The sequence below is a fragment of the Hypanus sabinus genome, chromosome 10 (assembly GCF_030144855.1).
Source record: "Hypanus sabinus isolate sHypSab1 chromosome 10, sHypSab1.hap1, whole genome shotgun sequence".
Lineage (NCBI taxonomy): Eukaryota > Metazoa > Chordata > Chondrichthyes > Myliobatiformes > Dasyatidae > Hypanus > Hypanus sabinus.
Window position 1 is genome coordinate 5,090,422 of NC_082715.1, and position 288,358 is coordinate 5,378,779.

Sequence of the window (288,358 nt, forward strand, 5' to 3'; positions counted from 1 at the left end):
TGTGTTTGAGGGAGAGAGTATGTGTAGATGTGTGTGGGTGTGAGTGAGTGTATATATGTATGTGTATGTGTCTTGTATGTGTGTGTTTGAGGGAGAGAGAGAGTATGTGTAGATGTGTGTGTGTGAGTGAGTGTATGTATGTATGTATGTATGTATGTATGTATGTGTATGTGTCTTGTGTGTGTGTGTGTGTGTGTGTGTTTGAGGGAGAGAGAGAGTATGTGTAGATGTGTGTGTGTGAGTGAGTGTATGTATGTGTCTTGTGTGTGTTTGTGTGTGTTTGAGGGAGAGAGTATGTGTAGATGTGTGTGGGTGTGAGTGAGTGAGTGTATGTATGTATGTGTATGTGTCTTGTGTGTGTGTGTGTGTGTTTGAGGGAGAGAGAGAGTATGTGTAGATGTGTGTGTGTGAGTGAGTGTATGTATGTGTCGTGTGTGTTTGTGTGTGTTTGAGGGAGAGAGAGTATGTGTAGATGTGTGTGTGGGTGTGAGTGAGTGTATGTATGTATGTATGTATGTATGTATGTGTATGTGTCTTGTGTGTGTGTGTGTGTGTTTGAGGGAGAGAGTGTGTGTAGATGTGTGTGTGTGAGTGAGTGTATGTATGTGTCTTGTGTGTGTTTGTGTGTGTTTGAGGGAGAGAGTGTGTGTAGATGTGTGTGTGTGAGTGAGTGTATGTATGTGTCTTGTGTGTGTTTGTGTGTGTTTGAGGGAGAGAGAGTATGTGTGTAGATGTGTGTGTGTGAGTGAGTGTATGTATGTGTCTTGTGTGTGTGTGAGGGAGAGAGAGTGTGTGTGTAGATGTGTGTGTGTGTGAGTGAGTGTATGTATGTGTCTTGTGTGTGTGTGAGGGAGAGAGAGTGTGTGTGTAGATGTGTGTGTGTGTGAGTGAGTGTATGTATGTGTCTTGTGTGTGTCTGAGGGAGAGAGAGTGTGTGTAGATGTGTGTGGGTGTGAGTGCACAGTATACGTATCTGTGTGTTAGTGTGTGTCTGCATCCGGCCGGGAACTGGGAGCGGACCGGTTCTCCGAGAGGAGGCGCTGCCGCCGGAGTTCGCCGCGGCCCGCGGTCCCCGCTTGTTGCCTCGCCGGCTCCGGGTTCCGGTGACCGGGGGAAGGCGGACGGAGGATGGGAGGCCGGCTGGCGCGGGCTCTGCGAAATTTTAACTTGGAGAACCGGGTGCACCGGCAAGTGGGCCAGCAGAAACCGAGCGTTGCCCCGAGACACCCGGGTACCGGTGCGTGCCTGGAGCGACAGTGGAGGGGTGAGGGGGGACAGTGGAGGGGTGAGAGCCGGGGGTGACGGGGGGACAGTGGAGGGGTGAGAGCCGGGGGTGACGGGGGGACAGTGGAGGGGTGAGAGCCGGGGGTGACGAGGGGACAGTGGAGGGGTGAGAGCCGGGGGTGAGGGGGGACAGTGGAGGGGTGAGAGCCGGGGGTGAGGCGGGACAGTGGAGGGGTGAGAGCCGGGGGTGAGGGGGGACAGTGGAGGGGTGAGAGCCGGGGGTGAGGGGGGACAGTGGAGGGGTGAGAGCCGGGGGTGACGGGGGGACAGTGGAGGGGTGAGAGCCGGGGGTGACGGGGGACAGTGGAGGGGTGAGAGCCGGGGGTGACGGGGGGACAGTGGAGGGGTGAGAGCCGGGGGTGACGGGGGGACAGTGGAGGGGTGAGAGCCGGGGGTGACGGGGGACAGTGGAGGGGTGAGAGCCGGGGGTGACGGGGGGACAGTGGAGGGGTGAGAGCCGGGGGTGAGGCGGGACAGTGGAGGGGTGAGAGCCGGGGGTGAGGCGGGACAGTGGAGGGGTGAGAGCCGGGGGTGAGGCGGGACAGTGGAGGGGTGAGAGCCGGGGGTGAGGCGGGACAGTGGAGGGGTGAGAGCCGGGGGTGAGGGGGGACAGTGGAGGGGTGAGAGCCGGGGGTGAGGGGGGACAGTGGAGGGGTGAGAGCCGGGGGTGAGGCGGGACAGTGGAGGGGTGAGAGCCGGGGGTGAGGGGGGACAGTGGAGGGGTGAGAGCCGGGGGTGAGGCGGGACAGTGGAGGGGTGAGAGCCGGGGGTGAGGGGGGACAGTGGAGGGGTGAGAGCCGGGGGTGAGGGGGGACAGTGGAGAGGTGAGAGCCGGAGGTGAGGGGGGGACAGTGGAGAGGTGAGGGGGGGACAGTGGAGGGGTGAGAGCCGGGGGTGACAGGGGACAGTGGAGGGGTTGGAGAGGTGGTGCTGTTGGAGGGACGATTCGGGACTCACTCTCCCTACCCATCTCCTTTGCACTGTGCCTGCCTCGTGTGCACTAAGGGGCAAACTCAAACAGGTTACACGAGGTTAAGGTGACTTTGAGGCTGGCTGGCTGCCCAGTCTCTGCCTTTAAACCCATGAACGCAAAAACAACCCACTGGCATCTAGCAGGTCTGTAATATAGCTTTACTTTCTCTGGTAGCAAAGGACATGTTCAAATAAATCCACAATTAAATTGGACTGGAGTTTGAGTTCTCTGGTGACTTGTTAACTACAGTGTATGGACTGAACTGACTCTGGGAGTCATTCCTGGATATGGTTGGAGCAATGCAGGACTCTGGTCAGACCCCACTTGGAGTACTGTGTTGAGTTCTGGTCGCTTCACTACAGGAAGGATGTGGAAGCCATAGAAAGGGTGCAGAAGGATTGGGAAGCATGCCTTATGAGAATAGGTTGAGTGAATTTGGCCTTTTCTCCTTGGAGCAATGGAGGATGTAAGGTGAGGTGCTCCTCAGACAGGATGAAGAGATCATTACTCCCCAACGCCATTCGGCTCATCAATTCAACCACCAGGGGCAAGACATGTTAAAGTGCTGGGGTTAGGACTGAGCTTAAGTTACCACTCAATGCACTTTAGTAAACTATTTAAGAACTTTTTAAAAGCTATTTATTAATGCTTTTTGGGAGGGTGATTTTAGATGCATATCATATTTATACTGAGTTAAATACTGTATGTAATTAGTTTTGCTACAATAAGTGTATGGGACACTGGAAAAATGTTGAATTTCCCCTTGGGGATGAATAAAGTATCTATCTATCTATCTATCTGATAGAGATGATAAGAGGCATTGATCGTCTGGATAGTCAGGGAGGCATTTTCCCAGGGCTGAAATGGTTGCTACAAGAGGACACAGGTTTAAGGTGCTGGGGAGTAGTACAGAAGAGATGTTGGGGTAAGTTTTTTACTCAGAGTGGTGGGTGTGTGGAATGGGCTGCTGGCAACAGTGGTGGAGGCAGATATGATAGGGTCTTTTAAGAGACTTTTTTATAGATACATGAAGCTTAGTAAAATAGAGGGCTATGGGTAACCCTAGGTAATTTCTAAAGTAAGTACATGTTTGGCACAGCATTGTGGGCCAAAGGGCCTGTATTGTGCTGTAGGTTTTCTATGTTTCTATAATTTTTTTCCCCTGCTGATAGCGCCCTTGTAAAGTGCTTTGGGGATATTTGTTATCTTGTGGTTGAGATAGAAATTGTACTAAATTATTGAAGCCAAACTAAGAATAAAAAGAATTGCAGGGCAGCACAGCACAGTAGCAATTAGCACAATGCTTTACAGCGCTCGTTGTAAGATTGGGGTTCAATTCCCACCTCTGCCTGTAAGGACTTTGTACATTCTCCCTGTGACCATGTGGGTTTCCTCTGGGTGCCCTGGTTTCCTTCCACATTCCAAAGTTGTATGGGTCAGGGTTAGTTGTGGGCACTGGAGGTGTGGTGACACTTGTGGGCTGCCCACCACAATCTTTGCTGATTTTATTTGATGCAAATGACTCATTACACTTTGTTTCAATGAAATATGACAAATAAAACTAATCTAGTAAATAAAGCTAATCTTAGAATATTCCATCAGTGTCACTATGTTGATCTATCATTTGTTCTTCTGTCACCCATCCTTATCGCCTGACTCTTCCTGTACAGTCAGATATAAAGATTAAAGATAAAGGTCAGCCTTATTGGTCACATGTACAGTGGAATTTGTCATTTGTGTCAATGACGAGCATAGCATGCCCACAGCTTACTAAGCCTGACATGTAAGTCTTTAGAATGTGGGAGGAGACGGAGGCGCCCAGACGCGTGGTTAGAGGCAGAATGTACAAATACCCTATAGACAGCAGTGGGAATCGAACTCTGATTAGTGATTGTGCCAACTGCATTAAGCTTTGTTGTTTAATGATGTTACTAACTTCAAGCCAATTGAAATTTTCCAGAGCGAAGGTCTGTAAAGTGATGTGGTACATTGCCTGGACTGACAAAAATTGATCTCAAACTCTGCATCAGACAATGTAGCACATTGACAGATCCTGGACCTGTAAAGCCAGAGCTGAAGAAAAACAAGAGCTTCTTTTGTCTTTTCTCACACGAGTTCTTGGCCCTTGAACCATTCGGAGAGTGATGGTGCCCCATATGCCTTCATATGGAAATATGGAACAAAAACCTCCACACATTGCTGTCTGTTTAATATTTTGACTATATATTTCAATAAAATTTAGTACTGGCATTTCAGATATCATGCAGCTAAATTATCTCCCAAAGCAAGGATAGTTTAATTTTAAGTTCAGGAAATGTATCCCTAGTGAATGTCTGAGGTATCTTTTTGTACACAGAGTGATGGGTGAGTTAGGGGCGGTTGTCATACGCAGATACGTCAGGGATGTTTTTTTTAAAAAACTCTTCAGATATAGGATTGGTAGAAGAATGGAGGGAGACATGCCCTTTTCTCGCTCTTGCTATCGGGTAGGAGGTATAGAAGCACACAGCGATTCAGGACCAGCTTTTTTCCCTCTGCCATCCAATTCCTGAACGGACATTGAACTCTTGGACACTGCCTCACTTTTTTAATATATAGTATTTTTGTTTTTTTGCATTTTTTTAAATCTATTCAATGCATGTATACTGTAATTGATTTAGTTATTTATTATCATTATTTTGTTTTTTTTTTCTTTTATATTGTGTATTGCATTGAACTACTGCTGCTAAGTTAACGAATTTCACTTCACATGCTGGTGATAATAAACCTGATTCTTATTCTGAAATGAAGGGTTAGATGGATCTTAGAAGAGGTTATAGTGTTGGCACTATATTATGAGCTGAGAGGCCTGTACTGTGCTATATTGTTCTATGAATAATTTCTGAAATTGTGACAAATTCCATTAATGAACCATAAGATATAGAGCAGAATTTAGAGCATTTGGCCCATCAACTTAGCTCTGCCATTTTATCATGGCTGATCCATTAACCTCTCTACTCCAATCTCATGCCTTCTCCTTGTAGCCTTTCATGCCCTGAGTAATCAAGAACCTATCATCCTCTGCCTTAAATACACCCAATGACTTGGCTTCCACAGCTGCCTATGGCAACAAATTCTACTAATTCATCACCTCCGGCTAAAGAAGTTCCTCCTCACCTCTGCTGTAAATGGACATCCTGCTGTTTTGAGGCAGTGCACTTTGGTCCTAGACTCCCCTACCAAAGGAAACATCCCCTTCACATCCACTCTATTTAGGCCTTTTGATGTGAACATGTAGCCATGAACATTAAAATTTGATTTTAATTCTGCAGATCATCCTGAAGTAAATGAAGTTCACAACAAAAATGAAGAGCTTTTGACTTTTCTGAAAAACGTTTATGTTGATTCAAAAGATTATTCATCGAAGGTAAGTGTTGTAAAAGATGCCTAGCGATGAATGTTTAACATTACACCATGGTGGTGGGGGGGTTAATTTCTCTTGTGGCCCTTTGGTTTTTGTATGCTAATATTTTTGATATGTTCTTTGTTTTAAATGGAGATAGTATACATTAGGATGTGGGGTGGAGATATGTCTCTACCAAAGGAGGTGTAAGGCAATCACAAACTAGAAAATCTGCAGATGCTGGAAATCTGAGCAACACATGCAAAATGCTGGAGGAACTCAGCAGGCCAGGCAGCATCTATGGAAAGGAATACAGTTGACATTTTGGGCTGAAACCCTTTGGCAAGACGGGAGGCATTCCTTCCCTCCACAGGCCTGCAAGTGTGGCCTGTGGGCAAGGTGTAGCACCTGCTTAGCCCTCTGATCAGGTTAGGAAACAGGTAGGCTGCAGAAAGACCTAAAATGATTAGGAGAATGGGCAAGAAGTTGGCAAATGAAATTCAATATTGGAAAATGCTTGCATGTGCACTTTGGTAGAAGAAATAAATGTGCGGACTATTTTCTAAATGGGGAGAAAATCCAAAAATCTGATATGCAAAAGGACTAGGGAGTCCTTGTGCAGAACACCCTAAAGCTTAACTTACAGGTTGGGTCAGTGGTGAGGAAGGCAAATGCAATGTTAGCATTCATTTCAAGAAGTCTAGAATACAAATGCTGGGATATAATGCTGAGGCTTTATAAGGCACAGGTGAGGCCTCACCTTGAGTATTGTGAACAATTTTGGGCTCCTTATCTAAGAAAAGATGCGCTGGTTCAGAGTGGTTGCTAGGGATAATTCAGGAAATGAAAGGGTAATCATACGAGGAACGTTTGATAGCTTTGAGTCTGTACTTGCTGGAGATCACAATGAAACCTTTCAAATAATCCCACAAATAAAATTGAACAGCTTTAAGTTCCCCGGCATACACATCACCGAGGATCTCACATGGTCTGTACACACCAGCTGTGTGGTGAAAAAAGCACAACAGCGCCTCTTTCACCTCAGACGGTTGAAGAAGTTTGGTATAGACCCCCAAATCCTAAGAATTTGCTATAGGGGCAGAAATGAGAGCATCCTGACTGACTGCATCACAGCCTGGCATGGGAACTGTACTTTCTTCAATTGCAGGACTCTGCAGAGAGTGGTGCAGACAGCCCAGCACATCTGTAGATGTGAACTTCCCACTATTCAGGACATTTACAAAGACAGGTGTGTAAGAAAGGGCCTGAGGATCATTGGGGACCCGAGTCACCCCAACCACAAACTGTTCCAGCTGCTATCATGCGGGAAGCCATACCACAGCATAAAAGCCTGGACCAAAAGGCTCCGGGATGGCTTCTTCCGCCAGGCCATCAGACTGATTAGTTCACTGATGTAATTGTATTTCTGTGTTATATTGACTGTCCTGTCGTACACACTATTTATTATAAATTTCTATAAATTGCCCAATGCACATTTAGATCGAGAAGTAACGTGAAAATTTTTACTCCTCATGTATATGAAGGATGTAAGAAATACAGTCAATTCAATTCAACTCAAATGTTCCCATAGCCTATAGACTCACTTTTAAGGACTCTTCACTTCAAGTTCTTAGAAGTTTTTGTTTGTTTATTTATTATATTTTGCTTTTTGCATTTGCATCATTTGGTGTCTTTTGCACACTGATTGAATGCCGAAGTTGGTGTGACCTTTCATTGATTCTATTATGGTTATTCTAATATGGATTTATTGAGTATGCCCGCATGAAAATGAATCTCAGGAATGTATATGGTGACATATATGTACTTTGATAATAAATTTACTTTGAACTTTATTAGGTACACCTGTACACCTGTTTGGTAATGCATGAATTAGAATTTATTTAAATCTTACATCCATCCCACAAAGTGACGGAATAAAAATCTTCGCGTTATGACTCTGTTGCAATGTTTAGACATGTGAATTTAAAAGTCTAATGACTCGTAGAAAGAAGCTGTACCATAGCCTTTTGGTTCTGGCTTTAATGCTGTTTGCCAGATGGAAGCAGCTGAATCATGTTAAGTGTCTAATCGGTCAATTGTGACAGTAACAGTGCTTAAAAGCACCCAGACGTGATCAAGACATTCAGTGTTGTTCTGACTAAACATCAGAATGGAGAAGAAATGTGATCTAACTGACTTTGACCGTGGAATAATTGTTGGTGCAAGACAGGGTGTTTGAGTATCTCAGAAACTGCTGATCTGAGATTTTATAACACAACAATTTCTATTGAGAATGGTACAAAAAAACTTTATATGCGTGGCAGTTCTTTGGGCGAAAATGAAGCTGACAGGAAGGTGACAATAACTCAAATGACCACTTGTTATAACAATTTTGTGCAGAAGAGCATCTCTGAATGCACAACACATCAAACCTTGAAGTGGGTGGGCTACAGTGGTAGAAGACCATGAACATCCACTCAGTGGCCAGTGTGTGTACATTTGAATCAGAATTAGGTTTATTCTCATTGACATTAATCATGAAATTTGTTGTTTTATGACAGCAGTATAGAGCAAGACGTAAAGACATACTAGAAATAATCACTAAAAGTAAATGGTATAGGAGGAATAGTGAGATCGTGTTCATGAGTTCATGAACCAAGAAGAAATCTGGCATTTGGTTTGTAAAGTGCTACCTATTTTCAGTTGAATGATATTCCTATTTAATGGATGGGATATTTGTGATGCTGATGAGGTGGTATTTGTTACCCAGTGGGAGCTGTGCCTCTGTTGGCAACAGACTTGATTATGAAATGCATCTCTGGGTTTAAGTTCCAATGCAACACAAAACTCTTTAGACCAGGGGTCCTCAACATTTTTTATCCCTTAACCGAGGGGTCTGTGGACCCCAGTTTGGGAACTCCTGCTCTAGACTAACACTCCAGTGCAGAAACAAGCAAGCAGGGAATTATTGCTGTTGTTTAGGGAATATCATCCCTCACTTTCTGTGACTAAGTACAGATTGTCAGACTGTTATATTGCAACTTGTGAACTTTGTACAACATCGATGTCAAGTTCATTATTATGTATACAGCTAAACAAAATAATGTTCCTCTGGGACCAAGGTGCAAAATACAGTGTATATATCACATACAGCATATAAGATACTACTGACAGATGAAAAATCCTGTAGATGTACAAGTTGGCATGAAGTGCATTTACTGTATATTATGACATCTGGTGCTCCTGAATCTGCCTCCTCTACATTGGTGAAACTCAACGAGAATTGGAGGACCATTTTGTTGAGCACCCCCACTCCATCCGCCAAGAGTGGAATTTCCTGGTGGCCAACCATTTCAATATCTATCCCCATTCTCATTACATGTAGGTCAATGGCCACCTCTTTTGCCATGATGAGGCCACCCTTAGGGTGGAGGAGCAACACCTCATATTCCATCTAGGTAGCCTCCAAACTGAAGGCATGAACGTCGATTTCTCCTTCTGGTAAAAATTTCCCTCCCTGTTCCCACTTCTATTCCCCACTCTGGCCTCCTACCTCTCCTCCTCACCTGCCTATCACCGCTCACTGGTGCCCTTTTTCTCCCATGGTCCACTCTCCTCTCATGTTCCTTCATCTCCAGCCCTTTACTTTTCCCACCCACCTGGCTTCACCTATCATCTTCTAGCTGGTCTTCCTTCCCCTCCCCCCATCTTTTTATTCTGGTGTTTTCCCCTTCCTTTCCAGTCATGGGTGCAAGGTTTCGGCCTGAAACGTAAAATCATTTACTCATTATTCATTTAAATATTTATTCATTTCCATAAATGCTGCCTAACTTGCTGAGTTCCTCCAGCATTTTGTGTGTTGTGTCTTATTGACTTACTCATCTCGGATGCCAGTTTTACTGACTTTAACAATGATTTAGAAGGCTTGTGTAGTGAAAGGCTTTTAGAAGTGGCTTTTGAACCTGTAAAATTGTAAAAGATAAACCCTTATAACAGCACTGTTATTTCTTTATACTGTTTATCATTAAGGACCCTAGTTGGTAGACTAGGGTAGAGAGTCTGATCATTCTCACTCCACCCAGTTCCACAGCTTCAAATTATATTGAGTTTTCACCAGTCACTGACAATTCAGTGTGCAGTAGTGAATGTAAGTTGGTTTATGATTGTCGTATGTACCAAGATACAGTGGAAAGCTTGTCTTGCATACTGGTTGTATAGATCAATTCATTACAACATTAGAAAGTTTTTAACAAGAACGGGCCACTTGACCCAACAAAGCTTGGCAAATTCCAACTCACATTGTGTGTTGAAATAACTATCGAGTTCAGAATTACAAGTCTCTAAGGTACTACACTCAACTACACAACTAGGTAGTTTATTCCGTGTGTCCACAACACGCTGTGTAAAGAAGTGCTTCCTGATGTTATTCTGAAATCTCCACTTCACCAGTCTCCACTTCTGGCCCCATGTCCTTTATGTTAGATTAATTTTGAACTAGCAGCTGGCATCCACCTTAACTATACCCTTAATGACTTTGAAAACTTATATCATGCCTCCTCTCATTCTACATCTATTTTGGCTAAAAAGATTTAATTCTTAAAATCTTTCTTCACAGCTCATACCCTGCAGACCTGGAATGAGTCTGGTTGCCCTTCTCTGGACTCACCAGTGCCTTAACATCCCTCAGAAAAAATGGTACACAGTACTCAAGGTGTGGCCTCACAAGTGCATTATACAGAACGAGAGCGTCTCTAGACTTGAACTTCACTGAGCACATTATATAGCCCAATATTCTATTAGCCTCCCTAATTGCTTCTGTGCATTGTTTAGATGTTGATAGTGATGAGTTTACTGGGGCGCCCAAATCCTTCTCATACAGTGCACTTTCTAACTCAAGACCCCCCCCCCCTTATATATTTATATCTAATGCCTCTACTTTCTATATGTAATATTTTACATTTACTTGAATTAAATTTCATCTGCCATTTATCTGCCCACATCTGGATTTTGTTTAGATCTAACGGTATTGATTCTGCTGCTTGAATGTTATCAGCCCATCTATCTAATTTTGTGTCATCAGCAAACTTTACTAGTTTATTTGTTATGAGCTTATCCAAATTATTGATTTAAGTTTAAAAACAGCAGCATCCCCAAATCCAACCCCTGCAGATCCCCATTTTATAGCATCTTCGAGGTATGAAATTGATCTCACCATAATTCACTGTTTTCTGTTTTTGAGCAAATTCTGCACCCATTCACACACCTTACCCTGAATCCCTATCTCCTGTAATTTGATTATTAACCTCTTGGGAGGTACCTTGTCAAAAGCCTTCTGAAAGTAAATGATATCAACCACTCTGTTATCATAAATGTTAGTTGTCTCTTCATGGAACTCCAACACATTAGTAAAACATGATTTCTCCTTTCTGAACCCATGCTGGCTCTCTGCTAATATGCCTGTTCTTATTAATTGCTTTTCAACTCATTCTTTATTATTGTTTCCATTATCCTACCTATGATACACATTAAGCTTGCTGGTCTATAGTTACCAGAGTTAACTGGGAGAATGTTATCCCATTCCCAGTCTTTAGGGATTCCACTAGGCTTCAATGACTTTTGAAAAATACATGTTAGGGGTTTGTATATTTAGTCACAGACCTCTTTATTACCCTTGGATATATGTTGTCTGGATCCAGAGATTTATTAACTTACAGCCTTTCAGCTGAAGCAGAACCTCACTTTCTAAGATCCCTAAGTCGATTAAAACAATCTTATTTTGTCTCTACACTTACTGGCATATTGCTAACATCTTCACAGATGAATACTTAAGCAAAATATGAGTTAGTCCTTCTCTGCATAATTTGACACCTCACTATTAATCCTAATATGCTGAACTTTCTCCTTGACTTTTCTTTTGCTACTAAAAGTATTGAAAAATCTTAGGGTCAATCTTAATATTAGCAATATCCTTCTCAACCTGCCTTTTGGCAATCGGAACTTCCCTCCTGACTATAGTGCTCATATTTTCAAATACCTTGTGGTTAACATCGTTACTGTTTTTTTTGTATCCCTTATATAGCTGTCTTTTCTTCAATAAGTTTTATGTGTATCTTTATTCCACCATGTAGTTGATCTAATGTTATTTTTACTTCTCTTGACCTTGGGTATTCCTGCACATTTCCTGCACTGTGCTATTACCTCTTTAACTTGACCCTGTAGTTCCTCAACCGACTCAATACCATGCAGCTCCTTCCACCATCTGAAGTTTTCACCACATCAGCACAAACTTTGCCTTTCTGAAATTCAATTTAATAGATTTGGTTATTACTAAAATACTCCGAAAAGTACTTTGAGACTAAACAATTTCCGTACTCAAAATCCTATCCTGATTGTTACTGAATATCAAATCTGGACAGGCCTCCCTTCTTGTTGGTGCATTAACATCTGGGTCAAAAAACAATCATTCAATGACACAATTAATTCACTTTCCTATAATCCTTAGTCACTGGGTTCTGCCACTCAGTAAAGTCTCCCGTAACTACAACGTCACCCTCAGAACTTGCTTTGTTAATATTGTGATAAAGTTTATTAAAATCACCATCAGCGTTAGAGGGTCTATAACATACACCCATTATTATTCCTTTATCTTGGTAGTTTTCAATTCTCACCCAGACATCTTCCCTAAGTCTCAATTCATCTCCTGTCATAAGTAACCTCATGTTTAAATTCTCTGTTATGTATATGGCGACTCCTCCACCTTTAAGATCTTGCCTATCTTTCCGAAGTAAAGTATATCCTTTAATAATATATTCATCACCATCTTCTGAGGTCAGCCAAGTTTTTGTTATTGCTATTATATCATTCACACTTGCATATAATTCCAACTCATTTATTCTTAATACTCAATAGACAGTAGGTGCAGGAGTAGGCCATTCGGCCCTTTGAACCAGCATCGCCATTCACTATGATCATGGCTGATCATACACAATCAGTACCCCATTCCTGCCCTCCCCATATCCCTTGACCCCGCTATCTGTAAGAGTTCTATCTAACTCTCTCTTGAAAGCATCCAGAGACTTGGCCTCCACTGCCTTCTGGGGCAGAGCATTCCACATATCCACCACTCTCTGGGTGAAAAAGTTTTTCCGCATCTCTGTTCTAAATGGCCTACCCCTTATTCTTAAACTGTGGCCTCTAGTTCTGGGCTCACCCATCAGCAGCAACATGCTTCCTGCCTCCAGCGTGTCCAATCGCTTAATAATCTTATATGTTTCAATCAGATCCCCTCTCATCCTTCTAAATTCCAGTGTATACAAGCCCAGTCGTTCCAATCTTTCAACATATGACAGACCTGCCATTCTGGGAATTAACCTTGTGAACCTACGCTGCACTCCCTCAATAGCAAGAATGTCCTTCTTCAAATTTAGAGACCAAAACTGCACACAATACTCCAGGTGGGGTCTCACCAGGGCCCTGTACAGCTGCAGAAGGACCGCTTTACTCCTATACTCAATTTCTCTTGTTATAAAGGCCAGCATGCCATTAGCTTTCTTCACTGCCTGCTGTACCTGCATGCTTGCTTTCATAAACTGATGTACAAGAACACCTAGATCTTGTTGTACTTCCCCTTTTCCTAACTTGACTCCATTTAGATAGTAATCTGCCTTCCTGTTCTTGCCACCAAAGTGGATAACCTCACATTTATCCACATTAAACTGCATCTGCCATACATTTGCCCACTCACCTAGCCTGTCCAAGTCACCCTGCATTCTCATAACATCCTCTTGACATTTCACACTGCTACCCAGCTTTGTGTCATCAGCAAATTTGCTAATGTTACTTTTAATCCCTTCATCTAAGTCATTAATGTATATTGTAAGCAGCTGCGGTCCCAGCACCAAACCTTGCGGTACCCCACTGGACGCAGCCTGCCATTCCGAAAGGAATCCATTAGTTGCAACTCTTTGTTCCCTGTCAGCCAGCCAATTTTGAATCCATGTCAGTATTCTGCCCCCAATACCATGTGCCCTAATTTTGCCCACTAATCTCCTATGTGGGACTTTTATCAAAAGCTTTCTGAAAGTCCAGGTACACTACATCCACTGGCTCTCCCTTGTTCATTTTCATAGTTACATCTTACATTACTGATATTTTTGTCCTATTCAGACCCATTTTGATATTTTTGAAGCCTATGATAGATTTATGTCCTAATATGTTATTCTCCACTAAGTTGTTTTTTGAAAAGTTGTGAACAGCCTATTCTACTTCCCCTACCCTCCCATTCCCTAGTTTGAACAGTCCTCAACTAACTGAGGCATACATTTGCCATCATCTGCTCCAATGTCCCATAAACCTATGCCCCGCTAACCTGCACCATGCATTAAATCTTCTAATCTTCTCCATCCTGCCTGGAATGGCACATGGCACGAAGTTCTGACCCTGAGCTTCCCACCTAACTCTTTGAATTTGTCTTGCTGAACTGACAGCCTGCCCTTACCTATGTCATTTGTTCCAAAGTGCAGATTGACTACTAGATTCAACCCAGCTCTGCCAGGAGCTCATCTACTTGTCCAGCAAGATCTCCTACTTGTGCTGCTGGTAGGCAACACACTGTACGAGACTCCTTGTCAATACATACCTAATTCTCAAACCCTGTGATACTAAGTCCCCTGCTATCAGTACCTCCTTTTTACGGGGTTTAGATTTAGGGTTATAGAGTGTCCTGCGAGGCTCCTCTGTTCTGCCTACCACTTCATTAACTGTAAAGCAATGAAAAAGCAGAATCAGACCATCAGAAGAGCAGAATTAGGCCATTCAGCCCATCGCGTATGCTGTGTGATAGTACAGCGAAAGTTCAGTGCTGCTAAACAGTATGGTGCAAGGTTGCAATGAGGTAGATTATGAGATGAAGATGAAGGTACTTGAGGACAGAATGAGTGCATTCACCTGTCTTTTCCATTTCAGTGATGGATTGGTACTTTCATATGCCATTCAAGGAGAAATGCCATCCTCGTCTTTCAGTTTACCTGCCTCCACTGCATTTGCTCTCATGGTGAGACTTTTCATTCCAGAACAACTGAGATGTCTTCATTCTTCAAATAACGGGGCTTCAATTCTTCCACTATCAATGCTGCACTCGATCGCATCTCTTCCATTTCATGCATGTCTGCTCTTAACCATCCTCCCGGCACGCTACCAGGGATAGGGCTCCTCTTGTCCTCACCTACCACCCCACCAGCCTCTGCGTCCAGCACATAATTCTCTGTAACTTCTACTGTCTCCAATGGGATCCAGCAGATCTACCCCTCCCCCCCCCCCCCCCCCCACTCTCTGCTTTCCACAGGGATTGCTCCCTGTGCAACTCCTTAGTTCATTCGTCTCTCCTCATTGATTTCCGTACTGGCGCTTATCCTTGCAAGCAGAACAAGTGCCACATGTGCCCCTCCTCCTTCTACTTCACTACCATTCAGGGCCCCAAACAGTCCATCCAGGTGAGGTGACACTTCATCCTGGGAGTTGGTTGGGGTCAGCTTCTGTATCCGGTGTTCCCGGTGTGGCCTCCTGTAGATAGACCTGTCAAAATGGCTGTTGTGATGTGCTGTAGTGAAAAGGAGAGCTGAGTATGTAAGTCTCTACTTGCCAGTATGTAGCCTCACATAGTGCCTCCTGGCTGGCAACACACAGAAACTGAACTCCTTTTGGACTGAGGCTGAACTGTCGAGGACGAGGAGGTCTGACCCATGCAAGCAGGCCCACTCATGCCCTAGTGCTCATGAACCAGATCCCCAGCTATGGGTAAGTAGCTCCTTGTGGGCAGCTTCAGGAGAGATGAAGACGACAGAAGTAAACCCAGACAGCACATCTAGAGTGGAGCCCCCAGAGTGGCTGGACATCATTGAAAATTCTTCCAGGATCTCCTGCAGTAAAGCTGGTGCCAAACCTATTGCTTTATAAGCTTTCCTTTGGACTGCCCTGGTGAGGCAGAGAGGGGGATTGACAACTGGGCATCTCAGGGTCTCCATGACTTCAGCCCAGACTTACGATCATCATCCATTGTCCTTTGAGACAGACAGATGCCAGCCAGATTTGGAGACCACTTCACCAAGCACCTTCTCTCCATCTATTACAAAAAGTGGGATCTCCTGGTGGCCACCCATTTCAATTCTACTTCCCATTCCCGTGCTGACATGTCAGCCCATGGCAGGGTCCTCTACAGCCAGGATGAGGCCACGCTCAGGTTGGAGGAGTAACACCTTATGTCCCATCTGGATAGCCTCCAACCTAATGGCATGAACATCGATTTCTCAAACTTCTGGTTATTGCTCCTGCCCCCACTTCAGCATTCCCCATTCCTGTTTCTCCTTCTCACCTCGTCTCCTTACCTGCCCATCATCTCCCTCTGGAACTCCTACCCCTTCCCCCTCTTCCATGGTCTTTTGTCCTCTCCTATCAGATCCCCCCTTCTCCAGCCCTTTATTTCTTTCACCAATCAATCTCCCAGCTCTTACCCCTCCACCTTTCCCCAGTTTCACCTATCACCTACCTCCTTGTACTTCTTCAATCTTCTTACTCTGACTTCTCCCCTTCCTTTCCAGTGCTAAAGATGGATCTCAGCCTGAAATGTTGACTGTTTATTCATTTCCGTAGATGCTGTCTCACCTGCTGAGTTACTCCAGCAATTTGTGTGTGTTGCTTTGAATTTCCAGCACCTGCAGATTTTCTTATGTTTGAAATGTAGTGAAATCTTGTGAGGGGATTTTTTTTTTTTCATTTGATTTTTTTTTCCTCTTGTGTTTGTCTTGTAGTTTGCTTTGTTAACTTAGAACATACAAAATTTGGCATAGACTGGATGGGCCAAAGAGCCTGTTTCTGTGCTATAGTTTTCAATGACATGATGCTTGACCCTTCCCTCCATTTTTCTATCATCCATGTGTCCGAAGAGTCTCCGAAATGTCCCTAATGTACCTGCCTCTAGAACCACCCTGCTAGGGCGCTCCATGTACCCACCTCTCTCTGTAAAATACATCCCTATAGCTAGCTTATATCTGAAATTGTATCAGCTGGTTGTAATGAACTTAAAACGCAGCTGCAGGACGTGAAGCTATCTACAGAAAACAGACCAAAAATGGACTGGAATCTGGAACCCTTTGATAATTGATATAATTTAAAGATTATTTTAAAAACACATACTTCAGCCCATCGCCTCTTCTGGGGCACAGGCTTGTCAGAGTCCTCTGTCCTGGGCCAGTCTTTTAAATTGCCCCCAGGTGTAGCTCATCTTCAAAGACCCTTACTCTCTTAGGGATGAAACCTTTGGACCTACTGGTGGCATTTCTGTAGCTCTGGGTTTTTGCGAGAAGTGGTTGTTAGCCCCCTGCCCAACCTTCTCTGTCAGTCATGCCTGGGACTGTCCATTGTAGAGTTTTAAAATCCAGTGTTGAGGGGATTATTTTACTGCCTTATAAATCAGTTTGTCTGGTTTACTGAACTAAACAACATAAATCTGTGCTCTTTTGAAGAAAGTACATGTAATTTCTAGTTAAGTCCTTATGTAATATACCAATTTATCTTATCGGTTATGGCTAGCTCTGTACATGTACATCTTATTTCTTTTTTTGTTCATGAGTTGTGGATGAGGGTTTCAATTAGACTAATGTTGAGGTTTTCTTTGTGTAGGCAGGGGTTCCCAGCCTGAGGCCCATGGACTTATCGGTTAGTGGTAAGGAACCCCTGCGTTAAGCAAAGGAGGCTGAGAGGAGATGTTTAAGACCGTTGAAGCCAGTGGATGAGGTACATGGAGAGAACGTGCTCTCATTTAAGGATGAGGGCCACAGTTTTAAAGTATTAGGAAGCAGTTATCGGGGGAATGCAAAGAATGGTTCTGATCTTGACTGTGGGGATCGTGGAAGTGAAGTTATTCAGAACTTTTCATTAAGAATTGGATAGGCACGAGGTAAAATAGTTTTCAGGGTATCGGAGAAAGAATGAGACAATAGGTCAGACTGTTATCCCCTGCAAAAAGCCGCTTGAAATAAATAACCTCGGACCTCGGTTCTTGTGTGGACTAGCCTTCGTGCCACAGCATTGCCTGCACCTGCCGTCCAAGGGAGAAGGCACCGCAGGTGATGTGTGAGAGAACACAGGCGCAGTGAGAGCACTGGAATTCATGCTGTGTTGGGGGGCTGTCCCATTGATGCTCCCTGGAAGGCCAGCTGGATTGCCTTCATCAGCAGCTGACCCAGTACGAGATGAGGAACTGCTATGTGTTTTACGTACAGAAACGTGGCTCCAAGACAGCATGTATCATCAATCTTCAGGCCATGCCACTTAGGGACTTAGTGCTAGTATATTTTGTGATTTTATGTGCTGGGTGCTCTGTGTGACTGTATGTACTGTGTTTTGCACATTGGCCCCAGAGGAAAGTTGTTTTATTTAGTTGTGTGCATGTGTCTCCTTGAATGATTCTATGCTATGTTTTGTAATTGACAGTCATGCTTCTATTGAAAGCTGTTGTCTAAAGATATTTTACTAGTGTTGTTATTTTGTCTTTCCAGAACGTTCCAATCAATGAGACGTCCAAGCAGCTGCAGGAGTACAGATTTCCCAAAGTCACTTTGAATCACGACCCAGCAGGGATTACACAAGTTCCAAAAGGCAAACTGAGCATTGTGGAAGTTCTTGCTGTTATCAACAATCACAAACTCCATCCCGAAGTATGGACTGCTGAAAAAATAGCTGAAGATTACAGTCTAGAACTTAAAGATGTTAAAGGATTGCTGGAATATTTCAAACCCTTCGAAATGAAAATTCTACCTCCAAAGCAAAAGAACAAGGAACTGATATCAACTAGGTGATAATGTGCACAATTTCAGTCAATATATTTTATAAAAAGGGAACCAAATGTTATTTTTTTATTTATGATGTACAACATGTGCGAGTAATGGAAATGTTATGGATATTATGGCTAACATTTCAGACCTATGCTGTAATGTGTGTAAATTGGTGTAGAACTGCTAACCTGTCAATTAGTCCTGTGCGCCATGGTAGCGTACCAGTTTGATGCCATTACAGCCTGGGGCTTTCCAGATTCAATTCTGGCACCGCCTGTAAGGAGTCTGTACTTCCTCCCCTTGAACCTTGTGGGATTTTTTCCAGGTGTGCTGATATCTCCCACAGTCTAGAGACATACCAGTTAATAGGTTAATTAGTCATTGGTAAATTGTCCTTTAATTATGTCCTGTATTTAATTTGGTGGGTTCTGGCCGGAAGGGCCTGTTCCATGCTGTATCTCTAAATAAAGTAAAACATTGACACTACAGTTTAGTGTCAGTTTGCATTGTGTTTCAATATGGTGTTCACTAAACCTGTGATCAAAACACCAGGTGTATCTAACTATGGCATTGATAGGAGAACCATAGAACATTACAGCACAGAAACAGGCCTTTTGGCCCTTCTTGGCTGTGCCGAACCATTTTTCTGCCTGGTCCCACTGACCTGCACTATAACCCTCCATACACCTCTCATCCATGTACCTGTCCAACTTTTTCTTAAATGGTGAAAGTGAGCCCGCATTTACCATTTCATCTGGCAGCTCGTTCCACACTCCCAACTCTCTCTGTGTGAAGAAGCCTCCTTAATGTTTCCTTTAAACTTTTCCCCCTTCACCCCTAACCCATGTCCTCTGGTTGTTTTTCTCCCCCACCTAGCCTCAGTGGAAAAAGTTTTGAATCTCTCATAAGCAAATATGCTTACAGGTTTCCCCTGCTATCTGAAGGTGGAGCGTTCCTATGAAACCGTTTGTAACCAAAATGTCGTAAAGCGAAGAAGCAATTACCATTAATTTATATGGGAAAAAATTTTGAGCGTTCCCAGACCCAAAAAATAACCTACCAAATCAAACCAAATAACACATAAAGCCTAAAATAACACTAACATATAGTAAAAGCAGGAATGATATGATAAATATACAGCCTATATAAAGTAGAAATATTGTATGTACGGTGTAGTTTCACTTATCAAAATTGGGAAGACAGCGAACCAAAATCGATTTGGAGAAAAAAACAGCACGTACATGAGTACGCACACAACTGCCCGCACAGGGCTTCACGGTCATCACAGTCTTTCTCGGGGTAAACACATGTATAAAGCGGGCATCTTTTTTTTGTAAAAGCGAAAATCCTCTTTGGTTAGTGAAAACAGGTACTAATGTAGGTCTTACATAACAGCGAGTTGTCGTAAAGCGAACGTTCGAAAAACGGGGGGCCACCTGTATTTGCTACATATCCTGCAGATTTATGTAAAACATCAATAAGTTAAAAGTGAAATGGAGTTCATTGCCAAGTGCACAAGTACATGTATGTACAGGTGCAATGAAAAACTTATTTGCAGTGTCATCACAGGTACACAGCATCAAACAAGCTGTAGTCACAAGAACAAACATTAATTAAAGACAAATTATACACAATTTTTACAACGAAACATAACTGGAACAAATAAAATTCCATTTTAACTTACTGTGGTTGTTGCTAAACTGGTGATTAGGGCTGTGCCAGTCAGTTCAAAAACTGAAAGCTTGAACCTGGTGATGTGGGGCTTTAGGCTTCTGTAGCTATTGGAGCTGTGAGATGATGGCAAGTTCCATTTCAGAGCTGTGAACAGATAATGGAGTCTGACCTTTAAGTGCCGTACGGGTAAAGGTGGCACTTTATAGATGTGGTGCCGTATTTGCCCCTCGGGAGCACATACCAAATAAAATAATTAAAACACTATGGAAGTAATCCTCAGCCAACACAACCGAAGGTATTTACCTCATTGCTCTTTGTGCCCCTTGCAAATTTGCCTTGTTTGCTTCTGTTTCAATAAATTTATTATGTATATATGTATGGGATCTGATTTATTGTCACACATACAGTGAAAAGTTTGCATATCGTTCATACAGATCAAATCGTTATGCAGAACGAGGTAAAGCAGTGAGAATGCAGAATAAAGTACAGCATCTGCAGGGAAACAGTAAGGTGCAAGTTAGCTTGTGAGGTCAGGGGTCTATATACTTATATTTGTATGTTTTTAGGCAATCTTTGTTACATCAAGTGGTTCTGAAAGTTACCGTATAGTCCCCTACTCTCTCATAATATTTCGTGTAAGGTATCATCCTTTGGATGATTATCCAATTTACTGCATTCGAACATTTTTTTAATGGTGGCTATATAAAGTAATCCTATCTATTTATAGCCAGACACAATAGTTATTTGTTCAGTGTTTTATAAGATTGCTTTTATATTGGGTTATATTGATATATATTTTGATTTTTCTGCCGCATTGGATCCAGAGTAATAATCATATGTGTTGCTTGGATTTCCAGCATCTGCAGATTTTCTCTTCTTTGTAGTGTTCGTTATTCTTCTTTCCACTCGTACTGAAGAATGACAGTAAATGAATCTTGAAATCTGAACACATTTAGTGGGTAGGTGATCAAAAACATTGAAGTGACCAGTAGAGGGAGCAGTTTGATAGTATATTCAGATGAGTACTGTCTGATTATCAGAGGGCTCAATTAACAGGTTTTACTGAACTTTTAATTATTTTCTACACTCCATTTTTAAGTCGATTTTGTGATAACCATTGTATTTTAGTTAAATTTGCAAATGTGGAAAAGAGAATGTAGAAATTTTAATGTTGATTTATGGAAAAAGCTATTTTGAAGCCACCTCATTGCCAGTTACACATCCCTGATTTCCAACCTACAAAATGAAAAATGAATAAGGTGTTGTCTGCTTCTGTATTCTAGTTTGACACAGAGAAAAGCAACATGGGGTAGGTACTGGGGGTTAGAAATTAAAATAGAAAATGACCAAAATCTTAGCTAGTGAGACTGCATCTATGGACAACTAATATTAATAACTTCTTGCAATGACTAGAAAAGATTAGTTATAATGGGATTTATGGCAATATAGAACCAGTTCAGCACAGAACAGGTCCACAACATTATGCCAACCTACAGTATATAAACCTACCCCACAGTCAATCTATCCCTTCCCTCCTACACAGTCCACAGCCCTCCATTTTTAATGCATCCTTGTGCCTATCTAAGAGTTTGCTAACTGTTCTTAATGTATCTGCCTCAACCACCACCCCTGGCAGCATGACCCAGGAGCCCAGCATTCTCCATCTCTGACATAGATGTACAGCACAGAAGCAGGCCTTAGTCATTCTAGTCCATGCTGAAAGCTTTTAAAAACCTCCTCCCATTGACTTGCACTAGGACCATAGCCCTCAATACTCCTACTTACCATGTGCCTATACAAAGGTTGCTTAATCACTGAAATCGAGCTTGCGTGTATCACTTGTGCTGACAGCTCATTTCACATTCTCATCCTCTGAATAAGTTTCCCCTCATGTTCCCCTTAATACCTTTTTACCTTTCACCCTTAACCCATGACCTCTGGTTGTCCTGCCTAATCTCAGTGGAAATACCTCTGTCAAATCTCGCCTCAATTTTCAACATTCTAAAGAATAAAGTCCTAACCTATTCAATCTTTCCTTATAACTCAGGTCTTCCAGACCCAGCAACCTCCTTGTATATTTTCCCTGTGCTCTTTCAATCTTACTTGCATCTTTCCTATAGGTAACTGTCCAAAACTTCACACAAAACACTAAACATCTCTAAACTTTCCTCCGCTCACATTAAACAGATGTGGCATGGTATTGACCATTGGCACTCTGGCAAAAGGTGCTGGCTGTTCACTCTGTCTGAGCCTCTCATAATCTTATACATCTCTTCAATTTGCTTCTCACATTCCAATGTAACTTCTATCATTTAATCTCTTTCTATCACTTTTATTAATTCCTTTCCTTTTCCTGTTCCCTTCCTCTGAACTTAACAGAATGCTTTATATCACTGCAATATTTTACAAGATATTAAAAGTTATCACATGAAATATAAACTATTTATCTTTCTACAAAAGCAGTCTAGCATCCCAATTACTGCCATTATTTATCCAAGATAGTTTAATGTCATTTCCAGTACACAAGTGTAAAGGAGAATGAAATAATTGTTACTCCAGGTCCGATATGGCTAAAAAAAACACACTAGGATAAAGAACACAATTTAAAAAACACTAAGTATAAAGATTTAAGATAGTGTATATACTTAGATTGATTGTATGTCCACAAACTGACACCAGGCTGTACATAAGGTGACTGACAGGAAAAGTAGTGGTGGGGTGGGTCAGTGGGTGGAGATGTTTCTTTCAAATATATAATCAAAACTATGCATTACGATAATCCTCCTTTCATAAACTGGAAGTAGGTATTTTTTCATTATAGCATGCTTGTGAGAAAGGCAACAGCATCTGTTCACACACGTTAGGGTTTCCATGTGCTCCACACGGGTATTATTGCAATCAATCTGATACAGAGCCACATTTGCTCTAGAGCTATTAAAATACAAACTTCACAGCATCTTAGAAGTCTCTTCCCTCAGGCAGTTAATCTGATCAACCAGTTTAGTTACCCCTCCCCCACCCCCTATCTATTTCCTCAGTCACTGCACTATAAACACTTAAAATCACTCTAATGCTGTTTGCATTGTAAATACATGAAGGTATTTATAAATTTATACACATTTTATCCCATATCTGTACTTAAGCCTCAAGTTTATTTTTTGTATACTTCTTTATTTTTATAATTGTTGAATGTTGTTTTTTGTTGCTGTATTGCACAATATGCAATGAAAAAACATTCAACAATTATAAAAATAAAGAATTATATTAAAAATAAACTTACAAGTTAAATACAAATACGGGAAAATGTGCATAAAACATGAGCAATTTCCACTATATGTACAGTATGTAAATGTTTATGGCAGATACAGTTGAGCAAACTCTTTGATGCAGTGTCACATTGGAAGATACGAGTAACACACAAAATGCTGGAGGAACTCAGCGGGTCCAGCAACATTTGCGAAGGGGAGAAAGCAGGTGAAGTTTTGGGCCGAGACCCTTTATTAGAATTGGAAAGGAAAGGAAAGAAGTAACCAGAATAATAAGGTGGTGGGTGGGAAAAGGACGATAAAGTAAGAAGCTGGGAGGTGATAGGTGGAAAAGGTCAAGGGCTGAAAGAAAAAGGACTCGGATAGGAGAGAAGAGTGGACCATGGAAGAAAGGAAGGACAACAAAGGGAGATAATAGGCAGGTGAGGAGAAGCGGTAGGAGGGGGCCAGAATGGGGAATGGATAAAGGGAGAAGGAGCAAGATGAGAAGGGAGAAACTGCTAGAGTTGAGGGAAATTGTTCATGCTATCAGGTTGAGGTCTATCCAGAAAGATTATGAGGTGATTTTGCTCCTCCAACCTGAGGGTGCTCTCATTGCAGTCAAGGGAGCCATGGACTGACATGTCAGAATGTGCAGACATTCCTTTCCAGTCTTGATGAAGGGTCTTGGCCCAAAACGTCAACTGTTTATTTCCTTCCATCGATGCTGCCTAACTGACATCTGTAGAGACCATAAATTGCAGGTCTAAGAATAATGAGACTGGTGTGTCTGCTCTGGTAGACATTAGCATGGACTGTATAAGGGTTTCTACAGTTCTATTAATAGCAAAAGGATAGTGAGGGATAAATTTTGTCCCTTAGAGAATCAGAGTGGACAGCTATGTGTGGAGCCAAAAGAGATGAGGGAGATTTTGAACAATTACTTAGGTATTCACTCAGGAGAAGGATATTGAATTGTGTAAAGTAAGGGAAACAAGTAGGGAAGTTATGGAAACTATGACGATTAAAGAGGAGGAAGTACTGGAGCTTTTAAGGAATATAAAAGCGGGTAAATCTCTGGATCCTGACAGGATACTCCCTAGGAACTTGAAGGAAGTTAGTGTAGAAATAGGGGCTCTAACAGAAATATTTCAAACGTCATTAGAAATGGGGATGGTGCCGGAGGATTGGCGTATTGCTTATGTGGTTCCATTGTTTAAAAAGGGTTCTAAGAGTAAACCTAGCAATTTTAGGCCTGTCAGTTTGACATCAGTGGTGGGTAAATTAATGGAAAGTATTCTTAGAGATGGTATATATAATTATCTGGATAGTCAGGGTCTGATTAGGAACAGTCAACATGTATCTGTGCATGGAAGGTCATGTTTGACAAATCTTATTGCATTTTTTGAAGAGGTTACGAGGAAAGTTGACGAGGGTAAAGCAGTGGATGTTGTCTATATGGACTTCAGTAAGGCCTTTGACAAGGTTCCACAGGGAAGGTTAGTTAGGAAGGTTCAATCATTAGGTATTAATATTGAAGTAGTAAAATGAATTCAACAGTGGATGGATGGGAGATGGCAGACAGTAGTGGTGGATAATTGTTGGTCATATTGGAGGCCGGTGACTAGTGTTGTGCTTCAGGGATCTGTACTGGGTCCAATGTTGTTTGTCATATACATTAATGATCTGGATGATGAGGTGGTAAATTGGATTAGTAAGTATGCAGATGATACTAAGGTGGGTGGCGTTGTGGATAATGAAGTAGGTTTTTAAAGTTTGCAGAGAGATTTAGGCCAGTTAGAAGAGTGGGCTGAATGATGGCAGATGGAGTTTAATGCTGTTAAGTGTGAGGTGCTACATTTTGGTAGGAGTAATCCAAATAGGACATACGTGGTAAATGGTAGGGCACTGAAGAATGCAGTAGAACAGAGTGATCTAGGAATAATTGTGCATATGTTGCAGCACTGAAGAAAGAACTGGATGACCTCAGGTTTATCCGTGAAAATGAGAGTTTTCTGGACAGGACCTACAGTGAGTTTGTTACACCAAGGATACCGGAAGAGAAAAAGGGGGCGACGATGAGGAAGGAAAGGATGCTTGAAGTACAGGAGACCCCAGGGGATGTACCTCTTGTAAGCAGGTTCACCCTCTTGGAAGCTGTCAGGATAGAAGATACTGCCAGTCTGAGAGGCAGAGAGGTCTGCGAGCCGAAAATTGGTGCAGAAGCAGAGCCGAGGAGTCAGACATCAGGAAGAGCTGTGGTAGTAGTAAGAGTTACGGAAAGAGGTTTTTGTGGCAACAGGTGAGATTTAAGGATGGTGTGTTGCCTCCCTGGTGCTAGGATCTAGGACATCATGGACTGATTGTAGGGAATTCTCAAGGGTGAAGGTGAACAGCCGGAAGTGGTAGTGCATGTTGGCACAAATGACATCGGGAAGAAGAGGAAGGACATTCTGCAGCGGGACCAGAGAACTCAGAAGAAGGCTGAAAAGCAGAACTTCCAGGGTGGTTATCTCTGGTTTGCTTCCAGTTCCTCGTGCTGGAGAGGGCAGGAACAGGGAGATAATGGATCTGAATGTGTGGCTGAGGAACTGGTGCAGGAAGCAAGGATTTACATCTTTGGACCACTGGGATCTGTTTTGGGGTAGGGATGAATTGTACAAAAGGGACGGGTTGCGCCTTAATAGGTGGGGGACCAGCATTCTGGCAGACAGGTTTGCCACTGCAACATGGATGTGTTTAAACTAAGTAGTGGGGGGGAGGGGATGAACTGGAAATATAAGGATGGAGTTAAAGGGAAAGTGAAAATAAGAAAAGTTAAAAAGGACAACAGAATCAATGGAGTAGAATGCTCAAGAAGAGATCATACAGTATGGCCAAGTGAAACAGGAATTGATATGAAAGGAGAGGGGAGTGACAAATTAAAAGTATTATATATGAATGCACGAAGTATAAGGAATAAAGTAAATGAGCTTGAGACTCAGTTGGAAATTGGCAAGTACAATGTGGGAATAACAGAGACATGGCTTCAAGCGGACGGGGCCTGGGAAATGAATATTCAAGGATATACATCTTATCAAAAGGACAGACTAACTGGCAGAGGGGGTGGGGTGGCTATGTTGGTGAGGAATGATATTCAGTCCCTTGCGAGGGAGGACATAGAATCTGGGGATGTAGAGTCAGTGTGGATAGAACTGAGAAATTCTAAGGGTAGAAAGACCCTAATGGGAGTTATCTACAGGTCCCCAAACAGCAGTCTGGTTGTAGGGTGTAAGTTGAACAAAGAGTTAAAATTGGCATCTCGCAAAGGTAATGATACAGTTGTCATGGGGGATTTCAACATGCAGGTAGACTGGAAGAATCAGAATGGTACTGGACCCCAAGAAAGGGAGTTTGTGGAGTGCCTCCGAGATGGATTCCTAGAACAGCTTGTACTGGAGCCTACCAGGGAGAAGGCTATTCCAGATTTACTGTTGTGCAATGAACCGGATTTGATCAGGGACCTGGAGGTAAAGGAACCATTAGGAGGTGGTGACCATAATATGATAAATTTTAACCTACAATTTGAGAAGGAGAAGGGAAAATCAGATGCGTCAGTATTACAGTTGAACAAAGGGAACTATTGAGCTATGAGGGAGCTGGCCAAAGTTCAATGGAACAATACCCTAGCAGGGAAGACAACAATGGCAGGTATTTCTGGGAATAATGCAGAAGGTGCAGGATTGGTTCATTCTAAAGAGGACGAAAGAGCGTAAGGGGAGTAAGGGGTGGCAGTGGCTGATGAGGGAAGTAAGGGGCAGTATAAAAATAAAAGAGAAGTATAACATTGCAAAGATGAGCGGGAAACCGGAGTACTGGGAAGCTTTTAAAGAGCAACAGAAGATAACAAAAAAGGCAATACGCCAAGAAAAAATGAGGTACGAAGATAAACTAGCCAAGAATATAAAGGAGGATAGTAAAAGCTTCTTCAGGTATGTGAATAGCAAAAAAATAATTAAGACCAAAATTGGGCCATTGAAGACAAAAACGGGTGAATTTATTATGGGGAACAAGGAAATGGCAGATGAGTTGAACAGGTACTTTGGATCTGTCTTTACTAAGGAAGACACAAACAATCTCCCAGATGTAATAGTGGCCAAAGGAACTAGGGTAAAGGATGAACTGAAGGAAATTTATATTAGGCAAGAAACGGTGTTGGATAGACTGTTGAGTCTGAAGGCTGATAAGTCCCTGGGACCTGATGATCTGCATCCCAGGGTACTTAAAGAGGTGGCTCTAGAAATCATGGACGCATTGGTAATCATTTTCCAATGTTCTATAGATTCAGGAACAGTTCCTGCTGATTGGTGGCTAATGTTGTCCCACTTTTCAAGAAAGGAGGGAGAGAGAAAACAGGGAATTATAGACCGGTTAGCCTGACGTCAGTGGTGGTAAAGATGCTGGAGTCAATTATAAAAGAGGAAAATACGACACATTTGGATAGCAGTAGAAGGATCAGTCTGAGTCAGCATGGATTTATGAAGGGAAAATCATGCTTGACTAATCTTCTGGAGTTTTTTGAGGATGTAACTATGAAACTGGACAAGGGAGAGCCAGTGGATGTAGTGTACCTGGACTTCCAGAAAGCTTTTGATAAAGTCCCACATAGGAGATTAGTGGGCAAAATTAGGGCACATGGTATTGGGGGCAGAGTACTGACATGGGTTGAAAATTGGCTGGCTGACAGGAAACAGAGTATCGATTAACGGGTCCCTTTCGGAATGGCAGACTGTGACCAGTGGGGTACTGCAAGGTTTGGTGCTGGGACCGCAGCTGTTTACAATATACATTAATGATTTAGATGAAGGGTTTAAAAATAACATTAGCAAATTTGCCGATGACACAAAGCTGGGTGGCAGTGTGAAATGTCAGGAGGATGTTATAAGAATGCATGGTGACTTGGACAGGTTGGGTGAGTGGGCAAATGTATGGCAGATGCATTTTAATGTGGATAAATGTGAGGTTATCCACTTTGGAGGCAAGAACAGGAAGGCAGATTACTATCTAAATGGAGTCAAGTTAGGAAAAGGGGAAGTACAACGAGATCTGGGTGTTCTTGTTCATCAGTCAATGAAAGCAAGCATGCAGGTACAGCAGGCAGTGAAGAAAGCTAACGGTATGCTGGCCTTTATAACAAGAGGAATTGAGTATAGGAGTAAAGAGGTCCTTCTGCAGCTGTACAGGGCCCTGGTGAGACCCCACCTGGAGTATTGTGTGCAGTTTTGGTCTCCAAATTTGAGGAAGGGCATTCTTGCTATTGAGGGAGTGCAGCGTAGGTTCACAAAGTTAATTCCCAGAATGGTGGGACTGTCATATGTTGAAAGATTGGAGTGACTGGACTTGTATACACTGGAATTTAGAGGGATGAGAGGGGATCTGATTGAAACATTTAAGATTATTAAGGGATTGGACACACTGGAGGCAGGAAACATGTTCCCGCTGATGGGTGAGTCCAGTACTAGAGGCCACAGTTTAAGAATAAGGGGTAGAACAGAGATGCGAAAAAACTTTTTCACCCAGAGAGTGGTGGATACGTGGAATGCTCTGCCCCAGAAGGCAGTGGAGGCCAAGTCTCTGGATGCATTCAGGAGAGAGTTAGATAGAACTCTTACAGATAGCGGGGTCAAGGGATTATGGGGAGGGCAGGATCGGGGTACTGCTTGTGTATGATCAGCCATGATCACAGTGAATGGCGGTGCTGGCTAGAAGGGCCGAATGGCCTACTCCTGCACCTACTGTCTATTGTCTATTGAGTTGAGAGTTAGGGGGCAAAAGTTTAAGGGTAACATGAGGGGGAATTTCCTTGCTCAGAGAGTAGTAGCTGTGTGGAACGAGCTTCCAGTAGAAGTGGGAGAGGCAGGTTCAGTATAGTCATTTGAAGTAAAATTGGATAGGTATATGGACAGAAAGGAATGGAGGGTTATGGGCTGAGTGTGGGTCAGTGGGACTAGGTGAGAGTAAGCATTCGGCATGGACTAGAAGGGCCAAGATGGCCTGTTTCTGTACTGTAATGTTTATATGGTTATATGGTATAGCTTTCTGTGCTTTGTTTAATAATTTTTACCATTTTGTCTGTTATTCTCGCTGAATCCCTATCATCAACCATTACACCCTCCTCAGCAACCCCTCTGAAATTGCACTGGACTGTTCCTAAACTACGTGTTATATCAATGAAGTTTCTGACTTGCCTGTCATCCTACAAGAAGAGAAACAGATTTCTTGTGTCTCTAAAGAAGGGCATCTGTCCTGAAGAAGTGCCTCAGCCCAAAATATCAATTGTTTATTCATTTCCTGACTGGCTAAGTTCTTCCAGCATTTTGCACATGTTGCTTTGGATTTCCAGCATCTGCAGATTTTCTCATGTTACAGATGTCTTATAATTTCTGTGTGCCAAACTTAGGAAAATTGAGAAAATTCTGCTTCAAGGATCAACTTTATCCACCATATACATTAACATGTATTAGGAAACTGCTGTGGGGTGTTGGCACGACACAACAAAAAAAACTGTCAACAATAATAGAGTTTTATAAAAATAAATTTAGAGATTAAAGTATGGATATGCAATAAAATGTGCATAAATGCACAAATACCAGCTTGCATTTACAATGTAAACAGCATTATAAAAAGTGGTTTAAAATATTTAAGGTGCAGTTCAGTGAAGGGGAGCAATTGATAGAGGGGGTGGGGGGTCTAACTAGAATAGTTAATTAGATTAACTACCTGGAGGTAGAAGGTGGTGTGAAGTTAGGATTCGGAACAAGAAGGCAGCAGAACAGCACCTAAGGATTTCCAGCAGGAAGACATTTTGAGTTCTCGGGGGAAGAGAGAGGCCAGACTGCGCAGGCGCGTGATGTCAGCCAGTTGAGCGTGAACAGTTTAAAAAGGAGGCAGCCATATTCAGTGGGCAGCGGAGTGAGAGGGCTTTGGCTCAAGTTGTTGATTGCAAAAGGAGGTGGTATGTGTGTGAGGCCAGTTTTCTGTGGTCGGTGTCAGATGTGGGAGGTCCTGGAGTCTCCCGGCGTCCCGGACGGCCACATCTGCACCCGGTGCATCGAGATGCAAATCCTAAGGGACCGTGTTAGGGAACTGGAGCTGCAGCTCGATGACCTTCGTCTGGTCAGGGAGAGTGAGGAGTTGATAGAGAGGAGTTACAGACAGGTGGTCACTCCGGGGCCACGGGGGAAAGAGAAATGGGTCACAGTCAGGAGAGGGAAGGGGAAGAGTCAGGTACTAGAGAGTACCCCTTTGGCTGTACCCCTTGACAATAAGTACTCCTGTTTGAGTACTGTTGGGGGGAACAGCCTACCTGGGGGAAGTGACAGTGGCCGTGCCTCTGGCACAGAGTCTGGCCCTGTGGCTCAGAAGGGTAGGGAAAGGAAGAGGAAGGCAGTAGTGATAGGGGACTCTATAGTCAGGGGTCAGACAGGCGATTCTGTGGACGCAGGAACGAAACTCGGATGGTAGTTTGCCTCCCAGGTGCCAGGGTCTGGGATATTTCTGATCATATCCAAGATATCCTGCGGTGGGAGAGAGAACAGCCAGAGGTCATGGTACATATTGGTACCAATGACGTAGGTAGGAAAAGGGAAGAGGTCCTGAAAGAAGACTACAGGGAGTTAGGAAGGAAGTTGAAAAGCAAGACCTCAAAGGTAGTAATCTCGGGATCATTGCCTTTGCCACACGACAGTGAGAATAAGAATAGAATGAGGTGGAGGATAAATGTGTGGTTGAGGGAGTGGAGCAGGGAGCAGGGATTCAGATTTCTGGATCAATGGGACCTCTTTTAGGGCGGGTGTGACCTGTATAAAAAGGACGGGTTGCACTTGAATCCCAGGGGGATCAATATCCTGGTGGGCAGGTTTGATCGAGCTGTTGGGGAGGGTTTAAACTAGTTTGGCAGTGGGGTGGGAATCAATGTGAGTGCAGGGATTACGGTAGAAGGACAAGGGCATGATGTTAAGAGTTCAGAGTTGATGAGGAAGGACAGGCAGGGGACAGAACATAATTGTAGCTAGTTAAAGGGGTTGAAATGTGTCTATTTCAATGCTAGGAGTATTAGGAACAAGGAGGATGAACTTAGAACATGGATTAGTACGTGGAACTACAATGTTGTGGCCATTACTGAAACTTGGTTGGAGGAAGGGCAGGTTTGGATGATGCAGGTACTGGGGTTCAGGTGTTTTAAAAGAAATAGGATGGGGGGTAGAAAAGGGGGGGTAGTGTCATTGCTGGACAGGGATAGTATCACAGCTATAGAAAGGGAGGATGCTGCAGAAGGAGTGTCCACAGAGTCAGTCTGGGTGGAAGTCAGAAATAGGAAGGGATCAATCACTGTGCTGGGAGTAGTCTATTGGCCCCCAAATAGCTCTCAGAACACCGAGGAGCAGATAAGCAGGCAGATCTTAGAATGGTGCAGGAAATATGGGATAGTAGTTGTGGGTGATTTCAACTTCCCTCATATTGACTGAGTGCAAGGGGGATAGATGGGGCTGAATTTGTCAGGTGTGTTCAAGAAGGATTCCTGATACAGTTTGTGGACCGGCTGACGAGAGGAGAGGCTATACTGGATCTAGTTCTGGGTAATGAACCTGGTCAGGTGACAGACCTCTTGGTGGGGGAGCATTTTGGTGAGAGTGATCACAACTCCCTTAGCTTCAGCATAGCTATGGAAAAGGATAAAAACGGACAAAATGGTAAAGCGCTTAACTGGGGAAGGGCAAACTTTGAAGGGATGAAGCAGGAACTAGCAAGAGTAAATTGGAAACAGATGTTGAAAGGGGAAAGCACAGAAGTGGGTGAAGTTCAGGGACCACTTGAGCTGGGTTCAGGATAGGTTTGTCCAAATGAGGAAAGGAAGAAATAGTAGGAAAAGGGAACCGTGGCTGACGAAACATGTGAGGAAAAAGGAAGCATATATTAGATATAAGAAGCAGGAAGTAGGAGGGGCTTATGAGAAATATAGGGTAACCAGGAAGGAGCTAAAGAAAGGACTTAGGAGAGCTTGAAGGGGGCATGAGAAGGCCTTGGCAGGTAGGATTAAGGAGAACCCCAAGGCATTCTATGTGTATGTGAAGAATAGGAGGATGATGAGAATGAAGGTGGGACTGCTAAAGGATAAAGAGGGCAGCATGTGTCTGGAGGCAGAGGAAGAGGTTGGGGAGGTCATAAGTGAATACTTTGCTTCAGTATTCACAAGTGAAAAGGATCTTGATCAGGATGAGGTTCAAGTAGAGCGGGCCTGTGTGCTGGACATTGTGGAGATTAAGGATGAAGAAGTGCTGGATCTTCTTAAAAACATTAAGATTGGTAAATCCCCAGGGCTGGATATGATACACCCCAGGTTGTTGTGGGAATTGAGAGAAGAGATCGCAGGAGCATTAGCTATGATCTTTGAATCCTCTTTGGCTGCAGGGGAAGTGCCAGAGGACTGGAGAACGGCAAATGTAGTTCCCTTGTTGAAAAAAGGTAATAGGGAAAACCTGGAAACTATAGACTGGTGAGTCTTAAGTCAGTGATATGCAAACTACTGGAAAGGATTCTTAAGGATAGAATCTACGAGCATTTGGAGAAGTACAGTCTACTCATGGATAGTCAACATGGCTTTGTGAAGGGAAGATTGTGCCTCACAAGCCTGAGTTTTTTGAAGAGGTAACAAAAGAAATTGATGAGGGTAGGGCAGTGGATGTGGTCTACATGTACTTTAGCAAAGCATTTAACAAGGTCCCTCATGAGAGACTCATCCAGAAAGTCATGAGGCATGGGATAAGTGGAACCTTGGCCACTTGAATAAAAAAATGCCTTAAAGGAAGAAAACAGAGGGTAGTTGTGGAAGGAAAGTATTCTGCCTGGAGGTCGGTGACTAGTGGAGTACCGCAGGGATCTGTCCTGGGAATCCTGCCTTTTTGTGATTTTTATAAATGACCTGGATATAGAGGCAGAAGGATGGGTGAGTAAGTTTGCGGATGACACAAAGATTGGAGGAGCTGTGGATGGAGTTGTAAGTTGTTGAAGGTTACAAGAGGATATAGGCAGGCTGCAGAGTTGGACAGAAAAATGGCAGATGGAGTTCAATCCGGACAAGTGTGGGGTGATGCATTTTGGAAGGACAAACCAGGATTAATGGTCGTTTACTTAAGAGTGTGGGCGAACAAAGGGACCTTGGGGTTCAAATCCATACATCCCTCAAGGTTGCTGCACAGGTTCATAGGGTAATTAAGAAGGCCTTTGGGATGCTAGGCTTCATTAACAGGGGGATTGAGTTCAAGAGTAGAGAGGTCATGATGCAGCTCTACAAATCTCTGGTGAGACCGCACTTAGAGGTATTCAGTTCTGGCCATCTCATTATAGGAAGGATGTGGAAGCTATGGAGAGGATGCAGAGGAGATTTACCAGAATGTTGCCTGGTTTGGAGAATAAGTCATATGAAGCAAGGTTAGCAGAGCTGGGACTTTTCTCTTTGGAGCGTAGAAGAATGAGAGGGGACTTGATAGAGATCTACAAGATTATGAGAGGCATAGATAGGGTGGATAGTCAGTACCTGTTTCCCAGGGCACCAATAGCAAACACCAGAGGGCATATGTACAAAATTAAGGGAGGGAAGTTTAGGGGAGACATCAGGGGTAAGTTTTTTACACAAAGGGTTGTGAGTGCCTGGAATGCCTTGCCAGGGATGGTGGTGGAGGCTAAAACATTAGGGGTATTTAAGAGCCTCTTGGACAGGCACATGGATGAAAGGAAAAATGGAGGGTTATGGGGTAGTGTGGGTTTAGTACTTTTTTTAAGGATTATATGGGTCGGCACAACATGGAGGGCTGAAGGGCCTGTACTGTGCTGTAGTGTTCTATGGTTCTATGTTTCTCTTTTAAGAGCCCTTTAACGTTTCCAAGAAGGGCACTTTTGGAAAAGGCAGTTTGCTAGGTGGGTAGTGTCCACAATGATCTTTCCAACATCGCAGCATTTCCATTGAAGACAAAGTTCAGTTTTCAACATGAGAATAATATGCCTTTTACAGAGTTAAACTACAAGTGTGCTAAGTCAATGCCACCTCCTCCTCCTCCTCTTCAACACCGCCTACTTATGTTTCAGTTCTTCACTGCTGCCTACAGGAATTTACTTCATTGGTTCAGGCCTTGAATTCGGTATTAATTCGACACTACACAAAAGACCTTACACAGAGTCTGGGATTATTCACTGAAGTTGTTCACCCTGGTGTCTAAAGAAGAACACGAGAGACTGGAAATTTTTGGTTTGGAAAGAAGAAGGTAACAGGTGATCTGATAGTCAGTTCATAAAATATCTCAAAAGAGTTAATGTGGAGAGGATGTTTCCTATAGTGAGGGAATCTGGGACCAGAGGGCACAGCCTCAGAATAGAAGGACATCCCTTTCAATCAGAAAAGAGGAGGAATTTCATTTGCCAGAGGCTGGTGAATCTATGGAATTCATTGCCAGGGATGGCTGTGGAAGTCAAGTCTTTGGGTATATTGAAAGTGAAGGTTGATAGGTTCTTGATTAATCAGGGCACTAAAGATTACGGGGAGAATGGGGTTGGAGGGATAATAAATCAGCCTTGTTGGAATGGCCGAATTTGCTCCTATGTCTCATATAAGATGGTAAGTGAATTGAGCAGCATCAGGGGAAGGAAAGGAATTGGTGATGTTTTGGGTTAAAAAGGAACATGAACAGTTTCTTTCCTCCAGCCGATGCTGCTCGCCCAATGAGATCATCCGGCAGGCTGGGTGTGCTTGAGATAAAACTGAACATTTCACACAGGGCTGCTTCAGGCTATCACTCCAAGCAACACCCGGAGCAGAAATGAAAGAAGTAACAAATAAGTAAATAAGCACCAGAGGAACTCAGCAGGTCAGCATACAAAATGCTGGAGGAACTCAGCAGGCCAGGCAGCATCTATGGAAAAGAGTACAGTCAATGTTTCGGGCCAAACCTTTCCACAGGACTGGATGTAAAAAAGCTGAGGAGCAGATTTAAAAGGGGTGGGGGAGGAGAGAGAAAGGACAGGTGATAGGGTGAAACTTGGAGTGGGAGGGATGAAGTAAAGATTGGTGAAAAATTGATTGGTGAGAGAGACAGAAGGTCATGGAAGAAATAAAAGGGGGGAGGAGCACCAGAAGGAGGCAATGGGTGGGCAAGGAGATAAGGTGGGAGAGGGAAAAGGAAATGGGAAATGCTGAAACAGAGAAGGGTGGAGGGCATTAACAGAAGTTTGAGAAATCGATGTTCATGCCATCAGGTTGGAGGCTACTCAAACGGAATATGAGGTGTTGTTCCTCCAACCTAAGCGTGGCCTCATCATGACAGTAGAGAAGGCCATGGGAATGTGAAGTGGAATTAAAATGGATGGCCACTGGCAGATTCCACTTTTTCTGGCTCTCAGCGATTTAAGGGTTTCAGTCTGAATTGTTGACTGTACTCTTTTCCTAGATACACACACAAAATGCTGGTGGAACACAGCAGGCCAGGCAGCATCTATAAGGAGAAGCACTGTCAACATTTCGGGCCAAGACCCTTCGTCGGGACTAACTGAAAGGAAAGATAGCAAGAGATTTGAAAGTGGGGGGGGGGGGGGGGAATGCGAAATGATAGGAGAAGACCGGAAGGGGTGGGATGAAGCTAAGAGCTGGAAAGGTGATTGGTGAAAGTGATACAGAGTTGGAGAAGGGAAAGGATCATGGGACTGGAGGCCTAGGGAGAAAGAAAGGGGGAGGGGAGCACCAGAGGGAGATGGAGAACAGGCAGAGTGATGAGCAGAAAGAGAGAAAAAAAGGAAGGGGAAAAAACTAAATATGTCAGGGATGGGGTAAGAAGGGAAGGAGGGGCATTAACGGAAGTTAGAGAAATCAATGTTCATGCCATCAGGCTGGAGGCTACCCAGCCGGTATATAATATATAAGGTGTTGTTCCTCCAACCTGAGTGTGGCTTCATCTTGACAGCAGACATCTTTTCCTAAATGGTACCTAGCCTGCTGAGTTTCTCCAGCATTGTGTGTGTTGTTTGGATTTCCAACATCTGGAGATTTTCTCTTGTTCAGCAAATCAGGCAGCTTTTGCAGAGGGAAATACACAGTCAATGTTTCAGGTTGAAACTGTTCATTCCTCTCCAAAGATGCTGCCTGACCTGCTGAGTTCCTTTTGTGTTTTGAGCGTGTTACTGCAAATTGACAGCATCTGCAGTTTCAGATGTCTCAATGAATAAATAAAGTTGTTTATTGTCATACGTGCAAGTACATCAGAACCAGATTTATTATCACTGACATAAGCTGTGAAATGTGTTGTTTGTGGCAGCTGTACATTGCAACACAAACAAAATTCTGCAGGAGCTCAGCAGGTCAGGTAGCATCTAGGGAAATGAATAGACAGTCAATGTTTCGGCTCAGACCTGCCCTTAGGACCCACTGAAATTACTATATGTCACAATAAGAAATATATTTTAAAAATAAGTTGTGCAAAGTGAGAGCAAAAATAATGAGATAGTGTTCATGGACCATCGAGGAATTTGATGGCAGAAGAGAAGCCATTCCTAAAATGTTGAGTATATGCCTTTAGGCTCCTGTACCTCCTCCCTGATGGTATCAACGAGAAGAGGGCATGTCCTGGGTGATGGGGGTCTTTAATGATGGATGCTGCCTTTTTGAGGCGTTGCCTTTTAAAGAAGCCAGGGAGGCTTGTGCCATTGATGAAGCTGGCTGAGTTTACAATCTTCTGCAGCTTTTTCCAACCCTGTGCAGTGGCCCCTCCATACTAGACAGTGATACAACCAGTCAGTGTGCTCTCCATGGTACATATGAGGAAATATGCCAAATCTCCTTTGCAATTGCATCAATAGATCAACAGTGCCCAGAATAGATCTTCAGAGATGTTGGCACCCTGGAAATACATATATGCACAGTTTCAATGAAAAATTCATTTGCAGCAGCATCACAGCATTGCTTGTGAATGCATCATTTAAGAAACATTCACAAGAAAAGGGTAAATTAAACAGCATTTTTATAAGAAAACACAAAACAAAAATTATGTCCATTTTACTGCAAAGTGGTCAAATTGGTCAGTGTAGCAAAACTTCAAGAGCCACATATTTGTAGTTGTTCCTGGGTTTCTACTTCTATCCCTGTTCCCTGACTGTGGGCTGGCATGGCCAAATTAATTAATCAGGATTAATTACAAAATTGCTATCATCAAATAGAACACAAGTTATGGAGCAACACACCCACAAAATACTGGAGGAACTCAGTAGGTCAGGCAGCATCTATGGAAAGGTGACACCCTCCATCACTACTAGAAAGGAAGTGGGAGAAAACCAGAATAAGAAGGGGGGGGGAGAGAGAGGGAAGAAGGAAAAGTTAAAAGATGGTAGCTGAACCCAGGTGGGGGAAGGATGAAAAAAGAAGTTGAGAGTTGATAGGTGAAAAGGGAAAGGAATATTTTCCTTAGGAAGAGAGTGGACCATGGAAGAAAGGGAAGGGAGTGGCACCAGGGATGGAAGAAGATGGAAGAGGGAGGCGAAAAATTATCAGAAGTTGGAGAAATTTATGTTTGTGTCATAACTGAAGACTACCTAGATGGAACAGGAGAAAAGGAAACAGGGATGGTAGTTTGCCTCCCAGATACAAGGGACTGTGTTGTTTCTGAATGCATCCACAATATCCTGAAAAGGGAGGGTAAGCAGCCAGAAGTCATGGTACATATTGGTACCGATGACAGAGGTAGGAAAAGTGAGGAAGTTCCAAAAACAGAATACTAGCAGTTAGGAAGGAAGCTGAGAAGCAGGACCTCAAGGGAAGTAACCTCGGGATTGTTGCCTGTGCCACGTGACAGTGAGGATAACCATATAACAATCACAGCATGGAAGCAGGCCATCTCAGCCCTCCTAGTCCATGCCGAACTCTTAATCTCACCTAGTCCCACCTACCCGCACTCAGCCCATAACCCTCCACTCCTTTCCTGTCCATATACCTATCCAATTTTACCTTAAATGACACAACTGAACTGGCCTCTACTATTTCTACAGGAAGCTCATTCCACACAGCTATCACTCTCTGAGTAAAGAAATACCCCCTCGTGTTTCCCTTAAACTTCTGCCCCCTAACTCTCAAATCATGTCCTCTAGTTTGAATCTCCCCTACTCTCAATGGAAACAGCCTGTTCACGTCAACTCTATCTATCCCTCTCAAAATTTTAAATACCTCGATCAAATCCCCCCTCAACCTTCTATGCTCCAATGAATAGAGACCTAACTTGTTCAACCTTTCTCTGTAACTTAAGTGCTGAAACCCAGGTAACATCCTAGTAAATCGTCTCTGCACTCTCTCTAATTTATTGATATCTTTCCTATAATTCGGTGACCAGAACTGCACACAATATTCTAAATTTGGCCTTACCAATGCCTTGTACAATTTTAACATTACATTCCAACTTCTGTACTCAATGCTTTGATTTATAAAGGCCAGTGTTCCAAAAGCCTTCTTCACCACCCTGTCTACATGAGACTCCACCTTCAGGGAACTATGCACTGTTATTCCTAGATCTCTCTGTTCCTCTGCATTCCTCAAAGCCCTACCATTTACCCTGTATGTTCTATTTGGATTATTCCTGCCAAAATGTAGAACCTCACACTTCTCAGCATTAAACTCCATCTGCCAACGTTCAGCCCATTCTTCTAACCGGCATAAATCTCCCTGCAAGCTCTGAAAACCCACCACATTATCGACAACACCTCCTACCTTAGTATCATCGGCATACTTACTAATCCAATTTACCACCCCATCATCCAGATCATTTATGTATATTACAAACAACATTGGGCCCAAAACAGATCCCTAAGGCACCCCGCTAGTCACCGGCCTCCATCCCGATAAACAATTATCCACCACTACTCTCTGGCATCTCCCATCTAGCCACTGTTGAATCCATTTTATTACTCCAGCATTAATACCTAACGACTGAACCTTCTTAACTAACCTTCCATGTGGAACTTTGTCAAAGGTTTTGCTGAAGTCCATATAGACTACATCCACTGCCTTACCCTCGTCAACATTCCTCGTAACTTCTTCAAAAAATTCAATAAGTTTTGTCAAACATGACCTTCCACGCACAAATCCATGCTGGCTACTCCTAATCAGATCCTGTCTATCCAGATAATTATTAATACTATCTCTAAGAATACTTTCCATTAATTTACCCACCACTGATGTCAAACTGACAGGTCTATAATTGCTAGGCTTACTTCTAGAACCCTTTTTAAACAATGGAACCACATGAGCAATACGCCAATCCTCCTGCACAATCCCCGTTTCTAATGACATCTTAAAGATCTCCGTCAGAGCTCCTGCTATTTCTACACAAACTTTCCTCAAGGTCCTGAGGAATATCCTGTCAGGACCTGGAGATTTATCCACCTTTAAATTTCTTAAAAGCGCCAGTATTTCCACCTCTTTAATTGTCATAGGTTCCATAACTTCCTTACTTGTTTCCCACACCTTAGACAATTCAATATCCTTCTCCTTAGTGAATACCGAAGAGAAGAAATCATTCAAAATCTCTCCCATCTCCCTCGGCTCCACATAGGAATAGAATGAGGTGGCAAATAAATGTGTGGCTGAAGAATTGGAGGAGGGGCCAGGGATTCATATTTCTGGATAATTGGGACCTCTTCTGGGGCAGGTGGGCCCTGTACAAAGGGATGGGTTGCACTTGAATCCAAGGAGAACCAATATTCTTGCGGACATATTTACTTGGGTTGTTGGGAGTGGTTTAAACTAATGTGGCAAAGGGGATGGGAACCAGTATGATTGATCTGAGGATGAGCCAGAAGATTTACAGGTAGATGATGGGTGTAATATGAATGTAAGGAAGGACAAGCCAATGATTGGGTACAAATGTAGACAGAGCAAAGAGTTAAATTGTACCACAGGGGCAAAATTCAAAATGGTGAAGAATGCAGGACTGAAGGTGCTGTTTTAAATGCACATAGCATTTGGAATAAGGTGGACGAATTTGTGGCGCAATTAGAGATTGGTTGGTATGGGCATCACTGAGTCGTGGCTGAAAGAAGGTCATAGTTGGGAGATTAACATCAAAAGATACACTTTGTATCGAAAGGACAGGCAGGAAAGCCTAGGCGGTGGTGTGGCTTTGTTGGTAAGAGATGGAATTACATTTTAGAAAGAGGTGACGTAGGGTCAGAGAATGCTGAATCTTTGCGGATGGAGTTAAGGAACTGCAAAGGTTAAAAAAAACTATTATGGAAATCAGTTATAGGCCTCTGGATAGTAGCCAAAATGTGGGGTTGAGATTGTAAAGGGAGCTAGCTGAAAAGCCATGTAATGTCACAATTGTAATGGGGGATTTCAATATGCAAGGGGATAGGGAAAATCAGGTTGGCGTCAGATTGCAAGAAAGGAAATTTGTTGAATGCCAATGAGATGACTTTTTAGAGCATCTTGTGCTCAAGCCTACTCAGGGAAAGGCTATCTTAGATTGGATGTTGTGTAATAATCCTGATTTTATTAGTCAGCTTAATGTAAATGTACCCTCAGGAGGCAGTGATCATAATATGATTGAATTCATACTGCAATTTGAGAGGGAGCAGCATAAATCACATGTATCAGTATCACAATGGAATAAAGGGAATTACAGAGGCATGAGAGAGGAGCTTGCCCAGGTGGATTGGAAGAGAATACTGGCAGGGATGAAAGCAGAGCAGAGTAAGGAGGATTTTTTTTTAGCTGGTTGATAAATTCCTGATTGGTTGGGGCATCAAGGGATAAGGTGAGAGGCCAGGTGTAGGGGGTTGAATGGGATCCAGGATCAGCCTTGATGAAATGGTGGAATGGACTCGATGGGCTGAATGGCCTAATTTTGCTCCTGTGTCTCATGGTCTAATATGAGGTGTTACTCCTCCATCCTGAGGGTGGCCTTACCATAGCAGAAGAGAAGACCATGGACCGATGTGTTAGAATAGGAACGGGAACTAAAATGGTTAGCCACCAGGAAATTCTTTTTGCAGATTGAGCGGAGGTGTTTGACAGAGTGAACCCCAATCTATGTTGGGTCCTATCAATGTAGGGGAAGCCACATCATGAGCACCAGATACAATAGACAACCCCTACGGATTTCCCGGCGAAGTGTTGCCTCACCTGGAAGGACTGTTTGGGGTCTTGAATGGAGGTGAGGGAGGAGGTGAATGGGTAGGTGGAGTACTTTGGCCACTTGCAGGGATAAATGCCAGAAGGGAGATTAGTGGGGAGGGACGAATGGACAAGGGAATCACAGAGGGTGTGATCCCTATGGAAAGTGGAGCGTGGCGGAGGGTCAAAGGTGTGTTTGGTGTAGAATCACATTGGAGATGGTGAAAGTTGTGGAGAATGATGTGTTGGATGCAGAGGGTCATGGGGTGGTGGGAGGTGAAACTCTAATCACTGTTAATGCGGCAGTAGGATGGGATGAGGGCAGATGCCTGTGAAATGGAGGCGTGGGTGAGGACAGCATCAATGGTGAAGATGGGGAAGTCCCATCCTTGGAAGGAGGAGGACACCTCCAATGTCCTGGAATGGAAAGCGGCATCCTGGGAACTGATCTGGTGGAAATGAGGGAACCAAGGACTGGAAACAGGGTGAGAAAAGGTATCGTCAACATCGCTGTGGGTTTATTACAAATATCGGTGTACGGTTTGTGTGTAGTGATGTAGACAGAGAGGTTGAGAAAGAGCAGGGAAGTGTCTGTTGTCAAGTGAATACAGTGGCTATATTGTTTCTACACCGAGGTCGTGATTTGATTCGTACAGGGTGGTTCATGAACTGAATGGGAGAGTTTCCGAACCCGGCCTCCCGCCCGTCGGGAGCCGGGAGAAGGGGAAGAGCGGCTCCTGAACCCGGTGGTGAGGGTCTTTACTCTGCTGTCCCTCCCGCCCGACGGGAGAGGGGGAGAGCGGCTCCTGAACCCGGTGGTGAGGGTCTTTACTCTGCTGTCCCTCAGCCGGGAGAAGGGGAAGAGCGGCTCCTGAACCCGGTGGTGAGGGTCTTTACTCTGCTGTCCCTCCCGCCCGACGGGAGAAGGGGAAGATCCGCTCCTGAACCCGGTGGTGAGGGTCTTTACTCTGCTGTCCCTCCCGCCCGACGGGAGAGGGGGAGAGCGGCTCCTGAACCCGGTGGTGAGGGTCTTTACTCTGCTGTCCCTCAGCCGGGAGAAGGGGAAGAGCGGCTCCTGAACCCGGTGGTGAGGGTCTTTACTCTGCTGTCCCTCCCGCCCGACGGGAGAGGGGGAGATCCGCTCCTGAACCCGGTGGTGAGGGTCTTTACTCTGCTGTCCCTCCCGCCCGACGGGAGAGGGGGAGAGCGGCTCCTGAACCCGGTGGTGAGGGTCTTTACTCTGCTGTCCCTCCCGCCCGACGGGAGAGGGGGAGAGCGGCTCCTGAACCCGGTGGTGAGGGTCTTTACTCTGCTGTCCCTCCCGCCCGACGGGAGAGGGGGAGAGCGGCTCCTGAACCCGGTGGTGAGGGTCTTTACTCTGCTGTCTCTCAGCCGGGAGAAGGGGAAGAGCGGCTCCTGAACCCGGTGGTGAGGGTCTTTACTCTGCTGTCCCTCAGCCGGGAGAAGGGGGAGATCCGCTCCTGAACCCGGTGGTGAGGGTCTTTACTCTGCTGTCCCTCAGCCGGGAGAAGGGGGAGATCCGCTCCTGAACCCGGTGGTGAGGGTCTTTACTCTGCTGTCCCTCCCGCCCGACGGGAGAGGGGGAGATCCGCTCCTGAACCCGGTGGTGAGGGTCTTTACTCTGCTGTCCCTCAGCCGGGAGAGGAGGAAGATCCGCTCCTGAACCCGGTGGTGAGGGTCTTTACTCTGCTGTCCCTCAGCCGGGAGAAGGGGAAGAGCGGCTCCTGAACCCGGTGGTGAGGGTCTTTACTCTGCTGTCCCTCCCGCCCGACGGGAGAGGGGGAGAGCGGCTCCTGAACCCGGTGGTGAGGGTCTTTTACTCTGCTGTCCCTCAGCCGGGAGAAGGGGAAGAGCGGCTCCTGAACCCGGTGGTGAGGGTCTTTACTCTGCTGTCCCTCCCGCCCGACGGGAGAGGGGGAGATCCGCTCCTGAACCCGGTGGTGAGGGTCTTTACTCTGCTGTCCCTCAGCCGGGAGAGGAGGAAGATCCGCTCCTGAACCCGGTGGTGAGGGTCTTTACTCTGCTGTCCCTCAGCCGGGAGAAGGGGAAGAGCGGCCCCTGAACCCGGTGGTGAGGGTCTTTACTCTGCTGTCCCTCCCGCCCGACGGGAGAGGGGGAGATCCGCTCCTGAACCCGGTGGTGAGGGTCTTTACTCTGCTGTCCCTCAGCCGGGAGAAGGGGAAGATCCGCTCCTGAACCCGGTGGTGAGGGTCTTTACTCTGCTGTCCCTCAGCCGGGAGAAGGGGAAGAGCGGCTCCTGAACCCGGTGGTGAGGGTCTTTACTCTGCTGTCCCTCCCGCCCGACGGGAGAGGGGGAGAGCGGCTCCTGAACCCGGTGGTGAGGGTCTTTTACTCTGCTGTCCCTCAGCCGGGAGAAGGGGAAGAGCGGCTCCTGAACCCGGTGGTGAGGGTCTTTACTCTGCTGTCCCTCCCGCCCGACGGGAGAGGGGGAGAGCGGCTCCTGAACCCGGTGGTGAGGGTCTTTACTCTGCTGTCCCTCAGCCGGGAGAAGGGGAAGAGCGGCTCCTGAACCCGGTGGTGAGGGTCTTTACTCTGCTGTCCCTCCCGCCCGACGGGAGAGGGGGAGAGCGGCTCCTGAACCCGGTGGTGAGGGTCTTTACTCTGCTGTCCCTCAGCCGGGAGAAGGGGAAGAGCGGCTCCTGAACCCGGTGGTGAGGGTCTTTACTCTGCTGTCCCTCAGCCGGGAGAAGGGGAAGAGCGGCTCCTGAACCCGGTGGTGAGGGTCTTTACTCTGCTGTCCCTCCCGCCCGACGGGAGAGGGGGAGAGCGGCTCCTGAACCCGGTGGTGAGGGTCTTTACTCTGCTGTTCCTCAGCCGGGAGAAGGGGAAGATCCGCTCCTGAACCCGGTGGTGAGGGTCTTTACTCTGCTGTCCCTCCCGCCCGACGGGAGAGGGGGAGAGCGGCTCCTGAACCCGGTGGTGAGGGTCTTTACTCTGCTGTCCCTCAGCCGGGAGAAGGGGAAGATCCGCTCCTGAACCCGGTGGTGAGGGTCTTTACTCTGCTGTCCCTCCCGCCCGACGGGAGAGGGGGAGAGCGGCTCCTGAACCCGGTGGTGAGGGTCTTTACTCTGCTGTCCCTCAGCCGGGAGAAGGGGAAGATCCGCTCCTGAACCCGGTGGTGAGGGTCTTTACTCTGCTGTCCCTCCCGCCCGACGGGAGAGGGGGAGAGCGGCTCCTGAACCCGGTGGTGAGGGTCTTTACTCTGCTGTCCCTCAGCCGGGAGAAGGGGAAGAGCGGCCCCTGAACCCGGTGGTGAGGGTCTTTACTCTGCTGTCCCTCAGCCGGGAGAAGGGGGAGATCCGCTCCTGAACCCGGTGGTGAGGGTCTTTACTCTGCTGTCCCTCAGCCGGGAGAAGGGGGAGATCCGCTCCTGAACCCGGTGGTGAGGGTCTTTACTCTGCTGTCCCTCCCGCCCGACGGGAGAGGGGGAGAGCGGCTCCTGAACCCGGTGGTGAGGGTCTTTACTCTGCTGTCCCTCAGCCGGGAGAAGGGGAAGATCCGCTCCTGAACCCGGTGGTGAGGGTCTTTACTCTGCTGTCCCTCCCGCCCGACGGGAGAGGGGGAGAGCGGCTCCTGAACCCGGTGGTGAGGGTCTTTACTCTGCTGTCCCTCAGCCGGGAGAAGGGGGAGATCCGCTCCTGAACCCGGTGGTGAGGGTCTTTACTCTGCTGTCCCTCCCGCCCGACGGGAGAGGGGGAGATCCGCTCCTGAACCCGGTGGTGAGGGTCTTTACTCTGCTGTCCCTCAGCCGGGAGAGGGGGAGAGCGGCTCCTGAACCCGGTGGTGAGGGTCTTTACTCTGCTGTCCCTCCCGCCCGACGGGAGAGGGGGAGAGCGATCCTGACGGGAGCTGCGGGAGGATGACCGGGAGGCGGAGCGGATCGCATGACGCCAGGGGCCCGGGTGTTGCGCCCGCCGAGGGGCAGAGCTGCGGCGGGGCTGCCGCCTGACACGTGACGGCGGCGGCGCAGCGACGCGGATACAGTGTGTCCAACCCCGGGCAAAGTGTATCCGAGACACAGCGTGGGGCAAGTCGGCGGCCGCTTTTCTGTCATCGCCTCCTCCTCCCCTCCCGGCCGATTCTCCCATCTGATGCGAAGCCGCGCCGGGGATGGCTCCGTTCACGAGCGACGGGCAGAGGAATGGTTGACGAGGCGGCTGAAAGTTAGCCCCGATCCGGTAAGGCAGCGTTTTCCCAGCCGAGCACCGAATGCTGGCCACCCGCGCTTCTGCTCCGGCTCCGGCTCCGCTCGCTTTTGGATAAATAAAGCATTAATACTATGCTTCAAGTTTCTTTGCAAAGTAAAGTAAAATCAAATCAAAAAAAGAGCTGGAATCCGGGTTTATATTGCCCCCCGTTTGCAACCCCCCTTGATTCCAATTATTAGTGTTAACTATTTTTAATATTTTACCATTTAATCTATTACTCTACTGTGGCAAAACAACGAGAGACGAAGTGATAAACACAAGAGATTCTGCAGATGCTGGAGCAACATGCCAAATGCTGGAGGAACTCAGCAGGTCGGGGTTTTAATGAAGGGTCTCGGCCCGAAACGTCTCTATTCCTCTCAATTGATGCTGCCTGACCTGCTGAGTTCCTCCAGCAATTTTGTGTTACTCGAGATACGAAGTGATTTACGTTTGATGAAGAAATTGGTCCTGTGTGGGGTTAGTAACCTAATACTTCGATTTGCGTGCTTTAATGGCATAGAATAGCTAATCAAAATCCACAGATGCTGTAATTGCAACTGTTGATATTTTTTAATGCCTACATGAGTAACTCAAATTATGCTTTCGTAAAGATACATGTTAGTTAATACTGATGACGTGAGTTGAAACGCTGCATTTAAGAAAGCATGAGTGGAAATCAGGCATTTTATTTGCAGATTTGCGATGTTTCAAAGTAAGTGACATCCAAATAACACAAGATCGCTCCTTTGTAGAGTGCTTAATGAAAAGTGCTGTGGGATATCTTCGTGGGATTGATATCCGGAGTATTTTTTAAATTCTGTTTCTGATGTATCTAAAATTGGAATGATTTCAGTTTGAAAGATGCACACTCAATGTTTTAGGAGCAGTTTCTTCCCCTCCTCCATCAGGTTCACAAACTCTCCCTCACTAACCTCTCTTCTACACTATTTATTATTGTAGTTTTTAGTAATTGTTTTGTGTCTTGACCTGTACTGAGGCTGAAACGCAAAAAAAAAATCACAACATACACTCATTTAATTTACACCTGTACACCAGCTCGTTAATGCAATTATCTAATCAGCCAATCACATGGCAGCAACTCGATGCATAAAAGCATCCAGACATGGTCAAGAGGTTCAGTTGTTCAGACAAAACATCAGAAGGGAGAAGAAATGTGACCAAGTGACTTTGACTGTGGGATGATTGTTGGTGCCAGACACTGGTCTCAGAAACTGCTGATCTCCTGGGATTTTCACACGTAACTCTCCCTAGAGTTTACAGAGAATGTTGTGATAAGCAAAAAGAGATATCCAGTGAGGGACAGGTCTGTGGGTGAAAACAGCTTGTTAATGAGAGAGGTCAGAGGAGACTGGTTGAAGCTGTCAGGAAGGTGACAGCAACTGAAATAACCATGTTACAACAGTGGTGTGCAGAAGAGCATCTGAAGTGGATGAGCTGCAACAGCATACATCCATAGCCACATGTACCTCCTCTGCCTGACCAAGTGGCCCTGAGTGTATTGTTCGTTTATTGAGATACAGTGCAGAACAGGCCCTACCGAACCCCCCCCCCCCACCCCTGATTTAACCCTAGTCTAATCATGGGACATTAACAATTAACCTACCAACTGTGGGAGAAAACCAGAGCTGCCTGGTGGTCACATGGGGAGAGTGTCCAGGCAGTGGTGGGAATCGAGCCCCGGTCGTCTGTGCTAATCACTACACTGCCGTGCTGCTGTCTCCATTCACGACTCTGGATTCACTTTCCTACAGGCAGTCAGAGCAGTGTCCGTCAGTGATGATAAATCTGATTCTGATTCAGTCAGTTGGAACTCCGGACGGAGATGAGGGGTACCGGTAAGGATGCGTGGGATTTACTGCAGGGTGGGAAGACGATTGGCAGCCCTGCAATTGTTGAAGTTGAGCTTGGGAGCCATGCATGACAAGTACTGGAAAAGGCATGGATGAGAATTTCAGTCGCGTGGGAGAAGCAGGAGCAGTGTTTCAGATGTGGAGCATGCAGTGATAAGTGACTACTGTTGCATGGTTTGAAGTTCAACACAGCATGCAGCTTCAGTGTTTATCAGAGTTTGTCAGACAAGCTGAAGGAATACGGCTGAATGAGCTGGGTGGGTGAGTTTCTGCCACTGTTCTGAGGATTGATTATATTTCGGTGCAAGAGTCTTGGTGATCAGAATCAGAAACAGGTTTAGTATCACTGGCGTATGTTGCTTTGTGGTAGCAGCATAAAGCAGTGTGTAATAATAAAATAAAAACTGTAAATTACAGTAAGAAATATGTATTAACAGTTAAATATGTACTGCAAGAAGAGAACAAAAAAAAATGAGGTAATGTTCGTGGGTTTTTGTCCATTCGGAAACCTGATGAGGGAGGGGAAGAAGCTGTTCCTGAAAAGTTGAGTGTATGTCTTCAGGCTCCTGTACCTCCTTGATGGTAGCAATGAAAAGAGGGCCTGGGCGATGGGGATCCTCAATGATGGATGGCAGCTTTTTGAGGCATTGTCTTTTAAAAGTGTTTTCATTGCCGGGGAGACTAGTGCCCATGATGGAACCGACTGGGTTTACCACTTTCTGCAGCTTTTGCCAATCCTCTGCCGTGGCCCTTCCGTACCAGAGGATGATGCAGCCAGTGCGAATGCTGTTAATGATCCATGGTATTTAACTCAGGTACAGACACCATGAAGTCAAGGTTGAAGATGTAGATGCCCTGAAAAAGGAGCAGTGTTGTTAAACTCAGCTAGCTCCATCATGGGCACCAGCCTCCCCATCATCAGGGACATCTTCAAAAGGAGATGCCTCAAAAAAGCAAAGTATCCATCACTAAGGGCTCCCACCGCCCAGGACATGCCCTCTTCTTTTCATCGCTCTGTGTCTGTACTCGGTGGAATTTAGAAGACTGAGGGGGATCTCATTGAAATCTATTGAATATTGGAAGATCTGTGTAGTGTGGATGTGGAGAGGAAGTTTCTTATTCTGGGGAGTCTAGGACCAGAAGGTATAGCCTCAGAATACAGGAATGGAGATGAGGAGGAAGTTCTTTAGCCAGAGGGTGGTGAATCTGTGGAATTCATTGCCACAGGCGGCTGTGGAGGCCAGGTCACTGAGTACAGTTGGCCCTGCTTATCCACGGATTCAACCAACTGCGGATCGGGAAAACCCGGAAGTTCTCTCTCCAGCTCTCATTGTTTGAGCATGTACAGACTATTTTTTCTTGTCATTATTCCCTAAACAATACAGTATAACAACTATTTACATTGTATTAGTATTATAAGTAATCTAGAAATGACTTAAAAGTACAGGCAGTCCCCGGGTTATGAATGAGTTCCATTCCTGAATCCATCTTTAAGTCGGATTTGAAGTCGGAACAGGTACATCCGGTATTATTTAGCGTCAGTTAGTCAAACATTTTTCTTAGTATAAAGTACATATTCTACCTTTCTCTGCATATAGAACACTTAAGAAACATACACATTTCAATAATTTAACCACTGTGTTGCTTAGTAATAATTGTAGCTTTCATCGGGCCAGGGCCTTTCACATTCTCCATTAAAATTGTTTGGATCGTTGACCGACTGTAGCCTAATGCTTTTCCAATGACCGATGGCGTTTCATCTCTTTCCGATCGCTTTATTACTTCCACCTTATTTTCAATCGCGATCGTGATTATTTTTGTGAACAGAAACACTGTGGATTCAGAGCTGCACCACCAGGTCCTATTGTCAACATGTTAAAAGGTCCAGAGTTCTGCTGGGTCCACCGCACTGATACATGTTAAAAAAGGGACTTGAACATCTGCAAATTTTGGTATCTGCGGGGGGTCCTGGAACCAATTCCCCGTGGATAAGGAGGGCCGACTGTGTATTTAAAGCAGAAGATGATGGATTCTCAATTAGTAAGGGTGTTAACAGTTACGGGGAGACGGCAGGAAAATGGGGTTGAGAGGGGTAATAAAACGGCCATGATGTAATGGAGGAATAGACGCTGGGCCAAATGGCCTAATTCTGCTCCTGTGTCTTGTGGTCTTATGGCTGACCTTGTAGAGGTATGTAAAATTATAAGATGCTCAGATAGGGCTGAAGTCTCAGAAACAAGAGGGCATACATGTAAGGTATGTGGAAAGAGTTTTAAACGGAAGTTGTGAAAAGTTTTTTTTACACATGGTGTGATTACCGGAACTTGTTACGAGAGTAGATGGAGGGGTAAGATATGTTTAAGAGACACTTTGATAGACATTTAAGTAGGTAAGACATAGAAGGATGTTGTCCTAGAGTCATGTTTCTGTAAGAACAAACATGCAACAGTTCTTATTTCACGCTGGGTCAACCGCAAACAAAGGCAGTCCAGCTTGTCTTCCAGAGGGCGAACACTGGGGAGCAGTACTGGTGTGAGAGTTGGCTCCACTGTTGGTGCTGCTCTCCCGTGTTCACTCCGTGGAAGAAAAGTTGGATTGAATTTGAATGCAGCTGACTCATACGCCTCTACGCCATTGATCTTTAGGTCCTGCCACTGAGGGACTTGTGCTAATGTTATTTTGTGACTCTATGTGCTGGATGGTGACTATCTGTGCTGTGTGTAACTGTATGTATTCACCCAGAGGGATGATGTTTCCTTTAGCTGTATAGATGTGTATGGTTTATTGACAATAAACATGAACTTGATATGAACCTAGGGTGAGCAAATAGGAAGGGTCTTGGCCCGAAACGTCAACAGTGCTTCTCCTATAGATGCTGCCTGGCCTGCGGTGTTCCACCAGCATTTTGTGTGTGTTGTTGTTTGAATTTCCAGCATCTGCAGATTTCCTTGTGTGAGCAAATAGGGTTAGTATGGAGGGACAGAAAGGTCAGCACAGATCTGAAGGGATGAAGGGGCTAATTCTGTGCTGACAACTTGAGCACTGTATCCTTTTCACAAAGCTTTGTGTCACCTGTCCTATTTGAACTGATGTTTTGTTATACTTGCCGATGCCTCTGAAGAATTACTTGTGTACTACAAACTGTGATGCTGAGCAAAAATAATACATACTAAAATACGGCTAATCATGTTAGATCTGTTTCAGACTCGAGTCCTTTCTCAGTCATTCATTGATTTTCTGCTCTGACTGTACCTCCAGGTTGCAGAACCTTTAGAGAGGGTGCGGAAGAGATTTGCCAGGAAGCTGCCTTGATTACAGAGCATGTCTTATGAGGATAGGTTTAGCGACTACAGCTTTTCCCTTTGAAGTGAAGAAGAATGAGAGGTGACTTGATAGAGGTGTACAATATAATCAGAGGCATAGATCATGTGGATGGTCAGAGACTTTTTCCCAAGAGCTAAAATGGCTAATATGAGCGGGCACCATTTTAAGGTAACTGGTAGAGCTTATGGGGGGTGGGGTATGTCAGAGAGTGGTGGTGTGGAGCACACTGCAGGGGTGGTGATACAGGGAGATACATTAGAGACAATTAAGAAATAGAGGAGTGGAAGGTTATGCAGAAGGTAATGGTTAGATTGATCTTAGAGTAGGTTAAAAGGCCAGCACATCACTGTGGGGCTGAAGGTCCTGGGTTGTGCTGTAACGTTCTATATTCTAGGTCAAACACTCCCCGTAGTTGTATGATTCTGAGCAAAACTGGTTGTGGCCTTTGGATTCTGCAAGAGACCCAGACGTGCCGTGGTTTGGTTTGTTTATCTAGCGACACAACGCGGAGTAGGCTTTTCTGGCCCTTTGAACCATCCCGCACCAGCATCCCCCGGGAGCCCCGATTAACCCTAATCAGCGTTAGGACAATTGGCAATGACCCACCCAGTACATCTTTGAACTGTGGGAGGACCCGAGAAAACCCTTACGCTCCACAGGGAGGATGTACAGAGTCTATTTACAGAATCAAACCCCGAACTCTGGAACACCCCGAGCTGTAACAGCTGACTGTCATGCTGCCGCGGATATGTAGGCTTGCATGCCCCAGTAACCTGGAGAGCTGTGCTGGCCGGAGTCAGGGCTTTACGCTTTGGCTCTTGGTAGGAACGCCCATGCCAAACAGGTCAAAGGGTAGAGACCAGACTAAGAGAGGCCTAGGTTCAGGGGTTCAGCTCAGGGCTAACACCCCGACTGATAAAACAAAACTGTTAAGGAAAGAGCGATAAAGAATCCTTCTGCATCTGAGTGCGATGGTATTCCTGAGTCTCCACTTAGGGCTTACATTGCTGATAGTAGAGAGACTGAAAAGAAACCTCTGGCACGGTGAAGGAAGACTTGCACGCCAACGGAGAGAGAGGACTTCCATCCCGGCCTGAAACACCACCGGAGAGAGAGAGGACCTCCATCCCTCCTCTAAACACCACCGGAGAGAGAGGACCTCCATCCCTCCCCTAAACACCACCGGAGAGAGAGGACCTCCATCCCTCCCCTAAACACCACCGGAGAGAGAGAGGACCTCCATTCCTCCCCTAAACACCACCGGAGAGAGAGGACCTCCATCCCGGCCCGAAACACCACCGGAGAGAGAGAGGACCTCCATCCCTCCCCTAAACACCACCGGAGAGAGAGAGGATCTCCATCCCTCCCCTAAACACCACCTGAGAGAGAGAGAGGATCTCCATCCCTCCTCTAAACACCACCGGAGAGATAGGGGACCTCCATCCCTCCCCTAAACACCACCGGAGAGAGAGGATCTCCATCCCTCCCCTAAACACCACCAGAGAGAGAGAGGACCTCCATCCCTCCTCTAAACACCACCGGAGAGAGAGAGGATCTCCATCCCTCCCCTAAACACCACCGGAGAGAGAGAGGATCTCCATCCCTCCTCTAAACTCCATTGGAGAGAGAGGACCTCCATCCCTCCCCTAAACACCACCGGAGAGAGAGAGAGGATCTCCATCCCTCCCCTAAACACCACCGGAGAGATAGGGGACCTCCATCCCTCCCCTAAACACCACCGGAGAGAGAGGATCTCCATCCCTCCCCTAAACACCACCGGAGAGGTAGAGGACCTCCATCCCTCCCCTAAACACCACCGGAGAGAGAGACCTCCATCCCTCCCCTAAACACCACCGGAGAGAGAGGACCTCCATCCCTCCCCTAAACACCACCGGAGAGAGAGAGGACCTCCATCCCTCCCCTAAACACCACCGGAGAGAGAGAGGACCTCCATCCCTCCCATAAACACCACCGGAGAGAGAGGGGACATCCATCCCTCCCCTAAACACCATCGGAGAGAGAGGACCTCCATCCCTCCCCTAAACACCACCGGAGAGAGAGAGGACCTCCATCCCTCCTCGAAACTCCACCGGAGAGAGAGAGGACCTCCATCCCTCCTCTAAACACCACCGGAGAGAGAGGACCTCCATCCCTCCCCTAAACACCACCAGAGAGAGAGGATCTCCATCCCGCCTCTAAACACCACCGGAGAGAGAGAGGATCTCCATCCCTCCCCTAAACACCACCGGAGAGAGAGAGGACCTCCATCCCTCCCCTAAACACCACCGGAGAGAGAGGACCTCCATCCCTCCCCTAAACACCACCGGAGAGAGAGGACCTTCATCCCTCCTCTAAACACCACCGGAGAGAGAGAGGACCTCCATCCCTCCCCTAAACACCACCGGAGGGAGAGGACCTCCATCCCTCCCCTAAACACCACCGGAGAGAGAGGACCTCCATCCCTCCCCTAAACACCACCAGAGAGAGAAAGGACCTCCATCCCTCCCCTAAACACCACCGGAGAGAGAGGACCTCCATCCCTCCCCTAAACACCACCGGAGAGATAGGACCTTCATCCCTCCTCTAAACACCACCGGAGAGAGAGAGGATCTCCATCCCTCCTCTAAACACCACCTGAGAGAGAGAGGACCTCCATCCCTCCCCTAAACACCACCGGAGAGATAGGACCTTCATCACTCCCCTAAACACCACCGGAGAGAGATGACCTCCATCCCTCCCCTAAACACCACCGGAGGGAGAGAGGATCTCCATCCCTCCCCTAAACACCACCGGAGAGAGAGAGGACCTCCATCCCTCCCCTAAACACCACCGGAGAGAGAGAGGATCTCCATCCCTCCCCTAAACACCACCAGAGAGAGAGAGGGTCTCCATCCCTCCCCTAAACACCACCGGAGAGGGAGAGGACCTCCATCCCTACCCTAAACACCACCAGAGAGAGAGAGGACCTCCATCCCTCCCCTAAAAACCACCGGAGAGAGAGGGAGGACCTCCATCCCTCCGCTAAACACCACCGGAGAGAGAGAGGACCTCCATTCCTCCCCTAAACACCACCGGAGAGAGAGAGGACCTCCATTCCTCCCCTAAACACCACCAGAGAGAGAGGACCTCCATCCCTCCCCTAAACACCACCGGAGAGAGAGAGGACCTCCATCCATCCCCTAAACACCACCGGAGAGAGAGAGGACCTACATCCCTCCCCTAAACACCACCGGAGAGAGAGGATCTCCATCGCTCCCCTAAACACCACCGGAGAGAGAGGACCTCCATCCCTCCCCTAAAAACCACCGGAGAGAGAGGGAGGACCTCCATCCCTCCGCTAAACACCACCGGACAGAGAGAGGACCTCCATCCCTCCCCTAAACACCACCGGAGAGAGAGAGGATCTCCATCCCTCCTCTAAACACTACCGGAGAGAGAGAGGACCTCCATCCCTCCCCTAAACACCACCGGAGAGAGAGAGGATCTCCATCCCTCCCCTAAACACCACCTGAGAGAGAGAGAGGATCTCCATCCCTCCTCTAAACACCACCGGAGAGATAGGGGACCTCCATCCCTCCCCTAAACACCACCGGAGAGAGAGGATCTCCATCCCTCCCCTAAACACCACCAGAGAGAGAGAGGACCTCCATCCCTCCTCTAAACACCACCGGAGAGAGAGAGGATCTCCATCCCTCCCCTAAACACCACCGGAGAGAGAGAGGATCTCCATCCCTCCTCTAAACTCCATTGGAGAGAGAGGACCTCCATCCCTCCCCTAAACACCACCGGAGAGAGAGAGAGGATCTCCATCCCTCCCCTAAACACCACCGGAGAGATAGGGGACCTCCATCCCTCCCCTAAACACCACCGGAGAGAGAGGATCTCCATCCCTCCCCTAAACACCACCGGAGAGGTAGAGGACCTCCATCCCTCCCCTAAACACCACCGGAGAGAGAGACCTCCATCCCTCCCCTAAACACCACCGGAGAGAGAGGACCTCCATCCCTCCCCTAAACACCACCGGAGAGAGAGAGGACCTCCATCCCTCCCCTAAACACCACCGGAGAGAGAGAGGACCTCCATCCCTCCCATAAACACCACCGGAGAGAGAGGGGACATCCATCCCTCCCCTAAACACCATCGGAGAGAGAGGACCTCCATCCCTCCCCTAAACACCACCGGAGAGAGAGAGGACCTCCATCCCTCCTCGAAACTCCACCGGAGAGAGAGAGGACCTCCATCCCTCCCCTAAACACCACCGGAGAGAGAGAGGACCTCCATCCCTCCTCTAAACACCACCAGAGAGAGAGAGGATCTCCATCCCTCCCCTAAACACCACCGGAGAGAGAGAGGACCTCCATCCCTCCCCTAAACACCACCGGAGAGAGAGAGGACCTCCATCCCTCCCCTAAACACCACCAGAGAGAGAGAGGATCTCCATCCCTCCCCTAAACACCACCGGAGAGAGAGAGGACCTCCATCCCTCCTCTAAACACCACCGGAGAGAGAGGACCTCCATCCCTCCTCTAAACACCACCGGAGAGAGAGGACCTCCATCCCTCCCCTAAACCCCACCGGAGAGAGAGAGGACCTCCATCCCTCCTCTAAACACCACCGGAGAGAGAGAGGACCTCCATCCCTCCCCTAAACACCACTGGAGAGAGAGAGGATATCCATCCCTCCCCTAAACACCACTGGAGAGAGAGGATCTCCATCCCTCCCCTAAACACCACTGGAGAGAGAGAGGACCTCCATCCCTCCCCTAAACACCACCTGAGAGAGAGAGGATCTCCATCCCTCCCCTAAACACCACCGGAGAGAGAGAGGACCTCCATCCCTCCTCTAAACACCACCGGAGAGAGAGAGGATCTCCATCCCTCCTCTAAACACCACTGGAGAGAGAGAGGACCTCCATCCCTCCCCTAAACACCACCGGAGAGAGAGAGGATCTCCATCCCTCCTCTAAACACCACCGGAGAGAGAGAGGACCTCCATCCCTCCCCTAAACACCACCAGAGAGAGAGAGGATCTCCATCCCTCCCCTCAACACCACCGGAGAGAGAGGACCTCCATCCCTCCCCTAAACACCACCGGAGTGAGAGAGGATCTCCATCCCTCCCCTCAACACCACCGGAGAGAGAGAGGACCTCCATCCCTCCTCTAAACACCACCAGAGAGAGAGAGGACCTCCATCCCTCCTCTTAACACCACCGGAGAGAGTGGACCTCCATCCCTCCTCTAAACAGCACCGGAGAGAGAGAGGACCTCCATCCCTCCCCTAAACACCACCGGAGAGAGCGAGGACCTCCATCCCTCCCCTAAACACCACCGGAGAGAGAGAGGACCTCTATCCCTCCCCTAAACACCACCGGAGAGAGAGAGGATCTCCATCCCTCCTCTAAACACCACTGGAGAGAGAGAGGACCTCCATCCCTCCCCTAAACACCATCGGAGAGAGAGAGGATCTCCATCCCTCCCCTAAACACCACCAGAGAGAGAGAGGATCTCCATCCCTCCCCTCAACACCACCGGAGAGAGAGGACCTCCATCCCTCCCCTAAACACCACCGGAGTGAGAGAGGATCTCCATCCCTCCCCTCAACACCACCGGAGAGAGAGAGGATCTCCATCCCTCCTCTAAACACCACCAGAGAGAGAGAGGACCTCCATCCCTCCTCTTAACACCACCGGAGAGAGTGGACCTCCATCCCTCCTCTAAACAGCACCGGAGAGAGAGAGGACCTCCATCCCTCCCCTAAACACCACCGGAGAGAGCGAGGACCTCCATCCCTCCCCTAAACACCACCGGAGAGAGAGAGGACCTCTATCCCTCCCCTAAACACCACCGGAGAGAGAGAGGATCTCCATCCCTCCTCTAAACACCACTGGAGAGAGAGAGGACCTCCATCCCTCCCCAAAACACCATCGGAGAGAGAGAGGATCTCCATCCCTCCCCTAAACACCACCGGAGAGAGAGAGGATCATCCCTCCTCTAAACACCACCGGAGAGAGAGAGGACCTCCATCCCTCCCCTAAACACCACCAGAGAGAGAGGATCTCCATCCCTCCCCTAAACACCACCGGAGAGAGAGAGGACCTCCATCCCTCCCCTAAACACCACCGGAGAGAGAGAGTATCATCCCTCCTCTAAACACCACCGGAGAGAGAGAGGACCTCCATCCCTCCCCTAAACACCACCGGAGAGAGAGAGGATCATCCCTCCCCTAAACACCACCGGAGAGAGAGAGGACCTCCATCCCTCCCCTAAACACCACCGGAGAGAGAGGATCTCCATCCCTCCCCTGAACACCACCGGAGAGAGAGAGGACCTCCATCCCTCCCCTAAACACCACCGGAGAGAGAGGACCTCCATCCCTCCCCTAAACGCCACCGGAGAGAGAGAGGATCATCCCTCCTCTAAACACCACCGGAGAGAGAGAGGACCTCCATCCCTCCCCTAAACACCACCGGAGAGAGAGAGGACCTCCATCCCTCCCCTAAACACCACCGGAGAGAGAGAGGATCTCCATCCCTCCTCGAAATACCACCGGAGAGAGAGGATGGCATAATGGCATGTAACATTTCTAGATTGAGAATTTAAACTCTGCATCCTTGACACCGTTTTGAAGGTTGGTTATCCTCGAATTCTTGTTCAATGCTCAGCCTTTCAGTCAACATTAGTGGAAAACTATCAGCCCGTTTTTGTGAACAGAAAAGCTGTCATACGATTGAGAAGCGTAACTCTTAATATGTTTAATTGTGCTACAGAAAGGCAAACTATTCTGTGGTTTTTCTTCAGCCGCTTATATATATACTCGAACATATTTGATAGAGATATGTAAAATTATGGATGGTATAGGTAGGGTAAATGCAAGCAGACTTTTTACACTGAGCTCGGGCGAGATAATGCGGAAAAACCTTTTCACCCAGAGAGTGGTGGATGTGTGGAATGCTCTGCCCCAGAAGGCAGTGGAGGCCAAGTCTCTGGATGCATTCAAGAGAGAGTTTGATAGAGCTCTTATAGATAGCGGGGTCAAGGGATATGGGGAGAGGGCAGGAACGGGGTACTGATTGTGTATGATCAGCCATGATCACAGTGAATGGCGGTGCTGGCTAGAGGGGCTGAATGGCCTACTCCTGCACCTACTGTCTATAGTCTATTAGAACTAGAGGCCATATGATAAGTGTAAAAGATGAAATATTTAAGGGGAATGTAAGGGGGTGGTCCTTCACTGAGAGAGTTATGAGAGTACGGAACGAGCTGCCAGTGGTAGATGTGGGATCGATTGCAACATTTAAAAGAAATTTGGATCAGTACGTGGACGGGAGGGGTATGGAGGGCTGTGGTCTTGGTACAGGTTGGTGGGAGTCGCCGGTTTGGCATGGACTAGATGGGGCGAAGGGCTTGTTTCTGTGCGCCAGTGTTCTATGACTCTATCACTGTATTTCCTTACAGTGATAGTTTGCTTAAAGAATCCGTGTTAATGTCCTTATCGTCATGTGCTGTGTCATATGATGTGGGCGATCATGGTCTCATGACCATGTTTGTTCTTGGCAAATTTTTCTACAGAAGATTGCCGTGGCCCTCTTCTGGGCAGTGTCTTCACAAGACAGGTAACCCCAGCCGTTATCAATACTCTTCAGAGATTGTCTGCCTGGCATCTGTGGTCCCATAACCCGGACGTGATATCCACCACCTGCTCCCGTGGATTCACGTGACCCTGACTGTGGGGCTAAGCAGGTGCTAAACCTGCCCATGGGTGACCTGCAGGCTAGTAGAGGGAAGGAATGTCTCCTGTTAATATATCATACTTAAATTGAAGATGCATGTTCATATCCCAAATTCGAAAGAAGTCATGGAAAAATCATTGAATTGAGTGCATTGCTACAGTTCCTGTGAAATGATCCATTGAAGTAGCTTTTGGCTCTTTGAAATCGGATTGTGAGCATGTGTTTCCAGTTACATTGCTTCTCTCAGTAAATCATTTCCATCATCACTTAAGTGGTTATATCGTTCTTTGGTTAAATTGAGTCAAACAAGAATTGCAGGGTTAATTGCAGGGTTAATTGCAGAGGTGAAATATATAGAAACAAAATTTCTGACACACTTCTTTTTGAATATTTTTCAGGAAGCCAGTTCTGTATCCCACGCATGGAACCAGCTGCTCTTTGTGGATTTGTGTGATGCACCAGGATGTCGGGTAAATGTAATTGAAATTTTCAAATATTATAGCTATATTATAGATGGATAACGGATAGATATTCCTGTACCTTAATTGGGAAGGAGCCTTAGGTCCCACCTGGTTTAAGAACAGTTATTACCTACATTGGGAAGTAGGTACAGGAGCCTTGTGTCCCACCAGGTTTAGGAACAGTTATTACCCCTCAACCATCAGGCTCCTGAACTAGTATGGATAACTTCATTGACCTCAACTCTGAATTGATCCTACAACCTACAGACTCACTTTCAAGGACTCTACAACTCACGTTCTCAGTATTATTTATTTATTATTTTTCTGCAGTTTGTCATCTTTTGCATGTTGGTTGTTTGTCAGTCTTAGTGTGTGGTTTTCATTGTATTTCTTTCATTCTCCAGTGAATGCCCACAAGAAAATGAATCTGAGGGTTGTACATGATGATATGTATGTTCTTGGATTATAAATTGACGTTAAACTTTGTACTTTGAGGCATTCTGCTTTTAACTCCTGATCTGGTACAGTTTTTGTTGGAAAGGGCAATTTTTAGATTTTATTGGTTCAAAATCTGAGTCACTGGATGTTAGATAATAAAACATAAGAACAGAATTAGGCAATTCAGCCCATCAAGTCTGCTCCACCATTCAATCATGACTGATCCTTTCTTCTATATCCCTCTGAATAGCAGTTCCCGGACTTCTCCCTGTAACCTTTGATGCCATGTCCAATCAAGAACCTAGCAATCTCTGCCTTAAATACATCCAACAATCTGGACTCCACAGCTGCATGTGGCAACAAATTCCACAAATTCACCACCCTTTGGCAAAAGAAATTTCTCTGCATCTCTGTTTTGAAAGGGCACCCCTCTATCCCGAGGCTGTGCTCTCTTGTCCTGGACTCTCCCACCATGGGAAACATCCTTTCCACATCTGCTCTGTCTAGGCCTTTCAATATTTGAAAGGTATCAATGGGATCCCCCTTCATCCTTCTGAATTCCAGTGAGTACAGGCCCAGAGCCATCACACGTTCCTTGTATGATAACCATTGTATTCCTGGAATCATCCTTGTGAACCTCCTCTGAACCCTCTCCAATGCCAGCACATCTTTTCTAAGATGAGGAACTCAAAACTGTTCATAATACTCAAGGTGAGGCCTCACCAGTCCCTTATAAAGTCTCAGCATCACATCCCTGCTCTCGTATTCTAGACCTCTTGAAACATTTGCCTTCCTCACCACTGACTCAACCTGCAAGTTAACCTTTAGAGTGTTCTGTACAAGGACTCCCAAGTCCCTTTGCATCTCAAACTCCAGGATTTTCTCCCTGTTTAGAAAATAGTTCGCACATTTATTTCTACTACCAAAGTGCATGACCATGCATTTTCCAACATTGTGTTTCATTTGCCACTTTCTTGCCCATTCTCCTAATCTGTCTAAATCCTTCTGCATCCTACCTGTTTCCTCAACACTACCTGTCCCTCCACCAACCGTTGTATCATCTGCAAACTTGGCAACAAAGCCATCTATTCCATCATCTAAATCATTTATATATAACATAAAAAGAATTAGTCCCAGCACCGACCCCTGTGGAACACCACTAGTCACTGGCAGCCAACCAGAAAAGGATCTTTTTATTCCCACTCGCTGCCTCCTACCAATCAGCCAATGCTCTAACAAGTTAGTAACTTCCCTGGAATACCATGGGCTCTTAACTTGGGAAGCAGCCTCATGTGTGGCACCTTGTTAAACATGGCTGATCCTGGATCCTATTCAACCCCATATACCTGCCCTCTTACCATATCCCTCAATGCCCCGACCAATCACCTTCCGCTTTAAGTATACCCACGGACCTGGCCTCCACTGCATTCTGTAGCAGAGCATTCCACAGGTTCACCAATCTTTGGCTAAAAAAAAATCCTCCTTATTTCTGTTCTGAAGGGTCACCCCTCTAGTTCTGGATACCCCCACCATAGGAAACATCCTCTTCACATCTGCCCTATCTAGTTCTTTCAACATTTGGTAGGTTTCAATGAGATCCCCACACATTTTTCTAAATTCCAGTGAGTACAGGCTCAAAGCTGCCAAATGCTCCTCATATGTTAACTCCTTTATTCCTGGAATCATCCTCATGAATCTCCTCTGGACCCTCTCCAATGACAACACATCCTTTCTGAGATTTGGGGCCTAAAACTGTTGTCAATACTCCAAGTGTGGCCTGACCAGTGTCTTATAAAGGCTCAGCATTATCTCCATGATTTTATATTTTGTTTCCCTTGAAATAAGTGCCTAAACTGCATTTGCAATGCTAAGTTTGAACCCTAGAAATTTATTCAAGAAAACAAATCCTTTTATTTTTATTTATTTAGAAATACCACACGGTAGCAGGCCCTTCCGGCCCAGTGAGACTGTGCCGCCCAATTCCACCCATGTGACCAATTGCTTTAGTAACCACGCAGTCATAGGGAGAACGTGCAAACTCCACCCGGACGGTGGCAGAATTGAACCCGAGTAATTAGCACTGTAATTGCATTACGATAACTTCAACCCTTATTAAAAAAAAGAGTTAGTGACTGTTAAATTTGAACTCTAGATGTTTATTCAAGAAAACAAATTGTCAATAAGAAAGATTGGGTAATACTTAAAGTGAAGGAATCGATGTATTAAAAATAATGCTCTTGTATATATTCTTCTGCAATGCCTTTGCAATCCCAGTGACTGGGAATGGGTTATTCTTTATGGAGTAGAGTGAAGGATCAACTTTATTCACCATATACATTTACATGTATCAGAAATCTGCCGTGGGGAGTTGGTGCTACATACAACAAAAAAACAACATTCAACAATTGTAAGGAATTAAATAAATATAATGTCAAAGCACAGATATAGAATAAAATGCATATGTGAATAAATAGCATTTACAATGTAAACAACATCATAAGCAGTGGTTGGTAAAGTATTTACGGTTCAGTGAGTGCAGTGACAGGGGTAACAGTCAGAGGGGGATGAGGGGGATGAGGGGGATGAGGGGGATGTGGCTTGATCAAATTAACTGCCTGGGAGAAGAAACTTTTAAGATGACGTGATATTTTTGTTTTAATAGTCCTTCAGTGCTTTCCAGAGGAGAGCTTTTGGAAAAGGCAATTTGCAGGGTGGGTAGCATCCACAATGATTTGTCCTGCCCCCTACTTTGTCCCAGACACACATGGGTCCTGCAGTGATGGTCGACCGCAGCCTATTCTGCTGAGCTGATGGTTCACTGCAGTTTTTGTATACTGTGAGAGGGTGCTGCACCAAAGCCGACAGTAACAGCTGATGTGTATTTTTAACACTGCATTAATAGTGTATGCAAAGTGCCAAAAAAAGGTGTAATAACTTTGCCTTTTATTTCTATAGTTCACTGCATCCAGTTTAATAAATAACCAAATAATACGATTTAATCAGAATGAAATTGCTGTGTTTAGAAGTCAGAGGAAGCAAATGTGGGTCTTATCTGATCTCTGATTTACAAATGGAACACCTCTAAGCTGTTTTATATTTGTTCATTTCTTGTGCTTTGTTTTCCATGGTTAAATAACATGGATTTTGGCATTGTGTGTCAATGAGATGTGTGTGACTCAGTTAGTAGCTGGAAATTTAGACTTTGTCACAAACCTCCTACACAACGTGCTGCTTATATAAGCTACTCATACGTATTGTACACGTGAGCGTGAGGGAATTTAAAAAAAAACCAAAGCATTTATTAATTGTACTTCTCTGCTTTTTGAATTTTGGTAACTTTGGTAAATTATAAATATGAGATTCTACAGATGCTGGAAATCCAGAGCAACACACACAAAGTGCTGGAGGAACTCAGCAGGTCAGGCAGTGTGTATGAGAATGAATAAACAGTCAACGTTTCGGGCTGAGACCCTTCGTCAGGATTGGGAAGAACCCAGAATAAGGACATGGGGGGCAAGGAAGTACGAGTTAGAAGGTGACAGATGAAGCCAGGTGGGTGGGGGAGGAGGAAAAGTGAGAAGCTGGGAGGTGATGGGTGGAAAAGGCAAAGGGCTGGAGAAGAAGGAACCAGATCGGAGAGGAGAATGGACCATGCGATAAAGAGGAAGAGATCCAGGGGAAGTGATAGGCAGGTGAGAAGAAGACAAGGGGTAAGTGGGGTGCCAGACTGGGGAAATGAAGAAGGGGCAGGAGAGAATATTACTGGAAGTTGAAGAAATCGATGATCTTGCCATTGGCTGTTTATTCATTTTTTTAGATGCTGCCTGACCTGCTGAGCTCCTCCAGCATTTTGTGTGTCTTGCTTCAGTAAAAATTAGTCTTGCTTCAGCCTTACCATCGATTGAGTGGACAGCTAGAGACTTCTACTCCGGGAGGAAGTGACTAATACCAGGGGACATGGTTTGAAGTTGATTTGAGAAAAGTTAGAGGGGATGTCAGAGGTAGGTTTTTTTACACAAAGAGAGTGGAAGGTGTGTGGAGAATGCTGCTGAGGTGGTGGCAGAAGCAGATACATTAGGGATATTTAAGAATCTTAGAAAAGCACATGAATGGAAAGGTGAAGGGCGACAATACTGTGGCATATATACTGTATATAGAACTAGGGTGTCTTACACTTTTGCACAGTACTTTAGTAATTTTATGCTTTGCACTGTACTGCTGCCACAAAAAAAAGGCAAATTTTGTGACATGTGAGTGATGATAAACCGGATTCTGATATGGGTCTCTATTGCAGACTGAAAGTGGGAAGGGAACAGGGAGAAGGGATTTATAACCATATAACAATTACAGCACGGAAACAGGCCATCTCGGCCCTTCTAGTCTGTGCCGAACGCTTACTCTCACCTAGTCCCACCGACCTGCACTCAGACCATAACCCTCCATTCCTTTCCTGTCCGTATACCTGTCCAATTTTACTTTAGATGACAATACCGAACCTGCCTCTACCACTTCTACTGGAAGCTCATTCCACACAGCTACCACTCTCTGAGTAAAGAAATTACCCCTTGTGTTACCCTTAAACTTTTGCTCCCTAACTCTCAACTCATGTCCTCTTGTTTGAATCTCCCCTACTCTCAGTGGAAAAAGCCCATCCATGTCAACTCTATCTATCCCCCTCATAATTTTAAATACCTCTATCAAGTCCCCCCTCAACCTTCTATGCTCCAAAGAATAAAGACCTAACTTGTTCAACCTTTCTCTGTATCTTAGGTGCTGAAACCCAGGTAACATTCTAGTAAATCTTCTCTGTACTCTCTCTATTTTGTTGACATCTTTCCTCTAATTCGGTGACCAGAACTGTACACAAATTTATGGTTGGGAAATTAGAAAGGGAGAGGGGAGAGAGCAGGAAGCACCAGAGAGCATTCTGTGATGATCAATAAACCGACTTGAGTCAAATGCCCATGGCTGGTGTCTTAGGGCTGGGTGTGCCTGCAGCTGTGCCACCTCCTGCCCCTGGCACCCCTTCTCTACCCCCTATCCTATCCACCTCCCATGGTGCTCCACCCTCACCATTTCCAAAATCCTTTGCTTCTGCCGGATTTACAAACTTCTCTCCATTACACGTTGACAAATAAAGTACTGTGCAAAAGTCTTAGGCACCCTAGCTATATATATGCGTGCCTAAGATTTTAGTACAAGAGTCAGAATAGAGGGGTATCCTTTTAGAATGGAGATGAGGAGGAATGGTGAATCTGTGGAATTCTTTACCACAGGCAGCAGTCATTGAGTATATTTAAGGTAGATGTTGATAGAATCTTGATTAGTCAGTGCATGAAAGGATATGGGAGAAGATAGCGGATTGGGGCTGAGAGGGAAAATGGATCAGCCATGATGAAATGCGAGAGCAGCCTCAAAGGGTCAAACAGCCTAATTCTGCTCCTATATCTTATGAAAATGACCTGTGAAATCGCCGGATTCAGTTGGTGTGATACTTGTAGAGAAACTAGGAAGTTTCTGGGATTGCACAAACAAACAATTTATAGGTACATTATTGCAATCATGAGAAAATCAGCAAATGCTAGAAATCTAAAGCAACACACACAAATGCTGGAGGAACTCAGCTGGTCAGGCAGCAAATATGGAAAGGAATAAACAGTCGATGTCTCAGGCTGAAAGGCCTGAAACGTTGACTCTTTGCTCTCTCAATTACCAAGCAGGGTGACTACGAGAAGCCAAAACTGAATTCGATAGTGCCTGTGTTTTGTTAAATGGCAACCCAACTGAAATGTTTAAGGGGAATTTCTTCACTCAGAGGATGGTGAGAGTGTAAAATGAGCTGCCAACCCAAGTTGTGGATCTGAGCTCAATTTTAATATTTAAGAGCATTTTGGATAGGTACATGAATGGGAGGCGCTGGTCTATGCAACTGGGCACAGTAAGAGTTCAGCACAGACTAGACAGGCTGAAGGGCCTGTTTCTGTGCTTAGTGCCTATGACTGTAAGCACTTAACCCCTTTGCACTTCCAGTGACCTGGGCATAGAGAATCTGTGATTTTACAAACCTCATTTATTTTCCTGTCAAAAATTAACCCTAATGTTCATCAGTATTATATTTCATTTTGTTAGCATGTTCATTTCTGCCACAAATTTGCACATTCCTTACTGGGACGGCACAGTAGATAGTGCTTAGCACAGGGTTATTACAGTACCAGACCCAGGTTCGATTCCCGCTGCTGCCTGTCAGAAATGTGTATGTTCTCCCTGTGGCTACGTGGGTTTCCTCCCATGTTCCAGAGATGTATGGGTTAATTGGTCACATGGGTGTAATTGGGCGGCACAGGCTCCTTTGGCTGGAAGGGCCTGTTAACGTGTTGTATCTGAAGTTCAAGTTTATTGTCATTCAAACCTACACATGTATATCACCAAGTGAAACAACGATCCTCTGAACCGAGGTGCAAAACAGTGTACACACAACTCACACACGACACATGAAGGAATAAGTCTAGAAGACTGACATTTAGCATAAGGCGCATTTATGACACAAGTTAAAAAGTAAACAGTATAACAGTACTGGCGTTTTATACGTGATGAGACCTGGCTGGTGGCAGGCAGTTCAGGAGTCTCATAACCTGTGGGAAGAAGCTATTCCCCATCCTAATAGTTCTTGTCCTAAATCTACGGCATGTCCTGCCTGATGGTGGGTGGGGGGGGGGGGGTCAAAGAGATAGCTGGATGGATGGGAAGGATCATTGTCAATGGCAAGGCCCTGTATATGAAGTACTCCTGTAATTACCTCACCTAGGTGTGTGACCCTCAGGTTCAGCCAGCCTCGTTAATCTAGGAGAAGACAGCCCCCTGCCCGGCCAAACTTGAGAAATCTTGTTTGTGTGGATGCTGCGTGATGTGCTCCTCTGTTACAAAGCAGAACCACAAAATAACAAACAGTGCACTATATGCAATTAGACTGAGCTTTGTAATTTTTAATTTGCTTATACAGTTAATAAAGAAACTAAAAAGATAAAGGGCCCACTTCCATGAAACAGTCTAATGCACAAGATTGGAATTCACTGTTTTCCCATCTGTTCGTTCTCCATTAACTCCCCCCCCATCGTTCCGTGTCAACTCCTGACCCCATTCCAAGTCCTCTCCGTTCTGCAGTCTACGACTTCCCTGTTCTGGCATCTTCTCTCTCCATCTTCTTCTGAACCAAAATCCTGCAAAATCCCTTCTCTCAGGCACACAAGAAAGAAAAACGTCTCCCCTCATTGGACAGCGCACATTCCAAAGCCCCCGTTATCTCTGGTCATAACCCAAACTCTGCACTACAGAGAAACCTTTCCCAGGTCATTACAATTATATAGACTATATGATGTAGGAGCAGAATTAGGCCATTCAGCCCATCGAGTCTGCTCAAACCATTCCATCATGGCTGATCCCAGATCCCACTCAACCTCATTCTTGCCATATCCTTCGATGCCTTGACTGATCAGGAAACGATCAGTTTCTGACTTTAAATATGCACACAGACTTGGCTTCCAACACAGTCTGTGGCAGAGCATTCCACAGATTTATTACTCTCTGGCTGAAAAAGGCTGAGGCTGAGGCCTCAGTTTATGAGGCTGTGCCCTGTAGTTTTGGATACCGCCTCCATAGGAAACACCCTCTCCGCATAAACCCCACCAATTCCTTTCGGCATTCGGTGGTTTTCAGTGAGATGCCCTGCATTCTTCTAAATTCCAGTGAGTACAGGCCCAAAGCTGCCAAACGCTCCTCATATGTTAACCCCTTCATTCCTGGAATCATTCTTCTAAACCTGTTGTGTCTTTTAAAGCCTCAGCATTATCACCTTTCTTTTATATTCTATTCCCTTTGAAATAAATGCCAGCATTGCATTTGTCTTGTTTACCACAAACTCAACCTGTAAATTAACCTTCTGGGAGTCTTGCATGAGAACACCTAAGTCCCTCTGCATTACTGATGTTTGCTTTTTCTGCCCATTTAGATAATAGTCTACACTATTGTAACTTTTACCAAAATGCATTGTCATACATTTCCCAACACTGTATTCCATCAGCCACTATTTTGCATTTTCATCTAAATTGTCTAAGTCCTGCTGCAATCGCATTGCTTCCACAGCTCTACCTCCTGCTCCACCTGTTCTCATATCATCTGCGAACTTTGCCATAAAGCCATCAGTTTCATTATCTAAATACTGTCAAACTGTGTGAAAAGTAGCAGTCTCAATGACCCCTGAGAAACTCCACTAGTCACTGGCAACCAACCAGAAGAGGCCTCTTTTATTCTCACTCACTACCTCCTGCCTGTCAGCCATTCCTCCATCCATGCCAGTATCTTTCCTGTAACACCACAGGATTTTATCTTGTTAAACAGTTAATCATATGTGACATCTTATCAAAGGCCTTCTGAAAATGTAAGTAAATTACGTTCACTGCCTCTCTTTTGTCCACCGTGCTTACTTCCTCAAAGAACTCGTATCAGATTTGACAGGCAAGATTACCCTTTACAAAAACCATGCTGACTTTGACTTATTTTATCATTAGAAGTTCCCCGAAACCTTGTCCTTAATGATAGACTCCAACACTATTCGAACCACTGAGGTTAGGCTAGCTGGCCCATAATTTCCTTTCTTTTGCCTTCCTCCCTTCTTAAAGAGTGGAGTGACATTTGCAATTTTCCAGTCCTCTGAAACCATGACAGAATCAAGTGATTCTTAAAAGATCATAACCAATACATCCGTTAATTTCAGCACCCTCTCTCAGGACTCTGGGATGTAGTCTGTCTGGTCTAGGTGACTTATCCACTTTAAGACCTTTGAGTTTGCCTAGCACTTTTTCCTTTGTAATAGCAATGGCACTCACTCCTGCTCCCTGACACCCATGGAACTCTGTCACACTACTAGTATCTTCTACAGTGAAGACTGATGCAAAGTACCTATTAAGTTCATCTGCCATTTCTTTGTCCCCTTTATTACCCCACCAGCATCATTTTCTGGTAGTCAAATATCAATTCTCACCTCCCTTTTACTCTGTATATAAATGAAAAAAAAACTTTTAGTATCCTGCTTTATATTACTGGCTAGCTTACCTTCATATTTCATCTTTTCCCTTCTAGCTTTTTTAGTTGCTTTTTGTTGGATTTTAAAAGCTTCCCTATCATCCAACTTCCCACTCACTTTTGCTATGTTATATGCCCTTTCCGTCGCTTTTATGCAGTCCTGAACTCTCTTGACATCCACAATTGCCTACCCAGCCATTTGAGAACAACTTCTTTTGTAGAACATTTCTATCCTGCGCCTTGTGAACTCTTCCCAGAAACTTCGGCCACCTGTGCTCTACTGTCATCCTCACCAGTATCCCCCTCCAGTCCGCCTGGCGTAACCCCTCTCTCATGCCTCTGTAATTCCCTTTGTTCCATTGAGATAATGATACATGTGACTTATGCTTCAACGTGCAGTATGAATTCAATCATATTATGATCGCTGTCCTATGATCCTATGCTCCTACGATCACTGTTCCTTTGCATTAAGCTCCCTAATAAGATCTGGGTTATTACACAACACCCAATCTAAGGTCGCCTTTCTCTGAGTAGACTCAAGTACAATCTACTCTAAAAAAGCCAATTCGTAGGCATTCAACAAATTCCTTCTCTTGCTATCCGACACCAATCGGATTTTCCCAATCCCCTTACACATTGAAGTCCCCGATTACAATTGTGTCATTACACTTATTACATGCCTTTTCCAGCGTCCTTTGCAATCTCAACTCCTCATCTTAACTACTGTTTGGAGGTCTATACATGATTCTCATAATGTTGATTTTTAACCCTTGCAGTTCCATAACTCCACCCACATTCTCTGACCCTGTGTCATCTCTTTCTAACGATGTAGTTCCATCTCTTACCAACAGAGCCACACCATCACCTAAGCCTTCCTCCCTGTCCTTTCGATACAAAGTACATCCTTTAAGTTCCCAACTATGCCCTTTCAGCCATGACTCGGTGATGCCCACAACATAATACTGACCAATCTGTAATTGCACCACGAGTTTGTCCACCTTAATCCAACTGCTACGCGTATTTAAATATAGCACCTTCAGTCCTGCATTGTTTGCCCTTTTGAATTTTGCCTCTGTGGTACAATTCAACTCTTTGCTCTGTCTGCATCTGTACCCAGTCATTGACTTGTCCTTCCTTATGTTCATGTTACACCCGTCATCTACTTGTAAACCTGCTGGCTCATCCTCAGTTCTAACATTGTGGTTCCCGTCCCCCGTCCTATTAATTTAAACCCCTCCTGGAGGGATCATTGACTATTGATCAAAGCTCTCTAAAAACAATAACTAAAAGCAATCTTTCACTGTCCTCCTTCCATTTCACCATATTCCAAGTTTTCACTACTATCTTTGGTTATTTTTGTATTTCAATTTACAAGTAGTCTCAACATTTGTCCTCTAGGGGTTTTGGACTGGCTTTACTGTGATTCACTGCCCTATATTGTAGGCCTCTTGCATTGAAGCAACTGAAATTTTTAAAAATAAATTATGTTTTGGATGCTCAAAATCAAAAGCTTTCTCTTCTAATGCACAATTTGCTCATTTAAGCCTTTCTTGTTTTAAGTGAAGAAACCGATTCGGTAGGTCTCAAAGGCAAGGACTCTGGACACACAGTCTTGGTAGTAAAGGGTTTTATTTACAGAAGGCAAATGTGGGAAAATGGCAACAGAAGAAACACGCGCACAATTTACAGCAGTCATGGGAAAAATTGGATCAGCGATAAAACACACGCAGAAAATTAATAACAAATGTGGGAAAAATCACGTGGGAACAAAGTGCGCGTGTGCGCGCACACACACACATACACACACACACACACACACACACACACACACACACACACACACACACACACACACACACACACACACACACACACACACACCTCCCCCCCAGGGAAAAGTCAGTACGATATCTGTCACTCCTTGACTCAGTGCAGGCACGGCTCTATGCTGTTAGGGACAATAATCAACGCTGCCAACCCTATTCAATGCAAAGCTCACCAACAGTTTCTCCAGCGCCATTCCACGGTTCTCAGCCTAGAGTGAAGCAGGGTGATCCCTCGGGGATGGCAAAGATAACAAGTCCGGCACGCGTGGCACCCTTTTAGTGCAGGAGGGCTGGATGTTCCAGCCCAGGTATTTCACAGGGTGGCCAATGGCTCGGTGCCAGTCAAGTTAAGCTAATTAAGCTGGCTAATGGTCCAAGGCCAAGTACAGGAGGGCTGGATTGTCCAGTCCAGGTGATTCACAGGGGGCCGGTGGCTCAATGCCAGCAGAGTTAAGCTGATTATAAAGGCCAATTCTCCAAAAGCAACTATAAGGCTATGGTTAGGTGTTCATTGATTGGCAGGTGGCGTGCTTTCCGACCAGGTGGTGGGCAGTGCTGTCATGTGACAGTCATGACCCCTCCAATACACTTGCTAACAATATGGTGACACAGTCTGTTATTGATCACTGATTTTTTCCACACTACAAAAATAGCTAATGTCATTAGCTGTTATTTTGTGTTCAGTTTACTAGTCAGTGGTGATGTTCTCTCTTCCAATTTTCCCATTTGCTGGTCCCACAGCTAAATCTTAAGCTTATTTGGCTGGTCCATTTAAGTGTTCAACACCTTTTCCAACAGTCTTGTCTACCTGTGACGCCGCTTTCAGTAAACTAGGCACTTGTACTCCTAAGTTCCTGTGTTTCATTACATTCCCTAGTGCCCTACCTTTCATCATATAATCCTACCTTAGTATGACTTTCCAAAATGCATCACCTCACACTTGCATTGAAATCCATTTGCCACACCTTAGTCCACTTCTCTAACTCATCAAGATGCCTCTGTCTACTTAATTATTATTTACTTAGCGATACGGGGAGGAACCATTCCTTCCGGCCCAACGAGCTGCTCTGCCCAGCACTATTTAACACCAGCCTCATCACAGGGCAACTTACAATGACAAATTAACCTACTAACTGGTATGTCTTTGGATCGTGGGAGGAAATCCATTCAGTCGTAGGGAGAGCATACAAACTCCTTACAGAACATGCCAGAATTGAACTCTGAGCAACCATCTCCTCCCTGCTAACATTCAGATTTCCAAAGCATCTCCACTAGGCATCATGGTAGCATAGTGGAGCTGTTTTGGAAATAGGAATGATATTTGCTGTCCTACAAGCAAAATCACCTCCCTAGTAGCATTCTGGAGTTCGGAGAATGTTACTGGGGACTTCAGAGTTCAATCCCAGTGTTCCCTGTAAGGAGTTTGTAAGATACATGGGTTTTCTCTGGGTTCTGCAGTTTCCTCCCTCCATCCAAAGACGTATTGAGATGGTTAATTGGTCAATGTGAATTGCCCAGGTTAGGGTTTGTTGGGGGTTGCTGGGGTGGTGTAGTTCAAAGGGCCAGAAGGGTCTATTTTGTGATGAATCACTAAATAAATGAATGGAAAATAAACTTGTTTCTTCTATCTTTTGAAAAACCACATTTTTTTTTTCTCCTCACTTACTCTTCACACTATATATTCCCATTTTTGAAATACAAGATATTTCGGAACAACCTGATTTCAAAATGAAGTGTCTTTGTATAGATTTTTAGGAGGTGCTAGACATCCTGCACTAGAAACTCTACAAATGTCAAAGGCAGCAGATGTATCTAGAATTTGAATTGTGTTTATTTCAGTGTTATGTGAATGGGAGGGGAAAAGGTCTGAACAAAATGAAATATCTCAACAGCCAAGTTCCAGTTTATTTTGTTCATTCCAGAGATCTGAGTGCACTTTTGGTGCCAGTTCTACGTATTTAGCAGTATGGATGGTTGTCTTTGTTTGGTTAGTCCATTTAAGTTAGATAGGGTCATAGAAAAAATACAGCACAGAAACAGGTCCTTTGACCCATCCAGTCTATGCCAAACCACTTAAACTGTCACTCCCATTGACCTGCACCTGGACCATAGCTGTCCGTACCCCAACACTTATGTACCTATCCAAACTTCTCTTAAGTGTTGACATTGTGTCCACTACTTGCACTGGCAGCTGGTTTCACACTCCCACACCCTCTTCATGAAGAAGTTCTCCCTCATGTTTCCCTTAAAACATTTGACTTTTCACCCTTAGCCCATGACCTCTAGTTGTAAAAACCTGCTTGCATATACACTTTCCATATACCCATCTTGATCAATGACTGACAAAGCGTCTGTGACTATCGGTGTTCCGCGGACACTCCCATTCACGAAGAAAACATCTAGCTCCTCAATCACTGATATAGGGTTTGAAAGCCTATCACCCCTACTGGGGCATGGGCTGCCAACAGCAGCTCACCAAAGTCCTCTGCTCTGGGCAAAATTGGAAGTTGCTTCCATTTTCACCACACGTCTTCGTGAGTACTCGAGACAAATGTCCTTCCACTCTGATGAGGTCTTTCCAGCTTCTGTTGGCATTTCTGTAGCTTTGGGTTTTTAATGCGATGGGCTTGCTAGCCACAGATCTACCCAGATAGTAGAACTGACCATCTCAGACTATTATATCACACATAGAACTGACCATCTCAGACTATTTAACCACACGTAGAACTGACCATCACAGACTATTTAGCCACACGTAGAACTGACTGTCTCAGACTATTAAACCACACTTAGAAGTGACCATCTCAGACTATTAAACCGCATGTAGAACTGACCATCTCAGACTATTTAACCACATGTAGAACTGACCATCTCAGGCTATTTAACCACACGTAGAACTGACCATCTCAGGCTATTTAACCACACGTAGAACTGACCATCTCAGATTATTTAACCACACGTAGAACTGACCATCTCAGACTATTTAACCACATGTAGAACTGACCATCTCAGACTATTTAACCACATGTAGAACTGACCATCTCAGGCTATTTAACCACACGTAGAACTGACCATCTCAGGCTATTTAACCACACGTAGAACTGACCATCTCAGATTATTTAACCACACGTAGAACTGACCATCTTAAACTATTTAACCACATGTAGAACTGACCATCTCAGACTATATAACCATTTCTAGAACTGACCATCTCAGACTGTTTAACCACACGTAGAACTGACCATCTCAGACTATTTAACCACATGTAGAATTGACCATCTCAGAGTAGTTCACATGTAGAACTGACCATCTCAGACTATTAAACCCCACGTAGAACAGACCATCTCAGACTATTAATCCAAACGTAGAACTGACCATCTTAGACTATTTAACCACACGGAGAACTGACCATCTCAGGCTATTTAACCACACATAGATCTGACCATCTCAGGATATTTAACCACATGTAGAACTGACCATCTCAGATTATTTAACCACACGTAGAACTGACCATCTCAGGCTATTTAACCACATGTAGAACTGACCATCTCAGACTATTTAACCACACGTAGAACTGACCATCTCAGATTATTTAACCAGACGTAGAACTGACCATCTCAGACTAATTAACCTCTTCTAGAACTGACCATCTCAGACTGTTTAACCGCACGTAGAACTGAGCATCTCAGACTAGATCATATGTAGAACTGACCATCTCAGACTATTAACCCTCATGTAGAACTGACCATCTCAGGCTATTTAACCACACGTAGAACTGACCATCTCAGTTTATTTAACCACATGTAGAACTGACCATCTTAGACTATTTAACTACATGTAGAACTGACCATCTCAGACTATATAACCACACGTAGAACTGACCATCTTAAACTATTTAACCACATGTAGAACTGACCATCTCAGACTATTTAACCACACGTAGAACTGACCATCTTAAACTATTTAACCACATGTAGAACTGACCATCTCAGACTATTTAACCACATGTAGAACTGACCATTTCAGATTATTTAACCACATGTAGAACTGACCATCTCAGGCTATTTAACCACACATAGAAATGACCATCTCAGACTAGTACACATGTAGAACTGACCATCTCAGACTATTTAACCACACGTAGAACTGACCATCCCAGACTATTTAACCACACGTGGAACTGACCATCTCAGACTGTTTAACCACACGTAGAACTGAGCATCTCAGACTATTTAACCGCATGCAGAACTGACCATTTCAGACTATTTAACCACACGTAGAACTGACCATCTCAGAGTAGTTCACATGTAGAACTGACCATCTCAGAGTAGTTCACATGTAGAACTGACCATCTCAGACTATTTAACCACATGTAGAACAGACCATCTCAGACTATTAATCCAAACGTAGAACTGACCATCTTAGACTATTTAACCACACGGAGAACTGTCCATCCCAGGCTATTTAACCACACATAGATCTGACCATCTCAGGATATTTAACCACACATAGATCTGACCATCTCAGGATATTTAAACACATATAGAACTGACCATCTCAGATTATTAAACCCCACGTAGAACAGACCATCTCAGACTATTTAACCACACTTAGTACTGAGCATCTCAGACTATTTAACCACACGTGGAACTGACCATCTCAGACTATTTAAACGCACGTAGAACTGACCATCTCAAACTATTAAACCGCATGTAGAACTGACTGACTCAGACTATTAAACCGCACATAGAACTGACCATCTCAGACTATTAAACCACATGTAGAACTGACCATCTCAGACTAGTTCACATGTAGAACTGACCATCTCAGACTATTTAACCGCACATAGAACTGACCATCTCAGACTATTAAACCGCACGTAGAACTGACCATCTCAGACTATTAAACCGCATGTAGAACTGACCATTTCAGACTATTAAACCACATGTAGAACTGACCATCTCAGACTTGTTCACATGTAGAACTGACCATCTCAGACTATTTAACCACACGTAGAACTGACCATCTCCGACTATTAAACCGCACGTAGAACGGACCATCTCAGACTATTAAACCACTCGTAGAACTGACCATCTCCGACTATTTAACCACACGTAGAACTGACCATCCCAGACTATTTAACCATTTCTAGAACTGACCATCTCAGACTGTTTAACCACACGTAGAACTGAGCATCTCAGACTATTTAACCACATGTAGAACTGACCATCTCAGACTATTTAACCACACGTAGAAATGACCATCTCAGACTAGTTCACTTGTAGAACAGACCATCTCAGACTATTTAAACACATGTAGAACTGACCATCTCAGAGTAGTTCACACGTAGAACTGACCATCTCAGGCTATTTAACCATACGTAGATCTGACCATCTCAGATTATTTAACCACATGTAGAATTATCCATCTCAGTCTAGTTCACATGTAGAACTGACCATCTCAGACTATTAAACCCCACGTAGAACAGACCATCTCAGACTATTAATCCACACGTAGAACTGACCATCTTAGACTATTTAACCACACGGAGAACAGACCATCTCAGGCTATTTAACCACACATAGATCTGACCATCTCAGGATATTTAACCACATGTAGAACTGACCATCTCAGATTATTTAACCACATGTAGAACTGACCATCTCAGGCTATTTAACCACACGTAGAAATGACCATCTCAGACTAGTACACACGTAGAACTGACCATTCCAGACTATTTAACCACATGTAGAACTGACCATCTCAGACTATTTAACCACTCGTAGAACTGACCATCTCAAACTATTTAACCACACGTAGAACTGACCATCTCAGACTATTAATACACACTTAGAACTGACCATCTTAGGCTATTTAACCACATTTAGAACTGACCATCTCAGACTATTTAACCAAACGTAGAACTGACAATCTCAGGCTATTTAACCACACGTAGAAATGACCATCTCAGACTAGTACACATGTAGAACTGACCATCTCAGAATAGTTCACATGTAGAACTGACCATCTCAGAATAGTTCACATGTAGAACTGACCATCTCAGATTATTTAACCACATGTAGAACTGACCATCTCAGACTATTTAACCATTTCTAGAACTGACCATTTCAGACTATTAAACCACATGTAGAACTGTCCATCTCAGACTGTTTAACCACACGTAGAAATGACCATCTCAGACTAGTTCACATGTAGAAATGACCATCTCAGACTATTTAACCACTCGTAGAACTGACCATCTCAGACTATTAAACCCCACGTAGAACAGACCATGTCAGACTATTAATCCAAACGTAGAACTGACCATCTCAGACTATTTAACCACACGTAGAACTGAGCATCTCAGACTATTTAACCACATGTAGTACTGACCATCTCAAACTATTAAACCGCATGTAGAACTGACCGTCTCAGACTATTAAACCCCACGTAGAACAGACCATGTCAGACTATTAAACCACATGTAGAATTGACCATCTCAGTCCAGTTCACATGTAGAACTGACCATCTCAGACTATTAAACCCCACGTAGAACAGACCATGTCAGACTATTAAACCACATGTAGAACTGACCATCTCAGACTATTTAAACGCACGTAGAACTGACCATCTCAAACTATTAAACCGAATGTAGAACTGACTGACTCAGACTATTAAACCGCACGTAGAACTGACCATCTCAGACTATTTAACCGCATGTACAACTGACCATTTCAGACTATTAAACCACATGTAGAACTGACCATCTCAGACTGGATCACATGTAGAACTGACCGTCTCAGACTATTAAACCTCATGTAGAACTGACCATCTCAGGCTATTAAACCACATGTAGAACTGACCATCTCAGACTAGTTCACATGTAGAACTGACCATCTTAAACTATTTAACCACACGTAGAACGGACCATCTCAGACTATTAAACCACTCGTAGAACGGACCATCTCCGACTATTTAACCACACGTAGAACTGACCATCCCAGACTATTTAACCATTTATAGAACTGACCATATCAGACTGTTTAACCACACGTAGAACTGACCATCTCCGACTATTTAACCACACGTAGAACTGACCATCCCAGACTATTTAACCATTTCTAGAACTGACCATCTCAGACTGTTTAACCACACGTAGAACTGAGCATCTCAGACTATTTAACCGCATGTAGAACTGACCATCTAAGAGTAGTTCACACGTAGAACTGACCATCTCAGGCTATTTAACCATACGTAGATCTGACCATCTCAGATTATTTAACCACATGTAGAATTGTCCATCTCAGTCTAGTTCACATGTAGAACTGACCATCTCAGACTATTAAACCCCACGTAGAACAGACCATCTCAGACTATTAATCCACACATAGAACTGACCATCTTAGACTATTTAACCACACGGAGAACAGACCATCTCAGGCTATTTAACCACACATAGATCTGACCATCTCAGGATATTTAACCACACGTAGAACTGACCATCTCAGGCTATTTAACCATACGTAGATCTGACCATCTCAGATTATTTAACCACATGTAGAATTGTCCATCTCAGTCTAGTTCACATGTAGAACTGACCATCTCAGACTATTAAACCCCACGTAGAACAGACCATCTCAGACTATTAATCCACACGTAGAACTGACCATCTTAGACTATTTAACCACACGGAGAACAGACCATCTCAGGCTATTTAACCACACATAGATCTGACCATCTCAGGATATTTAACCACATGTAGAACTGACCATCTCAGATTATTTAACCACATGTAGAACTGACCATCTCAGGCTATTTAACCACACGTAGAAATGACCATCTCAGACTAGTACACACGTAGAACTGACCATTCCAGACTATTTAACCACATGTAGAACTGACCATCTCAGACTATTTAACCACTCGTAGAACTGACCATCTCAAACTATTTAACCACACGTAGAACGGACCATCTCAGACTATTAATACACACTTAGAACTGACCATCTTAGGCTATTTAACCACATTTAGAACTGACCATCTCAGACTATTTAACCAAACGTAGAACTGACAATCTCAGGCTATTTAACCACACGTAGAAATGACCATCTCAGACTAGTACACATGTAGAACTGACCATCTCAGAATAGTTCACATGTAGAACTGAGCATCTCAGATTATTTAACCACATGTAGAACTGACCATCTCAGACTATTTAACCATTTCTAGAACTGACCATTTCAGACTATTAAACCACATGTAGAACTGTCCATCTCAGACTGTTTAACCACACGTAGAAATGACCATCTCAGACTAGTTCACATGTAGAAATGACCATCTCAGACTATTTAACCACTCGTAGAACTGACCATCTCAGACTATTAAACCCCACGTAGAACAGACCATGTCAGACTATTAATCCACACGTAGAACTGAGCATCTCAGACTATTTAACCACATGTAGAACTGACCATCTCAGACTATTTAACCACACGTAGAAATGACCATCTCAGACTAGTTCACTTGTAGAACAGACCATCTCAGACTATTTAAACACATGTAGAACTGACCATCTCAGAGTAGTTCACACGTAGAACTGACCATCTCAGGCTATTTAACCATACGTAGATCTGACCATCTCAGATTATTTAACCACATGTAGAATTGTCCATCTCAGTCTAGTTCACATGTAGAACTGACCATCTCAGACTATTAAACCCCACGTAGAACAGACCATCTCAGACTATTAATCCACACGTAGAACTGACCATCTTAGACTATTTAACCACACGGAGAACAGACCATCTCAGGCTATTTAACCACACATAGATCTGACCATCTCAGGATATTTAACCACATGTAGAACTGACCATCTCAGATTATTTAACCACATGTAGAACTGACCATCTCAGACTAGTACACACGTAGAACTGACCATCTCAGACTATTTAACCACTCGTAGAACTGACCATCTCAAACTATTTAACCACACGTAGAACTGACCATCTCAGACTATTAATACACACTTAGAACTGACCATCTTAGGCTATTTAACCACATTTAGAACTGACCATCTCAGACTATTTAACCAAACGTAGAACTGACAATCTCAGGCTATTTAACCACACGTAGAAATGACCATCTCAGACTAGTACACATGTAGAACTGACCATCTCAGAATAGTTCACATGTAGAACTGACCATCTCAGAATAGTTCACATGTAGAACTGACCATCTCAGATTATTTAACCACATGTAGAACTGACCATCTCAGACTATTTAACCATTTCTAGAACTGACCATTTCAGACTATTAAACCACATGTAGAACTGTCCATCTCAGACTGTTTAACCACACGTAGAAATGACCATCTCAGACTAGTTCACATGTAGAAATGACCATCTCAGACTATTTAACCACTCGTAGAACTGACCATCTCAGACTATTAAACCCCACGTAGAACAGACCATGTCAGACTATTAATCCAAACGTAGAACTGACCATCTCAGACTATTTAACCACACGTAGAACTGAGCATCTCAGACTATTTAACCACATGTAGTACTGACCATCTCAAACTATTAAACCGCATGTAGAACTGACCGTCTCAGACTATTAAACCCCACGTAGAACAGACCATGTCAGACTATTAAACCACATGTAGAATTGACCATCTCAGTCCAGTTCACATGTAGAACTGACCATCTCAGACTATTAAACCCCACGTAGAACAGACCATGTCAGACTATTAAACCACATGTAGAACTGACCATCTCAGACTATTTAAACGCACGTAGAACTGACCATCTCAAACTATTAAACCGAATGTAGAACTGACTGACTCAGACTATTAAACCGCACGTAGAACTGACCATCTCAGACTATTTAACCGCATGTACAACTGACCATTTCAGACTATTAAACCACATGTAGAACTGACCATCTCAGACTGGATCACATGTAGAACTGACCGTCTCAGACTATTAAACCTCATGTAGAACTGACCATCTCAGGCTATTAAACCACATGTAGAACTGACCATCTCAGACTAGTTCACATGTAGAACTGACCATCTTAAACTATTTAACCACACGTAGAACGGACCATCTCAGACTATTAAACCACTCGTAGAACGGACCATCTCCGACTATTTAACCACACGTAGAACTGACCATCCCAGACTATTTAACCATTTCTAGAACTGACCATATCAGACTGTTTAACCACACGTAGAACTGACCATCTCCAACTATTTAACCACACGTAGAACTGACCATCCCAGACTATTTAACCATTTCTAGAACTGACCATCTCAGACTGTTTAACCACACGTAGAACTGAGCATCTCAGACTATTTAACCGCATGTAGAACTGACCATCTCAGAGTAGTTCACACGTAGAACTGACCATCTCAGGCTATTTAACCATACGTAGATCTGACCATCTCAGATTATTTAACCACATGTAGAATTGTCTATCTCAGTCTAGTTCACATGTAGAACTGACCATCTCAGACTATTAAACCCCACGTAGAACAGACCATCTCAGACTATTAATCCACACGTAGAACTGACCATCTTAGACTATTTAACCACATGGAGAACAGACCATCTCAGGCTATTTAACCACACATAGATCTGACCATCTCAGGATATTTAACCACATGTAGAACTGACCATCTCAGACTATTTAACCACACGTAGAACTGACCATCTCAAACTATTAAACCGAATGTAGAACTGACTGACTCAGACTATTAAACCGCACGTAGAAATGACCATCTCAGACTAGTTCACATGTAGAAATGACCATCTCAGACTATTTAACCACTCGTAGAACTGACCATCTCAGACTATTAAACCCCACGTAGAACAGACCATGTCAGACTATTAATCCAAACGTAGAACTGACCATCTCAGACTATTTAACCACACGTAGAACTGAGCATCTCAGACTATTAAACCACATGTAGAACTGACCATCTCAGACTGGATCACATGTAGAACTGACCGTCTCAGACTATTAAACCTCATGTAGAACTGACCATCTCAGGCTATTAAACCACATGTAGAACTGACCATCTCAGACTAGTTCACATGTAGAACTGACCATCTTAAACTATTTAACCACACGTAGAACGGACCATCTCAGACTATTAAACCACTCGTAGAACGGACCATCTCCGACTATTTAACCACACGTAGAACTGACCATCCCAGACTATTTAACCATTTCTAGAACTGACCATATCAGACTGTTTAACCACACGTAGAACTGACCATCTCCGACTATTTAACCACACGTAGAACTGACCATCCCAGACTATTTAACCATTTCTAGAACTGACCATCTCAGACTGTTTAACCACACGTAGAACTGAGCATCTCAGACTATTTAACCGCATGTAGAACTGACCATCTCAGGCTATTTAACCATACGTAGATCTGACCATCTCAGATTATTTAACCACATGTAGAATTGTCCATCTCTGTCTAGTTCACATGTAGAACTGACCATCTCAGACTATTAAACCCCACGTAGAACAGACCATCTCAGACTATTAATCCACACGTAGAACTGACCATCTTAGACTATTTAACCACACGGAGAACAGACCATCTCAGGCTATTTAACCACACATAGATCTGACCATCTCAGGATATTTAACCACATGTAGAACTGACCATCTCAGACTATTTAACCACACGTAGAATTGACCATCTCAGACTATTTAACCACTCATAGAACTGACCATCTCAGACTATTAATCCACACGTAGAACTGACCATCTCAGGCTATTTAACCACATATAGATCTGACCATCTCAGGATATTTAACCACATGTAGAACTGACCATCTCAGATTATTTAACCACATGTAGAACTGACCATCTCAGGCTATTTAACCACACGTGGAAATGACTATCTCAGACTAGTACGCATGTAGAACTGACCATCTCAGGCTATTTAACCACATTTAGAACTGACCATCTCAGACTATTTAACCACATATAGAACTGACCATCTCAGACTATTAATACACACTTAGAACTGACCATCTTAGGCTTTTTAACCACATTTAGAACTGACCATCTCAGACTATTTAACCGCATTTAGAACTGACCATCTCAGACTATTTAACCACATATAGAACTGACCATCTCAGACTATTTAAACGCACGTAGAACTGACCATCTCAAACTATTAAACCGAATGTAGAACTGACTGTCTCAGACTAGTTCACATGTAGAACTGACCATCTCAGACTATTTAACCAGACGTAGAACTGACCATCTCAGACTAGTTCACATGTAGAACTGACCATCTCAGACTATTTAACCAGACGTAGAACTGACCATCTCAGACTAATTAACCTCTTCTAGAACTGACCATCTCAGACTGTTTAACCACATATAGAACTGACCATCTCAAACTATTAAACCACATGTAGAACTGACTGACTCAGACTATTAAACCGCACGTAGAACTGACCATCTCAGACTATTTAACCGCATGTAGAACTGACCATTTCAGACTATTAAACCACATGTAGAACTGACCATCTCAGGCTATTAAACCACATGTAGAACTGACCATCTCAGACTAGTTCACACGTAGAACTGACCCTCTCAGACTATTTAACGACATGCAGAACTGACCATCTCAGACTATTTAACCAAACGTAGAACTGACCATCTTAGACTATTTAACCACACGGAGAACAGACCATCTCAGGCTATTTAACCACACATAGATCTGACCATCTCAGGATATTTAACCACATGCAGAACTGACCATCTCAGACTATTTAACCACACGTAGAATTGACCATCTCAGACTATTTAACCACACGTAGAACTGATGATCTCAGACTATTTAACCATTTCTACAACTGACCATCTCAGACTAGTTCACATGTAGAACTGACCATCTCAGACTATTTAACCACACGTAGAACTGATGATCTCAGACTATTTAACCATTTCTACAACTGACCATCTCAGACTAGTTCACATGTAGAACTGACCATCCCAGACTATTTAACCATTTATAGAACTGACCATATCAGACTGTTTAACCACACGTAGAACTGACCATCTCCGACTATTTAACCACACGTAGAACTGACCATCCCAGACTATTTAACCATTTCTAGAACTGACCATCTCAGACTGTTTAACCACACGTAGAACTGAGCATCTCAGACTATTCAACCGCATGTAGAACTGACCATCTAAGAGTAGTTCACACGTAGAACTGACCATCTCAGGCTATTTAACCACACGTAGATCTGACCATCTCAGATTATTTAACCACATGTAGAATTGTCCATCTCAGTCTAGTTCACATGTAGAACTGACCATCTCAGACTATTAAACCCCACGTAGAACAGACCATCTCAGACTATTAATCCACACGTAGAACTGACCATCTTAGACTATTTAACCACACGGAGAACAGACCATCTCAGGCTATTTAACCACACATAGATCTGACCATCTCAGGATATTTAACCACACGTAGAACTGACCATCTCAGGCTATTTAACCATACGTAGATCTGACCATCTCAGATTATTTAACCACATGTAGAATTGTCCATCTCAGTCTAGTTCACATGTAGAACTGACCATCTCAGACTATTAAACCCCACGTAGAACAGACCATCTCAGACTATTAATCCACACGTAGAACTGACCATCTTAGACTATTTAACCACACGGAGAACAGACCATCTCAGGCTATTTAACCACACATAGATCTGACCATCTCAGGATATTTAACCACATGTAGAACTGACCATCTCAGATTATTTAACCACATGTAGAACTGACCATCTCAGGCTATTTAACCACACGTAGAAATGACCATCTCAGACTAGTACACACGTAGAACTGACCATTCCAGACTATTTAACCACATGTAGAACTGACCATCTCAGACTATTTAACCACTCGTAGAACTGACCATCTCAAACTATTTAACCACACGTAGAACGGACCATCTCAGACTATTAATACACACTTAGAACTGACCATCTTAGGCTATTTAACCACATTTAGAACTGACCATCTCAGACTATTTAACCAAACGTAGAACTGACAATCTCAGGCTATTTAACCACACGTAGAAATGACCATCTCAGACTAGTACACATGTAGAACTGACCATCTCAGAATAGTTCACATGTAGAACTGAGCATCTCAGATTATTTAACCACATGTAGAACTGACCATCTCAGACTATTTAACCATTTCTAGAACTGACCATTTCAGACTATTAAACCACATGTAGAACTGTCCATCTCAGACTGTTTAACCACACGTAGAAATGACCATCTCAGACTAGTTCACATGTAGAAATGACCATCTCAGACTATTTAACCACTCGTAGAACTGACCATCTCAGACTATTAAACCCCACGTAGAACAGACCATGTCAGACTATTAATCCAAACGTAGAACTGACCATCTCAGACTATTTAACCACACGTAGAACTGAGCATCTCAGACTATTTAACCACATGTAGTACTGACCATCTCAAACTATTAAACCGCATGTAGAACTGACCGTCTCAGACTATTAAACCCCACGTAGAACAGACCATGTCAGACTATTAAACCACATGTAGAATTGACCATCTCAGTCCAGTTCACATGTAGAACTGACCATCTCAGACTATTAAACCCCACGTAGAACAGACCATGTCAGACTATTAAACCACATGTAGAACTGACCATCTCAGACTATTTAAACGCACGTAGAACTGACCATCTCAAACTATTAAACCGAATGTAGAACTGACTGACTCAGACTATTAAACCGCACGTAGAACTGACCATCTCAGACTATTTAACCGCATGTACAACTGACCATTTCAGACTATTAAACCACATGTAGAACTGACCATCTCAGACTGGATCACATGTAGAACTGACCGTCTCAGACTATTAAACCTCATGTAGAACTGACCATCTCAGGCTATTAAACCACATGTAGAACTGACCATCTCAGACTAGTTCACATGTAGAACTGACCATCTTAAACTATTTAACCACACGTAGAACGGACCATCTCAGACTATTAAACCACTCGTAGAACGGACCATCTCCGACTATTTAACCACACGTAGAACTGACCATCCCAGACTATTTAACCATTTCTAGAACTGACCATATCAGACTGTTTAACCACACGTAGAACTGACCATCTCCGACTATTTAACCACACGTAGAACTGACCATCCCAGACTATTTAACCATTTCTAGAACTGACCATCTCAGACTGTTTAACCACACGTAGAACTGAGCATCTCAGACTATTTAACCGCATGTAGAACTGACCATCTCAGAGTAGTTCACACGTAGAACTGACCATCTCAGGCTATTTAACCATACGTAGATCTGACCATCTCAGATTATTTAACCACATGTAGAATTGTCTATCTCAGTCTAGTTCACATGTAGAACTGACCATCTCAGACTATTAAACCCCACGTAGAACAGACCATCTCAGACTATTAATCCACACGTAGAACTGACCATCTTAGACTATTTAACCACATGGAGAACAGACCATCTCAGGCTATTTAACCACACATAGATCTGACCATCTCAGGATATTTAACCACATGTAGAACTGACCATCTCAGACTATTTAACCACACGTAGAACTGACCATCTCAAACTATTAAACCGAATGTAGAACTGACTGACTCAGACTATTAAACCGCACGTAGAAATGACCATCTCAGACTAGTTCACATGTAGAAATGACCATCTCAGACTATTTAACCACTCGTAGAACTGACCATCTCAGACTATTAAACCCCACGTAGAACAGACCATGTCAGACTATTAATCCAAACGTAGAACTGACCATCTCAGACTATTTAACCACACGTAGAACTGAGCATCTCAGACTATTAAACCACATGTAGAACTGACCATCTCAGACTGGATCACATGTAGAACTGACCGTCTCAGACTATTAAACCTCATGTAGAACTGACCATCTCAGGCTATTAAACCACATGTAGAACTGACCATCTCAGACTAGTTCACATGTAGAACTGACCATCTTAAACTATTTAACCACACGTAGAACGGACCATCTCAGACTATTAAACCACTCGTAGAACGGACCATCTCCGACTATTTAACCACACGTAGAACTGACCATCCCAGACTATTTAACCATTTCTAGAACTGACCATATCAGACTGTTTAACCACACGTAGAACTGACCATCTCCGACTATTTAACCACACGTAGAACTGACCATCCCAGACTATTTAACCATTTCTAGAACTGACCATCTCAGACTGTTTAACCACACGTAGAACTGAGCATCTCAGACTATTTAACCGCATGTAGAACTGACCATCTCAGGCTATTTAACCATACGTAGATCTGACCATCTCAGATTATTTAACCACATGTAGAATTGTCCATCTCTGTCTAGTTCACATGTAGAACTGACCATCTCAGACTATTAAACCCCACGTAGAACAGACCATCTCAGACTATTAATCCACACGTAGAACTGACCATCTTAGACTATTTAACCACACGGAGAACAGACCATCTCAGGCTATTTAACCACACATAGATCTGACCATCTCAGGATATTTAACCACATGTAGAACTGACCATCTCAGACTAGTTAACCACACGTAGAATTGACCATCTCAGACTATTTAACCACTCGTAGAACTGACCATCTCAGACTATTAATCCACACGTAGAACTGACCATCTCAGGCTATTTAACCACATATAGATCTGACCATCTCAGGATATTTAACCACATGTAGAACTGACCATCTCAGATTATTTAACCACATGTAGAACTGACCATCTCAGGCTATTTAACCACACGTGGAAATGACTATCTCAGACTAGTACACATGTAGAACTGACCATCTCAGGCTATTTAACCACATTTAGAACTGACCATCTCAGACTATTTAACCACATATAGAACTGACCATCTCAGACTATTTAAACGCACGTAGAACTGACCATCTCAAACTATTAAACCGAATGTAGAACTGACTGTCTCAGACTAGTTCACATGTAGAACTGACCATCTCAGACTATTTAACCAGACGTAGAACTGACCATCTCAGACTAGTTCACATGTAGAACTGACCATCTCAGACTATTTAACCAGACGTAGAACTGACCATCTCAGACTAATTAACCTCTTCTAGAACTGACCATCTCAGACTGTTTAACCACATATAGAACTGACCATCTCAAACTATTAAACCACATGTAGAACTGACTGACTCAGACTATTAAACCGCACGTAGAACTGACCATCTCAGACTATTTAACCGCATGTAGAACTGACCATTTCAGACTATTAAACCACATGTAGAACTGACCATCTCAGGCTATTAAACCACATGTAGAACTGACCATCTCAGACTAGTTCACACGTAGAACTGACCCTCTCAGACTATTTAACGACATGCAGAACTGACCATCTCAGACTATTTAACCAAACGTAGAACTGACCATCTTAGACTATTTAACCACATGGAGAACAGACCATCTCAGGCTATTTAACCACACATAGATCTGACCATCTCAGGATATTTAACCACATGCAGAACTGACCATCTCAGACTATTTAACCACACGTAGAATTGACCATCTCAGACTATTTAACCACACGTAGAACTGATGATCTCAGACTATTTAACCATTTCTACAACTGACCATCTCAGACTAGTTCACATGTAGAACTGACCATCTCAGACTATTTAACCACACGTAGAACTGACCATCTCAGGCTATTTATCCACATGTAGAATTGTCCATCTCAGTCTAGTTCACATGTAGAACTGACCATCTCAGACTATTAAACCCCACGTAGAACAGACCATCTCAGACTATTAATCCACACGTAGAACTGACCATCTTAGACTATTTAACCACACGGAGAACAGACCATCTCAGGCTATTTAACCACACATAGATCTGACCATCTCAGGATATTTAACCACTCGTAGAACTGACCATCTCAAACTATTTAACCACACGTAGAACTGACCATCTCAGACTATTAATACACACTTAGAACTGACCATCTTAGGCTATTTAACCACATATAGAACTGACCATCTCAGACTATTTAAACGCACGTAGAACTGACCATCTCAAACTATTAAACCGAATGTAGAACTGACTGTCTCAGACTAGTTCACATGAAGAACTGACCATCTCAGACTATTAAACCACATGTAGAAATGACCATCTCAGACTAGTTCACATGTAGAACTGACCATCTCAGACTATTTAACCACACGTAGAACTGACTATCTCAGACTATTTAACCACACGTAGAACTGACCATCTCAGGCTATTCAACCACACGTAGAACTGACCATCTCAGTCTATTTAACCACATGTTGTACTGACCATCTCAGACTATTAAACTACATGTAGAACTGACCATCTCAGACTAGTTCACATGTAGAACTGACCATCTCAGACTATTTAACCACATGAAGAACTGAGCATCTCAGGTTATTTAACCAGACGTAGAACTGACCATCTCAGACTATTTAACCACACGTAGAACTGACCATCTCCGACTATTTAACCACACGTAGAACTGACCATCTCAGACTAAGTAACCACACGTAGAACTGACCATCTCATAGAACTGACCATCTCAAACTATTTAACCACTCGAAGAACTGACCATCTCAGACTATTTAAACAAACTTAGAACTGACCATCTTAGGCTATTTAACCACATGTAGTACTGACCATCTCAGACTATTAAACTACATGTAGAACTGACCATCTCAGACTAGTTCACACGTAGAACTGACCATCTCAGACTATTTAACCACACGTAGAACTGACCATCTCAGACTATTTAACCACACGTAGAACTGACCATCTCAGACTATTAAACCGAACATAGAACTGACCATCTCAGACTATTAACCGCATGTAGAACTGACCATTTCAGACCATTAAACCACATGTAGAACTGACCATCTCAGTCTAGTTGACATGAAGAACTGACCATCTCAGACTATTAAACCGCATGTAGAACTAACCATTTCAGACTATTTAAACACATATAGAACTGACCATCTCAGACTATTTAACCACACATAGAACTGACCATCTCAGGCTATTTAACCGCACGTAGATCTGACCATCTCAGACTATTTAAACACACTTAGAACTGACCATCTTACGCTATTTAACCACACTTAGAACTGACCATCTCAGACTATTTAACCACATATAGAACTGAGCATCTCAGACTATTTAACCGCACGTGGGACTGACCATCTCAGTCTATTAAACCGCATGTATAACTGACTGTCTCAGACTATTAAACCGAACGTAGAACTGACCATCTCAGACTATTAAACCGCATGTAGAACTGACCATCTCAGACTACTTAACCACACGTAGAACTGACCATCTCAGACTATTTAACCACTTCTTGAACTGACCATCTCAGACTATTTAACCGCATGTAGAACTGACCATCTCAGGCTATTCAACCACACGTAGAACTGACCATCTCAGTCTATTTAACCACATGTAGTACTGACCATCTCAGACTATTAAACCACATGTAGCACTGACCATCTCAGACTAGTTCACATGTAGAACTGACCATGTCAGACTATTTAACCACATGTAGAACTGACCATCTCAGGCTATTTAACCACTTCGTGAACTGACCATCTCAGACTGTGTAACCGCACGTAGAACTGAGCATCTCAGACTAGATCACATGTAGAACTGACCATCTCAGAGTATTAAACCTCATGTAGAACTGACCATCTCAGGCTATTCAACCACACGTAGAACTGACCATCTCAGTCTATTTAACCACATGTAGTACTGACCATCTCAGACTATTAAACTACATGTAGAACTGACCATCTCAGACTAGTTCACATGTAGAACTGACCATCTCAGACTATTTAACCACACGTAGATCTGACCATCTCAGGATATTTAACCACATGAAGAACTGAGCATCTCAGATTATTTAACCAGACGTAGAACTGACCATCTCAGACTATTTAACCACACGTAGAACTGACCATCTCAGACTAACTAACCACACGTAGAACTGACCATCTCATAGAACTGACCATCTCAAACTATTTAACCACTCGAAGAACTGACCATCTCAGACTATTTAAACAAACTTAGAACTGACCATCTTAGGCTATTTAACCACATGTAGTACTGACCATCTCAGACTATTAAACTACATGTAGAACTGACCATCTCAGACTAGTTCACACGTAGAACTGACCATCTCAGACTATTTAACCACACGTAGAACTGACCATCTCAGACTAATTAACCACTCGAAGAACTGACCATCTCAGACTATTTAAACAAACTTAGAACTGACCATCTCAGACTATTTAACCACATATAGAACTGACTGTCTCAGACTATTTAATCGTATTTAGGACTGAACATTTCAGACTATTAAACCACATGTAGCACTGACCATCTCAGACTAGTTCACATGTAGAACTGACCATGTCAGACTATTTAACCACACGTAGAACTGATCATCTTAAACTATTTAACCACATGTAGAACTGACCATCTCAGGCTATTTAACCACTTCGTGAACTGACCATCTCAGACTGTGTAACCGCACGTAGAACTGAGCATCTCAGACTAGATCACATGTAGAACTGACCATCTCAGAGTATTAAACCTCATGTAGAACTGACCATCTCAGGCTATTCAACCACACGTAGAACTGACCATCTCAGACTATTAAACTACATGTAGAACTGACCATCTCAGACTAGTTCACATGTAGAACTGACCATCTCAGAGTATTAAACCTCATGTAGAACTGACCATCTCAGGCTATTCAACCACACGTAGAACTGACCATCTCAGACTATTAAACTACATGTAGAACTGACCATCTCAGACTAGTTCACATGTAGAACTGACCATTTCAGACTATTTAAACACATATAGAACTGACCATCTCAGACTATTTAACCACACATAGAACTGACCATCTCAGGCTATTTAACCGCACGTAGATCTGACCATCTCAGACTATTTAAACACACTTAGAACTGACCATCTTACGCTATTTAACCACACTTAGAACTGACCATCTCAGACTATTTAACCACATATAGAACTGAGCATCTCAGACTATTTAACCGCACGTGGGACTGACCATCTCAGTCTATTAAACCGCATGTATAACTGACTGTCTCAGACTATTAAACCGAACGTAGAACTGACCATCTCAGACTATTAAACCGCATGTAGAACTGACCATCTCAGACTACTTAACCACACGTAGAACTGACCATCTCAGACTATTTAACCACTTCTTGAACTGACCATCTCAGACTATTTAACCGCATGTAGAACTGACCATCTCAGGCTATTCAACCACACGTAGAACTGACCATCTCAGTCTATTTAACCACATGTAGTACTGACCATCTCAGACTATTAAACCACATGTAGCACTGACCATCTCAGACTAGTTCACATGTAGAACTGACCATGTCAGACTATTTAACCACATGTAGAACTGACCATCTCAGGCTATTTAACCACTTCGTGAACTGACCATCTCAGACTGTGTAACCGCACGTAGAACTGAGCATCTCAGACTAGATCACATGTAGAACTGACCATCTCAGAGTATTAAACCTCATGTAGAACTGACCATCTCAGGCTATTCAACCACACGTAGAACTGACCATCTCAGTCTATTTAACCACATGTAGTACTGACCATCTCAGACTATTAAACTACATGTAGAACTGACCATCTCAGACTAGTTCACATGTAGAACTGACCATCTCAGACTATTTAACCACACGTAGATCTGACCATCTCAGGATATTTAACCACATGAAGAACTGAGCATCTCAGATTATTTAACCAGACGTAGAACTGACCATCTCAGACTATTTAACCACACGTAGAACTGACCATCTCAGACTAACTAACCACACGTAGAACTGACCATCTCATAGAACTGACCATCTCAAACTATTTAACCACTCGAAGAACTGACCATCTCAGACTATTTAAACAAACTTAGAACTGACCATCTTAGGCTATTTAACCACATGTAGTACTGACCATCTCAGACTATTAAACTACATGTAGAACTGACCATCTCAAACTATTTAACCACTCGAAGAACTGACCATCTCAGACTATTTAAACAAACTTAGAACTGACCATCTTAGGCTATTTAACCACATGTAGTACTGACCATCTCAGACTATTAAACTACATGTAGAACTGACCATCTCAGACTAGTTCACACGTAGAACTGACCATCTCAGACTATTTAACCACACGTAGAACTGACCATCTCAGACTAATTAACCACTCGAAGAACTGACCATCTCAGACTATTTAAACAAACTTAGAACTGACCATCTCAGACTATTTAACCACATATAGAACTGACTGTCTCAGACTATTTAATCGTATTTAGGACTGAACATTTCAGACTATTAAACCACATGTAGCACTGACCATCTCAGACTAGTTCACATGTAGAACTGACCATGTCAGACTATTTAACCACACGTAGAACTGATCATCTTAAACTATTTAACCACATGTAGAACTGACCATCTCAGGCTATTTAACCACTTCGTGAACTGACCATCTCAGACTGTGTAACCGCACGTAGAACTGAGCATCTCAGACTAGATCACATGTAGAACTGACCATCTCAGAGTATTAAACCTCATGTAGAACTGACCATCTCAGGCTATTCAACCACACGTAGAACTGACCATCTCAGACTATTAAACTACATGTAGAACTGACCATCTCAGACTAGTTCACATGTAGAACTGACCATCTCAGAGTATTAAACCTCATGTAGAACTGACCATCTCAGGCTATTCAACCACACGTAGAACTGACCATCTCAGACTATTAAACTACATGTAGAACTGACCATCTCAGACTAGTTCACATGTAGAACTGACCATCTCAGACTATTTAACCACACGTAGATCTGACCATCTCAGACTATTTAACCACACTTAGAACTGACCATCTGAGACTATTTAACCACACGTAGAACTGACCATCTTAGACTATTTAACCACTCGTAGAACTGACCATCTTAGACTATTTAACCACACGTAGAACTGACCATCTCAGACTATTTAAACACACTTAGAACTGACCATCTTAGACTATTTAACCACTCGTAGAACTGACCATCTCAAACTATTTAACCACACGTAGAACTGACCATCTCAGACTATTTAAACACACTTAGAACTGACCATCTTACGCTATTTAACCACTCGTAGAACTGACCATCTCAAACTATTTAACCACACGTAGAACTGACCATCTCAGACTATTTAAACACACTTAGAACTGACCATCTTAGACTATTTAACCACTCGTAGAACTGACCATCTCAAACTATTTAACCACACGTAGAACTGACCATCTCAGACTATTTAAACACACTTAGAACTGACCATCTTACGCTATTTAACCACACTTAGAACTGACCATCTCAGACTATTTAACCACATATAGAACTGACCATCTCAGACTATTTAACCACTCGTAGAACTGACCATCTCAGACTATTTAACCACACGTAGAACTGACCATCTCAGACTATTTAACCGCATGTAGAACTGACCATCTCAGACTATTTAACCGCATGTAGAACTGACCATTTCAGACTATTAAACCACATGTAGAACTGACCATCTCAGACTATTTAACCGCATGTAGAACTGACCATTTCAGACTATTAAACCACATGTAGAACTGACCATCTCAGACTATTTAACCGCACGTGGGACTGACCATCTCAGACTATTAAACCGCATGTAGAACTGACCATTTCAGACTATTAAACCACATGTAGAACTGACCATCTCAGACTATTTAACCACACGTAGAACTGAGCATCTCAGACTAGATCACATGTAGAACTGACCGTCTCAGACTATTAAACCTCTTGTAGAACTGACCATCTCAGTTTATTTAACCACATGTAGAACTGACCATCTCAGACTAGTTCACATGTAGAACTGACCATCTCAGACTATTTAACCACACGTAGAACTGACCATCTTAAACTATTTAACCACACGTAGAACTGACCATCTCAGGATATTTAACCACTTGTAGAACTGACCATCTCAGACTAATTAACCACACGTAGAAATGACCATCTCAGACTATTTAACCACACGTAGAACTGACCATCTCAGACTATTAAACCGCATGTAGAACTGACTGTCTCAGTCTATAAACCGAACGTAGAACTGACCATCTCAAACTATTTAACCACACATCGAACTGACCATCACAGAGTATTAAACCGCATGAAGAACTGACCATTTCAGACTATTTAAACACATATAGAACTGACCATCTCAGACTATTTAACCGCACGTAGAACTGACCATCTCAGATTATTTATCCAGACGTAGAACTGACCATCTCAGACTAATTAACCACACGTAGAACTGACAATTTCAGATGATTTAACCACACGTAGAACTGTCCATCTCAGTCTATTTAACCACATGTAGTACTGACCATCTCAGACTATTAAACTACATGTAGAACTGACCATCTCAGACGAGTTCACATGTAGAACTGACCATCTCAGGATATTTAACCACATGAAGAACTGAGCATCTCAGATTATTTAACCACACGTAGAACTGGCCATCTCAGAGTATTTAACCACACGTAGAACTGACCATCTCAGACTATTAAACCGCATGTAGAACTGACTGTCTCAGTCCATAAACCGAACTTAGAACTGACCATCTCAAACTATTTAACCACTTCGTGAACTGACCATCTCAGACTATTAAACCGCACGTGGGACTGACCATCTCAGTCTATAAACCGAACGTAGAACTGACCATCTCAGACTATTTAACCACTTCGTGAACTGACCATCTCAGGCTATTCAACCACACGTAGAACTGACCATCTCAGTCTATTTAACCACATGTAGAACTGACCATCTCAGACTAGTTCACATGTAGAACTGACCATCTCAGGATATTTAACCACATGAAGAACTGAGCATCTCAGATTATTTAACCAGACGTAGAACTGACCATCTGAGACTAATTAACCACACGTAGAACTGACCATCTCAGAGTATTTAACCACATGTAGATGTGACCATCTCAGACTAGTTCACATGTAGAACTGACCATCTCAGACTATTAAACCGCACGTAGAACTGACCACCTCAGACTATTTAACCTCACGTAGAACTGACCATCTCAGACTATTTAACCGCACGTAGAACTGGCCATCTCAGACGATTAAACCTCATGTAGAACTGACCATCTCAGGCTATTCAACCACACGTAGAACTGACCGTCTCAGACTAGTTCACATGTAGAACAGACCATCTCAGACTATTTAACCACACGTAGAACTGACCATCTCAGGATATTTAACTACATGTAGAACTGACCATCTCAGACTAGTTCACATGTAGAACTGACCATCTCAGACTATTTAACCACACGTAGAACTGACCGTCTCAGGCTATTTAACCACACGTAGATCTGACCATCTCAGGATATTTAACCACACGTAGAACTGACCATCTCAGATTATTTAACCACACGTAGAACTGACCATCTCAAACTATTTAACCACTCGAAGAACTGACCATCTCAGACTATTTAACCACATATAGAACTGACCATCTCAGACTATTTAAACGCATTTAGGACTGACCATTTCAGACTATTAAACCACATGTAGAACTGACCATCTCAGACTATTTAACCACACGTAGAACTGACCATCTTAAACTATTTAACCACATGAAGAACTGACCATCTGAGGCTATTTAACCACACGTACAAATGACCATCTCAGACTAGTTCACATGTAGAAGTGACCATCTCAGACTAGTTCACATGTAGAACTGACCATCTCCGACTATTAAACCACACTTAGAACTTACCATCTCAGGATATTTAACCACACATAGAACTGACCATCTCAGGATATTTAACCACACATAGAACTGACCATCTCAGACTATTTAACCACACTTAGAACTTACCATCTCAGGATATTTAACCACACATAGAACTGACCATCTCAGACTATTTAACCACATTTAGAACTTACCATCTCAGGATATTTAACCACATGTAGAACTGACCATCTCAGATTATTTAACCAGACGTAGAACTGACCATCTCTGACTAATTAACCTCTTCTAGAACTGACCATCTCAGACTGTTTAACCGCACGTAGAACTGAGCATCTCAGACTAGATCACATGTAGAACTGACCATCTCAGACTATTAACCCTCATGTAGAACTGACCATCTCAGGCTATTTAACCACACGTAGAACTGACCATCTCAGTTTATTTAACCACATGTAGAACTCACCATCTCAGACTATTAACCCTCATGTAGAACTGACCATCTCAGGCTATTTAACCACACGTAGAACTGACCATCTCAGTTTATTTAACCACATGAAGAACTGACCATCTCAGACTATTAAACCACATGTAGAACTGACCATCTCAGACTAGTTCACATTTAGAACTGACCATCTCAGACTATTTAACCGCATGTAGAACTGACCATCTCACACTAGTTGACATGTAGAACTGACCATCTCAGACTATTAAACTGCACGCAGAACTGACCATCTCAGACTATTAAACCGCATGTAGAACTGACCATCTCAGACTATTTAACCACACGTAGATCTGACCATCTCAGGATATTTAACCACATGTAGAACTGACCATCTCAGAATATTAAACCGCACGTAGAACTGACCATCTCAGACTATTTAACCACACTTAGAACAGACCATCTCAGACTATTAAACCACACTTAGAACTGACCATCTCAGACTATTTAACCACACGTAGAACTGACCAGCTTAGACTATTTAAACACACTTAGAACTGATCATCTTAGGCTATTTAACCACACGTAGAACTGACCATCTCAGAGTATTTAACCACACGTAGAACTGACCAGCTTAGACTATTTAAACACACTTAGAACTGATCATCTCAGACTATTTAACCGCACGTAGAACTGACCATCTCAGTCTGGTTGACATGTAGAACTGACCATCTCAGACTATTAAACTGCACGCAGAACTGACCATCTCAGACTATTAAACCGCATGTAGAACTGACCATTTCAGACTATTTAAACACATATAGAACTGACCATCTCAGAATATTTAACCGCACATAGAACTGACCATCTCAGGCTATTTAACCACACGTAGACTGACCATCTCAGACTATAAAACCGCATGTGGAACTGACCATCTTAAACTAATTAACCACATGTAGAACTGACTAACTCAACTATTTAACCACACGTAGAACTGACCATCACAGACTATTTAACCACATGTAGAACTGACCATCTCAGACTAATTAACCTTTTCTAGAACTGACCATCTCAGACTGTTTAACCGCACGTAGAACTGAGCATCTCAGACTAGATCACATGTAGAACTCACCATCTCAGACTATTAAACCTCATGTAGAACTGACCATCTCAGGCTATTTAACCACACGTAGAACTGACCATCTTAAACTATTTAACCACACGTAGAACTGACCCGCTCAGACTATTTAACCACATGTAGAACTGACCATCTCAGACTAGTTCACCTGTAGAACTGACAATCTCAGAGTATTTAACCACACGTAGAACTGACCATCTCAGGCTATTTAACCGCATGTAGAACTGACTGTCTCAGACTATTTAACCACATGTAGAACTGACCATTTCAGGCTATTTAACCACATGAAGAACTGACCATCTCAGGCTATTTAACCGCATGTAGAACTGACTGTCTCAGACTATTTAACCACATGTAGAACTGACCATTTCAGACTATTTAACCACACGTAGAACTGACTGTCTCAGACTATTAAACCGCACGTAGAACTGTCCATCTCAGACTAGTTCACAGGTAGAACTGACCATCTCAGACTATTAAACCGCACGTAGAACTGTCCATCTCAGTCTATTTAACCACATGTAGAACTGTCCATCTCAGACTAGTTCACAGGTAGAACTGACCATCTCAAACTATTAAACCGCACGTAGAACTGACCACCTCAGTTTATTTAACCACATGTAGAACTGACCATCTCAGACTATTTAACCACAAAACGAACTGACCATCTCAGACTAGTTCACATGTAGAACAGACCATCTCAGACTATTAAACCACACGTAGAACTGACCATCTCAGACTAGTTCACATGTAGAACTGACCATCACAGACTATTTAACCACACGTAGAACTGACCATCACAGACTATTTAGCCACACGTAGAACTGACCGTCTCAGACTATTAAACCACACTTAGAAGTGACCATCTCAGACTATTAAACCACATGTAGAACTGACCATCTCAGACTATTTAACCACATGTAGAACTGACCATCTCAGGCTATTTAACCACACGTAGAACTGACCATCTCAGGCTATTTAACCACACGTAGAACTGACCATCTCAGATTATTTAACCACACGTAGTACTGACCATCTTAAACTATTTAACCACATGTAGAACTGACCATCTCAGACTATATAACCATTTCTAGAACTGACCATCTCAGACTGTTTAACCACACGTAGAACTGACCATCTCAGACTAGTACACATGTAGAACTGACCATCTCAGAGTAGTTCACATGTAGAACTGACCATCCCAGACTATTTAACCACATGTAGAAATGACCATCTCAGACTATTTAACCACATGTAGAACTGACCATCTCAGACTATTAAACCCCACGTAGAACAGACCATCTCAGACTATTAATCCAAACGTAGAACTGACCATCTTAGACTATTTAACCACACGGAGAACTGACCATCTCAGGCTATTTAACCACACATAGATCTGACCATCTCAGATTATTTAACCACACGTAGAACTGACCATCTCAGGCTATTTAACCACATGTAGAACTGACCATCTCAGACTATTTAACCACACTTAGTACTGACCATCTCAGACTATTTAACCACACGTAGAACTGACCATCTCAGATTATTTAACCAGACGTAGAACTGACCATCTCAGACTAATTAACCTCTTCTAGAACTACCATCTCAGACTGTTTAACCGCACGTAGAACTGAGCATCTCAGACTAGATCATATGTAGAACTGACCATCTCAGACTATTAACCCTCATGTAGAACTGACCATCTCAGGCTATTTAACCACACGTAGAACTGACCATCTCAGTTTATTTAACCACATGTAGAACTGACCATCTCAGACTATTTAACTACATGTAGAACTGACCATCTCAGACTATTTAACTACATGTAGAACTGACCATCTCAGACTATATAACCACACGTAGAACTGACCATCTTAAACTATTTAACCACATGTAGAACTGACCATCTCAGACTATTTAACCACACGTAGAACTGACCATCTTAAACTATTTAACCACATGTAGAACTGACCATCTCAGGCTATTTAACCACACGTAGAAATGACCATCTCAGACTAGTTCACATGTAGAACAGACCATCTCAGACTATTTAACCACATGTAGAACTGACCATCTCAGATTATTTAACCACATGTAGAACTGACCATCTCAGGCTATTTAACCACACGTAGAAATGACCACCTCAGACAAGTACACATGTAGAACTGACCATCTCAGAATAGTTCACATGTAGAACTGACCATCTCAGAATAGTTCACATGTAGAACTGACCATCTCAGATTATTTAACCACATGTAGAACTGACCATCTCAGGCTATTTAACCACACGTAGAAATGACCATCTCAGACTAGTACACATGTAGAACTGACCATCTCAGACTATTTAACCACACGTAGAACTGACCATCCCAGGCTATTTAACCAGATGTAGATCTGACCATCTCAGGATATTTAACCACACGTAGAACTGACCATCTCAGATTATTTAACCACACGTAGAACTGACCATCTCAAACTATTTAACCACTCGAAGAACTGACCATCTCAGACTATTTAAACAAACTTAGAACTGACCATCTTAGGCTATTTAACCACACTTAGAACTGACCATCTCAGACTATTTAACCACATATAGAACTGACCATCTCAGACTATTTAAACGCATTTAGGACTGACCATTTCAGACTATTAAACCACATGTAGAACTGACCATCTCAGACTATTTAACCACACGTAGAACTGACCATCTTAAACTATTTAACCACATGAAGAACTGACCATCTGAGGCTATTTAAACTCACGTACAAATGACCATCTCAGACTAGTTCACATGTAGAAGTGACCATCTCAGACTAGTTCACATGTAGAACTGACCATCTCCGACTATTAAACCACACTTAGAACTTACCATCTCAGGATATTTAACCACACATAGAACTGACCATCTCAGACTATTTAACCACATTTAGAACTTACCATCTCAGGATATTTAACCACATGTAGAACTGACCATCTCAGATTATTTAACCAGACGTAGAACTGACCATCTCTGACTAATTAACCTCTTCTAGAACTGACCATCTCAGACTGTTTAACCGCACGTAGAACTGAGCATCTCAGACTAGATCACATGTAGAACTGACCATCTCAGACTATTAACCCTCATGTAGAACTGACCATCTCAGGCTATTTAACCACACGTAGAACTGACCATCTCAGTTTATTTAACCACATGTAGAACTCACCATCTCAGACTATTAACCCTCATGTAGAACTGACCATCTCAGGCTATTTAACCACACGTAGAACTGACCATCTCAGTTTATTTAACCACATGTAGAACTGACCATCTCAGACTAGTTCACATTTAGAACTGACCATCTCAGACTATTTAACCGCATGTAGAACTGACCATCTCAGACTAGTTGACATGTAGAACTGACCATCTCAGACTATTAAACTGCACGCAGAACTGACCATCTCAGACTATTAAACCGCATGTAGAACTGACCATCTCAGACTATTTAACCACACGTAGATCTGACCATCTCAGGATATTTAACCACATGTAGAACTGACCATCTCTGAATATTAAACCGCACGTCGAACTGACCATCTCAGACTATTTAACCACACTTAGAACAGACCATCTCAGACTATTAAACCACACTTAGAACTGACCATCTCAGACTATTTAACCAAACGTAGAACTGACCAGCTTTGACTATTTAAACACACTTAGAACTGATCATCTTAGGCTATTTAACCACACGTAGAACTGACCATCTCAGAGTATTTAACCACACGTAGAACTGACCAGCTTAGACTATTTAAACACACTTAGAACTGATCATCTCAGACTATTTAACCGCACGTAGAACTGACCATCTCAGTCTGGTTGACATGTAGAACTGACCATCTCAGACTATTAAACTGCACGCAGAACTGACCATCTCAGACTATTAAACCGCATGTAGAACTGACCATTTCAGACTATTTAAACACATATAGAACTGACCATCTCAGAATATTTAACCGCACATAGAACTGACCATCTCAGGCTATTTAACCACACGTAGACTGACCATCTCAGACTATAAAACCGCATGTAGAACTGACCATCTTAAACTAATTAACCACATGTAGAACTGACCAACTCAACTATTTAACCACACGTAGAACTGACCATCACAGACTATTTAACCACATGTAGAACTGACCATCTCAGACTATTTAACCACATGAAGAACTGACCATCTCAGGCTATTTAACCGCATGTAGAACTGACTGTCTCAGACTATTTAACCACATGTAGAACTGACCATTTCAGACTATTTAACCACACGTAGAACTGACTGTCTCAGACTATTAAACCACACGTAGAACTGTCCATCTCAGACTATTTAACCACACGTAGAACTGACCATCTCAGGCTATTTAACCACATGAAGAACTGACCATCTCAGGCTATTTAACCGCATGTAGAACTGACTGTCTCAGACTATTTAACCACATGTAGAACTGACCATTTCTGACTATTTAACCACACGTAGAACTGACTGTCTCAGACTAGTTCACAGGTAGAACTGACCATCTCAGACTATTAAACCGCACGTAGAACTGTCCATCTCAGTCTATTTAACCACATGTAGAACTGTCCATCTCAGACTAGTTCACAGGTAGAACTGACCATCTCAAACTATTAAACCGCACGTAGAACTGACCACCTCAGTTTATTTAACCACATGTAGAACTGACCATCTCAGACTATTTAACCACAAAACGAACTGACCATCTCAGACTAGTTCACATGTAGAACAGACCATCTCAGACTATTAAACCACACGTAGAACTGACCATCTCAGACTACTAAACCACATGTAGAACTGACCATCTCAGACTAGTTCACATGTAGAACTGACCATCACAGACTATTTAGCCACACGTACAACTGACCGTCTCAGACTATTAAACCACACTTAGAAGTGACCATCTCAGACTATTAAACCACATGTAGAACTGACCATCTCAGACTATTTAACCACATGTAGAACTGACCATCTCAGGCTATTTAACCACACGTAGAACTGACCATCTCAGGCTATTTAACCACACGTAGAACTGACCATCTCAGATTATTTAACCACACGTAGAACTGACCATCTTAAACTATTTAACCACATGTAGAACTGACCATCTCAGACTATATAACCATTTCTAGAACTGACCATCTCAGACTGTTTAACCACACGTAGAACTGACCATCTCAGACTAGTACACATGTAGAACTGACCATCTCAGAGTAGTTCACATGTAGAACTGACCATCCCAGACTATTTAACCACATGTAGAAATGACCATCTCAGACTATTAAACCCCACGTAGAACAGACCATCTCAGACTATTAATCCAAACGTAGAACTGACCATCTTAGACTATTTAACCACACGGAGAACTGACCATCTCAGGCTATTTAACCACACATAGATCTGACCATCTCAGGATATTTAACCACATGTAGAACTGACCATCTCAGACTATTAAACCCCACGTAGAACAGACCATCTCAGACTATTAATCCAAACGTAGAACTGACCATCTTAGACTATTTAACCACACGGAGAACTGACCATCTCAGGCTATTTAACCACACATAGATCTGACCATCTCAGGATATTTAACCACATGTAGAACTGACCATCTCAGATTATTTAACCACACGTAGAACTGACCATCTCAGGCTATTTAACCACATGTAGAACTGACCATCTCAGACTATTTAACCACACTTAGTACTGACCATCTCAGACTATTTAACCACACGTAGAACTGACCATCTCAGATTATTTAACCAGACGTAGAACTGACCATCTCAGACTAATTATCCTCTTCTAGAACTGACCATCTCAGACTGTTTAACCGCACGTAGAACTGAGCATCTCAGACTAGATCATATGTAGAACTGACCATCTCAGACTATTAACCCTCATGTAGAACTGACCATCTCAGGCTATTTAACCACACGTAGAACTGACCATCTCAGTTTATTTAACCACATGTAGAACTGACCATCTCAGACTATTTAACTACATGTAGAACTGACCATCTCAGACTATATAACCACACGTAGAACTGACCATCTTAAACTATTTAACCACATGTAGAACTGACCATCTCAGACTATTTAGCCACACGTAGAACTGACCATCTTAAACTATTTAACCACATGTAGAACTGACCATCTCAGGCTATTTAACCACACGTAGAAATGACCATCTCAGACTAGTTCACATGTAGAACAGACCATCTCAGACTATTTAACCACATGTAGAACTGACCATCTCAGATTATTTAACCACATGTAGAACTGACCATCTCAGGCTATTTAACCACACGTAGAAATGACCATCTCAGACTAGTACACATGTAGAACTGACCATCTCAGACTATTTAACCACACGTAGAACTGACCATCCCAGACTATTTAACCACATGTAGAACTGACCATCCCAGACTATTTAACCACACGTGGAACTGACCATCTCAGACTGTTTAACCACACGTAGAACTGAGCATTTCAGACTATTAAACCACATGTAGAACTGACCATCTCAGACTAGTTCACATGTAGAACTGACCATCTCAGACTATTTAACCACACGTAGAACTGACCACCTCAGACTATTTAACCACATGTAGAACTGACCATCTCAGACTAGTTCACATGTAGAACTGACCATCTCAGACTATTAAACCCCACGTAGAACAGACCATCTCAGACTATTAATCCAAACGTAGAACTGACCATCTTAGACTATTTAACCACACGGAGAACTGTCCATCTCAGGCTATTTAACCACACATAGATCTGACCATCTCAGGATATTTAACCACACATAGATCTGACCATCTCAGGATATTTAAACACATATAGAACTGACCATCTCAGATTATTTAACCACACGTAGAACTGACCATCTCAGGCTATTTAACCACACGTAGAAATGACCATCTCAGACTAGTACACATGTAGAACTGACCATCTCAGACTATTTAACCACACGTAGAACTGACCATCTTAGACTATTTAAACGCACGTAGAACTGACCATCTCAGACTATTTAACCACACGTAGAACTGACCATCTTAGACTATTTAACCACACGTAGAACTGACCATCTCAGACTATTTAAACGCACGTAGAACTGACCATCTCAGACTATTTAAACGCACGTAGAACTGACCATCTCAAACTATTAAACCGCATGTAGAACTGACTGACTCAGACTATTAAACCGCACGTAGAACTGACCATCTCAGGCTATTAAACCACATGTAGAACTGACCATCTCAGACTAGTTCACATGTAGAACTGACCATCTCAGACTATTTAACCGCACATAGAACTGACCATCACAGACTATTAAACCGCACGTAGAACTGACCATCTCAGACTATTAAACCGCTTGTTGAACTGACCATTTCAGACTATTAAACCACATGTACAACTGACCATCTCAGACTATTAAACCACACGTAGAACGGACCATCTCAGACTATTAAACCACTCGTAGAACTGACCATCTCCGACTATTTAACCACACGTAGAACTGACCATCCCAGACTATTTAGCCATTTCTAGAACTGACCATCTCAGACTATTTAACCACACGTAGAAATGACCACCTCAGACTAGTTCACTTGTAGAACAGACCATCTCAGACTATTTAAACACATGTAGAACTGACCATCTCAGAGTAGTTCACACGTAGAACTGACCATCTCAGGCTATTTAACCATACGTAGATCTGACCATCTCAGATTATTTAACCACATGTAGAATTATCCATCTCAGTCTAGTTCACATGTAGAACTGACCATCTCAGACTATTAAATCCCACGTAGAACACACCATCTCAGACTATTAATCCACACGTAGAACTGACCATCTTAGACTATTTAACCACACGGAGAACAGACCATCTCAGGCTATTTAACCACACATAGAACTGACCATCTCAGACTATTAAACCGCACGTAGAACTGACCATCTCAGACTATTAAACCGCTTGTTGAACTGACCATTTCAGACTATTAAACCACATGTACAACTGACCATCTCAGACTTGTTCACATGTAGAACTGACCATCTCAGACTATTTAACCACACGTAGAACTGACCATCTCCGACTATTAAACCACACGTAGAACGGACCATCTCAGACTATTAAACCACTCGTAGAACTGACCATCTCCGACTATTTAACCACACGTAGAACTGACCATCCCAGACTATTTAGCCATTTCTAGAACAGACCATCTCAGGCTATTTAACCACACATAGATCTGACCATCTCAGGATATTTAACCACATGTAGAACTGACCATCTCAGATTATTTAACCACATGTAGAACTGACCATCTCAGGCTATTTAACCACACGTAGAAATGACCATCTCAGACTAGTACACACGTAGAACTGACCATTCCAGACTATTTAACCACATGTAGAACTGACCATCTTAGGCTATTTAACCACATTTAGAACTGACCATCTCAGACTATTTAACCAAACGTAGAACTGACAATCTCAGGCTATTTAACCACACGTAGAACTGACCATCTTAAACTATTTAACCACATGTAGAACTGACCATCTCAGGCTATTTAACCACACGTAGAAATGACCATCTCAGACTAGTACACATGTAGAACTGACCATCTCAGAATAGTTCACATGTAGAACTGACCATCTCAGACTATTTAACCATTTCTAGAACTGAGCATCTCAGACTATTTAACCGCATGTAGAACTGACCATTTCAGACTATTAAACCACATGTAGAACTGTCCATCTCAGACTAGTTCACATGTAGTACTGACCATCTCAGACTATTTAACCACACGTAGAACTGACCATCTCAGACTGTTTAACCACACGTAGAAATGACCATCTCAGACTAGTTCACATGTAGAACTGACCATCTCAGACTATTTAACCACACGTAGAAATGACCATCTCAGACTATTTAACCACTCGTAGAACTGACCATCTCAGACTATTAAACCCCACGTAGAACAGACCATGTCAGACTATTAATCCAAACGTAGAACTGACCATCTCAGACTATTAAACCACACGTAGAACTGAGCATCTCAGACTATTTAACCACATGTAGTACTGACCATCTCAAACTATTAAACCGCATGTAGAACTGACTGACTCAGACTATTAAACCCCACGTAGAACAGACCATGTCAGACTATTAAACCACATGTAGAATTGACCATCTCAGTCCAGTTCACATGTAGAACTGACCATCTCAGACTATTAAACCCCACGTAGAACTGACCATCTCAGACTATTTAAACGCACGTAGAACTGACCATCTCAAACTATTAAACCGAATGTAGAACTGACTGACTCAGACTATTAAACCGCACGTAGAACTGACCATCTCAGACTATTTAACCGCATGTACAACTGACCATTTCAGACTATTAAACCACATGCAGAACTGACCATCTCAGACTGGATCACATGTAGAACTGACCGTCTCAGACTATTAAACCTCATGTAGAACTGACCATCTCAGGCTATTAAACCACATGTAGAACTGACCATCTCAGACTAGTTCACATGTAGAACTGACCATCTTAAACTATTTAACCACAAGTAGAACGGACCATCTCAGACTATTAAACCACTCGTAGAACGGACCATCTCCGACTATTTAACCACACGTAGAACTGACCATCCCAGACTATTTAACCATTTCTAGAACTGACCATATCAGACTGTTTAACCACACGTAGAACTGACCATCTCCGACTATTTAACCACACGTAGAACTGACCATCCCAGACTATTTAACCATTTCTAGAACTGACCATCTCAGACTGTTTAACCACACGTAGAACTGAGCATCTCAGACTATTTAACCGCATGTAGAACTGACCATCTCAGAGTAGTTCACACGTAGAACTGACCATCTCAGGCTATTTAACCATACGTAGATCTGACCATCTCAGATTATTTAACCACATGTAGAATTGTCCATCTCAGTCTAGTTCACATGTAGAACTGACCATCTCAGACTATTAAACCCCACGTAGAACAGACCATCTCAGACTATTAATCCACACGTAGAACTGACCATCTTAGACTATTTAACCACACGGAGAACAGACCATCTCAGGCTATTTAACCACACATAGATCTGACCATCTCAGGATATTTAACCACATGTAGAACTGACCATCTCAGACTATTTAACCACACGTAGAATTGACCATCTCGGACTATTTAACCACTCGTAGAACTGACCATCTCAGACTATTAATCCACACGTAGAACTGACCATCTCAGGCTATTTAACCACACATAGATCTGACCATCTCAGGATATTTAACCACATGTAGAACTGACCATCTCAGATTATTTAACCACATGTAGAACTGACCATCTCAGGCTATTTAACCACACGTGGAAATGACCATCTCAGACTAGTACACATGTAGAACTGACCATCTCAGGCTATTTAACCACACGTGGAAATGACCATCTCAGACTAGTACACATGTAGAACTGACCATCTCAGACTATTTAACCACTCGTAGAACTGACCATCTCAGACTATTAATACACACTTAGAACTGACCATCTTAGGCTATTTAACCACATTTAGAACTGACCATCTCAGACTATTTAACCACATATAGAACTGACCATCTCAGACTATTTAAACGCACGTAGAACTGACCATCTCAAACTATTAAACCGAATGTAGAACTGACTGTCTCAGACTAGTTCACATGTAGAACTGTCCATCTCAGACTATTTAACCACATGTAGAAATGACCATCTCAGACTAGTTCACATGTAGAACTGACCATCTCAGACTATTTAACCAGACGTAGAACTGACCATCTCAGACTAATTAACCTCTTCTAGAACTGACCATCTCAGACTGTTTAACCACATATAGAACTGACCATCTCAAACTATTAAACCGCATGTAGAACTGACTGACTCAGACTATTAAACCGCACGTAGAACTGACCATCTCAGACTATTTAACCGCATGTAGAACTGACCATTTCAGACTATTAAACCACATGTAGAACTGACCGTCTCAGACTATTAAACCTCATGTAGAACTGACCATCTCAGGCTATTAAACCACATGTAGAACTGACCATCTCAGACTAGTTCACATGTAGAACTGACCATCTCAGACTATTTAACCACACGTAGAACGGACCATCTCAGACTATTAAACCACTCGTAGAACTGACCATCTCCAACTATTTAACCACACGTAGAACTGAGCATCTCAGACTATTTAACCACACGTAGAACTGACCATTTCAGACTATTAAACCACATGTAGAACTGAACATCTCCGACTATTTAACCACACGTAGAACTGATGATCTCAGACTATTTAACCATTTCTATAACTGACCATCTCAGACTAGTTCACATGTAGAACTGACCATCTCAGGCTATTTAACCATACGTAGATCTGACCATCTCAGATTATTTAACCACATGTAGAATTGTCCATCTCAGTCTAGTTCACATGTAGAACAGACCATCTCAGACTATTAAACCCCACGTAGAACAGACCATCTCAGACTATTAATCCACACGTAGAACTGACCATCTTAGACTATTTAACCACACGGAGAACAGACCATCTCAGACTATTTACCCACACGTAGAACTGACCATCTCAAACTATTTAACCACACGTAGAACTGACCATCTCAGACTATTAATACACACTTAGAACTGACCATCTTAGGCTATTTAACCACATATAGAACTGACCATCTCAGACTATTTAAACGCACGTAGAACTGACCATCTCAAACTATTAAACCGAATGTAGAACTGACTGTCTCAGACTAGTTCACATGAAGAACTGACCATCTCAGACTATTAAACCACATGTAGAAATGACCATCTCAGACTAGTTCACATGTAGAACTGACCATCTCAGACTATTAAACCACTCGTAGAAATGACCATCTCAGACTATTTAACCACACTTAGAACTGAGCATCTCAGACTATTAAACCTCATGTAGAACTGACCATTTCAGGCTATTCAACCACACGTAGAACTGACCATCTCAGTCTATTTAACCACATGTTGTACTGTCCATCTCAGACTATTAAACTACATGTAGAACTGACCATCTCAGACTAGTTCACATGTAGAACTGACCATCTCAGACTATTTAACCACACGTAGAACTGACCATCTCCGACTATTTAACCACACGTAGAACTGACCATCTCAGACTAATTAACCACACGTAGAACTGACCATCTCATAGAACTGACCATCTCAAACTATTTAACCACTCGAAGAACTGACCATCTCAGACTATTTAAACAAACTTAGAACTGACCATCTTAGGCTATTTAACCACATGTAGTACTGACCATCTCAGACTATTAAACTACATGTAGAACTGACCATCTCAGACTAGTTCACATGTAGAACTGACCATCTCAGACTATTTAACCACATGAAGAAATGAGCATCTCAGATTATTTAACCACACGTAGAACTGACCATCTCAGAGTATTTAACCACATGAAGATGTGACCATCTCAGACTAGTTCACATGTAGAACTGACCATCTCAGACTATTAAACCGCACGTAGAACTGACCCTCTCAGACTATTTAACCACACGTAGAACTGACCATCTCAGACTATTTAACCACACGTAGAACTGACCATCTCAGACTATTAAACCGAACATAGAACTGACCATCTCAGACTATTTAAACACACTTAGAACTGACCATCTTACGCTATTTAACCACACTTAGAACTGACCATCTCAGACTATTTAACCGCACGTGGGACTGACCATCTCAGTCTATTAAACCGCATCTATAACTGACTGTCTCAGACTATTAAACCGAACGTAGAACTGACCATCTCAGACTATTAAACCGCATGTAGAACTGACCATCTCAGACTACTTAACCACACGTAGAACTTACCATCTTAAACTATTTAACCACTTCGTGAACTGACCATCTCCGACTATTTAACCGCATGTAGAACTGACCATCTCAGGCTATTCAACCACACGTAGAACTGACCATCTCAGTCTATTTAACTACATGTAGAACTGACCATCTCAGACTAGTTCACATATAGAACTGACCATCTCAGACTATTTAACCACACGTAGATCTGACCATCTCAGGATATTTAACCACATGAAGAACTGAGCATCTCAGATTATTTAACCAGACGTAGAACTGACCATCTCAGACTATTTAACCACACGTAGAACTGACCATCTCAGACTAACTAACCACACGTAGAACTGACCATCTCATAGAACTGACCATCTCAAACTATTTAACCACTCGAAGAACTGACCATCTCAGACTATTTAAACAAACTTAGAACTGACCATCTTAGGCTATTTAACCACATGTAGTACTGACCATCTCAGACTATTAAACTACATGTAGAACTGACCATCTCAGACTAGTTCACACGTAGAACTGACCATCTCAGACTATTTAACCACACGTAGAACTGACCATCTCAGACTAATTAACCACTCGAAGAACTGACCATCTCAGACTATTTAAACAAACTTAGAACTGACCATCTCAGACTATTAAACTACATGTAGAACTGACCATCTCAGACTAGTTCACACGTAGAACTGACCATCTCAGACTATTTAACCACACGTAGAACTGACCATCTCAGACTAATTAACCACTCGAAGAACTGACCATCTCAGACTATTTAAACAAACTTAGAACTGACCATCTCAGACTATTTAATCGCATTTAGGACTGAACATTTCAGACTATTAAACCACATGTAGCACTGACCATCTCAGACTAGTTCACATGTAGAACTGACCATGTCAGACTATTTAACCACACGTAGAACTGACCATCTTAAACTATTTAACCACATGTAGAACTGACCATCTCAGGCTATTTAACCACACGTAGAAATGACCATCTCAGACTAGCTCACATGTAGAACTGACCATCTCAGACTATTTAACCACTTCGTGAACTGACCATCTCAGACTGTGTAACCGCACGTAGAACTGAGCATCTCAGACTAGATCACATGTAGAACTGACCATCTCAGAGTATTAAACCTCATGTAGAACTGACCATCTCAGGCTATTCAACCACACGTAGAACTGACCATCTCAGACTAGTTCACATGTAGAACTGACCATCTCAGACTAGTTCACATGTAGAACTGACCATCTCAGGATATTTAACCACATGAAGAACTGAGCATCTCAGATTATTTAACCAGACGTAGAACTGACCATCTCAGACTAATTAACCACACGTAGAACTGACCATCTCTGAGTATTTAACCACATGAAGATGTGACCATCTCAGACTAGTTCACATGTAGTACTGACCATCTCAGACTATTAAACCGCACGAAGAACTGACCATCTGAGACTATTTAACCACACGTAGAACTGACCATCTGAGACTATTTAACCACACGTAGAACTGACCATCTTAGACTATTTAACCACTCGTAGAACTGACCATCTTAGACTATTTAACCACTCGTAGAACTGACCATCTCAGACTATTTAAACACACTTAGAACAGACCATCCCAGACTATTAAACCACACTTAGAACTGACCATCTCAGACTATTTAACCACACTTAGAACTGACCATCTGAGACTATTTAACCACACGTAGAACTGACCATCTTAGACTATTTAACCACTCGTAGAACTGACCATCTTAGACTATTTAACCACTCGTAGAACTGACCATCTCAAACTATTTAACCACACGTAGAACTGACCATCTCAGACTATTTAAACACACTTAGAACTGACCATCTTAGACTATTTAACCACTCGTAGAACTGACCATCTCAAACTATTTAACCACACGTAGAACTGACCATCTCAGACTATTTAAACACACTTAGAACTGACCATCTTACGCTATTTAACCACACTTAGAACTGACCATCTCAGACTATTTAACCACATATAGAACTGACCATCTCAAACTATTTAACCACACGTAGAACTGACCATCTCAGACTATTAAACCACATGTAGAACTGACCATCTCAGTCTATTTAACCGCATGTAGAACTGACCATTTCAGACTATTAAACCACATGTAGAACTGACCATCTCAGACTATTTAACCGCATGTAGAACTGACCATCTTAAACTATTTAACCACATGTAGAACTGACCATCTCAGACTATTTAACCGCATGTAGAACTGACCATCTTAAACTATTTAACCACACGTAGAACTGACCATCTTAAACTATTTAACCACATGTAGAACTGACCATCTCAGACTATTTAACCACTTCGTGAACTGACCATCTCAGACTATTTAACCGCATGTAGAACTGAGCATCTCAGACTAGATCACATGTAGAACTGACCGTCTCAGACTATTAAACCTCTTGTAGAACTGACCATCTCAGTTTATTTAACCACATGTAGAACTGACCATCTCAGACTAGTTCACATGTAGAACTGACCATCTCAGACTATTTAACCACACGTAGAACTGACCATCTCAGGATATTTAACCACTTGTAGAACTGACCATCTCAGACTAATTAACCACACGTAGAAATGACCATCTCAGACTATTTAACCACACGTAGAACTGACCATCTCAGACTATTTAACCACTTCGTGAACTGACCATCTCAGACTATTTAACCGCATGTAGAACTGACCATCTCAGGCTATTTAACCGCATGTAGAACTGAGCATCTCAGACTAGATCACATGTAGAACTGACCGTCTCAGACTATTAAACCTCTTGTAGAACTGACCATCTCAGTTTATTTAACCACATGTAGAACTGACCATCTCAGACTAGTTCACATGTAGAACTGACCATCTCAGACTATTTAACCACACGTAGAACTGACCATCTCAGGATATTTAACCACTTGTAGAACTGACCATCTCAGACTAATTAACCACACGTAGAAATGACCATCTCAGACTATTTAACCACACGTAGAACTGACCATCTCAGACTATTAAACCGCATGTAGAACTGACTGTCTCAGTCTATAAACCGAACGTAGAACTGACCATCTCAAACTATTTAACCACACGTAGAACTGACCATCACAGTATTAAACCGCATGAAGAACTGACCATTTCAGACTATTTAAACACATATAGAACTGACCATCTCAGACTATTTAACCGCACGTAGAACTGACCATCTCAGATTATTTAACCAGACGTAGAACTGACAATTTCAGATGATTTAACCACATGTAGAACTGACCATCTCAGACTATTAAACCACTCGTAGAACTGACCATCTCAAACTATTTAACCACACGTAGAACTGACCATCTCAGACTAATTAACCACACGTAGAACTGACAATTTCAGATGATTTAACCACATGTAGAAGTGACCATCTCAGACTATTAAACCGCACGTAGAACTGACCCTCTCAGACTATTTAACCACACGTAGAACTGACCAACTTAAACTATTTAACCACATGTAGAACTGACCAACTCAGACCATTTAACCACATGTAGAACTGACCATCTCAGACTATTTAACCACTTCGTGAACTGACCATCTCAGACTGTTTAACCGCACGTAGAACTGAGCATCTCAGACTAGATCACATGTAGAACTGACCATCTCAGGCTTTTCAACCACACGTAGAACTGTCCATCTCAGTCTATTTAACCACATGTAGTACTGACCATCTCAGACTATTAAACTACATGTAGAACTGACCATCTCAGACTAGTTCACATGTAGAACTGACCATCTCAGGATATTTAACCACATGAAGAACTGAGCATCTCAGATTATTTAACCAGACGTAGAACTGACCATCTCAGACTATTTAACCACACGTAGAACTGACCATCTCAGACTATTAAACCGCATGTAGAACTGACTGTCTGTCCATAAACCGAACTTAGAACTGACCATCTCAATCTATTTAACCACTTCGTGAACTGACCATCTCAGACTGTTTAACCGCACGTAGAACTGACCATCTCAGACTATTAAACCGCACGTGGGACTGACCATCTCAGTCTATAAACCGAACGTAGAACTGACCATCTCAGGATATTTAACCAGACGTAGAACTGACCATCTGAGACTAATTAACCACACGTAGAAATGACCATCTCAGACTAGCTCACATGTAGAACTGACCATCTCAGACTATTTAACCACTTCGTGAACTGACCATCTCAGACTGTGTAACCGCACGTAGAACTGAGCATCTCAGACTAGATCACATGTAGAACTGACCATCTCAGAGTATTAAACCTCATGTAGAACTGACCATCTCAGGCTATTCAACCACACGTAGAACTGACCATCTCAGACTAGTTCACATGTAGAACTGACCATCTCAGACTAGTTCACATGTAGAACTGACCATCTCAGGATATTTAACCACATGAAGAACTGAGCATCTCAGATTATTTAACCAGACGTAGAACTGACCATCTCAGACTAATTAACCACACGTAGAACTGACCATCTCTGAGTATTTAACCACATGAAGATGTGACCATCTCAGACTAGTTCACATGTAGTACTGACCATCTCAGACTATTAAACCGCACGAAGAACTGACCATCTGAGACTATTTAACCACACGTAGAACTGACCATCTGAGACTATTTAACCACACGTAGAACTGACCATCTTAGACTATTTAACCACTCGTAGAACTGACCATCTTAGACTATTTAACCACTCGTAGAACTGACCATCTCAGACTATTTAAACACACTTAGAACAGACCATCCCAGACTATTAAACCACACTTAGAACTGACCATCTCAGACTATTTAACCACACTTAGAACTGACCATCTGAGACTATTTAACCACACGTAGAACTGACCATCTTAGACTATTTAACCACTCGTAGAACTGACCATCTTAGACTATTTAACCACTCGTAGAACTGACCATCTCAAACTATTTAACCACACGTAGAACTGACCATCTCAGACTATTTAAACACACTTAGAACTGACCATCTTAGACTATTTAACCACTCGTAGAACTGACCATCTCAAACTATTTAACCACACGTAGAACTGACCATCTCAGACTATTTAAACACACTTAGAACTGACCATCTTACGCTATTTAACCACACTTAGAACTGACCATCTCAGACTATTTAACCACATATAGAACTGACCATCTCAAACTATTTAACCACACGTAGAACTGACCATCTCAGACTATTAAACCACATGTAGAACTGACCATCTCAGTCTATTTAACCGCATGTAGAACTGACCATTTCAGACTATTAAACCACATGTAGAACTGACCATCTCAGACTATTTAACCGCATGTAGAACTGACCATCTTAAACTATTTAACCACATGTAGAACTGACCATCTCAGACTATTTAACCGCATGTAGAACTGACCATCTTAAACTATTTAACCACACGTAGAACTGACCATCTTAAACTATTTAACCACATGTAGAACTGACCATCTCAGACTATTTAACCACTTCGTGAACTGACCATCTCAGACTATTTAACCGCATGTAGAACTGAGCATCTCAGACTAGATCACATGTAGAACTGACCGTCTCAGACTATTAAACCTCTTGTAGAACTGACCATCTCAGTTTATTTAACCACATGTAGAACTGACCATCTCAGACTAGTTCACATGTAGAACTGACCATCTCAGACTATTTAACCACACGTAGAACTGACCATCTCAGGATATTTAACCACTTGTAGAACTGACCATCTCAGACTAATTAACCACACGTAGAAATGACCATCTCAGACTATTTAACCACACGTAGAACTGACCATCTCAGACTATTTAACCACTTCGTGAACTGACCATCTCAGACTATTTAACCGCATGTAGAACTGACCATCTCAGGCTATTTAACCGCATGTAGAACTGAGCATCTCAGACTAGATCACATGTAGAACTGACCGTCTCAGACTATTAAACCTCTTGTAGAACTGACCATCTCAGTTTATTTAACCACATGTAGAACTGACCATCTCAGACTAGTTCACATGTAGAACTGACCATCTCAGACTATTTAACCACACGTAGAACTGACCATCTCAGGATATTTAACCACTTGTAGAACTGACCATCTCAGACTAATTAACCACACGTAGAAATGACCATCTCAGACTATTTAACCACACGTAGAACTGACCATCTCAGACTATTAAACCGCATGTAGAACTGACTGTCTCAGTCTATAAACCGAACGTAGAACTGACCATCTCAAACTATTTAACCACACGTAGAACTGACCATCACAGTATTAAACCGCATGAAGAACTGACCATTTCAGACTATTTAAACACATATAGAACTGACCATCTCAGACTATTTAACCGCACGTAGAACTGACCATCTCAGATTATTTAACCAGACGTAGAACTGACAATTTCAGATGATTTAACCACATGTAGAACTGACCATCTCAGACTATTAAACCACTCGTAGAACTGACCATCTCAAACTATTTAACCACACGTAGAACTGACCATCTCAGACTAATTAACCACACGTAGAACTGACAATTTCAGATGATTTAACCACATGTAGAAGTGACCATCTCAGACTATTAAACCGCACGTAGAACTGACCCTCTCAGACTATTTAACCACACGTAGAACTGACCAACTTAAACTATTTAACCACATGTAGAACTGACCAACTCAGACCATTTAACCACATGTAGAACTGACCATCTCAGACTATTTAACCACTTCGTGAACTGACCATCTCAGACTGTTTAACCGCACGTAGAACTGAGCATCTCAGACTAGATCACATGTAGAACTGACCATCTCAGGCTTTTCAACCACATGTAGTACTGACCATCTCAGACTATTAAACTACATGTAGAACTGACCATCTCAGACTAGTTCACATGTAGAACTGACCATCTCAGGATATTTAACCACATGAAGAACTGAGCATCTCAGATTATTTAACCAGACGTAGAACTGACCATCTCAGACTATTTAACCACACGTAGAACTGACCATCTCAGACTATTAAACCGCATGTAGAACTGACTGTCTGTCCATAAACCGAACTTAGAACTGACCATCTCAATCTATTTAACCACTTCGTGAACTGACCATCTCAGACTGTTTAACCGCACGTAGAACTGACCATCTCAGACTATTAAACCGCACGTGGGACTGACCATCTCAGTCTATAAACCGAACGTAGAACTGACCATCTCAGGATATTTAACCAGACGTAGAACTGACCATCTGAGACTAATTAACCACACGTAGAACTGACCATCTCAGAGTATTTAACCACATGTAGATGTGACCATCTCAGACTAGTTCACACGTAGAACTGACCATCTCAGACTATTTAACCGCACGTAGAACTGGCCATCTCAGACGATTAAACCTCATGTAGAACTGACCATCTCAGGCTATTCAACCACACGTAGAACTGACCATCTCAGACTAGTTCACATGTAGAACTGACCATCTCAGACTATTTAACCACACGTAGAACTGACCATCTCAGGATATTTAACCACACGTAGAACTGACCATCTCAGACTATTAAACTACATGTAGAACTGACCATCTCAGACTAGTTCACACGTAGAACTGACCATCTCAGGCTATTTAACCACACGTAGATCTGACCATCTCAGGATATTTAACCACACGTAGAACTGACCATCTCAGATTATTTAACCACACGTAGAACTGACCATCTCAGACTATTTAACCACACGTAGAACTGACCATCTCAAACTACTTAACCACTCGAAGAACTGACCATCTCAGACTATTTAAACAAACTTAGAACTGACCATCTTAGGCTATTTAACCACACTTTGAACTGACCATCTCAGACTATTTAACCACATATAGAACTGACCATCTCAGACTATTTAAACGCATTTAGGACTGACCATTTCAGACTATTAAACCACATGTAGAACTGACCATCTCAGACTATTTAACCACACGTAGAACTGACTATCTCAGACTATTTAACCACACGTAGAACTGACCATCTTAAACTATTTAACCACATGAAGAACTGACCATCTGAGGCTATTTAACCACACGTACAAATGACCATCTCAGACTAGTTCACATGTAGAAGTGACCATCTCAGACTAGTTCACATGTAGAACTGACCATCTCCGACTATTAAACCACACTTAGAACTGACCATCTCAGGATATTTAACCACATGTAGAACTGACCATCTCAGATTATTTAACCAGACGTGGAACTGACCATCTCTGACTAATTAACCTCTTCTATAACTGACCATCTCAGACTGTTTAACCGCACGTAGAACTGAGCATCTCAGACTAGATCACATGTAGAACTGACCATCTCAGACTATTAACCCTCATGTAGAACTGACCATCTCAGGCTATTTAACCACACGTAGAACTGACCATCTCAGTTTATTTAACCACATGTAGAACTCACCATCTCAGACTATTAACCCTCATGTAGAACTGACCATCTCAGGCTATTTAACCACACGTAGAACTGACCATCTCAGTTTATTTAACCACATGAAGAACTGACCATCTCAGACTATTAAACCACATGTAGAACTGACCATCTCAGACTAGTTCACATTTAGAACTGACCATCTCAGACTATTTAACCGCATGTAGAACTGACCATCTCAGACTAGTTGACATGTAGAACTGACCATCTCAGACTATTAAACTGCACGCAGAACTGACCATCTCAGACTATTAAACCGCATGTAGAACTGACCATCTCAGACTATTTAACCACACGTAGATCTGACCATCTCAGGATATTTAACCACATGTAGAACTGACCATCTCAGAATATTAAACCGCACGTAGAACTGACCATCTCAGACTATTTAACCACACGTAGAACTGACCAGCTTAGACTATTTAAACACACTTAGAACTGATCATCTTAGGCTATTTAACCACACTTAGAACTGACCATCTCAGACAATTTAACCACACGTAGAACTGACCATCTCAGAGTATTTAACCACACGTAGAACTGACCAGCTTAGACTATTTAAACACACTTAGAACTGATCATCTTAGGCTATTTAACCACACGTAGAACTGACCATCTCAGAGTATTTAACCACACGTAGAACTGACCAGCTTAGACTATTTAAACACACTTAGAACTGATCATCTCAGACTATTTAACCGCACGTAGAACTGACCATCTCAGTCTGGTTGACATGTAGAACTGACCATCTCAGACTATTAAACTGCACGCAGAACTGACCATCTCAGACTATTAAACCGCATGTAGAACTGACCATTTCAGACTATTTAAACACATATAGAACTGACCATCTCAGAATATTTAACCGCACATAGAACTGACCATCTCAGGCTATTTAACCACACGTAGACTGACCATCTCAGACTATAAAACCGCATGTAGAACTGACCATCTTAAACTAATTAACCACATGTAGAACTGACCAACTCAACTATTTAACCACACGTAGAACTGACCATCACAGACTATTTAACCACATGTAGAACTGACCATCTCAGACTAATTAACCTCTTCTAGAACTGACCATCTCAGACTGTTTAACCGCACGTAGAACTGAGCATCTCAGACTAGATCACATGTAGAACTCACCATCTCAGACTACTAAACCTCATGTAGAACTGACCATCTCAGGCTATTTAACCACACGTAGAACTGACCATCTCAGACTATTAAACCACATGTAGAACTGACCATCTCAGACTAGTTCACATGTAGAACTGACCATCTCAGGCTATTTAACCACACGTAGAACTGACCATCTTAAACTATTTAACCACACGTAGAACTGACCCGCTCAGACTATTTAACCACATGTAGAACTGACCATCTCAGACTAGTTCACATGTAGAACTGACAATCTCAGAGTATTTAACCACACGTAGAACTGACCATCTCAGGCTATTTAACCGCATGTAGAACTGACCATCTCAGACTATTTAACCACATGTAGAACTGACCATTTCAGACTATTTAACCACACGTAGAACTGACTGTCTCAGACTATTAAACCACACGTAGAACTGTCCATCTCAGACTATTTAACCACACGTAGAACTGACCATCTCAGGCTATTTAACCGCATGTAGAACTGACTGTCTCAGACTATTAAACCGCACGTAGAACTGTCCATCTCAGACTAGTTCACAGGTAGAACTGACCATCTCAGACTATTAAACCGCACGTAGAACTGTCCATCTCAGTCTATTTAACCACATGTAGAACTGTCCATCTCAGACTAGTTCACAGGTAGAACTGACCATCTCAAACTATTAAACCGCACGTAGAACTGACCACCTCAGTTTATTTAACCACATGTAGAACTGACCATCTCAGACTATTTAACCACAAAACGAACTGACCATCTCAGACTAGTTCACATGTAGAACAGACCATCTCAGACTATTAAACCACACGTAGAACTGACCATCTCAGACTACTAAACCACATGTAGAACTGACCATCTCAGACTATTTAACCACACGTAGAACTGACCATCTCAGACTATTAAACCACATGTAGAACTGACCATCTCAGACTAGTTCACACGTAGAACTGACCATCTCAGACTAGTTCACATCTACAGCAGGGTATCTCAGACTTGATCAATCAATGTTTTCAAATATAACTTCGCAAAGAGTGTTAAGTAATCCCTTTCTGGTTTGGGATTTACAAGACATCTGACCATATGAACGGATTGTGTTGTCTGCTGATGTATCATCAGCGTCTCTCTTCCAGCTATCCAAGATATTTATCAGGAGCACTACATACGCAGTGCCCTTAGCTTTGTCAATGTCCCCTCCCATCTGTCCAGCTATCTCGTCCATCCCCCTACCATCAGGGTGGAGCTACTGTAGCATTTGGACAAGGACTATTAGGAAGGGAAACAGCTTTTCTCCCCCAAGGCCATGAGAATCCCGAACTCCTTGCCACCATTCAGGTCTCATAAAGTACGAGTGACATTGTACTGTTTTCTTTTCAACTTGTGTTGTAAGTGCACCTTATTATTTGATTATTTATTTTTGGTAATATTACTTTATGTGTGTGAGTTATTTGTACTGTTGGTCTGGAGGAACTTGTATTTTGTTTCACTGTGTACATGTGTATGGTTGAATGACAATAAACTGGAACTTGAATTTGAATGTTGTTTGATGATCTTAGTGGACAAATGCTTGTCAGGATGCTGCAGGTTATGGAGAATTTAATTTATATCAATCCCACTTTCATTGTCTTTCACCATTTGCCATCTGCTCTGTTTCTAGTTGCTAAGTGATTGCGATTACACTTTGCTTTCTCTTTTGAAGGGAAAACAGCATAGTTTGGATTTTGAAGGCTGCACTTGAGGAATTGTTTCTCTGGGCTCTGCATTTTATTATTGGCACCATATTTGTGATATTTCTCTGAGGATCGTCACCTTGTCACGGTGGAGAGGCTTGTGAGTTCCTCAGATCCAGAGAGCAATGCTGTCAATAGCGTGGAGGTGAACGGCAAGGTTCCAGACAGAGAGCGATCCAGCCAGGGTCTCAGTGGAGCTGGTGGAAGATGACGACACATCACAACAGTGAAGGTGGATGAGGGGTCCCCAGTCATCTTGCATTCTATACCACTGAACCCTGACCCCGATCCTGTGCTGCCTGTGCATCAGCCTCCCCGCATTCGCCATTAAGGGAATCCACCCTCACATCCCGGATAGCGTCCCATGGCGATCACCAAATGGAGAAGGGGACAGCATTGTGGGGTCTAGAAGCCCTTCAGAGATGTGGATCCCTGATCAGCCTGAGGAATGGACAACCCCTTAGGAGAACATCAAACCCCATCTGAGTGATCACACCACCACCACTACTGAGAAGTTACAAATATTTCTACGCTTAGGTTATGAATCAGTCTGCTGAATTCACAGTTATTTATCACGAACATTGAAACATGCAGTGAAATGTATTGTTTTCATTAACAACCAACACACCCGAGGGTGCCCTGTGGGCAGCCCGCAAGTGTTGCCCCACATTCCAGCACCAAGATAGCATGCCCACAATTCTGGCAAAACAACCCAGAACACAACAACAGAGAATACAACAAACAAAGAAACAACAATAGCATGGCAAACCCTGCTCACCCACTACATAATCCTCCTTGAACGTAGCAGATTGTGTCTGTGTTAAACTGGCTTGATGTTGTTAAACAGATTGATTTACATCTCCCTTGAAACCAAGCTTTTTTATTAAATTAGTTGACCGAAAGCTCCCAGCAAATCATTTAAAGTAATTAACAAACATTTAAATTACATCTGAAAATAAAAATTTCTGACTCCATGTCCTGACTGGAAGAATTAATTGGTCTCGTAACCGTGGGATAGAAGATGGATATCAGGGTTGTATGCTGCATAAAGACTTTAATAATAAATGTATTTGGAATCTTTCAGGCTTGAATCTTTGAGTCTCTGACTCTCATGAAGTATGTGTAGGCATTGAAAAGGTTTCAAAGAAGGTTCACAAGATTAATCCCAGCAATGAAAGAGTTAATGTACAGGAGCTTCTGATGGCTCTGGGCCTGTATTCGCTGGAGTTTAGAAGAATAGAGGGGGATCTCACTGAAACCTGTTGAATATTGAAAGGCCTTTATAGAATGGATGTGGAGAGGGTGTTTCGGATGGTGGGGGGAGTCTAGGACCAGAGGACACAGATAGAGTGGATGTGGAGAGGATGTTTCCTGTGGTGGGGGAGTCTGGGACCAGAGTGCACAACCTCAGAATGGAGGAATGTTTCTTTAGAACAGAAATTGAGGAAGAATTGCTTTCGCCAGAGGGTGGTGAGTATGTGGAAATCATTGCCACAGTCAGCTGTGGATGCCAAGTCCTTGGATATATTTAAAGTAGAGATTGACTGGCTCTCGATTAGTCAGGGTGTCAAAGGTTATGGGGAGAAGGCAGGAGAATGAGGTTGAGAGGGATAATAAGTCAGCCATGATGGAATGGTGGAGTAGACAATGGGCCAAATAGTCCAATTCTACTCTTATGTCTTATGTCTTGTGCCTTATGGTCTAATCTTCAGGTTGTTAGCTGTATAAAGTTGGGTGAGGCAGCAAGATACATAGACACACTGAATGCAGAACAAGTAACACAATTCCAAAATTGAATAAGGTCAGCAGCATGTCTAGGGAATTAAAGTATTTAAGGCTAGTTTCAGTGAAATATTGTGTCTGTGATTATGTGGTGTGAGGAGGTAAGTAATTAGCTTTTGAGAGACTAGAACTTTGTTTTCAATGTCAGAATACAACTTTTCTGCATAGCAACAGGCCCTGGTGTTTGAGACTGGAGCTTGTGTGGTTTAACAAAACAAAAACACTTCTTGGATAATTGCCTAGTGTGTTCAGTGGAGGAACAGGCCATTGGGCACAACGGATCCAAGCTGGTTTATTCTTCACAAGAACCCTTTCCATCTCTTCTCACAAGAAGACAATAGGACATGGGCAGAATTAGTTCAATCGGTCCATCGAATCTGCACCACTGACCATCATGGCTGATTTATTATCCCTTCCATTCTTCTGCCTTCTTTCTGTAACCTTTAACACCCTGACTAATTAAGAACCTATCTACTTCTGTTTTAAATATAGTCAATGACTTGGTCTCCAGAGCTGCCTGTGGCAATGAAATCCACAGGTTCACCACTCTCTGGCTAAAGAAATTCCTCCTCGTCTTTGTTCTAAAGTGACCCCCTTGTATTCTGATGTTGTGTCTTCTGGACCTAGACTCCCCCACAATTGGAAATATCTTCTCCACATCCATTATATCTTGGCCTTTCAATATTCAAAAGGTATGAATGAGAGCCTGGATTCTTCTAAACTCCAATGAGTACAAACTCGTTGTACCTTAACCCTTCAATTTCCAGAATGATTTTCATGAACTCCCCTGGACCTTCTCCAATGCCAGAAGTTGTTTTCTTAGATAAGGAGCCCAAAACCGTTTTTAGTACTCCAAGTGCAGTCCAACCGATGCCTTATAAAGCCTCGGCATCACATCCCTGCTTTTATATTCTAGTCCTCTTGAAATAAATGCTAACATCACATTTGACTTCCTCACCACCGACTCAACCTGCAAATAAACCTTTAACAAATCCTGCATGAAGACTCCCACATCCTTGAGTTCCATCAATGTCACCTTTCATTTTCACATTTGTTTATTGATGTTGTCTTTAATTCACGTTCAGGTGAGCCCTGAATCATGGGGGTGGTCCTGGAGAGAGGACTCGGGTTAGCTTTATGTCGTATGTACACTGAAGCCTTGAAACATCCAGTGACGTGCATAATTAGTGTTAAATCAAGTTAAATCAGTGAGACTGTGTTGATCAAATTCTGATCCTCATGAGGGGTCTCAGCCTGAAATGTCGACTATTTATTTTCTTCCTTAGATGTTGCCTGACCTGCTGAGTTCCTGCAGCATTGTGTGTGTGTGTGTGTGTGTGTGTGTGTGTGTATGTGTGTGTGTGTGTGTGTGTGTGTGTGTGTGTGTGTGTGTGTGTGTGTGCGCGTGTGTGTGTGTGTGCGCGTGCGTGCGTGCATGTGTGTGTGTGTGTGTGTGTGTGTGTGTGTGAGTGTGTGTGTGTGTGTGTGAGTGTGCGTGCTGCTCTGAATTTCCAGCATCTGCAGAATCGCTTGTGTCTTCAATTTTTACACTGCTCTTAAATTATCTAAATGCCTACAATCTATTTTTCTAGTTGTCATTGAGATGGATTGAAGAGTTGGCAGATGATTAAAATCTGGATTATTATAGCTGCTAAATAATTTAAACATGCAATATTTTTAAGTAACAGTGTATGTGGGTGTCACAGTAACATAGCAGTTAGCATTGTGTTTTATAGTGCCAGCAATCACAGTCAGGGTTCAATTCCTGCCCCACTGTAAGAAGTTTGTACATTCTCTTTGTGTCTGCATGTGTTTCCAAAATATGCTGCGGTTTCCTTCCTCGTTCGAAGGGCAGGCCGATCGGTAACAGTTGGTAAGTTGTGGGCGCTGGAAACAAAGCATGGCAACACTTGCTGGCTGCCCTCAACACAACCTCAGACTGTGTTGGTCATTGACACAAAAAACTTTTAAGAGACTACTAGACAGGTATATGGAGGAATTTAAGGTGGGGGGGGGGGTTATACGGGAGGCAGGGTTTGAGGGTCAGCACAACATTGTGGGCCGAAGGGCCTGTAATGTGCTGTACTATTCTATGTTCTGTGTTCTAAAATGACCGCATTTCACTGATTTGATGTACTTGTGACAAATAAATCTAATCTATATTCTTTAAAACTTTTAGTCCAGACTCCTTTTTGTTCACTTTCCTCTTGAAAGTGCCCTCTCGTTCCCAAGGAGTTTTGTTTCAATGTACTTGTGACAAATAAAGCTAATCTTTAAATATTTAGTTGGAATATTTTGATCACAAGCCTAATTTTTAATATCAATATGACTGGGACAAGTTATGAAATAGATGTGTTGAACTGAGATGTCAGAGCTTGGGCTGGCATCTCACCCACTTGACTCCTCAGGGTCTGACAGTAACAACTTGCTGCCCAGAGCAATTAGGATCCAAAACAATTAGAGTTCCGACGTGATAAAGCATTGGGAGGTGGATCAGAATAATTTCTGCACGTGAAATAATGGACAAACACTTGCAAATGCTGGAGGAACAGCAGGCCAGGCAGCATCTATAGGGGAATAAAGAGTCAAGAGTCCAAGATCCTTTATCAGGACTGGCATGTCAGGAATAACGGACAAGGTGTTGAGCCCCATTCTGAGTTTTCCTGACCGTCAAACCTGAATGTCAGTAGGCACACTGGAGTTTGTTTATTTAGGCTCCTTGTAATATTTGGAAAGGAAAGGTAATCAATCGCACAAGTGGATCAAACATGATAAAATTTAAATCATGACAACAATTAATGAGATGATTTCTAATGGAAAAAAATGGCCAATGTTACATGGAGAAAAGCAGACACAAGGAAGTCTGCAGATGCTGGAAATTCAAACAGGCACACACACAAAATGCTGGTGGAACACAGCAGGCCAGGCAGCATCTATAGGGAGAAGTGCTGTCGACGTTTTGGGCCGAGACCCTTCGTCCAAGAAATGCAGAGTTTGTTTTGACAAACCCGAGTTTTGAACCGTGAAATTACTTGTATAAATTCCAAGTCAGTACTGAAGTTTAAAACCTAAGGTCATTCGGAAGATTGTGTAACATTTTAGAAACGAATCAGTAGCAATAGGCTACACGTGGAGTCTGGTTTTGATGTTAAAACCACTATGTTTATTAGTAACTATTTATAATATAGTAACTTAAACCAAGCTAAACAAAAGTTAACAGTGTTATGTATGTCTATATATATATATGTGTGTGTGTGTGTGTGTAAATATAACTCCCAAACTATATTGAGCTTGGGGGGGAAACAAGACTTATAGTCTTGAGATGGTAAAGTAGGAAAGTTCAGTAATCCGGGAAATAAATGATGGGACAGAGGTATTTGTAATCCAGGTTGTAACAAAGTGTAAAGGTAAGTACGAGATGTTCCACAGGTTCCACGCTGGAAATGAGATCACAATCACCATTGACCTCGTCTGTCGTTCCAAATCCACATACGAATTATCACTGAAAGTGACCTGTCACATGGATTACCACACAACATACCCAGGCAAGGGTTAACACATAAGTGGTCTGCACAGGATATCCCAAAAAGCCCACTCCTATGGATTATACGAGGTGACAGCCGTACATTCGATGTGCACTGGATCGATAATCAACCCACCCTTGTGGGCCTAGGAGAGTTCCAAACCCTAGCTGCGACAAGCTGAAGCTACTGGCTTTTTCGTCTCTCTCGACGAGACCAGTGAAGCCCAGAGGCCTTTTCTGTGGTTGGACCACTGTGTGGTGTGGGCGGTTGGGTATGAGGAATGGGGCTTGCTTTGCAGTTGTTTTATTGCTTGTTGTGTTCTGTGTTGCTCTGCGGAGCATTATGGGTGCTGGAATGTGAAGCAGTGTTTGTGGGCAGCCCCAGCACAACCTTGGTTGTGAACACAAACAACACATTTCACTGTATGTTTCAATGTACATATGATAAATAAAAGAGTGTGAATCTGAATAAATCATCCTTGGCATTACCTAAGAACAGGTGGGATTCATTGTTTCCTGAAAGTGGCAACTCAAGTGCAGAGGGTGGTAGAAAATGGACATTGTTTTGCTCTCTTTGCACTAATTAATCTAATTTATAAATTTATGTATATCAATGTCAGGAAGTCATCTTGCACTGGTACACAATTGTGGTTCACCACATTTGGAGCTACAGTCAGCCTTCCTTATCCGTGGGTTCTGAATGCGCGGATTCAACCAACTGTGGTTTGGGAAATCCCGGAAGTTCTCTCTCCAGCACTTGTTGTTTGAGCATTTATAACCATATAACAATTGCAGCACGGAAACAGGCCATCCCGGCCCTTCTAGTCAGTGCCGACGCTTACATTCAACTAGTCCAACTGACCCGCCCTCAGCCCATAACCTTCCATTCCTTTCCTGTCCATATACCGATCCAATTTTACTTTAAATGACAATACCGAACCTGCCTCTACCACTTCTACTGGAAGCTCATCCCACACAGCTACCACTCTCTGAGCAAAGAAATTCCCCCTCGTGTTACCCTTAAACTTTTGCCCCCTAACTCTCAAATCATGTCCTCTTGTTTGAATCTCCCTACTCTCAATGGAAAAAGCCTATCCACGTCAACTCGATTTATCCCCCTCATTATTTTAAATACCTCTATCAAGTCTCCCCTCAACCTTCTACACTCCAAAGAATAAAGACTTAACTTGTTCAGCCTTTCCCTGTAACTTGGGTGTAACTTAGGTGCTGCAACCCAGGTAACAGCCATTTACCCATTTCCAGCCCACAAACAACCCATTTACAGACTTTTTTTTCTTGTCATTATTCCCTAAACAGTACAGGGGTACTCGCTGATGGGGTATAGACTTTTAAATTTGTAATGCCCAACAGGATCTTGAGATCATAAAATAATATATTTAAGAAGACAATAATACCTTTGGTTGGCCCCATAAAAGCTTGTGCGTCTGAGTGCACTGTCATCTTACTGGATGTAAATCATGATACCTAAAGTGAGGGAACTAACTAAAAATTATGGAGAACTCATCGGGGATCATTGAGTAACACCCACAAGATGCTGGAGGAACTCAGCAGGCCAGGCAGCAATAAGTGATTGTCCCGGTCTTGAGTCTTGCTGAAGGGTCTCGGCTTGAAACATTAACTGTACTCTTTTCCATAGATGCTGCCTGGCCTGCTGAGTTCCTCCAGCATCCTGTGTGTGTTACTTAGACTTCTAGCTACAGATTTTGTCTTGATGGGGATCTTTGGTTGCATTTTAAAGCTGCTTTTGAAATAAGCTGTGAATAATCTCTAAGTTTGTTGGGTATAATGGATGATAGAAAGTTTGTTCCAAACTGTTCTATCTTCAATTCATGCTGTAATAAAGACCACATGTTATGTAATCTACAGAACTGTGCAACTAAGCTACGTAATGTGCGTGTAGATTATATTTAAATCTCAAAGGGACAAAGCTAGATGGTAATTATCTTTGAATGTACAGTGTGTTTGGCAGGTTAAACAAGAAGATATACAACACAGCATTTGTATCAAGTTTATTATAGGACGTAGCCCATTACAGCACCATACAGGCTCTTTGGCTGACCTTTTAGCCTACTCCAAGAACAATCTAATGCATTCTTTCCCCCATAGCCCTCCATTTTGGAGGAACTGATGGCTTTGTGGCCAAGTCTGCAGGCAATATGAAGGTAGGTGGAGGGGCAGGTAGTTTTGAAGCCGGGGGGCTGCAGAAGAGCTCAGACAGATTAGGAAGATGGGTGAGGAAGTGGCAGTTGGGAAAGGTATGGTCATGTAACTTGGTAGAAAGGATAAAGGCGTAGACTATTTTCTAACTGGGGAGCAAAATCAGAAATCAGATGCACAAAGGGACGAGGGAGACCTTGTGCAGGATTCCCGAAAGTAATTTCCAAGTTCAGTTAGTGGTAAGTAAGGCAGATGCAATGTTAACATTCATTTCAAGAGGGCTAGAATATAAGTGCAAGGATGTAATGCTGAGGCTTTATAAGGCACTGGTCAGATCACATTTGGAACACATACAAACAAGCTGGAGGAACTCAGCAGGTCAGGCAGCATCCGTTGAAATGAGCAGTCAACGTTTCGGGCCGAGACCCTTCGTCAGGACTGAAGAGGGAGGGGACAGAGGCCCCATAAAGAAGGTGAGGGGAGGGTGGGAAGGAGAAGACTGGTAGGTGCCAGGTGAAAAACCAGTAAAGGGAAAGATCAAGGGGTGGGGGAGGGGATAGGCAGGAAAGGTGAAGAAGGATAAGGGGAAAGCACTATGGGTAGTAGAAGGCAGAATCATGGGAGAGATATTAAGCAGCTGGAGGAGGAGGCAGAGTGAAACTGGGATTGGGGAAGGGAGGAGGAGGGAATTACTGGAAGTTGGATGTTCTTGCCAAGGGGCTGGAGACTACCCAGACGGTATATGAGGTGTTGCTTCTCCAACCTGAGTTTGAACCTGCTGAGTTCCTCCAGCTTGTTGTATGTGTTGCTTTGACCCCAGCATCTGCAGTGTACTTTGTGTTTAAAACCACACTTGGAGTATTGTGAGCAGTTTTGGGCCCCTTATCGAAGAAAGGATGTTCTGGCACTGGAGAGGATCCGGAGGAGGTTCACAGGAATGAAAAGGTTAATGTATGAGGAGTATTTGATGGCTGTGGTCCTGTATTCTCTGGAATTCAGAAGAAGGGTTGGGAGAGATCTTATTGAAACCCATTGAATAGTGAAAGGTCTAAATCGAGTGGATATGGAGAGGATGTACCCTATAGTGAGGGAGTCTAGGAAAAACCTCTGAATAGAGGGACATCCATTTGGAATGGAGATGAGGAGGAATTTCTTTAGCCTGAGGGTGGTGAAACTGCAATTCATTGCTGCTGTTGGCGATGGAGGCCAACTTGTTGGGTGTGTTTAAGGTAGACATTAACAGGTTGTTGATTTCTAAAGTTGTCACATGTGCAGGGCGAAGGCAGAGAATGGGGTTGAGAGGGATAATGATGGAATGGCAGAGTAGACTCAATGAACTGGATGGTCTAATTATGCTCCTATGTCTTATGGTATTATTTTCCTTTCATTCTCGATGTACTGGGTAGTAGGTCAGTTGGTCATTTTTAGTTGCCCTGTGGTGAGGCTAGGGTTAAATAGGTGAGTTGCTAGGCTGCATGCCTCATTTGGCTGGAATGGCCTGGTCCGCACGGTATCTGCAAATAAAATAAATCAGCAATATGCAACATGTTTTCTACCTCATTCTTGACTTTCAAAGAGCCTTGGGATTGCAAAACAGCAGGTTGGAGCAGCACCTTCTCAGTTGTTGCTCTACTGCGAGAGAAAATTAAAAAATAACATCATTTGAAACGAGGGAGGTTACAGAGAAGCTTGCTTGTCTAATTACTACCTGGCTCAAATTATTTTTAAAATTCCTAATTTGCTAGCATTGTCAAATAAGTGCTGCCTGCCATTAATAACATGTCATATGTGAATGTTCTATGAACAAGCTGCCAGCTGAAAAAAGGGAACACTTTTGTTAATTATAATTTAAGTATCTCCCTGTAAGAGAATGAACAAAACTTCTCTCGAATTCCCAGTGGAAGTTATTTATTTAATTGGATTACTTACTTCTGATCCACTTTAATTACGCTGAGAGCGGATAGTCTTCTATTCAGGGCAGACTACACTGAGTTGATGTATCGTAAATGGTCTAAGCTTGACACTTAATCTTGTTACATTTTGAAGTCAACTAATATTTCAGATTCAATACTTTTGTAAAACCTTTTGTGTTGCAACTGAAGAGCTGCAAGATAATACCGCAGGCGCCATGGTAGTGTAGCGCCTACACTTTGCAACACTATTACAGATTGGGGTGTCAGCGTTCAGCGTACAATTCCAGCATCCTCTGTAATGGGTCTCTGTATATTTTACCCGTGGAATGTGTGTTTTCCCCCCATGCTCTGGTTTCCTCCTACAGTCCAGTGGTATATAGGTTAATTGGTCATTGTAAATTGTCCTGTGATTAGGCTAGAGTTAAATCAGGGTTTTTGGGGCTGGAAGGGCATACTCCACACTATATCTCAAATAAATAGCTTTTCAGCTTAATAAAACCCTGGTTCAAGATTCACATTTATTTTTCACACCTACAGTGAAATGCATAATTTGCGTTAACAACCAGCTCACCCAAGAATGTGCTGGGGGAGGGCAGCCTGCGAGTGTCGCCAACAGTGCCAACGTAGTCTGGTTAGACCACACTTAAAACGTTGTGTTCAGTTCTGGCCACCTTGTTATAGGAAGCTTTAGAGAGGGTGTAGAGGAGATTTAGCAGGATGCTGCCAGAGTTAGAGAGCTTGTCTTATGAGGATAAATTGAGCAAGCAAAGGAGGATAAGAGGTGTTCAAGATTATGAGGCATAGACTGACTGGACAGCCAGAGACTTTTTCCCGGTGGCTAATACAAGAGGAGGGCTAAAGTTCAGGGGCAGTTTGATGGGAGTAAGCAGTTTAAATGGTTTGGCATGCCTTGTTTCTATGACTCTCAGAGGGGAATAAGCTCTTCTCGGGCTTTCTCATCCCTGGCTAGAAACCTGAGAAGAGTTTATTTGTCATATACGCCCGGATACATCATGTACACTAGATCCTTTTTCACTCTTAAGAGGGCTTTAAGGTGATTGGAAGAAATGTTGCACTAAGAGTGGTGTGTGGAATGCCTACCGGGGTGGTGGTAAAGGCAGATACATTAGAGGCTATTGGATAAACACATGGATGATTGAAAGATGGAAGGCTATGTAGGAGGGAGGGGTTAGATTGAGTAGGTTAGAAGGTTGGCACAGCATCGTGGGCTGAAGAGATGTACTGTACTGTGATTTTCCATGTCCTATGTTCACTTCACCCCCTTCTCCACCCAAATCCACCATCTGAGTGTCAGATCTGTTTAATTTTCAGTCATCCTACATCGTTAAGGGAATTAATAGCTGTTCATACTTCTTGTCTTAATGTTTAAAACTGCAGCAAAATGTTTCTCCACTATTTATGGTTCTTCCAACATATTTGTATTGTTCATTATTTTATCGATCATTATTTTATTGATCAGTATGCTATTGATCAGAATGAGGTTTATTATCACTGGCATGTGATGTGAAATTTGTTAACTCAGTAGCAACAGTACAATGCCATACATAATATAGAAAAAAATGATAAATAAATAAATAGGTCTTATTCAATATACTTTATACAGTATATGTATATTGAATAGATTAAAAATCATGCAAAAACAGAAATATTGCATATTAAAAAAGGTAATGTCCAAAGGTTCAATGTCCATTTAGGAATCGGATGGCAGAGGGGAAGAAGCTGTTGCTGAATCGCTGAGTGTGTGCCTTCAGGCTTGTGTACCTCCTACCAGATGGTAACAGTGAGGAAAGGGCATGACCTGGGTGCTGGAGGTCTTTAATAATGGACACTGCCTTTCTGAGACACCACTTCTTGAAAGTGCCCTGGGTACTTTATAGGCTAGTACCCAAGATGGAACTGACTGGATTTACAACTGCAGCTTCTTTTGGTCCTGTGCAGTAGCCCCCCCTACCAGACAGTGATGCAGTCTGTCAGAATGCTCTCCACAGTACATCTCTTAGATCCTGAAAGATCTTGACACCCAGGAACTTGAAGCTGCTCACTCTCTCCACTTCTGATCCCTCTATGAGGATTGGTCTGTGTTCCTTTGCCTTCCTCTTCCTGAAATCCACAATCCGCTCTTTCGTCTTACTGATGTTGAGTGCCAGGTTGTTGCTATGACACCACTCCACTAGTTGGTATATCTCACTCCTGTACACCCTCTCAACACCACCTGAGATTCTACCAACAATGGTTGTGTCGTCAGCAATTATAGATGGTATTTGAGCTATGCCTAGCCACACAGTCATGAGTTTGTGGAGGGTAGAGCAGTGGGCTAAGCACACACCCCTGAGGTCACCAGTGTTGATCGTCAGTGAGGAGGAGATGTTATCACCAATGCGCACAGATTATGGTCTTCCAGTTAGGAAGTCAAGGATGCAGAGGGAGGTACAGAGGCCCAGGTTCTGCAACTTCTCAATCAGGACTGTGGAAATGATGGTATTAAATGCTGAACTATGGTCTATGAGCAGCATCCTGGCATACCTGTTTGTGTTGTTCAGGTGGTCACAAGCCGTGTGGAGAGCCATTGAGATTGTATCTGCTGTTGACCTGTTGTGACGATAGGCAAATTGCAACGGGTCCAGGTCCTTGCTGAGGCAGGAGTTCAGTCTAGTCATGACCAACCTCTCAAAGCATTTCATCACTGCAGATGTGAGTGCTACCGGGCGACAGTCATTAAGGCAGCCCCCATTATTCTTCTTAGGCACTGGTATAATTGTTGCCTTTTTGAAGCAAGTGGGAACTTCTACCCATAGCAGTGAGAGGTTGAAAATGACCTTGAATACTCATGCCAGTTGGTTGGCACAGGTTTTCAGAGCCTTACCAGGTACTCCATTGGGACTTTCCACCTTGCGAGGGTTCACTCTCTTTAAAGACAATCTAACATTGGCTTCTGAGACAGAGGTCACAGGGTCATCAGGTGCAGCATGTTTATTCTCCCTTTCAAAGTGGGTATAGAAGGTGTTGAGTTCATCTGGTAGTGAAGCATCGCTGCCATTCATGCTATTGGGCTTCGCTTTGTAGGAAGTAATGGTTTGGCAAACCCTGCCAGAGTAGTCGTGCATCTGATGTCTCCTCCAACCTCATTCAAAATTGTCTCATCGCCCTTGAAATAGCCCTCCACAAATCATACCTGGATTTCCGGTACAGGCCTGGATCACCAGACTTGAATGCCACAGATCTGGCCTTCAACAGATGACATACCTCCTGGTTCATTCACAGCTTTTGGTTTGGGAATGTGCAGTAAGTCTTTGTAGGCTCACACCCATCCACACAGGTTTTAATGAAGTCAGTAACAACTGCAGCATACTCATCCAGGTTTGCAGATAATTCCCTGAATACAGTCCAGTCCACCAATTCAAAGCAGTCCTGTAGGTGCTCCTGTGCTTCCCTTGTCCATATCTTCTTGGTCCTCACTGCTGATGCTGCAGTCGTCAGTCTCTGCCTACACTCAGGGAGTAGAAGTACAGCCAGGTGATCAGACTTTCCAAAGTGAGGGTGTGGAATAGCATGGTAGGCATTCATGATGGTGGTGTAGCAATTGTCCAGTGTGTTGTTTCTTCTCGTCTTGCAAGTTATCTGTTGATGATAACAATACGTTATTGATCATTAGGTTATTGATCACTTGCTTGGATGGTTATGGTAGAAAGATCCCTTACTTCTCGTGGCTTCTACTTTCTTCCCATTCGTCCTGTTTCAAATATAGTTTTGTGTGTATCAGGTACTTTTGGTACCTTTTAAAGGACCATTCTTCCTGGGTCTGCCATCAGATATTCTAACTATTTTCAGTAATTTTGTATCTGTTTAGTCATTTTATTTTAAATCTATGTGGACTGTGATGAACCTTCCAGTTAGAGGGTATCTGCCTCCGTGTTTCATTCAGTCGGATTTGTTAAACCGATCTTTAACATTTATTCCATAGCAACGGAAGACGATGGAAGCATTCACCAGGTCGAGAATAAGGAAATACTTGCCATCGAACAGGGACACAGGTTTCTGGGCGGCAGCATTTCAGGGAGTCTGTCCTGTGTGGTAGATGATTATGGCATTCATGTAGAAGGCAGGCCAGTGGCTCTACTGAATTAGGAGTTCGAGGAGATTTGGATGTCACCAAAGGTCCTTGCATTTTCCCTCAGGTGGACGGTGTGGAGTATTCTGACTGGTGGCATCACATCCTGGTGTGGAGCCTCCAGTACACAGGATGACCAGAGGGTTGTAAACTCACCCAGTTCCATCATGGGCATAACCCTACCTCCCATCAAAGGCATCTTCAAAATGCAGTGCCTCAAGATGGTGATACCCGTCAGGGAGATACAGGAGCCTGAACACTCAACATTTTAGGAACAGGTTATTCCCCTTCGCCATCAGATTTATGAACAGTCCATGAATTCTACCTCATTATTTCACTTTTATATTATTTATTTAATTTTGTGACTTTCATAATTTTAACATCTTTGCTCTATACTGCTCCTGCAAAGCAACAAATTTGAAGACATATGTTAGTGGTAATAAATATAATTGTAATTCTCCTACACAAAATGCTGGAGGAACTCAGCAGGTCAGGTAGTATCTATGGAGGGGAATAAACAGTCGACATTCTGGGCTGAGATGCTTCATGATGTCTGGAAAGGAGGGGAGGGGAAGGAGTCAACCTAGAAGGAAATGGGTGAAACCACCAGCTGAAGGGGAAGGTGAGTGGAAGTCGTTGGGGGTTCAAGTAAGAAATGGAGGTAATAGGTTGAAAACGTAAAGACATAGACCGACATATCAAAATGGGAATGGGAAACTGAATTGAAATGGGTAGCCACTGAGAAATCTTGTTTTCTGTGGTGGACGGAGTGAATGTGACCCCCCCCCCCCCAATCTATGTTGGGCATCAGTGATGTAGAGAAGACCATATAAGGAGCATCAGATGCAGTAGATACCCTCAACAGACTCGCAGATGAAGTGTTTCCTCAACTGGAAAGTCTGTTTGGTCCTCAGAATGTTGAGGGAGGTTAGGAACTTTCAAAAATTCACCTATAAAATAATATTTTTAAAGGATTTATGAGCATTTGGAGAAACATAGTCTGATTAGGGATAGCCAGCATGGTTTTGTCAAGGGCAGGTTGTGCCTTACGAGCCTGATTGAATTCTTTGAGGATGTAACAAAACACGTTGATGAAGGTAGAGCCCTGGATGTAGTGTATATGGATTTCAGTAAGGCACTTGATAAGGTTCCCCATGCAAGGCTCATTCAGAAAGTAAGGAGGCGTAGGATCCAAGGAGGACTTGCTTTATGGATCCAGAATTGACTTTGCCCGCAGAAGGCAAAGGGTGGTTGTAGATGGTCATATTCTGCAGGGAGGTTTTTGACTAGTGGTGTTCCACAGGGGTCTGTTCTGGGACCCCTCTTTGTGATTTTTATAAATGACCTGGATGAAGAAGTGGAAAGGTGGGTTAGTAAGTTTACTGATGACCCAAAGGTTGGGAATGTTGTGGATAGTCTGGAGGGTTGTCAGAAGTTACAGTGGGACATGGATAGGATGCAGAACTGGGCTGAGAAGTGACAGATGGATGGACTTCAACCTGGAAAAGTGTGAAGTGGTTCATTTTGGTTGGCCCAATTTGAAGACAGAATGTAATATAAATCTTAAGACACTTGGCAGTGTGGAGAATCTGAAAGATCTTGGGGTCTGTGTCAATAGGACACTCAAAGCTGCTGCGCAGTTTGACAGTGTTGTTAAGAAGGCTTATGGTGTGTTGGCATTCATCAACCATAGGATTGAGTTCAAGAGACGTGAGGTAATATTACAGTTATGTAAGATCTTGGTCAAACCCCTCTTTGAGTACTGTACTCAATTCTGGTCACCTTACTACAGGAAAGAGGAGATTTACGAGGATATTGCATGGATTGGAGGGAGTGCCTTATGAGAATAGGTTGAGTGCTTGGCCTTTTCTTCTTGGATGGACGAAGGATGAGAGGTGACCTGGTAGAAGTGTATATGATGATGAGGGGCATTGATCTTGTTGATAGCCAGAGGCTTTTGCCCGGCTAAAATGGCTAACACAAGGGGGCATAATTTTAAGGTGCTTGGAAATAGGTAATGAGGGGATTTCAGGGGTAAGATTTTCACACAGAGAGTGGTGGGTGCATGGAATGCACTGCCAGCAGCAGTGGTAGAAGCGGACACAATAGGGTCTTTTGAGAGTCTCTTAGATAGGTACTTGGAGCTTAGGAAAATAAAGGGCTAGGCACTAGGGAGATTCTAGGCAGTCTCTGGAGAAGGTTACATGATCGGCTCAACATTGTGGGCTGAAGGGCCTGTAACGTGCTCTAAGTTTCTGTGTTAAGTTGGCAGGATGCAGGGTCTTGCTCTGTAAGTGTTTTTACAGATTGAGTACCCCTCATCCGAAATTCCGAAATACAAAATTGTTTTGAGCACAGTGTTGGTGTTGGACACCACAAATGGAAAATTCCACAAGTTACTAGGAAGGTTTCTAGGCAATGTGCAGGTCTCTGAGGAGTGAACAGAAGTTAATGAAAAATAGAAAACCACTGCATAAAGTGAAAAATGAAGATCACGATCGTGCATTGAAAGAATGGATTCGTCAGTGTTGGAGTGAACATGACACTTGACAGTATGCTGATCAAGAAACAAGCAAAGATCTGTCACGACGAATAGCAAATTGGAAGTAATTGTGAATATTCAACAGGCAGGTTGCAGAAATTTAACAAACAGCACGGCATTAAATTTTGAAAGATTTGTGGTGAGAATGTGTCTGCTGATCACAAAGCATCAGAGAAATTCACTGATGAGTTTGCCAGGATCGTCACTGATGAAAATCCGGCACACTGAATGGCTGTGTCAGTATGTATACGTGCTTACAGGTAGCACATAAATTCAGAGTCAGAAATGATGGTGATCCCAAGCTATCTCATTAAACACAGGAATGAGATATATCATCCAGTTGAGTGGTGTCACAGCATCAACCATGCACTCAATGTCAGTAAGGGCAAAGAACTGATTGTGGACTTCAAAAAGGGTAAGATGAGGGGAAACACACTAGTCCTCATAGAGGGATCAGAAGTGGAAAGGGTGACCACGTTTCCGGGTGTTGTTATCTTTGAGGATCTATCTGGGACCCAGCATATTGATGCAGTTACAACGAAGACATTAGAGTGACTATATTTCATCAGGAGTTTGAAGAGATTTGGTATGTCATCAAAGACACTTGTAAATTTCTGCAGAGGTACCGTGGAGAGTATTCTAATGGGTTGCATCACCATCTGGTGTGGGGTGGGGGCTATTACACAAGATCAATAAACTGCAGAGAGTTGTAAACTCCATCATGGGCACCAGCCTCCTTAGTACATCTTCAAGGAGCGATGCCTCAAAAAGGCAGTGTCCATCATTAAAGACCCCTATCATCCAGGACATGCCTGGTTCTCATAACTACCATCAGGAAGGAGGTACAGGAGCGTGAAGGTACACACGCAACGATCGAGTAACAGCTCCGTCCCCACTGCCAACTGATTTCTTAATGGACATTCAACCCATGAACACCACCACGCTACTTTTTATTTCTGTTTTTGCACTAATCTAATTGTTTAATGTTAATACACTTACTGTCAATCACATTTATTATATTATTATGTATTACTTTGCACTGCTGCTACAAAGATGACTAATTTCATGACATATACTGATATTTAAACCTAATTCCAAAATCTGAAAAAATCTGAAATCTAAAACACTTCTGGCCCCAAGCATTTTGGATAAGGGGTACACAAATTGTGTTTTGAATGGGAGATTGCAAACCATTTTTCTTCTGTTGGTTTGAAAATAAACATTTGCTAGTTTAGTTCAGAAATGGTTCATTTTGTGTTTAACACAATGCAGGACACATAGGTGCAGATCAGAAGGATTTGGTTGCAGCAGAGAAGACAATTATAACTTGAATAAATATTGTTCATGAGGTTTATGAAGTAGTTTTTTTTTAAGCTTGTTATTGAATGAGGTCCCAATGAAGGCCTTCAGCTCAGAATGTTGACTCTTTATTCCTCTCCATGGATGCTGCCTGACCTGCTGAGTTCTTACAGCGTTTACCATGTGTTGGTCTTGTTATTAAATGTACTGTGAGAATTATTTTAGAAGCATCTTCCCATGAGGCAGTGTTCAGCTTTGAGGTCTCAGCTGCAAGTTTGTTTACCAGCTCATCCCAGCGGTGGTTTTTAAAAGGTTGTTTATACAATACTAATTAGTTGAAAAACACCTTGTTAAATAAATGAGCTCTTTAGCAGCTTCATTAAACCAAACCTACTGGAGTAATTCGGGATATAGAATCATAGAACACTATAGCACAGAAACAGGCCCTAGTGTGTGCCAAACTATTACTCTGCTGGTCCTATCGAAATGCACCTAGACCATCGCTCTCCATACACCATGCACCTATCTTTAAAATGTTGAAATCGAGCTCGCATCCACCATTTGCACTGGTAGCTCATTTCACACTCTCACCAGCCACTGAATGAAGAAGTTAGTTGCCCCTCAGGCTCTCCTTAAATATACCACCTTTCACCCTTAACCCGTGCCCCCTAGTTCTAGTCTCACCCAACCATAATGGAAAATGCCCTCATACTCCTCAGTGTAACACCTTCTTAGCTGTCACCCAGGGTTACATGGAGTCATGGGAGCAGGTGGTGGATGGTTGTATGAACAGTCGGTACTGATCACAAGTCCTGGTTATGTGACCACTGACGCCAGGCAGACAATCTCTGAAAGGTATTGATAATGGCTGGGATCACTCACCTTGTAGAGACACTGCCCAGAAGAAGGCAGTGACAAACCACTTGCATAGTGTTATGTGTCAACATTTGTTTTACTGCAAGCATAATTTTAAGCGCCTGGACGAGGCGGGTGGATGATGTCATTGCGGACAGGTTTCTGGAACATTCAGCAGAGAAGGAACAGTGGACTGCGAGCTACCAGCAGGAGAGCGAGCTGGATAGATATAGCTGAAGAGTTCGCTACAGCAGCGGACCAGTCTGATCCTTCTCCATGTCCAGACGACTGTGATAATTAGCAGCACACAGTGCATATTGGATACGTGACTGCCACTTTACATGATCCATACTTGGATTTCTGGTGTATTCCTGTGGAGACCACTTTTTGTTAACCCATGCATAGAGTTGGGTGTGCTGGGTGGCGACCACTTGTGTTAAGGAATATTCTGTGACTGTCACCTTGTCATATCTCTAGGTGGATTTTGGAACACTACCCAACATCTGGAATCTGCTGTGACTGCTATCTTGTTTTCCCAGCATGGATCCTCTGGAATTTTCTGTGATTCCCGCCTCGTGTCATCTTAGTGTGGATTTACAAGTTTCTTTCCCTCACCTTTTTCCATGGATATCTGGAATCATCTGGATTGCATTTCTGGGACTGTGTTTGAGTAAGATTTGAGAAGAACTGTTCCTAAACTTGACACTGTTTGTGAGCCACAAATGCATATATAGTTGTTTAACATTAAAACTGAGTCCATGCTCTATTGCTGCTGGCACATAAAGTGGGGGCTCATCCAGGATTTGAACAAATTGGGATTTATCGATTGACTGATTACTTCCCTTTTGATTGACTTGTGTGTGGAAACCAGCAGCAATGTTTATTAATATATTCCTGGCATCTCCAACCTCTGAGGGATTACAGAAAGCCAAAAAGATAGAGTTGTTGATCATTGCTAGTAAGTTAAAACTTGTTACAGTAAAGTTGGCTATGAAAAAGGCAGAGATTCAGAGGAGAATAGTTGAGCACTATGTAACTATGTATGTATTTACAGCCGAGGTGTTAGAACTGTTTCCTGAAAGTAAACCAAGTGACCCTGAGCTCCAGTACACACTGGAAAAACTAAAGTTAGAGAACCTTAGATTAGAAGCTGAGGAAAGAGAAAAACAGCTAGAAGTGGAGGAAGAGAAAAGGAAAGGCTGCTTGAGCTAGTGAAGTTAAGGCTCATGGGTCAAACTTCTGGATCTAGTGACAGGTTTGTTGCCAGTCGGGAAGTTAGATTAGTTCCTCCATTTGATGAGGCCGAGGTTGATAAATACTTTCAGCATTTTGAGAAAGTTGCTCAGAGCCTACGGTGGCCAAGAGAGTGTTGGCCTCTTATGTTGCAAAGTGTAATTAAAGGTAAGGCTCACAAGCTTATTCTGCTCCATCAGGTGAAGATGCAGCTGACTATGGGACAGTAAAACAGGCTGTGCTTAAAGCTTATGAGTTGGTTCCAGAGGCCTATAGGCAAAGGTTTAGGAATTTGAAAAAGTCTGTGAGCCAGACTCATGTGGAATTCGTTTATGAAAGTCTGTGTGTTTTGAACAGTGGTGCACATCTCAAAATGTGAATGACGATTTTAATTGAAGAGTTGATTTTAATTGAAGAGTTTAAAAGGTGCGTCCATAATGATATAAAGACATACTTAGATGAAAAGGATGCTGCCACTTTGCAAGAAGCTGCTAAGTTAGCAGATGAGTTTGCTCTAACCCACGAGTCTTAAGTTTGCTCCAAGTAAGACCTTCCAAAAGAATAGCATGGATAATCAGGGTAAACCAGAAATCAAACCTGGGAACAGTGACAAATGTGAGGATGAAGGGAAGCAACTAAAGGAGAAAAATTCTGGTCCTACTTGTCACTATTGCAAGAAACCTGGTCATGTTATGGCTAATTGTTTCCTCCTGAGGAAGAAGAAGGAAAAGGAAGTAGTTCCAGCTGTCTGTATTCAGCACTTTGAAACACCTGTGAACCACAGGGTTCCGGATGTCCTGATGAAGCTCTGTCAAAGGCTAAGACGTCTGAACTAGTTAGGAAGGAAATCATTCCTTTTGTGTCAGAGGGATTTGCTTCGGTGAATGAAGGGTCATCCCCCGTTCCAGTGAAAATTCCTCGAGATACTGGGGCTTCTCAGTCACTCTTGTTAGTTCTAGAGTTTCATGATGAGACTGCCATTGGTGAGGTAAATCTTATTCAAGGCATTGTTTCTGTACCTCTGCACAAGGTAATTTTGAAGTCAGAGTTAGTTTCAGGACTTGTTAAGATAGGATTACGGCCCAGCTTACCGGTGAAATGTGTTTCTTTGTTGTTAGGGAATGACCTAGCAAGTGGCAAAGTTGTCCCTGTAATGCAGTTGACGACTAAGCCAATCACTGATGACCCAAAGATGGATTCTAATGTTTATCCATCCTGCGCAGTAACTTGAGCTATGGCCAAGAAGCTTGCCTATGCAGGTGGTCATGTGCAGGATGGTTCCACTACCCATGATAGCCCAAATCATTATTCAGGTTTTGATGACCTGTCAGTAACTTGTCTTACTTCATTGTTGAACCAGGATCCTTGTATCAGGTCTGACTATAAAGATTTGTCTCTGTCCAGGAAAGAGTTTATAGCAGAACAGACCAGAGACCCGGAGACTGCTGCATTGCGAGATAGAGCTCTCTCAGGTGATGAGATTGAGAAAGTACCAGTTGGATACTATTTCAAGGATGGAGTGTTAATGAGGATGTGCAGACACCCTGATATCCCTGCAAGTGAGGAATGGGCAATTGTTCACCAGGCTGTAGTTCCTAAGGTTTAGAGGAATGAGATTTTAACCTTGGCCCGTAGTATGCTCTTGGGTGGCCATCTTGGTGCGAATAGGGGTTTGAAACAATTCTTCTGGCCTGGTTTGAGGAAAGATGTTGCGACATTTTGCCGAACTTGTCACACTTGTCAGCTTGTGGGTAAACCTAATCAGGTCACCCCAGTGGTTCCGCTACAGCCTATTTCTGCATTTGGTGAACCCTTTTCTAAAGTTATTGTGGATTGTGTTGGTCCATTGCCAAAGACTGCAGCTGGCCCATCAGTATTTACTAACCATCGTGTGCACAGCATCTAGATTTCTGGAAGCAATACCTCTCATGAATATCAAAGCTCCAACTCTGTGGAAGGCTGTCATAACATTTTTCATCCTATTTGGTTTGCCTAAAGAAATCCAGTCTGATCAAGGAAATAATTTTATGTCAGGATTATTCTAGCAGTTAGTTCACAAACTGGGAGTCAAACAGATTATGTCATCTGTGTACCATCCAGAGAGAGGAGAGGAGGTGTTGGAGTTGTTAAAATACATTAGGACAGATAAGTCCCCGGGGCCTGACGGAATATTCCCCAGGCTGCTCCACGAGGTGAGGGAAGTGATTGCTGAGCCACTGGCTAAGATCTTTATGTCCTCGTTGTCCATGGGAATGGTAATGGAGGATTAGAGGGAGGTGAATGTTGTCCCCTCATTCAAAAAAGTTAGTAGGGATAGTCTGGGTAATTATAGACCAGTGAGCCTTACGTCTGTGGTGGGAAAGCTGTTGGAAAAGATTCTTAGAGGTAGGATCTATGGGCATTTAGAGAATCATGGTCTGATCAGGGACAGTTAGCATGGCTTTGTGAAGGACAGATCATGCCTAACAAGCCTGATAGAGTTCTTTGAGGAGGTGACTAAGCACATAGATGAGGCTAGTGCAGTGGATGTGATCTACATGGATTTTAGTAAGGCATTTGACAAGGTTCCACAAGGTAGGCTTATTCAGAAAGACAGAAGACATGGGATCCAGGGAAGTTTGGCCAGGTGGATTCAGAATTGGTTTGCCTGCAGAAGGCAGAGGGTTGTGGTGGAGGGAGTACATTCAGATTGGAGGGTTGTGACTAGTGATGTCCCACAAGGAACTGTTCTGAGACCTCTACTTTTTGTGATTTTTATTAACGACCTGGATGTGGGGGTAGAAGGGTGGGTTGGCAATTTTGCAGGTGACATAAAGGTTGGTGGTGTTTTAGATAGTGTAGAGGATTGTCGAAGATTGCAGGGAGACATTGAAAGGATGCAGAAGTGGGCTGAGAAGTGGCAGATGGAGTTCAACCTGGAGAAGTGTAGGGTGGTACACTTTGGAAGGACAAACTCCAAGGCAGAATACAAAGTAAATGGCAGGATACTTGGTAGTGTGGAGGAGCAGAGGGATCTGGGGGTACAGGTCCCTGAAAGTTGCCTCACAGGTAGATAGGGTAGTTAAGAAAGCTTATGGGGTGTTAGTTTTCCTAAGTCAAGGGATAGAGTTTAAGAGATGCGATGTAATGATGCAGCTCTATAAAACTCTGGTTAGGCCACACTTGGAGTATTGTGTCCAGTTCTGGTCACTTCACTATAGGAAAGATGTGGAAGCATTGGAAAGGGTACAGAGGAGATTTACCTGGTTTAGAGAGTATGGATTATGATCAGAGAGTAAGGGAGCTAGGGCTTTACTCTTTGGAGAGAAGGAGGATGAGAGGAGACATGATAGAGGTATACAAGATATTAAGAGGAATAGACAGAGTGGACAGCCAGGTATATGGAGGAATTTAAGGTGGGGGGTTATACGGGAGGCTGGGTTTGAGGGTCTGCACAACATTGTGGGCCGAAGGGCCTGTAATGTGCTGTATTGTTCTATGTTCTAAGATGCACATTTAGGGAGAGTGAGTCATGAGCATGCCATGTTGGTGACGGAAACATTGTGACACCTGTGGGATACTGATTTGATTTGATTCAAACAGCAGATTTCACTGAACATCTTGATGAACATGTGGCAAATAAAACTAATCGAATTTTGTTACATAAGCCTAGTTCTCATTGTTGTATCTTTTACTGAGATGTTTGGTGGGTTATTTTGTGGAAAGGAGGAGCTTTTTCATTGCAAGCAAAGCACATTACAGACGTGAGGTTTGAGGCCCCGTGTCTGTGAGACTGGGAGCCCCAGAGCAGGATCTGAAGGTCTGAGGTGGTTTATCCTGGAATTGGAGGCTGTCTGTGTTGCTGGGTTGTTTTGCTGCTGCTGCTGCTGTTGCTTCTGTTGTTCTGCTGAACATGGTGGGTACGCTATGCGTGGCAACACCTGCGGACTGACCCCAGAACATTGTTGGGTGTGCTGGTTGTTAACACAAATGGCGTATCTCACTGTATGTTTCAATGTCCAAAACTCTTAGGCACATATAGCTAGGGAACCTGAGACTTTTGCACAGTCCTGCAGTAATTTTATGTATTGCACTGTACTTCTATCACAAAAAAAATCAAAATTTATGAGGTATGTGAGTGATGATAAACCTGATTCTGATCTGGGTCTCTGTTGTGGACTGAGAGTGGGAAGGGGGCAGCGAGAGGGAAATCATGCTTGGGAAAAGGGGAAGGGAGCGGGAACACCAGAGATATATTCTGTAATGATCAGTAAGCTAATTGTTTGGAATAAAGTGACCTTGCCTGGTGTGCCTGCCCCTGTTCCACGCCCCTCCTGTGGCACTGTAAAAATACACCTAAGACTTTTGTACAGTGTTGTGCATCTTCAACTGAACACTTTACACATGATAATTAAATCTGAATCTGGGGTGTCACGGTAGAGCAGTGGTTATCAGAGCACTTTCCTGTACCAATGACCCAGGTTCATTTCCTTCCACTCTCTGTAAGGAATTTGTAAATTTCTCCCTGTGACCTTGTGGGCTTCCTCTGGGTGCTCCTGTTTTCTCCCACAGTCCAAAGACCTTCTGATCAGTAGGTTAATTGGTCATTGTTAACTGTCCCTTGATTAGGCTGGTGTTAAATCAAAGGGCTGCTGGCTGGCGCATCTCAAAGGGCCAGAAGGGCCTGTTCTGCACCGTGTCTCAATAAACAAATCTGTGTTTTCTGCAGTGAGAAGGCATTCTAGATGTGTAGAATCCTAGAACTGCTTCAGTACAGAGGGGAGTGATCAGGCCATTAATTCGATGCCATATTCCTGCAGAAAAGTCTAATCAACACCATTCCCCTGTCATCCTTTAAATTACTTCTCTTCGCCTGTCTATCCAATTATCTTTTTAAGTTCTAATTGCCTGTGTTTCCTCTGCTCTTTGGAGGCAGCATGTCCCCATGTTCTTCGCTCAAAGTTTCATAAGTTTCAAAGTAAATTTATTATCAAAGTATATATATGTCATCATTTACAACCCTGAATACATCGCTTGTGAGCAATCACAGTAAATACAAAGAAATAGAGAAAAAGAAGTAGGGATAGCAGGAGCTCTGACGGAGATCTTTCAGATGTCATTAGAAACGGGGATTGTGCCAGAAGATTGGCATATTGCTCATGTGGTTCCATTGTTTAAAAAGGGTTCTAGAAGTAAGCCTAGCAATTATAGACCTGTCAGTTTGACATCAGTGGTGGGTAAGTTAATGGAAAGTATTCTTAGAGATAGTATTTATAATTATCTGGATAGACAGGATCTGATTAGGAGTAGCCAGCATGGATTTGTGCGTGGAAGGTCATGTTTGACAAACCTTATTGAATTTTTTGAAGAAGTTACGAGGAATGTTGACGAGGGTAAGGCAGTGGATGTAGTCTATATGGACTTCAGCAAAGCCTTTGACAAAGTTCCACATGGAAGGTTAGTTAAGAAGGTTCAGTTGTTAGGCATTAATGCTGGAGTAATAAAATGGATTCAACAGTGGCTAGATGGGAGATGCCAGAGAGTAGTGGTGGATAATTGTTTATCGGGATGGAGGCCAGTGACTAGCGGGGTGCCTCAGGGATCTGTTTTGGGCCCAATGTTGTTTGTAATATACATAAATGATCTGGATGATGGGGTGGTAAATTGGATTAGTAAGTATGCCGATGATACTAAGGTAGGAGGTGTTGTGGATAATGAGGTGGATTTTCAAAGCTTGCAGGGAGATTTATGCCGGTTAGAAGAATGGGCTGAACATTGGCAGATGGAGTTTAATGCTGAGAAGTGTGAGGTTCTACATTTTGGCAGGAATAATCCAAATAGAACATACAGAGTAAATGGTAGGGCATTGAGGAATGCAAAGGAACAGAGAGATCTAGGAATAACTGTGCATAGTTCCCTGAAAGTGGAGTCTCATGTAGATAGGGTGGTGAAGAAGGCTTTTGGAATGCTGGCCTTTATAAATCAAAGCATTGAGTACAGAAGTTGGGATGTAATGCTAAAGTTGTACAAGGTATTGGTAAGGCCAAATTTGGAATATTGTGTGCAGTTCTGGTCACCGAATTATAGGAAAGATATCAATAAATTAGAGAGAGTGCAGAGACGATTTACTAGGATGTTACCTGGGTTTCAGCAATTAAGTTACAGAGAAAGGTTGAACAAGTTAGGTCTCTATTCATTGGAGCGTAGAAGGTTGAGGGGGGATTTGATCGAGGTATTTAAAATTTTGAGAGGGATAGATAGAGTTGACGTGAACAGGCTGTTTCCATTGAGAGTAGGGGAGATTCAAACGAGAGGACATGATTTGAGAGTTAGGGGGCAGAAGTTTAAGGGAAACACGAGGGGGTATTTCTTTACTCAAAGAGTGAAAGCTGTGTGGAATGAGCTTCCTGTAGAAGTAGTAGAGGCCAGTTCAGTTGTGTCATTTAAGGTAAAATTGGATAGGTATATGGACAGGAAAGGAGTGGAGGGTTATGGGCTGAGTGCGGGTAGGTGGGACTAGGTGAGATTAAGAGTTCGGCACGGACTAGGAGGGCCGAGATGGCCTGTTTCCGTGCTGTGATTGTTATATGGTTATATGGTTATAATATAATAGAATCATTGAAAATCTGTACACAACAAACACAGGCAAACTACCGATGTCCAAAAGACTCCCAGCTATGTAAATGCAAAAAGAGAAACAGAGGTAGCAATAATCTAAGTAAATAAGCAATCGATATTGTGTAAGTGAGTTGTAGATCCTTAAAAACAAGTCCATGTGCTGTGGAATCAATTCAGTGTTGGGTGAGTGTAGTTACCCACGTTGACTCTGTGTTTCTTTAGTTCTCAGACAATCTGCCTGTGGAGACAGTTCTCCCATATTTGCCCTTTTTGAATCATTGTGATGAGATTGACTTCCACCAAAGATCCTCCCAACTTTCTTGGCTCCCAGGAGTCGCCTGGGACTATACTCACTGGAATTCAGAAGAATGAGAGGAGATCTTGTAAGATTTTGAAAGGGATGGGTAGGATAGAGGCAGGAAATGTGCACAAAGTGCTAGAGGAACTCAGCAGGCCAGGCAGCGTCTATGAAAATGAATAGTCGACATTTCGGACTGAGAGCCTTTGTCAGGCAGGAAAGTTATGTCACGTACAGCAAGCTGGAGGAACTCAGCCAGTTGGGCAGCATCCGTGTCTGGCCTCAAGTGACACCACTGTGAGTTGACACAGTAGTGTGGTGGTTAGTGCATCACTTTACAGCAAAAGCTCAAAGATCAGGTTTCAATTCCTCTCACTGTGAGGAGTTTGTCTGTTCTCCCTGTGACCATGTACATTCCAAAGATGTACAGCTAGGGTTAGTGAGTTGTGGGCAAGCTATGTTGGCACTAGAAGCATGGCAGCACTTGTGGGCTGCCCAGCATAATCCTTGCTTATTTGATTTGACCCACAAATGACGCATTTCACTGTACTGTGATAAATAAAGCTAATCTTTCATATTTAATCTTTTCTTTTTTTAAAAAAAAGGATTAGAATTAGGGGAATCCATTAGTCCTGAAGAAGGGTCTCAGCCTGAAATATCGACATCTTATTCTTTTGCACAGAAGCTGCCTGACTTGCTGAGTTCCTCCAGCATGTTGTGTTTGCCCTGGTTTTCCAGCCTCTGCAGAATCTCGTTTACAATGAGGACATAGAGCTTCGAGGTCTGTGGAATTCCCTGCCCAGGGAGCAGGAGAGGCTACACCTCATGTTATATATTTAAGACACAGTTAGATAATTTTTTGTACAGTAGGGGACTTATAAAAGTCACTTAGATCATATTTCTTCCTGATTCTGATGCTTGGTCTGAACAACAACGAAACCTCTGTATACTGGTGTGCATTGAGTTGCTGCCACATGATTGGCTGATTACACGCAGAACATGCTGGAGGAACTCAGCAGGTCGGGAAACGAACAGTCAACGTTTCAGGCTGAGACCCTTCGTCAGGACTGAAGAGGGAGGGGGCAGGGGCCCCATAAAGAAGGTGGAAAGGAGAAGGCTGGTAGGTGCCAGGTGAAAAACCAGTAAGGGGAAAGATCAAGGAGTGGGGGAGGGGAAGTAGGGACGGGATAGGCAGGAGAGGTGAAGAAAGAATGTAAGGGGAAAGCACAATGGGTGGTAGAAGAAGGCGGAATCATGAGAGAGGCGATAGGTAGCTGGAGGAGGAGGCAGAGTGAAACTGGGATGGGGGAAGGGAAGGGGAGGGAATTACCAGAAGTTGGAGCAGCAGAGGTTTGAGATCAGGGATTTTACTCTCCTAGAAGAGCTGCCAACCACGGCTGACAAGCTCCCCCTGCCTGAAGAGAATGGTCGTAAGCCGCCAGTAATCCGCCTTTAGCCCTTCTCCTGTCAGTAGAAACCGTTCCACCGGGTTTAGTAGCTTAGCCACACGTGAAGGCCAGGAGCTGGACTTGGTTGCCAGAGGCCATTTGAGACACACACCATTGGGAGTATTTAATAGGTAGTGGGAGCTTATCCCCATTACCACCCCTGGATATAACAACCTTACTTACTACTCGTTATGCTGCTGGCATTTAGGGCAGCAATGAACATCCTTCAACTCTGGTGGTGTTCAGAGCTTCCTTTATCATTCCAGTAGCTTCCTCTCGGTTTTCTCTACCGCCAACTGTGCAAGGCCCCGGTGGAGACTCAGGAATACCGTCGCACTCAGGTGCAAAAGATTCTTCATGGCTGTTTCCATAACAGTTTTGTTTGACTGGTCAGGGTTGCTGGCCTTGAGCTGTTCACCCATCTTGGAGGACCAGTAGGCCACTCTTTGTCTGTCCTCTACCCTTTGACCTGTTTGGCATGGGTGACCCTACCAAGAGCCAAGACATGAAGCCCTGATTCTAGCCAACACTGCTGTTCAGGTCATTCAAGCCTCCAAACCCAATGACAAGATTGTGGGAGAACCTTAAGGAACCATATAAACTCTGCTGTTGTAGGATTTATCATTCCCTTATTTGGCTTCTTCCTCCTTCCTTTCCAGTCCCGATGAAGGGTCTCAGCTTGAAATATTGACTGTTTATTAATTTCCATAGATGCTGCCTGACCTTCCATAGATTGTGCCAGAATTTTGTGTGTGTGGTTTCTTATTGTCGATGTTGTTTTTGCTTTCTCTTCTTCTCTTTCCAGGCACAATCACTCTGCCTTTGAACTTGGCAACCAGGTGAGATAGAGAGATCCCTGGGAGATGGAGGATGAGGGTAAGAATAAAATTAATGAGCCAGAGGTGACACTGAAAACTAAATTGCAGCTTCTTTGCAGAAAATAATTAGCAGAGAAAAGATGCGATTTTTAAAAAAATTCAGTTGTTGCTGTGAAAAGAAATCTTAAATTGTAACATTATTTTAGAGTCACATACATACTAATTTATCACAAGTACATCAAATCTTGCAGAGAAATGCATCATTCGTGTTAACAAAATGAAGCTCACAAGTGTCGCCACGTATTCTGTCGCTAACATAGCATGTCCACCGTTTTCAGAAGGACACAAGCAGTAAGTAAGGAGTTTGTATGTTCTCCCTGTGACCGTGTGGGTTTCCTCCGGTTGCTCCAGTTTCCTACCACATTCCAAAGATGTGGGGGTTAGGAGGTTAATCAGTGTGGGCTCATTGGGCCAGAAGGGCCTGTTACAGGCTTATCTCTGAATAAATATGTAAATAAAAAAACAGAACAAGACAGCTCAGCAAAACACTCACCCACTCACACACACAGGCTGTCTTCCAACCCCAGGACAGACTCCTCCAAGGCCTCTAATACCAGAACAGGCCTCCAATACCGGAATGGGCCTCCAACACCAGGATAGGCCTCCTCCGGTCCTCCGACACTAGGACGGGCCTCCTCTGGGCCTCCTGTCCTTGGTCCTGTACTTTCAGACTCATAGACATTGAGCCTCCATTCTCCAGAACATTGGAAAGATGTCAAACAAATTTTTATTTAGAAAGAAGAATACAAAAAAAACTGCATTTCTGTCGAGCAGGGGTTCCCAATCTTTGGTCCACCAACCCCTTGGTTAGTGACATTGATCCATAGCATAAAAAAAGATTAGGAGCCTTTGCTGTAAACACTCACTTGAATATTGATTTAAAGTATCAATTCTAATACAAAAGTTTAGTCTAGAATCTACTTTTGTAGATCATAAACCATAAAGTACACAGGTAACAAGCAGAGTGCTCAGTGTGCGATCCTAACAACTACACAGGCAGATTGAAATTCATGACACCAGCATCTGGAGTCGGTTGGTTATCTTAAGAGGGAAGGTTGGATTGGCAAGACATGTACGTGTTAGTGTTCAGAGAAGTGAAAGGACATTTGACTGTAACATGAGAAACTCTGAGGGGTCATGACAAAATGGGTGTGGAAAGGATTTTTTTCCCTGTAGGAGGAACTAGAACTTTTTTTTAGAGAGAGATGATCAGTTAAGGCACACAAGGCAATTTTTTTCTGAGTGCTTTAAGCCTTTCGAACTCTCTTCCTTGACAAGCTGAGAAAATGGAGACAGAATAATGTTAAGGAATAGACATTGAGTACATGGAGGAGAAAGATTACCATGGATACAAGAGAACGTACACTTGCATTGGAACCACAGCCTTATGAAATGTTGGTTAGGCTTGGGCGAGTGATTAACTTACTCAGAAAATGGAATGGGCCCTTGTGATCACCAGCTCTGTGTCAAGCATGATACCAGTCTAAACTAACCCTGTCTACTTCTCCCCTCCTGTTCAGGTGCTGGCACCTCCCTGGCAGATTATTTTAGTCATCTCTGGTGTTATAGTAGCATCATAGAAACATATGGCCCACAAAGTTGTGCAGAACAAGTCCCCACCTTAGAAATTTTCTAGGGTTGCCCATAGCCCTCTATTTTTCTGAGCTCCATGTACCTGTCCAAAACTCTCTTAAAAGACCCGATCGTATCCGCCTCCATCACTGTTGCCGGCAGCCCATTCCACGCACTCACCACTCTCTGAGTAAAAAACTTACCCCGACATCTCTGTACCTACTTCCCAGCACTTTAAACCTGTTTCCCCTTGTGACAACCATTTCAGCCCTGGGAAAAAGCCTCTGACTATCCACACGATCAGTGCCTCTCATCATCTTATACACCTCTATCAGGTCACCTCTCATCCTCTGTCACTTCAAAGAGAAAAGGCAAGTTCACTCAACCTATTCTCATAAGGCATGCTCCCCAATCCAGGCAACATCCTTGTAAATCTCCTCCGCACCCTTTCTATGGCTTCCACATCCTTCCTGTAATGAGGTGACCAAAAATGAGCACAGTACTCCAAGTGGGGTCTGACCAGGGTCCTGTATTGCTGCAACATTACCTCTCGGCTCCTAAGTTCAATTCCATGATTAATGAAGGCCAATACATCATACGCCTTCTTAACCACAGAGTCAACCTGCACAGCTGCTTTGAGCGTCCTATGGACTCGGACCCCAAGATCCCTCTGATCCTCCACACTGCCAAGAGTCTTATCATTAATACTATATTCTGCCATCATATTTGACCAACCAAAATGAACCACCTCATGTTTATCTGGGTTGAACTCCATCTGCCACTTCTCAGCCCAGTTTTGCATCCTATCAGTGTCCCATTGTAACCTCTGACAGCCCTCCACACTATCCACAACACCTACAACCTTTGTGTCATCAGCAAATTTACTAACCCATCCCTCCACTTCCTCATCCAGGTCATTTATAAAAATCATGAAGAGTAAGGGTCCCAGAACAGATCCCTGAGGCACAACATTGGTCACCGGCCTCCATGCAGAATATGACACGTCTACAACCACTCCTGGTTGGTGGAACACTATTATAGCACCAGCTGTAACAACTGCCGCTGTTTGGAAGGAGTTTGTACATTCTCCCCATCACTGTGTGGGTTTCCCCTGGGTGATCTGTTTTCCTCCTACATTCCAAGGTTGTACGGATGGGGTTAGTGAGTTCAGGCATGCTGGAAGTGTGCCGGCATGTTTGTTGCCCCCAGCACAATCCTCGCTGTTTTGATTTGATGCAAAGATGCATTCACTGTATGTTTCCATATACATGTGACAAAAAAAAGCTAATTTCTTTTTTTAAATATTGTTTTGTAAATCTCCTTTCAGCCTTTCCCTTAAAACAAATGCCCTCTAGTATTTGACATTTTCACCGTGGGGTAAATACTCTGACTCTAGCTATATACAAAATCAGCTTGCCAATATAAAATACACTCCTGCACCTAAATTATATGTTTGCATAATGGCTCCTACTTTAGTTGTGTACAGTATGTCTGAATTTATTTAGAGATACAACAGTGACAGGCCCTTCTGGCACCATGAGCCCACACTGCCCGATTACACTTACGTGACCAATTAACCTACTGACCTATTCATCGTTGGACTGTGGGAGAAACCCAGAGCACCTGGAGGAGGCCCACGTGGTGACAGGGAGAACATACAAGCTCCTTACAGATGGCAGTAGTAATTGAATCTGTGTCTCTGGCGTGATAATAGCGTTATGCTAACCACTACATTGCCATGCATTCCCAAATTTATGCCGATATTTTGTGCTTTTCATTAATTGTATATAAAGTCTCAATTTGTTCAGAATTTGTTAGATATTCATCCTAGATTATTTGTGCAGGTAGTGGAGATGGGCAGAGTCTTGCAGCTCCTTTTACTGTCATTTGATTGAAAGTACTTGAACTGAATTCTGCAAGTGGCCAACTACTTGTATATTGTGTGTATTAATGCAAGGGCAAAATTCCTCTTATTTAACCAAAGGAAAGCCTTTTTTTATATTGCAGGCTTCATGCATCTTTTCAGAAACATGGATGGGAGCTGAATGAAAAGTGATTATTGAGCAATGACTTCCTCTGAAAAGTTCAGAAGCAATAAACAGTGCTGCTGCTGCTCCCGAAACCCGCGGGGCACAGGTCACCGACAGCAGCTCCCCAGAGCCCTCTGTCCTGGGCCAGCCTTTCAGACTGTCCCCAGTATTAGCCCACCTTCGAAAATCATTCCTCGCCCAGTGATGAGGGATTGGGCTGCTAACCCCACGTCCAACCCTCCTTTCACAACCGGGCTTGGGACCGAAGTTAATAAACAGCGCTCTACATGTGGCGTTTTGTGGCTCTGGGCTTTACGGAATGGGATTGCTAGCCCAACCCATCTCCTCTTGCACCTGGTCTTGGGAGTTAACAAATGGTGCTGTAGCTGTGAAATCGGTTTAGGGAATGATGCTGGCTGTACCTCCGATGTGATTGCTGCAAATCTGTTTTAGATTCCTAGAGACAATCAGTTAAATTATCCTGTCGAAGGAAAATGACACTTTTAAAAATTATCACTTCACCACAGCTCCCTACCTATAAATATTTAATAGCTCCCTTGATGTTTCCATGCATGAAGTTTATGGTGGTGTGGATTTTTGTGCTGTTTAAATGAGATCATATATCCTCCTGTTGATGCTGGTAAGTCAGTAAGCATTAAAAACACTCCAATGGTTGTAATCAGAAAGAGGTTTATTATCACTGACAAATATGGCAAGAACACAGCGCAAAGGCACAATGGAATTACTGTTAAGATCAGTAAGAAAATATAAAGAAAGGTAACGCAAAAAGAGAGCAAAATAGAGAGGTAGTTAGTGTTCGTGGACTGTTCAGAAATCTGATGGCAGAGGGGAAGAATCTGTTCCTAAAATATTGAGTGTGTGACTTCAGTCTCCTCTGCCTCCTCCCTGAGAAGAAGGCATGTCTGGGGTGGGGAAGGTCCTTCATGAAGGGATGCCATTTTCTTGCACTGTTCATTTATCTGTAACATAGTAATTTTTATATCTTACACTGTACTGCCACCACAAAAGCACAATAAATACATAAGATAGCATGTATAAATAGATTGTATGTATAGTACATGAAGTGACACTAGGCTGTACATAAGGTGACTGACGGGAAGTAATAGTGGTGGAGTTAGTAGTGGAGGTGTTGATCAGCCTCACTGCTTGGGGAAAGTGACTGTTTCTGAGTCTGGGAGTGGAGGGGTGGGTCAGTGGGGGGAGGTGTTGATCGGCCTCACTGCTTGGGGAAAGTGACTGTTTCTGAGTCTGGGAGTGGAGGGGTGGGTCAGTGGGTGGAGGTGTCGATCAGACTCACTGCTTGGGGAAAGTGACTGTTTCTGAGTCTGGGAGTGGAGGGGTGGGTCAGTGGGTGGAGGTGTTGATCAGCCTCACTGCTTGGGGAAAGTGACTGTTTCTGAGTCTGGGAGTGGAGGGGTGGGTTAGTGGGTGGAAGTGTTGATCAGACTCACTGCTTGGGGAAAGTGACTGTTTCTGAGTCTGGGAGTGGAGGGGTGGGTCAGTGGGTGGTGGTGTTGATTGGCCTCACTGCTTGGGGAAAGTGACTGTTTCTGAGTCTGGGAGTGGAGGGGTGGGTCAGTGGGTGGAGGTGTCGATCAGACTCACTGCTTGGGGAAAGTGACTGTTTCTGAGTCTGGGAGTGGAGGGGTGGGTCAGTGGGTGGAGGTGTTGATCAGCCTCACTGCTTGGGGAAAGTGACTGTTTCTGAGTCTGGGAGTGGAGGGGTGGGTCAGTGGGTGGAAGTGTTGATCATTCTCACTGCTTGGGGAAAGTGACTGTTTCTGAGTCTGGGAGTGGAGGGGTGGGTCAGTGGGTGTAGGTGTTGATCAGCCTCACTGCTTGGGGAAAGTGACTGTTTCTGAGTCTGGGAGTGGAGGGGTGGGTCAGTGGGTGGAGGTGTTGATCAGCCTCACTGCTTGGGGAAAGTGACTGTTTCTGAGTCTGGGAGGGGAGGGGTCGGTCAGTGGGTGGAGGTGCTGATCAGCCTCACTGCTTGGGGAAAGTGACTGTTTCTGAGTCTGGGAGTGGAGGGGTGGGTCAGTGGGTGGAGGTGTTGATCAGTCTCACTACTTGGGAAACGTGACTGTTTCTGAGTCTGGGAGTGGAGGGGTGGGTTAGTGGGTGGAGGTGTTGATCAGCCTCACTGCTTGGGGAAAGTGACTGTTTCTGAGTCTGGGAGTGGAGGGGTGTGTCAGTGGGTGGAGGTGTTGATCAGCCTCACTGCTTGGGGAAAGTGACTGTTTCTGAGTCTGGGAGTGGAGGGGTGGGTCAGTGGGTGGAGGTGTCGATCAGCCTCACTGCTTGGGGAAAGTGACTGTTTCTGAGTCTGGGAGTGGAGGGCTGGGTCAGTGGGTGGAGGTGCTGATCAGACTCACTGCTTGGGGAAAGTGACTGTTTCTGAGTCTGGGAGTGGAGGGGTGGGTCAGTGGGTGGAGGTGTTGATCAGCCTCACTGCTTGGGGAAAGTGACTGTTTCTGAGCCTGGGAGTGGAGGGGTGGGTCAGTGGGTGGAGGTGCTGATCAGCCTCACTGCTTGGGGAAAGTGACTGTTTCTGAGTCTGGGAGTGGAGGGGTGGGTCAGTGGGTGGAGGTGTTGATCAGCCTCACTGCTTGGGGAAAGTGACTGTTTCTGAGTCTGGGAGGGGAGGGGTCGGTCAGTGGGTGGAGGTGTCGATCAGCCTCACTGCTTGGGGAAAGTGACTGTTTCTGAGTCTGGGAGTGGAGGGGTGGGTCAGTGGGTGGAGGTGTTGATCAGCCTCACTGCTTGGGGAAAGTGACTGTTTCTGAGTCTGGGAGTGGAGGGGTGGGTCAGTGGGTGGAGGTGTTGATCAGTCTCACTGCTTGGGGAAAGTGACTGTTTCTGAGTCTGGGAGTGGATGGGTGGGTCAGTGGGTGGAGGTGTCGATCAGCCTCACTGCTTGGGGAAAGTGACTGTTTCTGAGTCTGGGAGTGGAGGGGTGGGTCAGTGGGTGGAGGTGTTGATCAGCCTCACTGCTTGGGGAAAGTGACTGTTTCTGAGTCTGGGAGGGGAGGGGTCGGTCAGTGGGTGGAGGTGTCGATCAGCCTCACTGCTTGGGGAAAGTGACTGTTTCTGAGTCTGGGAGTGGAGGGGTCGGTCAGTGAGTGGAGGTGCTGATCAGCCTCACTGCTTGGGGAAAGTGACTGTTCCTGAGTCTGGGAGTGGAGGGGTGGGTCAGTGGGTGGAGGTGTTGATCAGACACACTGCTTGGGGAAAGTGACTGTTTCTGAGTCTGGGAGTGGAGGGGTGGGTCAGTGGGTGGAGGTGTTGATCAGCCTCACTGCTTGGGGAAAGTGACTGTTTCTGAGTCTGGGAGTGGAGGGGTGGGTCAGTGGGTGGAGGTGTCGATCAGCCTCACTGCTTGGGGAAAGTGACTGTTTCTGAGTCTGGGAGTGGAAGGGTGGGTCAGTGGGTGGAGGTGTTGATCAGCCTCACTGCTTGGGGAAAGTGACTGTTTCTGAGTCTGGGTGTGGAGGGGTGGGTTAGTGGGTGGAGGTGTTGATCAGCCTCACTGCTTGGGGAAAGTGACCGTTTCTGAGTCTGGGAGTGGAGGGGTGGGTCGGTGGGTGGAGGTGTTGATCAGCCTCACTGCTTGGGGAAAGTGACCGTTTCTGAGTCTGGGAGTGGAGGGCTGGGTCAGTGGGTGGAGGTGTTGATCAGCCTCACTGCTTGGGGAAAGTGACTGTTTCTGAGTCTGGGAGTGGAGGGGTGGGTCAGTGGGTGGAGGTGTCGATCAGACTCACTGCTTGGGGAAAGTGACTGTTTCTGAGTCTGGGAGTGGAGGGGTGGGTTAGTGGGTGGAGGTGTTGATCAGCCTCACTGCTTGGGGAAAGTGACTGTTTCTGAGTCTGGGAGTGGAGGGCTGGGTCAGTGGGTGGAGGTGTTGATCAGCCTCACTGCTTGGGGAAAGTGACTGTTTCTGAGTCTGGGAGTGGAGGGGTGGGTTAGTGGGTGGAGGTGTTGATCAGCCTCACTGCTTGGGGAAAGTGACTGTTTCTGAGTCTGGGAGTGGAGGGGTGGGTCAGTGGGTGGAGGTGTTAATCAGCCTCACTGCTTGGGGAAAGTGACTGTTTCTGAGTCTGGGAGTGGAGGGGTGGGTCAGTGGGTGGACGTGTTGATCGGCCTCACTGCTTGGGGAAAGTGACTGTTTCTGAGTCTGGGAGTGGAGGGGTGGGTCAGTGGGTGGAGGTGTTGATCAGTCTCACTGCTTGGGGAAAGTGACTGTTTCTGAGTCTGGGAGTGGAGGGGTGCGTCAGTGGGTGGAGGTGTTGATCAGCCTCACTGCTTGGGGAAGTTACTGTTTCGGAGTCTGGTGGTCCTGGTGTGGATGCTACATAACCTTCTCCCTGATGGGGGTGGGACAAACAGTCCATGAGCAGGGTGGGTGGGATCCCTCATTATGTTGCTGATCCTTTTTCACCACATTTCTGTATATATGTCCTTGATAGTAGACTAGTGCTGGTGATACTTTGGGCAATTTTGACTACCCGTTGTAGATCCTTCCTGTCTGCCATTGTGTAGTTTCCTTTCCAAGCCATGATGCAGCTTGTCAGGATGCTCTCTGCTGTACATCTGAAGATTGTTGTGAGTATAGATGTGCAAAGTCCAGCTCTCTTCAGCCTTCTCAGAATGTACAGAAATTGTTGAGCTTTCTTGACTGTGTAGGATATGTCCTGGGACCATGAGACGTGCACGCACTCCCAGGAGTTTGAAACTGCTCACAGTTTCCACTGCTGTGCCGCCGATGTAAAGGGGGTGTGAGTGGTGTGACTTTCTCCTAAAGTCAGTAACCATTCTGCTTTGTCTTGTTGACATTAAGAGAAAGGTTATTTGCCTGACACCAGGACTCGAGCTCTTCCACCTCCTCTCATCATTGTTGTTAATGAGCCCCACCACTGTCGTGCCATCGGTAAAGTTGACTTTGTGCTTGCTTGGGTGTTTGGCCATACAGCCGTGTGTCATCAGAGTGTACAGCAAAGGGGCTCAGCACAACCTCAATGAAGATGCCGGGGAGGAGGAGCATTTGTGCATCCGGTTGTTTGGAAACCCAAAACCCAGTTGCAGAGTGGTGTATTTTGACCGAAGAGTGGGAGTTTATTTACAAAGATCTGTGAGACAATACTGTCGAATGCTGAACTGAAATCCAGAAACAGCATTCTGACATAAGTATCCCAGTTTTCTCGGTGTGTCAGGGTCAGGAGCATAGAGCAGTTCTGTCGGTAGACATACTGGTGAGTCTCCAGTGTGGCAGCAATGGAGTTTTGATATGTATATTTATCAGCCGTTCAAAGCACTTTGTGATGATTGGTGGCATTGCCAGTGGATGGTAGTTGTTTGGTTCTGAAGGTGTAGAGTTTGCTGTTACAGGGATGATGGTGGCTGATTTGAAGAATGTGGGACAGCAGCTTGGATGAGTGAAGTGTTGAAGATGTCTGTGAAGACATCAGTGAGCTGGTGTGCACACTGCCTGAGTACTCAGCTTGGGATGTTGTCTGGCCTGGCTGCCTTATGGGAGTTAGCTCTCTGCAGAGTCCTTCTCACATCTGCTGTCTCAGACAGTGGCTGCTCACCAGGGAGGCTTAGCTTTTATAAAAGTTGTTTTGGAGTGTCAGGAAGAGAAACATCATTGGTACAGTCAACACTGTTTTCCTTGCCGAGGCAGTAATGTCCTTGATGCTCAGCAACATACACTGGGGATCACCATCAGACATGAGTTTTTCAAACATCATCTGTTCCTGCTGCATTGTTTGAGCGCAGTGGTCTTTGCCCTCTTGTTGCCTAAGATGTGGTGTCCCCTGGCTGCTCAAAGTGCAACATCCCAGGCTTTTAGTAGGGAGCACACCTCTGTCGCAGTTCCTGCGTCTCTGTATGCTGCCATCTTAGCAGAGAATGGTTTAGTACAATGACTTTCAATTTAGATTTTGTGGTCTGAGGAAGGTTTGCTTGATAAAGATTTATATTTTATATGTGACTGTTGCAGTGAAGAGTGGAGATGTCATTATCTTCTCTGTTCTGTGGGATTGATAACTACTCCAGCAGCTCAAAACTGGAACCGTGGTACTTAGTTTAAAGTAGATACAAAACCTCCATGGAGCATTTAAATTGTGACTTAATACAAACCTGCTCTTTTAGCACAATATAGTCCATTATAGTAAAATATTTTAAAAAGATTAATTTTACAATTCCTTCTCAAATAGCTCATTATCTCTTCTATCCATTCTGAATTCACGTGCACCTATGCTAACCCACAGCTGTCAGATATCTAGCTTCTCACTCAATCTGGGGGGGAAATCGACTATTGATGACCCTCAGACACACTCCGGACGTGGCTTCAAGATTAAAGCATCACATCAGAATCAGGCTTATTATCACTGACATCTGTCGTGAAATTTGTTTTTGCGGTAGCAGTGCATAAGATAAGACCATAAGATATAGGAGCAGAAGTAGGCCATTTGGCCCATCGAGTCTGCTCTGCCATTCAATCATTGGCTGATCCAATTCTTTCAGTCATCCCCATACCTTTTGATGCCTTAAATATACCCAATGATTTGGCCTCCACAGCCACCTCATGCCCTCTTCTCAAGAGGTGTAGAAGCTTCACGTCCCAATCTACCAGGCTGAGGAGCAGTTATTACCTTATAACCATCAAGCTTCTGAACCAACATGGATAACTTCACTCAATGCAACCCTAAGCTGATTCCACAAGCTGCAGACTCAATTTCAGTGACTCTTTGCAACTCTCATTTATTTTTATTTCAACAGTTTGTCTTCTCTTTTCACATTGGTTGTTTGCCAGTCTTTGTTCATGCAGAGTTTTTCATAAATTCTGTTGTATTCTTTATTTTCCTGTAAACGCCTGAAAGAAAATAAATCTCAATCAAGTATATGGAAACTTACATGATGACAGCTGGCCAGACTCATTTGTCTGGAGCCAGTTTTTCAAGTTATCTCCAAGTGTAGCCCATCATTGAAGATTCTTCCTTACCTTGGGATGGGATCTCTGGAGCTGCTGTTGGTTTTTTGATAGCTGTGGGTTTTATGGGAAGGGAATTACAGAGGCATGAGAAGGCAGCTTGCCCTGGTGGATTGGAGGAGGGCAGACTGGTGGGGATGACAGCAGAGCAGAGATGGCTGAAGTTTCTGAGAATAGTTCACAAGATGCAGGACAGATAGGTCCCACAGAAGAAGTTCTCAAATGGCAGGGGTAGACAGCTGTGGCTGACAAGGAAGATTAAGGGCTGCATAGAAACTGAGGAAAAAGCAATTAAGGTAGCAAAAGTGAGTGGGAAATTGGATGTTTGAAAAGCTTTTAAAATCCAATAAAAGGCAACTAAAAAAACTATAAGGGAAAAGATACAATATGAGGGCTAACTAGCCAATAATATAAAACAGGATACCAAAAGTATTTTTCAGTTATATAAAGAGTGAAAGGGAAACAAGAGCTGATATTTGACAATTGGAGAATTAAGCTGGCGAATTCTAATGGGAAACAAAGAAAATGGCAAATGAGCTTAAGACCATAAGATATCGGAGCAGAAGTTGGCCATTCGGCACATCGAATCTGCTCCGCCATTCAATCATGAGCTGATCCAATTCTTCTAGTCATCCTCACTCCCCTGCTTTCACTCCATACCCTTTGATGCCCTGGCTAATCAAGAACCTGTCTATCTCTGCCTTAAATGCACCCAATGACTTGGCATCCACAGCCGCTCGTGGTAACAAATTCCACAGATTTACCACCTTCTGACTCAAGTAATTTCACTGCATCTCAGTTCTAAAAGGATGTCCTTCAATCCTGAAGTTGTGCCCTCTTGTCCTAGACTCCACTACCATGGGAAATAACTTTGCCATATCTAATCTGTTCAGGCCTTTTAACATTCAGAGTGTTTCTATGAGATACCCTCCCATTTTCCTGAACTCCAGGGAATACAGCCCAAGAGCTGCCAAATGTTCCTCATATGGTAACCCTTTCATTCCTGGAATCATTCTTGTGAATCTTCTCTGAACCCTCTCCAATGTTAGTATATCCTTTCTAAAATAAGGAGCCCAAAACTGCACACAATACTCCAAGTGTGGTCTCATGAGTGCCTTATAGAGCCTCAACATCACACCTCTGCTGTTATATTCCATACCTTTAGAAATGAATGCCAACATTGCATTTGCCTTCTGCACCACTGACTCAACTTGGAGGTTAACTTTTCGGGTATCCTGCATAAGGACTCCCAAGTCCCTTTGCATCTCTGTATTTTGAATTCTCTCCCCACCTAAAAAATGGCCTGCCAGTTTATTTCTTCCACCAAAGTGCATGACCATACACTTTCGAACATTGTATTTCATTTGCCACTTCTTTGCCCATTCCCCTAAACTATCTAAGGCTCTCTGTTTCCTCAACACTACCCACACCTCCACCTATATTTGTATCATTGGCAAGTTTAGCCACAAATCCATTAATCCCATAGTCCAAATCATTGACATACATCATAAAAAGCAGCATCCCAATACCGACACCTGTGGAACTCCACTGATAACAGGCAGCCAGCCAGAATAGGATCCCTTTATCCCCACTCTCTGTTTTCTGCCGATCAGCCAGTGTTCTACCCACGCTAGTAACTCCCCTGTAATTCCATGGGCTGTTATCTTGCTAAGCAGCCTCATGTGCAGCACCTTGTCAAAGGCCTTCTGAAAATCCAAGTGCACCATGTCTACTGCATCTCCTTTGCCTTGTAATTCCCTCAAAGAATTGCAGTAGGTTAGTCAGGCAAGATTTTCCTTTCAGAAAACCAAGCTGGTTTTGGCCTATCTTTTCATGTGGTTCCAGGTATTCCATAATCTCATCCCTAACAATCGATTTCAACAACTCCCAACCACTGATATCAAACTAACAGGTCTATAGTTTCCTTTCTGCTGCCTCCCACCCTTCTTAAGTAGCTGAGTAGCATCTGCAATTTTGCACTCATCCGGTACAGTGCCAGAATCTTTCGATTCTTGAAAGATCATTGTTAATTCCTCCGCAATCTCTTCAGCTACTTCCTTCAGAACCTCAGGATTTATCCACCCTCAGACCATTACGCTTCCTGAGCACCTTCTCAGCTGTAATTTTCACTGCACAAACTTCACTTCCCTGACACTCTTGACTGTTGTACTGCAGACACCTTCCACTGTGAAGACTGATGCAAAATACGCATTCAGTTCCTCCGCCATCTCTACGTCTCTCATTACAATATCTCCAGTATCATTTTCGCTTGGTCCTATTTCTACCCTCAACTCTCTTTTACCCTTTTTATACTTAAAAAAGCTTTTAGTATCCTCTTTGATAGTTGTTGCCAACTTCCTTTGATAATTCATCTTTTCCTTCTGAATGATCTTCTTAATTTCCTTCTGCAAGTTTTTAAAAGCTTCCCAATCCTCTGTCTTCCCATCAGCTTTAGCTTCCTTGTATGTCCTCTCTTTAGCTTTTACTTTGGCTCTGACTTGTCAACCACATTAGTGTCCTCCTATTCGAAAATTTCTTATTTGGAATATATCCGTTACACTTCACTAATTTTTTGCGGAAACTCCAGCCATTGCTGCTCTGCTGTCCTTCCCGCTAGTGTCCCTTTCCAGTCAACCTTGGCCAGTTCCCCTCTCATGCCATTGGAATTTCCTTTATTCCACTGAAATACCGACACATAGGAATTTAGATTCTCCTTCTCAAATTTCAATGTGAACTCAGTCATATTGTGATCATTGTTCCCTAAGGGTTCCTTAACCATAAGTTATCTTATCATCACCAGATCATTGTACAACACCCAATCCAGCACAGCCGATCCCCGAGTGGGCTCAACAACAAGCTGTTCTAAAAAACCATCCCTTGGATATTCTACAACAGTGCAACACATAAAACATGCTATAAATTACAGTAAGAAATATTTAATGGAGATTTTATGTACAAGTCATGAATAAGCACAAATTATCTGCATAAATTTGGGAGGCTCAGTGGTGTCATGGTTACAATAATGCCATTATCATACCAGCGACCCCAGTTCAATTCCTGCTGTTGTCTGTAAGGAGTTTTACATTCTCCCCGGGACTATGGGTTTCCCTCGAGGGCTCCGGTTTCCTCCCATAGTCCAAAGATGTACTGGTTGGTAAGTTAAGTGGTCATTGTAAATTGTCCTGTGATTAGGCTGGGGTTAAATCGGGGGATAGATGAACGGTGTGGCTCGAAGGGTCGGGAGGGCCTAGTTCGCACTGTATCTCAGAAAATAATAAATCAAACTAAATAAATTAAATAACATTGCCTTCCTATGTTATTTCAGTGATTACATTCTGATCTCTTGCTGTACCTCCACATCAGCCTTTTACAAACAGGACACAAAGGCACCTGCATTAGTGGTTGCCTTTCCTGTAATATTTTGCAACTTTTTGTTATCTTAATTTGCAATGTCATGTTTGCTGCCATGGCAGTTCTGACTAAACCTGCAATATCATTAGGTTATGTGTTTTAAACCGCTGTGAAATCTGTTGCATTTGAACTTGCCTGGAAGTGTAAGTTTGCCAAGATTATTGTGCTCAAAGATCAATTTTATTCACCATGTACAGTACATTTACATGTGTTAGGAATTTGTGGTGTGTTGGCAAACAGCAATATTCAATAATTACAAAGAATTGTACAAAAAGCAATGAAGCAGGAAATGCAAATGTTTCTCAAAAGTAATCAGTGCATTTTTTTTGCAGATTGTGGAAGTGTGGAATGCAGTAACAGTCCAGTCAACAGCTGAGGGTCACTATTTGGCTTCTGGAGGAATGGGCTATTTTAGCCCTCGTGTAACAGCCGTTATTCGTACTTGACCTGATGATCCAGCTACACCTTCTTCCTGTTCTGTCGGTGGTTTATCAATGGGAAAATCATGGTCTATTCTCCATTCCTGACTGCGCATGCAGGAAGCTCAAATGGCACAATTGTCACTTATGAACATGCCTCTTTCAACTCTACAGCACGTCCAGTAATTCACAGTGAGATGGAAGTTCCTGTTGCTGAAGGATCAGTGACTTACAAAGCTTCAGAAGGGAACTCTGTGGGAAATAGCACATCAATCCCCTCTCAGTCAGCCTACGGGGGGATGGGCCTCCCTCTGCAGGTCCTCCTCTCTGTGATTATGCTGGTGATTGCTTTAATTTCTTTCTTGGGGAATTTTATCGTCTGTCTCATGGTCTACCAGAAGGCAGCTATGCGATCAGCCATCAATATCCTCCTGGCAAATCTAGCTTTTGCAGACATGATGCTCGCAATAATGAATATGCCTTTTGCCCTGATCACGGTCAACACGACTTACTGGATCTTTGGAGATATCTTCTGCAGGGTGTCTGCCATGTTTTTCTGGCTGTTTGTGATAGAGGGTGTAGTTATTTTGCTTATAATTAGTATTGATCGATTCCTCATTATTGTTCAGCGTCAAGACAAACTGAACCCTTACCGTGCTAAGCTTCTCATCGCTGTCTCTTGGGGATTGGCATTTTGTATGGCTTTTCCTCTTGCGGTCGGTAGTCCAGACTTGCCCGTACCATCTCGAGCTCCGCAGTGTGTTTTCGGCTACTCTACGGACCCTGGTTATCGGGTGTACGTCCTATTAATAATCATAGTGTTTTTTTTCATCCCCTTCATGCTGATGTTGTACTCTTTTATGGGCATCCTGAACACTGTTCGGCATAATGCAATCCGGATCCATAGCAACTCAGACAGCATTTGTTTGGGACAAGCAAGTAAGCTAGGGCTGATGAGCTTGCAGAAACCGTGCCAGTTGACCATCGACATGAGCTTCAAAACTCGTGCCTTCACCACCATTTTGATCCTCTTCATCATCTTCACTTTGTGCTCAGCACCATTCACCACATACAGCCTTGTTTCTACTTTCAACAAAAGTTTTTACCATAAAGTTAACTTCTTTGAAATAAGCACCTGGTTCCTTTGGTTGAGCTACCTCAAATCTGCACTTAACCCTTTAATTTACTATTGGCGAATCAAGAAGTTTCGGGATGCTTGCGTGGAGTTGCTGCCGAAAACCTTTAAGTTTTTGCCTCAGCTGCCGGGACGTACCAGGAGGCGGGTTCGTCCAAGTGCCGTTTACGTTTGTGGTGAACATCGATCTGTCGTTTGATATGCATGACGTTTTCAAAGTTTAAATAGAGATACTATATAGGCACTGCCAGCACAATATTGAACAATTGTTTTGTGTGGGATATTTTCTTTTCTCCAAAATTTCCTTCCTGCCTAAATGAGATCTCTCCAAAATGTCCTAAATGGGATTCCTCCAAAATGTCTCAAATGGTATTCCTCCAAGATCTCCTAAATGATATTTCCCCAAAATGTCTCTAAAGGGATCTCTCCAAAATGTCTCAAATGGTATCCCTCCAAGATCTCCTAAATGATATTTCCCCCAAAATGTCTCTAAAGGGATCTCAGAATCTGAATCAGGTTTATTATCACTGGCATGTGGCATTAACTTTGCAGCAACAGTTCAATGCAATACATAATCAAGCAGAGAAGAAAAAAATCAATTACAGTATGCATATATCGAATAGATTAAAAATATGTGCAAAACGAAAATACTGTATATTAAGAAAAAGTGAGGGAGTGTCCAAAGATTCAATGACCATTTAGAAATCAGATAGCAGAGGGGAAGAAGTTGTTCCTGACTCGCTGAGTGAATCTCTCCAAAGTCTCAAATGGGATCTCTCCAGGATCTCCTAATTGACATTCTCCAAAATATTCCTGATAAAATTTCTCCAAACTTTCCTATCCACCTAAATCACCCTGCTATTCTTGTTTGATTGTTCTCCTCGTAGATTATTTAAATGGTGAGTCAGTGTTTCTACAACGTAAATTTGAAAATTATTGCCTGTGCAATTTGTATACTTTTGGATTCTCCGCTGACATTGGGCAGGCTGTGCTTCAAAGCTTGTGAATTGTTGTTTGCTGCTCTGATGGTGCTGAAGTGGTGAAAATGTGCAATTCTGTGTTTAGTGTTCTGACCACTAAAAGAAATTAACGGTAGGAACTAAGCACAATTGACCTCTCAGGCAAATCCATGAGACATAGCAACTGTAAGCCAATTGCGTGTTATTTTTGTTGGTTGTTGGATGGGGCTTGGGGAAATCTTGGGAGGCTTTTAAATTTTATTTAGTTTACTACTGTATAACGCAGAATTGATGTTTGAATGTGGTGGTTGATAGAAAATTACTTTCATGCTTGTTTCCATTGTAACTTAATGCAGAGTTTTATTTTATTTATACAGGTTGTCTTGAGTAATTCCATTGATACTGTGTATGATGATGCATGCAGGACACAGAGTGGTACACTCAGGGAATAATGTATTTATTACTATGAATTAGTTGGTGCTTGATTCTGAAGTTCATTAACTTTGCTTAAGTATATTGTGGCTCTGTAAACTTCTGTAGGGACCAATGATAATTCTCATGATACAGTCACTTGAAAGCTGCAAAAGAAGATTATGATTCAAAATGTGTTTATATATTTAGATATCAAGTGTAAAGATCATCATCGTTAACCAATAGAGTACAAGATAGATTTTAATTTAGCCGCTGATTTACCAGATTATGTTTAAAGCACCATATTTTAGAATACTTATCTGCTGTTTCAGAATCTCAACTTACTGTGGTCAGGAGGAAATGCTTTAGATTCAAGGCAAAGGCAGAATTTGTATATCTGAAGTGCTGAATGCAATCAAATTGTTCTGATATGTTTTATTATTACTTATTGTATTTCTGTGAAGTCCTGGTTGTTTCTTTTAACATTTATGCAATTTTGTGCCTGTATATATAAGCATAACATTTTATTCTCAGTTTTATGATATATTTGGGTTATATGATCAGATCCTTTTTCTAAAAAACAGATACCTTGAGTACTCATTTGAGTTTGAAGTAGTCTGTCTTTTGGGCACTGGATTTCCATAAGAGAGTTAGATTTATTTATCATATGAACATTGAAACATGCAGTAAAATGTGTCTTTTACATTAACTACCAACACTGAGGTTGTGCTGGGGCAGCCTGCCAGTGTCGCCACACTTTTTGGTGCCAACATAACATGCCCACAATGCTTGTCAGAACAACCTGGCAAACAACAAAGAAAGCCATGCTCCTCCCTCCCTATGCACGTACACATTCCTCTGACCCCAAGAGACAGCTGGTGGATGTTATGCTGGGATGGTAAAAAAACACGAAACAAAGGATATCAACAATATGGGCAGCCATTCACTATGAGTACAGAGACAAGGTTCACAACATTCCGTTGATAATAATATCTGATGTGTTGAGAAGTTACAATTTTTATTAAGAGATACAGCTCTGTCACAGGCTATTCTGGCCCAACGAGCCCACACCACTTAATTAACACCCATGTGACCAATTAACCTACTAACCTGTACACCTTTGGAATGTGGGAGGAAATGCAAGAAGTTTCCCTTCATGTTCCTTTTAAACTTTTCACCTTTCACCCTTAACTCATGACCTCTATTGTAGTCCCACCCAACCTCAGTGGGAAATGAGGTTGCATTTACTCAGTCTATTCCCCTCATAACTTTGTATACATCTATCAAATCTGCAGTCTGCTACGTTCTAGAGAATACAGTCCTAACCTGTTCAGTCTTTCCAGTCCCATCAACATCCTTGTAACTTTTCTCTGGACTCTTTCAACCTTATATACATCTTCCCCTTAGGTGTGTGTCCAAATCTACACACAATACTCCAGATTAGGCTTCACCAATGTTTTATACAAGATTAGGGTTAGTAAGTCTGGGAACCCAACAGCGGCACTGAAAGTATAACAAGTTCTTGCAGGCAGCCCCAGCCCAATTTTCGCTGATTTGATTTGACACAAATGAAACCATTTCACAGTATGTTTTGGTGTATGTGTGACAAATAAAGGTAATTTTACAGTTTTTATTTTTATCATTTCCCTACTGCTTCAGTCACTGATATTCCGGCAAAAGTCCTCTCCTGCTGCAGCAACATCTGAGATGTGATCATACCGAGATTCCCTGAAAACAATTCAGATTCTGCGGGCGCTGGAAATCAAGAGTAACGCACACACAATGCTGGAGGAACTCTGCAGATCAGTCAGCATCCATGGTGGGGATTAAACAGTTGCTGTTCCAGGCTGAATCCTGATGAAGGGTCTTGGCCCCAAACGCTGACCATGTACTCCTCTCAACAGATGCTGTCTGACCTACTCAGGTTCTCATAGTGCTAATGGCATCCTCTGAACAGACCCTACATAACCCAGGGAGAGGGCAATCAGGTTCTCATCGGGCTGCTTTAAAAAGATTAACGATTTAGTTCATTGATTGCAAAGTGCCTTGGGATGTTTGAGGAATGTAATTACACACATATCAAATTAGTGTCTCTTATCCATTTACTTAAGGAACTGTGACACACTATTATTTGTCTATCATGATCCGCTTGATTATATAACTCCCTGAGGAAAGAGTTTTGGTGAACTGAGCCAAACAATTGAACAGAATCACCTTAAACCATTTACTGGGAAGCTCCCTAGGGTGCAAACTTCCAATATTCCTATTTAAATAGGAGACTCTGGATATACAGTATCCCAGAGTCTTATCGGCTGACGAGTGGTGCTAACATACGTTGTCCATTCCTGGTCTAGCCAGGGCTAGATTATTATCCAGAATCAAGGTTATTACCATTGATGTACAGTGTATCATGAAATGTGTTGTTTTGTAGTAGCAGTACAGTGTAAAACATTCAAAAAACTGCTATAAGGTACAATAAAAAGGTAGATGAATAAATGCACTGAAAGAGAGAGAGGTAATATATGTATCTTTGTTCTCCTGCTACGTTCCAGATGGCACAGACAGAAATTCTGTTGGCACACACGGAAACTTTGTTGGCATGTGACATGCAGTGCTGTCCCTCAATTTTTAAACCCCACCCGTAATAAAAAGATTGATTATCGTTACAGCCAAATGAAGCAGTGAATGTTTTTAACAATGCAAGAGTAGTGAGATGTTTTCATTGGAAAGGTCTCATGCTGGCTCAGTGCCAGCAAAATGGTTGCAAGAATACGATTTGAAATCCTCTCAGGCCTGCTGTACACGTTGACTTTAGGAAAATAAACAGTGGGGACAGTTGGAATTGCCTTTGCTCTGCTTATGTTTGCTTCCTCTGTCTTGTTTCAAAAATGTCCGTCACCCCTGGCCTAGCACGTTGTTCGTTCATTCGTTGTTGTATGATGTGGGCGATCATGGTCTTTCCATGAGAATGATTGTTCTTGGCAGATTTTTCTACAGGAGTGGTTTGCCATTGGCAGTGTCTTTCCAAGGCAGGCGACCCCAGCCATTGTCGATACTCTTCAGAGATTGTCTGCCTGGTGTCAATGGTCACATAACCAGGACTTGTGATATGCACTGGCTGCTCATATGACCATCCACCACCCGCTCCCCTGGCTTCACTTGACCCTGATTGGGGAGGGTGGGCTAAACAAGTGCTACACCTTACCCAAGGATGACCTACAGGCAAGCGGAGGGACGGAGTGTCCTAGACCTCCTTTGGTAGAGACCACCCATCTAGCACATCAGAAGCTGAAATAAAGAGGGCAGGAATTATAGATAATTGTTTCATGTACTGAGAGACAGTGTAAACCACCTGTTCATGGGCCATGCATCAGATCATGCTGTACTGTATGTAAGTAGACCGAGGGAGTAAAACAAGATGTACAGACGGATAATAAATCACTCAAGATTATTTATTGTCATTTCCAGTACACAAGTGTAAAAGAGAAGAAAATAACTTTTACTCCAGATCTGATGCAGCACAAAAAATATAATAAAGAACACAATAAATAGAAGTACATAATATAGCTTATATGCATTCTGTAGATGGATTGTAAGTCCATAAAGTGATGGTAGGCACAGGAGTGTCTGTACATAAGGTGACTGACAGGAACTGGAAAAGAAGTGGAGTTTGAATGGGTTAGTGGGTCTGTGCTGGATTAGCAGAGCAGAATCAATGGGCCAAATGGCCTCTACTTCTGCTGCAATGCCTTATGGTCTTACAGAAAGTACAGACAGGGAATTAAAGTCATCCACGTTGTTTTGCCCACAATAACATAGAAACTGAACTCTTGGATGATGTCCTGGTTGACCCCTGGGGTGGTTCATGGCCACAGGATACCACCCCCTCCCCCCCCCCCACTCAATATCTTCTGAACGACCAGAGTTTGGGTAGATATCATCAGATATCTCATTGAAAATATCCGGAAGACAAGTTGGGACGAAGGCTATTTGGGTAATGGGTAAAGTAGTTGGTAAAACTGACAAAAAAAAAGACTACAATGAATTGAAAGTCTTGACCAATTTCCTGCCATATATCTGACAGATTCACAGAACATTATATGGACACCATGGTAGCATAGTATTTAGCGCGACGTATTAAAACTCGTGTCAGAGTTAGGAGTGCAATTCTGTAAGAAGGTTTGTACATCCTTCCTGTGTACGCTTAGGTTTCCTCCCACAAAGACCTACCAATCAGTAGGTTAATTGGCCATTGTAAATTATCCAGTGAATAGGCTGAGGTTACATAGGTGAGTTGCTAGGCAGTGAGGTTTATTGGGCCAGAAGAGCCTATTCTGCACTGTATCTCTAAATAAAATAAATGTTTACATCTCAAGTCTATTGATTCTTATTGAGCTTGTGCTGGTCAAAAAAGATCTGCTCAATTTAATTACAATTTGCAATATGACATACCTGGCCCTGCAGCCAATGCCTGTTCAAGTACAGTTCTGAATATTTTTTGAATGTGAGTAAAGTTTTCTACCTTGAAAAACTAAAGTTCTGGAGGTATGAAATAGCAATGGAGTGGCTCTGTAACATAACATTTAACATAATTCTACAACAGCACCGACAGCCCGGATTCAATTCCTCTCGCTGTCTATAAGAAGTTCGATGTTCTTCCTATCACCGTGTGGGTTTCCTCCCACAGTCCAAAGATGTACAGGTCAGTAGATTATTTGGTCACATGGGTGTAATTGGGCTGAAAGGGCCAGTTATTGTGCTGTATCAATAAAATAAAACAAATCAGCAAAGTGCCCTAGAACTCAAGGTTCAAAGTAAAATTGATAGAAGTACATATATACAACCCTGAGATTCATGCTCATGTGGGCATCCGCAGTAAATCCATAACCGAAGTAATGAAAAACTTCTCGAAAAGAAAAGATCACCGAATGGTTTCCCTGTAGACTTGGCAAAGACTGAATTCTTTAAGGTGAATATATAAACAAAATCTAATCTGTTATAAACTGAGTTGTGTTTTGCCGAGATAAGACATGGAACTGTTTGGCTCAGAATGTGTTTTGTGCACATAGATGCTCAAAGTGCCTCTGATCAGTCAAATTCATGATGACAGATGACTGCGGAGGCCAAGTCAATGGGTATATGTAATGCAGAGGTTATAGGTTCTTGATTAGTCAGGGTGTCAAAGGTTAAGAGAAGGAAGGAGAATGGGATTGAGAGGGATAATAAATCAGCCATGATCAAATGACAGAGCAGACTTGATGGGCCAAATGGCCTGATTATGCTCTATGGTCTTATGACTAACACCGCAAGGGAAATGGTACATTTGGTAGCTGGGTCAACAACGCAACCAGTGAAGTCTTCTCTAACTGATGACATTCAGGGCTGGAAAAGAAGATTAACAACAGATCAGGTATAGTAAGATAAAAGAGCAATTCAAGAGGAAAGAAACGAGATGCAGGTGAAGAGCATTTTAAAGTCATATTTGAAAAACGTCCAACAATTTGAAAACTTAGAATATAATTCAGAACCTTTATTAAAAAAAGTCAATAGCTTTTGCAGTTGTTTTTCAGGCTGTTTTGAAGTACATTGTAACAATGAAGTATATTTGAGGTTTTGAATAATTATCAGTAGCAATTCTAGACAGGCTGATTGGAATCTAAACCACTGCAGTTAAGTAACCAGCTTCATGCTAATAATTGATAGCCTTGAAGAGTTGCGGTCGATTTAAGTCTTATCTCTTGTGCAAGTACAAACATTCAGTGCATGGTGTCAGAGTGACGGGAGCAGGATTTCTGATTTCTGTCGCTATTTCTGGTAAGGTCAGTGCTTTGAATGGCTGCTTATGGATTACATTAAATTTCATCTTCCTGCTACACCACAGTTCACCTATTGCTCAAATCAGTCCAAAGATGATGCACCCCACTCCATCCAGTTGCACTTGCAAGATGGTGCTTTATCTACCAGATGGTAGGAGGGAGAAGAGTTTGTGTGAGGGGTGTGTGGGGTCCTTCACGATACTGTTAGCTTTGCGGGTGCAGCGAGTGGTGTAAATGTCTGTAATAGCGAGAAGAGAAACCCCGATGATCTTCTCAGCTGACCTCACTATGGTGAATCTCATCACATATGAAATGCCAATAGTGTTATACTGTTAGCTTTTTAGCTTGTGTCGTACAAACTAAAAAATCCTTTTATTTGTTGTCATACTGCTCTATTTGTTATATGTGTGTATGTGTTATGCACTTTGTTCCTGAGGAACATTGTTTCATATATCTATATATATATATATATATATATATATATATATAAACATATACCCATATAACAATCACAGCACGGAAACAGGCCATCTCGGCCCTTCTAGTCTGTGCCGAACGCCTAGTCCCACTGGCCCACACTCAGCCCATAACCCTCCATTCCTTTCCTGTCCATATACCTGTCCAATTTTTTTCAATGACAATACCGAACCTGCCTCTACTACTTCTACTGGAAGCTCGTTCCACATAGCTCGTTTCATTGGGTGTATTGGAGCTTCTGTTGGCGTTTCTGGATTTTTATGAGATGGGGTTGCTAGCCCCATGCCCAACCCGCCACCTGGCATTGCTGGGCATGTGACTGTCCATGGTAGAGTTATTTGGACGTGGAAATTCAACTGGAATTCTGTCCCCGTGGTCGAATGCATGTATAAGGATGAGTGACTGCCTCACTGTTAGCTTGACAGCAAAATCTAACCCATGTCCCAACAACTCTGTTTCTAACTTATCATTAGCCAGATCAAATCAATTTCTGTCCCTGATTCCAGCCACAGCTGTATCCTGTGACCAGGAAGTCAGAAATCAATCAGACAATCCTCCATGATATGAATGTTTCATTTTCAGTACACAATGGTATGTTTATTTTATTTAGAGATAACACACAGAACAGGTGCTTCCTTCCCTTTGAGCCACAGTGCCCAGCTAACCCTGATTTAACCCTGTCCTAATCATAGGGCAATTTACAATGATCAATTAATATTAACCCTGGGGTTCCCACCGATTCATCTTTGGACTGTGGGAGGAAACCAGTAATGAAGTTGTTGTCACATATTGGTGCGTGGAATGGGCTGCCGGCAACGGTTGTGGAAGCAGATACAATAAGGTCTTTTCAGAGACTCCTGGATACGTACATGGAGCTTAGAAAAATAGAGGGCTATGGGTAACCCTAGGTAATTTCTAAAGTAAGTACATGTTCAGTACAGCATTGTGGGCCGAAGGGCCTGTATTGCGGTGTAGGCTTTCTATGTTTCTATGTTCCTTTGGGAAGGCAATGGATGTTAAGTTTCACTCCAGAATTTTGAAGTCTGCATTTGATATAACTTTTAATTTAAATTCAATTATTGGGAAAAGCATTATGCCTTGATGCTTTAAGGGACTAGAATAGATAGTTTACCAATTGGTCCTAGGCATCTAACTGATTATGTTCATTTAGAATCAATCAAAAAAAAAATGTGGCAGCATACAATGGATAAATTTCTCTGCTGTTAACTGTTAGGAACTAATACACAGTTTTATAGAATTGATAGTATTCCAAGCTGTCCCTAAACACATAATTTGTTACTCTTTTTGTCTCTTTCATACCTTTTTAACTATTTCCATTGGCTAATTGGGGTGGTCACTTAATTGGGCCAAAATGCACTAGCCCAATGTGTCCCAATTAACTGGAATTCACTGCATATGATATGATAATGAAATAATAATTAGTATGTTGGCATATCTTGGTCACAATATCCAAGTTACTGAGAATGCAGAGACTACTTATGCATGCATTTTAAAGCTTTCTTGGAAAGAACAACTATTTAATGTTTTTAATGGAGATACGCGAGGGAAAGGAATTACAGTCTCAAATGTTCAGTATCTAATATTTTGCAACTTATTTTCTTCCCATTCATCAGCGTTAAACCCAAGAATACATAAACGTAGGAAATTCTGCAGATGCTGAAAATCCAGAGCAACAGGCACAAAGCGCTGGAGAAACTCAACAGGCCAGGCAGCATCTGCAGATTTTAACTTGTTTGTGAATAAGCAGTTGATATTTAGGACCGAGTTCTGATCAGTCCTGATGAAGGGTCTTGGCCTGAAACATCAAACATCAACTCTTTATTCTTCTTCCATAGATGCTGTCTGACCTGCTGAGTTTCTCCAGCAGTTTGTGTGTGTTACTCAAGAATACATAATTTGGTCACAGTTCAATTGACAGAAAAATACCAAACTCCATTTTGTTGACTGACAGCTTAAGTGCAAAAAAAAACATTATTTTTCTACAGAATTGCTTTGAAGAAACATCATATTTTGGTGTGTTGGCACTTTAGGTTAATGAGTTCGGGGTGAGCTTACTTTGTGAACGAATATAGAACTGGCATTTTAGTCGTTGAACTGAAATATATTGTATCAGTGCTGCTTGAATCTTGTAGTTTACATGAATAATTCATTCAGATGTTACAAACAAAAGTGACCAAGTTGCATGTAATATCATTATTTTGATGAATTATTTGTTTCTGTAACTTAAAATAAAAAGTGATATTCTGCAATTACTGCTGCTTGCATTTCTTCATCATGTTATAAATATAAGGACCATAAAAACATAAGATATAGGAGCAGAATTAGGCCACTTGGCCCATCAATTTTGCTCCACCATTTCATCATGGCTGATCCATTTTCCTTCTCAGTCCCAATCTCCTGCCTTCTCCCCGTATCCCTTCATGCCCTGACTAAACACGAATCTATCAACCTCTGCCTTATATATACCCAATGACTTGCCCTCCACTGCCTCCGGTTGTAACAAATTCCACAGATACATTACTCTTTGGCTAAAAAAATTCCTCCTCATCCCTGTGCTAAAAGAATGCCACTCTATTCCGAGGCTGTGTCCTCTGGTCCTAGACTTCCCTATCATGAGAAACATCCTCTCCATGTCCACTCTGATGAGGCCTTTCACCACTTGATAGGTTTCAGTGAGGTCATCCCTCATTCTTCCGAGTTCCAGTGAGTACAGGCCCAGAGCCATCAAACGCTCCTTTTAATCCTAGAATCATTTTCATGAACTTCCTTCGAACCTTCTCTAGTGTCAGCACATCCTTTCTTAAATAAGGGGTCCAAAATGAATGAAAAGAGCATTGAGAATGTTTAACTTCCCAATCCAGTTATTTATTAAATAATTGGCTCTTCTACTCTACTAAGATCCCTCTGTTAGTGACTTCCTGCCATTATTTCTGTATTTTACACTGGCTCATTTGAAATTCTACTTTCACAGTTTGAGATAATTTTCTGAACGTGTAACAGCTGTAGAACAGTGCAGTCCAGGCCTTTCAGCCCATAATGTTGTGCTGACCTTTTAATTTTCTCCAAGGTCACTTTGCCTACTTTTACCTCGCAATTATCTCCATCCAGGAGAGAAAGGGGTGGACTTGCTTTGTTTTTATCCTATACAGTTTTCTGATGTGGAGTTATGTAGAAGTCTACAGCACAGAAACTGGCCCTTTGGCCCATCGAGTCCATGCCAAACCAATTAAACCACCTAGTTTAAATAACATGCACCGTGACTATGACCCCGCATACCCCTCCTATATCCATTAACCTATCCAAACTTGTGACTCTTTTCTGAAATATATCGGAAGCATCAGTGCCTCTCTGCCTGCCTGCTTCCAACCCTTCGAAGTTCAAAGTAAATGTATCATGTGTCACCATATACAACCCTGAGATTTATTTTTGTGCAGACATTCACGGTAGAACAAAGAATCTATGAAAAACTACGCACAAAGACTGACTAACAACCAACGTGCAAAAGAAGACAAACTATGCAAACACAATAAATAAATAAATAGATAGATAGATAACAACTGAGAACATGAGTTGCAGAGTTCTTGAAAGTGAGTCCTTAGGTTGTGACCCTCTCTAAACAATTCACCTTGGAGGATGTAAGTGCTACAGGACGATAATCATTGACAAAAATTCCGTGCTCTTCCTGGGTACTGGTGTGACTGTAGCCTGCTTGAAACAAGTGGGTGCCTCAGACTGCCAAAGTGAGAGGTTAAAGATCTCAGTGAACTCTCCAGCCCATTGATTACCCTGAACCAGAGCGAGAGTAATGAGCCAGTTTTACTCTAACTATATTTCCTTATTGTACTTTCACTGTCTGAGATAATTCACTGAATGAGTCACTGTCGTAGAACACAGAACATTATTGAGGTAATTTACTGAATGAGTCACTGTCATAGCACAGTGCAGATCCTTCAATGTTGCGCTGGCCTTTTAACCTACTCCAAGATCAATCTGCCTACTTTTACTCCACAGTTACTTACTCCAGGGGAAAAAAGAGTGAAGTTTCTCTTACCCTGTACAGTTTGCTGATATGTGACACTTTCCTGAAGTATCTGTGCTTTCAGTTTACCTCTTCACCTCACTTGACAGACTACTTGATATATCTAGGGGCTGAATGGGGCACTCAAAACTCCTCGGTTTGTGCTCCGTAGTGAAATAGAACTGTTTTTTCTAGTGAAAGAGAGAGAATCCTGTGTAGAGTTCAGAAAATGGGGAATCAAAAACAAAATATCACTAGTTACAGATGGAAATCTGAAATAAATAAATTGACATTGATTCTAATTAACATTAATTAGAAGAATTGAAATTGTTTCTCTCTCCGTGAACGCTATATGAACAATTCAATTATTTCACAGAGAATTCGCACAACAGAAAATCAAATCAATATTGCTTTTACCTTATATTTTATATAATTCAAAGTAACAATCACAAGAAATTTGTAGTAAACACAAGGTGGTGATTGTGGGAGATTTTAATTTTCCACACGTAGACTGGGAAGCTCATTCTGTAAAAGGGCTGGATGGTTTAGAGTTTGTGAAATGTGTGCAGGATAGTTTTTTGCAACAATACATAGAAGTACCGACTAGAGATGGGGCAGTGTTGGATCTCCTGTTAGGGAATGCGATAGGTCAGCTGACAGATGTATGTGTTGGGGAGCACTTTGGGTCCAGTGATCACAATAGCATTAGCTTCAATATAATTATGGAGAAGGACAGGACAGGACCTAGAGTTGAGATTTTTGATTGGAGAAGGGCTAACTTTGAGGAGATGCGAAGGGATTTAGAGAGAATGGATTGGGTCAAGTTGTTTTATGGGAAGGATGTAATAGAGAAATGGAGGTCATTTAAGGGTGAAATTATGAGGGTACAGAATCTTTATGTTCCTGTTAGGTTGAAAGGAAAGGTTAAAGGTTTGAAAGCACCATGGTTTTCAAGGGATATTAGAAATTTGGTTCGGATGAATGTATACAATAGATATAGGCAGCATGGAGTAAAGGAATTGCTCGAGGAATATAAAGAATGTAAAAGGAATCTTAAGAAAGAGATTAGAAAAGCTAAAAGAAGATACGAGGTTGGTTTGGCAAATAAGGTGAAAGTAAATCCAAAAGGTTTCTACAGTTATATTAAAAGAAAGAGGATAGTGAGGCATAAAATTGGCCCCTTAGAGAATCAGAGTGGTCAGCTATGTGTGGAGCCGAGGGAGATGGGAGAGATTTTGAACGATTTCTTCTCTTCGGTATTCACTAAGGAGAAGGATATTGAATTGTGTAAGGTGTGGGAAACAAGTAAGGAAGTTATGGAACCTATGACAATTAAAGAGATGGAAGTACTGGCGCTTTTAAGAAATTTAAAAGTGGATAAATCTCCGGATCCTGACAGGATATTCCCCAGGACCTTGAGGGAAGTTTGTGTAGAAATAGCAGGAGCTCTGACGGAGATCTTTAAGATGTCATTAGAAACGGGGATTGTGCCGGAGGATTGGCGTATTGCTCATGTGGTTCCATTGTTTAAAAAGGGTTCTAGAAGTAAGCCTAGCAATTATAGACCTGTCAGTTTGACATCAGTGGTGGGTAAATTAATGGAAAGTATTCTTAGAGATAGTATTAATAATTATCTGGATAGACAGGATCTGATTAGGAGTAGCCAGCATGGATTTGTGCGTGGAAGGTCATGTTTGACAAACCTTATTGAATTTTTTGAAGAAGTTACGAGGAATGTTGATGAGGGTAAGGCAGTGGATGTAGTCTATATGGACTTCAGCAAAGCCTTTGACAAAGTTCCACATGGAAGGTTAGTTAAGAAGGTTCAGTCGTTAGGTATTAATGCTGGAGTAATAAAATGGATTCAACAGTGGCTAAATGGGAGATGCCAGAGAGTAGTGGTGGATTATTGTTTATCGGGATGGAGGCCGGTGACTAGCGGGGTGCCTCAGGGATCTGTTTTGGGCCCAATGTTGTTTATAATATACATAAATGATCTGGATGATGGGGTGGTAAATTGGATTAGTAAGTATGCCGATGATACTAAGGTAGGAGGTGTTATGGATAATGAGGTGGGTTTTCAAAGCTTGCAGAGAGATTTATGCCAGTTAGAAGAATGGGCTGAACGTTGGCAGATGGAGTTTAATGCTGAGAAGTGTGAGGTTCTACATTTTGGCAGGAATAATCCAAATAGAACATACAGGGTAAATGGTAGGGCATTGAGGAATGCAGAGGAACAGAGAGATCTAGGAATAACAGTGCATAGTTCCCTGAAGGTGGAGTCTCATGTAGATAGGGTGGTGAAGAAGGCTTTTGGAACGCCGGCCTTTATAAATCAAAGCATTGAGTACAGAAGTTGGAATGTAATGTTAAAATTGTACAAGGCATTGGTAAGGCCAAATTTAGAATATTGTGTGCAGTTCTGGTCACCGAATTATAGGAAAGATATCAATAAATTAGAGAGAGTGCAGAGACGATTTACCTGAGTTTCAGCACTTAAGTTACAGAGAAAGGTTGAACAAGTTAGGTCTCTATTTATTGGAGCGTAGAAGGTTGAGGGGGGATTTGATCGAGGTATTTAAAATTTTGAGAGGGATGGATAGAGTTGACATGAATAGGCTGTTTCCATTGAGAGTAAGGGAGATTCAAACGAGAGGACATGATTTGAGAGTTAGGGGGCAGAAGTTTAAGGGAAACACGAGGGGGTATTTCTTTACTCAGAGAGTGATAGCTGTGTGGAATGAGATTCCTGTAGAAGTAGTAGAGGCCAGTTCAGTTGTGTCATTAAAGGTAAAATTGGATAGGTATATGGACAGGAAAGGAGTGGAGGGTTATGGGCTGAGTGCGGGTAGGTGGGACTAGGTGAGATTAAGAGTTCGGCACGGACTAGGAGGGCCGAGATGGCCTGTTTCCGTGCTGTGATTGTTATATAGTTATGTATGTTATATAAATTAAGGCAGAAATTCAAAAGTTATAAACATATTTTTAAAACCTATTGAGTCCTGAGGTTTTTAACTAAGAGGACAAAGCTTATTGATCACTGATATACGTTATGAAATTTGTTGTTTTGCAGCTCAGTACTGTGTGAGACCAAGGGTTACTGCAAGTAACAGTAAGAAAGAAAGAAATTGTGCAAGAGGGGATTTGTAAGGTTTGTTCTCGTGTTCATGGGTCATTCAGAAATCTGATGTTGGAGAGGAAGAAGCTGTTCTTAAAACATTGAGTGTGGGTTTCCCAGCTGCTGTACCTCTTCCTTGATGGTAGAAATGACAAAGGTGACGGTTCTTAACAATGGAGGCTGCTTTGTTGAGCCACCATTTTTTTAAGATGTTCTTAATGGCAGGGAGGGTTGTTCCTGTGATGGAGCTGGCTGAATTTACACCCCTCTGCAGCTTTTGCTAATCCTGTGTAACGGCACCTCCATACCAGATAGTGACACAAGTAGTCAGAATGGATTCCAAGGGACGCCTGTAGAATTTTGCTGGAGTCTTTGGTGACATACCAAATATCCTCAAACTTGTAATGAAGTAGGGCTGCTGGCATGCCTTCTTTGTGCTGAAGACAATTTGGAATTTTGTGCATTAGGTGCCACACTTCATGGAATGAGAGGCAGGATAGACAAGCGTGTGATGCACGTGTGGTTCCTAAAGGTTGTTATAGGCAGGGGTGGTAATGGGGATGAGCTCCCACGGCCTGTTGAATACTCCCATTATGTGCATCTCAAGTAGCCTCTGACAACCAAGTCCAGCTCCCGGCCTTCGTGTGTGGCTCAGCTACTAAACTGGTAGAACTGTTTCTACTGACAGAAAGGAAAAAGTCAGATTACTGATGCCTTAAAGCCAGTCGCTTTGGGTGGATGGGGCTCGTCAACCATGGTTGGCAGCTTATCTGGTAGAAGGAGAGTTCTGATCTCAGATCTGCACTGCCTTATGATTATACTGACTATGAATATACTGAGGTAGTGTCCAAGGGTTCAATGTCCATTGAGGAATCAGATGGCAGAGGGGAAGAAGCTGTTCCTGAATTGCTGAGTGTGTGCCTTCAGGCTTCTGTACCTCCTACCTGATGGTAACAATGAGCAAAGGGAATGCCCTGGTTGCTAGGGGTGCTTAATAATGGACACTGCCTTTCTGAGACACCACTCCCTGAAGGTGACCTGGGTGTTTTGTAGGCTAATGCCCAAGATGGAGCTGACTAGATTTATGACCCTCTGCAGCTTCTTTCTGTCCTGTGCAGTAATGCTCCCACCCACACCTCCATACCAGACAGTGATGCAGCCTGTCAGAATGCTCTCCACAGTACATCTGTAGAAGTTTTTGAGTGTATTTGTTGACAGATCAAATCTCTTCAAACTCCTAAGGAAGTGTAGTCACTGTCTTGCCTTCCTTATGACATCATCAATATGTTGGGATCAGGTTAGGTCCTCAGAGATCTTGACATCCAGAAACCTGAAACTGCTCAGTCTCTCCACTTCTGATCCCGCTATGAGGATTGGTATGTGTTCCTTCATCTTACCCTTCCTGAAGTTCACAATCAGCTCTTTCATCTTACTGAAGCTGAGTGCCAGGATGTTGCTGTGGCACCACTCCATCAGTTGGTATATCTCACTCCTGTATGCCCTTTCGTCACCACCTGAGATTCTATCACCAATGGCTGTATCATCAGTAAATTTATAGATGGCATTTGAACTATGCCGAGCCACACAGTCCTGGGTAAATAGAGCAGTGGGCTGAGCACACACCCCTGAGGTGCACCAGTGTTGATTGTCAGTGAGGAGGAGATATTATCACCAATCTGCACAAATTGTGGTCTTCTGGTTAGGAAATCAAAGATCAAACTTCACGAGGAAGGTACAGAGGCCCAGGTTCTGCAACTTACTCAATAAGGATTGTGAAAATGATGGTATTAAATGCTGAGCTGTAGTCGATGAACAGCAACCTGACATAGGTGTTTGTGACACATAGAGCCACATTCAGAGTGCACAGAGATTCTAATCTTCTCCCAAGAAAGGTCTATGTACCATTTGTTTAATGTACCTGAATGAAATTTTTAATAATTCATATTCAAGTCACTAGGTATATTTAAAACTGAGGTTCTTGACAAGTTCTTGATCAGTGAGGGGGTGAAAGGTTACGGGAAGAAGGCAGGAGAATGGGGTTGACAGGTATAATAAATCAGCCATCTTAGAATAACAGAACAAACCTGATGGGCTGAATGGCCTAATGCAGTTTCCATGTCTTATGGACATTTAGGTCCATAGAACTATAGAACCATAGAACACTACAGCACAGTGCAGGCCCTTCAGCCCTTGTGCCGATCCATATAATCCTTACAAAAAAGTACTAAACCCACATTATCCCATAACCTTCCATTCTCCTTTCATCTATGTGCCTGTCCAAGAGGCTCTTAAATACCCCTAATGTTTTAGCCTCCACCACCATCCCTGGCAAGTCATTCCAGGCACTCGCAACCCTCTGTGTAAAAAAACTTACCCCTGATGTCTCCCCTAAACTTCCCTCCCTTAATTTTGTACATATGCCCTCTGGTGTTTGCTATTGGTGCCCTGGGAAACAGGTACTGGCTATCCACCCTATCTATGCCTCTCATAATCTTGTCGATTTCTATCAAGTCCCCTCTCATTCTTCTACGCTCCAAAGAGAAAAGTCCCAGCTCTGCTAACCTTGCTTCATATGACTTGTTCTCCAATCCAGGCAACATCCTGGTAAATCTCCTCTGCACCCTTTCCATAGCTTCCACATCCTTCCTATAATGAGGTGACCAGATTTGAACACAATACTCTAAGTGCTGTCTCACCAGAGATTAGTAGAGTTACAACATGACCTCTCCACTCTTGAACTCAATCCCCCTGTTAATGAAGCCTAGCATCCCATAGGCCTTCTTAACTACCCTATCAACCTGTGCAGCAACCTTGAGGGATGTATGGATTTGAACCCTAAGGTCCCTTTGTTCATCCACACTCTTAAGTAACTGACCATTAATCCTGTACTCAGTCTTCTGGTTTGTCCTTCCAAAATGCATCACCTCACACTTGTCCGGATTGAACTCCACCCGTCATTTTTCTGCCCAACTCTGCAGCCTGTCTATATCCTCTTGTAACCTTCGACAACCTACAGCTCCATCCACAACTCCTCCAATCTTCGTGTCAACCGCAAACTTACTCACCCACCCTTCCGCCTCTACATCCAGGTCATTTATAAAAATCACAAAAAGGCAGGGGTCACAGGACAGATCCCTGTGGCACTCCACTAGTCACCGACCTCCACGCAGAATACTTTCCTTCCACAACTACCCTCTGCTTTCTTCCTTTAAGCCAATTTTTTATCCGAACAGCCAAGGTTCCACTTATCCCATGCCTCATGACTTTCTGGATGAGTCTCTCATGAGGGACCTTGTCAAATGCTTTGCTAAAGCCCATGTAGACCACATCCACTGCCCTACCCTCATCAATTTCTTTTGTTACCTCTTCAAAAAACTCAATCAGGCTCGTGAGGCACGATCTTCCCTTCACAAAGCCATGTTGACTATCCATGAGTAGACTGTACTTCTCCAAATGCTCATAGATCCTATCCTTAAGAATCCTTTCCAGTAGTTTGTATACCACTGACGTAAGACTCACCAGTCTATAGTTCCCAGGTTTCTCCCTGTTACCTTTTTTAAACAAGGGAACTACATTTGCCATTCTCCAGTCCTATGGCATTTCCCCTGTAGCCAAAGAGGATTCAAAGATCATGGCTAATGTTCCTGCGATCTCTTCTCTCAATTCCCACAACAACCTGGGGTGTATCATATCCAGCCCTGGGGATTTATCAATCCAGCACTTCTTCTTCCTTAATCTCCACATTGTCCAGCACACAGGCCCACTCTACTTCGACCGCATCCTGATCAAAGGACATTTAGGACCACCCCAAACTCCTCTGCCTCCAAGCACATGTTGCCCTCTTTATCCTTTAGCAGTCCCACCTTCATTCTCGTAATCCTCCTATTCTTCACATATACATAGAACGCCTTTTCCTACCATTTTTTCCTTGTCTTAGTGTGACAAGCCTATCCTGAACCCAGCTCAAGTGGTCTCTAAACTTCTCCCACATTACTTCTGTGCTTTCCCCTTTGAACATCTGTTTCCAATTTACTCTCGCTAGTTCCTGCCTCATCCCTTCAAAGTTAGCCCTTCCCCAGTTAAGCACTTTACTATTTCGTCTGATTCTATCCCTTTCCATAGCTACGCTGAAGCTAAGGGAGTTGTGATCACTCTCACCAAAATGCTCCCCCACCAAGAGGTCTGTCACCTGACCAGGTTCATTACCCAGAACTAGATCCAGTATGGCCTCTCCTCTCGTCAGCCGGTCCACATACTGTATCAGGAATCCTTCTTGAACACACCTGACAAATTCAGTGCCATCATACCCCCTTGCACTCAGGAGGTGCCAGTTAATATGAGGGAAGTTGAAATCACCCATAACTACTATCCTGTATTTCCTGCACCATTCTAAAATCTACCTGCTTATCTGCTCCTTGGTGTCTAGAGGGCTATTTGGGGGCCTATAGACTACTCCCAGCACAGTGATTGATCCCTTCCTATTTCTGACTTCCACCCAGACTGACTCCGTGGACACTCCTTCTGCAGCGTCCTCCCTTTCTATAGCTGTGATACTATCCCTGTCCAGCAATGCCACTCCCCCTGCTTTTCTACCTCCCATCCTATTCCTTTTAAAACACCTGAACCCCAGGACCTGCATCATCCAATCCTGCCCTTCCTCCAGCCAAGTTTCAGTAATGGCCACAACATCGTAGTTCCACATACTAATCCATGCTCTAAATTCCTCCTCCTTGTTCCTAATACTCCTAGCATTGAAATAGACACATTTCAACCCCTTTAACTGGCTACAATTATGTTCTGTCCCCTGCCTGTCCTTCCTTATCAACTCAGAACTCTTAGCATCATGCCCTTGTCCTTCTACCTTAATCCCTGCACTCACATTCTGATTCCCACCCCCCTGCCAAACTAGTTTAAACCCTCCCCAACAGCTCGATCAAACCTGCCCAGCAGGATATTGGGCCCCCTGGGATTCAAGTGGAATCTTTTTGTACAGGTCACACCTACCCCAAAAGAGGTCCCAATGATCCAGCAATCTGAATCCCTGCCCCCTGCTCCAATCCCTCAGCCATGCATTTATCCTCCACCTCATTCTATTCCTATTCTCATAGTCGCGTGGCACAGACAGTAATCCTGAGATTACTACTTTTGAGATCCTGCCTTTCAACTTCCTTCCTAACTCCCTATAGTCTTCTTTCAGGACCTCTTCCCTTTTCCTACCTATGCCATTGGTACCAATATATACCACAACCTCTGGCTGTTCTCCCTTCCACCACAGGATATCTTGGATGCGATCAGAAACATCCCAGACCCTGGCACCTGGGAGGCAAACTACCATCCGAGTTTCTTTCCTGCATCCACAGAATCGCCTGTCTGACCCCCTGACTATAGAGTCCCCTATCACTACTGCCACCCTCTTCCTTTCCCTACCCTTCTGATCCACAGGGCCAGACTCTGTGCCAGAGGCACGGCCACTGTCGCTTCCCCCAGGTAGGTTTCCCCCCACCAACAGTACTCAAACAGGAGTACTTATTGTCAAGGGGTACAGCCACAGGGGTACTCTCTAGTACCTGACTCTTCCCCTTCCCCCTCCTGACTGTGACCCATTTGTCTGTCCCCCGTGGCCCCGGAGTGACCACCTGTCTGTAACTCCTCTCTATCACCTCCTCCCTCCTGCAGAACATTAACCATTTTCATGTTGTTATTTATTTTTCATTTAGAGATTCAGCATAGTAACAGTCCCTTCCTGCCCAACAGGCCTGTGCCTCAAAATTACACCCAGATGACCAGATAACCTACTAACTGGTCCGTCTTTGGCCTGTGGGAGGAAACTGGAGCACCTGGAGGGAACCCATGTGGTCACGGGAAGAGATGCACACTGCTTACAGACAGCGGTGGGAATTAAACCCTGACCGTGCAGCTGGTTCATTATTATTACCTGTGTCGAGGTACAGGGAAAAGCTTACCTTGCATACTGTCCAGAGCAGGGGTTTTGTGCCATGGGCCCCCAACCATTAACCGAGGGGTCCATGCATTGAGGCAGAAGAGGATAAAAACAAGAACAGTGGACAGAATAGAGTGCTGCATTTACACAGAGAATGCAGTGCAGGCACACATTAAGGTGAAAGATAAAAAGAGACATGTTACCATATAAAAAGTACTCTGCTGTATTTACCAAAGTGGATGATTACAGTTTTCCCGAATATGTTCTATATGCCGTGAAATTTGCCATTCACTTCATCTAATTGTATCCCTCACTAGCCTTTTGGCATCCACTCTGCTGACATTGAGCTCCACTCTAATTAGTAATAAACTTGAAGCTGTTACACTCCCATCCAAATTATTGCTTCAGTTCAAAGTAAGTTTATTATTGAAATATGTATATATCACCATATGGAGCCTATATACTATATATATCACCATATATGCTACCCTGAGATTCATTTTCTTGTGGGCATTCACTGTAGGGCAATGAAACACGATACAATCAATGAAAAACTACACAAAGACTGAGAAGCAACCAATGTACAAAATATGACAAACCGTGCTAATACAAAAACAAGAAATAACAACTTAATAAGTAAATAATACTGAGATCATGATTTGTAGAGTCCCAGTGTTCAGTGTTGAGGTGAGTGAAATTTTCCACACTGGTTCAAGAACCCGATGTCTGTTCCTCAACCTGGTGGTGTGAGTCCTAGGGCTCCTGAAGGCAGCAGTGTGAAGAGAGCGTGGCCTGGATGGTGAGGGCCTTTAAGATGGATGCAGCCTTCTTGTGACTGCGCTCCCTGTAGATGAACAGTGGAATTCCTTACACTGAGTGTTGTGGCACCTGTAGGTCGCAGTTCCCCTTCCTCAGTAATATCCACAGGCGAGGTCCCAGAGGACTGGTGAGTGGATAACGCTGTACCTCTGTGTAAGTAGGAAACGAGAGAAAACCAGTGAGTCTCATGTCAGTTGTATGGAAATTGCTGGAGAAATACTTTGGGGTAGGATATTTGAGCATCTGGACACACGTGGTCTAATTAGGGGGAGCCAGCATGGCTTTGTGCATGGCAGGTTGTGCCTTACCAACTTCACTGAATTTTTTGTCGAGGTGACAAGAGAGATTGTTGGGGCAGGGCAGTGGATGTTGTCTACATGGACTTTAGGGAGGTGTTTGACGAAGTCTCTCATAGGAGGCTAATCCAGAAGGTTAAGATCCATGGGGTCCATGGTGAATTGGCCTGTTTGGATTCAGAACTGGCTCGCACACAGAAGACAGAGGGACTTGTTTGGGCTGGGGGTCTGTAATTAGCAGTGTTCCACAGGGATCTTGCTCAGACCTCAGCTGTTTGTGATGTATATCAATGACCTGGATGAAAATGTAGATGGGTAGCTTAGGAAGTTTGTGGATGATACTGAGATTGATGGAGTTGTGGATAGTGTATAAGACTGGCAAAGAATACAGCGCAATATTGATCAGTTACAGATGGGCAGAGAAATGGACAGACAAACATACTTTATGTGGTGAATTACATATACCTATCTGGACACGCCCCCCTGCTGACTGCTCCTGTGGCTCCTCCCACAGACTCCGGTATAAAGGCGATTGGAGGCACTGCTCCTCCCTCAGTCTCCGAGATGTTCTGTGATGGTCTCTTGCTGCTGACAGTGCTTTCTACCAGCTAATAAAAGCCTATCTCTCGCCTCATGCCTCCGAGAGTTATTGATGTTGCATCACTTTATTGATCCCGAGGTAAATGGCAGATAGAGTTTAACCCAGATAAATGAGAGATGTTGCACCTTCATGGGCAAATGCAAGGAGACAGTGCACTATGACGGGCAAGGCCCTTAACAGTGTTGCAGAGCAGAGAGATCTTGGAATCCAAGTTCATAGCTGCTTGAGAGTGACTACACAGGACAATAAGGTGGTTAAGAAGGCTTATGGAATGCTTTCTTTTATTATTCAAGGCATTGAGTTCAAAGGTCAAGTCGCTATGTAGCAACTTTATAAAACTCTGGTTAGGCCACATCTGGGAGTATTGCGTACAGTTCTGGTCACCCCACTATAGGAAGGATGCTGAAGCTTTGGAGAGGGTGCAGAGGAGGTTTACCAGGATGCTGCCTGGTTTAGAGGACCTGTGCTATAATGAGAGGCTGGATGAACTTGGGTCATTTTCTCTGGAGCGCCAAAGGCTGAGGGGAGATTGACAAGATTATGAGAGGCATTGATAGTGTGGACAGAGTATGCTTCTTAGGGTAGAAATGCCTAATACCAGAGGGCATGCATTATAGGTGAGAGGAGGTAGGTTCAAATGGGATGTGAGGGGTAAGATTTTTACTCAGAGAGTGGTGAATGCCTGGAATGTGCTGCCCGGTATGGTGATAGAGACAAGTACTTTGAAGGCTTTTAAGAGATGTTGGATAGGCACTTGGATGTGAGGAGGATGGAGGGACATGGACATGGAGGGATGAGTGTTTGGGTGTTTTAGATTTGCTCTTTAGCTGGTTCAGCACAACATTGTGGGCTGAGGGGCCTGGTCCTGAGCTGTTCTCTTCTCTGCTGTATGTTTTATGTTCTATATTTTCTGTCCATTAATCATCCTAACCCCATCACTCCAGTATATTACCTAATGATATATGTTGAAATTTTCTTTAATAATCTCGTGTGACACTTTATCAAAAGCCTCATAAGAAATCCAATTACCTCAATCATTTTCAATCATTTTCATTTTGTGTCTGTTGCAGCTGCAGATTTTCTCTTGTTTGTGACCTCAAATCATTTGACCTATTCTGCTAATTGGTGTTTCTCCACGTGGAAATGCATTTGTCAGATATGCTTTCTCTTTCGTAAGTCAGCGAAGTGAAGAGCTGGGAAGTTGATCGGTGTGGAGGTACAGGGCTGGAGAAGGGCAAGTCTGGTTGGAGAGGACAGAAGGCCATGGAAGAAAGGAAAGGGGGGAGGAGCACCAGAGGGAGGGGATGGGCAGGAAAGGAGATAAGGTGAGAGAGGGAAAAGGGGATGGGGAATGGCGAAGGGAGGTCGGGTGGGGGGAGGACATCACCGGAAGTTCAGGAAACCAATGTTCATGCCATCAGGATGGAGGCTACCCAGATGAAATATAAGGTGTTGCTCCTCCAACCTGAGTGTAGACTCAATGCGACAGTAGAGGATGCCATGGACTGACATATCAGAAGGGGAATGGGAAATGGAATTAAAATGGAGATCCTGCTTTTTATGGCAGATGGAGCATAGGTGCTCGGCCAAACAGTTTCCCCATCTAAGTCAGGAGGCCACACCGGGAGCAACGCATACAGGGGATGACCCCAACAGGACCCCCACCCGGAAGGACTGTTTGGGTCTCTGAACGATAGTGAGGGAGGAGGTGCAGCACTTGATCCGCTTGCAAGGATAAGTGCCAGGAGGGAGATCAGTAGGGAGGCACAAATGGACAAGGGACTCACGTAGGAAACAATCCCTGCACAAAGCTGAAAGCCGGGGGGAGGGAAAGATCTGCCAAATCCCATTGGAGGCGGCAGAAGTTAGGGAGAATTATGTGCTGGACGCAGAAGCTGGTGGAAGGTAGGTGAGGACAAGAGGGACCCTATCCCTGGGAAGAGGAGGTGAGAGCAGATGTACATGAAATGGAAGAGATGCGGCTGAGGCACCATTGATGGTGGAGGAAGAGAAGTCCCTTTCTGTAAAGAAGGAGGGTATCTCCTTAGTTCTGGAATGATAAGCCTCATTCTGAGAGCAGATGCGGCAGAAACAGAGGAATTGAGAGAAGGGGATGACATATTTACAAGTAACAGGGTGGGAAGAGATATAGTCCAGGTAGCTGTGAGAGGCAGTGGGTTTATCATAGACAGTAGATAAGTTGTCTCCAGACACAGAGACAGAGAGCTTGAGAAAGGGGAGTGGGGTGTCGGGAATCGACCAGGTTACTTTGCTGGCAGGGTGGAAGTTGGAGGCAAAGTTGATGAGGTCTGCATGGGTGCAGGAAGCAGCACCAGTGCAATCATTGATGTAGCGTAGGAAAAGTGCGGGATGCTCCCCAGTGTAGGCTTGGAACGTAGACTATTCCATGTAACGGACAAAAAGACAGGTATAGCTGGGGCACATGCAGTGAGACCACACTCAGGTTGGAGAAGCAACATCTTATATTCCGTCTGGGTAGCCTCCAACCTGATGACATGAACATCGATTTCTCAAACTTCCAGTAAAGCACCTCACCCCTCCCCTTCACCATTCCCATTTCCCTCTCTCACCTTAATTCCTTGCCTGCCCATCATCTCCCTCTGATGCTCCTCTCCCTTTTCTTTCTTCCAAGCCTTCTGTCCTCTCCTTTCAGATTCCTCCTTCTCCAGCCCTGAATTTCTTTCACCAATCAACTTCCTGGCTCTTTACTTCACCCCTCCCAGTTTCACTTACCACCTTATGTTTCTTCCTCCCATTTTGACTCCTCATCTCTTTTTCAACAGTCCTGCCGAAGGGTCTCGGCCCAAGATGTCGACTATCCACAGACTGCCTGGCCTGCTGGGTTCCTCCAGCTTTCTGTGTGTGTGGCTGATTAGATATTTGCATTAATGAGCAGGTGTGCAGGTGTACCTAACAAAGTACACCTGAGTGTAGATATTAATGTTGGAAAACCACAAAACTGAAGGTTGAAGTCACTGACAATAGAAGTGCCTCCGGGAAATGGCATTCTGAAAAAAACAACTTTTCAACTGACATTTGTTTCTTTTGAATAGAAGAGTTTTAAATGCCTTGCTGAGGAGTCTGGTAGCAATGGGAACAAGGCTGCTTTTGTTTTACCCTTCTCTTGCTGTTACAATAAACAGAATTGCTGAGGCTCTGGTGGAATAACTATGGAAATCCTCATGGTTTCCACATAGCTAGCAACCATGATTTACAGAGCATAGTTAATTGTTCTGTATGGGTGTGCAATTCACCGCCGTGGAATGTACGGCCCTCCATTGGCTGAGGTCGACCATGGATGTTGCGTCCCAGCTGATACGCAAGCCTGGACAGTATGACACGGAGAGCAAGCTGCTATCCACGTAGCAGGCTCCCCTCTCTCCACGCTACTGATGAATGCTAAGGAACGGCAGAGACCAATGCAGTTTGGCACCAGTGGTGTCGCAGGAGTTGCCAGTCAGCGTTGAACTTAACATTGAACTGCCTTAGGGACAGAAGCTCTGGATTCTCCCCTCGGGGTTTGCTCCCGAAGCTTTCCCCATGTGTGGGTTAGGCCGCAAGGCAGCAGAGGTTTGAAATCAGAGTTCTCCTTCTCCGAGATGAGCTGCCAACCATGGCTGATGAGCTCCAGCTGCCCAAAGCTGTGAAACTAACTTTTTTAATTATAATGGTTTATCCTTGATTTTGCCTACATGTGAATAAAACCTGAACTCATGGTGTTCTAGTAAAAATTCGCAAGCAGATCTTTAGAAAAATTAAACATTGTCTTGGTGGCAGAAGCAGATACATTAGAGACTTTTAAGAAGCAGACAGGCACATGGATGTGAAGAAAATGGACATTGTGTTGGCAGGAGGGATTAGTTTAGTTGACCATTTGATTACTAATTTAATTGGTTCGGCATAGCAGGCCAAAAAGCCTGTTCCTTTGCTGTATTATTAGATGGTTCCAGACAATTCATGAAACTACTTCTTTCACTTTGTTTTCTTTCAAATGTGATTGAGCTTCCGTTGGGACCTGTAACTTACATTTTGGTGGTGTGTTTTCAGGCCGATTGAGTTATTTGCCACTTTGCTGTCTCTGAGAGGGGTCGATGAGGTTTTGAACGAAGCATGCAGATCATGATCAACTCCGTTTCTCACCGATTCAAGCATTGAGGAAAAATGGAATCATTGAGGAGTGAGCGGAAGTTGAGTGGATGTTCAGTGTCGTCTACCAGCTGCCACCGGAGAAAGGTGTCAGCATTGGATGGTCTCCCTCTCCCTCTAACTCGATGCTGCGGAGGATGGTGCTGGAGTCCTGGGTCTTGGGCAGCGGTTTGTGGATTGGATTCTGTAGTTCACGTTATGATGTGTTTCTGGTTCCTGGTCGCTCCTTTCTCTGTTGCTGTTGGGTGACTTTGATTGGGATGGCCTACAGATAATGATACAGAGCTGGACTGAACTGAACTAAATTTGCCTGGACTCTTTTGATTTTGGGTTTTATATTCTGTGTTTCTTGCTCCTGTTTTTTTGCCATTTGCGCAGTTTGTTTTTATTTGTGCTTGGAGGGGGGTGGGGTATGATGGTTGTTGATTTTCTTTGAATGGGCTCCATGGTTTTCTTTGTTTTCTGACTGTCTGTGGGAAGGTGGCGAATCTCAGGGTTTCTGCAGAGAGTGGTGTGGACAGCCCAGCGCATCTGTAGTTGTGAACTTCCAATGATTCAGGACATTTACAAAGACAGGTGAGTGAAAAGGGCCTGTAGGATCATTGGGGATCCAAGTCACCCCAACCACAATCTATTCCAGCTGCTACCATCTGGGAAATGGTACCACAGCATAAAAGCCAGGACCAACAGGCTCCGGGACAGCTTAATCAGATAGATTAACGCACACTGATATGAGTGTATTTCTATGTCACATTGACTTCTATTTATTATAAATTACTATGATTGCACATTTAGGTGGAGATGTAACATAAAGATTCTTACTCCTCATTATGTGAAGGATGTAAGAAATAAAGTCAATTCATTCATACGAATACTGCTTTCATACTTAGATAATAAATGTACTTTGAATTGTTGATGCTCTATGTTAAGCCCCAGGACTCTACTTCCCAAGCTCTCTCAGTAAGGGGTATAACTTGTAACTAGGTCACAAGCAAGAGAGAGTCTGCAGATGCTGGAAATCCGAGTAACACACACAAAATGCTGGAAGAACTCAGCAGGCCAGGCAGTATCTATGGAAAAAAGTACAGTCGACGTTTCGGGCTGAAATTAGGTGATAGTTGTCTGTTTAAAACAAAGTGTAGATTTTGCTGACCAATGTTGGCTGTTCTGAACAGAGCTACTGATATTTACCATCGACTCTGGAACCTTTATACGAGCATAGGTGAGCAAGGGAGCTTCAGACATGGAACCAAGTCTTTTGTTTGATGTCTGTTGGAAAGGGGTGCAGCAGAATGGTTCAGAATTTACGATTTTTTAATATTGTTTTTCAGTGCACAGGTGCAAAGGAGAATTCAAAAATTGTTACTCCAGATCTGAAGCTTTATCAATAGGGTAAAGAACACAATAATAAATAAAAACACCAATAAATATACTGTACTATATATAGCCAGGAAGCCTAAGACTTTTGCACAGTACTGCAGTAATTTTATGTATTGCACTGTACTGCTGCCACATAACATATGTGAGTGATGATAAACTGATTCTAACATGGGTCTCTAAATGAAATACCCTACAGTATTGGCAGTAAAAATCTTAATCTTAACCATATTCTCCCGTCCACCAAAAATAGTCATGTCTTCATGACTTTCAAATTTATCAAACTATTATTAATGACACAGTGTTCAAATAAATTCTGTGATTTCAGGACCCCCAATCCATTTGTAAATGGCAGTAATATATCTCACTATGGGAATAGACGCAACACACTGTTTCCCTGGTGTGTTATATGCCAGCCTGTCTGGGGGGGGGGGGGAGGTTTCTGACTCTCTGAGGCCTCATTATCTCATCTTCAGCTTCAACCACTCCTTCTGACCCTTTTTGTCTACCAGAGGTTGCCTCCCCATATATACGACTCGTACCTGCTGGCACCTCAGGTCCCCTCTCCATGACTGAACTCAGCTTCCTACAGTTTAAGCAGGTGCTGTTGAACATCTTCAACCTCTGCTGGTGCTAACTAGTGAGACCTCTCTCGGAAATGGGTGTCCTCAGTCACATTAATAGTGTGGCATGTGCATTTGGAGCAAGCAATATTGGGCTTGCCAGTAGAAGAGGCACCTTTGCATTCCAAAATCTTCTCAGTTAATCTCCTTTTCCATTCCTCAGGCTTCGGTGAGTCACCCAAGATGCATGACTTTGATGTTGACTTCCTCGATCCAGGAGGCTCTTTCTCTTCCATTTCTGTTGAAAAAACAGGCACTACTGTCACAGGACGAAGAGGGGCCTTTGACACCCCATATCTGAGGGTAACATTTCTTCCTGAAGAGTTCCTGCTAATCACTGTCATCACATTTGTGTAGACAACTGAAGATTTCTATAAATCAGGTCTCACCAGCACTCCTGCAGATAAGTGTGACTTTTCTTCTAGGCTATCTGGAGTGTTGGGCATTCTGACAAATTTGGGGGTTGCTCCTCCAGGACATAACATAACTGTGTATGACTGGGTGCACCAAACAGTCCTTCATTTCTGCTCATCATCCTGCCCCAGGGGAGCTTGCACCTCCTCAAATGCAGCTCTGAACACCAGGTGAATGAATGAGAGGTTCTCTTGTGGGCCAATCACGTCACGTGACCGCACAACTTGCTCCATTCGCAAGCAATTTCTCTCAGACAGCCAGCTGAATGCAGCAGTTTCTCCAACCTGAAAATGGAGGCAGACAACTTCTGTTCTTCCTCCTGGAATGTGCGCCTAAACTTCATTATCAGATCAGCTGCACTTTCAGCAGTGCCAGAAGCTTCTTCCAGAGCCTGCAGGCAATTAGCTGAGATGGCTAATGGGTTTTCTGCCTTTAGGAACCTCACTATATCGGCCGATCTACCAGTCTCGTTTTTTTTCACATTACCTGTGCACTGCCATTCACCCAGTAACTGAGCTGACTGCAGAGCCCAACATATTCTTCCTCCTCCTCAGGACTGAGCTTGACTTCCGAGCCTGCAATAACTTCGTCTGTCTGCAGATGCATGTTTGTGCTTAACAACCAGTGATGTAATCGCCAAAAGGAGCTCAGAGTTTTGAATCAACTGCTGAAGGATGCTTTAGACCTTTCACATCAAGCAACTCTTTTCCCTCACTTTGCAGAAATGAGAACAACATGTCTTTAAGATCTTCACCCTCAGCTACATGGACTGAAAATATGGACTGCCCTTGGCTCCCTCTGTAGGGTCTTCCGACCTATCACACAGTGCAACTTCAGTCACGTCACTGCTAGTTTGGACTAAAATGACATCCTTACAAGCCATTTGGTCAAAAAGCTGTTCAATGAGCAAAACTTTTACAGAACTCAGCACTCTGAATTACAGCTCATTGGGAATTCGGACATCCATCCTGCTCAAAATACAAGCATTATTTGTGGATAATCTCTTTGAAGTGCACCAAAGCTTATTCCCTACAGCATCCATAATGAAGTACCATAGTCACTTTCCTTGACACCAGTTTAAACACATGAACCAGTTAATCAATTCTTATCAGCAGTTACACAGCATTCTGTGAATTCTTGGATAATAGCCCCCGCAATTGTAACCCCCCCACCCCCCAGCGGGCTTGTAAGCAAACGTGGCTCGTTAGCTGGCTGCTCAAACAGCCCCATGGCTCAGCAGCAAGAAGATCACCTTTCATAAGCAATAGGTGTCTACAATCCGGGGTTCAGCGTGATGTTCCGATTAAAGGAACACTGATTTGAGTGAATGCTGTATAAATACTGCCCATCCACAGTGGTCAGTCGGCAAGAAATAACAGATCGTACATCACACAAAATCATAAATATTCATTTCTCTCTCTCTCTCTACTTTTCGTAATTGTTCTTTCTTATCAGTTTTATGTCTTTTTCTTGCCACTTATTCGAATACTGTATTGTGGAGGTATGGTATTGTGTACACCATCAAGTTCAGGAACAGTTATTATACTTCAACCATCAGGCTCCTGAACCACAGGGGATAACTTCACTCAAATTCACTCGCCCCATCACTGAACTGTTCCCTCAACCTGTGGACTCACTTCTAAGCACCCCAGATCTCATGTTCTCAATATTTATTGTTTATTTGTTTACTTATTTTTATTGTTTTTCTTTTTTTTGGTGTTTTCACACTTTGTTCTCCTTTGCACATTGGTTCTATATCTGTCTCTCTCTGATGGAGATTTCCATTGATCAAGTATGACAGTGGGAAAGTGTGTATGGAACTGGAGGAGATAGCAGAGGTACTTAATGAATACTTTACTTCAGTATTCACAATGGAAAAGAATCTTACAGAGGACTGAAAAGCTTGAGCATGTAGATATTAAGAAAGAGGATGTGCTGGAGTTTTTGGAAAGCATCAAGTTGGATAAGTCGCAAACTCAAGGAAATTTGCAGATGCTGGAAATTCAAGCAACACACACAAAATGCTGGTGGAACACAGCAGGCCAGGCAGCATCTATAGGAAGAAGTACAGTCAATGTTTCGGGACGAGACCCTTTGTCAGGATTAACTGAAAGAAAAGATAAGTAAGAGATTTGAAAGTAGGAGGGGGAGGGGGAAATCTGAAATGTTAGGAGAAGACCGGAGGGGAGAGATGAAGCTAAGAGCTGGAAAGGTGATTGGCAAAAGGGATACAGGGCTGGAGAAGGGAAAGGATCATGGGACGGGAGGCCTCGGGAGAAAGAAAGGGGGAAGGGAGCACCAGAGGGAGATGGAGAATAGGCAAGGAGTGATTGTGAGAGTAGAAGAGAGAGAAAAAAAGGGGAGGGGGGGAAGAAAGAGAATAAATAAACAAATAAACAAACAAACAAACAAACAAATAAATAAATAAATAGATAGATAGATAGATAGATAGATAGATAGATAAATAAATAGATAGATAAATAGATAAATAAGGGATGGGGTAAGAAGGGGAGGAGAGGCATTAATGGAAGTTAGAGAAATCAATGTTCATGCCATCAGGTTGGAGGCTACCCAGACGGAATATAAGGTGTTGTTCCTCCAACCTGAGTGTGGCTTCATCTGGACAGTAGAAGAGGCCATGGATAGACATATCAGAATGGGAATGGGATGTGGAATTAAAATGTGTGGCCACTGGGAGATCCTGAGGAAGATCCTAAGGGTGCCCCTCTCTCCTGAGGCTGTGCCCTCTTGTCCTAGACTCTCCCACAATGGGAAGCATCCTTTCCACATCCATTCTGTCTAGGCCTTTCAACATTCGAAAGGTTTCAATGAGTTCTCCCCTCATCCATTTGAATTCCGGTGAGTACAGACCCAGTTCCTCATATGATAACCCTTTCATTCCTAGAATCATCCTTGTTAACCTCCTCTGGATCCTCTCCAATGCCAGCACATCTTTTCTAAGATGTAAGGCCCAAGACTGTTCACATTATTCAAGGTGAAGCTTCACCAGTGTTTTTAAAGCCTCAGCATCACATCCTTGCTCTTGTATTCTAGACCACTCGAAATGAATGCTAACATGGCGTTTGCTTTCCTCACCACTGACTCAACCTGCAAGTTAACATTTAGGGTGTTCTGTACAAGGACTCCCAAGTCCCTTTGTATCTCAGATTTTTGGAATTTCTCCCCAAAATTCATTGAAAGTGGTGTCATGGGTTGATAGGTTCATAAAGAAAACTTTTGGCTCATTGCCTTCATAAATCACTGTACTGTGTAAGGGGGATGGGATGTTACGCCGAAGTTGTATAGGATATTAGTGAGGCCTAATTTGGAGTGTTGTGTGTAGTTTTGGTCACCTATCTACAGGAAAGATGTAAACAAGTTTGAAAGAATGCAAAGAAAATTTACAAGGTTGTTGTTGAGTCTGGAGGACCTGTGTTATAAGGAAAGATTGAACAGGTTAGGACTTCATTGCTTGGAATGTAGAAGATTGAGGGGTATAGATAGGGTAAATGCAAGGAGACATTTTCACTGATGTTGGGTGGGCCTACAACTAGAGGTCATGGGTTAAGGGTGAAAAATGAAAAATTTAAAGGGAACATGAGGGACAACTTCTTCATTTATAGGGTCGTGAGTGTGTTGAATGAGCTGCCAGTGGAAGTGGTCTATTCAAGCTGGATTTTAACGTTTAAGAGAAGTTTGGATAGGTATGTAGATGGGAGAGGAGAGGAGAGGATGGGTACATGGATGGGAGAGAAGTTTGGATAGGTATATCCAAACCTATAGGTATATAGGTATACCCAAACAGGATATACCTATATAGGATATATACAGTATATATAGGATATCCTGCAAATAGGATATACCTATATAGGTATACAGGTATATCCGAGGAAAGTTGACGAGGGTAAAGCAGTGGATGTTGTCTATATGGACTTCAGTAAGGCCTTTGACAAGGTTCCACATGGAAGGTTAGTTAGGAAGGTTCAATCGTTAGGTAGTAATATTGAAATGTATTAATGTAAATTAAAGTCCTGACAAAGGGTCTTGACCTGAAACGTTGACTGCTTCTTTCAATGGATGCTGCTCGACCTGCTGAGTTCATCCAGCTTTTTTGTACTGGGTCCGATGTTGTTTGTCATATACATTAATGATCTGGATGATGGGGTGGTAAATTGGATTAGTAAGTATGCAGATGATACTAAGGTAGGTGGCGTTGTGGATAATGAAGTAGGTTTTCAAAGTTTGCAGAGAGATTTAGACCAGTTAGAAGAGTGGGCTGAATGATGGCAGATGGAGTTTAATGCTGTTAAGTGTGAGGTGCTACATTTTGGTAGAAATAATCCAAATGGGATATACATGGTTAAATGGTAGGGCATTGAAGAATGTAGTAGAACAGAGTTATCTAGGAATAATGGTGCATAGTTCCCTGATGGTGGAATCTCATGTGGTTAGGGTGGTGAAGAAAGCTTTTGGTATGCTGGCCTTTATAAATCAGAGCATTGAGTATAGGAGTTGGGATGTAGTGTTAAAATTGTACAAGGCATTGGTAAGGCTGAATTTGGAGTATTGTGTACAGTTCTGGTCACCGAATTATAGGAAAGATGTCAACAAAATAGACAGAGTACAGAGAAGATTTACTAGAATGTTACCTGGGTTTCAGCACCTAAGTTACAGGGAAAGGTTATTCAAGTTGGGTCTTTATTCTTTGGAGCATAGAAGGTTGAGGGGGACTTGATAGAGGTATTTAGAATTATGAGGGGGATAGATATAGTTGACATGGATAGGCTTTTTCCATTGAGAGTAGGGGAGATTCAAACAAGAGGACATGATTTGAGAGTTAGGGGGAAAAAGTTTAAGGGTAACACGAGGGGAAATTTCTTTACTCAGAGAGTGGTAGCTGTGTGGAACGAGCTTCCAGTAGAAGTGGTAGAGGCAGGTTTGGTGTTGTCATTTAAAGTAAAATTGGATAGATATATGGACAGGAAAGGAATGAGGGTTATGGGCTGAGTGCAGGTCAGTGGGACTAGGTGAGAGTAAGTGTTCAGCACAGACTAGAAGGGTCGAGATGGCCTGTTTCCGTGCTGTAATTGGTATATAATTATATGGATGGGAGAGGTGTGGAAGGTGTGGAAGGTCCGGGTGCAGGTAGATGAGTAAGATGGTAAGGTGGTTCTGCACGGACTAGATGGACTGAAGGGCTTGTTTCTGTGCTACAGTTCCCCATGACTTTATGACAATAGAACCCATTAAAAAGACTGTTGAACACCCAATATGCAGGAATAAACTGTGCAAACAGCAAAAACAAACAACGGAAGTTGATGGAAGTGACTCCACAGCCGAGAAGTGAGTCGTTACTGTGGCCTGTTAGTTGTAGGCTCAGCCTAATCCAGTGCAGAGATGAGTAAACCTCACCAACCAGAGAGGTGAACCAGCCTGCCCCTCACCTCCAGCCCTGACTCCCTGGCCCAGCTCTTAAATCATCCAAACTTTGCATCGTTCCTTGCTCTCAGACTCGGGCTAATACATTTATTTTGAACTTCGAGAAGTTGCATTATGGTAGCTCGTACACAAGTCAAGTAACCATAAACTGTAACCTGGGGGAAGTCTACGTTACAATGCTGTATAAAAATATAACCAGTTACTGTCCCTCAGGCTAAGAACCTTTCACTCCAGACCTCTTGTTGTCTTTTTTCCTTTTGAAAATGTCAACACTTACTGGAGGGTTTCTCATGCTGTTTGCATCAAACGTCTCCATGAATAAGCCCAGGCGCTTGAGTGCTAGAAACCAATTGAACTGTAAAGAGCAGAAGCAGTTTGTCAAAGTCTCCCAAGATAAACCAGTAGGTAGCCTCAGCATCTCAAATTTATCCTGAAATATACATTCAAGGAAGATGCCATTCAGCAAACCACTGGGGACAAAGATGAATAACAAATTACCCCTGGAGACCAATGAAGAACAAACAATTATGACAGATGCTTCTCTTACCTTCAAATCACTTCTCAGAAGACACATTACTTGTGAAGCATGAATACCTTAGAGAGACTTGCTGACAGATCAGGAGCTTTGTTGCAGTTATGCATCAGCAGTTTGATGGAAATGAATTCTAGATTCATCATACATTCAGAAGTAATTTAGTGCAATCTATTTCAAATGACAATGCTTGAGATTTTTAAAACTGGTATCCACTTAACTGATCATCTACTGCCCATTATGTTGCTGGAGTTTAGACAACAATGAAGGTTCTCCTTCTCTGTCCATGGCCACGCAGATGTAGAAGGATTCTTCCTCACTCCTTCTGTAATAGATTTGTTTTACCCATCAGGGTTTTTAGCCCTGCTCTGAACCTCCAACCTAGAGGACTGATGGACCATTCGTAGTCTGGCCTCTACCCTTTGACCTATTTGGCTTGGGTGACCCTACCAAGAGCCAAAGCATAAAGCCCTGACTCCAGTCAACACAGGACACTGGAGCACAGGCCACTGAAGCACACAAGCCTCCAAACCATGACAAGATCGTGGTCCTCTTGGAGGCTTAACTGATCAGTAGTCGCTCAGAGCACGAACAAGGATGATATTTATAACAGTAGACCGCATTACAGGCCCTTTGGCCGATCATGTTGTGCCAATTGATATAAACCTACTTCACCATCAATCTGTCCTTCCCTGCTAGAGTTCGTAAGCCTCCAGCTCTCCTCTGACAATATGCCTATCTAAGAGTCCCTTAATTTTCCCCTTTGTATTCTGATTGCAACATATAAGATTGTTAAGGGATTGGACAAGATAGAAGCAGGAAATATGTTCAAGATGCTGGGAGAGTCCAGTATCAGAGGGCATGGTTTGAGAATAAGGGGTAGGTCATTTAGGACAGAGTTAAGGAAAAACTTCTTCTCCCAGAGAGTTGTGGGGGTCTGGAATGCACTGCCTCGGAAGGCAGTGGAGGCCAATTCTCTGGAAGCTTTCAAGAAGGAGCTAGATAGGTATCTTATGGATAGGAGAGTCAAGGGATATGGGGACAAGGCAGGAACCGGGTATTGATAGTAGATGATCAGCCATGATCTCAGAATGGCGGTGCAGGCTCGAAGGGTGGAATGGTCTACTTCTGCATCTATTGTCTATTGTATCGGCCTCTCCCACCTGCCGGCACCCACCACTCTGTGTAAAAAACCTACCTCTGACATCTCGACTAAACCTTCTTCCACTCGTCTTAATGGATATTTAAAGTTCAAAGTAAATTTGTTATCAAAGTACATGCATGTCACCATATATGACCCTGAAATTCATTTTCTCAAAGGTTTCAAAGGTACATTTAATGTCAGAGAAATGTACTGTATACAATATTCATCTTGAAATGCTTTTTCTTCTCAACCATCCACAAAAACAGAGGAATGTCCCCAAAGAATGAATGACAGTTAAGTGTTAGCACCCTGAAGTCCCCCGAGCTCCCCTCCCTCCCACGCGTAAGCGTCAGCAATCAACAATCTCCCCTACCCCCACCGGCAAAAAAAAGCATCGGCTCCCAACATCGAGCACTCCAGTGCGACAGAGCCACAGCAGAGACACAGACTCGCAGTAATCCTGAGACTGCTCGTTCACCCAGCACTCGACATATCGCAGGCTCTCTCTCTCCCTAATGAGAGAGAAAGAGGCATTACTGTTTCACAGCGAGAGGGGAGACATAACAAACAACCCACTGATTTACGATGTTAAAAGTCTATTGCGTCGCTTTTTCCAAGCTCTGTGCCCAAAGATCGCGGGTCTCTGGGCACACAGCCTTAGATCTTCCATCTCCCACGACACACCGGTCTTCTGCTCGGACACTGACCTCCGATCCCCCCATCTCCAGAGCCACGAAAACTCGAAGGTGAGCAGAGCTCTCAGGACGAGCCCTCGGCGTGCCGAGCAACGGCCAGACGTGAAACCTCGAGTGCGAGTCCCATTCCCGCAAAGCACTTTAGTCAACATGAACCTCCAGATCAGGGTCTTCAAAATAACTCTGAAAAGGAAAAATAAAGATATTAAAGATGGAAATAGAGCTATTTCCGAAGACGCAAGCAAAGGAGTCGCCATTAACCCTCCTAAGCTCCACCTTCTCGCGGGCATACTCTACATATCTATAGAAAAATAACCGTAACAGAAGCAACGAAAGGTCAGGGCATTCAACCACAGTGCAGAAGACAACAAAGCATACAAAGAAATAGTAATACATAAATAAGCAATAAATATTAAGAACATGAGATGAAGAGTCCTTGCAATTGAGTCCATTGGTTGTGGGAACATTTCAATGATGGGGCAAGTGAAGTTGAGTGAAGTTATTTCTTGTGATTCAAAAGCTAAATGGTTGAGGGGTAATAATTGTTCCTGAGCCTGATGGTGTGGGTCCTCAAGCTCTTGCACCTTCTTCCTGAGAGCTGCAGTGAGAAGAGAGCATGTCCTAGGTGATGGGGATCCCTGATGATATATTGCTTTCTGGCTACAGTGCAATGTGTAGATGTGCCTAATGATTGGGAGGGCTTTACCAGTGAGGGTCATATCCTATATTTTTGTAGGATTTCACATTGGTTTTCCCTACCCCAGGCTGTACTGGGGAATAATAAACCTGATTCTGAGAAGAAATTCTCTGGCTCTCCATTTTACCTATGCATCTCCGTCAAATCTCATTCTCCTTCACTCCTAAGTCAAAAGCATTAGCTTGCTCAACCTTTCAATAAGAGACATTCTCTCTAATCAAGGCAGCTTCCTGATAAATCACCTCTGCAGACTCTTTAAAGCTTCTACATCCTCCAGGTGTGATCAAACCAGAGTTTAATAGAGCTGCAACATAAGAGTTCTTTGAGGATATAATGAGTGCATTGAATAGAGGGGAACATGTGGAAGTTGTAAACTTGGAGTTCCGTAAGGCATTCAATAAAGTGCCACATAAAAGACTTATCCATAAGATACGGATGCATGGAGTTTGAGGTAATGCGAGGGCATCCTTAGGTTAGGGTTGACCCTGGATGTTGCTTCCTAGCTGTCTAGATATGCAAGCATTGCAGGAGTTACCAGTCAGCATTGAACTCAATGTAGGACTGCCTTAGGAACTCCAGCTTGGATTTTTTCCCAAAGCCTTCCCCATGAGTAGGTATAACTGCAAGGCAGTGGAGGTTTGAGATTAGAGTTTGCCTATTCCTAGATGAGCTGCCAACCACAGCTGATAAGCCCTATTTTTCCAAAGCAACTGGTTTTAAAGTGCCAGTAACCCACCTTTGCTCCTTCTCGTGTCAGTAGAAATGGTTCCGCCGGGTTAGTAACTAATCCACAAGTGAGGGCCAGGAGCTGGACTTGTTTGTCAGATGCCGTTTGAGATAAACACCATTGGGAACATTTAGTAGGCAGTGGGAGCTTGTCCCCATTTCCTCCCCACTTTAACAACCTTAAGGAACCTGAGGTAATGTATTAGCAAAGGTAGAGGATTGGTTAACCAGTAGAAGGCAATGAGTTAGAATAAATGAGTGTTTCTCGGGTTGGCTGTCAGGGGTAGGTGCTGGGCTTGCGACTTTTCATGGTGCACATTGAGGATCTGGAAAAGGGAACCGAGTGTAGTGTATCTAAGTTTGCTGATGACATTAAACTGAGTGGAAAAGCAAATTGTGCAGATGATGCGAAGAGTCTGCAGAGGGATATGGGTAAGTTAATTGTGCTGTTTCTAATTATCTTCAGATCCAGTATTGAGAGGGGTTTTGGAGTGGGCTGGTGGCATCTAAAACTTTATAGTTACGATTACCATTTGAAGTTTGAGGAAATTTGTTATGTCACCAGAGACTCCAGCAAATTTCTACAGGTGTACCATAGAGAGCATTCTAATTGGTTGCATCACCATCTGGTACGGAGGGGCCAATGCACAGGATCGAGAAAAGCTGCAGAAGTTGTCAACTCAGCCAGCTCCATCGTGGTCACTGGCCTCCCCAGCATTGAGGACACCTTCATAAGACGATGCCTCAAAAAGGTATCATTCTTCATGAAGGACCCTTACCACGCAGGAGAAGTCCTCTTCTCATTATTATCATCAGGGTGGAAGTATAGGGCTCAGTTATTTAGGAACATTAATTTCCCTCAACTATCAGGTTTTTGAACTGGCCATAAACACTACCTCACTATTTTACTCTCTTTTTGCACCATTTCTTTATTTTTTTAATATGCTATTACTGTCATTTACAGTATTTTTATTATTATACTGTACTGCTGCCACAAAACACCAAACAGCACAATATTGGTCTGTGATAATAAGTCTGACTCTGATGCCATGAGATTCATTGGCCGTAAATGTCAGTGACCAGATGTTCAGGATTTAGTTCCTGCTGCTGTCAGTGAGTTTGTATGTTTACCATTTGAAGTTCGAGGAAATTTGATATGTCACCAGAGACTCCAGCAAATTTCTACAGATATACCATGAAGAACATTCTAACTAAAAGAGAGTTTGTTCGTTTCGGCTGTTACTATGCTAGGTGACAGATTTCAGAGTGGACGTCAGTGTATAAATACAGAAATCTCCCATATTGTTCCTTGCTAAAGTTCAGGTAAAATAATTGCTTGCTGGTTACCCTGGGAGATGTGTTCCTCTGCTAAAAGCCTCTCCCTTGAGTTTCATCCTCGGCTCTCCACCAATAACTCGCCCTTCATTGTGTGTCCTCTGCTTATTCTATCAGCTCCTGCTTTATTACAAGGACTGTACACAACAATTCATCCATACCTGGGCATCAGCTGGTTGGGGCAGAAGCCTTGGTATATCCAGGGCATCTTCTAAAGGTGGCATCCATCATTAAGGATCCCCATCACCCAAGATATGCCTGCTTCTCATTGATACCAGGAGGGAGGAGGTACTGGAGCCTGAAGATTCACTCTCAGTGTTTCGAGACCAGCTTCTTCCCCTCCATCGTCAGATTTCTGAATGGACAATGAACTCATGAACACTACCTCAGTAGGTTTTTTTCTATTTTTTCTCTTTTTTTGCACTGCTTATTTAATTTAATTAAATTTCTAATTTTAATTTACAGTTTTATCACTATATGCTGCACTGGCTGCTGCTGCAAAACAACACATTTCATATCACACGTCAGTGATGTCCGAATGAATCCATCAGTCTGCACTCGGTCTTAGTAAACCATAAAAATAAAACAATCCACATAGTTTTGCTTGCTGTTATTGTAGTGCTGCAAGATGCAATTGTTGCTAAGCAATACTGAACTTAGTTTGGACTAAAAGACAGGAATCAAACAAGAAAGCACAACTGATTAGTCTTGCAATATGATAATGAATTCCAAAAGAACCGTTATGAGATATACACGTTTCCTTTGCAAGCAGATCTGTGAAGCCAATCCTTGAAGTCCATTCACAGAAAGGTAATTTAGATCAAACAATTAAACAATACAGTCTTTGAACTTTGGAATGCTTGAAGACATTGTCAAGAATGATATCTAGAACACTATAGCTCAGTACAAGAACTTCAGCCCATGATTTTGTGCCAACCTTTTAATCTTTCCCAAGATCAATCTAACTCTTCCCTCCCACATACCGCTCTATATTTCCATCCTCTATGTCCCTATCTAAGATTCTCTTAAATGACTCTAATGTATCTGCCTCTACCACCACCTATGGCACTGTGTTCCTCACTCCCACATAACCCTCCATTTTTCTTTCATCTTTTTCCCTATCTAATAGTCTCTTAAATGGCCCTAAAGTATCTGCCTCTAACTCCATTACCTATTAACTGCTTTCAGTGGAGTACGCCTCAAATGGCCTCTGACAACCAAGTCCAGCTCCTGGCCTTCACGTGTGGCTTAGCTACTAAGCCTGGTGGAACTGTTTCTACTGACAGGAGAAAGGGTAAAGGTAAGTTACTGGTGTCTTAAAACCAGTCGCTTCAGGCGGATGGGGCTCATCAGCCATAGCTGGCAGCTGATCTAGGAGAAGGAAAACTCTGATCTCAAACCTCTGCTGCCTTGTGGCTCTACCCACTCATGGGGAAGGCTTTGTGAGTAAACCCCAAAGCAAAAATCCAGAGCTGGAGTTCCTATGGAAGTCCTATGTTGAGTTGAACGCTGACTGGCAAGTCCTGCGATGCTGCTGGTACCAAACTGTATCGCTCTCTGCCGTTCCTTTGGGTTGGTGAGGGGGAGCCTGCTGCATGGGCAACTGCTTGCTATCCATTTCATACTGCCCAGGCTTGTGTATCTAGTCAGCTAGGATGCAATATCCAGGGTCAACCATGACCAACAGAGAACCTCAAGTCTATTAAGTAACCTCTCATACTTTTTGCTTTGAAAATAGAACACAGAACAGTATAGTGTAGGAATGGGCACTTCAGCCCACAATGTTATACTGATCCAATTATTAGTAATAAAATGGCCAGACAACCCAATCCTTTCTGCCTTCACACTGTCCACATCCTTCCATTTCCCTCACATTCAGAACCAGAATCAGGTTTATTATCACCGGCATGTGTCGTAAAATTTGTTAACTTAGCACAGCAGTTCAATACAATATATGGCCAAGAGGAAGAAGAAGAAGAAGAAGAAGAAGAAGAAGAAGAAGAAGAAGAAGAAGAAGAAGAAGAAGAAGAAGAAGAAGAAGAGGAAGAAGAAGAAGAAGAAGAAGAAGAGGAAGAAGAAGAGGAAGAAGAAGAAGAAGAAGAAGAAGAAGAAGAAGAAGAAGAAGAAGAAGAAGAAGAAGAAGAAGAAGAAGAAGAAGAAGAAGAGGAAGAAGAAGAAGAAGAAGAAGAAGAAGAGGAAGAAGAAGAAGAAGAAGAAGAAGAAGAAGAAGAAGAGGAAGAAGAAGAGGAAGAAGAAGAAGAAGAAGAAGAAGAAGAAGAAGAAGAAGAAGAAAAGAGGAAGAAGAAGAAGAAGAAGAAGAAGAAGAAGAAGAAGAAGAGGAAGAAGAAGAGGAAGAAGAAGAGGAAGAAGAAGAAGAGGAAGAAGAAGAAGAAGAGGAAGAAGCTAAATAAATAAATCGATTACAGTAAATGTAATTGAATAGATTAAAAATTGTGCAAAAATAGAAATAATATATATATTAAAAAACTGAAGTAGTGTCCAAGGGTTCAATGTCCATTTAGGAATCGGATGGCAGAGGGCAAGAAGCTGTTCGTGAATCATTCAGTATGTACCTTCGGGCTTCTGTACCTCCTACCTGATGGTAACAGTGAGAAAAGGGCATGCCCTGGGTGCTGGAGGTCCTTAACAATGGATGCTGCCGTTCTGAGACACCATTCCCTAAAGGTCCTGGGTACTTTGCAGGCTAGTGCCCAAGATGGAGCTGACTCGATTTACAACCTTCTGGAGCTTCTTTTGGTCCTGTGCAGTAGTACCCCCACCCACAACCCCCATACAAGACAGTGATGCAGCCTGTCAGAATGCTCTCCATGGTACATCTATAGAAGTTCATGAGTGTTTTTAGTGACATACCAAATCTCTACAAACTCTAATGAAGTATATTCACTCTCTTGCCTTCTTTATAGCTGCATCAATATGTTGAGACCAGGTTAGTTCCTCAGAGATCTTGACACCCAGAAACTTGAAACTCTAACTCTCTCCATTTCTGATATCTCTTTGAGGATTGGTATGTGTTTCTTCGTCTTACCCTTCCTGAAGTCCACAATCAGCTCTTTTGTCTTACTGACATTGAATGCCAGGTTGTTCCTGCGATACCACTCTACTAGTTGGCATATCTCACTCCTGTACACCCTCTTGTCTCCATCACAGATTCTACCAAGAATGGTTGTACATGTGCCTATCTAAACATCTTTTAAAATCCCCTGATGTATCTGTCTCTACCAGCACCCCACACAACACATTCCAGGCACCCACCACTCTCTGTGTATAACATCTCTTTCGAAATGATCCCTCTCACTTTAAATGCATGCCCTCTGGTATTAGATATTCCAAACCTGGGAAACGATGCTACCTTTGCCTCTCATAATCTTATAGACCTCTTTCAGATTTCCACTCAGCCTCCGCTGCTCCAGAGTAAAACATCCTAATTTTGTTCAACCTCTTGTTATAGCACATGCTTTGATCAAGATTTACTTTATTTCAAATTACGTCTCATGCCACACAACCTTCCATGATGTTTTTTTGAGGAATCTGCAACAAAGATCTGAATATTTAACATTATGCAGAGATATGAACTCTAGCACAAGTTTACAATATCAGGCGATGTCACGGTTGTTACCGTCAGTGATGATGTTCCAGTCTTACCCCAGAGACCCAAGCAGAAAATAAAGATGACACCCTGGGTAGTGTTAAGAGAGTTCTGCACTTTGGAGGTAACTCTATCTTTGGTGAAAAGTTAAACTGGTTCTCAATAAAATGCTAATAAAGAATTGGAAACAGTAAGTACATTCTAGTTCCTGGATGTCAACATCTCTGAGGATCTATCCTGGGCCCATCATGGGCACTAACCACTCCAGCATGAAGGAAACCTTCAAAAGATGATGTCTTAAAAAGACAGCATCCATTTATAAGGGCCTCCATCACCCAGGACATGCCTTTTCTCATTGCTACAATCAGGAAGGAGGCACAGGAGCCGAAGACACATCTCAACAATTCAGGAATAGCTTCTTCCCCTCTGCCATCTAATTTCTGAAGGGACATTGAACCCATGAACAGAACCTCAGTACTTTTGTATTTCTATTTTTGCACTACTTATTTAACTATTTATATATATATATACTGTAATTCACAGTTTTTCTATATTATCATCATCATATATTGCATTGTATTGCTACTGCAAGGTCAACACATTTCAGTGATATTGATTCTGAAATGAGAGAATGAGACAGCTGGATAATTATTGGAGTCAGATTACTGAATTAACATTTCATTAAATACTAAATTTCTTGGATTACCAATAGCATTATTTGATGCATTGAATGCCTGACTGGGCTAATCCAGAGCCTAAGGGTCGAGTAAAGGAGATTGTGGACTTGCAGCGAGTTGCGCTAGAATGCTAAACGTCTTTTCCACATTGAATTACCTGAGGCTTTGAAGATTGTTTAATGCCATTTCCTGTAGTAGTGGTTGTCTGTTTTGTTTGACAATGACAGGAGTTCTTAAAGTTGCACTGGGGCAGTTCTTCCCTCTCGACCTCAGAAATCTGGGTCCAGTGTCACAAACTGGGATTGTCCTTGGTTGCAATGGATGACTATGACATCTTCTATACCCTGTCAAGTCCTTTGCTCTTCAAAGAGCATTGAAATATTGCTTTTCTAGCCATTGGACCTCACTGTAGATCTCATCTGGCCAGTCCACATTGCTATCTTCATGTGCTAGGACAGGCATGTCCCTTTTTCATTGGGTATGAGGCCACTGGCTACCCTCACCTGGTTTAGCTCACCTGAGGAAGCGGTGTACCTGAGTGCAGCCACTGTCACATGCAAACAGCCACTTGGAGCTACAGGTGAGAGGTGAGTGTCTGGTGGGGACCAAAGGTGAGTGAGCTGCCCCAGAACGGACACAACCCCTTCACCAGAGCTGCTACCCCTCCCTGAACACTCCATACACCCCTGTCATTTCTTGTACACAAGAGTAAAGGAGACTAATATAATTGTTTCTCTGGATCTGATGCAGCGTAGAGTAAACCACAAAAGATAAAGACCATAACCTTTCACTCCATTGTCTCCTTACTCCGACAACATTCAAAACTGTTTAATGTCATTTCTAGTACACAAGTGTAAAGGAATAAGACAATTTTTTTTGCTGCACGACAACAAATTTCATGACAAATATCAATGATAATAAACCTGATCCTGATTCAGGTTCTGATATGGGGACCATGCAAGAAATTATATAATTGGCCAGAATCTTGCTGAATGACTATGTTCGAAGGTTGTCAGGCGCAGTCCTTCTTTTGTTCTTTAAGATTCAAGGTGGTATAGATAGAGAAAAAGCAGGCAGGTTTTTCCACTGAGGTTGGCTGGGGTAACAAGCAGAGGTCATGGGTTAAGGTTGAAAAGTGAAAAGTTGAAGGGGGAACACGAAGGGAAACTTCTTCACTCAGAGGGTGCTAAGAGTGTGGAGTCAGCTGTCAGCAAGCATGCGAGCTCGATTTCAACATTTAAGAGAAGTTTGGATAGGAGCATGGAGGGCTATGGTTCCTCAGCATGTTAATGGGACTAGGCAGTTCAAATGTTTTGGTATGGACCAGATGGGCCAAATAGCCTGTTTGTGTGCTGAGGGTTTCTATGGTCCTATAACTATTCAGGATAGTTTATTGTCTTTCTTCAGAACACTGGTATAAAGGATCACAAAAGGATTGTTAACTGGATATGATGCAACCACTATGAGCATAAATAAACACAATAAATATAACTATATAAGACAGCTAATATACAAAGATTGATTGTAAATCCATAAAGTTATAAACTGCACAGGTGCGTTTGTATGTAATGTGACTGACAGCAGATGACAAAGTAGTGGTGGTTGGGGGTGTGGAGGGGTGGGTTAGTGGGTGGAGGTGTCGATCAGACTCACTGCTTGGGGAAAGTGACTGTTTCTGAGTCTGGGAGTGGAGGGGTCGGTCAGTGGGTGGAGGTGTTGATCAGCCTCACTGCTTGGGGAAAGTGACTGTTTCTGAGTCTGGGAATGGAGGGGTGGGTCAGTGGGTGGAGGTGTTGATCAGTCTCACTGCTTGGGGAAAGTGACTGTTTCTGAGTCTGGGAGTGGAGGGGTGGGTCAGTGGGTGGAGGTGTTGATCAGCCTCACTGCTTGGGGAAAGTGACTGTTTCTGAGTCTGGGAGTGGAAGGGGGGTGGGTCAGTGGGTGGAGGTGTTGATCAGCCTCACTGCTTGGGGAAAGTGACTGTTTCTGAGTCTGGGAGTGGAGGGGTGGGTCAGTGGGTGGAGGTGCCGATCGGCCTCACTGCTTGGGGAAAGTGACTGTTTCTGAGTCTGGGAGTGGAGGGGTGGGTCAGTGGGTGGAGGTGTCGATCAGCCTCACTGCTTGGGGAAAGTGACTGTTTCTGAGTCTGGGAGTGGAGGGGTGGGTCAGTGGGTGGAGGTGTTGATCAGCCTCACTGCTTGGGGAAAGTGACTGTTTCTGAGTCTGGGAGTGGAGGGGTGGGTCAGTGGGTGGAGGTGTTGATCAGACACACTGCTTGGGGAAAGTGACTGTTTCTGAGTCTGGGAGTGGAGGTGTGGGTCAGTGGGTGGTGGTGTTGATCAGTCACACTGCTTGGGGAAAGTGACTGTTTCTGAGTCTGGGAGTGGAGGGGTGGGTCAGTGGGTGGAGGTGTTGATCAGCCTCACTGCTTGGGGAAAGTGACTGTTTCTGAGTCTGGGAGTGGAGGGGTGGGTCAGTGGGTGGTGGTGTTGATCAGACTCACTGCTTGGGGAAAGTGACTGTTTCTGAGTCTGAGAGTGGAGGGGTGGGTCAGTGGGTGGTGGTGTTGATCAGACTCACTGCTTGGGGAAAGTGACTGTTTCTGAGTCTGGGAGTGGAGGGCTGGGTCAGTGGGTGGAGGTGTTGATCAGCCTCACTGCTTGGGGAAAGTGACTGTTTCTGAGTCTGGGACTGGAGGGGTGGGTCAGTGGGTGGATGTGTTGATCAGCCTCACTGCTTGGGGAAAGTGACTGTTTCTGAGTCTGGGACTGGAGGGCTGGGTCAGTGGGTGGAGGTGTTGATTAGCCTCACTGCTTGGGGAAAGTGACTGTTTCTGAGTCTGGGAGTGGAGGGGTGGGTCAGTGGGTGGAGGTGTTGATCAGCCTCACTGCTTGGGGAAAGTGACTGTTTCTGAGTCTGGGACTGGAGGGCTGGGTTATGGGTGGAGGTGTTGATCAGTCTCACTGCTTGGGGAAAGTGACTGTTTCTGAGTCTGGGAGTGGAGGGGTGGGTCAGTGGGTGGAGGTGCTGATCAGACTCACTGCTTGGGGAAAGTGACTGTTTCTGAGTCTGGGAGTGGAGGGGTGGGTCAGTGGGTGGATGTGTTGATCAGCCTCACTGCTTGGGGAAAGTGACTGTTTCTGAGTCTGGGAGTGGAGGGGTGGGTTATGGGTGGAGGTGTTGATCAGCCTCACTGCTTGGGGAAAGTGACTGTTTCTGAGTCTGGGAGTGGAGGGCTGGGTCAGTGGGTGGAGGTGTTGATCAGCCTCACTACTTGGGGAAAGTGACTGTTTCTGAGTCTGGGAGTGGAGGGCTGGGTCAGTGGGTGGAGGTGTTGATCGGCCTCACTGCTTGGGGAAAGTGACCGTTTTGAGTCCGGTGATTCCGATCTGGGTGCTTTGTAGCCTCTCCCCTGACGAGAGTGGGACAAACAGTTCATCAGCAGTGTGGGTAGGATTTTTCATAATGTTATCAGCCCCTTTTCTGTCACCTTTCTGTTTGGAATTGATATTTTTTTTCAAAATCTATAAAAGTTGTTTATTTATTTTAGAAGAAAATGAATGTGTTGACTAGTTTGTTTTCTGCAGAGATCTGTTACTTATTTAAGAAGAAGCTCCGGCATCTGACAGTTTGGTGCTTAAGGTTTGCTGCTGCACTCTGAAAATAACCACATTTCTGTGTGAGCAGAGGTAAAATTTATTTTAAATTCCCCTTGCTGGAAAGGGTGTAATTTTGTCCTTGTATAGAAATACCTAAGCCCGGACAAATTCTTTCTAACAATGAGCTATTAATTCATTTGCAAGTTTTGTTGAGCTCTGCTTGGCAGGAGGAATGCAGGCTGCATTATAATAAAACAAAAAAATTCCTTTATTCATGGAAAGGATTCACTCAGTGTTCTCATTTGCAGAGACATCAGTGTCGCTAACACAGCTGAAACCATTACTGGATCTGTTGTAACTCAAAGCAGAGAGCCTATAATAGCAGCACACAGCACAGACCTTGGAACAGAAATAAATCAATGATTCCAGTAGGCAGTGTTGGATTTATTTTTGCACATTACCATGATTTCTGTGGGTTTACATCATTACATCGGTTTTGCAATGAGTGCCACTGTTTCAGAACTGTTCATTATATCTATTGGATGAATGAAATTTTCACCTGGGCGTTTCGAAGCATTGTCATAGAGTTATAAAACACAGTTTCACTAATGGCTACAATATCATAATTCTGCATACTGTTCCATGCCTTGAGCTCATCCACCTTTCTTACAATCGTCATCATGATGTGCCATACTCTGCTAGAGCCTCAGCGACCACTTTCTTCCACTGCGATCTGTCAGCAGTCAAACCTCTTGCATCTCTGGCGGTGAGACTGGTCCACTTTTTGATGATTGTCGATCCGGGTTGTCCTCTGTCTGCCTCAGGAGTGGCTTCTTTCCACTCTGCCCTCAAGCACAGTGTGTTCCAGTGTGTCATCAGTTCTTGAGATGTGTCCAAAATAATGAAGTTTCCTTTGGAGAACAGTTTCCAGAAGTATGGGTTTCGTGCCAATCTTTTCTAGAATGAAATTGTTGAGTTTCCTTTCAATGTATGATACCCTGAGGATCTGTGTTTCTTACACTACTCCTTGTATAGCTCAGGACATTAGTCCCACCATATTGAACCTTTTGATTTCTGACCTTAAACATAGGCTTAACAACATCTGTGTCCACAACCTCTCTACCATCTGTCTCCACAACCTCTTCAACATCTGTTCTGGCTCCTGTGGTTTCCATCTCTCTGCAATCCTAGTTTAAACCACCACCTCCCCTCCTTTCCCCACCTTAATGCAGCACTACTAAACCTTCCTGCTAGGTTATTAATCTCCTCCAGTTCATTCTTAATCTATCTCTTCTGTATAGCTTCCACCTTCTCTAAAAGAAAGCCAAATTATCCACAATTCTAGCACTCTCCCTCCTATACTAAATCCTTAGCCACATGCTAAACTGTACGATCTTCCTATTTCTGGCCCCACTGGCATGTTGCATGGTTAGCAATCCCAAGAACACAACCCAGGAGGTTGTGTCCTTTAACTTAGTCAAATGTGTCAGTATTACAGTGGAGTAAAGGGAATTACAAAGACATGAAAGAGGAGTTGGCCAGAATTGATTGGAAAAGAACACTGGCAGGGATGATGGCAGAGCAGCAATGGCTGGAATTTCTGGAAGCAATTCAGAAGGCACAGGAAATATGCATCCCAAAGAGGAATAGGTATTCTAAAGGAAAGATAACACATCTGTGCCAAAGAAGAGAAGTCAAAGACAACATAAAAGGCAAAGAGAGGGCATATAATAGAGCAGAGATTAATGGGAAGTTAGAGGATTGGGAAGCTTTCAAATACCAACAGAAGGCAAGTAAAGAAGTCATGAATTAGGTAAAGATGCAATTTGTTAGTAAGCTAGCCAAGAATATTAAAGAGGATATCCAAAGTTTCTTCAGATACATGAAGTGTAAAAGAGAGGCAAGAGTGGATATTGGATCACTGGAAAGTGATGCTGGAGAGGTAGCAATGGAGGACAATGAAATAGTGGACAAGCTAAGTAAATGTTTTCCATTAGTCTTCACTGTGGAAGACACTAGCAGTATGGTTGAAGTTCCAGGTATCAGGGGGCATGAAGTGTGTGAAGTTACCATAACTGTAGAGAAGATTCTAAAAGAAGAAAACTAAAGGTCTGAAGGTAGGTAAGTCATCTGCACCATACGGTGTACACCACAGAGTTCTGAAAGAGGTGGCTGAAGAGTCTGTGGAGGTACTAGTAATGATCTTTCAGGTTTCCAGTGACACCATTGTCAAGAATGGCAACTTAAGTCACTAGCTCCTTCAGAAAAATGCATATTAAGCCCTGTTAACCCAACAAATATAATATTTTTTGAAAAAGATTTGAACTGAAAAGAGGGGCAAGAATGGGAAAAAAGAATGGAAATAAAAAAAAGCAACACTGCGGAGCCTGCGTCCGAGAGGAGTGCAGTGAGTGGCTCTCCTACCTGACCGCGTACTAGCGAGGCGGACACTGGGCCTCATTCAGGTGAAGCGGCGAATATGATCGAAATCCTGAAAGAGATAAGGGAGTTCCAGAAAGAAATAGAGCAGCAGCTCAGTAATATTAAGTCAGAGCTCGCCAGCATCAATCAAAGAATAGCGGTGACAGAGACTCGAATTGAGAAGGTGGAAGATCGCGTTCAAAACGTGGAACGGATACTGAGTAAGACAATAAAAATATTACATCATCAAGAAGGTAAACTGCTTGACTTGGAGGGAAGATCACAGCGGAAAAATATCAGAATCTCCAATGTTCCCGAAGGAGCAGAGGGCTCGTTGGAAAGTTACTGCGGGATGCGCTGGATTTTCCCTCGGCTATGGAGCTGGAAGTCAAAAGAGCCCATCATGCACTCGTCCCGAAACCTACCCAGGATAGAAAGCCATGCTCAAAAATAATTAAGTTCCTTTGGTACAGCACCAAGGCGGAGATTCTACAAAGGGCCTGGGGTAAGAAGAGAGTGTTTTTAGATGATAAATTAATATATTTTGACCAAGATTACCCCCCCCCCCCGCAGTCCTGCAGAAACGCAAAGAATGCTCTGAAGTAAAGCGAGTACTAAAGCAAAAAAATATTAGATTTCAAACTCCGTACCCTGCTAAACTTTGAGTGTTTTATGACAACGGGATGAGGTTGTACTAGACAGTGGAAGAGGCGACTACAGACATGAAGGCCAGAGGGTTGCCCGTCAACATGACCAAAACAAAGGAAAGCCTGACTGAAGAATATCCCGCTCGGATTGGGAAATAGTGCGAGAATCGAGAAGGCAGGAGACAGGAGGAGGCTGAGAGAAATATATCAGGAAGAGACTGGGAGTTTCCCAAAGGCAGTCCTCACCCCCTTCAGAAGAGCCATAAGGTTTGGCTAACTTTAAAAATGTTGATAAGCTAAACAGAAGCAAAAGTACACGGTGATATACCTGTCTCCAGAAATACTTATTATAATGTGGATTTTATATTACGTAGTTGTTATTCTTTATCCGCTCACTTACTCCTTTTCCCCCACCAAAATGAGAATATATATGTGCATATATGTGTATGTATGTAATATATGTGTGAGTGTGTGTGTGTGTGTGTGTGTGTGTGTGTGTGTGTGTGAGTGTGTGTGTGTGTGTGTGTATATATTTGTGTGTGTGCATATATATATATATATATATATAGGAGGAGTAGACTGGGAAACCCTTTCTGTGTAATGGATTTGTTCACTGACTTTTATGAATACTGCAATGGGCGCCCTCAACTTGCAAGTAGGAGGGGTTATCCCCCACAGCTAACCATTTCCTTTAGCTCAAAGCAGGGTCATCTACTAGAGACCTCAGCCTTGGAATCACACGTTCATTGCCATTTTTATTATTATTTGCGTTTCTTGGTTCTTATTTGTTCAGGGAGTAGATCGATTAAGTTTTATTCTATTTTCAATGATACATTGACAGATAAATACAGATGGCTAAGGACAGTGGTAAAATTCATTTCTTTTAGTGTCAATGGGCTATTAAATCCAATCAAATTTTATCCAAAATGATAAAAGAACAAGCCCATGTAGTATATTTACAGGAAACTCATTTAAGTGATAATGAGCATAAAAAACTAAAGAGAATGGGCTTCACTAATCTGTTTTTCTCCTGATATAAATCAGGACATAGGAGATGAGTTGCTATTCTTATCTCAAGTAAGCTAAATATTGAAGAAATATTCGAAATGGGAGATAAAGAGGGCAGATATATTCTGGTAAGGGGGAAATATAGACGGAAATTCAGTTACGCTATTGAATATATTCGCACCCCCCCCCCTGGGAAGTGATATTGGTTTCTTTCAGAAAATTACTGACATTATGGTAATGGAAACAGAAGGTCTCCTGATATGTGGGGAGACTTAAATTTACAATTACAACCAAACTTAGACTCTTCCAATAGAAAAACCCATGAAACAAAATCTTTACATAATAAAGTTAATTCACTTTTTGAGGATGTTGGTTTAATTGATATATGGAGGGACCTTTTCCCTGACAGAAGGGATTACACTCATTATTCTGCTCCCCATTCTGTATATACAAGCATAGACTATTTCATAACATTTAGAAAAGACAAAGGCAAAATAAACACCTGTGGAATTGGGACAATAGATGTAAGTGACCATGCATCTGTTGGTCTGTTGATTTTGACCTACAACCAAAGAATACTATTTGAAAACTAAATTCAAGTCTACTCAATGATCTGTACTTTAAGGAACAAATTAAAACTGAAATTAGTCTCTACTTAGAATTTAATGATAATGGAAAGGTTTCACCTCCCATTTTATGGGATACTCTGAAGGCAGTCTTAAGAGGGAAAATTATAGTGATATCTTCATATAAGAAAAAAATAAGGAATAAAACATTAGAGGAATTACAAAATAGGCTGAAGGAACTAGAGAAAAAACACAAATTGAATTTGGCACAGGATACATTAGGGGAAATTAAAAGTATTAGGAATGAAATAAATAATTTGGCTGTGCAAGAAATCAGGAAAAACTTAATGTTTTTGAAAAAGAGACATTATGAAAGCGAATCAAAATCTATGAAAATACTGGTGTGGAAACTGAAAAAGAAGATAGCAGAAAATACAATTCATAGAATTAGGGACCCAACAACAAAAATGATAAAAAATAAGCTAAGTGAAATTCAAGAAGCTTTTGAAGTGTTTTACAAAACTCTATATTCCAAAGTTCCACGGGGAAGCATAACCCAAATTGTCACCTTCTTGAATTCTCTAGAGTTGCCCACTTTAAGCGAAGAACAAAATAGAACGATGACTGCTGACATAACTGAAGTTGGATTAAAAGCTGCAATTAGTAGGCTTAAATTAAGCAAGTCACCAGGATCAGATGGGTATACGGCAGAGTGGTACAAAGAATTTAAAAATTAGTTAATTCCTGTTTTACTCCCCACACTGAACTGGGCTCTAAAAAAGGCACAAATGTCACCCAGTTGGAAGGAAGTGATAATCGCAGCTATATTGAAAGAAGGCAAGGATAAAATAGAATGCGAGTCATTTAGACCAATATCAGTTCTTAATGTAGATTATAGATTATTTACCTCCATCATGGCCAAACGATTAGAGGAGTTTCTACCCATACTGATACATAATGATCAGAGAGGTTTTATACGACAACGCCAGACACAAGACAATATATGAAGGACACTTCAATAATGGATCATATACAAAAAAAAAATCGAAGCAATAGTGATAAGCGTGGATGCGGAAAAAGCATTTGATTCGGTTAATTGGAATTTTCTTTCTTTTCTTTTTCAATCTTTTTATTATTATTATTAATACCAACAAAATAAAATTGATACATAGATAATGGGATTCCAAACATACACATTACAACTGAACATGAAAGAATACATAAGCAATAGTTACAGTATAAATGAGTATTCCCAAATCATGGACGATACAAGTAACAAATAAACAAGGCAAACCTATGTATATCATAATATATATTAAAACACAGAAAAAAAAGAAAAAAATTATGCAAAAAAAACCCTAATCGAATAATCTAATAACTAATAAGGAAAAAAACAAAAAAAGAAAAAAAGAGAAAAAGAAAAAATGGGAAAAAAGGGCTGTTTATAATATCTCACAAAAATACAAAATCATCAGGCTCGTCAACTCCGATCCTCTCAACGTATATAAAATCGAAACTGAAAAAACAAATAGGCTTGGAACAGGATCATATTACATCATATGAAAGTATTGAATAAATGGTCTCCATATCTTTTCAAATTTAATAGAAGTATCAAATACAACACTTCTAATTTTTTCTAAATTTAGACATAACGTAGTTTGAGAAAACCAAATATGGTAGGAGGATTAATTTCTTTCCAATTCAACAAAATAGATCTTCTAGCCATTAATGTAAGAAATGCAATCATTCGACAAGCAGAAGAGGATAAATGGAGTGAGTCCATCATTGGTAAACCAAAAATTGCAGTAATAGGATGAGGTTGTAAATCTGTAGAATACAATGCTGTAGAAATAATATCAAAAATGTCTTTCCAATATTTTTTCAAAAGCGGACATGACCAGAACATATGAGTTAAAGATACTATCTCAGAATGACATCTGTCACAAATAGGATTTATATAGGAATAAAAATGAGCCAATTTATCCTTGGACATATGAACCCTATGCACAACCTTAAATGGTATTAATGAATGTTTAGCACATATAGATGATGTATTAACTAATTGAAGAATTTTATCCCAATTCTCAATAGGGATAGTAAGGTTAAGTTCTCTTTCCCAATCATTTTTAATCTTATAGAAGGGCTCTGAATGTATCTTCATAATTATATTGTAGAGTTTTGATATTACACCTTTCTGAGAAGGATTTAGTTCAAACAAATTCTCCAAAATACCTGAAGACACAAAATTTGGAAAAGTAGGAAGTACAGTATTTAATAAATTCCTAATCTGTAAATATCTTAAAAAATGAAATCTAGGCAAATTATATTTATTAGATAATTGTTCAAAAGACATTAAACAATTATCCAAAAATAAATTGGAAAATTGTAGTAATCCTTTAGTCTTCCAAGCTGAATAAGCTTGGTCTATAATAGAAGGATAAAAAAAGTGATTGGATACAATAGGAATATTTAAAACAAACTGAGTCAACCCAAAAAATTTCCGAAATTGAAACCATACACGTAAAGTATGTTTAACTATCGGATTGTCAATTCGTTTCTGCAATTTAGAAAGAGCAAAGGGAAGAGAAGACCCTAAAATAGAACCCAATAAAAATCCTTGTACAGATTTAGTTTCCAGGTTTACCCAATGAGGGCTAAAAGATAAATCCCAATTCTTTAACCAACATATCAAATATCAGATATTAATTGCCCAATAATAAAATCTAAAATTAGGCAATGCCAATCCACCTTCCTTCCTTGCCTTCTGTAAATATTTTTTACCTAATCTAGGATTTTTATTCTGCCATATATATGAGGGAAGTTTTGAATCAACATTAGCAAAAAAAGATTTCAGAATAAAAATTGGTACCACTTGAAATATATATAAAAACTTGGGTAAAATAACCATCTTAATAGCATTAATCCAACCTATCAGAGATAAAGATACTGGTGACCATTTAGTAAGCAAACATTTAATCTGATCGATTAGGGGTAAAAAATTAACCTTAAATAAGTCCTTATAGTTTTTTGTGATTTTAATCCCTAAGTAAATAAAAGAGTCATTAACTAATTTAAAAGATAAATTTCCATAAATTGGAACCTGTCTATTTAAAGGAAACAATTCACTCTTATTAAGATTTAATTTATACCCCGAAAAATTACTAAATTGAGCCAACAATGTTATAACTGCAGGAATGGATTTCTCAGGATCAGAAATAAATAATAATAAATCATCTGTATATAATGATAGCTTATGTATATCCGTCTCACGATTAATACCAAAAATGTTCTGTGATTCTCTGATAGCAATTGCCAAGGTTTCTAAAGCAATATCAAATAATAATGGACTAAGAGGACAGCCTTGTCTAATACCCCAAAATAAACGAAAAAAGGGAGATCTTTGATTGTTAGTAAGCACCAAGGCTACTGGAGTATGATATATCAGTTTAATCCAGGAAATGAATGTCGGACTAAAATTAAAGTTCTCAAGCACAGTAAATAAGTATGGCCATTCAACTCTATCAAATGCTTTCTCCGCATTTAGTGAAATGACACATTCTGAAGTGCTATGCGAAGGAGTATAAACAATATTCAATAATCTCCTAACATTGAAAAAAGAATAGCGATTTTTAATAAAACCAGTTTGATCTACCGAAATAATTTGGGGTAATACCTTCTCCAGCCTGGATGCCAGTAACTTGGAAAAGATCTTGGAATCTACATTCAATAAAGATATTGGTCTATAGGATGCACAGTCAGTAGGGTCTTTATCTTTCTTCAATATTAAAGAAATGGAAGCTCTATAAAAAGATTGTGGCAGATTGCCCAATCTAATTGCTTCTTTAAAAACCCTGCATAACCAAGGAAAAAGAGTAGCAGAAAAACATTTAAAAAATTCTACTGTATACCCATCTGGACCTGGTGCTTTCCCAGAATTCATAGAGGAAATAACCCCTTTAATTTCTGCATCCAGAATAGGAGTTTCTAATATTGAAAGATCATCTGATGATAATTTTCGAAAATTCAATTTCCCAAGAAAATCACACATGGTATTATGATCATGAGGGAATTCGGAATGATACAGGGAGGTATAAAAATCTTGAAATGATTTGTTTATCTCATCATGGTTAACTGTCAGATCCCCATTCTGCTGACAAATCTTAGTAATTTGGCGCTTAACCAAAGCGTTCTTCAATTGACTAGCTAACAGTTTACCCAATTTATCACTATGTATATAAATACCAGATCTGGTTTTCATTAATTGATTTTCAATTGAAGATGTAAGTAATAAACTATGTTCCATTTGAAGTTCAACCCTTTGTTTGTAAAGCTCCTTACTAGGAGTTGTCGAATATTTCTTGTCAATCTCTTTAATTTTATCAACCAATAAAAGAGTTTCCTTCTTAAAGCGTTTTCTCAGACCAACAGAGTAGGAGATAATCGGTCCACGTATATATGCTTTATAAGTGTCCCAAAGTGTTCCACAAGAAATATCATCCGTGGAATTAGTTGAAAAGAAGAACTCGATCTGTTCCTTCATAAATTTAATAAAATCCAGATCTTGCAGTAAGGTAGAATCAAATTGCCATTGTCTAGCACTAGAAGCTGTATCCGTAAATTTAATAGAAAGTTTTAATGGAGCATGGTCAGAGATGGCTATAATATCATAATTACAACCAATTACCGATGGAATAAAAGAAGAGTCAATAAAAAAAATAAACAATTCTCGAGTAGGAATGATAAACATGTGAGAAAAATGAAAACTCTTTGTCCTTAGAATGCCGAAATCTCCAAATATCAAAAATTCCATTATCAGTCAAAAAAGAGTTAATATAAGCGGCCAAATTATTAGGTAAAGTCTGAGTAGATATAGATTTGTCCAACAAAGGATTTAAACAACAATTAAAGTCACCACCCATTATTAACTTATATTCATTTAGATTAGGTAGAGAAGTAAATAAGGACTTAAAAGAATCGGGATAATTCACATTTGGAGCATAAACATTAACCATAGCAAACTTTTTGTTAAAAAGTAAGCCAGTAATTAACAAAAATCTACCATTCGGATCCAAAAAGATATCGTGCTGGACAAATTCAATAGAGGAGTCAATAAAAATTGAAACTCCCTGTACTTTAGCATTCGAATTCGAATGGTACTATTGATACCTCCAAAACCTAAAAAAGCGATAATTATCCTCTTTCCTCACATGAGTTTCTTGTACAAAAATAATATGTGCATTAAGTCTTTGGAATACTTTGAAAATCTTTTTCCATTTAATTGGATGGTTTAAGCCATTAGTATTCCAAGAGATAAAATTAATGGTCTGAGCCAGATTTCTGAAATCAACCCTTTGGTATATAAAGGGTTAACCAAATTATGAACTCATGCACCCGGAAGAGGAACAAAAACAAGGGGCGAACTCGGAAGTGATGACATCGTGGACATTTTAGTAGTTTAAAATCAGCCCAAATGAAGAAACTAAAAAAAAACTGGTGTAAAGAACATAAGATTTAGAAAAAGATCCCCCATTCCCCACCCAAGAGGAGAAAAGATCTCCCCAGCCAGGAAAAGGCTGGGAAAAAGGAGAAATGAAACTAAATCTACCCCCATATCAGCAGAAGGCAACTCCATATATGAAGGATAAAAAAGATCCACCCTAACTCTAAAGAAATAATAATCACTATACCAAAACCAAACTTCTTAATATAATTGGTAGTAAAAAAAACAAAAAGAATATAATCACTAGAAACTTATAAATTGGGTTAAAACCCAAACAAACCAAAAAATAAACTGTGATAAGAAATGCATTATAGGAAGAAGACAAGAGAAAAAAAATGGCAAAATCAAAAAAAAGCCAAAAATATTTTAGAGAAGAAACCGCCATCTTAGTAAAATAAATTCACCTTCGAAAGATTAATAAAAATGACCAAAGCTAAAGTACAGTGATTGAAGTAAGTAAAATAAAAAGATTAGTATATCAAAAAAAAACTTTAACCAGAGTATGAAATATAGAGTAAACCTACACCAATAGCCAGAAACAAAATCTGGTTTTGGAAACAAAAACCATCTTGCAACGATCAAAATCACTCATTTATTAGAGATGAGTGTCTGTAGCAGTAGGGAAGTTCTCATTCAGAAAGCTTCTTGCTTCAGATGTAGAAAAGAAAATACGCCGTGATGCATTGGGAGGCGATGTTCTGAGCTTCGCAGGGTATAAGAGAGCAGGTTTTAGATTTTTCTCATAAGGAATTTTCTTTACAGAGTTTTACATAGGTTTGGTTTCCAAAACACAATTATTAAAACTATACAGATACTATATGACAATCCTACTGCAAGGATTAAAATCAATGGATATTTATCAAATAGTGTTACCCTAGAAAGACAGGGTTGTGCATGGTCACCACTACTCTTCGCATTATATCTGGAACCATTAGCTCAATACATCAGACAAAATGAAGATATCAGGGGAATTACTATTAAAGGGACAGAGCATGAATTGGCTTGTTATGCGGATGACATTTTGATCTATCTAGGGCAACCAACATACTCTTTACCTAAATTGATGCAATCCTTTGAACAATATGGTCAATTATCAAGATACAAGATCAGTATAGATAAAACCCAATTACTTTCATATTACTATAGCCCACCAAAAGAAATTGAAAGTCGATATCCCTGGGCATGGCACACAGAGTCTTTTTTATTTGGGGATCATTATGCCAAAAGATTTGGCAAAATTATCAGAATGTAATTATCAGCCTTTATATAAAAAAATTAAGGAAGATGTGGCAAGATGGAACCTGATTCCTTTTTTCAGTCTCAGTTCAAGGATTGAGTCTATTAAAATGAATGTTCTGCCCAGACTGTTATATCTCTTTCAGACCCTACCAATAGAGATTAATCAAAATCAATTCAATGAATGGAACAAGATGTTATTAAGGTATATTTGGCAGGGTAAAAGGCCTAGAGTTTGTTTCAAAGCTTTGCAATTAGCAAAGGAAAAGGGGGGATGGGGCCTACCTTCTCTTAGAGATTATTATTTTGCAGCACAGTTGAGAGCTGTGATATGTTGGTGCAACCCATCATATGACGCTCAAAGGAAAAACATTGAGGAGCGGATATTTCCCATCCCCATACAGGCAATTTTGGCTGATAACAACCTGCAAAGGTACATAAATACTATTGATAACCCATGGGTGAAATTGACTCTAAAAAAATGGAAAACTACTGTAAAAAAATAATCTAGAGGGAGATATTGCATTTCTTAAATGGTGTGCATATGACTTGGATTTTACACCAAATAAATTGGATGCTAGATTTAAGGACTGGACAGCTAAAGGAATAACAGTTTTTTGCAACATATTGAAAGAAGGAACACTGCTCAGTTTTGAAATGCTTAAAGAGAAACACTTATTAGAAAAACAAGATTTTTATCAGCATTTACAGATGCGACAATATGTTAATAAGATGCTTAAAAATGTAACCAAGGCAAGTACATGCTTGATAGAGCTCTTTAGAAAAGCATATAATTCAGATAATGGAGGTAGAATCATTTCAAGCATGTATAAGGGGTTGTCAAATCTTAAAACACATTCAACTTCATACATTAAAACAAAATGGGAGAAGGAAGGAGGGTTAATTATATCTGAGGAAGAACGGACAACAATATGGAGGTATCAATGGAAGTGCACCAGTTCACAGAAATGGAGGGAGTTTGGATGGAAAAACTTGACAAGATATTTTATTACACCCTCTCAGAAATCCCATTATGATAGTAACCTCCCTGTTTGCTGTAGAAATTGTGGAAATCAAAATGCAAATTATTATCATACTTTTTGGGACTGTCCTGTTATCAAAGACTATTGGAGGGGGATCCACAATGCCCTACAAGACATCTTTAAATATGAAATACCCTTGGAGAGTAAGACCATATATTTTGGATATATACTTCAAGAATGGTTGAAAAGAAATAAATATTTAATGAATATACTGTTGGTGGCTGGTAAAAAGACTCTTACTAGGAAATGGTTATCACAGGAGAGCCCAACTTTAAATACATGGATGGAAATTACAATAGACATTTACAAAATGGAGAAGATAACAGCATCTGTTCATCATAAGCTGGAACAATTTGATTCATACAGGGAAAAATGGTTTAACTACATAATGCCTCATAGGCCTGATTTTATTCTCACAAATTAATGAACCTGTTGTAAAAAAAAGATCACTCTCTATTTGTACTTAGTTCTTTCCTTTTGCTTGTTGTTTCTTTCCACTCTTTTCTATAAGTGTATACCCCAGACAAATATTTTGTGGAGATTTGTGCTATATATGATTATATGATATATATGTACAATATCTGAAATACATCTTATAGAAATGTTTGTTTGATGATGAACTTCAATAAAAAAATAAATTACAGAACAAAAAAAGTAATGATCTTTCAACAATCACTAGATTCTAAAATGGTTCCAGAAGACTGGAAAATTACAAATGTCACTCCACTCTTTAAGAAGTGAGAGAGGCAGAAGAAAGGAAATTATAGGCTAGTTAGACCTCTGCTGTGACTTTCAATTAATACTTAAAAACAAGAGATTCTGCAGATGCTGGTAATCCAGAGTAAAATACATAAATGCTGGAAGAACTCAGCAGGTCAGGCATTATCTATGAGAGGAATGTACAGGAGATGCTTCAGGCTGAGACACTTCATCAGGACTTTATGGTCAGTAAACAAATACCGTCACACCATTGGTGAACCTGTTGCCAAAGAGACATCTCTGGGATGGAGAGAGCTATGCTGTGAAATGTAGACCAGCTGTGGCTGCAGCTTCTGTCACATGTAACTGCCAGATGTCAATCGGCAGACTCTAAAATATAGGAGCATAATTTTGACATTTGGCATGGAATAGGGCCTTCTGGCCTTTCAGCTGTGTCACCCTGCAACTCACTGATTTTAAATCTAGCCTAATCACAGGGCAATTTACAATGACCAAATAACCTACATCTTTGGACTGTGGGAGGAAACCGGAGCACCCAGAAGAAACCCATGCAGTCATGGGGAGAACGTACAAACTCCTTAGAGGCAGCAGTGGGAATTGAACCTGGCTCATTGGTACTGTAAAGTGTTGTGCTAGCAACAATGCTACCATGCCATGGGCCATTCTGTCTTTCCACCTTCTCCTTGTAAACTTTAAAGCCCTTTCTATTCAAGAACCTATCAACCTCCACTTTAAGTACCCAATGATTTGGCCTCCATGATAGTCTGTGGTAATGAATTCCACAGATTCACCACCATCTGGCTAAAGAAATTCCTCCTACATCTCTGTTCTAAAGAGACGTCTATTCCCTTTAGTCCCACCAACTGTGTCCTCTGGTCCGAGACTCTCCTACTATTGCATTCTCTCCAAGACCTCTCTGTCAAGGTCTTTCAATATTCAATAGGTTTCAATGAGATGCCCCTTCATTCTTCTAAACTCCAGTGAGTACAGGCCCAGAGCCATCAAACGATACTCATACATTAACCCGTTCATTCCTGGGATCATTGTTGTGAACCCCCCTCTTGAACCTCACCAATGTCAACACTTTTCTTGGATAAGGGGCCCAAAACTGCTCACGTTACTGCAAGTGTAGTCTCACAAGTATCTCACATTATATTCTTGCTTTTATTAGAATATATGAATGCTAACATATACCACTGACCACTGACTAATACTTTACATTAACCTTTAGGGAATCCTGTATTAGGATTCCCAAATCCCTTTGCACGTTTGATTACTGAAGAGTTGGGTTGCAAACCACAAAGCTTGAGTGGAAATGTAGAAACACAAAGTGTAAAGTTGAGAAAGACTGCACAGGCATTTGCTACTCTCCATTGGCAGCACCTCAGCCACCCTGCTCACATCGTGGTGGATCGGAGGTCATGTTGAAGTTGTATAAAACTCGTTTGGAGTACTGCACTCAGTTCTCATCGCCCTATTAAGTGAAGGATGAGGGGGCTTTAGACAGGATTCAAAAGATGCTGATCAATTTGCTGTCTGGATTGGAAGAAGTGAGCCAGAAGGAGAGGTTGAAAAATTGGGATTGCTTTCTGTGGAGTGCTGGAGGCTCAGAACAAACCCAATAGAAGCTTCTAAAATAATAAGAGGCATAGATAGAATAGACAGCCAGAATCTTTCTCCCAGGATGGAAATGTCTAATACTAGAATGCATAAAGTAAGAAGTGGAAGGTTTAGTAGTGATGGTGTGAATACTGGAGTCGAATGATGTTCTCCTAAAGCAAAGGTTCCCAGCCTTTTTTATGCCATGGACCCTCACCATTAACCGAGGGGTCTGTGGACCCCAGGTTTGGAAACCTTGTCCTAAGTGGTGGGTCCTCAGGTGGCTGTTGAGGCCAATCCAGGACCCACTTATTCTGGTGCAGTGTGGAGACGAGTAATTGGTGCCTGTGTTTAGTGGTTGATTGAGTCTTATGATTGTTCATTCTCTCCTTTCACAGCTACTGCATGTCCTCTGTGGTGTGGGGGAGGTCACTCTCATGTAAGGCAGGGAATGCTTACAGGGGGTAATCATGCAAAGTTTGTTTTTATGTAGAGTCAGCAAGACCAAGGAGTTGATTACTGACTTCAGGAGAAGGAAATCAGATCTACAAGAGCCAGTTTTCATTGAAGGATCAGTGATGGAGAGGGTTAACAATTTTAACTCCTAGGTGTATTTATTTCAGAGGACCCGTTGTAAGCCCAGCACGTAAGTACAATTATAAAGAAAGCATGTCAGTGTCTCTATATCGTTAGGAGTCTGCAGAGATTTGGCATGACACCTAAAACTTTGACTGATGTCTGTAGATGTGCAGAGGAGAGTATATTGACTGGCTGTATCACAGGCTGGCTTGGAAACACCATGCATTTGAACATCAAATCCTACTAAATTAGTGGAAGTGGCCCAGTCCATCATGGATAATGTCCTCACCACCACTGAGCACATCTACATGAAATGCTGTTGCAAGAAAGCAGCATCTATCGTCAGGGACTCCAGCACCCAAGACATGCCCTGTTCTCACTGCTGCCATCAGGAAAAGGTACAGGAGCCTCAGGACTCACACCACCGGGATGACAAACAGTTACAACATCTCAACCATCAGGATCATGAACTTCACTCAATTCCACTTGTCCCATCATTGAAATCTTCTCACAACCTGTGGAGTAACTTTGAAGGACTCTTCATCACATATCCTCAAAATGTATATTTTATTTCTTTACTGTTATTATTTTTGTATTTGTACAGTTTGTTATCTACAGTGCTCAGGCAGAACACCTTAATCTTTCATTAATTCTGTTATGGTCATTTTTCAATAGATTTATTGAGAATGCCTGCAAGTAATTGAATCACAGATTGTATATGGTGACATATAATGATAATTAAATTTACTTTGAACCTATGAACTTTGTGTGATGGGTGTCTCAAATTAACTGCTGAATGTGGTGGAAAAAGCTGATAGAAACATAGAAACATAAAAAACCTACAGCACAATACAGGCCCTTCAGCCTACAAAGCTGTGCTGAACATGTCCTTACTTTAGAAGTACCTAGGCTTACCCTAACCCAAGCTCCATGTATCCATCCAGGAGTCTCTTAAAAGACCCCATCAATTCCAACTCCACCACCGCCACCGGCAGCCCATTCCATGCACTCACTACCCTATGCGTAAAAAAATTACCCCTGACATCTCCTCTGTACCTACTTCCAAGCACTTTAAAACTAGCTATTTCAGCTCTGAGGAAAAGCCTCTGACTACTCACATGATCAATGCCTCTCATCATCTTGTACACCTCTATCAGGTCACCTCTGATCCTCTGTTGCTCCAAGGAGAAAAGGCCGAGTTCACTCAACCTATTCTCATAAGGCATGCTTCCCAATCCAGGCAACATCCTTGTAAATCTCCTCTGCACCCTTTCTATGGTTTCCACATCCTTCCTGTAGTGAGGTGACCAGAACTGAGCACAGTACTCCAAGTGGGGTCTGACCAGGGTCCTATATAGCTGCAACATTACCTCTCAGCTTGTAAACTCAATCACACAATTGATGAAGGCCAATGCACTGTATGCCTTCTTATAGACCATAGAGTCAACCTGCATGGCAGCTTTGAGTGTCCTATGGACTTGGACCTCAAAATTCCTCTGGTCCTTCACACTGCCTAGAGTCTTACCACTAATGCCATATTCCGCCATCATATTTGACCTACCAACATGACCACCTCATACTTATCTGGGCTGAACTCCATCTGCCACTTCTCAGCCCAATTTTGCATCCTATCAATGTCCCATTGTAACCTCTGACAGCCCTCCACACTATCCACAACACCCCCAATATTTGTGTCATCAGCAAACTTACTAACCCATCCCTCCACTTCCTCATCCAGGTCATTTACAAAAATCACGAAAAGTAAGGGTCCCAGAACAGATCCCTGAGGCACTCCACTGGTGACCGACCTCCATGCAGAATATGACCCATCTACAACCACTCTTTGCCTTCAGTGGGCAAGCCAGTTCTAGATCCACAAAGCAATGTCGCCTTGGATCCCATGCTGCCTTACTTTCTCAATAAGCCTTGCATGGGGTACCTTATCAAATGCCTTGCTGAAATCCATATACACTACATCTACTGCTCTTCCTCATCAATGTGTTTAGTCACATCCTCAGAAAATTCAATCAGGCTCGTAAATCACAACCTGGCCTTGACAAAGCCATACTGACTATTCCTAATCAAATTATACCTCGCCAAATTTTCATAATTCCTGCCTCCCAGGATCTTCTCCATCAATTTACCAAGCACTGAAGGAAGACACGATAGTCTATAATTTCCTGTGCTATCTTTACTCACTTTCTTGAATAAGGGAACAACATCCGCCACCCTCTAATCCTCAGGAACCTCCCCATCCCTATTGATGATGCAAAGATCATTGCCAGAGGCTCAGCAATCTCCTCCCTTGCCTCCCACTGTAGCCTGCGGTCCCAGCGACTTATCCAACTTGATGCTTTCCAAAAGCTCCAGCAAATCCACTTTCTTAATATCTACATGCTCAAGCTATTCCTATGCTTACTATCACATTGCACAGGCAGTAATACTGAAATTACTATCCTTGAGGTCCCGTTTCTCAACTTTCTTCCTGTAGTCTGTTTTCAGGACCTCTTTCCTTTTCCTACCTATGTCGTTGGTTCCAATATATATGATGACCTCTGGCTGTTCTCCCTCCCACCGCAGGATATCTTGGACACGATCAGAAACATCCTGGACCTTGGCACCTGGGAGGCAAAAACCATCTGTGTTTCTTTCCTGCGTCCACAGAATCGCCTGTCTGACCCCCTAACTATAGAGTCCCCTATCACTACAGCCTTCCTCTTCCTCTCCCTTCTGAGCCACAGGGCCAGACTCTGTGCCAGAGGCATGGCCACTGCTGCTTCCCCCAGGTAGGCTGTCCCCCCCAACAGTACTCAAACGGGAGTACCTATTGTTAAAGGGGACAGCTACTGGGGTATTCTCTAGCATCTGCTTCTTGCCCTTCCCTCTCCTGAGTATTACCCACTTATCTGTCTCCCCAGGCCACGGAGTGTCTATCGGCCTGTAACTCCTCTCTATCACCTTCTCACTCTCCCTGACCAGACCAAGGTCATCGAGCTGCATCTCCAGTTCCCTAAGGCGGTCCCTAAGGAGCTGCAGCTGGATGCCCTTGGTGCAGATGTGGCTGTCCAGGAGGCTGGGAATCTCCAGGACCTCAGACATCTGACACCGAGCACAAAAAACCAGCTTCACACAGATACTTCCTGCCTGTAATCTACACATAATGAACCTCGCCTCGACCCATGTCGTGTCCTGTTCAAACTGCTAAATAGCCGTGACCTTTTCAACTCTGCTCGCTATTAAACTCTTCCTGCTGTTCTCAATGCCCAACCTGCATGCGCTTGCGCAGTTGTGCCCCGCACAAATCGCTGAAGTAAAATATAGTGATATACTGGTTAAAAGAAATAAAAAATAAAGAAAAAGGAAACCAGAGCCTTGTGGAGGAGGAAGGACACAGATGATAGATTAGGTAAAAGGAGAAGCACAACATCAAGGATGTCAGAACTATGCTATACTGTTCTATGTTCCATGAAAGGGGTTCTGATTCTGCTGGGAATGAGAGATGTGTGTGGGCCATGTGCCAGGAATAAGGAATTTACACCATGTACAGGGAACGAGGGATTTAGACCAGGGAATGTACAGGGAATGAGAGATTTAGACCATGTATGGGGAATGAGAGATTTACATCATGTGCAGGGAATGAGAGATTTACACCATGTACAGGGAACGAGGGATTTAGACCAGGGAATGTACAGGGAATGAGAGATTTAGACCATGTATGGGGAATGAGAGATTTAGACCATGTATAGGGAATGAGAGATTTAGACCATGTGCAGGGAATAAGAGATTTAGACCATGTATGGGGAATGAGAGATTTAGACCATGTATAGGGAATGAGAGATTTAGACCATGTGCAGGGAATGAGAGATTTAGACCATGTGCAGGGAATGAGAGATTTAGACCATGTGCAGGGAATGAGAGATTTAGACCATGTGCAGGAAATGAGAGATTTAGACCAGGGAATGTACAGGGAATGAGAGATTTAGACCAGGGAATGTACAGGGAATGAGAGATTTAGACCAGGGAATGTACAGGGAATGAGAGATTTAGACCAAGGAATGTACAGGGAATGAGAGATTTAGACCATGTGCAGGGAATGAGAGATTTACGCCATGTGCAGGGAATGAGAGATTTACACCATGTGCAGGGAATGAGAGATTTAGACCATGTGCAGGGAATGAGATATTTAGACCAGGGAATGTACAGGGAATGAGAGATTTAGACCAGGGAATGTACGGGGAATGAGAGATTTACACCATGTGCAGGGAATGAGAGATTTACACCATGTGCAGGGAATGAGAGATTTAGACCATGTGCAGGGAATGAGATATTTAGACCAGGGAATGTACAGGGAATGAGAGATTTAGACCAGGGAATGTACGGGGAATGAGAGATTTAGACCATGTGCAGGGAATGAGATATTTACACCATGTGCAGGGAATGAGAGATTTAGACCATGTGCAGGGAATGAGATATTTAGACCAGGGAATGTACAGGGAATGAGAGATTTAGACCAGGGAATGTACGGGGAATGAGAGATTTACACCATGTGCAGGGAATGAGAGATTTAGACCATGTGCAGGGAATGAGATATTTACACCATGTGCAGGGAATGAGAGATTTAGACCATGTGCAGGGAATGAGATATTTAGACCAGGGAATGTACAGAGAATGAGAGATTTAGACCAGGGAATGTACGGGGAATGAAAGATTTACACCATGTGCAGGGAATGAGAGATTTACACCATGTACGGGGAATGAGAGATTTAGACCATGTGCAGGGAATGAGAGATTTAGACCATGTACGGGGAATGAGAGATTTACACCATGTGCAGGGAATGAGAGATTTAGACCATGTACGGGGAATGACAGATTTAGACCGTGTGCAGGGAATGAGAGATTTAGAGCATGTGCAGGGAATGAGAGATTTAGACCATGTACAGGGAATGAGAGATTTACACCATGTACGGGGAATGAGAGATTTAGACCATGTGCAGGCAACGAGAGATGTGGACTACATGTCGAGGAAATGAGAGATGTGAATAATGTGTTGGGAATGAGAGATGGAACCACACACGGGGAATGAGAAATATGAATCATGTTATTTCTTCAGCAGTTTGACCGAGGCACGACTGCGCAAGCGCGTGGCCATCAGCCGGAGCCTGGAGGCTTTGGTTGATTGGGGCTTAGAAGATGACAGGTCAAGGCAAGGTATGTTGCCTGTGTAGAATATAGGCATTCAATATGTGTGTAAGGCTAGTGTTCTGTGCTTGGTGTCAGATGTGGGAAGTCCTGGAGACTCCCAGCCTCCTGGATGGCCATATCTGCACCAGGTGCACCGAGCTGCAGCTCCTTAGGGACCGGGTTAGGGAACTGGAGATGCAGCTCGATGACCTTCGTCAGGTCAGGGAGAGTGAGGAGGTGATAGAGAGGAGCTATGGGCAAGTAGTCACACCGGGGACTCGTGAGACAGATAGGTGGGTAACACTCAGGAGAGGGAAGGGCAAGAGTCGGATGCTAGAGAGTGCCCCTGTGGCTGTCCCCCTTAAGTACTCCTGTTTGAGTACTGTTGGGGGGACAGCCTACCTGGGGGAAGCAACAGTGGCCGTGCCTCTGGCACAGAGTCTGGCCTTGTGGCTCAGGAGGGTAGGGAAAGGAAGAAGATGGCAGCAGTCATAGAGGATCCTATAGTTAGGCGGTCAGACCGGTGATTCTGTGGATGCAAGAAAGAAATTCGGATGGTAGTTTGCCTCCCAGGTGCCAGGGTTCGGGATGTTTCAGATTGCATCCACGATATCCCTAAGTGGGAAGGAGAATAGCCAGAGGTCGTGGTACACATTGGTACTAACGACATAGGCAGGAAAAGGGAGGAGGTCCTGAAAACAGCCTACAAACTCCAGGGAGTTAGGAAGGAAGTTGAGAAGCAGGACCACTAAGGTAGTCATCTCGGGATTACTGTCTGTGTCAGGCGATAGTGAATATAGGAATAGAATGAGATGGAGGATAAATGCACAGCTGAGGGATTAGAGCAGGGGGCAGGGATTAGGATTTTTGGATCATTGGGACCTCTTCTGGGGCAGGTGTGACCTGTACAAAAAGGACGGGTTGCACTTGAATCTGAGGGGGACCAATATTCCGGCAGGGAGTTTTGCTGAGGCTACTGGGGAGAGTTTAAACTAGAATTGTTGTGGGCTGGAACTGAACTGAAGAGACTCATGAAGAGGCGTTTGGCTCACAAACAGAGGAAGCTTGGAGACAGTGTGTGAGGGAGGATAGTCAGGTAATAGAGAAGGGATGCACTCAGACCAGTCATTTGAGACGTGTCTATTTTAATACAAGGAGTATTATGAACAAAGCGGATGAGCTTAGAGCGTGGATCAGTACTTGGTGTTATGATGTTGAGACTTGGATGGCTCAAGGTCAGGATTGGTTACTTCGAGTTCCAGGGCTTTAGATGTTTCAGAAAGGACAGGGAGGGAGGCAAAAGAGGTGGGGGGCATGGCACTTTTGAGTAGAGGTAGTGTCACGGCTGCAGAAAAGGAGGAAGTCATGGAGGAATTGTCTACAGAGTCTCTGTGGGTGGAGGTTAGGAACAGGAGGGGATCAACAACTTTACTGGGTGTTTTTTATAGGCTGCCCAATAGAAACAGGAATATTGAGGAGCAGATAGGGAAACAGATCATGGAAAGGTGTAATAATAACAGGGTTGTTGTGGTGGGAGATTTTAATTTCCCAAATATTGATCGTCATCTCCTTAGAGCAAAGGATTTAGCTGGGGTGGAGTTTGTTAGGTGTGTTCAGGAAGGTTTCTTGATACAGTGTGTAGATAAGCCTATAAAAGGAGAGGCTGTACTTGATCTGGTATTGGGAAATGAGCCTGGTCAGGTCTCAGATCAGTCAGTGGGAGAGCATTTTAGAGATAGCGATCACAATTCTATCTCCTTTACCATAGCATTGGAGAGGAATAGGAACACACAAGTTCGAAAAGCATTTAACTGGAGTAAGGGGAATATGAGACTATCAGGTAGGAACTTGAAAGCATAAATTGGGAATAGATGTTCTCAGGGAAATGTACGGCAGAAATGTTCAGGGGATATTTACTTGGCGTTCTGCATAGTTACGTTCCAATGAGACAGGGAAAGGGTAGTAGGGTACAGGTGTACAAAGGCTATTGTAAATCAAGTCAAGAAGAAAAGAGAAGCTTACAAAAGGTTCAAAAACAAGGTAATGATAGAGGTCGAAGATCATAAGGCCAGCAGGAAGGAGTTTAAGAATGAAATTGGGAGAGTCAGAAGGGGCCATGAGGAGGCCTTGGCGGACAGGATTAAGGAAAACCCCAAGACATTCTACAAGTATGTGAAGAGCAAGAGGATATGATGTGAGAGAATAGGACCAACCAAGTGTGACAGTGGAAAAGTGTGTATGGAACTGAAGGAAATAGCAGAGGAACTTAATGAATACTTTACTTCGGTATTCACTATGGAAAAGGATCTTGGCAATTGTAGGGATGACTTACAGTGGACTGAAAAGCTTCAGCATGTAGATATTAATGAAGAAGATGTGCTGGAGCTTTTGGAAAGCATCAAGTTGGATAAGTCACTGGGAGCAGACGAGACATATCCTAGGCTACTGTGGGAGGCGAGGGAAGAGATTACTGAGCCTTTGGCAATGATCTTTGCATTATCTATGGGGATGGGAGAGATTCCGCATGATTGGAGGGTTGCAGATGTTGTTCCCTTATTCAAGAAAGGGAGTAGAGATAGCCCAGGAAATTATAGACCAGTGAGTCATACTTCAGTGGTTGGTAAGTTGATGGAGAAGATCAAAGGTTCAAGGGTTGAATTTAACGTTGGAGAAATGTATACAATATACATCCTGAAATGCTTTTTCTCCACAAATATCCACAAAAACAGAGAAGTGTCCCAAAGAATGAACGACAGTTAAATGTGAGAACTCCAAATTCCCCTCCAGCTCCCCTCTCTTACATGTAAGTGGAGGCATACAACAATCCACCCCCCCACCAGCAAAACAAAAAGAGCACCCGCTACTGAGCACAATCGTGAGCTAAGCAATAGCAAAGACACAGACCAAAGTTACCCTAAAGGCTTCGCATTTCATTCGAAATTCGACATCCCACAGGTTCTCTCTCTCCCTGAGAAGCAGGATTTATGAACATTTGGAGAGGCATAATATGATTAGGAATAGTCAGCATGGCTTTGTCAAAGGCAGGTCGTGCCTTATGAGTCTGATTGAATTATTTGAGGATGTGACTAAACACATTGATGAGGAAGAGCAGTAGATGTAGTGTATATGGATTTCAGCAAGGTATTTGATAAGGTACCCCATGCAAGGCCTATTGAGGAAATAAGAAGGCATGGGATCCAAGGGGACCTTGCTTTGTGGATCTAGAACTGGCTTGCCCATAGAAGGCGAAGAGTGGTTGTAGATAGGTCATATTCTGCATGGAGGTCGGTGACCAGTGGTGTACCTCAGGGATCTGTTCTGGGACCCCTTTTTCTCTTCATGATTTTTATAAATGACCTGGATGAGGAAGTGGGGGGATGGATTACTAAGTTTGCTAATGACCCAAATGTTGGGGGTGTTGTGGATAGTATGGAAGGCTGTCAGAGGTTACAGGAGGACATTGATAGGATGTAAAACTGGGCTGAGAAGTGGCAGATGGAGTTCAACCCAGATAGGTGTGAGGTGGTTCATTTTGGTAGGTCAAATATGATGGCAGAATATAGTATTAATGGTAAGACTCCTGGCAGTGCAGAGGATCAGAGGGATCTTGGGATCCAACTTCTTGGGATCCAACTCAAAGCAGCTGCACAGGTTGACTCTGTGGTTAAGAAGGCATACAGTGTATTGGCCTTCATCAACCGTGGGACTGAGTTTAGGAGTCTCACAATTCTGCTACTCTTCTCAACATATTGCCATGCACTCATAGATCCAGTCTAATTAATGCCAATTAAATACATCTCATCACTGGTTTCTAACTGAGCATATCTGGTTCTCATGGCTGAAGTCTGTTCTTGCCAATAGATGGAAATTCAAGAAGAGAAGGAGGTAAGGAAGTTCAGTAAAAAAAGAGAACAAAGTTAGCTTCTACTGACAGTTTATAGTATTATACTTGGCTGACAATTGTTAACTGAAGCTGTGGTTTATGCAGTGCTGTGCAAAGTCTTAGGCACATGTGTATAGCTGGGGTGGGAAGATTTTTGCACAGTACAGTATTTGCCAATGTGGAGCAGAGCAAAGGATGTTGGGAATGGTGAGGGTGGAGCACTGCAGGAGGGGTGTGGGACAGGTGGCAGAGATGGAGTGCCAACGACAGGGGCTGGCATGTGTGCAGACACACTCAACACTGAGACACCAGACAAGGTCATTTGGTTCCAAACTACTGTTCCAAAGTATTCCAAACTATTGGTTTATTGATCATTACAGTATGATTCTCACTGGTACTTCCCGATCCCTACCCTCTCCTTTCTTGTCTTCCCAGCCATGTCTCCCTGTCCCCTTCCGGCTCTCAGTCCAATAGAGACCCGTATCAGAAATAGGTTTATCATTACTCACATATGTCATGAAATTTGTTTTTTATGATGGCAACAGTATAGGGCAATACATAAAATTACTACAGTACTGTGCAAGAGTCTTAGGCATCCGAAGACTTTTGAACAGCATAATTTCTGAAAGGTAGTTCCTTATTTTTAACTGTATAACAGGTAACAATTGAGGTATTGATGAAATTAGAAGCTAATAAGCACACTTTAATGTGATTTTATTTGCTGAAGTAAGAAGCTGGAAGGTGATAGGTGGAATTGGTAAAGTACTGAAGAAGGAGGAATCTGATTGGAGAGGAGAGTTGACCATGGAAGAAAGGGAAAGAGGAGCGGAACCAGAATGGGGTATGAAACAAATATAGGAGCGGGGAGGGAGGGGGGAAGGAAGGGAGAATTGCAGTTTATTGTACCAGATAAGTGATATCAATAGATTTATCTGTTTAGTTTTTTGATAATTGCTTGGATAGGTGCTCAAGTTTTTAATCTATATTTGTCATTAAGGCACAGCAGAATTTTCATTTACCTTGTGAATAATATTAATGTTGTGTTTAGGCATTTCTAGATGCAATCTGTCTCTCTGTCTCTGCATGTGTGATACTACTTGATACTTTATTGTCACCAAACAATTGATACTAGAGCGTACAATCATCACAGTGATATTTGTTTCTGTGCTTCGCACTCCCTGAAGTACAAATCAAAGTAAATATAATAAAAATTTAAATTATAAATCATAATTAGAAAATAGAAAAAGGAAAGTAAGGTAGTGCAAGTCAGGTCCAGATATTTGGAAGGTACGGCCCAGATCCAGGTCAGGATCTGTTCAGCAGTCTTATCAGAGTTGGAAAGTAGCTGTTCCCAAATCTGGCCGTACGAATCTTCATGCTCCTGAACCTTCTCCCGGAGGGAAGTGGGACAAAAAGTGTGTTGGCTGGGTGGGTCTTGTCCTTGATTATCCTGGCAGCACTGTGAAGGTTTATCTGTGCCGAAGATTTGCAGAATGAAAATTCACTTCTCACTAGATTCTCCATTTAGATGCAACACAAACACTCCCTTGTGGGAGATGTCTCTTTGCCAGGTTTCGCATTTCAGGTTGGTGAACTTCAGTTGTTAATATATTTTCTAATATCATGGAAATTGTTGAGCCTGTACTGTTTCTTGTGAGCAATCCTACTAGACCCATTGCCCCACTTATTTTTCACTTTAGCCTCTTCCCTCATGCACACCAATCTAATTTCTCAGCCAGCTCTCCTGTTATCCGCCTACATGAGGGGAATTTTATAGTAGTCAGTTAATCTACGTACAAAACCAATTAAATTTATGATCAGAACTGGGAAATGTTATTGATAAAAATTGGTTTGGTCTTTATAGAAAATGAGGAGGAGCAGGGAGAACAAAAGAGAATGTTTGTGATAGGATGTAAGTGAGGGGTGACGTTGGCTGAAAGATGATGTAAAAGTTTGTGAATGATAAAAGAAGCCTAAGGACAAGCAATGTTGACGGAATAAAGGAAATTTCAGATTACTAGTGGAGGAAAAAAGAGGAAAAGATACAAGTCTGAAATTTCTTTCTCTTCTCCCTTCTTTTTCCATTCCCCATTCTAGTCCCCCACCTCCTTTCCTTTTTCCCATGGTCCACTGTCTTCTCCAATCAGATTTCTTCTCTCTCATCCCTTCACCTCTTCCACGTATCACCTTCCAGCTACTTATTTCATCCTCCATCCCCATCCACCCAGCTTCCCTCTATGTCTGGAGGAAAGTTGTTTCGTTTGGTTACAGACATATGATAATAAGCTTGAACTTGAACTTGGTCTTACCTACCACTAGTCAACTTGTACTCCTTCCCCTCCCCGTGCTATGTTTTGTAACTCCAAAACATAAAAGCTAATTGAAAGGAAATCAAGGGAGTTGGGAAATAACTTCAGTACATTCATTTTTACTTTATGTGAGGGCTGAATGAATGGCATGTAGGCATGACGATATATATCATTTATGTACTTTTAGATATAACCCTTAATGAATTACTTATATGAGCAAGTATGCTTAATCAAACAATATATTTGTAATAACACTCAAATATTACTGACGTATTAAATACTCAACACCCCCCACTTCTTCGGGCTTCTTCCTTTCCAATGTTGATGAAGGGTCGCGGCTCGAAACATCGACTGTTTATTCCTCTCCATAGACATTGTGTGTTACAAGACAGAATTGCTTGTGTAGCATCCGTGCCCCCAATTTTCCCCCGTTTGCCTAGGGCGAACTACCGTCGCCTTGCCAATAGTGCAATACTTCAGTGTAGGTACGGTGTAATGCCCCTCCCATTACATGCTCGCAACACAAATATCAGACAATAAACCAAAGGTGAGGAAATAATTCCAACTTTATAGTTATTTCTTAGTGATGGGTTAGTAGAAACAGATAACCTAAAGGCGCCAAATCAATAAGTTTAACAGTTTGTGCTCATAATATTTTAGTACGTTGGAGCGTATGCCTCTGGTTTCATCTACAATGACCTTCTGAGCCGTTCGGCCACCATTTAAACCGTTGACATCCAGTAGCTGCGGCCTTGGAACTGCAGTCCGCTCCCCACACGTCCGTCCTTCTCGCTCACCTCCTGAAAAAGAGCACAAACTCCCGCTCAGCTCACTGATAAAAGATAGCATAATGATTCTCCATTGGTTAGTTCCCCCCCCCCCTTATCTACAGTCATAACCCAGTTGCAGAAACTCATTACAGCATTAAGTAACATTACAGAGAAGCCATTTCATTATAACAATACAGAGAAGCCATTTTGTTTGCCTGAACAGTTAATACCACAGTTAATGGTACTGAGAGCCTTACACTTGGTTATGTGTAATTGTTGAGTTCTGAAAGCTGCACTGTTAATGGGCATGAAGTGATTAAAATGCGATGTTTTCTACATTAGAGAAACTAAATGAAAATTGAATATAAAAACAAGGATGTAATGCTGAGGCACTGGTCAGGCCTCACTTGGAATATTGTGAGCAGCTTTGGGCCCCTTATTTGAGAAAGGAGGTGCTGGCATTGGACAGGATTCAGAGGAGATTCATGAAAATTCCAGGATTGAAAGGCTTATTGTATGAGGAGTACTTGATGGCTCTGGGCCTGTGATCATTGGAAGTAAGAAGAATGAAGGTGAATCTCATTGAAACCTATTGAAATTTGAAAGACCTAGATATAAAGAGAATGTTTCCTTTGGTGGGGGAATCTAGGATCAGAAGACACAGCTTCAAAATAGAGGGGTGACCATTTAGAACAGAGATGAGAAGGAACTTCTTTAGCCAGACGGTGACAAGTTTATGGCACAAACAAGCTGAAGGAACTCAGCAGGTTGGGCAGCATCTGTGGAAATGAGCAGTCAATGTTTCGGGCAGAGACCCTCCGTCAGGACTGAAGAGGAAGGGGGCAGGGGCCCTGTAAAGAAGGTGAGGGGAGGGTGGAAAACCAATCAGAGGAAAGATCAAGGAGTAGGGGAGGGGATAGGCAGGAAAGGTGAAAAAGGAATATAAGGGGAAAGCTCTATGGGTAGTAGAAGAAGAAGGTGAAGAAGAAATCTATGGAATTTGTTGCCGCAGGTGGCTGTGGAGGCCATTATTTGGGTGTATTTAAGGCAGAGGTTGATAGGTTCTTGGTTAGTTAGGGTGTGAAAGTTTATGGAGAGAAGACAGGAGAATGGGGTTGCGGGGGAAATGAATCAGCCCTGATGAAATGGCAGAGCAGACAATGGGCCAAATGGCTTAATTCTGCTCCCATGTCTTATGGTCTTATGGATTACTTTGTGGAGCACCTGTGACAAGTCTGCAGGACTGTTCTGCATCTACCTCTACAATACTCCATCACTCTCCTTCTTTTCCCCATGCGTCTGTAGCCTCAAGCACTGCTGCAATGTCCAAAGCCAGCCTGGGAAAACCACCTCATCTTCCAGGCTGAGACTGAGAGCAAGTTGCTTTTACTGCCTCATACAGAGCTAGTCACTCGTGCTGTGTCCCAACCATCTCCGATATTGGTTCAGTCCTCTCTCCTGCAGCCTGATCCATATGGCAGATCCCACAGATCCTGCATTTCAACGCATTGACACAGCTTTGTGTAAACACATTACAAATCATTGAGATGGTGAGGGTGGCCTTGGATTAGCCAAGGACTTTGCTTTCACTACATTCTTCCTGGTAATGATGTGAACAGCCGCAGGATGATTTTTTTATATTTGTTACAGGCAATTACCTATATTTAAATTCCACAGCTACCATGGTGGGATTTGAACTCTGGAATGGCAGTCCAGGGCATCGTGACATGTCCCACAGGTATGCTGTTAGAGCACATTAACACTGGGTTAAGAATGTACTCCTTGTCTGCCTATTGACATACAGGTATTCGATTGGGCTCCCCTTACAATTCATTGCCATAGCAAAGCTGGTCTTGGCTAAATATTTCCCATCTCTGCCGTATATTCACTTCTTCCTCGTTCAAATGCCTGTCACCCCTCACCCTTCCTCCACCTCCCCATCATCCCCTCACCCTCCCCCATCTCCCTGTCATCTCTCTTCCTTCCTCCATCTCCCTATCACCCCTCACCCTTCCTCCATCTCCCTATCATCCATCACCTTTCCTCCATCTCCCTATCATCCCTCACCTTTCCTCCATCTCCCCATCACCCCTTACCCTTCCTCCACCTAAATTCCTCTACCATTGCTCATGGCTTTGAAAGTACTGAAAAAGAGAAATTATTATATGATAAGTTTCCATGAAGACAAGAGTGAAAAAAATAAGACATAGGAGCAGAATTAGGCCATTCGACTCATGAGTCTATTCCACAATTCCATCGTGGATGATTTAGTATCCTAATCAACCCCATTCTCTTGCCTTGTCCTGTAACCTTTTGATCTAGAATGCATCAACATCCACTTTAAATGTACTTGGCTTCCACTGTGATCTGTGCAATGAATTCTACAGATTTACCACCTTCTGACTAAATAAATTCCTCCTAATCTCTGTTCTAAATGGATATCCTTCTACTCCGAAACTGTGTCCTCTCTTCCTAGATACCCTTTCCCCCCCCCCACCCCTCACTATAGGAAACATCATCTCCACGTTCATTCTATCTAGGCCTTTCAACGTTTAATAGGTTTCAATGAGATCACTCCCCTCATTCTTTTAAACTCCAAATGCATGTGCCAGAATGTAGACATTTAATAATGGTTAACCTTTGTTTGTATCATGAAAGGTCTAAAGATGGGCATTAGCAGATTCCGCGGTCTCCTAGGAGATGCATAATGAAATCATTGAAGTGCACAAAATAATCAGGCAGCAGATGTATTCATCTTGATTTCTTTTGATCCAGACACATTATGTGATAAGATTAATATTTGTGAAATTATGACATTTGCAGTCATTATAAACAGGTTGATAAACCTTTTGTGAAGTTTCCTAACAGACTCAAAGTGATCATTTTCATTTTATATGCTTTTTCTGCTTGGTTCGGAGTCATGTAATTACTCACTAAACTGCACTGTTTGCAATCGTTAGTATTGGAATCAAGTTTATTACCACTGACATTATCATTGGCCACTATTTTTGGTGCCTCCAGTTCTCCTGTATCTAAAAAAATGGCCACTGAATGTAGGCCATCCCCACAAGGTTTGATGTTTTGTGCATTCAGAGAAACTCTTCTGCACACCCCTGTTGTAATGTATGGTTGTTTGAGTTACTTTTGCCTTCCTTTGGGTGGCTGGGTGTGGATACATCTTAACAAAGGAGGTGTAAGGTGCTCCTTCCCCCTGCTAGTCTGCAGGTCACCGTGGCAAGGTGTAACACCTGCTAACCCCTGACCAGGGGCACATGAGGCCATGGGAACAGGGGGTGGATCATCATGAGAACATACAACATGGTACAGAATGAATGAAGGAACATGTGCTTTGGAAATGGTTTGTGTTTTAAGAATGTTTTGAATAGTAGGCATTGGCAGCTAACCTCACTGTGGAGACTCAATAAGGAAGTAAACTACTCTGTGAACATTGGCTATTACAGTATAATCTTTCTTTAGTGAGAGTACTTGTGGCTATTTATATCCAATAGGTCTTCATGCCTTTGTTTGAATTTAGAACTTTACGGTTTGTAAACCCAACATTATCACACCACTGGTGAACCTGTCATCAATGAGAAATCTCTTGAATGAAGAGAACTGTGCTGTAAACAAAGACCATGGGGGGAGGGGGCTGAAACTTCTGTCACGTGTAACAAAAGTGATGTCAGGCTCTAAAACAATAAGATAGAAGAGCACAATTAAGCCATTTGGCCCATCGAGACTGATCTATCATTTCATCATGGCTGATCCATTTTTCCTCTCAGCCCCAATCTCCTGCCTTCTCCCTGAATTCCTTCATGCCATGACCAATCAAGAATCTGTCAACCACTGCCTTAAATGTACTTCAAGACTTCGCATCGATGGCTGCCTGTTGCCCTCTGGCTAAAGATGTTCCTCTTCATCTCCATTCTAAAAGGACGCCCCTCTATTCTGAGGCTGTGTCCTCTAGTATTAGACATCCCACCATAAGAAACATTCGCTCCACCTCCACCATTCAATAGGTTTCAATTAGGCCATCCCCTATTCTGCCAAATTCCAGAGAACACAGGCCTAGAGCCATCAAATGTTCTTCATATGACAAGCCGTTTCATCCTGAAATCTTTTTTGTGAACCTCCTTTGAACCCTTTCCAGTTTCAGCACATCCTTTCTAAGATAAGGGGCCCAGAATTGCAAACAATACTTCAAGTGAGGCCTCACCAGTGCTTTATAAAGTTTCAGCATTACATCCTTGCTTTTATATTCTAGTCCTCTTGAAATGGATGCTCACATCACAATACCTTCCTCACCACAGACTTGAGCCTGCTTGTTAATCTTCAGGGAATCCTGGACAAGGACTCTCTGGTCCCTTTGCATCTCAGTTTTTTTGGATTTTCTCTCCATTTAGAAAAAGTCAACACTTTTATTTCTTCTACCAAAATGCATCATCATACACTTCCCAACACTAAATTCTATTTGTCACTTCTTTGCCCATTCTCCTAATCTGTCTAAGTTCTTCTGTAGTCTTTTTAACTTCCCCAAACTACCAGCCCCTTCACCTATCATCATATCATTTGCAAACTTTGTAACAAAACCATCAATTCCATCATCCAAATCATTGCCATATGACATAAAAAGAATTGGTCCCAACAGAGAACTGTATGGAACACCAATAGTCACCAACAGCCAGTCAGAAAGGGCTCCATTTATTCCCACCCCTTACCTCCTGCCAATCAGCCACCACCTTATCCATGGTAGAATCTTTCCTGCAATGCCATGGGCTCGTAACTTGCTAAGCATCTTCATGTGTGGACCATAAGACATAGGAGCAGGATTAGGCTATTCTATCCAATGAGTCTGTTCTGTTATTCCACTGTGGCCAACTTATTATCCATCTCAACTCCGTTATCCTGCCTTCTCCTCATAATCTTTGAAGCCCTTATTAATCAAGAACCTATCAACCTCTGCTTTAAATATGCCCAGTAACTTTTCCTCCACAGCCACCTGTGGCAATGAATTCCTAGATTCACCACCCCTGACTAGAGAAATTCCTCCTCATCTCTGTTCTTCAGTGTCTGGCGGTCCTCAATTCTCCCATGATTGGAAAGATCATCTTTGCATCCACTCTATGGAGGCCTTTCAATATTCGGTAGGTTTCAATGAAATTTCCCCCCTCATTCCACCAGCAAAGACACGCCAGGAGCTATCAATGCTTCTCATGCATGAACTATTTAATTCCTGTGATCAGTCTCGAGAACCTTCTCTTGAGGACCCTCTCCAAAGCCAGCACAATCTTTATTAGATATAGGGTACAAATCTGCTCAGGATATTCCAAATGTACTCTATGAAGCCTCAGCATTACACCCTTGCTTTTATATTCTGGTCCTCTCACTATGAATGTTAACATTGCATTTGCCTTCCTTAACACTCAACCTGCAAGTTAACCTTTAGGGAATTCTGCACGAGGATTCCCAGGTCCTGTAGCACCTCTGATTTCTGAATTCGCTCTCCAATCAGAATATAGTCCACACCTTTATTCCTGCTGCCAAAGCACATGAACGTACACTTCCCAGTACAGTATTCCATCTGTGAAGCTTTTAATACGATCATTCTCGTGAATCTCCTGTGGACCATCTCTAATGCCAGAACATCGTTTCTTATCTATGAAGCCCTAAAATATAGTGTCCATGTGTGAAGCAGTTAGTGCCTGTATCCAGCAGCTGGTCACATCATCTGCCCCGACATGGCCACTACCAGCCCTCTCACTGCTATGAGACGGTTCTTCATGCTGCAGGAGTGCCGGTGGAAAAGCAGATTGCTGTCTGCTCTCGGCAGTTCAGAGGGTTGGGCAGGGTTTCACAGTAACTTTCCTGAGCCACCGGAGGTACTATGATCCAATTAGCACTGGTTCCATTGGCAGTCTTGTTCCTGTGAATGCATCCCAAGTGCTAAGTGAAGTATTAGTGTGAGTAAAATAAGTGAATAGTATGGTTAGATAGTTACAGGTTTGGATTGTGCTCACTGGGTGAGGGGTGGAGATACAACTCTAGCAAAGGAGGTGCGAGGTGCTCCTTCCCTCCGCTAGCCTGCCTGTCACCCTTGGGCACCTGCTTAGCCCCCCCCCCGATCATGGTCATGTGAATCCAGGGGAGCAGGTGGTGGATGGTTGTACGAGCAGCCAGTGCAGATCACAAGTCCTGGTTATGTGACCACTGACGCCAGGCAAACAACCTCTGAAAATTATTGGTCATGGCTGGGATGACCCATCTTGTAAGGACAGCACCCAGGAGTGGCTTACACCTCCTTTGGTAGAGGCATGTCTCCCCTTGTCTCCCAAATAAACCAATACCAACATCAAAATTCAGCAGGCAAAAATAACTTTAGACACAGAGCTGGTAGCTTGGATTTGTTCTGAGGCATTTGAAAATTATTTTTATTTCTGGTCCCTCACTATGTTGGAATAATGATGAAAGTGGACAGTGCAAAGGTGTCGGAGATCTTCAGTATGTTTAAGGTCAGAGCATTTAAAACCTCCTGAAGATGGGCTATCTCCATGGGATGGTATCTACTGTACTCCTTCTCACAAATGCAGACTGACCTCCAGGATCATACAGTTGTCACCTGCTGACGTACACCCTCTTCTCCTGGAGTGATTATTAACCTTTGATGGCTTCACTTCCTTATATATTTTCTGAAAAGAGTTGGCTGTGGATGTCTGGTGTTCACCCAGCTTGCATCAGCTGTTGGTAAATGTGGGCTGACGATGATAGAGTAGATACGATATTGGTCTATAATTATTGATGTGTGAATCAGTCATTAAAATGAATTACTCAGGTGAATACATAATAAATAAAAATACAGTGTGTTGTGGCTATGCTTCTCCTGGGTGTGCGCTCTGAGTTTGCCCTCTCAGTACTGAGATCAGTCCAGTCGAGTACGATGTTCCCCTGAGGCGTCGTCTTTTGGTGGGTCCTCAGGTGCCTGTAGAGGCTGAAAGGTCCATCTGTGATCCACACGTTCTGGTGCAGTGTGGGGAAGAGTAGGTAGCGGCTGTGGTTAGTGGTCGGGTCTTTTGGTTGTTCGGTCTCTCCTTTCTCAGCTGCCGCTTGTTCACTGCGGCACAGCAAAAGATTGTTTTCATGTAGCACAGCTCCCTCTGGTACAGATCTCCTTCAGGTGCATCAGTTGAGTGCAATGTCTTCCCCCGGGTTTTAGCTGGGGTGTTGAATCTCTTCAGGCTGATTTTGATGTTGTCGTTGAAGTGTTCCTTTGCCCACCAGGGGCTCGTGGACCTTCCTTCAACTGGGAGTGATGGATCTGTTTGGGGAGATGCGAGTTAAACACCCTGATGACATGATCCATCCTCTGGAGTTGGTGTTGCTCTGTTGTGGTTGACCTTCTGAGAATAAGAATAACACATATGAATGGAAAGGAGTTCAAAAGTCAAGCCAAGTAAAGTATATTGCCATTTAACTATATACATTTATATAATATATATAACCATATAATGTGTATAGAAATCAGGCAACGTTTCTTTGAACCAGGGTGTAAGGCATAGTACTGTACTACACATAACACACAATAACTTATGAAGGTAAGGATAAAATCTACAGGTGAATCACATGTTAATAACAAACTAAAATGCATTAATATTAAATATTGTAAGGTACAGAATGGATTAACCAGATACACTTTGATTTTGATGCGGCTGGGATTTCAGAAACCTAATGGCCTGAGGGAAGAAACTGTTTCTCATGCCAACCGTTCTTGCATCACAGTCTCCTTCCTGCCTGATGGTAGAAAGTCAAAGAGGATGCTGGATGGATGGGTGGGATCCTGATAACACTAAGGCCCTCTGAATTGTTTAGAGGAGATGTGGTTCTTTTTTTCCTTTATATTAGCTTAATACTATATATGATTTTGACAGTGTATATTCCTTTCTTTGTACAATTATTGAAATATGTATTTGAAATAACCTCCTCTGACCTGTATTTATCCTTGTTCTTTTAAATCAATAAAAAAGATTGAAAATGAATAACAATAAGGGCCCTGCACATGCGGCTCTCCTGATAAATATCCGTGATGGATAGTTGGGAGACCCTATTGTCCTCACAGTCCTTTGTAGGGACTTCTGGTCCGATGTTCCTGATGCACCATAACTCTCAGAGACGTGAGTCGAGATAGGCTTTTATTAGCTGGAAGAAAGCACAGTCAGCAGCGTCAGCAGCAAGAGACCACCACACAACATCCTGGAGACTGAGGGAGGAGCAGTGCCTCCAATCACCTTTATACAGGGGTCTGTGGGAGGAGCCACAGGAGCAGTCAACAGGGGGGGCGTGTCCAGACAGGTATATGTAGTTCACCACAGTTCCACTGCTCCCACTCCAGATGGAGATGCAAATTGTCAGGATGCTGTCAGTTGTGCTACTGTAAAATGCAGTTAAGATGTTGGATGGGGCGGGGGGGTGGGGTGGGAGCTTTGCTTGCCTCATTCTTCTTAGGAAGTTGAGGCACTGCTGTGCCTTCCTGTTCAGGGAGGTGATATTGAGAGACCAGATGAGGTCATCTGAGATGTGAACTCCCGGGAACTTGGTGCACATGGAGGATCCATGTGTTTGCAGAGGGAGATGGTTTGTCTGCACCTTTCTGAAGTCCTCAATGATTTCCTTTGTCTTCTCCATGTTCAGGCTTGTGTCATTCTTCTCACACCAATCCACCAGCAGCTCCGCTTCCCCTTGATACTCCGCCTCATTATTGTTCTTGATAAGGTCAACCACTGTTGTATCATCTGCAAACTGGATGACACAGTTTGAGCTGAATCCTGTGACACAGTCATGCATCAGCAGTGTAAACAGTAGTGTGCTGAGGCATAACCCTTGGATAAATTTGACCTTCTATGCAAAATAGACCATTTTAATGGGGAGTGCTGGTAATTCTGCAAATTTACATAAATATTGTCTAATTGTTTAATGCTATTGTGCAGTGACTTGGGGATGATATCAGATGTAGCTATTACTGTTGGGACAATGTATATATTCATGTTCCAAAGTCATTCAATTTCCTCTTTTAATTCTGCATATTTCTGGTATTTTTCACTTATTATTTTCTGTTGTTTATGTGTGTTTAGAATGGCAATATTAAATAAGTTGTTCTTACCTGTTTATCCTGTATTATTATATCTGCACAGTTATTATGGATTGCCCTGTCTGTAATAGCTGACTCAAAAACTGGATTGTATTTATAGTAAGGTGTGATTTCATTTATGAATTTGTGTTTTAAAGCAGGATTTTGGTGAATGATGTTTGCCATCTGATTGTGCCTCTGTAAGTAATCAGATTGAGTTAAACTTTTGCAGGCTCCTATAATGTGTTGGATTGTTTCTGGTTTTCTCAGCATTTTCTCCATTTATCATCTTGAATTTGTCAGTCTCTTATTGTATATTTTTGATTAATATTATCAATTTCTCTTCTATATTTGCTCAGTTTGTAGTCTTTTGCACACTGGTTAAACACACAAGTTCATTGATTCTATTGTGAAATTATTGAGCATGGCTGCAAGAAAATAAATCTCAGAATTACATACGACTACATATATGTTCCTTGATAATGAACTTACTTCTTTAAACTTTATCGCCTGTCAGTCACCTATTTACAGCCTAGCGTCACTTTATGGACATAAACTCAATCAATTTATATGTTATCTTATGTATTTATAGTTATTGTGTTCTTTATCTTATTGTATTTTTTGTGATCCATTGGACCCAGAGTACCAATTATTTCATTCTCCTTTAAAACCGTGTACAGGAAATGGCACTAAGCAATCTTGAATCTTGAATTGAGTTGCTGTCACATGATTGACTGATTAGATATTTTCATTATTGAGTAGCTGTCCTAATAAAGTAGCCACCAAGTCTATCTTTAAAATAGCTTATACCAAATGGCCATATTCTGCTCTGAAAAATGTTTTCTGTTCAAATGCCATAGAGAGAGAGAGAGAGGGGGGGAGAGGGATATATACAACACACACACATATGATGCTGTAACAAAAGCTTCCAGTTTTCATTTCAGATTTATGAAATGCTCCTTATAGTGCAGTGCAAAATAATGGCTGGTAACAAATAGTCCTAATCTGCTCTAAGAGTTGTATGCATTCCTCGTAGAGTCACCCTGTTCAAATGACAAAGACAGAGCCACAGGGGAATAAAGGAGTCATTTGCTGATGCTGGGTAATGGTGCATAAATACACAAGATGATTTATACATTACAATGATGTTGAATAATTTTTTGGCCATGGATTTGCGGTGTGTCATCTTATTTCTACCTGACTCATTTAGTGACACAGTGAGTTTGGTGAGGGGGAGGAATGAGGCGTGAGCTGTTACATTGGCTTTATCTGTCGTGTGGTGTGCAAGTGTTTGTTGTGCCTTTGCAACAGAGCATCAGCAATGCTTGTGGGTCTCATAGTTTGGCTAATATTCACTATATCATTCTTGCATTGTGGAAGGAACCAGATTAAAAATTGCAACTTTGGCTGTAATAGGTTTAGCCACAGGCGGGGGACTTGAGCCAATAAAAAGATCAGTTCCCGAGGAGATTTAATACTTTGTTCAAAACTGCTCTCCATTAGTTGCAAGTGTCATATTCTAGCTGTATAAGTCTGTATTTCTCCATGTTCAGTGTGTGAACCCCATCTTTGGTCTGTGTAGTGTATTTAATATTTCAGTAATATTGTAAATACATTGTTTGAATAAGCATTCTTTGTTGTCTACATTACATATAACCCGTAATGATTAAAGTACATGAATGTCATATGTCATGTGCAGCACAGTAGCATAGTGGTTAGCACAATGCTTTACAGGACTAGTGACCAGGGTTCAATTCCCGCTGCTCGCTGAAAGGAGTTTGTACTTTCTCCCCGTGACTGCGCGGGTTTCCTCCGCGTGCTCCAGTTCTTTGGTTTCCTCCACAGTCCAAAGCCATACAGGGTAGTTGGTTAAAAAAGACAGACATACTTCATTGATCCCGAGGGAAATTGGGTTTTGTTACCAACCAAGAATAGTGAAGAAATATAGCAATGTAAAACCATAAATAATTAAACAATAATAAGTAAATTATTCCAAGTGGAAATAAGTCCAGGACCAGCCTATTGGCTCAGGGTGTCTGACACTCCGAGGGAGGAGTTACAAAGTTTGATGGCCACAGGCAGGAATGACTTCCTATGACGCTCAGTGTTACATCTCGGTGGAATGAGTCTCTGGCTGAATGTACTCCTGTGCCTAACCAGTACATTCTGTAGTGGATGGGAGACATTGTCCAAGATGGCATGCAACTTGGACAGCATCCTCTTTTCAGACACCACCGTCAGAGAGTCCTGTTCCACACCCACAAAATCACTGGCCTTATGAATGAGTTTGTTGATTCTGTTGGTGTCTGCTACCCTCAGCCTGCTGCCCCAGCACAGAACAGCAAACATGATAGCACTGGCCACCACAGACTCGTAGAACATCCTCAGCATCATCCGGCAGATGTTAAAGGACCTCAGTCTCCTCAGGAAGTAGAATTTGTTGTTGTAAATTGTCCCCTAATTAGGTTGCGGTTAAATTGGTTCCTGGGTGGTGCGGGTCGAGGGGTCTGTTCCACGCTGTTTCTGAATAAATAAACAAGTTACACCACCCTGTCATGTGTGTGCCTCCCTAAGTACTCACGCATCCCATGTTTTTCTTTTGAATAGTTTCTGGAATTGGCAGTGGGGTGAGGTGTGTCTCTACCAAAGGAGGTGTAAGGTGCACCTGCTTAACCCCCCCCCCCCCCACCAATCAGGGCCACGTGTAGCCACAGGAGCAGGTGGTGCATGGCCGTACGAGCAGCTGGTGCAGATCATGTCCTGGTTATGTGACCACTGACGCCAGGCAGACAGTCTCTGAAAAGTATTGATTATGGCTGGGGTCACCCGTCTTGTAAAGACACTGCCCAGAAGAAAACAATGGGAAGCTACTTCTGGAGAAATATTTGCCAAGACCATGATCACCTATATCATACGACACGGCACATAATGATGATGTGTTTCTGGAGTTACAAAGCTCCAGAAATTATTTGAAACTCCAGAAACTTCCTTTTTATCTGGCAGAGTCTCCTGGGAAGTAATAATCACAAGGAACTCTACAGATGCTGGAAATCCAAAGTAACACACACAAAATGTTGGAGGGCAAGCAGCATCCATGGAGATAGCAAACAGTCAACATTTCGGGCAGAAACCCTTCATCAGGAAATTTATGTTGTCAGTCTGTTGCTGTCCTGTTTTGTTGGTCCTTGCTACAAAATTGAAATGCATCAAACTTCTGCCAAAATATCCTCCCTAATTATTACAACACAAAATGTAAAAACAAATAACTCAAACAGAGAACAAAGCAGCGAGTACATGAGCTCATTGTCTGTTCATAACTCTCCACAGGGGGAGACCGGTCCCTGAGCGCAATCTGTCCCATCAAGTCTGTGGTAGGAGCTGTGATGTTCCATTCTTATTTCCCAGTAAGACACAGTATGTTACATATACTCCCCTTCCCAGTCTTCAGTCTTCCACAGCTACTTCTGAAATTAACGGCAAACTTCAGGAATTCAAAATTCAACATTCAAAACTGTTTAACGTCATTTCCAGCACACAAGTGTAAAGGAGAACAAAATAATTGTTACTCCAGATCTGCTGGAGTGCAAAAACATAATAGGGTAAAGAACAAAATAATTAAAAAAATATAAATTATAAACTTTAAATGTAAGTCATAAATTTATAAGAAACGATAGGGTCTTTTAAGAGACTCCCGGATGGCTACATGGATCTTAGAAAAATAGAGGGCTAAGGGTAAGCCTAGGTAGTTCTAAGGTAGGTACATGTTCAGGACAGCTTTGTGGGCCGAAGGGCCTGTATTGCGCTGTATGGTTTCTACGTATCTGTGTTTCTAGTTGTAGAATACACCTTCTGGTGTTACTTGGAACCTGGGGTTGTAAAATGTTTTGTGTCTTTAATCATCAGACACCCTCGCCCGGGTGAGCCAGCCGGGGGTGATCAGCCCCTGACTTGTGTCCAGGTGGTGCACTAATCCACGGATTCCCCCACCCTCCAGATCCACAGCCACCACGAGGCCGTTTCGGCAGCCTCCAGAATGATCTCAGGGGCTCTTCTACACTGCAGTCCTTTTACTCCAAAGAGTTTAAGAGACCGCTGTAATTGAAAGGCCAGCAAAGCCCTGGCACACAGCTTCGACTGTCTCACAGCGAGATCTCCAGTCCTGGCACCCAGCTTCGACTGTCTCACAGCGAGATCTCCAGTCCTGGCACCCGGCTTCGACTGTCTCACAGTGACCTCTCCAGTCCTGGCACCCGGCTTCGACTGTCTCACAGTGAGATCTCCAGTCCTGGCACCCAGCTTCGACTGTCTCACAGCGAGATCTCCAGTCCTGGCACCCAGCTTCGACTGTCTCACAGCGAGATCTGCAGTCCTGACACCCGGCTTTGACTGTCTCACAGCGAGATCTCCAGTCCTGGCACCCAGCTTCGACTGTCTCACAGCGAGATCTCCAGTCCTGGCACCCGGCTTCGACTGTCTCACAGCGAACTCTCCAGTCCTGGCAACCGGCTTCGACTGTCTCACAGCGAGATCTCCAGCCCTGGAACCCAGCTTCGACTGTCTCACAGTGAGATCTCCAGTCCTGGCACCCAGCTTCGACTGTCTCACAGCGAGATCTCCAGTCCTGGCACCCGGCTTTGACTGTCTCACAGTGAGATCTCCAGTCTTGGCACCCGGCTTCGACTGTCTCACAGCGAGATCTGCAGTCCTGGCACCCGGCTTTGACTGTCTCACAGTGAGATCTCCAGCCCTGGCACCCAGCTTCGACTGTCTCACAGCGAGATCTCCAGCCCTGGAACCCAGCTTCGACTGTCTCACAGCGACCTCTCCCTAAGGCGAATGGAAAGACAGCAAAGCCCCTGCTGTCTCACAGCGAGCTCTCCAGCCATTGCTCCAGCATTCTGCAACAACATCTGTGTATTTAGCCCTCTTGCGCTAGTTGTCCTCTTCAATCTGGTCATCCCAGGGGACAGTAAGTTCCAGCAGGGCCACTTGCTTTGGAGACTCTGATATTAACACCATGTGCGGGTGGAGTGGAGTGGCTGTGATGATCTGTGGGAACTTGAGCTGCCTCCCTAGGTTGACGTGGAACTGCCAGTATCGTGCAGTGGCAAGAAGCCCTCCTGAGGAGCTAGGCCGATGTTAAGCCTTCTACCCCGCTCTAATAAAAGTGATAGACTGTTTGGGAGCGTGCTGATTTTTACTGTCTTGAATCGCTGTGCTGAATGCGTCTGCTATAGACCTTCAGACTTGGTCATGGCACCAGCGGTATTGCCCTTGCCCCAACACCTTCGGGCAGCAACTGAGGATATGCTCCAAAGTGCCCCTCTTCTGGCACTGTTCGCATGCTGGAGTAACACGTACAACACGCTGGAGGAACTCAGCTGGTCAGGCAGCATCCGTGGAAACGAGCAGTCAACGTTTTGGGCTGAGAACCTTCGTCAGAACTGTTGACTCTCACTTCCACAGATGCTGCCCGAACTGCTGAGTTCCTCCAGCATGTTGTATGTGTTGCTTTGACCACAGCATCTGCAGTGTACTTTGTGCTAATGTGGTGAGCTACATATACCTGTCTGGACACGCCCCCTGCTGACTGCTCCTGTGGCTCCTCCCACAGAACCCTGTATAATGGCGATTGAGGTCTGAGCCCAACCTCTCAGTCTCCAGGATGTAATATGGTGGTCACTCACTGCTTGTTCCTTCTTCCAGTCAATAAAAGCCGATATCTCACCTTCACGTCTCAGAGTGCATGCTGGAGTGTTTACCATGCATCACCTGTGCAGGTTGGCCGGGCTTGGGAGAATGTCATAGACTGATTTCTATATAAGGCAGCTTATATACATTGTTTTTGTGTCCATCAAGTGAGACTAGGCACAGGAGTGTCTGTACATAAGGTGAATCTGGCTGGGGAAGGGTGGGGTGAGTTGGTGGTGGACGTATCGATCAGCCTTACTGTTTGGGGAAAGGAACCGCTCGAGCTGTTTCCGGCACCTATTTCTATACCAGTCATCAAGGACAGGCACGTCCTAGTGCTGTGATGCCTTGGGTAGTTTTGACTGCACAGTGTCAAGCTTCCCTGTCAGATTCCACAGCGCACAGTGATGCAGCTTGTTAGGATGCTCTCTACTGAGCATCTGTGGGATGTGCATAGCCCAGCTCTCCTCAGCCTCCTCCACCCAGCACATCTTCCCCTACCTGCTTCCTGCTTTCCGCAGGGATCGCTCCCTACTCGCCTCCCTTGTAATCTCCCTCCTGACGCTTAGCCTTGCAAGTGGAATAGGTGCTACACCTGCCCCTACCCCTCCTCCCTCACTACCATTCACAGGCCCAAACAGCCCTTCCAGGTGAGGTGACACTTCACCTGTACGTGTTGCTGGGGTAACTTACGGTGTTCGGTGCTCCCAGCGTGGTCTCCTGTACTTCACTGAGACCCAGAGTAGATTGGGAGACCATTTCACCGAGCACCTACGCCCCATCCGCCAGAATGAGCGGGATCTCCCAGTGGCCATTCATTTTAATTCCACTTCCCATTTCCATTCTGATATGTCCATCCATGGCCCCTCCTCCATTGATGAGGCCACACTCAGGTTGGAGGAGCAACACCTTAAATTCTGTCTGGGTAACCTCCAGCCTGATGGCATGAACATCGATTTCTCAAACATCCGGTAATGCCTCCACACCCCCATCACCATTTCCCATCCCCTTTTCCCTCTCTCACCTTACCCTCTTGCCCGCCCATCACCTCCCTCTGGTGATACTCCCCCCCTTTTCTTTCTTCCATGACCTTCTGTCTCTTTCCCCAATCAACTTCCCATATCCTTAGTTCATCCCTCCGCCTCCAGGGTTTCACCTATCACCTTGTATTTCTCTCCCCTCCCTCCACATTTGAAAGCTATTCCTCAACTTTTCTTCTTCAATCCTGCTGAAGGGTCTCAGCCCGAAACGTCGACTGTACTTTTTCCCACAGATGCTGCCTGGCTTGCTGAGTTCCTCCAGCATTTTGTGTGTGTTGATTGGATTTTCAGCATCTGCAGATTTTCTCTAGTTTCCAACCCATTTCTTTTCCACTTTCAGTGCTCCCAACCATCGGGTCCCTGAATCAGCGTGGATAACGTCACCCACCGTAATAAGCCAATGACCTGATCAATAACCTCTGAGACTCAGGCTTCAATAGCTCCTTGTGCAACTGCATCCTCGATTTCTCTCAAACACCGTATTCTACATTCTGCTTTCTTTTTCTTTTTCAATCATTGAATACTCGGTATTCAATGCTATCATCCCCTCAAACATAATCAATAAGCAGCTTCAAGTCGTTTGTCTCAATACCTTTTGAAGTTGCCCTCGATGTTGGGAGGTTAGTGGCCGTATGGAGCTGGCAGTGTTTACAACTTTCTGCAGCTTTTTCCAGTGCAGTACAGTGGCCCCTCCACACCAGACAGTGGTGCGGCTAGTTTATTGATTATTGCCCACAGGACAAGGGAACCACAGATCCTCATTGGGGAATCAGAAGTGGAGAGGGTCAGCAACCTTAAATTCCACAGCGTTATCATTTAAAAATATCTGTCCTGTAAGTGTCATTTCTAAAGAAAGCGTGGCAGCACCTCTACTTTCTTAGAAGTCTGCAAAGATTTGGCGTATCAACTAAAACTTTGACAAACTTCCTTAGATGCGTGATGGAGAGTATCCTGACTGGTTGCATTATGGCCTCTGTATGGAAACATGAATATCCTTGGAGGGAAAATCTTACAAAAAGGAGTGGATACAGTCCAATCCATCACAGGTAATAGCCCTCCCCACCACCGAGCACATCTACAAAGAGTGCCCAGGAGAGCTGCACCCATCATCGGGACCCCTGCCAATCAGGACATGCTCTCTTCTCACTGCTGCCATCAGCAAGGAGATACGGGAGCCTCAGGTCCCACACCACCAAGTTCAGGAGCAGTTATTGCCCCTCAAGCATCAGGCCCTTAAACTAGTGAGGATAACTTTACTCAGGCACCAACGTAGCATGCCCACAACTTACTGGCTAACCTGTACATCCCAATGTGGGAGGAGACGGGAGCAAACAGGAAATTCATACAGATATCACAAACACTTTACAGGCAGCAGAGGGAATTGAACCTTGATCACTGGTCGCTGGGTCTACCACTGTGTCATCCAGAAAGTTATTATTTCCATCTTCTGTTACAGAGACATAGATTGTCAGCTCCCATGAGCAAAGGTATGGCTTCAATGTGCCTGTCAATACAATTTGATGGACATCCATACATCTGGGAGATTGCTTGTGTCTTCCCTAGTGAAGACAGATCTAAAGTACTTATTAAATTCTTCTGCCATTTCTCTGTTTCCCATAACAATTTCACCCAATTCATTCTTCAAGGTCCCAACATTGTTCTTAACTATCTTCTTTCTTTTCACATACCTAAAAAAGCTTTTGCTATCCTCCTTTATATTCCTGGCTAGCTTGTGTTCGTACCTCATTTTTTTTTCTCCCCGTATTCCCTTTTTAGTTAAGTTCTGTTGTTCCTTAAAAATTTCCCAATCATCTGTCCTCCCACTCATCTTAGCTCTGTCATACTTCCTTTTTTTTAATGCTATACAATCTCTGACTTCCTTTGCCAACCACTGTGGCCCCTTTCCTCCCTTTGAATCCTTCCTTCTCTGGGGGATGAACTGATTTTGCACCTTGTGCATTATTCCCAAGAATACCTGCCATTGCTGTTCCACTGTCTTTTCTGCTAGGATATTCGTCCAGCGAACTTTGGCCAGCTCCTCCCTCATGGCTCCATAGTCTCCTTTGTTCAACTGCAACACCAACACCTCCGATCTGCCCTCATCCTTCTCAAATAAAAACTTATCATATTATGGTCACTACCTCCAAATGGCTCCTTTACTTCAAGATCGCTTATCAAATCCTGTTCATTACACAACACTAAATCCAGAATAGCCTTGTCCCTGGTCAGCTCTCGTACAAGCTGTTCCAAGAATGCATCCCGTAGGCACTCTACAAACTCCCTATCCTGGAGTCTTGCACCAACCTGATTCTCCCAGGTCACCTGCATGTTGAAATCCCCCATAACTACTGCGACATTACCTTTGCCACATGCCAATGTTAACTCCCTATTCAACTTGCACCCAATATCCATGCTGCTGTTTGGTAGCCTGTAGACAACACCCATTAGGGTATTTTTGCCCTTACTGTTCCTCAGTTCTATCCACACAGACTCCACTTCTCCTGATCCTATGTCCCCCCTTGCAAAGGACTGAATCTCATTCCTCACCAACAGGGGCACCCCATCCCCTCTGCCCACATTTCTGTCCCTACGAGAGCACGTATACCCTTGTACATTCATTTCCCAGGTCTGATCTTCCTGCAGCCATGTCTCTGTTATCCCAACAACATCATAGTTACCCATTCGGACCTGAGCTTCAAGCTCATCTGCCTTATTTCTGACAGTGCATTCAGATATAGAATTTTTAGCCCATTTCTCCTCTCTCTGTTTAAATCGCTGCCTATTGTGCTTAACCCAGCTCCCCAAACTCCCATCGGGCTATACGCTCCTTGAATTTTGTTGACCTTCCTAAATTTACTTATTCTTTCTGCACATTTAACCAAATTCCATCAGACCATCCCTCTGTACATGTGCCCTCCTTATCACTTGTTCCGCCTCACCTTTCTCTACTACACACTTAATATTCCGGAACCGTGTAGTCCCCACCTGTCCTTTATTCTTCATCTCACTATCCTCTCTCACATTCTGGATCCCTGCCCCCTGCAAATTTAGTTTAACCCCCCCCCCCAGAAGCACTAGCAAACTTTCCTGCAAGAATGTTAGTACTGCTCCAATTAGTATAGCCAATGAACCGGCCTCAACTGTCTCCTGTGGCAGAGAATTCCACAGATTCACCACTCTCTGTGTGAAGAAGTTTTTCCTCATCTCAGTCCTAAAAGGCTTCCCCTTTATCCTTAAACTGTGACCCCTCGTTTTGGACTTCCCCAACATCGGAAATAATCTTCCTGCATCTAGCCTGTCCAATCCCTTTAGAATTTTATACGTTTCAATAAGATTGAAATAAGATTAAAATAAGATTCCCCTCAATCTTCTAAATTCCAGTGAGTATAAGCCTAGTCCAGGGGTCGGCAACGTTTACCACTGAAAGAGCCAATATGGACCCATTTCCCACAGAAAAGAAAACACTGGGAGCCACAAAACCCGTTTGACATTTAAAATGAAATAACACTGCATACAATGTTTTTTTTTGCCTTTATGCTATGTATAAACAAACTATAAAGTGTTGCATTTATGAAATTGATGAACTCCTGCAGAGAAAACGAAATTACATTTCTGCATGCAACAAAAACATTTTGAACTCCGAAAAAAAGACGTTGGGTTGAAGGTTACTCCATAGTTAGCCTACCTTGGATCGAAGAATTAAAAGAAAGCGTGCACTGGCGGGTGTCAGGCATTGGCAGTGGTGATGTATATTAATAGCGATAAAAAACACGTTGTAACGGTGTAGCGCTACACGCAGCGCTAAAATAAAGACACTGCAGTCAAAGGTAACTTTATTCGAACTAAACAGCCTTGATTTAAAGCCTCCCTCAACCCGTCCCCGTGGGCGCGGATGCTCCAAAAGACACGTACTCACAAACCCCCTTAGCCGGAACGGTGGCTAATTGTGAGCCGGTTCGGATGTGCCAGGAAATGGGTCGCCACAACGTTTTTAGATTGTACAAGATCACCATAATCTTCAAATTTCAAATTACATTTCAAAAACTAACAAACTACGGGGAGCCGCAGCACAGAGATCAAAGAGCCGCGGGTTGCCGACCCTTGGCCTAGTCGATCTAGTCTTTCTTCATATGAAAGTCCTGCCATCCCAGGAATCAATCTGGTGAACCTTCTCTGTACTCCCTCTATGGCAAGAATGTCTTTCCTCAGATTAGGGGACCAAAACTGCACACAATATTCTAGGAGCAGTCTCACCAAGGCCTTGTACAACTGCAGTAGAACCTCCCTGCTCCTGTACTCAAATCCTTTTGCTATGAATGCCAACATACCATTTGCCTTTTTCACCACCTGCTGTACCTGCATGCCCACCTTCAATGACTGGTGTACAATGACACCCAGGTCTCGTTGCATCTCCCTTTCCCTAATCGGCCACCGTTCAGATAATAATCTGTTTTCCTGTTCTTGCAACCAAAGTGGATAACCTCACATTTATCCACATTAATTTGCATCTGCCATGAATTTGCCCACTCACCTAACCTATCCAAGTCACCCTGCATTCTTTTAGCATCCTCCTCACAGCTAACACCGTCGCCCAGCTCCGTGTCATCCGCAAACTTGGAGATGCTGCATTTAATTCCCTCGTATAAATCATTAATATATATTGTAAACAACTGGGGTCCCAGCACTGAACCTTGCAGTACCCCACTAGTCACTGCCTCCATTCTGAAAAGGTCCTGCTTACTCCCACTCTTTGCTTCCTGTCTGTCAACCAATTCTCTATCCACATCAATACCATACCCCCAATACCGTGTGCTTTAAGTTTGCACACTAATCTCCTGTGTGGGACCTTGTCAAAAGCCTTTTGAAAATCTAAATATACCACATCCACTGGCTCTCCCCTATGCACTCTACTAGTTACATCTTCAAAAAATTCTATAAGATTCATCAGACATAATTTTCCTTTCACAAATCCATGGGTGACTTTGTCCAATGATTTCACCTCTTTCCAAATGTGCTGTTATCACATCTTTGATAACTGACTCTAGCATTTTCCCCATCACCAATGTCAGACTAACCGGTCTATAATTCCCCAGTTTCTCTCTCCCTCCGTTTTAAAAAAGTGGGGTTACATTAGCTACCCTCCAATCCTCAGGAACTAATCCAGAATCTAAGGAGTTTTGAAAAATTATCACTAATGCATCCACTATTTCTTTGGCTGCTTCCTTAAGCACTCTGGGATGCAGACCATCTGGCCCTGGGGATTTACCTGCCTTTAATCCCTTCAATTTACTTAACACCACTGATGAACCATCGATAACTCACTCTGAGACGTAAAGGCTAGATATCGGCTTTTATTGACTGGAAGAAGGAACAAGCAGTGAGTGACCACCATACTACATCCTGGAGACTGAGAGGCTGGGCTCAGACCTCAATCGCCTTTATACCGGGGTCTGTGGGAGGAGCCACAGGAGCAGTCAGCAGGGGGCGTGTCCAGACAGGTATATGTAGTTCACCACAACCACTTCCCTACTAACATGCATTTCCCTCAGTTCCTCCATCTCACTAGACCCTCGGTCCCTTACTATTTCCAGAAGATTATTTATGTCCTCCTTAGTGAAGACAGAACCAAAGTAGTTTTTCAATTGGTCTGCCATGTCTTTGTTCCCTATGATCAATTCAGCTGTTTCTGACTGTAAAGGACCTACATTTGTCTTGACCTATCTTTTTCTTTTCACGTATCTATAAAAGCTTTTACAGTCAGTTTTTATGTTCCCTGCCAGCTTTCTCTCATAATCTTTTTTCCCTTTCCTAATTAAGCCCTTTGTCCTCCTCTGCTGGTCTCTGAATTTTTCCCAGTCCTCAGGTGTGCCGCTTTTTTTTTTGCTAATTTATATGTTTCTTCTTTGGACATGATACTATCCCTAATTTCCCTTGTCAGCCATGGGTGCACTACCTTCCCTGGTTTATTCTTTTGCCAAACTGGGATGAACAATTGTTGTAGTTCATCCATATGATCTTTAAATGCTTGCCATTGCATATCCACCGTCAACCCTTTAAGTATCATTTGCCAGTCTGTCTTCGCTAATTCACATCTCATACCTTCAAAGTTACCCTTCTTTAAGTTCAGAACCTTTGTTTCTGAATTAACTATGTCACTCTCCATCTTAATGAAGAATTCCACCATATTATGGACACTCTTATCCAAGGGGCCTTGCACGGCAAGATTGCTAACTAACCCTTCCTCATTGCTCAATACCCAATCTAGAATGGCCTGCTCTCTAGTTGGTTCCTCGACATTTTGGTTCAGAAAACGATCCCGCATACATTCCAAGAAATCCTCTTCCTCAGCACCCTTACCAATTTGGCTCACCCAATCTATATGTAGATTGAAGTCACCCATTATAACTACTGTTCCTTTATTGCACGCATTTCTAATTTCCTGTTTAATGCCATCCCCAACCTCACTACTACTGTTAGGTGGCCTGTACACAACTCCCACCAGCGTTTTCTGCCCCTTAGTGTTATGCAGCTCTCCCCATATTGATTCCACATCCTCCAGGCTAATGTCCTTCCTTTCTATTGCGTTAATCTCCTCTCTAACCACCTTCTTTCCTGTCTATCCCTCCTGAATATTGAATATCCCTGGATGTTGAGCTCCCATCCTTGGTCACCCTGGAGCCATGTCTCTGTGATCCCAACTATATCATATTCATTAATAACTATCTGCACATTCAATTCATCCACCTTGTTACGAATGCTCCTCGCATTGACACACAAAGCCTTCAGGGTTGTCTTTACAACACTCTTAGCCCTTAAACAATTATTTTGAAATGTGGCTCTTTTTGCTTTTTGCCCTGGATTTGCCTCCGTGCCACTTTTACTTTTCATCTTGCTACTTTTTGCTTCTACCCTCATTTTAGATCCCTCTGTCTCTCTGCACTTCTTCCCATCCCCCTGCCACATTAGTTTAAAGCCTCCTGAACAGCAGCAGCAAACGCTCCCCCTAGGACATTGGTTCCAGTCCAGCCCAGGTGCAGACCATCCTGTTTATACCGGTCCCACCTCCCCCAGAACTGGTCCCAATGCCCCAGAAATTTGAATCCCTCCCCCTTGCACCATTTTTCAAGCCATGTATTCATCTAAAATATCCTTCTATTTCTACTCTGACTAGCACATGGCACTGGTAGTAATCCAGAGATTATTACCTTTGTGGTCCTACTTTTTAGTTTATCTCCTAACTCCCTAAATTCACCTTGTAGGACCTCATCCCGTTTTTTACCTATATCGTTGGTACCTATGTGCACCACGACCACTGGCTGTTCACCCTCCCATTCCAGAATGTCCTGCAGCCGCTCAGAGACATCCTTGACCCTTGCACCAGGGAGGCAACATACCGTTTGTGGCCGCAGAAACGCTAATCTATTCCCCTTACAATCCCCTATCACTATAGCTCTCCCACTCCTTTTCCTTCCCTCCTGTGCTGTAGAGCCACCCTATTTGCCATGAACTCGGCTGCTGCTGCCTTCCCCTGATGAGACATCTCCCCCAACAGTATCCAAAACAGTATTTCTGTTTAGGAGGGAGATGACCTCAGGGGTCTCCTGATGCTACGCTGTCTAGTGGCCACCCCTTCCCTTTCTGCCTGTGTAGCCTTTACCTGCGGTGTGGCCAACTCACTGAACGACTTTCTCAGCATCGCGGATGCTCCAGTATCACCATAAGCAAGTGCTCGCAAAATTGCACAATGTTGTCTGTAAACAAGAAACAACTCATTGCGACACCAACTTTAACCAGGTCTGTTTGAAGAAAACCCTGCCCAATTACCACCAGTAAGTAACCTGTTGCATCAGAGGTCCCAACACAATAGACCACTGCTACACCATGATAAGGAAATCCTATCATTCCTTCCCCAGACCCTATTTCATAAGTCGGATCCTTTGGATATACTCCTGCTACTTGTGTACAGACAGAGCCTAAAAAGCAAGGCTCCAGGGATCAAGACAGCTAAAGGTGGTCATGGGAGGCAGAGGAAAGGTTGCAGGATTGTCTTGAGTTAGTGGACTGGGCCATGTTCAAGAACTCATCTGAGGATCTAAATGACTACACCAGGGTCATAACAGACTTTATTAAAACAACTGTGGATGAGTGTGTCCCCATGAAATTATTCAGGGTTTTCCCATTTAGATACCCTGGATGAACAATGAAACTCAGAACCTGCTGACAGCCAGATCGGAGGCATTCAATTCTGGAGATCAAGAATGCTACAAGAGGTGCGAGTATAAACTACAGAAAGACAAAGTGGAGATTCCGGACTCGTCTCGAATCAACGAGGGTTGCTTGACAGCTGTGGCAGGGTTTGAAAGCCAGAACCTCCTACAAAGCTAAATCTCACAACATAGGGGACAGCAGAGCTTCACTTCCAGATGAGCTCAATGCCTTCTATGCTCACTCTGACCACCAGAGCAGGGAGGAACCATCGTGCACCCCTTGTTTGTCTTCCGATGACTCTTTGGTCTGTGTATCTGAAGATGACATGCAGAGAATTAATCCAAGGCAAGTACCTGCTTTAGCTAAGTTCCTGGCCAAGTACTGAAGATTTGTGCCGGTCATCTGGCTGGTGTATTCACAGATATCTTCAATCTCTTGCTCCGGTAGAGTGTGGAACCCGCCTGCTTCAATCATACTGGGATCTGTCTAAATGACTATTTCCAAGTGACATTTACATCCACAGTGATGAAGTGTTTTGAGAGGCTGATGTTAAAGCATATTAAAGCATAATCTGTAAGGCATTTGACGAGGTTCCCATGCAAGGCTCCTTCAGAAAGTAAGGAGGCATGGGATCCAAGGAGACCTTGCTTTGTGGATCCAGTATTAGCTTACCCACAGAAGGCAAAGGGTGGTTATTCTGCATGGAGGTTGGTGACCAGTGGTGTTCCACAAGAATTTGTTCTGGAACCCATGCTCTTTGTGATTTTTATAAATGACCTGGATGAAGAAGTAGATGGGTGGGTTAGTAAGTTTGCTGATGACACAAAGGTTGGGAGTGTTGTTGGTAGCCTGGATAGTTGTTAGTGGTTACAGTGGGACATCGATAGGATGCAGAACTGGGCTGAGAAGTGGCAGATGGACTTCAACCCTGATAAGTGTGAAGTGGTTCATTTTGGTAGGTTAAATTTGAAGATAATATTTATATAATATTTATGGTAAGATTCTCAGCAGTGTGGAGGATCTGAGAGATCTGGAGGTCCATGTTCATAGGACACACAAAACGGTTGCACAGGTTGACAGTGTTGTTAAGAAGGCATATGGTGTGTTGGGATTCATCAACCATAGGATTGAGTTCAAGAGCCGTGAGATAATGTTTCAGCTGTATAAGACCTTGGCCAGACCCCACTTGGAGTACTGTGCTCAGTTCTGGTCACCTCATTAAAGGAAGGATGTCGATATTATAGAGAGAGTGCAGAGGAGATTTACAAGGATGTTACCTGGATTGGGGAGCATGCCTTATGAGAATAGGTTGAGTGAACTTGGCCTTTTCTCCTTGGAGTGACAGAGGATGAGAGGTTGTTGGACAGAGGTGTATAAGGTGATGAGGGACATTGATCATGTGACTAGCCAGAGGCTTTTTCTGAGGGCTGAAATAGTTAACATGGGTGTCTGGAAATAGGTATAGAGGACATGTGAGGGGTAAGTTTTTCACACAGAGTGGTGGGTGCATAGAAGACACTGCCAATGGCAGTGGTAGAAGCGGATACAAAAGGGTCTTTTAAAAGCTTTTTAGATGGGTACATGGAGCTTAGAAAAATAGAGGGCCATGTGGTAGGGAAGTTCTAGGCAGTTTCTAGAGTAGGTTACATGGTTGGCACAACATTGTGGGCAGAAGGGCCTGTAATGTGCTGTAGATTTCTATGTTGTATGTTCATATCAGCTCCCGTTTGAGTGGTGCCTTGGTGATCCACTCAAATTTGCCTACTGAAGCAACAGGTCCACAGCAGATGCTGCTTCACTGGCCCTTCACACAACCCTGGAACATCCGGACAGCAGAAATGCACACATCAGGATGGCATTTAACACCGTAATTCCTCTAAACTACTCAGTGAACTCCAACACCTGGGCCTCAATACCCCCTTTGTGCCATTGGATCCTGATTTGCTCACTTGTCTGGATTGGGAACAACACCTCCTCCACAACCTCCATCAGCACAGGAGCACTGTAGGGATGTGTGCTTCGCCCCCTGCTCACTTTACACACTATGACTGTGGGGCTAAGCACAGCACCCACACCATATACAAGTTTGCTGGTGACACCACTGTTGGGATCCATAAAAAAGGTGATGATGAATCAGCATACAGGGGGAGGGTGAAAATTTGACTGAGTGGTGTAATAACAACAATATCTTACTCAACGTCAGTAAAACCAAGGGACTGTTTGTAGACTTAGGAGAGGGAAACCAGAGGTCCATGAGCCAGTAATCATTGGAGGATCAGAGGTAGAGAGGGTCAGTAACTTTAAATTCTTGGGTGACACTAACTCTGAGGGCCTGTCGTGGACCCATCATATAAATATAATTGTGCAGAAAGCACTACAACGCCTCTACTTCTTCAGGAGTTTGCGGAGATTTGGCATGTCATCAAAAACCTTGGCAAACTTCTATGGATGTGTGGTGGAAAGTGTGCTGACCTGGCTGCATTATGACCTGGTGCAGAAACACCAATTCCTCTGAGTGGAAAATCCAGCAAAAGGTAGCAGATTCAGCCCAGTAAAACCCTCCCAAACATTGAACACATCTACATGAACCGTTGCTGTAGAAAAGCAGCAACCACCACCCAGGCCATGCTCCTTTCTCACTGCTGCCATTAGGTAGAAGGTACGAGAGCCTCAGGACTCGTACCACCAGGTTCAAGAACAGTTACTACCCCCCAACCACTTGGCTTTTAAACAAAACTACTCTTATTTAAGGACTCTTTTATCTTGTTATTTCAAGCTCATCATGTATTGCTATTTATTTATATCTGCATTTGCACAGTTTGTCTACAGTTCCAGATGTTTACAGTTTGCAGTTACTACTCTATAGATTTGCTATGCCCACAGAAAAAGAGTCTTAGGGTTGTATGGTGATGTGTATGTACTCTGATAATAAATTTTACTTTGAACCTCAACCAAACATGTTGTAAAAGTTTAAAAAATAATCAAAAAGCCAGGAATTGCATTTACAAAATCCAAGTAGTTTTCTCAAGATATAAACAAATTTTTTAAATCTGTGTATGTTGGAAATCTGAAATAGAATTAAAAGAGTCAGGAGGCCAGGCAGCAGCAGTGGGAAGACAACTCCCTCCCCTTTCTTGATCTTTCTGTCTCCATCTCTGGAGATGGCCCATCTACTGATATCTACTATAAGCCTACAGACTCTCACAGCTACCTGGACTATTCCTCTTCCCACCCTGTCTCTTGCAAAAATGCTATCCCCTTCTCACAATTCCTCCGTCTCAGCCGCATCTGGTCTCAGGATGAGGCTTTTCATTCCAGGATGAAGGAGATGTCTTCCTTTTTTAAACAAAGGGGCTTTCCTTCTTCCACCATCAACTCTGCTCTCAAACGTATCTCTCCCATTTCCCGCACATCTGCCCTCACCCCATCCGCCCGCCACCCCTCTTGAGATAGGGTTCCCCTTGTCCTCACCTACCACCCCACCAGCCTCCAGGTCCAACGTATAATTCTCTGTAACTTCCGCCACCTCCAACGGGATCCCACTACCAAGCACATCTTTCCCTTCCCCCCTCTTTCTGCTTTCCGCAGGGATCGCTCCCTACATGACTCCCTTGTCCACTTGTCCCCCCCCATCCCTTCCCACCAATCTCTCTCCTGGCACTTATCCTTGTAAGCACAAGTGCTACACCTTCCCTTACACTTCCTCCCTCACCACCATTCAGGGTCCCAGACAGTCCTTCCAGGAGAGGCGACACTTCACCTGTGAGTCGGCTGGTGTGGTATACTGCATCCGGTGCTCCCGGTGTGGCCTTTTATATATTGGTGAGACCCGACGCAGACTGGGAGACTGTTTCGCTGAACACCTACTCTTGGTCCGCTAGAGAAAGCAGGATCTCCCAGTGACCACACATTTTAATTCCACGCCCCATTCCCATTCTGATATGTCTATCCATGGCCTCCTCTACTGTCAAAATGAATCCACACTCAGGTTGGACGAACAACACCTTATATACTGGCTGGTTAGCCTCAAACCTGATGGCATGAACGTTGACTTCTCTAACTTCCATTAATGCCCCCCTCCCATTCTTACCCATCCCTGACATATTTAGTTGTTTGCCTGTTCTCCATCTCCCTCTGGTGCTTCCCCCCTCCTTTCTTTCTCCTGAGACCTCCCGTCCCATGATCCTTTCCCTTCTCCAGCTCTGTATCACTTTCGCCAATCACCTTTCCAGCTCTTAGATTCATCCCACCCCCTCCGGTCTTCTCCTATCATTTCGCACTTCCGCCTCCCGCCACTACTTTCAAATCTCTTACTATCTTTCCTTTTGGTTAGTCCTGACAAAGGGTCTCGGCCTGAAATGTCGACTGCGCTTCTCCTTATAGATGCTGCCAGGCCTGCTGTGTTCCACCAACATTTTGTGTGTGTTGTTTAGCAGTGGGAAGAGACTTGTTAGGGTCAAGCATTGATGTTGCGCCCCAACTGTCTACACGATACACAGTCTAGTAAGTAAGCCAGGGCACGTTGGTTTTAGAGCAAGCTGTTGCCGTTGCAGCAGGCTCTTCCTCTCCACACAGCTGATCAATCCAGACTAGACCGATACAGTTTGGCACCAGCGGATCTACAGAAGTTGCCAGTCAATGTAGAACTCAATGTAGGACTGTCTGTGGTGAACTACGTGTGCCTGTCTGGACACGACCCTCTGCTGACTGCCCCTGTGGCTCCTCCCACAGACCCCTGTATAAAGGCGATTGAGGCCTGAGCCCGGCCTCTCAGTCTCCAGGATGTAGTATGGTGGTCAACCACTGCTTGTTCCTTCTTCCAGTCAATAAAAGCCGATATCTCGCCTTTACGTCTCAGAGTGAGTTATTGATGGTGCATCACTGTCTCAGGGGTCCAGCTCCAGAACTTTCATCAGGGTTTACCCCTGAAGCCTCCCCCATGAGTGGGCATGGCCACAATGCAGCAAAGGTTTGAGATCAGAGTTTCCCTCTCCTAGGTGAGTTGCCAGCCCCTGCTGACAAGCTCCATCTGCCTGAAGTGAACAGTCTTAATGGCCTTTGCCCCTTCTCCCGAAATGGTTCAGCCAGGCTTAATAGCTAAGCTGCACATGAAGGCCAGGAGTTGGACTTGGTTGTCAGAGGCTATTTGAGATGCGAGCCATTAGGAGCATTTAATAGGTAAAAGGAGCTTTTCTCTCCTACTCCACCCTCCCCCCCCCCCCCCACTACCAGCTATAACAACTGTATGAAATCGGGAAGAGAGATAGAGTTAATATATCCATTTGAAAATAATCTTTGGCTTTAACTATTTTTTTCTCTCTCTCAGTTCTGACAAAAAGTTTTAAGACTAAGAATATTTGTTCTCCCATGGATCCTGCCCGACTTACTTCCAGCAATTTCCTCGGGTATCTGTCAAAGACACTATAATTACTATCAGATACAAAACCTTTCAAGCATGGAAGAAACATTAAACCAGCCTCACAGGCAAGAATTTGAAGATTTGAAACCCAGTCGTAGCCACTGATATCTGGAGTTTTGGGAATTCACTGGCTGGCTGCTTTCGAAAAAATATTGTAACTTTAGAAAGAAATTTATTTATTTGTGCACAGTGATTGACAGTAACACAGTTTATTACCTTCAGTGAGACAAGAACAGTCTTGAGTTGTGTAACCAGAGTTATAAATGCAAAAAGATTTGATTTCCATATAGGTTTTATATTGCCAAAGTAAAACACAACAAACTCAGAATGTGATACTGAGGCATCAGGTGTGACATCTTTGGTCTTACCCTGAGGTCATCTCCCTCAGCAACGAGTACACCTCATTGGATAGTGCTGGGGGTTAATGACCTATCGGGGCACGTGAGTGGCACAGTGGCCGGCTCTGAGGCTTGGCAGGGAAGGTTAAAGTCAAGCAATGTGGTAGTGATAGGGAACTAGATAGTTCAGGGGACAGGCAGGAGATTCTTCAGCCGCAAAAGAGACACCAGGATGGTGTGTTGCCTCCCGAGTGCTAGGGTCCATGACAAAGCCATGCTGACTATTCCTAATCATATTATACCTCTTCAAATGTTCATAAATCCTGCCTCTCAGGATCTTCTCCATCAACTTACCAACCACTGAGGTAAGATTCACTGGTCTATAATTTCCTGGGCTATCTCTGCTCCCTTTCTTGAATAAAGGAACAACATCCGCAAACCTCCAATCCTCCGGAACTTCTCCCGTCCCCATTGATGATGCAAAGATCATTGCTAGAGGCACAGCAATCTCCTCCTTCACCTCCCACAGTAGCCTGGGGTAAATTTCATCCGGTCCCGGCGACTTATCCAACTTGATGCTTTCCAAAAGCTTCAGCACATCCTCTTTCTTAATATCTACATGCTCAAGCTTTTCAGTCTGCTGCAAGTCATCATTACAATCACTTAGATCCTTTTCCATACTGAATACTGAAGTAAAGTATTCATTAAGTACCTCTGCTATTTCCTCCGGTTCCATACACACTTTCCCGCTGTCACACTTGGTAGGTCCTATTCTTTCACGTCTTATCCTCTTGCTCTTCACATACTTGTAGAATGCCTTGGGGTTTTCCTTAATTCTGCCCGCCAAGGCCTTCTCATGGCCCCTTCTGGCTCTCCTAATTTCATTTGTAAACTCTTTCCTAGTAGCCTTATAATCTTCTAGATCTCTAACATTACCTAGCTCTCTGAACCTTTTATAAGCTTTTCTTTTCTTCTTGACTAGATTTATTTCAGCCTTTGTACACCACGGTTCCTGCATCCTACCATAACTTCCCTGTCTCATTGGAACGTACCTATACAGAACTCTACACAAATATCCCCCGAGTACTTGCCACATTTCTTCCATACTTTTCCCTGAGAACATCTGTTTCCAATTTAACCCTCCAATTTCCTGCCTGATGGCCTCATAATTCCCCTTAAACACCTTAATTCCAATTAAACACCTTTCTAACTTGTCTGTTCCTATCTCTCTCCAATGCTATTGTAAAGGAGATAGAATTATAATCACTATCTGCAAAATGCTCTCCCACTGAGAGATCTGACACCTGACAGGGTTCATTTCCCAATACCAAATCAAGTACAGCCTCTCCTCTTGTAGGCTTATCTACATATTGTGTCAAGAAACTTTCCTGAACACACCTAACAGGGTGATAGTGTGACAAAGCGTGATGAAGTTGAAATCTGTTCAGTTTAGTTGCAAATAATTGTTCAAATCATCTTAAAAAGAGTTAAAATAATTTATTTAATGTGAATAACATTTCATGTTGAGGAAAAAAAAGGGTATTACTTTAAAAACATATAAATGTGTTGTTGAAAATACTGAGAATCTGTGCAAGGTATGTGTTAACAGTATTGAGCACTGAATCTGCTGTTGACTTGTAAGGGCTTGCATTCAAACTTCAGCTGCATGCCTGCCGCAATGCCAGGAGAGGGGCAGTACACGCTGTACTGCACTCATTCACCATAAAATGACCGATGCATGAACGTTACAGCGCTTATGTTTCATTCTCTCCCCTTTTCTGTGGTACTACAACATTTTGGAGGCACTGCTGAGATTGGGTGTGCAGGTAGACCATCTCCTTGCCAGACTGCGTTCATCCCAGCCGTTTGTTAATTGCTTGGAGCAGCTGCAGAGTGAGGTAGTTGACTGAGGTGAGCGTGAGGTCGAGAACTGAGGAACAGTGTGTGACCTTGAGATGCAGTGAATACTCGAGGCTGCAGAATCCAGTCAGAAGCAGGTAATCGTACAGTCACCGCAATAACTCACTTTTTGCCAAGGGAAAAAGAAAATGGACGTGCTTGGGAATCTCCCAGAAGAAATTAGTGAGAAAGTGTGTGAATTACCTAAAGACCATCTGATAGAACTCCGTAGCTTCCTTCTGGTCTCAGGAGAGGACAGTTGAGAAACCATGTCTGTTTCTCTTTTCCCTAATAAGTCACCATCTGGAAAGAGAGGAGCTGGGAAATGTGGAGGACAGTGGCATGTCTGAACTCCTGCAGGTTGGAGACAAGTTCAATGAGTTAGTGATTGCTACAACTGCTATGGCTGATGAAACAGAGGAAAAAAACATGGAAATTACAACAACCCGTAGTTCAGTACAGAGGCCAGCTCTGAACAAGATGAACTTGAGCGATCCATAATAGTTAGATGAGAGGGAAATTGTCTCACAATCATAGCGCAAAGACTTTAAAATATCTGCTCAGGTTGGTGAGACTAGTCGGAAAGACAAGTTGTCCTTTTCTAGCCTTGTTCACCAGATAGAAAGTACCCTAAAGAGAGGCTGTCCGGAGGAGGAGACAATCGATGCAGTGATCAGAGCAATTCTGTCTGGGCTCCAGTTATCCTGAGGGTAAATCAGGCTTGACCTTGTCTGCCCTTCGACAGATCCTTCACTCACATAATCAGGGAAAAGGGGCAACTGAACGGTATAAGCTGCTGACAGCAGAAGCCCAACGCAGTACAAAGTTTCTTCAGACGTGTTCTTGATCTGAAGCATACGTACTGTTTGCCTCACAGGAAGCAGAGCCTGGTCTGAAATATGATCCAGTCTTAGTGCAGAGTACACACCAGTTTACAGTGATTGTATTCAAAATTACCTGATGCACTATCAATAACTCCAAAAGACTGGAAGTAGAGTAAATACTGAAAGGCTTTTATTAGCAGTAAAATGGAGCACGTCCACGCTGGATGACTGTGGGAGGAGCAGTGACACAATCACCTTTATCCAGGGGTCTGTGGGAGGAGCCACAGGAGCAGTCAGCAGGGGGGTGTGTCTGGACAGATATACATTTTTTACCACATTACCCTCAGACATAACCTTTAGATCCCAAAACTTCAGATGAGTTACTATTTGGGGCAAATGAAGTGAAGAAAAAGAATAAACAAAAGCTAGCTGGTCATCCCGCACTGCCTCGTAGAATGTTATTTACTGGGATGTCGAAGTGAAGCGATATGGGCACACGTTTACAGGTGTGCATCATAGACAAGCAGTGGAAAACCAGGCACATCCCCGGAGTCAAACTTGGAGGCAGTAGAGACACCTGAGGCATTACAGCTGGTGGCACCCAATGGTGCAAGCTTGCCATATGTAAGATAGGTACAGATCACTTCCAAATTAGCTTCACCTGGTGCAAAGCATTCATCATACCAGTTCTGGCCCTGAAAGGCAGACTTCTACCCCATCCCATTATTGGATTCAACGTGATTGAACAGATTGTCAAGGAGAGGGACAAAAGGGAACCTTTGTCTGAAACAGTAAGAGCTTCATTCCTGAGCCTTAAGAGAAGCAAAATCAAGGCCTCTATCAATCTGATTAGCATCGAGAATGCCTCTACCAAGTACAGACAACAGAGGGAAAGTTAACATATCAGAACAAACAATGCAAGTTTAAAGTACAGTCTCCATTTTGTGAGGGAAGGCAAAATGATGCTCTTTAATCCAGAAGTGAAGTCACAGTGGGTAGAAGGCCTTGAACTGCGTGAAACTCTACAGAGGGGTGCATGTCCATACATTGTTATTGATGTGCACAACAGAACAGACCATGACTCTGCAGTTCGACACCAAATACAGGATGAACTCAACTCAGATTTATGGGATCCCCCAGAAATGTGAGCCACCTAAATATATAAAAGCAGCAAATGCTTCGAGAAGAAAGTCACTCCTTTGCAAAATCAGATAATGACATTGGATGTATCAGGATGTATCAATGACACAGAGTGAGAGTCAGGAAAAGGAAAGGGGCTAGTGAAGAGTACCCCGTGGACATCATCCTCAATGACAAGTACACCTTGGATACCGTTGGGGAGGATGACCTAACAGAGGAGAGTCACAGTGGTTGTGTCTCTGGCACTGAGTCTGCCTCTGTGACTCAAACAAGAAGGAGAAGAAGAGGCACGCTGTGGTGATAGGAGATTCATTAGTTATGAGAACTAACAGGAGGTTCTATGGGTGAGAACGAGATTCACTAGTAAGATTATACAGTTTAATATGTGGCTAAGGAACTGGTGTAAGAAGGAGGAAGTAGGATTTCTGGATCATTGGGCTCTCTTCTAGGGAAGGTGGGACCCGGACAGAAGAGACAGTTTGCACCTGAACTGGAGGGGAACTAATATCTAGAGGGAAGGTTTGTTAATGCCACACGGTAAGGTTTAATACTAGAGTTGCAGGGGGATGGTAACCAGAGAGCCAGAACAGTTAGTGGAGAGATTGTGGAGGCAGATGTTGGTAAGACTAACAAAGTTAGGAATCAAAAGTTTGAGCATGGTGCAACAAAATCAAAAAAGGTGAAAAGAAGACTGAAGGTGTTGTATCTGATTGCACACAGAATACAGAATAGGGTAGATGAACATGCAGCACCTTTGCAGATTGGCAGGTATGATGTTGGAGGCATCACTGCATCATGGCTGAAAGATAATGACTGGGAGCTTAATGATCAGGATACCCATTGTATCGAAAGGCTAGTCAGGAATGCAGAGGGGCCAGTATTGCTCTGTTGGTAAAAAATGAAATCAAATCATTAGAAAGAGGTGACATTAGAAAAGGTGTTGAAACTTTGTAGATGGAGCTAAGGACCTGTGAGGGTATACAGACTCCCAAACAGTAGTAAGGATATGGCCACAAATTACAATGGGAAATAGAAAATATGTACCAAAACAGCAATATTACAATAGTCATGGGGGACTTCAAAATGCAGGTAGATTGGGAAAATCAGTCTGGTGCTGGATTACAGGAGGGAGAATCTCTAGTGTGCCTACAGACTGCTTATTTGGAACAGCTCCTGGTTGAGCCCACTAGAGGATCAGCTATTCGGGATTGGGTGTTGTGCAATGAAACAGAACTGGTTTGAGAGCTTAAGGTAAAAGAACCCTGCGGGGGAGAATGATCATGATATAATTGAATTCAACCTAAAATCTGTGGAGAAACTAAAGTCAGATGTATCAGCAACAGATGTACAATGGAGCAAAGGGAATTACAGAGGCATGAGAGTGAACTTGGCCAGAATTGATTGGAAAAGAACACTGGCAGTGTTGACGGCAAAGCAGCAACGGCTGGAATTTCTGGAAGCGAATTGGAGGGTTCAGGAGACATACATCCCAAAGAGGAAGAAGTATTCTGAAGGAAAGATGACACAACCATGGCTAAGAAGAGAGGTCAAAGCCAACATAAAAACCAAAGAGAGGGCACATAATAGAGCAAAGATCAGTGAGAAGTTAGAGGATTGTGAAGCTTTTAAAAACCAGCAAAAGGCAACTAAAAAAGTAATTTAGAAGGTAAAGCTGGAAAGTGATAGACGATGCTAGGCGATGATATTGAAGAGGATACCAAAAGTTTCTTCAGATACATCTGTACAATGTACTGTGTATGTAATCAAAAAGGCTTCTTTGGTTTGCTAGAGTAGGAATGCTCTTATGTCTAATAAGTGTTTTTTTCTCGCAGTTGTTTAGCTTTGGACTTGCTGATATGGGGATTGTATTCATTTGTTAACCAATGGGGAATGTTATTTTGTCTTTTGGGGCTGGGAGCTTGGGGGGTTTCGTGGTCTTTTCAGGGGAGGCGGGAAGGAGACGCTGAGGAAGGTGGACGTGCGCTGCACTGTTTGGTCGACCACCGGGGTGGTCCCAGATGCGAGGACGTGGTCGGAGGCAAGCAACGAGGGGTCGAATGGTTCGATGGTTGAGCTCCAACGATGTGCACTAAACTGACTGAACTTTGATAAGTTGGCACCTTTTGCTTTATTTTCTTTTCCTTCGTATATACTGTATTGCATAGTAGGATTTTAGTTTTAGTAAAATCTTTAAAGTGTGTTCTGTACCGGTATCTGGTGTGAGTTTGATATTGTGTGGTATGTGGGGCATAAACTTGATTCTCACAGCACCTGCGTGTATGGGAGGTGGGGTTGGTGAGTGGCTGGATCTCCTTTTCCCCTAGACATATACCAGCCTGTTGGGTAAGTGTTACACATCAGATTTCTTCAGATATTTAAAGAGAGACAGAGTGGATATTGGACTACTGGAAAATGATACTGAAGAGGTAGTAAAGGGGGAAAACAAAATAGTGGATGAACTGAATAAGTATTTTACTTTAGCCTTCATTGTGGAAACACTAACAGAATGCTGGAAGTTCCAGGTGTCAGGGGCATGAAATGTGTGAAGTTACCATAACTGGAGAGAAGGTCCTTGAGAAACTGAAAGGTTCTGAAGGTTGATAAGTCACCTGGACCAGATGGTGGACACCCTAGAGTTCTGAAAGATGTGGCTGAAGAGATTATGGAGACATCAGTAATGATCTTTTAAGAATCATTAGATTCTGGAATGGTTCCAGAGGAATGGAAAATTGCAAATGTCACTCCACTCTTTAAGAGGCAGAAGAAAGGAAACTATAGGCCAGTTCGCCTCACCTCAGTGGTTGGGAAAATTTTGGAGTCGATTATTAAGGATGAGGCCTCAGGGTACTTGAAGGCAAATTATAAAATAGGCCGTAGTCGGCATCTTGCCTGACAGATCTGTTGGAATTTTTTGAAGAAGTAACAAGCAGGATAGAAGAAGGAGAATCAGTTGATATTGTGTACTTGGATTTTTAGAAGGCCTTTGACAAGTTGTCACAAATGAGGCTGCTTAACAAGCTACGAGCCGATGATATTACAGGAAAGATTCTAGCGATAAAGCAGCAGCTGATTGGCTGGAGGCAAATAGTGGGAATAAAAGGAGCATTTTCTGACTGGCTGCCAGCACCTAGTGATGTTCTGCAGAGGTCTGGGTTGGGACCAATTCTTTTTAAGTTATATATCATTGGCTAGAATGACGGAATTGATGATTTTGTTGCAAAGTTTGCAATGAAGATAGGTGTAGGGGCAAGTAGTTTCGAGCAAGTAGAGAGGCTACCGAAGTACTTAGCCAGGTCAGGAGAATGGGCAAAGAAATGGCAGATGCAATGAAATGAGAGTGTTGGGAAGTGAATGGTCATATGCTGAAGCTAGAGAGGGTTCAAAGTAGGTTCATGAAAATGATTCCAGGAATGAATGGCTTGTCATATGAAGAGTATTTGATGATTTGATGTCTCTGGGCCTGTGTTCACAGGAATTCAGAAGAATGAGAGGTGATCTCATTGAAACTTATCGAACAGTGAAAGGTCTTGATTGAGTGGATGTGAAGATGATGTTTCCTGTGGTGGGGGAGTCTAAGACCCAGAGGACACAGCCTCAGAATAGAGGGACGTCCTTTTAGAACAGAGATGAGGAGGGATTTCTTTAGCCAGAGAGTGGTGACCTGTGGAATTCTTTGCTACAGGCAGCTGTGGAAATTAAGTCTTTATGTATGTTTAAGGCAGAGATTGATAGATTCCTTTTTGGTCTGGGCATGAAGAGATATGGAGAGAAGGTAGGAGATTGGGGCTGAGGAGAAAAATGGGTCAGCCATGGTGAAATGGTGGAGCAGACTCAATGGGCCAAATGGCCTAATTCTGTTCCTATATCTTATGGTATCAAAGGTTTGCAGCTGAGCGTCTCTCTCAAAGATGATGAACTGTTGCTCGCTCTGATATTTCAGTTCCAAAACCCCTCTACATTGAAATGAGGGATTACTTACAAGAAACAATCGTCCATGGGTTGACTAAGAAATCTAATTCGCCTTACGCCTTACCAATCATGTGCGTCAGAAAGAAAGATGGAAGCCTTCGTCTCTGTATTGATTATATGGGCCTGAATAAGAAGACTATTCCTGACCACCAGCCCATTCCACGAGTGCAAGACATTACGGGCAGCTAAGAGAGTAATGGTTGGTTCTTGCTGCTTGGTCAGGGGAAAGCATGCCAGCAGGGATTCATGATGAAGGAAAGCAGGCCACTAACAGCTTTCATAACCCCCAGAGGCTTGTATGAATGGGTTTGAATTCCTTTTGGACTCATGAACGTGCCCGCAGTCTACCATTTCATGCAGGAGTGCTTTAAAGGATTAAGAGCTGAAGTCTATGTACTGTGCCTGGATGACACACTGGTGTTCACTAAGACCTTCGATGAGCTTGTTGATGCAGTGAGAAGGGTTCTACAGCAAATAGAGGTGCATGGATTGAAACTTCAACCCAGCAAGGGTGAGTTCTTCAAGGCTGTGGTTTGCTTCCTGGGGAGAATTGTGTCTGCAGGGTGAAATCGGATGGATCCTGCAGACACAGTGGCAGCAACAGTACTGAAAGAGAAGAGGTCAGGCACAGTGAGAAACTGAAAAAGATTCTGTGTCTATTATGCTACTATTGGCAGTAGAGATCACCAAAATCAGCTCAGTAGGGGTAGCACCAGAGAGACAAATAAGAAGAGGAACTGTATGCCCTCTTGCAAACTGATCACTTGGACAGCGACACATCAAGAAACTTTGGAGAAGCTGATTGACTACCCCGTATAGCACCTGTGCTGTGATTCTCAGACTTGGCACAACCATTCATTCTCCATGTTGATGCCTCTATCAGGGGTTGTGAGCAGTCCTGTATGAAGCAAGATGACAAATTGAGAGTTAGCCTCTTGCAGACATTGACAAATGCAGAAAAAAAAGCTACCAATTACACAGCAGGAAATTGGAATTTGTTGCCTTGGCCAATTACTGAAAAATGTAGGGATTACCTGTACTATGCCCCACCATTCACAGTTTACAGAGACAACAACCCCCTCACATATGTTCTATCTTCAGCAAAGTTGAATGGCACTGGAAATAGATGGTTTGCTGAACTGGCCGATTTCTATCAACTATCCATTATCACCCAGGAAAGGAAAATGCTCATGCTGACTCTTTGTTCTGAATGCTGGTATCCATGGAAACGACTATGAGTGAGAAAGAGAATGTTGATGCTGACTCTTTGTCCCGAATGGCAGTAGCCATGGAAACGACTATGACTGAGTGCATGGAAGCACTCCTGTCCAGCTCAGTGGAAACCACAGTCCAGCCATTGAAGTAAAGGCAAAGTGCAGACATACCTGGTCCATTGCAGTGTCTGTGCAGTTAGACACAGTAAATGTCAACTTGGTGGACACATCAGTTCTACCACTATCCAGGAGAGACATCCGCTAAGCACAGGCAGAAGATGGTGACATCAAAATGGTAATTGAGTTTGTACGCTCCGGTTTGAAGCCCTAAATACAGGCATGAAGCAAGTGAGCCAGTGCTTCCTGCAAGAGTGGGATAAATTAGTATCGGATGAGGATGGTATCCTTCATTGGAAAACTACTAAATGAAGCTCTGGTAAGAGAGAGACTTTTCTGGCCTCACATGTAGAGGGCCATTGAGCAGCACCATGCACTAAGGGTGTGTACGTGTCTGAAGCAAAAGACACCATGTTGGGAAACAAAAGATGACTCGAGAGCATCGTGATAACGCAGCCATTTGAACTTGCCTCAGTTGACTTTCTTCACCTAAAGAAGTGCAAAGGTGGAGATAAGTCCATTCTGGTGTTTATCAACCATTTTACACAATTTGCACAGGCATAAACCATGACCTTGAAGTCAAGAAAAATGGTCACTGACCATCTTTTCAATAACTTTGTCCGGATGTTTGGGTGTTCATCATGAATATACCATAACCAAGGGGTCGAACTTGAGAACCAACACTTCATGCAACTGAGAAAACATAGAGATGTGACTGTAGAGGGAAATTGTCAATGACTACATTGTACCACCGCCAGGGAAATGGACAAGAACTACACAGAACCACACCCCCCACAGGGAAATGGACAAGAACTACACAGAACCACCCCCAGGGAAATGGACAAGAACTACACCGTACCATCACCACCCCAGGGAAATGGACAAGAACTACAGTGTACCACCCCCAGGGAAATGGACAAGAACTGCACCATACCACCCCCAGGGAAATGGAAAAGAACTACACCGTAACACCCCCAGGAAAATGGACAGGAACTACACAGAAACACACCCCCAGGGAAATTGACAAGAACTACACCAAACCACCCCCAGGGAAATGGACAGGAATGCACCGTACCATCCCCAGCCCAGGGAAATGGACAAGAACCAGACAGAACCACCCCCCCAGGGAAATGGACAAGAACTACACCGTACCACCCCGAGAGAAATGGACAAGAACTACACCATACCACCCCCCGGGAAATGGACAGGAACTGCACAGTACCATCCCCAGCTCAGGGAAATGGACAAGAACTACACCGAACCACCCCCCCCCAGGGAAATGGACAAGAACTACACCGTAACACCCCAGGGAAATGGACAGGAACTACACAGAACCACCCCCCCCCCCAGGGAAATGGACAAGAACTACACTGTACCATCCTAACCCCAGGGAAATGGACAAGAACTACACCGAACCACCCATAGGGAAATGGACAGGAACTACACCGAACCATCCACACCCCAGGGAAATGGACAAGAACTACACCGTACCACCCCCAGGGAAATGGACAAGAACTGCACCGAACCATCCCCACCCCAGGGAAATGGACAAGAACTACACAGAACCACCACCCCAGGGAAATGGACAAGAACTACACAGAACCACCACCCCAGGGAAATAGACAAGAACTGCACCATACCATCCCCACCCCAGGGAAATGGACAAGAACGGCACCATACCACCCCCACCCCCAGGGAAATGGACAACAACTACACTGTACCACCCCCAGGGAAATGGACAAGAACTGCACCATACCACCCCCAGGGAAATGAACAAGAACAACACCGTAACTCCCCCAGGGAAATGGACAGGAACTACACAGAAACATCCCCCCCAGGGAAATGGACAAGAACTACACCGTACCACCCCCAGGGAAATGGACAACAACTACACCGTACCATCCTCACCCCAGGGAAATGGACAAGAACTACACCAAACCACCCCCAGGGAAATGGACAGGAATGCACCGTACCATCCCCAGCCCAGGGAAATGGACAAGAACCAGACAGAACCACCCCCCCAGGGAAATGGACAAGAACTACACCGTACCACCCCGAGAGAAATGGACAAGAACTACACCATACCACCCCCCGGGAAATGGACAGGAACTGCACAGTACCATCCCCAGCTCAGGGAAATGGACAAGAACTACACCGAACCACCCCCCCCCAGGGAAATGGACAAGAACTACACCGTAACACCCCAGGGAAATGGACAGGAACTACACAGAACCACCCCCCCCCCAGGGAAATGGACAAGAACTACACTGTACCATCCTAACCCCAGGGAAATGGACAAGAACTACACCGAACCACCCATAGGGAAATGGACAGGAACTACACCGAACCATCCACACCCCAGGGAAATGGACAAGAACTACACCGTACCACCCCCAGGGAAATGGACAAGAACTGCACCGAACCATCACCACCCCAGGGAAATGGACAAGAACTACACAGAACCACCACCCCAGGGAAATGGACAAGAACTACACAGAACCACCACCCCAGGGAAATAGACAAGAACTGCACCATACCATCCCCACCCCAGGGAAATGGACAAGAACGGCACCATACCACCCCCACCCCCAGGGAAATGGACAACAACTACACTGTACCACCCCCAGGGAAATGGACAAGAACTGCACCATACCACCCCCAGGGAAATGAACAAGAACAACACCGTAACTCCCCCAGGGAAATGGACAGGAACTACACAGAAACATCCCCCCCAGGGAAATGGACAAGAACTACACCGTACCACCCCCAGGGAAATGGACAACAACTACACCGTACCATCCTCACCCCAGGGAAATGGACAAGAACAACACAGAACCACCCCCCCCCAGGGAAATGGACAAGAACTACACCAAACCATCCCCACCCCAGAGAAATGGACAAGAACTACACAGAACCACCCTCCCAGGGAAATGGACAGGAATACACCGTACCATCCCAACCCAGGGAAATGGACAGGAACTAGACGGAACCACCCCCCCAGGGAAATGGACAAGAACTACACCGTACCATCCCCACCCCAGGGAAATGGACAAGAACTACACCGAACCATCCCCACCCCAGGGAAATGGACAAGAACTACACCGTACCACCCCCAAGAAAATGGACAAGAACTGCACCGTACCATCCCCAGGGAAATGAACAAGAACAACACCGTAACTCCCCCAGGGAAATGGACAGGAACTGCACAGAACCACCCCCCCCAGGGAAATGGACAAGAACTGCTCCGAACCATCCCCACCCCAGGGAAATGGACAAGAACTGCTCCGAACCATCCCCACCCCAGGGAAATGGACAGGAACTACACCAAACTATCCCCATCGCCAGGGAAATGGACAGGAACTACACCGAACCACACCCAGGAAAATAGACAAGAACTGCATGGAACCATCCCCACCCCAGGGAAATGGACAAGAACTACACCAAACCACCCCTAGGGAAATGGACAGGAACTACACCGAACCATCCCAACCCTAGGGAAATGGACAAGAACTACACCGAACCACCCCCAGGGAAATGGACAAGAACTACACCGTACCATCACCACCCCAGGGAAATGGACAAGAACTACAGTGTACCACCCCCAGGGAAATGGACAAGAACTGCACCATACCACCCCCAGGGAAATGGAAAAGAACTACACCGTAACACCCCCAGGAAAATGGACAGGAACTACACAGAAACACACCCCCAGGGAAATTGACAAGAACTACACCAAACCACCCCCAGGGAAATGGACAGGAATGCACCGTACCATCCCCAGCCCAGGGAAATGGACAAGAACCAGACAGAACCACCCCCCCAGGGAAATGGACAGGAACAGCACCAAACCACCCCGAGAGAAATGGACAAGAACTACACCATACCACCCCCCGGGAAATGGACAGGAACTGCACAGTACCATCCCCAGCTCAGGGAAATGGACAAGAACTGCACCATACCACCCCCAGGGAAATGAACAAGAACAACACCGTAACTCCCCCAGGGAAATGGACAGGAACTACACAGAAACATCCCCCCCAGGGAAATGGACAAGAACTACACCGTACCACCCCCAGGGAAATGGACAACAACTACACCGTACCATCCTCACCCCAGGGAAATGGACAAGAACAACACAGAACCACCCCCCCCCAGGGAAATGGACAAGAACTACACCAAACCATCCCCACCCCAGAGAAATGGACAAGAACTACACAGAACCACCCCCCCAGGGAAATGGACAGGAATGCACCGTACCATCCCAACCCAGGGAAATGGACAGGAACTAGACGGAACCACCCCCCCAGGGAAATGGACAAGAACTACACCGTACCATCCCCACCCCAGGGAAATGGACAAGAACTACACCGAACCATCCCCACCCCAGGGAAATGGACAAGAACTACACCGTACCACCCCCAAGAAAATGGACAAGAACTGCACCGTACCATCCCCAGGGAAATGAACAAGAACAACACCGTAACTCCCCCAGGGAAATGGACAGGAACTGCACAGAACCACCCCCCCCAGGGAAATGGACAAGAACTGCTCCGAACCATCCCCACCCCAGGGAAATGGACAAGAACTGCTCCGAACCATCCCCACCCCAGGGAAATGGACAGGAACTACACCAAACTATCCCCATCGCCAGGGAAATGGACAGGAACTACACCGAACCACACCCAGGAAAATAGACAAGAACTGCATGGAACCATCCCCACCCCAGGGAAATGGACAAGAACTACACCAAACCACCCCTAGGGAAATGGACAGGAACTACACCGAACCATCCCAACCCTAGGGAAATGGACAAGAACTACACCGAACCACCCCCAGGGAAATGGACAAGAACTACACCGTACCATCACCACCCCAGGGAAATGGACAAGAACTACAGTGTACCACCCCCAGGGAAATGGACAAGAACTGCACCATACCACCCCCAGGGAAATGGAAAAGAACTACACCGTAACACCCCCAGGAAAATGGACAGGAACTACACAGAAACACACCCCCAGGGAAATTGACAAGAACTACACCAAACCACCCCCAGGGAAATGGACAGGAATGCACCGTACCATCCCCAGCCCAGGGAAATGGACAAGAACCAGACAGAACCACCCCCCCAGGGAAATGGACAGGAACAGCACCAAACCACCCCGAGAGAAATGGACAAGAACTACACCATACCACCCCCCGGGAAATGGACAGGAACTGCACAGTACCATCCCCAGCTCAGGGAAATGGACAAGAACTACACAGAACCACCCCCCCCAGGGAAATGGACAAGAACTACACCGTAACACCCCAGGGAAATGGACAGGAACTACACAGAACCACCCCCCCCCCCAGGGAAATGGACAAGAACTACACAGAACCACCCCCCCCAGGGAAATGGACAACAACTACACAGTACCATCCCCACCCCAGGGAAATGGACAAGAACTACACCGTAACACCCCAGGGAAATGGACAGGAACTACACAGAACCACCCCCCCCCCCAGGGAAATGGACAAGAACTACACTGTACCATCCTAACCCCAGGGAAATGGACAAGAACTACACCGAACCACCCATAGGGAAATGGACAGGAACTACACCGAACCATCCCCGCCCCAGGTAAATGGACAAGAACTACATAGTAACACACCCAGGGAAGTGGACAGGAACTACACCGAACCATCCACACCCCAGGGAAATGGACAAGAACTACACCGTACCACCCCCAGGGAAATGGACAAGAACTGCACCGAACCATCCCCACCCCAGGGAAATGGACAAGAACTACACAGAACCACCCCGAGGGAAATGGACAAGAACTACACCATACCATCCCCACCCCAGGGAAATGGACAAGAATGGCACCATACCATCCCCACCCCCAGGGAAATGGACAACAACTACACTGTACCACCCCCAGGGAAATGGACAAGAACTGCACCATACCACCCCCAGGGAAATGAACAAGAACAACACCGTAACTCCCCCAGGGAAATGGACAGGAACTACACAGAAACATCCCCCCCAGGGAAATGGACAAGAACTACACCGTACCACCCCCAGGGAAATGGACAACAACTACACAGAACCACCCCCCCCCAGGGAAATGGACAAGAACTACACCAAACCATCCCCACCCCAGAGAAATGGACAAGAACTACACAGAACCACCCCCCCAGGGAAATGGACAGGAATGCACCGTACCATTCCAACCCAGGGAAATGGACAGGAACTAGACGGAACCACCCCCCCAGGGAAATGGACAAGAACTACACCGTACCATCCCCACCCCAGGGAAATGGACAAGAACTACACTGAATCATCCCCACCCCAGGGAAATGGACAAGAACTACACCGAACCATCCCCACCCCAGGGAAATGGACAAGAACTACACCGTACCACCCCCAAGAAAATGGACAAGAACTGCACCGTACCATCCCCAGGGAAATGAACAAGAACAACACCGTAACTCCCCCAGGGAAATGGACAGGAACTGCACAGAACCACCCCCCCCAGGGAAATGGACAAGAACTGCTCCGAACCATCCCCACCCCAGGGAAATGGACAAGAACTGCTCCGAACCATCCCCACCCCAGGGTAATGGACAAGAACTACACAGAACCACCCCCAACCCAGGGAAATGGACAAGAACTGCTCCGAACCATCCCCACCCCAGGGAAATGGACAAGAACTGCTCCGAACCATCCCCACCCCAGGGAAATGGACAGGAACTACACCAAACTATCCCCATCGCCAGGGAAATGGACAGGAACTACACCGAACCACACCCAGGAAAATAGACAAGAACTGCATGGAACCATCCCCACCCCAGGGAAATGGACAAGAACTACACCAAACCACCCCTAGGGAAATGGACAGGAACTACACCGAACCATCCCAACCCTAGGGAAATGGACAAGAACTACACCGAACCACCCCCAGGGAAATGGACAGGAACTACACCGAACCATCACCACCCTAGGGAAATGGACAACAACTACACTGTACCACCCCCAGGGAAATGGACAAGAACTGCACCATACCACCCCCAGGGAAATGGACAAGAACTACACCGTAACACCCCCAGGGAAATGGACAAGAACTGCACCGTACCATCCCCAGCTCAGGGAAATGGACAAGAACTACACAGAACCCCTGCCCCAGGTAAATGGACAAGAACTACTTAGTAACACCCCCAGGGAAATGGACAACAACTACACCGAACCATCCCCAGGGAAATGGACAGGAACTACACCAAACCACCCCCAGGGAAATGGACAGGAACAGCACCAAACCATCCCCAGGGAAATGGACAAGAACTACACCATACCACCCCAAGGGAAATGGACAGGAATGCACCGTACCATCCCCAGCTCAGGGAAATGGACAAGAACTAGACAGAAACATACCCCCAGGGAAATGGACAAGAACTACACCGAAACACACCCCCAGGGAAATGGACAAGAACTACACCGTAACACCCCCAGGGAAATGGACAGGAACTACACAGAAACACCCCCCCAGGGAAATGGACAACAACTAAACCGTACCATCCCCACGCCAGGGAAATGGACAAGAACTACACAAAACCCCCCCCCCCCCAGGGAAATGGACAAGAACAACTCCGTACCATCCCCACCCACAG

General features: G+C 43.4%; 2 protein-coding genes across 8 annotated transcripts; both read left to right on the forward strand.

The window, feature by feature from the left end:
- Positions 1-1,043: 1,043 nt before the first annotated feature.
- Positions 1,044-20,513, forward strand: ndufaf4 (NADH:ubiquinone oxidoreductase complex assembly factor 4). Of its 6 annotated transcripts, none has more exons than XM_059981380.1 (4): positions 1,101-1,237; positions 5,569-5,663; positions 14,604-14,691; positions 18,194-20,513. In XM_059981380.1, exons 2-4 carry the CDS (start codon positions 5,635-5,637, stop codon positions 18,491-18,493), a joined length of 417 nt encoding a protein of 138 aa, XP_059837363.1. In that variant the 5' UTR covers positions 1,101-1,237; positions 5,569-5,634; the 3' UTR covers positions 18,494-20,513. The 6 variants fall into 6 exon arrangements, with proteins under 6 accessions (XP_059837360.1, XP_059837361.1, XP_059837363.1 ...); XM_059981381.1 differs by having other exon boundaries at positions 1,127-1,264; XM_059981382.1 differs by lacking the exon at positions 1,101-1,237 and adding an exon at positions 2,172-2,400.
- Positions 20,514-45,660: 25,147 nt separating this feature from the next.
- Positions 45,661-172,018, forward strand: gpr63 (G protein-coupled receptor 63). Of its 2 annotated transcripts, none has more exons than XM_059981384.1 (4): positions 45,661-45,789; positions 59,125-59,202; positions 151,112-151,182; positions 165,542-172,018. In XM_059981384.1, the coding sequence occupies exon 4, from the start codon at positions 165,715-165,717 to the stop codon at positions 166,960-166,962; it is 1,248 nt and encodes a 415-aa protein (XP_059837367.1). In that variant the 5' UTR covers positions 45,661-45,789; positions 59,125-59,202; positions 151,112-151,182; positions 165,542-165,714; the 3' UTR covers positions 166,963-172,018. The 2 variants fall into 2 exon arrangements, with proteins under 2 accessions (XP_059837367.1, XP_059837366.1); XM_059981383.1 differs by having other exon boundaries at positions 59,125-59,196.
- Positions 172,019-288,358: the final 116,340 nt, after the last annotated feature.

Excerpts from the sequence above, each read along its gene's own strand:
- ndufaf4 (XM_059981377.1), top strand. The coding sequence starts at position 1,129 with ATGGGAGGCCGGCTGGCGCGGGCTCTGCGAAATTTTAACTTGGAGAAC. Across the intron at positions 1,265-5,568 it reads CCTGGAGCGACAGTGGAGGG|ATCATCCTGAAGTAAATGAA; the intron begins GTGAGGGGGGAC and ends TTAATTCTGCAG. Across the intron at positions 5,664-18,193 it reads CAAAAGATTATTCATCGAAG|AACGTTCCAATCAATGAGAC; the intron begins GTAAGTGTTGTA and ends TTGTCTTTCCAG.
- gpr63 (XM_059981384.1), top strand. The coding sequence starts at position 165,715 with ATGGTCTATTCTCCATTCCTGACTGCGCATGCAGGAAGCTCAAATGGC.